Below are 288,358 nucleotides of genomic sequence, written 5' to 3' on the forward strand. Positions count from 1 at the left end.
TAGAAAACATATTAACACAACTGGTGCAGTAGAGTGTGTTACAGTAGTCCATTCAGGAAGTGACTAGGGCCTGAGTAACTATGAGCAGAGCCTCACAATCCAGGAATGGGCACAACTGGCACACAACATGAAGTGCAAAGGCCCTCCTGGTCACAACTGCCACCTGTGCCTTGAGCTGGAGTTTTGAATCCATAAGGACCCCCAAATTATGCACCAAGTCCTTTTGAGAGAGTGCCACCCCACCCAGTACCAAAGGTGGTAAAGTCCCAGATTTGGAAGGCCCTAAGACCCAAAGCCACTCAGTCTTGGGAGTTCTCCTGTACTCATTTGAAGACAGGTGACAGCTGTGATCAGGAGGGCCTTTTCATAGGTGTAACTTGTGCTCCAGTTGCACCCATTCCTAGAATGAGAATCCCTTCAGATTCTAAGGGATTCTTCAGGGCCTAATCACCTTGTGATTGGACTGTTGTAATGTGCTCTACATGGGGCTGCCTTGAAGACCACCCAGAAGCTATGGGTGGTCCAAAATGCATCCAATGGGTGCACCCCAATATGACATGTCACTAATGCTCTGGAAGATGTATTGCTGCCAGTTTGCTTCCAGATGCTTCCAGATGATTGTCACACTTTCTCCATTGTGGTGTCTGCCCTTCTGGAACAGCATTCTCCCTGAGATTCATATGTCTCCCACCCTACAAGGGTTTTATAAGTCTTTGAAAATGTGGCTTTGCTCCCAGGCCTGTAGTTAGGTTGCTTGTTAAGCCCCTGGTGGGTTTTTTTTATAATGTAATGTATGCTTTTGTCCAGGTTCCCATGTTAGTTTCAATTTGTTTTCCCTTCCTTTAACTATGTCAGCTGCCCAGAGTCATATGGGAGTTGGGCAGCCTTCTAAATCTAAATAAATAAACAAACAAACAATATGCTGATAGCCCATAATTTTGATTGGACAGAAGGAGGATGGGAGAAGCTGGAAGAAATGAAATCTTTGTGGAAAGGAAAATAATCTGAACCAATTTAAATTGAGCCTTTCCTATCTATTCTAAATGTGAAAAGGGTAAAAAAGAAAGGAAAGGGTAGAAAATAGTCCCACTATTGTATAAAAAAATATGTAACAGTTTATTATAAGAGAATATCCATCAATATGCTGTATCACACTAAAGATCTTATATTCCATCATCCTGCTTCTTAAAGAAGTCAGCTAAAAGTCACAAAGAACCTTACAAAGAGAGCAGGAATTTCTATATACTCACTTATAATCCATACTGTTGAGTTGAGAAAAAGGTGATGAATGAAACACTGTGCTTATTTAAAATCTGTTAGACAGGTAAATCCATGAAGATGGAAAACTTTATTTAAAATGTTGACCTGGGCAGAAGCACTTAGAGTATAAAATCATCTAGGGCAATTTGAGATTAGCTTTATAGGTTCCCCCAAAGTGGGGGGGGGGGGGGAATGGAAGCTGTGCAAATAATCAGTCACATCAAGCCAGGTAAATATATTTCTGCTTTCAGTGGACAAACCTATGTAATACTACTTGGAAAATGTGATATATAATGGGCCTTGTTGTACCTTGGATATCATAACAATTTTCTCATAATTTTACTGTTAGAATCACTTTTACTTACTATCAGAAACGTATTTAGAGAAAGAATGAACGAATGTCTCCCCAGTTACATCAAAAATCCTCTTGGTTTTGTGGATTTTCCTTCCCAGTACTTGTGAAACCTTGAAAGGGTCCACAGGAATTCACAAGAGATCACCATAACACCCAGATGAAGATCTCTCTCAGTTTTCAGAGGTCAAAGCAAAACACTTCATGATGTATCAACCATCCTATATCCAGAGTATCTCTGAGTGACAAAAATTATTCTGGGTAGGATACTGAAATTGCAAGGTGCTGCTTTGGGGTAACTTTGATATTTATTAATATTAATAATTATTAAATAATGCTTAATATTACTTGTTGAGGACAGATTGGTGAACTGATTAAGGACAATCAAGGGATCACTCAAAGGGAAATAGTTGTTAGGCCTGACTTTCCATAGGAAAGTGTGGGTCACATTATTGAGCTTCTTCACTATCAGAAGGTTTGTAGAAGATGGGTTCCTTGCACACTGATGGTGCAGAGGAAAGTTTGAAGAGTCAAAATTTGCTAATAATTGTTGCCATGCTATGAGAATGAAGGTGAGCAATATCTTCACAGTATCATGACTGGTGACGAAACATGGTCTCATCATTATGACTCAGAAATGAAACATTACTCCAAGGAATATTATCACAAAGCTTCATCTGGGGGGCGGGGGGAATCAAACCACAGGCTTCAGCAGGAAAACTCATGGTTGCCATTTTTTGAGATGCAGATGGTATTATTCCTCATGACTTTCCTTGAACCTGGCACCACTGTCACCTTAGAGTGCTACATTGCAGCACCTTTGAGCAATGATTAAGCAGAGTTGGGGAACAGAAAAATAAGAAATTTAGCTGAAATGTGACAAAGTTAGGCATCACATGTCATGAGCCACCCAAGAGGAACTGCAAAGTTGGATCTTACTGTTTTACCCCAACCAATATACAGTGCAGCGTTGGCACCATGTGAATTCCACCTTTTCCCAAAATTGAAGGATCATGGATATCTGTTTGTCCCAAATAAAGAGATAGAAAACACCAGTTGAAAAGGCAAAGTGCAGAGGTCTTTTGGGAAGACTTTAAGAAGCATGTCCATCATTGCAGAAGTAAGTAACAAGTGGTAGTGATTATGGGAAGAATAAATATAGGTAACAAAGGATCTCACTTCAAGATTTTCCTGTTCCATTTATTAAAATAGGCCTTTTAAAACTAAAGTTATGGAGATGGAGGCAACACTTTTCATTCACCCCTCATAGTTTGGAACTGGATTTGAGTTCAGTTCCAAAATATTTTCTGCCACATGGGTTGAGTCAGATGTTAATCAAGGTCTCTTATAACATCAGCAAGCTTTGTTTAATAGTTAGCAAGGTTTGACAGGACCTTACCAGGAACAGTTTGACTTGATTAAATGTGTTTCAAATTTAGTAATAACAATCAACTCTCCTATTTATCTGCTTCTAGCTGTATTTATTATGGTGTTTTCACTGAAGCCTTAGTGCTGGTAGTGTAAATGTTCAAACTGGTTGACCTGAAAAGAAAGCTTCAGCAGTGGTAGCTGTGTTCAATTTATTTATTTTATTCCATTTTGTTTTATTTATTTCATCTTTTAATCTCAATTTATTCTCTTCTAATGTCTTATATTAGGCTAGTCATTGACCAAAATAAAGTCCTTTGACTTGACTAATTTGAAACTAATTTCCTATTCAGAATTAAGGAATAATAATGTAGTGATAGGAAATTCTGAAAAAGTTCTCCTGATATCATGCATAGATGGTTTTGGACACACTCAGAGAAATCATCTCCTTCTCTCTCTTAATATGCCCAGAGAATACTATAAATACCATGACTGCAATGGGGCGTGACATTAATAGAAATGTTGGGAGAGCCAGCTGGACTGGAATAATAGTCTACATTGGCTGCTACATGGAAGACAGAGGTCCCTTCTGGCACTTTAGAAAAGTACGGGCAGCCATTAGTTTTGCTTGCAAAGTGAACAAAGCAGATGTGGTAGAGATAAAATTACAGTTGCATCGTGAACCTGCAACTGTTGAAACGGGAGGTATGCATGTGTGGTGAGTGTTCACATTATTCCTGATTTGGAGATCTAAGGTTTTTATAATGGTGATCTTCCAAGCTGAACAAAGCAGTCCCCAAATTAATCTCTTCCCCCCCGCCCCCACATCTCCAAGAAGGAAAGCAGAATACTGCCTGCTTGCCTAGAGGAAGGGTGTGCAGTTGGACAGATAGGTAGACCTGATAGATGACCCAGTTCTTTTTGAGATGCTAGTTCCCCAACCCCCAAACAACCAATGATTACCAATCTAATTTTAGATAGATGGATAATTTGCATCTCATTTTGAGTGTCCACATGAAAGTGTGCAGTTTTCAATTGACATATGCTGGATCTCAGTTTTAATTTTTAGCAGAACATACAGTATGTCTGCACTTCTCATATCAGTCCTATTCTCCTTTCAATTACTCAACTCATCCTGAGGATATGGGATTTTCTAGTTCTGTAGATACTGAATTAAAACCAATATTGAATTATTAATTAGTTATTTTATTATTATTTTAGTTATAAATTAAACTAAAGTAATTTATTCGCCTGAATTACTGTTTGCTAAAGATGTCTTTGGTTCCTTGCAAACTCACTAGAGGATTTTCAGTGAAGATATTACTAATAATGTCCTATTCTGTCCCTGACTCAGAATTAACTAATCCCATGCAATTAAAGTTTCTTTGGGATCCAATTTTAATATTTGTCTAAATGTCTTTCTCCTTATACAAAAAAAGAAAGAAAGAAAGAAAGAAAGAAAGAAAGAAAGAAAGAAAGAAAGAAAGAAAGAAAGAAAGAAAGAAAGATATTTCCTTTATATAGAGTTAGAGTGATTAGAGAAAAAGATAGGATTCCTGTTCCTCAATCACTGTACAAAGAAGTAAATAAGGCTGTATGAGAACTAACTTTCACACAAGGATTGCCAGAAACACTTAGGGTTTGTCTAAGAATATCAAGATTGCCAAAGAAAATGATAGACCATGTCTTCTGAACATCTCTAGAGGATGAGAACCTTTTTTAACCTCTAGAACCAGCAGCTTGAACAATAATAGCATCAAGATATCTAGAAAAAGCACATATAGAGATACTGGTTTACCTGCTCTAGCAGTAATAGCACCAAAATCTATTTAACAAACTGTAAAAATTCTGCCAGATGATTAAACCAGCCACTCTAGTAATCAAAGTTTGCATCTTCTCTGAGCCTACATTAGCAGGAGCAATTGGTGAATATTTTCCCCTCTGGCTGAGAATCTACTAAGTGCTGCACCTTAACTTACATCTTTAGGACAGAACCACTTGCTGGCACTGCTTCTAAGGCACAGCAAATAATAGCAATGCAGACGGAGCAAATTTAGGCTGCCATGCTTTGTGCTACTTTCACAAACTGAGCAAATTGTGTCAAACCTGCTGCTTGGATTCTTATAAATGGAGTGCATCACCCATGTGAATTTGTGTGCATTACACTCTGGATGTTTTTGCAATGCTCTGGAATTTTCTCTAGTATGCAGCTATCCTGGGGGAGACAAGCAGGTGTATATTGGCAGGGACATCAGTAGAGAAAGAGTTCCCTGAGATGAAAGGCACAAAAAAGCAGATTAATTCTGGAGACTGAAGGACAAATATGAAGGTGTTTCACCCCAGAAAGTGAGCTACACAAAGCAAGATCAGTATTGTTACTAGCTTAGATTAGATATGAACAATTACCAAATTACCTCTTAATTAGCTAAATTAGATCATGTTCTTTGAAAAGGGATGTGGTTCTAGTTGCCAGAAATCCATGCAGGTCCATGGAATAATTAAAGAATGCTGCATCTCAGCAAGCAAAAATCCAAGTACCTGAGTTGATACCATCTGGATACTTGGTTTTGGTACTTCTATAAGAGTATAGGACTCCTCTCGGTTCACCACAGGACATTCTGCTATCCAGCTTCTAAAAACAAACAAATGAACAATGCTCAGCAGTTCAACACTTGCTTATATGGATATTTAATGTTATTGGGCATGACTTTGGCAATTAGAAGTGGGGGTGGGGTTCAAACGTGCATTGATTCCACACTTAAAAAAAAATTCCTGCATTTTAAAGAAAGTCAGGGCCACCTTTTTGGACTAAATCTGTTATTTCTGGGAGTTCAAACTAGGGAAAAATGCTTCAGACTCTGCCTTCCCACCTTTCATAGAGTGCTAAGGGAATGGGAATCCAGAAGCAAATCTGATCTTGTGGAATAGTTCATCTCAAAATCACCTGCTCTCAAGAAGGCAATAAAGACAGTTCTTTTTCACTACACATTTTGGGTATAAATGACATTGTGGGGCTGCTGCTATTTGTTGATTTTGTGTTATTTGGATATCTGGTTTTATGATTTTAGAACAACCTAAGCTTATTTTAACAGATTTTTGGTTATTGTTATGATGTTTGTTTGTTTGTTAGTTTGTTTATTTATTTGATAGACTATTCAGAAGATTGATTTATCTATTGTGAACCACCCAGAGTCTTTAGATGGGGTAGCATACAAATCTTATAATAAAAGCAATCTATTTATCAATCAAATGCCTTTTCCTGACCTCCCTGGAATAATCTGACTTAAAAAATAAGAGGTAGATGTTGTATGTGTCGTGGCAGCAGTTCCAACATACAGTCTATGTGTTAAAAACCGAGGGCTTAGAGTGCAGGAGCTGCGTGTTCAGACTTCACATCTGCCACATTTTGTGCCTGTATTCATCCACACTAGAGTTTTTGGACAGAGTTAGAGAGATTCTTGTTAGCAAATGTCAAGACTAAATAATATGCAGCGTTAGCTCACTGAAATGCTGCTGCCATAAGTCGTTTTGCAGACCCATTCTGCCATGAGCTCTTGGCAATTGTTTCTGAGTCTGTTGTTGTCAAAGCTATGGCTAGACAACTGAGAAGGGGCATGTTAGATCGGCAGAGTAGAAGCAGGCATGCCGGCACATTTGTTCCATGAAGCAAAATATTCATGTTCCTTCTCTTATTTCCTTTTTACTGCTGGTATCATTTATGTCAGAACAAGGGAGGTATTTGTCACCGCTTGGCTTCTGTCAGAATTGTGCATCATTTTTGAGTTACAAGGAACATTTAAATTACAGAAAAGGATGAAGCCAATGGTGACTGAATCAAGAATGTCTTACAAAACAGCAGATACACAGCTGGGGAAAATATCTGCTGCTATTGGTGACAGCAGGTGGCTATTTCTCTTTTTCTTTCTGGGAAACTATATATGTATACACACACAAACAAACACACACACACACTTTCAAGTGGTCTCGTTAAGCATAAGACTGCCAGAGTAAAATTGTTTTAGAATGTGGTACTGAAATTTGCAAAGCTGGGCTATATACTGTACATTTGGCATCTTGAGAGATTAATTGTCCATAAATTTTAGTATTAATTGAACTAATCTAATTTTAGATTCACCAAATGGATTAAATTGTAATGGTCACAACAGTGCTGGAATATTACGATATATTTCTTGGTTCAAAATGCATTTAGAATAGGAGAAACTATGCTCAGACAAGTGTATTTTGATATAAATTTTACACTTCTAAAACATGTAAGTAAGAATATGTTTAACAGTATTTTCCAGTATGAAATTAAAGCCCTGGTTTTTAGGAGCAAACCTCTCTATCTTGATGGCAAATCTACTAAAGTCTCTTTTTCCCCTATTTGTGTAAGTGTTTTAATCTAAACTTCTTCCTGATTCTTTCTGGCATAATGAACACATAAGGTGTCAGGCTGGTGGTCTCCAACTCCCTCTCCTGGAAGCAATTGCCCAAAGGAAAAGTTCCTCTGCTTCACTTACTTGAACTTCCTCCAGCTTTGGGAGGATATTCTACGTTAATGTCTACGTTCGATCCGTAGACTTCTCCTACAGACCCCTCCTTGGGTTCTACCTCTTGGGAAGAGAAGAGGGCAATCTGACCCTGGACATAATCAAGAACAATGCTTTATTTGTGGATGTTGGTTCTGACTGAGATGAGGGATATGTATTAGGAATGTTCTGCTTGTTCACGAGACAACAACATTCACAGTCATTGTGAACTGGGCAACAAGCAGAGTCTGTGAACCATTTGCCCTCAAGAGGTGCAGCTTCATGTGACATAGTTCATTCTCCCTTCTGCCTAACAGTTAAAGCAAAGCCAGTGAGCACAGATGTGAGATGCTTCATAAGATTAGCTCTGAACAACAGCCACAGTTGAAGTACTGTGTGTGTTATAAAATAAGAAGGGGCTACTCTCTTATAGACCCTCCAAATGAAGTGAAAGGGGCAGCCGTGATGGATGAGGAGGGTCTTTACAGTCCTGTCCCTACAACAAATGTATAGGCTAGAGAGGTTGACTTTGCTGCATATGTTAAACAGCAGTCAGAAATTGCTAAGTGTTAGAACATACGCTTACAGTATTGGCATATTTGCAGGAAATATAATGCCTCCTTCATTTAATAGGAACCATTATTAGAATGCTTTGCTTCACTAAATAGGGGTCATTATTTTTTCCTTCCTTATCCAGAGTGCCTTCCACCTTACAAAATGCTTTTCATGAAGTGTATACTGCTCTATGTTACGGTTGTTGATTGCCTCCAAAACTCATTTTATTCTGAAGCCATTATCAAATGCAATTAATTCTCTTGAAGTCCTTCACCTTCCACAATCAATACCAAACTTCATGGCATTGTAATTAAATTAACCAATAGCTTCTCTGGAACTGGACCATATATCTCATTGGCCATGTAGGTTGATTGTTGCAAGAAGGAGCCCTTTCTTAAGAAAAAAGTCCCTTGGGTGAATAAAATCGTGCTCTTTATTTTACCTAGTTCTTTCCTTCAGAATAAATTATATTTGCACCATGAATGTAAATTTGTCCAATTAAGTTGTCAGCCAATTAAAGAATCTGTAGTTCCCTAATCTTCAGTTTAATCACAATTTTATTTTATTATTTTAAAAATCTCTGGGCCACCTACTTTCACTAGTGGCCGTAGGTCACTTACAATATCCGCATGCAATTTAAACTGAACAAGAAACCTCCAAAACAGAACTCTAAAAGGCCTTGGATGGATGGATGGATGGATGGATGGATGGATGGATGGATGGATGGACAGATAGCACTCCTAACATCATGAGAAAGGGAGAGGCCTCGTTCCAATTGTACATATAATCTATGCAACATCAAAATGAAAACCAGAACTAGCTATTATAATTAATATTACCTGTGTCAGGTAGTGTAAAAGATGACCCACTGAAGCTCTAAGAGTGTTGGCAGGTACAGGCAGTCCTACAAGAAATCTGACCAAACTATATAAAGCCTTACACACCATAGGAAGCATCTTAAATTGAACCAAGAAAGCAACTGCTAACCAGGGCAGCTGTTTCGACATAGCTATGATGTAATACCCCCTGGAAGAATTACTCCCTACTTATGTATTCTGGACCAGTTGTGGTTTCTGGACCATTTCCAAGGATACCCTACAAAGAATGCACATAAATAATTTAACCTTCTGATTACAATACATGCATCACTGATGCCAAGTATCTCTTCTCCAGGAACAACTACCACAGGTTTATCAGCTGAAGATGATAAAAACCACTCCTTGCCACTGGTGCAATACGTCTATCTAGCATTAATGTTAAGTACCATAGGACTTGTAAACCTTGTGGAGCTGTGAATCCTATTCTTAAGATGAAATGTGAATTATCCAGTTCAGGCATATGTCTCAACTCCCAGAATTAGCAACCACTATATTTTGTTCAGATTCAGTTTCTGTTCATTCTTACAGCCCAGAAACAAGTTGTGGCTTCCAAGTCATCCAATCCTGAACTTGAAGACAAAATAATGTACAGTTGCACATCATTACCATACAGTGGAAATTAGCTTTGAACTCACACATGGACCTTCAGAGCAAATTCATAAGATGTTAAATAACAAGGCAGATTAGGTGAAATTTTATGTGACCTTCCAGGACAATTTCCAAAGGTCTAAGTAGAATTTTTTATAAAGACAATTTCTTATATTGCCCAGAAAGATGGAAGTGAAACCATTACAAAACAGCATGTCCTATATCCAGCTCCTTCAAGTGCTTCAACATTAGTAATCAATGATATTAAAAACAACTTTTAGAGATCCAGGAGTCTCAACAATAGAGGAAGAACACACTTCCTCTATTGTTGATCCATTGTCATGCCATCAGGGAGACCAAGATTCTCTGAGCCAAAACTGTGTCTAAATCCAGACTGGAAAGAATCTGTATAATCAATTTCTTTTTAGAATCCTGGAGCTTCAGTACTATTACTTGTTGGAATGGCACTAAATATTTGATACAGGGCAATAATTGTTAAATCAGCTAGATCCAGAGGTAGGTGCTTAAGCAAGGGGCCCATCACCATTGTATCTCAAGTGGCACAAAATCTGCATGTCAAAGAGACGTGTTAATAATTTTAGCAAGACAGAGTCTTTGGAAGGCCTTGTAAGCCAAACCTGGAAGGGAGTCTAAGAGACAAAGAGTAAGATGAACAAAGATCTGCTTCTCAAGAAACAAGTGACAAAACTGTACCATACAGATGTCATTATATGTAGTGCTCAGTAGAGGTCATCAAACCCAGCATAAATGTGAGTGAGAGTGTTAAATAAGCTGTTCATAGCAGAGCTCAGACGGTGCTGACTAGAGTTATTAAGGCCATGTTACTAGCTGACAAGCCTAAAAAGCTCCATTGCTCAGTGAAATGGAGCATAGGCATACACAAGCATGAACAAGGATATTGTGAGTTTGCACCTGCCAAGCTTCCTCAAGCAGGGGTCCCTATCCCTTCACAATACCTCCTTTTGCATTCCAAACAATATCTGTTCAGTTGCTGCCATCATCCACTCTTTACTGAGAAAACTCCTATCTGCATCTTTACTCAGGAGGAGGAAAGTAGAAAGCCAATTCTGTTCTTATCCTTCTGATCCCTATTAGAATGATAGGATGTGTAAGAAGGTTAAAATGCAATCACATCAAAATTATCAAAACCACTAACTGGCAGAGAAATATTCACAATCCACCATGCAGCCATACTTGTCTTAATACTCAACAATTGCCTGGTGCTATTTCTGCAGGAGTCACTCCATATTCATTGCCAAAGGCCAGATACTGTTTGGCTTCCAAGGATGGAAGTGACCTTATCCCTGGGATATCCTGTTCTGTAATAAGACAAGCGAGTTCAGAAAAAGATACCAGTTATTTATGATGTAGATTAAAATTAAGGAGCTAATGGAAAATTGAATGTGAGAAAGGAAAAAGAAAAAAAAAATCAGTGTTTCTTTTAATTACCCTTCAGGGCTACTTAAAGACAACTATACCACATGCAACCAGTTTCATCTTTAGATGTGCCTTAGTCACACAAGCTGATTGTCCTCATCCTTCATGGATGGGGAAATGGCCTTTAAAAAAACAAAACAACCATCTCTAAGATGCAGATACCCAAAGAGTTCCACACTTTTCCTTTCCCAACAAATCCTACTTCTATCCTCACTCCCACAGCATTTTGGGAGGAAAGGGAGTTCAAATTCTTCCTTATGTACATTTGGTATGGCCCTGGTGAGAATCTTCTAGTCTTTACTGGCATGGAGCAAAATGATTTTTTCAGACAATATCTGCCCTAAATCTCTCAGAACCGCTGTTGATTAATATTGATACTTGTTAGCATTAATATCACTTTGCAGACATAATGAGGCTATTACTAATGAGGCTTAGCACTGCTAATTGCCTAAGTGTCTTAATCTCCCCACAATAGAGTCATGTGTCTATTTCTGGACAGAAATTGCATTGCTTTATGTATGAACCATCTACAGGAATAGAAAAGAGACAACCTAATGATGTGCAAACTGTTACTTTCATTTTGACTTAGTGCTGTCCATATGCTACCCTTTTGTATATATAGTATGTGTTTGACACAATCTATGTTTTGTTATCATCTGCAGTATCTGAAGCATAGTGAAATCTTTTCCATTTACAAGTCAGTCTGTGACCAAACCAGCAGTAATGACACAAACAAAAAATGTGGACAGGAAAGTCCAAGATTTCCAAAGGTACAGGAACAGCAGGAACAGCAATTTAAGAGGGAGAGGACCCAAACAATTCAGAGAAAAGTGTCCGTGCTTGGTGGACCAGTAATGCTGACAATCTGGAGTAATGCAGATAATATAATGGAAGAGATTCTGAACAGAAACACTCCATGAATCAACTTTTTTTTTTTTTTTTTTTGCCAATCCCACTTGAGGGTCATGAGTTCTTTTACATAACATGCCATTTCAATCATGTGCAGTGTTAGCATGCCAGCTCCTAATCTCCCCCACCCCCCGAACCTCCAAAGCTAGAAGGCAGGAATGCAGGAATTCTGGCTGCTGAGAACCATCTTTACAGTCTTTCCTCTAGAGCAGAAACAGAGCTGGTTGGAATCAAGTGGCATAGAAATGCTAATGATAAGCAGACAAACAAACAATTAATAAAAAAATAATAATCAGCTTGAAAAAGATCTATGAAAACCTTATGGTTTGTGGGGACCCAAGGGTACAATGGTAGTCTTGGATTGTATGGAGTGAGTGCAACTTTTATTTATTTCTTACAGGTGCTTCTATGCCATATCAATCAAGTAAATCTAAGTGGTTAACAACAGCTATACCCCTTTAAACAGGGTCTGGACAAGCTTTTTTGAATGTTAATGACAAGGACAATCAGTTCTGGGAGTAGCTGTTCCATTCTGTCCCAGGCTTGGCTGGAAAGTGAAATATAACCATGCAAATGTAACATGATCCAGATAAAGCACCCCAATTAACGAAACTCCTATGCCAGCTACAACACCCATAATAATTTCCAACAATTAAGTGAACTATTATAAAATTCTCATTTTCCTTCCTTGCCCTCCGCAACAAGATCTTCATCTAGGGCTTATGTGTATAATGAGCTCTCAGTAACAGCAGGAAAATGTTTCAGACAGATTTAAAATAAACTGTATGAGGATATTTAATAGCACAGTTGTAGCATTATGTCACTGTCAAAAGAGTTTTCACTCCATCACACCTTCAGATCTATATAATTAAAGAATTGTGCATCATTTGTAATGTTCTGAAAAGCAGTTGGCAGGAAAAGTGCAGATTCTTTCTTCGTTTAAAACCTGAATATCCCTCCCTTTACTGTGACCTGAAATCTTTGTCCTATATTATACTTTTATTTCAGCCTTAAGTCTATTAATTTTCAGTAATAACAATCCATTTTATCACTTCACCTGTTTAATATTTGCATTTCTAGTTCGATCTTTATTATTTATTTGTTGGCAAGATTAGGCTTCAGTGAAAGCAAGCGTATTCAGCTCATAATATACAAAAGATTCAGTTGAGACTCAGATAGCATGAGAAATATGGTGGTATAAAAATATGGTAAACTGAAACCAATATGGCTTTACTCTGACTAACTGAACCCAATGAATTAAACTAGATTTAAATACAATGTATTTAGCTAGAATCCAGACCAAAGTAAAAGTTACACAGACCAGTAACTCAATATATTAGAAGTATTTAAAATACCTGTGAAGCCTAAACTTCTGCATGTAAATTAAAATCCCACTATAGACAGACACCATCTATAATTAATTCAGGAATGGGTGTAAGCAAAATCCAGTTGATCTGGCAACACATAACTTCTTTCTAGTCCTCCTTTCTTTCAAACAGGGGAAACCTCCATCCATACCCATCTTATATGAGAGTTATTCTAAAACTCTAAACCAATTAGATCTCCTTTCCCAGGACTACATATCCTGACCATCTTTTTAAGGACAATTAGATATTCCTGTTCTGGAACAACTCCCTTCATCAGATTCCTCTTGAAGACTAGTTTGACTTCATCCAAAATGTGTTGCATTCTCTCTCTATATGTGTTTAGCTGCTATACAGCAGAAGTACTCAACCTGAGTTTCCATTTCTAATACAGTCTCCAATCCTTGGACATTTTCCATCAAATGTAGTTTTGTCCTGGCCCCACTCATTTGTTGAAATCGCATGTCACTCAAAGAATAAATATTTATCTTGGTCTCCCAAAAATGTGCAGCCTGCTATATGGGCTTCTGTTTCTCACATTGTATGAATTTATTCTCATATATTCACACTCAATTGCCAAAGCTGTTCACATGGAAAAGGAGTTAGCATGCTCAGATGTCACCAACCGGCATTAGTCTTTTTCTCTGTTATTCTCTAGGTACTGATATTTGATGGCGTAGGTAGATGCTAGCAGTCCCTGACTGCCCTCTTCTATAATAAACTATTTAGTTCCCATTTGAATTGATAACCTTCATTACATCTATCGGGAACCAACCCCATAACTTAATTATGCTTAGTGTAAAGTAGTCATTTGTTTGCTTTACAAGTCCTGAATCTCCTCACACTTAGCTTCAATAGTAGTGTGTATGTGCATGTCTGTGTAGGTACTGCATTTACCACTGCATGCTTAAAATCTGAGTCTGTCCTCAGGTCTGTGACCGGTAGTGTGTGTTGCTGAGGAAGCAAAATGATGCCTAGAAAAATATTTGAACTGGTTCTTTAATTGAAAGGATTTTTCCCTGTATTTTAAAAAATACGGAGTTTGTATATTATATTTTGCATTAACATTTGCTTTAGCAACATGATATATAAACTGATGTCTTGATAATTTCAGTGGATTTAATTTTCATGATCTTTGTGTTCCTGAATGCAAGCCAGACTTCACAACTATTGTGATCTATGAGCGGACACAATACAATTAGCACGTTAATGGATGGACCAAATCTTAAGAGTGGAACCACCTCTATGAATGCCACTTTTATATGATCTCATAGTGAGATAATGTGCTAAATGTCATGACAAAATAAATAGTTCAGTTTGTCTTGAAATATTCATGGTTTTTGCTTTGCAAAAGAAGTTCATTTTTTTTCCCTTGCCCCATTTCTTTTCCTGCTAATTGCAAAGTATGGGAGTCACCATCAAAGCAGCTTCCATGTTTATTGGAGTTCTAGGAGACCATTTAGGATCAGATTAGACACACTGGCTGTGTTTGAATAACATGGCTAACCTAATCTGATGATACTTAAGAGAAAACACTTGCCCCTGTGAACCATTCCAGAAAATCAGGAATACCCCCATTCAAACCTGGAGCAGTCAGCTATAGCAAATGCAACTAGGAGGACCTCAATTTCTTCTGCTTCAAAACAAAACACTGTATCTTAAAAAAAAAAAATCAGTAGAAGCCCAAAGAGGGTTGGAGCCGTTGCAAGGCAAGACTTTGGGTAGACTTGCTCCCACTCCTAGCTCACCCGCCATGGAGTGGTGGTGGTGGTGGTGAAATGATCAGAGACAGGAAGTTTCTAGAGAAACCCTGCTTTTGTGGGATAGCTCTGAGCATTTGTTTCTCTGCTAATAGTGGAAGGGAATGTTAGCTTTCTGTTGTCCCCCTCTTCAGTGTTTATATGAGAGATTAGTTTAACCATAAACCACCCAGGATTGTTTTGGATTAAAACTAACTTCTAACTTTGATGCTAACTTGTTTATAAGGTTCATGTAACATGTTGGCCCTCTTAATCTGGTGTCAGGCTCTGCCTGCTACCCAGTAAAAACACAGACGCTAGTGTAGGCTTAGGTTCTGGTTTTATTTGAGTAACAGTATGCGTGCCCTTTAAGAAAAGCTGAGAGTGAGTGGAGCGCACCGGAACGGGATTTAAATAGCCCGCGCCAGTCAGCGCTCCACCCCTTCTTACTTCGGGTGCGCCCCGAGCCCCGTTGGTTCCGTTGCCGGTAGGTGAGGGGTCGTGGAGCCCCTCCTGTGCTCCGGGCGTTTCCTTAATTGCTTCCCTGGCCGGTGATGGTTCATTGCCGGGCGATCAGGTTCGTAATCTCTTTGACAGCTCGGGCGCGCCTCGTGGTCTGGTCTTGTCAATTACCTTCTTTGCAACATTGTATCTCTCTCTTCTGCGCCTCCGGCTAGAGTCGATACTTTGTTGCCAGCACCTGTTGCTCTCTTTTGTTAGCTAGTTGCCTTTTCCCTTAATCTGCCCGGTACCCATTTCCCTGCATTGTCATGTGAGCCGTTGCAATGTCACAAGCATCGCAACGGTGTTCATGACATCTGGTTAAGTACATGGTGTGAACAAAAATTGAATATGTGTGTATTCCTAATGGCTAATTTTGTCCTGAGCTTTTGAAACCCAGCCAAGATTACTAAAGCTGTATGCACCTATCTCACTAATTTTTTCTTTCCCATGTATATTCCAGTATTGGTGCTAAGATAGTAAATCATGGTTCAGATTTAGAATATACATTTTCATTATGGAAAAGGAATACATTCTCCCTTTGCTCTCTTGACTGTTCTTTTTAAAATAAAATAACAAGACCTATATATTTTCATACATGTTCCCCATTATGACACTGTGTTCTTAATTATGGCACTTAGGCTGAGACATGCCCTTTTCACCTTTTTATGGAAAAATCACACACTCTAAATATGCATTTGCTTCCAGAAAATTGGAATACACCATTCAGTTTCACCTTCTCCCATATCTGATTTTGTTTTAAATTTATTTTAAACCTATTTAGGAGAAATGGATGAACTTTGGCTATAGCAGTTTTGAGAAGCTGTAAATAAATTAACAAAATTCTCACCTCTTTCCTATCATAAAAACAAATCAGCTGGTCTTCCAACATCCCCAACTGAAAAGCTTCTACCATCTTCTGCTGCCTCTTCAAGTGACTAAAGTTCAAGATGTGGGTGACATCACTGAAAAGGTCTTACGAATTTGTATATGCTGGCTTTTCCTCCAAATGTGAAAACATTCACAGCAAAGAGCCTTAAATCCGGCTCTGGCTCTGGCTCTGGCTCTAGTTCCGGCTCCAGTTCTGGTTCTAGTTCTGGCTCTTGCTCTTTGCTCTTGCTCTGGTTCTAGTTCTGGATCCAGTTCTAGTTCTAGCTCTGTTTCCAGTTCCAGTTCCAGTTCCAGTTCCAGCTCTGGTTCTAGTTCTGGCTCTGGCTCTGGCTCTGGTTTTGGTTTTGGTTTTGGTTTTGGTTTTGGTTTTGGTTTTGGTTCCAGTTCTGGTTCTGGTTCTATTTCTAGCTCTGGTTCCCATTCCAGTTCTGGTTTTGGTTCTAGCTCTGACTGGCTCAGGTTGAGGCTCCAGCTCTGGCTCCAGCTCCAGGTCCTGCTCTGGTTCTAGTTCTGGCTCTAGTTCCAGTTCTACCTCTGGCTCTTGCTCTAGTTCCGGTTCTAGTTCCGATAATAGTTCTAGCAGTAGTTCTAGTTCTGGCACTGGCACTGGCTCAGGCTCAGGCTCAGGCTCAGGCTCTGGCTGTGGTTCTAGTTCCGGTTCTAGTCCTAGTTCCATTTCTAGTTCTAGTTCCAGTTGCAGTTCTAGATCTGGTTCTAGCCCTAGCCCGAGCTCCAGCTCCAGCTCCAGCTCCAGCTCTGGTTCTAGGTCTGGTTCTTGCTCTAGCTCTAGCTGTAGCTGTAGCTCTAACTCCAGTTCCAGTTCCATTTCTAGCTCTGGTTATAGTTCTAGCTAGAAGTAAAAAGTACTGTTCAAATTTTCAAAATTACTGTTCAAAATTACTGTTCAAATGAAGTTAAATGTACTGTTTATGTTTCTGCCACTTTGATATATGGAAGTTAAAGTCGGGAGACCATAAAATTAAAAAAAAAGGGTTGTTTTACAAATGTGTGGTAAAACAAGATGGGAAAGGGTCAAGAATGAATTGGTGCCGAATAAATGTGGATCAAATACAAACACGAATGAGCAGTACCAAAAATATACACTCCAAGTATATTGGAGTGGTTTGGTCATACAGCGAGAATAAACGAGCATTGTATCTGGTATGAGTGTGAATCTTCATCTTTCGTGGTTCCTTTGCAAGATCTCCATATTTACCCAGGCAGGCAGGTATCGGCAATGTTTTTCCCCTGATTCCTACTAATATAATACAAAAACCTTGTTATAGAGGTGTATTCTCCTAATCAGGGAGTATTTCTAACCATGACAATGGCAGAATGATAAAATGTGCAACTTAAGATTGCACTATAAGCTCTGCCCTTTGGTATTTGTATTACAACATTACACACAACTAGGTGAGGGGCAGAGTTTGCATCACAAATTTATAGCACACATTTTGTTGCTTGCCCTCCATTGTTTTTGCCTATAGCCAGGGATCATATGTTATATTGGAATGAGGCCACACTGGTCCACAGCTAATTAGATAGTTACCTGTCAATGTTGTTGAAGGTAACTGAGAACAACTGCAATTCAGTGGATTTCACAAGTTGCTCTGCAAGGAGCTGAAAATGAGGAAATTTAATAAGCAACAAAGTCTCAGTTCACTTCTAACATTAGAGCCAGTCTGGTCAGGTTGTTAAGGCAACAGGCTAGAAACCAGGAGGCTGTGACTTCTAGTCCCGCCTTAGGTATGAAAGCTGCTGGGTGACCTTGGGCCAGTCACTCTCTCTCAGCCCAACTTACCTCACAGGGTGGTTGCTGTGGGGAAAATAGGAGGAGGAAGGAGTATTAGGTATGTTCGCTGCCTTCAGTTATTTATAAAAAATAATAAAGGCATGATAAAAATAAAAAAAAACATGGCAGGTTTGCCTTGAAATTTTACATGAGAGAAAAAATTGACAAGGAAAAGCTTTGTTTTGCAAACAAGAGACAAATAAAAGGCATTCTAATCAATCATTTGAACATAATGCAAGTAATTTAGTCTATGAAACTAAATCAGCTAGTTGATGAGAGTTGCACTGTATAAAATGAAGGAAACCAACTGTATTTTTAAAAAAGCCCATGATTTTCTCTCTTATAATAAAACTATCTCCCTCCAATTTACTTGACGCTTTTTTTAAGAGGCTAATGCAGGGGTAGGCAATTTAATGCCCCTCCCTCCCCCCAGTGTTATGAACTCTAGTTCTTAATATTTCTTGCCACTGTACATGCTGGCTATGAGTTGAAATCCAAAATAATTTGAAGGGAGTTGCTTATCCCTGATTTAGTGCTTGACAGAGTATCATGAGTGTGTTAATATATTGTTTTCTACTACAGATTACGGTTACTATGGTAACTAATCATTTTGGCCGGGTGAAGAGGTTGAATTTAATTGTCCCTTTTTCAGATGTTAATTTTTGCACCTGGGGGGAAAGAACTAGCCTGGACTTGTTTTAGTTTCAGCTTCCTTTCTGTATAGGCATGTAGAGAGTCAAGCTGCTCTCACTGAGAGCCTGTAAGAATGCAGAAGTGTTTAAATATGTTTTGCTTTCTGTAAATAAAATTATTTTTATAGAAATGCCTGGTGTGTGACTTTTCTGATCTCTCCTGGGCCAAAGGCTTTCCTAGCAATCTGCCAACAGGTTATGGGCCCAGTAAACAGCCCAGTAAGCCCAGTAAAACCCAGAGAGAATAGAGAGATCAGCTCCACACCTCATGCACGATTTAAAGGCAGATAGCAAAGACCTGTGAAGATTTTCTTTGGAGCCACCTGGAGATTTTCCAGCAACTGCCGGTCTACAGGACAAAGAAGCCAGCTGAGGTGACTTGCAAAAGAAGGAAGAAGCCATGGCTACCTCCCAGCCCTCAGCAATGCCTCTGGAGCACCTATCACAGACCAACTATTTGAATTGGGCCCTGAAGATGGAGATGTATCTTTGCAGAGAGAATCTTTGGCTGCCAATTGGTAACCAAAACCCCCAAAATCCCAGTGCTGAATGGCTTAGACAGGATGAGTGGGCTAGAGCCACCATTATCCTGGGAGTTGAGGACAATCAGCTAGTCCACATGCAAGGTATGCAGTCTGCAAAGCAACTTTGGGACGCTTTAAGAGACTTGTATGTAAAGGCAACAGCAGGGAGTACAGTTACCCTGACAAAAAAGCTGTACAAAGCCTACCTTGCAGAAGGAGATAGCCTTCCTGAGCACCTGCATCATATTCAGCAGCTGTGTGTTGAGTTGCAGGAGAGAGGAATGCAATTTACACCTCTCACAAAATCCTATATCCTCCTTCCCTCACTGAATGAAATGTGGGACACGCTGATTTGTACCCTGGAGGCTATGCCTGAAGCAGACCTCACCCCATTGTATGTTACACAGCGCTTACTCGCTGAATGGGAGAAGAGAGAGGAAAGATCCCCCACATCTCTTCTGGAAAGCTGCAGTACCAGAAAAGAAGGGAAAAGAAGGGAAAAGAAGCTGAGGCCACAGCACTAGTCAGCCAGCGATGTTTCACTTGTGGTTCAGCTGGACATTTGCAGAAAGACTGTGCCTTGAGACCCAAGAGTAGAAAGACAGAGAAGAAGAACACAAGGGCAACACAGAAGAAGGCTCTTCAGACAACCCAAATTGCACAGGTTGCTGAGAAGGGTAATTCTGATGTATGGGTGTTAGATTCTGGGGCCAATTGTCATTTATGTAATTGTAAAAGCTCTTTTGTGTCACTGTCTAAAACTGAAAGACAAAGTGTCTCTTTGGCTGATGGGTCTGTGACCAAAATTATGGGACAAGGTGACTTGTATTTATCCTGCTTGGGAGAAACTGTAAAAGGTGTGTTGTATGTGCCAACTTTACAATCAAACCTTTTATCTGTGGCACAATTGGCTGCAACAGGGTATGTCATAACATTTAAGAAAAATGGTTGTGAGATACATAAACATGAAAAATTGTGTTCTACTGGTATATTAAAAGACTCCTTGTACATTGTGCAAAATGCAAGGAAGCCAAGCTGCAGGTCTGAAGTTGGCAACACGCCATATCATGACCAATGTGTACACCTGATGCACAGGAGATTTGGTCATGCTAATTTCAAGTATATATCACAAATGCCACAGCTGTGTGCTGACCTAAAGATAAAACCCTGTGACAGATACTTAGATTGTGTAGTTTGCAAAACAATGCAAAACACTAAAAGCTCCTGTGAGTAAGCACAGTGACAGAGTTACAACTAGTCCTTTGGAAATTGTACACTCTGACATTATTGGTCCTTTTGCTCCAAGTCTTGGACAAGCAAGGTATGCAATGACCATCATTGATGATTTCTCAAGATACACATTTATCTACATCTTAAAACATAAAGATGAGGCATTTGAGAAATTTAAAGGTTTTGTGACATGGGCAAATGGAAAATTCCCTAGGCCTGTATCTGCACTCCAATGTGATAGGGGAGGAGAGTACCTTTCTCACAAATTTAAAAGCTTCCTAGTGGAAAAGGGGATAGAACAAATTATTTCTAACCCTTACACCCCTCAGCAAAATGGCGTTGCTGAAAGAAAGGGCACAACCTGGCAAAATGTGATGGAATGCATGCTTAAAGATTCACATTTATCTTTTAAGTATTGGGGAGAGGCAATATCTACTGCCTGTTATGTACAAAACAGATTGTATAACTCTGTGATTCAGGACACTCCATTCCATTTGTTTTATGGTGTGAAACCAAAGGTAAACCATCTTAGAGTGTTTGGTAGCACTGCTTGGGTTCATATTCCAAAACAACAGAGAAGGAAAGGAGGCCCTACAACAAAGAAAGCCATCTTTGTTGGCTATGAACAAAGCCAAAGGAGCTACAGGTTCATAATGGGAGAGAAATTGATAATTAGCAAAAGTGCTTCTTTTGCTGAACAAAACTGGGGGAGATTAAACTCTAGCTCTCCGGTTGATCTGACCACAAGAGAACAGCAAGGACTTGGTCATGGTGATCTTTTGCCTGATGAGGACATTAAACCCGAAAAGCAAACTGAAGATCTGTCTGATGAGCCAGATGCTTCTCAGGAAAGTGATAGGAGTCAAAATTTAAGCCCTGTATTACCTCGCAGATCTCAGAGAAGTAATAAAGGTGTTCCTCCATCACGTTTTCAGGCTGAAACAGTAAAGGCTTTTCACATATTCACAGAACCTGAGTCGTTAGAACAAGTGAATGCTTTACCACCTGAGATTGCACAAAATTGACATTCTGCCATGCAACCAGAGTTAGCATCCTTGAAAGAAAATAAAACATGGAAACTGGTAAATCTACCTCCCAATGAAGGCTGTCTAGGTTGTAGGTGGGTTTTCAAACTGAAAAGGGATGCTGATGGCAAAATCCAAAAATATAAAGCAAGGTTGGTTGCAAAAGGGTTCACTCGGAGAAAAAATTAGACTTTGACAAGACTTTTGCACCAGTTACTAAAGGTGAATCAATTAGATTACTGTTAAAAATTGCTGCACTCGAAGGAATGTCAGTTCACCACTATGACATTCAAACTGCATGTCTCTATGGTGATTTAGACGACAGATTATACATGCAGCAACCCCCTGGCTATGAAAAAGGGGAGAATCTAGTCTGTGAACTGCAGAAGTCAATCTACGGGTTAAAACAAGCTGCTAGATCCTGGAACCAAAAATTAGATGAAAAACTGCAGAATTTTGGTTTCGAAAAAGGAAAAGCAGATCCATGTGTATATATGAAGAAAGACAAACAAGGCTGTATGTATCTGCATTTATGTTGATGATTTGCTGCTGTTCACATCAACAGAAAAACAAAGGCTTGATTTTGAAGCCTGCGTGAAAAGCCATTACACGTTAAAAAGCCTTGGAAATATAACAAATAACCTAGGTTTGGAAAAAACACAGGGAGAAGGATGGTAGCTTTCTGTTAAACCAAAGGGGAGATAATGTTAAAATAATGTGAATGGAAAGACATACAGAGTTGTCAAAGAAAATCGGTTGGCATCTTATTCTGTAGTATAAAAAGGGGAGTGTTAATATATTGTCTTCTACTACAGATTAAGGTTACTATGGTAACTAATCATTTTGGCCGGGTGAAGAGGTTGAATTTAATTGTCTCCTTTTCGGATGTTAATTTTTGCACCTGGGGGGAAAGAACTTGCCTGGTGTCATGAGTGAGGATGGCGAGCAGGGGGCTCCCATCCAGGCTGTAAAGTGCATGCATAGTACTGAGGAATTAGGTGGCCATTCAAAGAGACACAGATCAGGCCCGCCTTAGTCTTTGGGGTTTATATGTCTGGATTTTTCCCACGCTTCTTCAGTTTGTTAGGATTCTCTGTTATGTAGCAGTAATAAAACACTAGAGACCTATTCCTTGTCTCATCGTGGTTCCTGGCTGTTAGGACACCTGGACTTGTTTTAGTTTCAGTTTCCTTTCTGTATAGGCATGTAGAGAGTCAAGCTGCTCTTACTGAGAGACTGTAAGAATGCAGAAGCTTTTAAATATGTTTTGCTTTCTGTAAATAAAATTATTTTTCTAGAAATGCCTGGTGTGTGACTTTTCTGATCTCTCCTGGGCCAAAGGCTTTCCTAGCAATCTGCCAACAGAGTGAACCTCCTCATTGTACCATGCACAATGAGATGTAATTTGTAAAAGAAAACATTTATTTAAATTATGCATTTTTAAAATGAGATTTCTTTCCTTCCAGGGAATTTGGCCGTTGGAAGGTAAACAACTTAGCTGTTGAGAGAAAGAATTTTCTTGGATCCCCATTGCCTCTTGCCCCTGAATTTTTCCGAAATGTAAGGCTACTAGGACGTAGGCCGACTCTTCAGCAGATCACCGAAAACCTTATCAAGAAGTATGGGACCCACTTCCTGCTGTCAGCTACCCTGGGAGGTAAGATCACCTTCATTAAACTAGTTAAGCATTCAGCTCGGGTACTGAAACTTTACTAGAACCATACAGATCATGCCCGTTATCTTCAGCCTCGTTATCCAGAGTTTTGCCAATCTGCAGTTAGTAAATATACACCAGGCCTCTTTATCTGCAGTAAAGTTTTTTGTATATCCATAGTTTCAGGTGTGTGCTTCTAACTGATTATCTTCTGGGATTCTGGATTATAACTTCCCAATTCCCATAGACTCAACCTCTCATTATGGGTGTAATCTGAATTCTAGGTTGAAAATCCCTGCAAATAAGGGGGGTGGGGGTGAATTCATTGTTTAAAAAAACAGACATCAAAACTCGGATAGGGGATTATAACCTCTTACGATTTTGTTGAAGTAATTTCCATAATTTCCATTTTAAATAAAAATATGATAAGGAGGAGGTTTCGGTTTGGGGCGGGGAGGAGTTGTTGGTAGGATTGGAAATTGCAAACCAGAGCAAATGCAAAAGATACATAAACTATGCTTACAAAACGTCAACTACATGCACAGTTACATGAGAGTAAATCTTGTCAAACTTATTAGTATTGACCTATAAATCCTATTTTTTTAACTCAGCAGAATTCTGACAATGAAAAGGAGGAGGTGGGGGAGGTGGGGGGGGGGAGAAGAAAGAGAAACCAGTGTTCCTTGGGATAGTCCTGTATTGTCATTGCATATCAGGTCATAGAGAGAGCATTTCTCTATCTTCTGGGAGCCAAATATAAACTTGTTTTCACACTGATTATTTTGATGTGTTCTAATCTGTTTTCTAACTTGGGTTGGGCATAAAATGATTGATGGATGCTTTGTCTAGAGGAGGGTGAAGCAATATCACCCTGCTAACTTCCCTGGAGGTATCTTTTTTTTTTTCTTTTTCATACCAGTTATGGTATCCGAGGTTAGCTTTTGAGATGCTGTGCTCCATTTCCCCCCCCATTTACATCATTTTTTTTTTCCATTTCAGAAAGTTGTGCTGGAAAGGTTACCATACCAGCAATGCTCTGATGAGCTGCGGAATCTATTTCTCTTCTTGATTTATATGACATTGCTGAATGGGGTCATTTGAGGATGTGATAAATGATGTTATCACTTTGCTTATGACACTCAGCATCACTATCCCTTCTTGTGAAGTTCACTGGAATCATGGAAATGTTGTACCAGCAGCTGAAATCATTACAGCTTGGATGTGAGCTATTAAAATGAACTCACTCTGGACAAAGCAGAGAGACTCTTAGGGAGTTAACATAGATTTGAAGCTTCCTCTGGACACAATTTATTTTTCAGTAAGGAACTGCATTTGCAGCTCAGGAACACAGGATACCATCTATTTTGGAGGGTGGGATATCTTCTATTTTTCAGTAATCAAGAGTTGATAGAGCTTTGAAAAAAGTTGCAGGAATTGTGCAGCAGGATTGGTGCTCAGAATTGTTCTTGTAGGCAGCTATCCCCCTCAGAGTGACAATGGAAACAAACAAACATGTTATCCTTTGGTGAGCAATTATATTAAAGATAATTACTGGGATTGTGTAGCCTTCTGCTGGGCCATCTTTGGCAAACAACCTTGAGTAGCAGTCATCTTTGATTCATTTTTTTGCAAGCAAAGGCTCAGCTTCATGTTGAGAAAGTGACAATCCCTCCTTCCTGTTTTGGAAGGGACACGCATTTCACTGTAGTATTGATTTTATAGAGGTTCTTTCTAGATATACTGTAGCTTCCTTTTGTCATTTAAGATAACAACATTTTAAGCTTCATCAAAACTTTTTTGAAGAAAAGTACCCAATGGCTCAAAAGTGAAAGCATGCCACCTATATTTATGTGCTTTAGAGTGTGTGTGCCCAGCATGCCATGATCGACAGTTCAACATTTATAAAATGCTGATAAAAATATGGTACATTTTTTCAGCTTCAGGCTAAGAATAAGTTGTGTCAGAAACTGCCCATTTTGAAGTGCTATATACAACTAGTCTCTGACCAAAATTTTCTGTCCAATGAAGTTTGTTGCTCTCAGAGTTTTATTAAACTGTTTGGCTCAAACTAGGCTATTGGAAGAGGAGGCATTTATTTCAGAATATATCAGGAACTCTCCTGCATGATTCAAAATCATGCTAAAGTCATTCTTTCTTTCCTCAAGAAATATGGTAATGCATGTCTGTGCATTTCTTGAGGAAACATTTTAATGCAAGAAACATGCTGATGCAATGTCTTGTCCTATTTTCTCCTGCTCCTGTTCTTGCCCTCCACTTGTCCTTGTTATCTGCCAAAGGCCTTGTTTGTTTATTTTCCTATCTTGGATTTTCCCACTGAAACAAAGTTATTCCAGAGCATTGTAGAGGGTATCACCATTTTACTGTTTTTGTGGACTACCTTGAAGAATGACTGAACATCTGAGTGGGCAAAGCCATGATGAAAACTGGAAGACTCTTTTTACCAAGTTACAAGTTACAAGATATATATATATATATATATTTAAAGAGGGGAGTTAATTTTATTTTTAATTAAAAATAGAGTCTAGATAAGAGGGGAAAGTACATCAAGGATATTATGCCCTAGCAATTACCCAAGAACTGCTTATAACGACCTTGGGCCTAAAATAAAAACACTTCCATGTTACAAAATGCAGTGTTTTAATAAATTGTTTTCTACCTACTCCTCAGGATATTTAAACTTCTGTTATGATCACATGAGGGTCCTCTCAGAAGGTCGACTTGTCATGTGAATATTGAAAGAAAAATTCAATATTCACCTAACTCAATTCTAGGGTTCCTTTACCCTGTCGTTGGTGTCTGATATGCCTTTAGTATTTGCAGACACTTACACTTAATAAATATTAATCAAGATGTGCATTTCTCAATGGTAGGTATGTTAAAGAGGAGAATTGGGAAGTTGGTATCTCGTAAATATCAAATGTGAAAGGGAAGATTGCATTCAATAGTACCTGACAATTGGAAGACTTATCAAAAAGGCATAAGAATACAAAATCCATATGTGGCTGTCAGGCAAAGAATCTGCACTTATGTAGACATTCATCTAAAACATATAAAAATAAAAACCATTTCATACACACACACACACACACACACACACACAATCTCTATACTGCCTCAGTCTTGCAGCTATGGACAGTGAGATATTGGAGTTCTTAGAAATGCATGTTTATATATGCAATACATTTATCCTATACAGGTGGTCCTCAGGTTATGCCCACTCATTCAGCAACTGTTCAAAGTCACAGTGGCACTGAATGAGGGGGACTTACGATTGGTCCTCAGAGTTCTGGCTGTCATGGTGTCCCTGCAGTCTCATGATTGTGATCTTGGTGCTTGGTGCTTGGCTTGGGATTACAATGTTACAGCGAGCCATGGTCATGTGATCATGATTTTCAAAGTTCCCTGCCAGCTTCCAACAAGCAAAATCAATGGGTAAGCTGGCAGGAGGTCGCAAGCTGCTCCCACCACTTTTTTGCCCACCCATGTTCTATAGCACCTGCCCATGGCACCCCTTCAGCGCCCGCACACCTGCCCACATTCCATAGCACCTGCCCACTGGTAGCTCTCACCCACAGCTCTCACCTACCAGCCTGCTTGTCTGGGACTCCTGTCTCTTCCCACTTAAAAACCCATGTGGTCCTGGGATTATGATGGCAACCGGACTGCGAGATTACCATCACTAAGTGATGCAGTCAAGTGATGCCATGCTTTACGACCACATCACTTAGCAATGGAAATTCTGGTCCCAATTGCCATCATAACCTGTGGACTATTTGTAATCCTTTGCCCATTTGCTTGATAGTAACTCCCATATAATTCAGTGGATCTTCTGAACTGAGCTTTAAAATGAAGTGATGACTTTGGTATCATTATGTATGTACTTGTATGTGTATATCTATACATGGGTTTGTGTATGTCTGTGTGTGTGCATGTATGTAAGGGAAGGGTGTGTGTGTGTATACACCCACACACGCATCCACGTGTGCATGCACTCACCATTGTGGCATGTAGTTGCCACAATGAAGAAATAGTTGTTTTTTATTTTTATTTTTTCATTTTAGCAAAATTAACCCCCAGATGACACAATTGAATGAAGTGAGGAATGAGAAGGTTTTAAAGTGACATGCTTCAGAAGTTACAGTAGCTGGTGTTTACCATCTAGAGATGAAATGATTTACAAATTATTCACAGAAAAATTTGATAGCAAAAATGTATTACTTTTATGCTTTTTTTTTTCCTTCAAGAGAATGGTGGGCAGCATACATACTGTTCTGTTCCCATATAATCCTCCATTCAGTTCATTACAAGATCCAGACTCCTTCAGGAATAGCAAGATTGTACCAGAAGTTAATCCTGGGATTTGGGCTTTTCTCTATATATTCTCAAATAAATGATATTTTGTGTGTGTGTGTGTGTGTGTGCGTGCGTGCATGTGTGCGCATCAAATATTCTTGAAATATTCCATTGGCATTTGGCCTCAAGGGGCAGCAATATTTGATATCCAATATGCAACTATATATAGCAGTTCACTGGAATTTACAATACTTGAAAATCAAAATTAAAATAGTAAAAGCATTCCCATAATTGGAATCCACATCAATAAGATTTGAGAGACATGAGTGGGAGTTAATTACAGTGAAGAGCTGTGTCTTTTGTATGAATCAGGTGTTGTCTCGCATCATTTCTCTGTGGGCTTATTATAGGTGAGACAATCCCGCCCCAAATGCAGACAGTGTATGCCTGGCGCTCTGCCTTTTTAAAGATTTGATTTAAAAGACAAAATAGTTTCCCCCCAGAAATGTTTCTCTTTCCTCCAAGAGGTTTCTCTTTCCTCCAACCTACATTTTCAATGCCTTGTCAGTAAGAAAGGAGAAAGCCACTGTTGCATTTTGTGTTCTTTAGTAGAGCTGCCAAACATTGGTATTCACAGGCGAGAAAGCCAGCTTGGCAAATAGATGTGCTCTAGTTAGATTTGCCTCTGCCACTTCTGTAGCCCTTGGACAACCAAGGGAATTCTCAAATGTTCCCAGGATCTCTGTATAAAGGAGCACTGAAGAAGGTTGCCCAGGGAAACAGAAAAGTTTTTGCTTTGTTTTGTTTTGTTTTTAAAGCTACTTTGAGAAAATACAGCTAGTGACATTAAAGGCCATTCTTTTCTCATTTGGATATGGTGGTTTCTCATGACTAATATTTTTGTTAAAAGTTGTTACAGTTGAAATGTAATATTTTTAAGTAAACAAGTCAACAAGCTTCGTACTGCAAGTAAAACAAAGAGGTATGCCTTTAAAATATAGATCATACTGGGCAAATATTACATCTGGCCTAGGAATATTTTAGTTCTCAGTAAAAAGGACATGTTGTATCTAGTATCTAGTATGCATATGTATGTGTATGTGTATATATATATGTTCAATCATGTCCAATTTTTGGAGGCTGCCTGGACAAGTCCTTGCATTTTTCTTGGCAAGGTTTTTCAGAAGTGGTTTGCCATTGCCTGCTTCCTGGGGCTGAGAGAAAGTGACTGGCCAAGGGCACCCAGCTGGCTTTGTGCCTAAGGCAGGACTAGAGCTCATGTTCTCCCAGTTTCTAGACTGATGCCTTAACCACTACGCCAAATTGGCTCTCATATGCTGTATGCTATATACTATTCTCTATCTATCTATCTATCTATCTATCTATCTATCTATCTATCTATCTATCTATCTATCTATCTAATTTATTGTATGTTACCATGTTCATAAGCATAAAATGCTACTGTTAGTCCTGTTAATAATTATGAGAAACAATTTATAAAATTTGGGAAGTAACCTTCTAAAATATCATGTCACTGTCACATATATTATGATTTTTTCTTCTATCTATATTATTAATTTTTGTTCTATCATATGTAAATTATTTTTAAATAAGAAAAATCTGAGTCTGTTTTCAAATATAGTGCAACATACACTTTTGACCCAGCTATTCTTAATAGCAACTTACCCTTTCCCTAATAAACACTGCTATTAAACTTCTCCAATAGATAGATAAGATAGATAGACAGACAGACAAAGATTTCACAAATGTATACTTTTTGTATGCAGCATTCCTAAATAATTGCTGCTCTGCATGAGATTTTGACTCAAAAAAGAATACCACCCATAAGTGCAACTGTGGATTAGACAGAGCCTGCCCTGGCAGATTATGCCAATTGGCTCTAAAATAAATCCACAACTTTTCTTCTGCTTTAACGTATAGTTTAGCCAATAAATTCTAATATCTACTAAAAGGTTCCTATCCAGACCTCTGTTATTTTATGAAAGATTAAAGGTGTCAGTTATACAAAATAATTGCAAATCATAGTTCATAGTATTTCCTGTCTAATAATGGACTTGATTATCTCAGTAAAATTCTCTCAGTTGAATTTTTGTAATGGAATAAAATAGCAACATGCAACTACAATACAGTTAATGTTGAAATGGAGGGAGAAATGTTTTTGTGTTTTTCAGAAGAGCATCCACTGGGAGGGAGTTAAAATCTGCAAGATTGCAATCCAGACCCTGGCTCTTCTGTACATGCATGCGATATTGATGCATGTACACAAGAGGCAAGGCTTGGATTACAGCACTGCATCCACCATCTTGAAGATTTTGACCCCCCCAGAACATACTGCTGGTAGGGTAGTTATGCTTTCATAATTATGGCCAATCTATTTTGCCAGCAGCTTCCCCAAGATAGACTATTACCTTCTTTCCAATTTATGTTCCTTGTATCACTAATAAGTTGACAAAATGGGAAGATGGGCTTTAAAAATATGTCTACATAAAGCAAAACAGAAAACAGAAAACAGCTCCAAATGTTTCATCATCATCTATTATTATGCATAAAATAAATATAAGCTCCCAAACCATATTTATGAATATTTAGCTAAAGCTGTTAGATTATCATTGTAATGCCTCCAATATGGGACTGTATAATTTGCATTTCTATTGAACTAATTCCTATAGCTGTTCCTAAAATCCTTGTGGATTTAATTCAGTATTGCAACCTGCCATTTCCTAACTCTTGTTCAGCTCTTTCTGAAGTGCTACAGCAAGATAATGTATTTATGTTAATTCTTTAAAATAAAATAAAAATGAATAGAGCAGTGTTCTTATTCTACAAGCATCTTTGAGAGGTGGAGGACAAAAAATCCACAGGATGAGTTTCAATCGAAAACATAAATATTAAAATGTGGTGTGTGTGTGTGTGTGTGTAATATTGCATGCAAATAAATGAATACGGGCAAAGGCTAGTTACTTGGGAAGAAGTTCCATGAGACTTACTTCTGGATAAATATGTATCCAGGACACATGATTGCAATTCCTATGCTGATCAAAGAAATCAGGGGGTGGGGGGGAGCATTACAAACCACAGTTCTAGTTTCTGTCTGCTCACATCATAATTATATGATATGACATCATGTCATTTTGTTATGCCTTTTCCTTCTCTCAAGGTAGGAATCAGGTAGTCATGCAGGCTCAGGTGTGGGGCCAACAGATAGTATAACATCAAAGCACATATTCTTACACATTGAAGACAGATGTGTCTGATAACTTCAACATCTGTCCAGAAATGTGAAAAAAAAAAATACTGTGTCAATGAAGAATTCACAATGTTTTAGCCCCACTAGGTAGACCAGACCATACAATCAATTTCATAGGAAGACTACACCTATGCTTTATTAGGATATGCTATAATAACAGAACTTGCATATTTCTGTCAAGGTCACCTCCCTTATTCTCTACACATTGCTAACATAAACTTTATACCTGTGAAGAAGCAATCCTAACTGAAGGGTAGCTTGCACAATTCAAAACTAATGAGAACATCAGAAAATATTCTCCACAGGTTGGTCTGCAATATGAGTGGCAGTCCTTCCAGTGATGAACTTCTGTCCTCAACAACATCACTCCTAGAATAGGATCATCCATCTGGACAGTCTGCTAATCCCATCAACCAATTATTGTATTACATGGGGATCTCTTTTCCCTGTGAGTGAGACTAATAATAATTATTATTATTACACACACACACACGTGCATGCGCTCACACACATACACTTCAGTTTTGCTTGAGGCGAGTGAAACAAAATGTTCTAGAATTGTTATAAATACTGCTTCTTATAAGATCAATCAAGCCTGATATAAGGCAAAGTAATTTTTTCAGCCCTTTTGCTATTCACTGTGATCCTGCCTTCCTTTCCTCTCCCAACTTGAATAGCTTTCTGAATCACAAATGTACATTTGCCATTGTAATTCAAACCTTAATTTGCAGGAATGATTCCACAATTTTACATTAGATTCTACATTAATTTCTGTATTGATTTTAATATAAATTTCTTATGGATTTATGATTCAATCTTTACTTTGTTTCTCTCATACACAGCATAGATGGGGAGTATAGAAATGAAACTATTAATATTTAAAGTTAGTTAGACTGAACCAATAGGTTATTCTGGCTTGTTATTGATCCTGTTAGGCTTTAGATAAGAGCAATTCCCAACATTATTTTTAGAATCTTATTAACTGAAGATATTAGGGACAGAATCTGTGACAAGTGGGAATGAATATGTCAACAGGTTCATTTCATATCTGCATCAGATTGTGGCACAAAGCAAAACAACTGCCACCAAGCAAATCATCCTAACGTATACGAATAAATGTTTTTAGTGCACATTTTTACCACATACTATATGCTCATTTTTGTAATGGATATTCTATAATAGAAAGCAATCGATGCATTACTTAATATACACATTTTGTGTATACCTTCTTTGAATACTTCCTTTTTGTATGCATTTTGATGAATAGTAGCATCAAAGTTGGGATGCGGTGGCGCTGCGGGTTAAACCGCTGAGCTGCCGATCGGAAGGTCGGCGGTTCGAAACCGCGTGACGGGGTGAGCTCCCGTTGCTTGTCCCAGCTCCTGCTCACCTAGCAGTTCGAAAACATGCAAATGTGAGTAGATCAATAGGTACTGCTTCGGCGGGAAGGTAACGGCGTTCCGTGTCGTCATGCTGGCCACATGACCCGGAAGTGTCCTATGGACAACGCCGGCTCTAAGGCTTAGAAACGGAGATGAGCACCGCCCCTTAGAGTCGGATTCGACTGGACTTTACGTCAAGGGAAACCTTTACCTTTACCTAGCATCAAAGTTAGTGAAATGTAGTGAACATTACAGAAAAGTGTGAATTTCAAAGGACAATTGCCTTTTGGCTTGTTCAGAATGCAAACCAATCTGTCCTCTTACCCCTACCTAGATATGTCTGGTTCCAGAGTTCCTACCCTCTAGCCATTTCCTTGCAAATGAGATGCATAGGATTAATGCTAGTTATGTCATAAAACAAAAACGAAATCATTCTCTAAACTTCTTTGACTCTTTTGTGATATTGCTTGCACAGGAGAAGAGTCTCTCACAATTTTTGTGGACAAGCGGAAGCTGAGTAAGAGATCAGAAACAAGTGATCCCAGCATCAACAGTACCACAGTGACTCTGGAAACACTACACCAACTGGCGGCCTCTTACTTTATTGACAGGGACAGCACCCTGAGAAGACTTCACCATATTCAGATTGCTTCCACTGCCATAAAGGTATGAAAACATTCTGTGACACTTCATTGCAAAACCTGCATTATTATTATTATTATTATTATTATTATTATATACACACACACACACACACATACAGTGTGTGTATGTGTGTGTGTGTGCGTGCATATATATGTATGTAGGTATGTATGTATGCCTTGTCCATGTTGTGGAGAATGACAGGGCTAAGTTCCTGTGGGACTTCCAGAACCAGACAGACAGGCAGGAGGCAGGTACTGGCCAATCAACCAGGCATTGTGGTAGTAGACAAGAACCAGAAGGCAGAGGTGGTGATAGATGTAGCAGTGCCAAGTAATAGCAACATCAGGAGGAAGGAGTATGAGAAGCTGGAGAAGTATCAGGCCCTGAAGGTGGAACTAGAAAGGATGTGGAAAGTGAAGGCCAAAGTGGTCCCAGTGGTGGTAGGGGCACTTGGGGCTGTGACCCCAGGCTGGGAGACTGGCTCCAACAGATCTCAGGAATAACATCAGAGCTCTCTGTCCAGAAGTGTGCAGTGCTGGGAACAGCTAAGATACTGCACAGAACCCTCAAACTCCCAGGCCTCTGGTAGAGGGCCTGAGGTTGAAGAAGACGCATATCACCCATATGGATGAGAAGGGAATTTTTTATGTATATATTTTCTAACACAACTCAATTACAAGTTAATAATTATTGTTCGCAGGTAAAGATTTTGTAACCAAGACCTAAAGAGACGGGTGCACATCAATATGCACATTGCATAATTATAGCTCTTCTTACTACAGCTCTTCAGTGTGATAAAAACTATTGGGCTGCATTGGGAGAACAAAGGTTTCAGATATTTTGAAACTTTTGTTTCACAGAAGTCCTTTGGATCTGGCATCCACTGTCATGGGCAAGGTCACTTCATGAACCCTAGACAGTGTCCTACATCCACAGAAGTGGTAAATGTACTGTATATCTGAGCCATATCACAATACTATATAGGCAAGGTCTTACACAAACAGGGCCGCAGTTAGGGTCTGTGTCACCTGGGGCAAACCTGGATTCCATGCACATTTTGGCACCCCCCCCCATTGCTCATTTTGCCGCCACCCCCCAACATGGTACCTGGGACACATGCCCTGGTTGCCCCCCCCCCCAGTTGCGGCCCTGTGCACAAATTACCCCCTTGCTACAGAACATTCCCTACATATAGGGCATGAACCCCTTTTCCTATGTGGAGATGTGAATTTGGAGGTGGTAGTGGTAGTGGTTCAGTCAATATATTATTTTACTAACTATCTGACTGAGAAGTTGATCTGAGGTAGATTCATTTTCAGTAAAAATCTCTATCTGTGGAACACAGTGGCTTCCTGTGCATCTCTTTTAGCTTTTCATTTATAGTTTATGGCCTACTCATATACTGTTTTCTATCATTAGTGCAAACTAAAAGAGGATTTTTAGAATGAAAAGAACATGAGTTAGTGAAATGGGAGTAAGGAGGGAATGCAGTGCTATCTGTTCCACAACAATGGTACGATTTTACACCTGCTTTTCATTTAACAGTCTCTTATTTGTTTAATGGGTGAAATAGTATTGCTTGTCCCCAACTTGTTGGAAATACATACAATTTCTGTGCATCTGTAAATCTGAAATCTGGTAGGTATGTTGTCTGTACCAAAATACATAAGAATTTAAAATCAGAAACTGATTGTTAAATTGATCAAGCACATTGATATGGGGTTGAGCTTAGGTGTCAGACTTATTGACATAAGATCTTTTGATGAAGCTTGCAAAATAAATTCAATGGTTGGTTTCACATGTCATGTTCAGAGGCAAAATATATTTTTCATACAGTCTAGGTGGGTTTCCCCCGCCTTATTTTCTGTTACTAGTAGACAAACAATCTGTTTCAAAGTTGAGTATGCATTTACAGATAATGGCTACTCTGAAATGGCTTGGCTATAATAGCAAATCTTGTTCTAAATGAAGCACTTCTTTGTTTTCTGTGTTTTATTTTTATCATTTACTCTTATTAATATTTAATAATTTACAGTCCATTTTTGCATTTAAGTTTTTGCAAGTGTCTAATTTATGTCATCCTTTGCTATCTAATGGTAAACTATCAAGAATTTGTCATACTCTGTTACTTCTTTCTTATGACCGCTTGCCATGTATAAACATATATATATAGACCTGTGAACACATGAGCCTAAGTCCCTTGTTTACTAAATAACTGAGAAATTCTTCCTTAAAAAAGACCTGAGTTGATAGAGATATTCTGTTGTTGAGATTCATTTATGGGTATGAGAGATTCATTAAAGCCCACTTGCAGTCAGGTGATGAAATGACAACTGTGAAACTAGAAACAATTTTTCATGTGTAGGTATTGGTAATTTAGAGCTATGGAATAGAATAGAAACTGTTTCTAACAGACTACATAACAAAGTGGAACAGCTTTAACACAATGTGATGCAGCCATGAAGACATTACAGCGATTGCCTGAATATCAAGGAACATTTGGCCAGATGACCAATCACAAATCCATCCTGATTCCAGCTACAGTTCACAGACTCAGAAGTAGCCAGATTGCACAGAGGATGACTCATATATTCAACACTTTTTTGTAATCTTTAGTGCCATTTCAAGATTCAATTCTTCTGCAGAGTGATGTTGCCAAAGCTCATCATTAAATGCATTTTATTGATTCATAATGTTTTGTTGACATTCAAAGCAAAACCAATTTCTTTCCAAATTTCTTCTTTTTTTTTTCAGAATAGTGTGTATAACTACACTATTTATGCTTCATATCCAATATATAATACAAAGCAATGTCCAATTGTCTTCACTGACAAACATTCTACAGTGCATTAAATCAATTTGCACCACAGTCTTTGTAGGTTTGGATCTAGACCTAGTTATCTACATTTAGTTTGTGCTAGAATTAACAGAATTATTATATTATAAAACTGCAGTCGTTTGCTTGAGAGCAAAATAGGTTTAAAAAGCCCACTCAGGTTCTGTCGTTTCCAACATGCTGCATCCCTCCTGTACCTCACCCCTATAACAAGAAAAGAAATAACAACATATGTTTATATGTTCCCATGCATGTCTATTTTTGTACTATTTTAAAAACTGTAGAAATTATAATTACAGTATTATAACAGCAACAGCAAATAAACAGATAATGCTAATAGCCACCATTTCTCCCAGAATCACCATGCAGTGTAAATGGCAATTCTTCTTTCAACCCATAAGGCATATCAGGTTGAGAGACAGCATCTGAATTAGCAAATTGAGTCAGATTTCTCTTTTCTACAGCCATAACCTCAGTTGCTGTTCATACTGATAGCAAGATGCTCAGTATTTCTATGAAATATGTCTGAATGTTATTTCTAACAATGTAAAACCCTATAATAATGCTTACTCCTGGAAACAAGGCTATACATTTATAGCCAACACAAAGATGCCAGATAGAAATGCAGTCGCCTCTGTATCTCCAAAGTATCATGAGATACTAGCTGTCTTGGTGCATTCCTAGTAGTGAACAGCCTTTCCACTACATAATTGTGTCATATGGAAAAAAGTAAAGAAATCTTAGACAACTGAATTTAGTCTATGTTTCAGGAAATTTTAGGATCCCACTGAGATTAAGGATAACTGATTGAGAAGCTCAGAAAAGCCAGCCAGGATACCTTTAAACAACAGCTTGTTGGTTGCTATTTATTTATCCCTGCAGTTCACAGATGCTCAGAAATTATCACTGTCTCCTACAGTGTACTCTTCAGTCTGCATGAGGTAATGGCAAGGATCATAAGCATGGCCCATGTGATATCCAAAATACTCTCCTCAGGAACTGTCATGAGTACTGATGGCGAGCAGGAGGGGGTCTCTATCCAGGGTGGGGGGGAAACGCATGCTTAGTACTGAGGAATTAAGCAGCCATTCAAAGAGACACAGATCAGACCCGCCTTAACTTTTGGGGTTTATCTGTCTGGGTTTTCCCATGCTTCTTCAGTTTGTTAGGATTCTGTCTTATGTAGCAGTAATAAACACTAGAGACCTACTCCTCGTCTCAGCATGATTCCTGTCTGTTAGGACAGGAACTGTGTAGGAATTACATGGTAGATGAACAAAGTCATCTCAGTAAATGACTAATTGTGGAAAGGTTTCCTTGAAGATAGAACGTTTGAGGACCTCTCACTCATATTTGATTTAAGAACACAGATTGCCCCTCATACCATCACTAGGAATTCTTATACTTGTTGTCAAGGTCAGACTCCTAGTCTGGAAGTACACTCCCTTCAGCCCTGAGAAATCATACTTAGAAGCATGGTGAGCTAGAAGTCCAGCACAATTACTGAAGCAGTATAACTATTTTGAAAGGAAGCAACAGCCATGAAAACTTGCACGCTCATGTGTCTAAATGCAATTGGATCACAATAATTCAGTTCTACTACCAGTAGCCTGTTGGTTAATCAGGTTAAAAAAAGAAAAACTAAGCTAAACAAGAATTTAGATAGCTACAAAATGTTTAAGTAAATACTGCACATTTCCCTCACATCACTATCCCTATAAATATATAAAATCCATAATAATTTTGAAAAAGAAATGTGAATGCCTTCTATAAAAAACAAGCACAGAGGAAAAAAGGAAAAAAAAATGGATTAAAAAAGAGAAAGAAATCACCAGTTACATCATAAATACAACTACTCAAATGCCTGCGGTACCACAAGAGTTCCCATAGCTATCATGCTTGCAAAAATGAAGTCTGGAATAATTTATCATTATTTTAATACCTCAGTTTTACTGAAAAAATTCAAGTACCTTCTTTTATTTTCTCTCTTGATTCAACCCATCCTACTGAGATCATGGAAGCGATGTGATACCAAATAAAACACAAAATTACCTTAATGTAACAGTGATGGGAAAAATTAACCCAAAGTCCATACTGAGGAAATACTATTACATGCAATTTTAATTTGCTGTGATCTTACTCCAAAGCAGGACAGAGTGATCAAGGATCCACAGAGACTGGATCTGCAATCCAGACATAAGTCCAAGCCCACATTTAATGTAACACAGTAGTATTAAAAGATAAATTATTCATAGTATTCTGTGTATTACTGATATGCTTGCACAATCATATGACCAACATGACCCATCTTTGTGCAGCTGTGTGTAGCTACTTCAGTGGCGTTCCTATTTGGAGAGCTCCACATCTTTACACTTCTGGCAGCCTCCTTTGAATTTTCACAGCTGGGAGAGGTCTTGTTATCTTGTTGGCAGTTGGGGAGTCTACTTTTCCTGTGCAACTTGTGAGGAACTTGTCTCTTGTTCTGGGAAAACTGTCTTTGTTATTGTTATCCGAGATAAACTCTTTTGTGACAAAATATCTTTTTGTTGTGACAGCATTGTCCTTGTTTACATTTTTTTAATGCATTCTCATAACATGCTGAGAAGCTTACTTGTGAACTTTCCTTGTAATCAGTCTCGGCAACCATCAGAGGCCATTTTCTTGTTGACAACCAATATTATAACCTTCAAGTTTTGTTGACTCTCTTTATCTGCCTGTGCTGATTATCTTGTCCAGTGACCCAGTCTTGCTCTTGTGATGTACATCTGCTGTTTTCTGTCATCTTACTTGCCTTGTTTTAGGCATTTAAAATCTATTCACACATTAAAATAGCTACATGCCAATCATCTTCTGCTATAAATAATGGATCAATAAAGTTCTTCATCATGCCTGCGTACAGCCATGTTTGGAACATTCTACAATTTAGAGAATTTTTTTTCACAAGAATCCCACATTTTCCCCACATAAATAGTTCTGGCTGCTTCAGAATCTCTTTAATTAGTTTTTTACCATCACATTGTTAGCTCATTCATCTCTGAGCTGATTGTCCTTCTTTCTTTCTTCCTCCTCCCCCTCCTCCCCTCCCCCTCCCCTCCCCTCCCCCTTCCCTTCCCATTCTTCTTCTTCTTCTTCTTCTTCTTCTTCTTCTTCTTCTTCTTCTTCTTCTTCTTCTTCTTCTTCTTCTTCTCCTTCTCCTTCTCCTTCTCCTTCTCCTTCTCCTTCTCCTCCTTCAATTTTCCTTAATTTTTAATTTTTTCTCTTGATCTTATTTGAAAGCTCCTTCAATATATTGTCAGAAGACCTTCCGTGCTATTACAGCATCCAGCTCTTGGTTGTATTGCCTTCATGGCCCCGTTTCACAAGTTCCAGCATAATGGGAGTAAAATGCCTTCCTCACGTGGGCATAAACTGTATCTTTTTTGCCCAATGATGATTATGCAGTGGGCATTTTAAACACTGACAGATGTTTACTGATCAGGTACATTGCAATTGTTCCTTGTAAGTATAAGGAAGAGTCCCACCCTTCACCATCACGCCTTCTTACCCAACCAGGAAAGCTGGGGATAAACTCAGCAATATCAGCTTTTAATGCTGCTCACCACTTCCACCTTCCTTCTTCCATTCCCCCAGCCAGAGATGTAGGGACAAAGCTAAATGTCCTCTTCTTTCTGTTAATGAAAGAAATCATAACGGTAGTTTAAACCCAGTGGCTGATAATCAATTTGCAGATTTAAACTTCTTGGCTGTGGGTTTTAAGAACCCTCCGGCTGGGGATTTTCCATCTTTAACTCTGCATGAGGTTGCACTTCCCCAGAGCTGGTGTGCAATTTGGTGGATCCTCCTGGACTCTCGGCTCCTACTTGTGACAGCCATAACCAGGCTTTTGCACAACTTGTGCACCAGTTGTGCTCATTCCTGGACCAGGAGGCTTTGCTCATAATGATTCATACCTTAATTACCTCCCTTTTGGATTACTCTGATGTGCTGTACATGGAGTTGCCCTTGGAAGCTGCCGCTGCATGCAGCATTCAGAATGCAGCAGCACAGAAAGTTTTTGGTGTTTCTCATTATGGCAATAGAACACTGCTGCTCTGCAAGCTGCACTGGCTCCTAGAAGTCTTCCATGAGCAATTCAAGGTGTTGCTTATCACTTTTAAAGCCCTACAAAGCATAGGGCCAGGCTTCTTGTGGGACTGCCTTCTCCCATTGTTTTGGTTTGTCCCACCAGATCTAGTACAGAGGGCATGCTCCACATCCCTTCTATTAAACAATGTGAACTTGTTGGACCCCAGGGTCAGGCCTTCTCAGTGGCAGCACCTACTCTTTGGAACAGCAGTCACCCAGAAATTCAATTGGCCCCAACCCTGTTAGCCTTTCACAAGGTATTGAAGACCTAGCTGTTTCCCCAGGCATTTGGGTCAAGTGGGTAGCTAGGCTCTACTGTTGTTCATGTGACTTTTCTGAGGGTAAGGTCATTGCTTATACTTGAGTGCTGGAGGTTATATGTTGTGGGTTTCTGTGTTTTAATCCTTATAAGGTCACTTGTATGAGATGGGCAGCTCATCATCATAAATAAAGCCTTTCACAATTCTAGTCAGTGCCCTATACTCCCTGGAACAGCCCAACTTGCTGCAAAGCACAGCTTTATATATATTGGCTTTCTTTTCAGATTCCACTGCCTTATTGTTCCTTGGACCATCCATATAATAGCATTTGTAAGTGTCCCTTTCTCATCCTCAGGACTCTTCTGTCCTCCAAAACATTCTTTTGAGGCAGATCTTGCATTTGAATTTAATCTTGGCATGGCCTGTTGCCCCAAAATCATTACCCTCAGTCCACTAAGCCACCATCTACTGAAGCCACTTGGCCTCAGATTTTGTGCACTGCCATTGACCCTTGATACCTATCCTTCTTTTCACCTAGTTCATCCTCATACTGGTCTCTCTGAATCTTATGATTATGCCTCTGATGTTTCCTTGGTCTAGTTGACTTCTTCAGTTTTGTCATTTCATGCTTTGTTTGGAGACCAGCTATTTTGAAAGGCCTCAGTTCCTACATTGAAACAAATATGTAGGGTGGCATGGCCTTCTTAGGCAATAGAGAACCTGACATACCAGTTAGACCAAGACACTTCTGCTTTTCAGTTTAACTCCAGTGTTTCCAGTCTTGCTGAAGAGAGCAAAAAACTTCAGGGCAAAACCAGCCTGAAGGCTGCTAAATGCTGACCATGTTGAGAATCTTTATGGAATAAAGGAAAATTGATGCTGTTTCTTATTCAAACATTTACTTTCTCATTCCAACATATAATACTGGAGGTGTCAACATCAACATCTCACTGTTAACAGCATTCTGTACTCATGGACAAGGACACTAGAAAATTAGACAGTCTAAGACATGTTACAGTCTCTGGGCTCTAACCCTCTATTGTGGCCTATCAAGTATCTATGGTGAAATAGGTTTGTTTGTTTCTGGTTTTTTTTTTTTTTTTTGGTGGGAGAAAATATCTCTGTTTGCCAGAAGACAAGAAGCAAATAGTTCTGGATTTTGAAACAGAAGCACCCCATTTTGCCAAGCAGGAATGAAGCACATCTCATTATGCAGCTGACTCAGACACAAAAATTATTGCCCTATATCACCATGACTAGCTCTGCTCCACTGAATTGACACTGGAGGCTAAGGCTAGAATTGAGGACTTCTGTTTTTGAGAATGGATTATTTAGCAATAAAATCCATTACATTCTGGACAGGGTTCAAAAGCTCTGTCTAGTAGTGCAAAATTGGGGACTGCAGCAACTCTACTTTGTACTTTGTACCCTTCTATTACTATCCATGATCACAATCATATCTAAACCAAAGTCTACCACCTTCAAATAGAAGAAGATATCTATCTATCTATCTATCTATCTATCTATCTATCTATCTATCTATCTATCTATCTATCTATTTATTAACTATCCTGCCTTTATTATTTTTATAAATAACTCAAGGTGGAAAACATACCTAGTACTCCTTCCTCCTCCTTTTTTCCCCACAACAGCAACCCTGTGAGGTGAGTTGGGCTGAGAGAGTGGGACTGGCCCAAGGTCACCCAGCCGGCTTTCATGCCTAAGGTGGGACTAGAACTCTCAGTCTCCTGGTTTCTAGCCCTTTGCCTTAACTACTAGACCATATCATTTTATTTCCAACTCTTGTCAATATGCTTAGCACAACAGAGCATGCATGCCAGTCTTAAGGCTCAAAATGGCTTCTCTGACCTAGATGTTCCATCATATTGATCATTTGGAGGATGCCTGGCTTGCTTCTAAGCTTGCAAACCTTTTGACTCTATCAATAGTTTCTTAGAGTTACCATATTGAATCAAAGTTCCCTTTCACAACTAAGGGATCTCTAGAGTTATGGCAGGAGATTTATTAGTTCTACATAAAGGGACAATTGTCATCCCTTTGAGATAGGCCAGGTCAGGAAACAGACTCCACCAGTATGACCAGACGAATACCTTATGGATATAGTAAGAGAACCTTGAACTTCTCTCTCAAGCTTTCTCTGTTTCACCAGCTTAATACATGTTTTCCAATTGTTATCTCCCCAAGATCATCTCTGTGACTTTCTATAACAATTGAGAATGATCTTCAGAGGGATTACATCTTCTTTTCTAAGTATTTTACCATTCTTTGGAAGGACAGTGACCTCTGAACTAGGTTAAACCATTTTGTCTGAATATTTTCTGAGGCACTCTTGCTTCAAAAGGAAATTCATTGCTTTCATCTTTCCCCTCTTACAGTAGAGAATGTGGATGATATCTATAGATCCTGAAATCAGGGTCCATGCTTTCACATATCCATAGTATCCTACCATTTCTTCTTCCTTCATTTCATAGAGAATGGATAGATTTATCAGATTCATGTTTTATTATTTGGTTTCTCCTTTGCCCCAAAACCTTTTTCAAAATGTATGGTACCTGTACTTGCTATCCTCTACCTCCTTATCTAAATGAATAGCTCCTTATTGCTTATTCCTGTGCTGTGCTATCTCACCATATAGCTCAAATTCTGCTTTTATGGTACCACAGTCCTCAGGTCATTTATGAGAAGACTTCCCTTCTTTCCTTTCAGGTTATCCAATACATAAGACAATGATACCATCAGAAGAGCCACTTCCCATGGTTGCTACATCTGCATACACTTCAGCTGCTGGTTCCCAAGATCTCTTCCCTAACCAGAACCTGGGCCATATGGCAGCTGCAACTTCAGTTGTTCACATCACATGTTTTGAATGTGATCCGTACAGGCATAGGACTTCCATTCCATTCCATGTGAGGACAAAGTGACTATATCCTTGCTACCCTGCTTAGCTATATCAGAATAGCCACCAACAAATGAAAACTGGGGCAATCCCACTGGGACAAAGTTCAGTCTGTTTGTATCACAAGACCACAGGCAATACCTTTTCCTTTGCAGCAAAGATAAAATAGACCCCCCCCCCCAGATTCTTGACAATGACTTTCTTTTTTTCTTGAAAGGAACCCATATTTTAAATGTTTCCACCCATTCCTCTTGCTGACTAGAGTCCTGGCAAAGATACACAGGGATTTGATCAACTGTTTCTCATCCCTTCTTCTATCCTCAGCAGCCTCTGCTCACCCTGCTGCCCTATCTCACCTGACAGGAATATTTCTGTCTTCTAAGCCAAGCTGTTCTCCATACATCAGAAAGAATTCTTCCTGAATCCCTCCACCTCCTGTTTGGAGAATTTGATCCCACCCGTATATACTGCCTTTGTTTCGGGTTCCAAAAAGCAAATAATTTTCAATTATGTACAGTCCTTCTGAATTCACAGTAATCCTGCACAGATATTCAGAAAAAAGACTCAGCTAAGTGACTGTGTCTTCCATCCATTAAGGATGACTCTGCAGCTTCTTTTCCACTCATAGATATTATGTTAGAAATTATGTTAGAAATATAGAAACTATGTTCTATAATGTTATAAAATATATAAAAATACATTTCTTAGTAGAAACAGTGATACATACTGGCAGCCTTCCATAGCAATTTTTCACATAAAAATTAAAAATACTAAAAAGAACAATTGAAATTGACATAATGTTTTTTTTTAATCCCACCAGGGATAGTAGTATCTAAAGATTAAGCTTTAGATTATTTATGATTAACAGGAATGGAATAAAAGCTTGCCTGAGTTGAATTTTAATGTAAACATACCCAGTACTAGTTCCTGAAACAATATATGACCTGAAGCACAATTATCTTTATATATTCATTCTTTTTTCTGAATTTTGCAATGAAGTTTTCAAGAAAATGGATGCAGACTAAAAGACATGCATTAGATAAAATTGCATGAAAATAAATGTGAATACTGGAGATAAGTGCACATAAAAATTATCTGTGGTAGAAAATAATATTCAAAAAGATAATATATTAGAGGACATTGCTTTGGAAAAAAAGTAGTATGTATCAGGAAAAGTGTTTACAGAATGCATGTATTAGGAGAAAAGTGTACAGGAATGCACTTTTAAAAACTTCATCCATTTAAATGTTTAATGCTTACATCAACTCACATATTAATGGTTTGCTGCCACAATTCAGTAATAAACCACAATTTATATTATAGACAATGCAGAATGTACATAAAGTAGCTGCCATTTAGGAGACAATTCTTGGGGCTGTAAAACGGTTCATGGGGTGCATGTAGTTTACCGTCCATGAGCTACCCATCCACAATATATACTTTGAGGACAAAATTGTGCACTGTGACAGCCCATATCATAAGTGCCAGAGGTTAAGACACACTGTTCCAGTGTTACTCTCTGAGAATAGGCCTAGTGTCACAGCATCTTCTGTCTCAATCTTGAAATGCCATTCCAGGAGGATAACAAAGTTGATGGTCCCAAAAGTGAGAGGCCAAGGAGAACCAAAATGGACACATATACTTTCTCCATCTGATAAAGATACTTTCTTTGCCTATCATAAACCAGGTCTGAACCCAGCTGAACTAAGTTTAGAGACTCAGGTGCCCTCTAAGAAAAACTACAATGTGACAATATATCTCTCAAGGCTTTTGCCCCAAAATGGATTATTGTAACTGGATAATAGTTTTCATAAACTTCAGGTTCCAGCATATAGTCTTTCACTTGTTTCTTTGAAAGTATCTGTAAGGTTGGACAAATGAGAAACTATTTAGGTTATCCGATGTGGGTGGCAGATTACAACATCCTTGTGAAATATGTTGGCTGAACCACTGCAGATTTGACAGGATTGCTATTCTTCTTCTTCTTCTTCTTCTTCTTCTTCTTCTTCTTCTTCTTCTTCTTTCTTCTTCTTCTTCTTCTTCTTCTTCTTCTTCTTCTTCTTCTTCCTCTTCCTCTTCCTCTTCCTCTTCCTCTTCCTCTTCCTCTTCTTCCTCCTCCTCCTCCTCCTCCTCCTCTTCCTCTTCCTCTTCTGCTGCTGCTGCTGCTGCTGCTGCTGCTGCTGCATGTTTTGAAGACATCACAAGAAACATTGCTGATTTTCTAAGGCAACAGGCTAGAAACCAGGAGGCTGTGAGTTCTAGTCCCACTGAAAGCACAAAACCAGATGGGTGACCTTGGGCCAGTCATTCTCTCTCAGCCCTAGGAAAAAGGCAGTGGCAAACCACTTCTGAAATCTTGCCAAGCAAACTGCAGGGACTAATCGAGGTAGTTGCCAGGAGTCAAGACTGACTTGAATACAGACACACACTTAATTTGTAACAATAAGGTATGACTCTACCATTGCAGATAACCAATAAACAAGAAAACATATAAAAACAGTTATAAAACTTGTGTATTTGATTATTTTGCCATCTCTAGACCTTATACTGTATGTTAGTTTTTGTTTTTTTTAATCATGTCTGATTCTTGGTGACTGCCCTGACAAATCCCTTCAGTTTTCTTGGCAAGGGTTTTCAGAAGTGGATTGCCATTGCCTCCTTCCTAGGGCTGAGAGAAAGTGACTGGCCCCAGGTCACCCAGCTGGCTTTGTGCCTAAGGTGGGACTAGAACTCCTGGTCTCCTGTTTTCTACCCTGATGCCTTAACCACTCCACCAAACTGGCTCTCTATGTTAGTCTATTTATGAGGAATTTGCTCAAGCTAAAATTCTATAATTGAAATATGAGATTTGAAGTTATATTGAACTTAATATAAGAAATAAATAAAGGATATTAATGCAAACCTCATAAGTTATATCCTCAGTCACCATGTAATTGGAAGCCCTGAAGCTCTGCAAAGTAAGCTAAATACATTACTTATAAGTAGGTGGCTTTGTGACTAAAAGAATTCCAAATTCTGTATTGATATACTGGTTAAAATTAATCCTGGATTTTGCAGTTGAGGAACATTATATGTTATTTAGCACAGGCAATGAGAGAAACATTGCAAAGGCTGCTGTGGGATTGCTGAGGAATGACTAAATTATTATTTTTAAACAGATTGTGAATTATTGATTCACATTTTCATAACTTCTACAAATTGTTTTATTATTCTTCCTATCCTCTCCTTCTTCTTGCTGAGAAGAATTTCCTTCTCTATTCTTCCTCACATCTCCCTTCAACAAAACTCAGTTATATTAATGACATGTAAACCATAAGAGAATGGAGTCATTATCTGGAAATATTCAAAAAAAATGACATTGTAGGTTTCAAACATTTATCACCAAAAATGAATGTGTTCTTGTCAGAAGAATACAATTTCCTGAATGGCTGATTTGTAGTATGGGCGTATTTTAGCCAAAGTCCATATCCTAAAGTGGAAAAGGATAACTTTGAATAGGTTTTCAGGAGTTTGACATGAAGTGGGTAGGAATCCTATTCATGTAGATATGAACCCATTTCATTCCAATGCTGAACCTTCATAAAACTCTGTGGCAGTGGGAGCATCTTCTGAGTGAAACAGTCAGAACCACCCAGCTTTCCAGTGGGTTTTTATTTTCATTTTATTTAGAAACAGACCGAAAGATGTTCAGCCAAATGTTAAGAGATGATTCAAGCACATTCATTTTTCCTGGCTAACTTTTTTGCATGCTTTAGTAAGTACAAAGCCTTTTTGCATTTTATCCATTTTTTTCCTCTAGGCTTGCATTTGTTCCCAAAGCACTTTAAGCAAACAAATCTTAACACCATATGACTGAAGCCTGATATATGTGTGTTTCTGACATATGTACATTCTTCTCCCCAGTTCCTAATTACTAGTCCTACTCTTATTTACCACTTTAGGTCTAAGGAAAGGTCTTACAAAATTAGTTGGCATTTTATTATCCACTCTCAGAATGAAGAGCTGCTTAGCAACTAGCTGGTGGCAGATAAACTTCTGATCTTTCTTCCATTTATTTTCAATCCAGCCCAAGGATTATCAGCATGCAGGCTGGGGGATTCTCGAAGTTGAAGTTCACACATCTTAAAGTTGCAAAGGTTGAGAAACAGTGATATAGATGAGTGCCCCTATTCCCCTTCAGCATTCTTCTTCCCCAGGTTTTGTCTTTGATGCTTTGGGAAGTCTTCTTCCAGAGTTACCAGGCATCCTAACTAGTGCAAAGTCCAGGTTAGATTTACCAACCAGCCATACTTTGGACAGAAACCACCTTCAATTACCAACAAAGCTATCTAACCCATTTTAGCCCTTAGTTGCTAATCAGAACCTCCATGATTCAGCTTCTTCCCAGAATCCTCTCTGATATTAATATGTCATTCTGGACATTTTTGAAGTTTTCTCCCTTTATTCAATTCTCTCTCTGCCCATTCTCCTCCTATGAGAATCTAGAGTAAGTCCCATTGCCATACCTTATCAGTAAAGCAAAGCACAAACTGTTTTGTTTGGGTGTCTCTATGGATATGTTTAGAGCCAGCAAAAGGCTATGATTGGAAACAGGCTCACCATGCTATGCTGTTTTCAGAGCTCTGCAATGCTACTAAATATGAGTTTTCTCATACAGTCAGTGAAAAAAATATGCTAGCAGATCTGACTTTTGTAAAAACAAACAACAGATGGAAACAAGCCAGACTGCTGAAAAGTGGGGGTCAAACAGTTCCCCAAATGTTTATTCAGAAAGGAAAAAGAAATGGAAGAGAGTTTGAACATTGTTTCTATATATAAGGCTTGTTCTTGAATCACATCAGTTGCTGACATTCTTCATAAGTAGCTGGAACTTTCTTTAATAAATATTATTTATCAGAAATTCTTGGATTTCTTTTGAGCTTGTTCCAGTCCAGCCTGTTAAGTCAACTTGATACTATTGGTGACTTTTCAATAGTTGTGCCATCTTGTTTTGGGGTTAATTATTTGGTGGGGAGAGAAGAGAAGAAGCATTACATTCAATCCAGAGTAATCATGTGATCATTCCAAACATAGTAACTTAAGTGATAGAAAGTTCTTGGTCTGTTCAGTGAGAACCTCCATTTTACCGTTATGTATAGTAAAGGTAAAGGTTTCCCTTGACATTAAGTCCAGTCGTGTCCGACTCTAGGGGGCGGTGCTCATCTCCGTTTCAAAGCCGAAGAGCTGGCGTTTGTCCGTAGACACTTCTGTGGTCATGTGGCCGGCATGACTAAACGGAACGCCATTACCTGCCCGCCGAAGCGGTATCTATTAATCTACTCACATTTGCATGTTTTCGAACTGCTAGGTTGGCAGGAGCTGGGACTAGCAATGGGAGCTCACCCTGTCATGCAGATTCGAACCGCCAACCTTCTGATCGGCAAACCCGGCAGCTCAGTGGTTTATCCCGCAGTGCCACCACGTCCCTCACCGTTATGTATACTTACACAGAAAAACTCCCCTCAGATCTTAAAGTTATGTATCTTGAAAATCCCTTCACTGGTTTCAACAAAATTTGAAACTTCATCCTTTTGTAACTGATTTAGCCTGCAAAGGAAAAAAAAAAGAAGTTACAACTATTTTGTTTCCTAAGTTAAACTTCTTCTTTTTTTTTTCTTCCGCAAATACTGCTCCAGATTAGTGCATTAAATCAGATTGGACTGCTTCAGAAGCAGCCTGGACTAGATTCTTGGGATCAGATTTCAAATAATATTGGGTAGTCTCTGCACATTTGTAGCAGAATGTAACTGAGAATCATTCCTTCTCCGAAGACTTGGTGGGCTTGCTATTGCATAATGCTTTTCATTATTCCCATTAAAATGCTGAACAACTTGTTTTGCTTTTCTAAATTCCCCTCTGAGTGATGATTGGCTTCCTATTTCTTGGCATTGCCATCTGTCAAAAGTAGACCGGCTTGCTCTTTTGCTCTGTGTTATGAGAAAAAAAAAAGTTGGGTATCTTTTCCCATCCCGAGCAATTGATTTTCAGCAGAATGAGCCCATTGATTTTAATAGATTTGGGTGTTCCCTATCCCATTATATAGAATTGTACAGTTCTTGTTACACAATCTGTAAAATGATGTATAAATCTTCCTTTTTTATGGGCAAAGTTAGCTGAACTATGAATGTGATTCAGCTGTCATTGATCTGTTCAGTAACATTTGTTCTCCTGAGTAGAATGCCTCTTGCAACCTAAATAACTAGGAACTTAAAGCACTTTATTTTAAAACCAAGGCATTAATGCTGAAGATTTTTGTTTATCCTTAAACAACTGGAGCTTTCTAAAAGTGTAATAATGCATGTAGAATATGAGATTTTATGTAACCTTTTTGAAACAATCTGATATCTGTTCCGAGAGAGAGAAAGAGAGAATTCAACTCTTTGATTTGTTCTTCCATTCTAAATAATGGCTGGTGATTGTACATTTGCTTCTATGTGATTTTTCCCCTAATTTTTACCTGATTCCCAATTGCCTTTTGCCTTTCTAATACAGTAACAACAGCAAAAACAAGGATGATGATGATGATAATACCAGACTATCAGAGTTTATCAACCCTGCTCAGAAACCAGCTTCATTATGGAACATTTTGCATTGGAGGCCAATTATTGGCTGAGCCCTTCCTTCCAAAACTGTTTATTGAGTAGTCTAATTATAGTGTCTACTCACCACAACTTCCTTTTTCTGTGTATTATGTGAAACAGAAGAACCCTATTTTTATACATCTCTTTATTTCTGCCCTCATTTTCCTTTCTTTTTCTTGATGCATCAAGGCCTATTTCATGCCTTCTGCAGAATTAAGCATGGAGGCACATTCCAGCCAAGTCTTATTCTATAACTAATACAAACATATGCACACTATTCATGCATCTTCCAAAACAGTGCATATAACAATATAACATGTCTATGCTCAACACAATCTAGTGAACCCAAGGTCTAGAGTGATAGATACTGCCCCTCTGAAGTTACTTTTTTTTCTGGTTCTGGAAAGTCCTCTGCAACAAAAAAATTACAAATCTCTTAATTTTACCTACAAAGCTAACAGTGTGTATCTGTTCATTTCAATGAAGTTCACGGAATTACTCACACCCAGTCTTGAGGCACAAAAGGCACCATTTCAGTTTTCTGAACTAGCTGAACTGTTTTTCCAATCTATTTTTCACAGAACACTTTCCACATTGACTCAGGAGATGAAGGGCTCCTTCGCATTCATTAGCAAATCACAGCTTTTCAGGGCATATTCTAAGGCATGCACCTGGGTTACACACAACCCTTACTTGTTACAAATTCCTCTATGTATAGTTCACTCATTATTTTCCTCTTTTAAACTTTCCATTGGGACACACATGCAGGTCACCTTCCTTGTGATCTATCTAACCCAACTGGGGCTAGCTAGGAGCAACAGAGGCTTAGTAGTGCAGACTTGGACATTAGAGAGGGGAGGAATTTATTAGTGGGTACATTCACACATTTTCAATGGAGATTCAGAATCTTACTCAACAGCGAAATGCTTGAGGAAAAACAATACACAGAGAGTCTTACAAAACTTACAAAAGCTTTATTAATTACAATTGCTTGAGTATTACATGCCCATGAACATGGGCATGCACATACTCACTTGCTCACTACCAGACTGATCAAGTAATGCACATATGTTGGGGAAGACAGCTGTGATCCATAGATTATCATTGTGTACACAAATTGGGGGTCTTCTGAGAGAGATCTGTACAGCTTTTCCTTTTATCCTTTACCAATAGAGTCTATCACACACTCCTTTTCACATCATCTTAGCCTTTCAATGACTATTATGTAACCCACTGCATAGCAGTTCTTATTTTTGGTAGCTGTTGTTTCAAACTTTGTCTGATTTGATGAATTGTTTCCCTGTGACCTGCTCCATGACATTCCTATTTCTGGTAGGTGATATCTAGACCTGATCTAGTGGCTTCCTTGTTTTTCGCTGTCCTCTACATGTCCACACGTCTCCTTGGGTTCAAATTCCATTCATCTATTCATCCCAATATTTTATTTCTTGTAACAGTTGTTACAAGGTGAAAGAAGAAAGTGCAAAATCTGGCTTGCAGCTAAACCTCAAAAAAACCAAGATTATGGCAACCAGCTTGATTGATAACTGGCAAATAGAGGGAGAAAACGTAGAAGCAGTGAAAGACTTTGTATTTCTAGGTGCGAAGATTACTGCAGATGCTGACTGCAGTCAGGAAATCAGAAGACGCTTAATCCTTGGGAGAAGAGCAATGACAAATCTCGATAAAATAGTTAAGAGCGGAGACATCACACTGACAACAAAGGTCCACATAGTTAAAGCAATGGTATTCCCAGTAGTAACATATGGCTGCGAGAGCTGGACCATAAGGAAGGCTGAGCAAAGGAAGATCGATGCTTTTGAACTGTGGTGTTGGAGGAAAATTCTGAGAGTGCCTTGGACTGCAAGAAGATCAAACCAGTCCATCCTCCAGGAAATAAAGCCAGACTGCTCACTGGAGGGAATGATGTTAAAGGCAAAACTGAAATACTTTGGCCACATAATGAGAAGACAGGACACCCTGGAGAAGATGCTGATGCTAGGGAGCATGGAAGACAAAAGGAAGAGGGGCCGACCAAGGGCAAGGTGGATGGATGATATTCTAGAGGTGATGGACTCGTCCCTGGGGGAGCTGGGGGTGTTGACGACCAACAGGAAGCTCTGGCGTGGGCTGGTCCATGAAGTCACGAAGAGCCTGAAGCGACGTAATGAATAAACGACAACAACAACAAACAGTTGTTAGTTTGCATTTTTTTCCACCCAGACTGAAAGCTTTCCATGACTATTCAGAATTGATAATTATAGTGATCTAAAAGTCATGACTCAGTATAAGCATTGCTTTCTTGTTTCAGACACACTTGGAAATAATTCTTGCCAACCCAGTACCAGGAAACGGTTGAGTAATTTTCCAGGCGGAATATAGTGGTTATATAGCTCATATCTCCTTTGAGATGAGCATAAAGTAGTATCTGAAGTTTATTTATATCCCTGTGTGTCTAGTGGAATTCAAAGCACCATTATCAACTCATATTACTCTTGTCATCTTCCCAAGGAAGGACAACTATTCCTTGAAATACAATTTGAAAAAATACTGTTTGATATCAACTTTATTTATTTGTGTATGGATGAATAATCCACCTGATTACTCCTATTCAATAAAACTTAGGTCTTTGTGCTATTAAAAACATTGCAGGACACACTAAATCATTTTTTTTGTCAAAGAATGTTAGAGATATGACCTTTCACATTCACTTACTAGTATAGTTATATTCACAGAATGTGATCTTTCATCTGATTGTGGTTATCTTTTTGCAGTGAGGTATCCAAATTCTTGCTTCTATACAAGGACAAATCACCTTCCCATAATAGAGAGGGTCTTTAGATAGCAAATTGCATTGCATGAATTTTAAGTCCTGACTCTATCTTCCCAATGGGACACGGTGGCGCGGCAGGTTAAACCACTGAGCTGCTGAGCTTGCCAATTGGAAGGTCGGTGGTTCGAATCCGCGTGATGGGGTGAGTTCCCGTTGCTAGTCCCAGCTGCCAACCTAGCAGTTCGAAAGCATGCAAATGTGAGTAGATTAATAGGTACCACTTCGGCGGGCAGGTAACGGCGTTCCGTTCAGTCATGCCAGCCACATGACCACAGAAGTGTCTACGGACAAACGCCAGCTCTTCGGCTTTGAAACGGAGATGAGCACTGCCCCCTAAAGTCGGACACGACTGGACTTAATGTCAAGAGAAACCTTTACCTTTACTACCATCTTCCCATGAATTCCTTTGAGTACTTTGTAATGATTCAGGTTTCAGGTACTTATCTATTAAGTGGTAAATAAATAATTGACATGTGTTATTTGTCAAATGGAGTGGAGCTGAACAATTATATTAACGGGATATATAAATTATATCCACTCATCCACATTCTGCAGATACTTGAAAGAGTTTGCTTTAGAGGGAAACTAAAAGCATGGAGACATAGCAGATAGCTAGATAGCTAGATAGCTAGATAGCTAGATAGCTAGCTATCCACACATGTATACACACATATTTATTTGCATATATACACACACATTCATTCATTCTGGGGAAATGGGAATAAAAAGATATGTATCTGTTTCATTTGTTATGAGCCACATATTTTTGAAGCAACCTGTTCTGCTCATAATTAAGAAGCAGAATTAAAATTAAGAAGTGATGTGCAACACATTTTTTGAGACGAGCAGGCCAAAAAGTGATCTAACCTTTATGGTAAGAGCCAGTTAGCTGTAGTGGTTAAGGCATCAGGTTAGAAACCAGGAGACCATGAGTTCTAGTCTCACCTTGGGCCAATCCATTTCTCTCAGCCCTAGGAAGGAGGCAATGGCAAGCCACTTCTGAAAAACCTTGTCAAGAAAACTGCAAGGACTTGTCCAGGCAGTCTGTATGAATTGCCCACAATTGAAAGGATTAAAAAAAAAAAAAACCTTTATGGTTGTATTCTGAGACAATGCCATATTTAGCTATCTGTGCATGGATGGATTGACTTCTGATTCTTGAAATATAAGCATATACAAAAGTTACATTTCAGAATATTCTGTAGTAGATTCAAAAAGGAGAGAATGATTCAGTTTATCTCCCACACTTGGTTGTATATGCACACAGTTCTTCAAATAGAAACAAAACTCTGCACAAGTATGTAGAATTTTTAATATTGGAAGTTCTTGTAATATAAGAACCACTTTTCATAAAAACAGATGGATCTGGGGAAAGATCCACATTCCTCAAAGATTAGCATATTGGCACTGAGAATATATTTACAGAGAACATCTTTCTTTTCTTATCCAAAGAAAGCAGTTACCAAAGAAAAATAGGACTTTGATAAGCAATGTGTAGCATAGAAAATGAATAGATCAGCACCTTGCATAGGAGAGTCTGGTGCTTTCAGTGTAGGAGAAATCACAAGAAAAATTAATACATGAAAGGTCACAGATAGAAGGACAAATGTAAGGGTAAAGGTTGAGTGGTTTCTGAAATGAAAGCCACCAGACAGTTCCCTCTTGGCTTAGCAGTTGAGAAGGAGCAAAAGAATAAGTTATTAAATTATTATCAGCTGTAATGTAGCAATTTAAGTGTGAGTTCACTTGAAGATGGTTAATCGGATAATGTACAAAGGATTGCAGTTCTGGAAAAATAGGCAGGGCAGTGTGAAATCACTGAAAGAGCAATGGGTACTAGTGCTGCCAGAAAAAAGGAAGGAATGGCAAGAGGGCCACACATTTGCTTTGGGTGTTCCTTTAAATGATATAGCAGCATAATTTGAACAGTGGAAACTTTCCTCAGGTTTTTACAGCCTGGTTTTGCATTTGTTGTTTAGTCATTTAGTCGCTTCCGACTCTTGGTGACTTTATGGACCAGCCCATGCCAGAGCTTCCTGTCAGTCGTCAGCACCCCCAGCTCCCCCAGGGACGAGTCCGTCACCTCTAGAATATCATCCATCCACCTTGCCCTTGGTCGGCCCCTCTTCCTTTTGCCTTCCACTCTCCCTAGCATCAGCATCTTCTCCAGGGTGTCCTGTCTTCTCATTATGTGGCCAAAGTATTTCAGTTTTGCCTTTAATATCATTCCCTCAAGTGAGCAGTCTGGCTTAATTTCCTGGAGTATGGACTGGTTTGATCTTCTTGCAGTCCAAGGCACTCTCAGAATTTTCCTCCAACACCACAGTTCAAAAGCATCGATCTTCCTTCTCTCAGCCTTCCTTATGGTCCAGCTCTCGCAGCCATATGTTACTACAGGGAACACCATTGCTTTAACTATGCGGATCTTTGTTGTCAGTGTGATGTCTCTGCTCTTAACTATTTTATCGAGATTCGTCATTGCTCTTCTCCCAAACATCTTCTGATTTCCTGACTGCAGTCAGCATCTGCAGTAATCTTCCCACCTAGAAATACAAAGTCTTTCACTGCTTCTACATTTTCTCCCTCTATTTGCCAGTTATCAATCAAGCTGGTTGCCATAATCTTGGTTTTTTTGAGGTTTAGCTGCAAACCAGCTTTTGCACTTTCTTCTTTCACCTTCATCATAAGGATCCTCAGTTCCTCTTCACTTTCAGCCACCAAAGTGGTATCATCTGCATATCTGAGATTGTTAATGTTTCTTCCAGCAATTTTAACTCCAACCTTGGACTCCTCAAGCCCAGCATGTCGCATGATGTGTTCTGCGTACAGGTTTTGCATTTAGTTAGATATAAATCATAGTGCATTCAAAAAGGCTTAACCCTGAGTAAAAGGGAATAGGATTAAAACCATAATGAGTCCAGTTTTGTTTTTGTTCTTGGTTTTTTTAACTCATGAAATAGGGAGAAAGCTGTATGTTGCATCTCTTTGGAATCTTTCTGATAAAACTGAGCTACTTTAAGTCACTGGCAATAATTTTGTTCTCAAGTAAGTATAGTGCAATTCTTTATGTAGCTATTCATTCATATGAGAGAAATATAATAGACACTGAAAGGAAATTTATAAGTATCATGGTCCAAAACTAATACCTTGGAAACTAATGGATGCAGGTCTGGAAAGAACATGAAGTCACTTCTTTCTCTTAACATATGGACTCCTCCAATCTGATTCTCACAGCACATTCTATAAATGCTAGAAAGGTTCCAATACTTTCTGATTGCCAGGTATAGACTTCAGATTCATCCAATAACTCAGACCTTGAAGTATGTTTCCCACCAAGAGGTTGATGGGCCTTCCACCCCTAGTATAGAATCTAAGAATCTAAGAAGATGCAAATACTCAAAGGACTGTGGCACAGTATAACATTCTCAAACAAGCTACTATAATGCTATAATTTGTTTGCACTTTGACTGCAAGAGTGCTCTCCATGGTTCTGAACATATAATCTTGAATATACTAGATTGATTTCTACCCTATGTCCTAAGTGGTCTATTCTGTGTGTATTTATTTCACTGTTCAGTGTTGTTTTCTCTTACTATCTGCCACTAACTGGATTTGTTGAAGTCCTTATGAAGCAGAAGAATGTAATTTGCCTTATACTACTATCATTTGTTAGAACAATTTCAGTGGTAAATAAGGGTGAGGACCATCCCAGTTGTCCAAATGAGGGGAAAATGAACAAACTTAGTCTAAATTCTTCCACAGTGGAATAGCTCTGGGTTTGCAGGCCTAATAATTAGAGAGGAATATCATATTACCTCTAAATGAGGGTGTACTCCCATGCTCATAGACTTTCAAATTGAAGCTCTGTAGACTCACAGCTTCTGCTTGAAGAATAGATGACAGCTGAGACTAGGAGGCTTTTTTTTTTTTTGTATATTTAGTGCACAGGTTGTGACCATTATTGGATTAGAGGCCCTGTCTCTGGTCACTTATGCCCTAGTCATTTTCCTAGTTGAATTACTCTAATGCATCTACATGAAACTACTCTTGAAGAATATCCTGGTACAGAATGCAGCAGCTCCTGCCTAGTGATAGGTATATCCTAATATACTCAAGTAACCTTTCTGCTTCAGGAGCTCCACTGGCTGTCAGTGAGCTTCCAGATGCAATTCAAGGTGCTGGTTGCCACCTTTAAGACCCTACTTGGTTCTAGTATTGGTTAAGTATATATGGACTCACCTGCCTTTAAGGCATAGCTTCTGTTACAAAAACCCAGCACTTCGGCATGGTTGAAAGTCAGGTACTTCCTGCACTTATTATCAGGGTCAGTTATCACTATGACTTGAAAACAGAGGCACTTTCCTCATTAATGCCAGATACTGAGAGCTTATATCTGGGAGTTGAAAACACAGCTCTCAGAGACAATCTCTGCTATGATAATATTTTGAAAACAAATCACCTGAGATTTATCAGAAGACTGAGTTTTACATCTTTTGTTAGTGGCTCTTAGGAGATATTATATGGGGAGTAAGATATTTAACAGGTATATTTCTGTCTGAAAAGAAAGTGAGAACTTTTCATTCAAGTGAGGCATTTCCATAAGTCTTGGGGTAGTGTGAGCCTGGAGCCCTGAAAAGTTCCTTGTGGATATGTGGGGATGTGTTGTGGTTGGGGGCGTGAGGAGTTTCTCTCTCTCTCTCTCTCTCTCTCTCTCTCTCTCTCTCTCTGTGTTACTGTATTTTATTGTTTTTTTTATAATTTGTGAGTTGCCCAGGATTATATTGTATAAGATGGGTGTGTGTGTCTGTATTTATCCTCCCACCTCCCTGTCTGAAAATATGAAATTCCACTGCTGTCTGGAATGTTGAGATTAAGTTATGCAGGTCAGTGGTCTGCTTTCTGCAGTTTCAGGACTAATCTAACTAAAAAAAAATCTTGAATTTCAGTGTTATAAGCAGATCTGAAGCAGCCTCTCTTAGAATATGGTTGGGGATTCTGCATTTCAGAGTTTCCAGGTGCAATTCAAAGTGTCGGTATTTCCCTTTAAAGTCCTACAGTACGTGGATTGGAACTTGGATCTCTCTGGGACCATTTGTTCTAAATAAAATTTACCTGCCCAAGATTTTCCTTTTGAGTGTACTTGCTAACAGACCCCCTTCCTCATGAAGTAAGATGATGAGAAACTTGGAGGTGACCTCAATGTGCAGGAGCTACATTCCTGTGCAATGCCTTCCCACCAAACAGAAGAACTGCACTCTCATTTTTAACATTCAGAAAGCCTTTTAAAACATGGCTGTTTCAATAAGTATTTGGAGATTGCACCGACAGTGTGGAGAGTTATCCGAATATAGGATGCATTTTCATTATTGTTATACAGCATGATGGTTTTACGTTAATTTATTACTTACTATATTCATTTTTTATATATTGCTTAACATTTTCCTCCATTACCCAAAACTGTTTTTCAGAAAGGTATAAATTATAGGTAAAACACTTCAGGTCATTTAATGGGTTTGTGTGTCTTTACCCAAAGAAAAATCACTTTTACCCAATTTTGGGTAATTTACCCAGGTTTAGGAAGCACTGAACTAGACTCACTCTATACCATTATGCACCTGGCCACCAGCAGCCACGCCTTCAAAATATCTTTATTTTTTATTGATTTTATTGTAATTTCTTTGTTTGTTGTGAGCCATCCAGAGATGTTGAGAGTTGGGCGGGAGACAAGTTTAATAAATAAATAAATAAAATAAAAATGGGCCTTGTTTGTATAATGCTTTTAGCTGGGTTAAAGAGGAGGTAAACAAACTCAGAGTGTGGACGGATTGGTGAAAATTTTAGCTCAAAATAGCCCCAGAGCTGTCTGAGAATAAACTACTTAATTTCCCCTGGTCAGCCATGTCATGCAAACAACCATGAAAGGATTCATGGAGAGTTAACATTTATGCTGCCTGATGACACAGAAACGAAGTCCTAGACTAGCCTGTGGAAATATGGCTGCTCTCCAGGAGCTCTTTCTCACTAACCTAATATTTCAGTCAAGGCCATATATACTAAGTGTGATGCATGGGAAGAAAGGGATGGAGGATATGTTCCTCCAATGTCATTCATAATAATGCTGATCCTATATAGGACACTGCAGAATTTTTACTATTGGTTTTAAAAAGAAAAAAAAAAACATGCAAGGAAATGACAACTTCTTTTTATGGTAGCAAAGGGGCCATCTAAGATGGTTGGTCCCCATTTGACCAAGGCACTTTGTTTACACATTACTAATACACAAGAATATGTGGTCATTCTGGGAGAGTGGCTTAATGCATTGTAGTGTGAACATGGCTGTGATGTTTGAGTTCCTCAAAGTACTGTGGATGCTGACTGGCCAGGAGCCCTCTCACTTGAAGAGTCTCTACATGTCTACATCAGTGTGTGCACATTATACCTGCCAAACATAGTTCTGTGCAGGAGCACACACTTCTTCCAGTCATCCATTTCTAAAAAACATTTGAAGCCTGTTCCCACTATGTGACCTTTTTTTTTTATTCAGTGACTATTCATTCCCACTGGAGCATATAAGGTGTGAAGTGATCAAATAAAGAGAAGTTGGGTCATCTGTGCTAGAAAAATAGACATGTTCTTACAAAGTCCCCTAACATTTCAGGAATTGGAACACAAGAGCACACTGGTAGATTCCTGGAATCTAGCTGGAAAATAGACAAGACACATCTTTACCTTCTCTACTCTACTCTCTCTGAAACATGGTTCAGAGCCATTTTTCTCCTTTCTGATTTAGTCATTCCTCCTCCTCCTCCTCCTCTTGAATGGAGTATCCAGATGAAGCATGAACATAAATATGCAAAAGCATAGTATTTAATTATTATGCTAATTATCATCCTTTCTTTATTTAGTTACCTCAGAAATTATAAGTTATAATGAGAATGAATGGAAAATGTAAATATGATCCCATAAATCCTCATTATAAAACAACAGTATGCATCCACAGTGCACTAAAAGCAAATGACTCTTCTATGAAAATCTGTCAGGGATATCTCTATGACCCTCCTTGCAGGATCAAACTAAAGTTTCAATTAATCCAACACAATCAACAGATAAATCCAAAAGTGACAATTGCCATCATTCCCAGAAATATTTGGCTAGCTACTCTGTTGAAAACTAAGTGATGTTTATATGAATATTTGGCTTTAACCAGCAAAGTAAATCCATTGGCTGGGTCAGGACTGTTGGAAGGGGTTTGTATCTTTTGTCAAAACAGAGAAATGTGACATTCAAACACCTTTTAAATTTCATTTGCATGACTGATAATTGCTTCTTTTCCATGACAGCTAAGTATCAAGGCATTGTTCACTGATACATTAAATATTGATTTATTGTAAGATATGCAAGAAGAACCATCAGATACTGGCTGAATTTCGACATAAGATTAAACAGATTTAGTCCTAAATTAATGAGATTCACCTCATGCCTTCTTGTCTCTCCTTCTCCACACTGTTTTCAACCAATTGTTAACTGTGTTAATCTTTTTTTTTTTTTTTTTTTTTAAGAAATGATTAGTTTTCAATTTGGCTCATTTCAGCTTGTGATGCCTTATCCTGGCTTGGGAAAATAATACATCAGCACTAAAACTAATCACAATTCCCATGTAGGACACTATTGACAAACTGCAGTTAGCTGCAAATAAAAGCAAATATTTTCAGTCTCCTTTGTAGCCAGCAATGAAGAGAAAGAAAAGTAGGCATGGGCACAAAACGTTAAAATATATTTCAGCACTGCCTTTTTGACCGGTTAGTTTTGGGAGTTTCTAGCCCATCCCCAGGATGGAGAAAGCTGATTGAGTATAATGTTCAACATTGGACATCAGTACACCAGAAACAGCATTTTTCTCATGTATGTAGAAGCAAAATACTTTTGCTTTAATGATTGAAAAGTAACTATTAACTAATAATTGTTAATAGTTTGTCAACAATAGAATTGTTGATTATTCTAATGCAGTGATTTTCAACTTTTTTTTCATAAAAAACTTAGGGGTGTCCCAGCAGCTGGCTTAAGTGTTTGTTCTGGTGACAAACTCTTCCAAACATACTAAGAATAATCAAATTGAAATGACTTTGTTCCCAAATGCCTTATTTCTCCTTAGTATGATCAGAGGAAGAATGGCACACTACTTTAGAGAACCCTTCAGTTTACATGAGGTGTTGATGATCCTCTTTAACCTTACTGCTACTTTGTTTGAAATATACATTAATGGAGTTAATCACCTGTAGCTATGCATACTTAATAAAGAAACTTGAAAATGCCACTATAGAATATTTGCCATACTTCTCTGAAAGTTGCAGATATCCTTATGTTTTTCAGCTTGCAATCTGATGCAGCTCCTTAAAGACAATTTCAAAATCAACTTTTTCTAGTGGACATTTTTTTTTTTCAATCTGTTCATCTAAAAATAGTTGGACTCTTTGCATTTAGAGACCTCCAAAACAATCAAAGGAAGAAGAAAGGTGGGGTGGAGAAAACTTATTTTCTTTGACATGCTGTGTGTAATTAAATTGTTCTGCTTTTTACAGGAGTATTTCATGTTGAGAAAAATCTCTGTCTGCTGTACAGGGGCACCACCTTAGATTAGGAACAAGTGTTAAAGATAAATTCAGAGCAGAACTTTTAAGTTCAAAACAAAATTAGACACACACAAACACACACACACACACACACACACACTGATACAATTTGGACAAAGTGATTTACAATGTGCAACCTGTTCAATCTAAAGTTTTAACTTTCCTGTACATTAAAAATTCTATGTACTTTGGGATTTTACCATCATACCTTGTATAATTTTAAAGTATTTTAAATCAAGTATACCAAACAATTGTATTTGGATGCCTGTAAGTGATGAGGATCAGGTAATACATCATTGTTCAAACTTTATAAACACATCTGAACCTTTATTACTATATACTACACATGATCTTAGCTAAAAGACATTCTATTATGAATATAATGCCGAATCATACCTAAAAGTGTGGAGGTCGGGGAAGGACAGATTTCTGCAAGTACAGTAGATTCAGTTTTCTGTATAAGATGGGAATTGTCTCTTTATAAAATATTTGTCATAAGGAAACTAGTATTTGGGGAAGAGTTGGTCAAATACAAAATTAGCAAATTCAAACTTCCCAGATCCATAGGAAACAGAAGGAATATTTATACATACTTGTTTTCTGATCAAAATATGTATAAGAATATAAACATTAAGAGAGAATATATACAAAAATGTGTGTATTAGTAGAAAGGGGCATAGAAAGGTATACAGATGTTCTTGCAAACAGATGAATTACTTAAAACTGGAAAATTAAATATGGATAGATACCAACATTGATAAATTCATTGATTCCTAGAAGAAGGATGATATTCAGAACAGAATTTCACAGTGATTGAATTCCAGGTTTTTCAGAACTCTCAGCAATTTCAATAATAAGATTTTTTTGTGTGTGTTGTTTACATAAAATTGAACTTCTTAGAATCCCATTGGACTCTATATGAACAGACTGGCACAAACATTTTCTGACCAAAATGATAAAATACCTGGAGCACGCCTACCATATCCAGCCTGGTAGGATGGGCAGATATCCTCAGGGAAAGGTAGTCCCATGGATAACCTGGCCCCATGATATGCAGAGCCTTAAAGGTGAAAATCAGCACTTTGAATTGCACCTGGAAGGAAACAGGAAGCCAGTGCAGCTCACACAGCAGTGGTGTAATACATGAAAATTGAGGGGTACCCAAAGCTGCACATGCTGCTTCATTCTTAACCAGTTGTAATTTCCAGATGGTCTTCAAGGGCAATCCTATGTAGAGCACATTTCAGTAATCTAACAGGGAAGTGACCAAGGTATGAATGACTGTGAGCAAAGCCTCCTGGTCCAGAATGCATGCAATTGGCTGATGACATGGATCTGTGCATTGTGCACCAGCTCAGTCTGGGAAAGTGCTACCCCACTGAGTGTCAAAAATGATACTTCTCCAGATCCAGGAGGTAAAAACCCAAACCCACTCCATCTTGCTGGGATTTAGTTAGAGACAGTTCCTTCCCATGCAGACCCTCACAGTCTCCATGCCCTGGGTCAGCACCTGAACAGCATTGCATGCTGATCCAGGGGTGGAGATGTGTAACTAAGTATCATCAGCATACTGATGATATCTTACCGCATGCTGCTGAATCACCTCACTCAATGGTTTAATGTAGATGATAGAGAAGCAGTGAGAGATCTGAGCCTTGAGGCACCTCCACACAAGAAGGACCTAGGGTTGAATGTCTCCCCCCGTCACACACACCAACACCAACTGGAACCAGCCACAGAGGGAGGAGGAGAATCACTGCAAAACAGTGTCCCCCACCCCCAACTCTGAAGCAGGTTCAGAAGGAGACATGGTCAATATATTAAAAGCTCCAAGAGACCCAGGAAAACCAGGACAGTTGCACCACCCCATACTGAGCCCTCCAGAAGTCATCCACAAGCATGACCAATGCTGTTTCAGTACTGTAACCAGGCCTGAAACCAGACTAAAAAGGGTCCAAATAATTTTGCTTCATCCAGGACCTGCTGAAGCTGAATGTCTAACACCCTGGAGACTGGATGAAAGTTCCTGTCAAGGGCCAAGGAGGGCCTCTTTCAAGGCTGGCAGCACCAATTTGCTTAGAGATCATTTCAATTTCATATTTTGTTTGTTTGTTTACTATTTGCTTCAAAATACGAATTTAATCTGTTTTTAAAGGCTAGTAAATATAAGGGGATCAAAGAGGCCATCTATTCACCCATATTGTATAGGGAAAAGCCTCTTTAATTATGCATGAATCTATTAATGTTGTGTTCTATAAAATTTCCACTGTTTTCAAGCACAGGTTTTCCTCATTCTGTTGTTGTATTCATTTTAAATAATCCACAGTTCTGTGCTTCTATATAATGCTTACAAGTTGCAAAGATAATTCTAGCTCTTTCAGAAGTTATAGTCTCTCTTTCTCACGGTACTTCTTTTTAGAAGCATTTATATGGGAAGTGTGGATAGTTCATATTCAATATCAACCAAAGAAGGTCACTCTCTTTCCTTTTCCTTGAAAAGAAAGAAAGAAGTTTGGGGCTAGTTTCAGGGATGATTGCTGGAAATGAAATGTTTGAAAATTTCAACACATGAATAGTTCTTTTAGTTCTTTTTAAATTATAATCTATCGCCACTATAAACTTTCACATTTTGGGAAAGCATCTTTTAAAAGTCTTAAACAGAGTTTAAAATCTATATTACAGAGAAGTAACTTAGAATCTGTAATATATCATTACGCAAACATCAATATTACATTACAACATGTAATAAATTTCAGCTATGCCAAATTTGAGATAAATTGATTGTTCCTAAATTGGCTTGTCTTCCATTGTATCCAGTTTAAAATAATGGGATTTGGGTCCTATCAAAGTGAATGCAGCAAATTATTCATGGTTAACCTTTATCTCACTGATTTCAGCACGAGCTGAAATAAGGTCTATAACATATGCTTAAACTCTTCTAGTAGGATTAATATCCTATAGCTTATTTATATATTTCTTAAATCATTTTTTTTTTAAAAATTGGGTTTTCAAAATATACAAAAAGGAAATCAATCTAGAACCATTTTTTTCAGAAAATAATTTTCTTAAAAAATTAAAATCAAACTGTATTATTTTTCAGCCTCTTCTGACATGTTAGAAAATTTGTTTAAGACATGTGTTTAAGAATAAGTATTGAGGAATCTCCAAAGTTCCTATCTATGAATGGGACAGAAAAGTAGACATGGAACTGTGCTTCCAGTTTTAATCCAGCTGAGTATTAAATTTAAAGGTTTGACCCACACTTCCTTCCATTCCTTTCTTTGAAGCTAAGTTATTATCTATAAACCAACAGTATAATTTCAAGCAGAATTTTGTCAGGGATTTTCTGATATCTTTTTCATCCGTACAAAACTGACTGAATAAATATCCACTTTTTCATCCTCATGAATATTCCATTACATACTAACCATCCCTTTTCCATATTAGTACTTTCATAAAAAATGAAGGGGGATGTTTCTTCTCCCAGGTTTATAAAAAACAACTTCCCAAGATTTTGCTGATTTCAGTTAATCTATATAAAATTGAGCACTACCATCTGACAAACATTACTCTGTTACTGATAAAATGCTGTACTAAAAAAGAAGAAGAAGAAGAAGTTTGCACAGGTAAAATATAATGTCATGTGTGTCAGTGACAATGAGCTCTATTTTTTCAGTGTCCAGGTGTTTTGTAAAGGAATCTTAGCCTGTTCTGTATAATACAGCAAATGGTTTTCCATTCCTTTACTCACTAGGTGACAGAAACCCGGACTGGTCCTCTTGGCTGCAGTAACTATGACAACCTAGATTCTGTCAGTTCTGTTTTGGTACAGAGTCCAGAAAATAAGATTCAGTTGCAAGGTACGTGGGAGGAATTTTGTTAATTTCTTACAGGAAGATGTTTATAGGACTATTGTATTAAACTTACAGTATTCCTGAAGAGAACATATCAAGAATCATTTCAAATATTCAATTTCCCTAAGGTTCAACTGATATATAGAAATCAGGATTCTGTTCAAAATATTGGGGGGGAAAAATCAAGTTCAAGAAATCTGTTGTGGCCATGTTATTTACATCATTTTAATATATAGTTTGGATACTATGTGCACCCCAGTTTAGATAGCAAATTATTCTAAGCTTTCAGGTTGTTGGATGGAGTTCCAACATGTTGAACTGGGCTATTCTTTTGTAATGTATGGCAGTACACTTAAAATGGTTAAAATTCCTTGAAAAGCAAGATGCTGCTCAATCTGAGTAAAAATCATCACAGAGAAAATATCACTGGCCATTGACTGGCTGGCATGCATATTTTCAAGGACAGTGCTAGTGTTGCTAATTCAGCAATAAGTAGTCATGCAAAGGAAATCACTGTTAGAGATTTCATCAAGCTTATACAGTATATAATTAGAAGAAAAAAAAATCCTCCAATACATTACAATAGAAATTGGGCTGGGGAATCATTGTTTGTCTCTTACTTTTAATACATTTTTGCTTGTCTGGTGCTTAGGGAACCAGTGATGATATTAAAAATCCTGAGACTTTGTGTTAATCTTATTAAAATTCTTTGAGTCTCCTTCAGGGGTTTTATAGATGTTTGGCAGTAGACTTGTCTCCAACTTCAAGACAAATACAGAAAATTGTTTCAAGGGAAATTAAAGGATTCCAATAAGAGTAGGGGAAAAAATATTCCTCAGATTGCCAGTGAATTCCACCTAAGATATAGTTTGAGAGGAGTAAATGGGGAGAAATAGAATTCTGAGAAAACCTAAGGTTATGGCACAATAGCATTAGCAACATATCTTAGAAAAGGGTCGATACATACAATGATATGCATCAACAGCATCTGCTATTCATGGCTAAGAAAATCCATCAAGGTAATCCATGGTCAGAACAGTTCCCCCCCCCCAACTTTATTTAATGTGCACAAAAGATGTAAAGACATCCACTTCCAGTCAGTTACAGCCATTTCAAGTCTGCTTGGTATCCTTCTGTAAAACATGAGATAATGTTATTCTTTCTCTAGAAAGCAGCAATATGCCTCTAATAGAGATGTCCTAGTAGCTGAACTCTTAGTAGGTGCGGAATATGGTTTACCTGAAAGTATTTTTTTTTCCAGCTCTTTGGATAGATAATGGAAATTATCTTTTGGTGGAATTGATGGATAAACACAGCATTTTCCCTCTTCTACTCGCATAATAGGACAGCCAATCTTGAACATGCCTGTTATTTTGGGGCATATAACATTTTGACAGATGATCCTGTCATTTTCTTTGGGGCTCATCTCTCCATTGTGTTTATTGAAATTATTTGCTGTTCAGAAGCTGTTCTCTCTATGCTCGAAATAATATTTGTCAGTAAAATGCCTAGGAAATTAGTTATTCCATCAATCACAGACCCATTTTGATACATGTCATTGTATTTCTAAAGTCCAAATGGTCACATATACAACAGCCATTTTAAATCCATATCATAGTCACCATTGCCTTGATGAATAAAAAGCTTCATGTATGCCAAAGTTTTCTTTTTATTTATCCCTAAAACACTTTTAAATAGACATATGCAGAGAGAGAGAGAGAGAGAAAGAGAGAGATAATACAAAACACAGGGAAAACTGTTTTCATTTTATTATATCATTTTGCAGGAGTGAAAAGAATTAGAATATGATCTTGTTTGGGGGCCAAAATACATTCTTGTATTAGCTCTCAAAAGACAACAAAACTATATTCAGATAACAAATAATGAATATTATGTTCAAAACCCATTAAGCATAACAAGATTTTTAAACATCTGTTTTTCAAATGAGCAAAGTGGTCTGGAATTTTGCTGTCCTGTGCAGCCATGTCTGCTATCTATTTGGATGGGTCAGTCCTTAACAAAGCATAGTATCCATGTCCAAATGGATTGATTCATTGACAACCCTCTCATTCAACACATAGCCATAGTCAGCAAAGCTTCCCATACCTGATTTCCACGTAATGCTTGCACACAGTATGCAGGGATGGAACATCCTTTATGATAAAACCAAAACTGGTGAATGACCTCTATAGTCAGAGAAGTCCTAAGTCCATTTTTGCCAGACTTTTCTTTTCCATTGAAATATGTAGAGAAGAAGAAAAATCTAGTACAATCCATGGGAATCTATACAACAATCTTTTTCATAAGATAACCCTGAATTTAGAATTATGCCATTGTGTAATATTATGCCCAGGGACATTCTGACCTTATGTTGAAAATGTCTGATGGAAGCTATGCTTCCTAATCACTATGAATTTATCTCTAAAGAAAGAGGGTGTTTCTCCCCATAGGAAAAAAGGGAGATATTAAGGTATTTCAGCTACTTAATATTAATGTACACTACAGGTAGGCAGGCCCTATATGGCTTCTTGGACCAGTTTTTATGGCCTCCATAATACTCCCCCATCCCCATTTGTGTGATCACCAAAAATCATCAGTAAAACATTAGAATTCACTCTGGGGGTGAAGTGAGAAGCACTGTAATTTAAAGGAGAGTGACCCCACCCCCAAAAGCCTACAAAAGGATTGACATTTTCACTTTCACTCTTTCTGGCGACACTGCCGTTGCAGGCCTTGGAAGTCCTCACCAGCTGCAAAATGGTGACACGTCTCTACGATATAACTTCTAAATTTCCTCACCCAATGCACAATTAATTTACCCTGTCTCAATTGTTTTTAAAACCACTGTTCCTGAAACCTTCAAACTCTGGACTAGGCATTCAAATCAGTCCTAAGTGAGAATAGAAGAATGAACAATTGATTACTTTGACTGAATCTTCTCTCAACCTGTGCAATCCATTACTATGGCAAGCTAGTATCCCAGAAAGTGTAAAGCCTTGCACTCTCTGATTTTTCTTGCTTTCTCATCCAGTTCTTCCCCCATTTGTGAAAGAGCATTCAATGATGTGATTCCCAGCTATATTTTGATACAGTACTATCCATGCATGAGGAAACATAACTAAACTTCTAAAGAATGTCAAAGGATGCAAAGGTCAAAGGACCCAGGCTGCAGTGGGGAGAAAATTAAGCCAGAAGGTAAAGAGTGAAATTGACTCTTTCCACACCTTGTCACTAGAAAGGAAGGCAGCTGACATAACTAAACTTGAATGTAACTGATGTAACTCATTTGAAAATAATCTAAATCTGCTATTTTAGATACCAGCAATGTTTCAGAAAAAAATGAGATAGCAAGGTTCAATTTCCTAGTGTAGATCACATACCTGGCAATTAGTTTGGCGCCTTTTCACAATGTTCCAAAATTTTTATTAACTGCATTGATCGATTTTGCTGCAAACATCAGAAACCGTTTTTCACAGCCAAAGCAATATCAAAAAACTATTTCCATTTCTGGCAGTCTTCATGAAGGAAAAGTTCTCTAGTGAATCTTTCATAAAATTGGATAAATAGAATATATAGATAAGTGTGTATGTATGTGTATATATATATATATATACACACACACACACACACACACACACACATATATATATATATATATATATATATGTGTGTGTGTGTGTGTGTGATATGTGTGTGTGTGTGTGTGTGTGTGTGTGTGAAACATGACTTCATAACAAAATTATTCAATCACTCTTTTCCTCACTTCAGTCTCTGGGTTTGGAATGTCCCCTTCACACAGGCTTCAAACTATTGCTGTGGGAACAGATTCCTTGGGTCTATGCCCATGCCACTGAGAAGTAGAATTCATACTTTGATATTTGATATTTGATTTTGATATTTATGAATTATTATCATTCTACAAACTCCCCAGCATCATGGTACTATTCTGAGGAAACATCTTCCAGGCTGTGGATGAGAAATGATTTTTGACCAACTTTATCAAAAGATAAATATGAAGTGACAAGATAAATATGAGTTAAAGAGCCTCATCCCTGAACAAATGGTTGTGCCAGCTAAAAAATAGTAGCTGCGTCAATAATACAAACATGGGTGGAGTTCACACTTCAAGCTACAGTGACTTGAAGCTGATCATTGTATCGTTGTCAGTAATCTGTAACATAAAGCTACTCAAGGAGATTTTGACTTAGTGTATAGGTTTAATTTGTTTAAAAAGATTCCCTTTGGAGTAGAGAATAAAAACATTCTGGTGTGGGATGGTTTTTCCCTCCTAGTAGAACCATTTTTTTTTTCAACAGGCTCACTAAAAACTAGTTGCTGGGTTGCCTTTGGCATGTGAAAAATCACCCTCTAGCAACCAGTAACAAAAGCTCTTCTTTTCCCCAGGAAACTATGTCACAAGTCATAAAAAGTGGTATATGTCCGCTATTTGTTTTTTTAAATCTGTGAGCTAATGTCTTCTATGGATATATTGATTATAGAAAGAATTATATCTAAGGGATTGGTTATGCTCTGAGGAAACTATCCCACTTACTAAAATCACTTATTTCTTCTTCTCTTTCTTCTTCGTCTTCCATTAAGGTCTTCAGCTTATCCTGCCCGAATATTTACAAGAGAAGTTTGTGCAGGCAGCTCTGAGCTACATTGCGTGCAATTCAGAGGGAGAATTTATCTGCAAGGACAACGATTGTTGGTGTCAGTGTGGTTCCAAATTTCCAGAATGCAACTGTCCATATATGGATATTCAAGCTATGGAAGAGAACCTGCTACGCATCAGTGAGACCTGGAATACTTACAATAGTGATTTTGAAGATTCAGGTGTGATATTTTAACATAATTAATCATCTTCATCATTGTCCTGTTATTTTATAATGACATTATCATTGCTCTGAGAGCAGAAGTAACATTTGCATTAGAATGGTAGATTCTGTGGATTACACTCATTAGTGGTTATGGATAAGGATGCAGCACATCTCAGCTGAATGTGTGTTATCTTATTTGGTTCCATTTTGAGGAGATCCCTGGCTGGCTATATCTGTCTTGATTTGATATTTGGGTTGTTATACAATTTTGTTGGGAGTTTCCATGGATTCTACCACAACATGGACAGCAGTGCTCCACAAAGTGCATTAGCACCCATCATTCTGTCATGAAAAAATTGTGATTGTAAGAGATGGAAATGTATCTATCTATTATCCTCTATCTATCTATCTATCTATCTATCTATCTATCTATCGGGAGAACAACAGTAAACTACCCAAGGCTCAGAGGAACAGTGCAAAAAGACTTTCAAGGACAGACTGAGGAGAGCATACAAGTCTGTAGGTGCCCCCCTCCAAAGCCTAGAGAGAATAAAAAGGCTCCATAAATTTCTATGGGAGCAGATTTAAAAGATTCAACAAAAGCACCTGAATGCAATGCAACACAAACCTGAACAAAGTTCCACAAGTGTCTCTTCTCAGAGCAACAATCATGGCAAAAAATCCCAATTGTTCATGAAAGTTAACTTATGTGAAAAAAGTCTGAATTGAGAGGACCTCTTGCTAGCTTGAAAGAAGCAATGCTGGTAAATTGAGGAATGGCCAGTGAAAGAAGCAGTGACAGTGCAGCAGAAATAAGGATAGTTAGTAGAGAAGATTGCAGCCATAATGAGGCAAAGAAAATTGAGGCTAGGTGAGACCCACAGGTCTCAACTTGAAATGAGGAGCCTCCTTTTCCTCAAATACAAATCTACCTCCACAAATAAGCAGTACAGATGGAAATGAAGTAACAAATACCATTGGATTTATTTTAAAAAGACTGCATTGAGGATATTTATGGAATAAAGAGTATAAGGAAAATCTGAGTTAAAAAATAGTGTGGGGGGGAAATCCTCATGCTTTTCAACTACACTGTAGGTTAGGAGAAGCTCTGTATAAAAGTTCTATGCATTAGGGAATGTGGAGAGAGAGAGAGATGATAGATATTCCTAGTGGATTTACAAAGTAATCTACTAAACAAGTAGATTACTGACTCATGTGTCCATAATTCCTGCATAATAGTGGTGGCTTTTGTATCATGTAGTCAGTTAGAAGTTTGCAGGTTATTCCAACCTACACCATTTGGCATGAATTGTCCTTTATCCCACACTTACTTCCTACTAGGATGCAACTGTTATATTGATGACCCTTTTACCTGTAAAAAGAAAAATGACTCCAGTTGCAAGAACTGAATCATATCAGAATGTAGTAATGATAGATGTAAAGGCCTTGCAGAATTATCATCTGAAGTTAGCAAAGATCCAGATGAGGATTTAACTGTCATCAGTTATCACTTATGACTGATCCATACCAATTATCTGCTGAAGGAGGTCTCTAACTGCTATTGCCATTTTGCCCTTTCCATACTCGTATCTTGAGGGGAGCAACCTTTAAATAACATGAATGCTTAACTCACTAGGCTATTGTGACCTTTATGGCTATGAGATATACTTTGAAGTCAAGCTTTCCACCACCTGTTTCACACTCTCATCAAGGATTCAAAAGGAAGTTGACAGAACAAGAGTGAGATTTTTCTAGATCAATTACACTGAGGAGATTTGTGTTTTGTGTTTTGTTGTTGGTATCAGGGTATTTAAACAAAATTATAAGAACAGTTCTCAAATATTTAGAAAAAAGATAAAGTGTTCCCCTGGTAGCATCACTTGCATAAATTAGAGGAACTTAAATCAGTCTTTATCATGCACACACCAACCAGATGTGTTGTGTCCATCATCCCCAGCCAATAAGTCAATGACCACCTTATCTGGAAATGATGGAAATCATGACTGAGCTTATCTGGATGGTTCCAAATTTGGTAAGTCTGATCTACATACCGTTTTTTGAGATACATATTCTGAAATAAAATTATCTGAATAGAATATTTTTTTTACTGTCTTTAACCAGCCTTTACAATAAAAGAAAATAGTTTAAGTAAACGATTCATTGTCAGGAAAAACAGAAACAATAAAACAGTAAAACAATATATCTAATTAAAAGTTTTGCATAATTGTATAGCTTGATAAAAATATTTGGCCACCTGGTGGGTGAGTGTAGAATCAGCATCCCTTAAAAAGAAAGAAACATAAAATCTATCAGTGTGACACACAAATTTAGAGAAGATTGGGGAGATCAGGGGATGTCTTTGGGCATCATAAAAAGGACACTGTATGAGGACATAGGCAAGAGTTTCTACCTCCCTGGATCCACAGGCGCAAAGTCTCTGTGAATAAGGAGTCCTGTGAAATCTTCCTGCCAGAAGAGTTGAAGGAAGGGCATCAAAGCAAGCTCTGGAAAGGCCCATCTATATTTGTTTAAGGAGAGACTGTATAGATAACCTATAGAAGAGGGTTTGTGGCTATCTATAATTCGATGATAGAATTTGGGAGCACTGGTAATATCATTTTGGCAATCAATGTCCCTAATTCTTTCTTTTATTATTGATTTGGCCTTCTCCAGAGTTAGTTGGCCTAAATATTCAGGAGAGAGGCCAAGACTGCAAAGTTCTTTTGTACAAGTACGGTGCCAATGAGATTGGTAGCTGTCTGACAACAGCAAAGGCATCAGGCCTGTAGGATTGACCATAATTTTGAGTCCTGAAGTTAGAATCCTGATCCAGGCCTGAGCCTTAATACTTGGCACATTCGCTCAGAATTGCATTGGGGGTGCATTTTGGGGTACCAAAGACAAGGAAATTTGATTGGATGGTTTCATAAGCCCTTAGGTTTGTGTATGGGCCAAGTTGTATCCCATGTAGTAGTTGGGCAACTGTTTTGGCCATAAACAGTTCAATTGCCCACTTTTGCTTTTGTCTTTTATTAGAGAAAATTAGGACTTTAGATTTGTCATAATTAATTACTAACTGCTCCTCCTTACAGAAGGATGCCAGGGTTCTTAATGTCTGTTTTATGCCTATAGAAGACATGGAGAGAAGAACTGCATGATCTGTATAGAAGGGAATTGGGAGATGTCTATCGGCCAATTTAGGTGCATGGATATCAACTCTCTGAAAAATTTTAATCAGGGAGTTGATATAAATGTTAAAAAGCAATGGTGCTAAAATGCATCCTTGTTTCACCCCCTTATCAGTCTCTATAAAATCAGAAAAGTCCCCTCCCTGGTTACATCTGACTCTAAGGCCTGTTTTGTCATATAGCTTATGAATTAGGAGCAGGAGTCTTGTCTATAGAGGATCTGCTCAGAATGTCCCGAAGTCTGACCCTTGAGATATTATCAAAAGCTGCCTTGAAATCAATAAAGGCTGCATATAGATTCAGACCAGAGTAGTTAGTATATTTGTCTGCCAGGTGTTGAAGCACCAAACAATGGTCTATAGTAGATCATCCCAGTTGGAACCCTGCTTGCTCAGGGTCAATTATTCCCTCATCTATTACCCAGGTTTGGATTTTGGTGAATACTGTAGGTACCTGGCATATAATTTGCTAATAATGTTCAATAACCTAATTGGCCTGTAGTTAGCTGGGTCATATCTATCCCCCTTTTTATATAAGGGAACAATTATGGCTCCCCCCCCAGTCTTCTGGAATTTTAGCTCTGTGGTTAATGTATGAAAAGAGCAAGGCCAATACAGGAGCCCACCAGTTTGAATTGGATTTAATTAGCTCAGGGAGGATATGATCACTCCCGGGGGCTTTGCCGTACTTTAGCTGGTTAATAAGATTTTTAACTTCCTTGCATGTGACTGGGGGCCACTGCAGTAGTGAGGATAAGGGTAAATCCATCACATAGGTGTTAGCATGTGGATCGCAGCAGAGGATTTGGAAATGATGTACCCAGGTGCTTGAGGGAATACTGCAGTGTACTTGTAGTGGCATTATGGGAACAATTAGTTATGCCAGAGTAGGGAAGGCTTTTTTGACTTTGTAGCTTCGATTAGCTGTGACCATTTTTTATTCTGGTGTTGGGTTTTTTTTCTTTATGAGCAGGGCCTTATATTGTCTTTTCTGCTCCTTTAAGATGTGGATGGAATCTGGTGAACTGGCCTGCAGTGAGGCAGCATTCCTATGCTAACTCCAATAGTGCTGCTTTAGAAGCAATACAAGATTTGTCAAACCAGCTCTTAGAATGCCATCCCATCCTGGTCGGGTTGGTATTCACCTTCACTACAAAAGGTTGGAGCTTAGCTATGAGTGTGCTGCTATCTTGTGGGGTGGTTGGGTCTGAGTGTGCCCCAAAGTTACAGAGGGATGAAAAGTAAGTTTTTCTTCCTCTGAGTGAAACCACTGGGCTATCCTATCTTCAAGGGAGTTATTCCATCTGACCCTGGAAGAGCCACCTCCTTTCCGGCATTTCGAATCAGCCTTAATTTGGTGGGTGGGTGGGTGGACTTCTCTGTAAGGAAAGTTTGTGCCATAGTTATGATTTGAGCAATAGCATGATTGGCCATCATATGGAAGGAGCAGTTTCCACAAATAACACACCCATATGAGTATTGCTGTGCCACAAATTCTTCCACACATATGCTCCCAGAGTACTTGGATTATATAGTTTTGTCTGAATTGGTGCTGATTAGTATTATACTTTAAAAGTGGTTTGAGAGGTTGGCAGATGAGTAAGCATAAATTACATGTTTGTGTATAAGACTAGAAAGATATGCCAAACCCTTGGTTATCTGAATTGTGCTCTACTGAAGAAAGATAGAATTCCTTCCTTCCTTCCTTCCTTCCTTCCTTCCTTCCTTCCTTCCTTCCTTCCTTCCATCCATCCATCCATCCATCCATCCATCCATCCATCCATCCATGACTGGTTTCCCTGATGTCACACATGGGCAAGGCAAAATCATAGATAAATATGTCAAAAGAAAAAAAAAAAGTGGAGGGGGCAACACTACCTAAATGGCAGAAAATAGAGCTAAGGCTTGTAATATTAGCTACAGCTAAAAATAAAGTTCAAATGCATTCAAGATGTGATGCATTTGGACTTAAAAAGGGAGTGGGAAGAAAACCCAGAAGTTTGTATGTTGGAAACACAAACCATTTCTCCAAATATTGATCACTCATACCCACTTGCATAGCAAAAATGAAAATCAACAACCAACCAACTCTGAAAAAGCCAAATAATAAATTTCAATCAGTGTGGTCTTCTTTCCCCCTTTCTCACCAGGAACTCATTTTCTAGTATAATTAAATCCCTGTCTTCCCTATTCCTTTGAAAAATGCAAATTATTCTTTCCCACTTCAGTGAACTGAAAGTGGAGCTCTTTTAGAATGTTTGCTCAGATCCATCTGCTTGCTTCTTTTTGTTATCTTATACATGCAGTCATATCTTGTAGACTTCGGATTTAGTAACTTCCCTTGCAAAATTAACAGCTGTTTGATCAAAAATCCACACTGATGCTGCTCACCCTAAATTAGCATGCCTCATTAGTGTCTCAAGGAATCTGGATTAATTAAAGTACTTAATTTTCTAGAAGGAAAATTTTAAAAAAAGAACAATAGAGTGTGGGGTGGGGGTAAGCCATTTCAAACAAATGCTACTTGATAAATAATGCTCTCGGGTATCTGAAAACTGACACATTTAATACCCTTTCTCAGTACATCTAGGTATCATACAATTTAATAGCCACCTCAGTTTTTTTTAGTGCCATACAGCAACACCTATGCAAGACAGAAATATCAGCAAATTTGAGGAAGCCATGAGCTTTTCAAAATATTAAAAAACCTGTCCTTGGAGATCCCTCTGCAAAATAAAATAAAATTAAAAAAACAACAACCACCTCTCCTTAGAATTAAGCATTGCGGTGGGACTGGAATGGAATGCTGAAGGCAATGTAAGTTAGCAAGAGGTAATAGCATTGAGTCATTGAAATTCTGAATGAGAAATTCCCATTTAACATAACTACAATACTCACATTTTAAATATACTTTTTTATTGTTAATTCTGGGGAGAAATTGCAGCAGCAGCTTTGAGATAAAATTAATTGTAGATTGCTATCATGGGCATCCTGTAGACAGTGGCCAAGGCTCAGAACTGGTCCTATCTATGTATATACTAGTAAAACTATCCTGTTTGTCTGTTTGTAACCTTCAGTTGGGTGAAACAGTACAACATAGGGCAACAATTTTTGGATCAATGTACCTCAAATGGGCTAACTTAAGGAATGTGTCCAAAATCTGGGACATATTATTCCTGTGGGATTGAAATTTGGAAAAGTTGTGGCTGCTTCAGCACTGGTATATTGCCACAATTAGCCATGGGCATATTTCCAATGCTCCCTGCCAGCTTTCCACAAGTCAATGTGGAAGCCAGCAGGAAGTGTGACGTCTTCTGAGGTGATGACAGCACCGTACAGCATTGTGGTTAAAATAAAATAAAACGAATAAAAAATATATATTGTCAGCCTAATTATGCTGTGTGGAAAGAGAGGGGGGATGTCATGGTCAAAAGGTGACACCAAACATTGAGAAGCAGCAAGGAGGAGGAGAGAGCAAGAATCAGATGAGGCCACAGCTGCAAAAACATCCAGGATCAAAAAGTCAGGACAAATAACAGAGAAGGAGAAACAGAAGAGGCATGCATGTCTCCAAAAATGACAGCAAGAGGCACAGAAGGAGAAGAGAGCAAGAGACAAAGGAGAAAGACAAAGAAGAAATAGCAAATGATATGAGCAAATGGAGGGTGAAAGGGTTGCACATCTCCAGAATGGCAATGGAAGCCACAGAATGAGGACACCAGAAGAGACAGAAGAAGAAAGGGAAGATCAGCTTGAGAATATGTGGCAAACGGTAATTACTGTGAGAATTCCTCAACACAAAAATATCCACCTTCGACAAGAACTCAACAAAGAAAGAACAAGGGAAAATACATGACTTACACAGCAAAATATTTCTGCTGATGTTGGTCCGAAGGCCGAAGTCTACCCTCACTGTCATGCAGCAACATTGATGCCTGGTAGTAGGACAGCACATTCAAGATTCAAGCTATCCCTCAGAGTGAATGAAAATGCTCTTTGTAACATCGATAAAAACTCCAATGCTGCGAATTTGCTTCACATGTGAGGCTTATTGTCTGGGCTGAGACCCCCATGATGAGGAGGAAGAGCTCCAGGGAAAAAGAAGTGAAAATGTTAGAGTATTCTTAAAGGATGGCAGATCAACCAGTAATGTTGTCATCAAAAATATCCTTTATTAAGCAAAAAGCATCTATATTTCTTTTGCTATTCATCTTTCTTCTATAATAAACAATATATTTTTTTTTTAATTTTCAAACCAAACCAGTAGCAATCTACCTATGGTCGTTCTGTACCCCACTTTGGGTAAGGAAATATCTGTAAAACAGTGATCCAATGGGTCACAAGTTGTCTGGCATACTACTAAAACTCTCAGTGTTTGTTTGTAACCTTCAGTTGGGCAAAATGGTGCATCACAGGGCAACAATTTTTGAATCAACATACCTCAAATGGGCTAACTTAAAGTATGTGTCCAAAATCTGGAACCCACTACTCCCATGGGATTGAAATTTGGCAAACTTTGGGCTGCTTCAGCACTGCCACACCTTCCAACTACACTTCCCAGAAACCTGTAGGTTGCATGGTGCAAGGGAAGATGGGAGGCATGTATCCCTGCCCTCTTTCCTGCCTCTCTCTGGCCCCTTTGCCCAATCGGATGGTGGCAAGACCTGATGGGCAAATGGCGATTGGCTGATGTTATGGAATGTGTCTCTGAAGGGGGAGGTGATGTGGTTGATTTTGGCAGTGCCTCTGGTTCTCACGAAGGAGGGAGCACATTCCAAGAAGAGGAAAGAGATAAGAGGAAACATAGTCTAGGTGGCAGTTGTGGGAAAACCAAGAGATTCAGAATAGCCCCGCCCTAGTGCTTTCCCACGTTATTTCCCCTTAGGTTAGGTAGAGTAGCTTTAGTCTGGCAAGATTCTGTCTGTATGGCATTAGCAAATAAAGAACTGAAGTTTGGCTGGACTGATTCTCAGTCGTCCATGGGCTGGGCCTGACAGTTGCTTTGGAACTGAGGCCAAAATCTGAAATCTCTTAATGGTGGTGGGTGGCAAGGGAAGGACAAAGGAATGACCCAGATGCCTGCTGGCAAGGTAGGGCTGGCAAGGGGTGCTGGTGGTCGATGGTTGAGCCCTCTTCTTCCCTGGAAGGGGCCCTTGGGGACACACCAGGATGGGGAGCAGGGGCGTAGTTTTCCTCATGGTACATGGCTCCCTTTGTTCCCCCTCCCCCCAGCAAAGTGGAAGGCAGTTTCACAGGTCAGCTGAGGAGGAAAAAGAGTGATTTCCAATACTCCTTGCTAGCTTCCCACAAGCAAAGTCAGAAGCCGCTCCTGCTCCCACTGCTTTTTTGCCTGCCCATGGTCATTCTGTTTCTCTGTTTAGGTAAGGACCTATCTCTGAAAGGATGACCCAGCAGGTCACAGGTAGTCTAGTACCTTCTTAAAACTGAATTGTTCTACTAAATAACACTCCCCAGTGAGAGATCATATGATCCATTGTCCTAATGTGGCAGCAGGAAATAATATGCCAATCCCTTACATTTATTTAATTGGGTCATAGTCTGTTCTAAGAAATACATTATCTGAACACCTTTAAATTGTAGCAGAAATTCTACAGCATCAGGAAAGTTCTTGCATTTTTGGAGGGTTCATCAGGCAGCTCTGGAAAAGTTATAGGGATGCTTCTATTTCAAGAAGATATGCAAATCAACCTAAACAGCAGCCTGATTTCAGGACAAAATTGACGTGATGACAAATTTTACAACTGTTAAAGCCATATCAAACCCAACAGCAAGGGGTGGGGCAAACAGTCATTTCTATGGGGAGAATTTCATATATTTTTGTCATTGCTAAATGGATGAAGATATTGGATGGATGAGTATTTCCATTTTTAACCACCTTTCTTTTGTGGCCCCATTTTTTTCCTTTAAAGTCATGTATATGCTGAAAGTATCTTTTCATTATTTTTGCTCAGAACTATGATAAAAATACATTCTTTGAACTGACATTGGCTTTCCATGTGCTCTCCAAGCCCTTCTTTTCACCTTATGCAATCTTTGATTACTATCTGATGGCTGCGTTTGTGCAAATTTGCAAATCAGTCAGATTCATGTAGGTATTGGGAACTTCTTCTAAAACTCAGCACCAAACATCAAAAATATTGTTTTAAATCCACTTAATTCCATAGGTAATTCTGTGAAACTGCATCAGTGTATCCAACTGGGGAATCTGCATTTTTATGGCTATATCCTTCCTCCCTCCGTTGCGTTCTTTATTTTTTCACTTCTTTGCAGAGATTGAATTATTAGCAGTCTCTTGCTGAAAATCACTTGATTAAGCTGATGGGATTTAGGTCAATAAAGAAAATTCAAAAGGAAGTTCTACTAGGAAAGACAATTTGCTACAACGTTTGACTGAATGTTATATCAAAGGATTTAGAGGCAGAAGACTTTTTGCATTCCTCTTACTTTTTATAGCCCATTTGGATTTTATCAGACTTCTTTTCATTAAAGCCTTCCTATTGCTCAGTGCACAAGGGTGATTTTGATATTTCCAGGCATTTTAGAATAAGGTTCCAAGACTGGCAGTTTAATAAAAATGGTTTTAAGGGAATCTTATAGGATGTTCAGAAGCCACATAGTCTCTTTCTCTCTCTCTCTCTTTTTTTGTTCTGCCATCTTTTTGCTAAACATAGGGCACCTGAGGGTTTTGGAGGAGTTCAGAAGCAGCTTCAGACATTGTCTGGTTTGGACAGATGAATCATCTTATTTTTGGTTCTGCAACAGTTTGTTTGAAACTGAGCAATCTGTCTTCTCTCTCTCTCTCTCTCTCCCCACCCCCACCCTTCATTTAAGGCAGCCATTACTTTCCTCTCTCTTAGAGCTTCAATGTCCTGTACATATTATACAGAAGTTGTTGCAGAGTGCTGGAAAGTGTCTGGCCCGAGAGATCAGAAAAAACACACCAGGCATTTATATAAAAATAAGTGTATTTAAAGAAAGCATAAAACATACACAGTTTCCATATCCAGAGCCCTGGATAGGCACAAAAGCTTCTTACATATTTACAAGCTCATGCACACACACACACACACACACACACGCTAAGAGAGACAGCAAAACAGAAACTGAAACTTCTGGTAGCAAGTCCAGGCAAGTTCCTCCAGGCTTTTCCTTATTTGGTCATCCTTTCCATACCCCAACCTAAGGACAATCAAGTCTGACCTTCTCACCCTGCCAAAGTGATTTGTTACCATGGTAACTTAATTCCTCTGCAGCCAAGTTTCCTGGCAGAAAACACCATATACTAACAGATGTATTATTTCCTCATCCCCTCTATTCTTGTTGGTGCTCAACTTGCAAACACATTCAGCTATTGAGGAAGCCATCTGATTGAAAATGCTGGCATGATATAATTGCACCATCACAGTTGTCAGGAGTCTTTTTAGAAGAAGGAATAATATCCTTGTAGCTTGCATCCCCTCATAATTACTGCTGAAAAAATCTTCCTTCCTTTCATCCTCCCTTCCTTCCCAAATGACCAGACAGAATACATACTGAAAACAGCATGGGGGGATGAAATGAGTAGCTCTTTATTTCAATTTTACTTGGAGTGAGAGTGGGAGGACTTGAGTTGCTCCAGGAACTACAGTAGATGAGAAGGCCATACACTGTTTGGGTGAGGTTTTTTTGCACTTTCCTAACAGCCAGCATTAATCATCTGGAGGGTGAGTACTGAAAGGGAATCCCCTGTATGTTTTCAGCATTTTGATCTCAGCAGAAGTGAGGAGAATCACACGCCAGCTTCCCCCTGCTTTGTGAGGGATTGGGGAGTGGAAATGGTATAGTGTGGAGAGTCCTATAATTACTTTTTGAACCTTCACAAGATTCACCCTGTCCCCTTATTATTGTTAGTTATCATAGCTATGAAAAAAAGTTGTGATGGAAGAAGAGGGCACCAGGAATATAAAACAATTTATATAGGTGTAGAAAATAATTCTGTGTTACAACACCATGGAGTTAGTCTTGGACTGATCTTCCTCAAGGAGCACCTTACAAATAACAATCTTCAACATTTTCATTTCTTTTCATCTAGCCAGTAACCAAAGAGGAGTTTGAGATATTCTGTTAATGATAGGGACTAGTCTCCTAGTTATATATTTAAAAATCAAATTTATAACTCATAATGGCCCTGGAAGGTATACAAATTAAAAACAAACCCAATGTAATAACACAGGTAAAAGAAGGAAATAACTCAGGAATCAACATACCTACTGTACCTAACACAGTAATACAATTAACTCAGAAGGTACATGCTCCCCAATTCTGGTTCCTGGGGGAAAAGCCAGGTATTCAAAACCTGTTTAAAGGACAGCAGAGAAAGGGCTATGCAAGTCTCTGGGGGGATACTCTTCAGGGGCAGATGGTGTAACAGAAAGCACACCTTCAGATGACACTGTTTTAGAAGATGGGACCTAGAGTATGCCCATTCTGTTGGATCTCAGAGGCAGCCAGAAATTATGTACAAGAGCCAGGCTCTATACCATGAAGAACTTTATAGGTTATAACCAGCATCTTGAATAGCACCTGGAAGCCCACTGGTAAGTTCTCATAGCAGAGGTGTACCCACTACTGTTTGAGTTGCTGCATTCTGAGCCAGATGACAACTTCCTAGTGGTCTTCAAGGACAGTCCCATATAGAATCCACTGTAGTAGTCCATATGTAAAGTGACTAAGGTATGACTATTTGTGAGAAGTGATTCCCAATCCACAACAGGAGGTAACTGGATTATCAGATGAATCTGGATAAAAGCCAGAGCTGCAATCTGCTCCTTGAGCACTAGCTTTGAGTTCAAGAAGATTCTAAGGTTGAATAACAGTTCTGTTTGGGAGAGAGCAACTTCATTCAGAATGAAAGATGGGAAATCGATGGTACTGAAAGAACCAGGAACACACATACACTTAGTCTTGTCAAGGTTGAGTTTAATGCAGTTCTTCCACATCCAGACCCCAACAGCCTTCAGGCACTGGGTTAAGACCTTTGCAGTATCACTTGTCAAACTGGGGTAAATATGTTCAATTGTTGTTGTTGTTTTAATTCAGACTTCATTAATTTTCAAAATATAGGTGAAAACTAAAAAGCATGAAACAAAAATCAACAAAGAAACAAGAATAAACTAAAAAGGTATGAAAATGCAAGAGAAACTAAACAGAGGATGACTTCCGACTTTCTACAGTGAAGATATACAGAAACCCAATATAAATCTCTTGTTCCAAGTTAAACCATAATAAACATCATTTCTATAAGTAGTTTCAATTTACAAGAAAACAAACTCATCCAAAACATTTTCCTCCCCCCCTTTTTTAAAAAGAAATCATACAGCAACCTCTTCCAACCTAGTTTCCCCCCCCAAGAAAAAACAAATGAGTAAATAATATCCCTCCTCACTTCAATTTTACTCCTTTCTTTCTACTATAATAATAAAAAAAAACCTATAGTAAAATACAGTAATATAAACTGTCTACATTTTAATCCTTACATACCAAAAAATAACTTTGTTAATATCCCTTTAGCAAATATTAGAATAATGTCCAGAAAAACTAGAAACATGAATCCAAATCCTTAAAAGACCATCCAAACAAAGATATTTAGCCATTATCCCATTTCAGAGTAAACCAGAGCATTTACATACAGTATCTCCACATTATACAGAGAGCTTTCCCCTTAAAAATCTCCATTTTTTTCTACAGCCCCCTTCAAAAAGTCCAGATTTTCTTGAAAGATCTTCCAACATTCAAAACCCAGTTCTCTTTCTTGATATTTCATCAACACAGTATATCCAAGTTCTCTTTTTAAATACAGGTCCCTCTCACCATCAAATGTCTTCAGTTCAATTCTCCACTGTCCTTTTAGCTCCAAGATCTGAACCTCAGTCTTCTTCCTTGAGGCAACATCTTTATAACTGTTATATTTTTTTTTCAATTTTATCACCCACCCACCCCACCCCACCCAATTGCTGGCACAATTCACAAATTCTGAGAGATGTTCAAAGATCTGAATAACTTCTTGGTAGAAATCCTTAAAAATCTGTTTGAATTTGTCCATGTCTCACCTCAGTAGACTATGGCACCCTCTAGTGACTTAACCAAACAGAGTCCAGGATATTGAAAAAAATCCTCCAACTCATTGTTTACAGATATATCTAATCAGTATCATGAAAGTGGAAACAGAGACAGTTTTCCAAGGGAAAGTAGTAACAGAAAGATACTCAACTCTGCAGATTCATCAAGTAAGGGAAATGGTCTATAATCCTCAAAATTCAGTTTAAAAAAGCAGTAGGAAAACAAATATTTAAACTCTCAACCTTTCACTTCATATATGAGGAAAAAATCAAGTTTCAATTTTTTAACAAGTTTTAAAATCCCAAAAATAATGCAGACCACCAAGAGACCCAGCATCTCTTTGCTGGAAAAAAGCCTCTCTTAGATTACACATAAACAAAATAATAATAATAATTTTGATGTTTTAGAAATGTGGTGTCAGTTTTAGAGTCCATTTCCGGCTTCAGCACAGCTTGGGAAAAGATGACAGCCCCATCTCCCAGCTGTTCACTCACCAGTCAAACCGTGAAACCCAGTTTTGCAATCTTCTGGCTATGAGCAGCATCCAGATAACATATGGGGTGATTCCTGGGGTTCTCCTTAATCTGAACACTTCTGGTCTCCAAGGAACCCCACCTGAACCCAATAAAAATACCGCATTGTCAGGTCAGTCTGTGGAGCTCGCAGAAAAAACCTGTTCAAACTGCCATGATCCCCACCGGAAGCCCCATAAATATGATCAATTGTTAATGGAATACCTCACACTGCAGCTTCATGCATATGAAAGCTGAAAGTGTCAAGCCCTGTGTTGCCCAGCAGGTCATGAACCTCAGTTTGACTTCTCTTCTGTCAACAATGAACTGGCCATGGAGAAAGGAAGAGAACCACTGCAATACTATGCCTCTCATTTCTAATCTCCATAGTCAATCCAGAACAATATCTTGATCAATGATATTGAAGGTTGCTGAGTAATCAAGGACAACTAACACAGTTGTACTATCTCCATTTTGGCTCCTCTAGAGGTCATCAACAAGCCTGTTCAGTGCCATTTCTGTACTATGTCATGGACTGAAAGCCAACTGGAAAGGGTCCAGATAATCCACTTCCTCCAGGGTCCTCTGAAGCTGTAGTCTGAACAGTTTCTCAATAACTTTCCTAAAATGGAAATGTTGGAAAGCTGCTCCAAAACAATTAGGTCCAGCAGTGACTTCTTGAGGAGGGGTGCACTAATACCTACTTCAAGGAAGGCAGAACTATTCCTTCATTCAAGGATGCATTCATGATCACATGGACCCAACTATACATAATCTCCCAGGAAGACTTAATTAACTAGAAGGGGCCTGGATCTAAAGGAAATAGGAAAGGAAAAGTAGCAAGGGTTAACAGTTCCAAGGATCCTGTCAATTTTTGTTACAGGGTCACACACCTCCCAAATAACGGGACAAGATGGTGCTTCAGTCAACTTGCATGGACTTGTCCATTGTGAGCAACTTTATCTGGCAAGTACCTAGAATATTCCTCACAGTGCCCCTGAAGATATTCCTGTGACATTCATGGGGCCAGTAGCAGTTATCTATGGGTATGATAAAATAAGCATATTTTGTCACTCTTATGACCACAATGTAATTCCTAATATGGGCTGTTAACGTGTGTTTGGTCAGATTCACTCTGTCTTTCTCCAGTGGTGCTGTAGTCATCTCTTCTGTCATTTAATCTCTCAGGGTTCCTTGGAAAACCTCTTAGATCAACAAACAGGGAAAGACTACATATGAGCAATCTGATCTAAAGCCTTCAACATCTGCCCAATAAAGACAGTGTTTAGGGCCTTGGTTTAACTGCCCACCAGATCCCCAGGAGAAAAAAGCACCCTTTGAAAGCCATCAGGGTCCATTAGTTACCAGGGGCACACCAATCTAATAGGCCCCAACTCCCTCAGGGAAGACAGCACCAGCAAGGGCCATGACAAAGGTAATGTTCCCCACCTTCAGATTACATCACAATTGCCCTGAGACAAACAGTAATGACAGTTAGAGCCTCAATAATCTGGGATAGGTCCAAAGTTGCCATGGTGGCCATGATCTCCTGAACTGCTCCAGAGCCAAGATTAAAATGAAATCTCCAAGAACATTCCACCACCAAATAAAATGAAATCCAGCAGCTCCAGCAAGGATGTTGGTGGACACTAGAGAGGCCAATACAGCAGCAACAAACTCAACTAATCCCTAGAACCCAAACTTTAGTCACAGAGTCTGACATCCAGTTATTTGTGGTACAGTGCCTTTGAAAGCTGGAGGGGCTTCCCCGATAATAACAGCTACACCTCCCCCACCCTGGCTTCACAGCTATTGTCTCACTCAATAGCACATGTCCAAGAAAGCAGCAACCCTTCTGGGCCCACCCAAATATCGGTAATGCATGCCAGATTAGAACAATTGTGCCTCATCCAGAATAAGATTGTGGATGAGAGCAGTTTTATTACTGACCCACCTGGCATTTGCTATCACCAGCTGGAGGCCAGGGCCACCAAGGATCCATAGAATTGGCACCAGGGCTGAGCACTAGGGGCTGGAGGGTGGAATTGATTTCAAGATTAACTCCTATTCAGTACTTTTTATGGTTTATTCACTATGTTCCATGACATTCTGAGCAGAACAGATCACTTGACTCAGTGAGGAGCAGCTTCTTACTCCTATGCATTGTATGCACTCTCTATGCCTAGAGAGGATTCAGTAGCTCTCAAGATACCTTTTAATCACTGAGACAAATGATTCATGCCATTTCTTTCTGGATTGAAGGAGGGAGGGAGGGAAGGAGAGACAGTCAGACTGACAGAAAGCTTTCATCTGAAACAAAATAAATACATCCTCTGAAATCATAATCTAATCATTGTTTTCCCTATTTTCTTATGGGGTTGTTAATTTGCCTCCCAGTAATTAATTCTTGTATGTGTTGACAAGAAGTGAAACAATTAAAAATATCATCAAACCATCACTTTTTGGATGACTATTCCAATCCCCCTGTCACCCCACAGAGGTGTTTCTATTTTACTGAAGTGAACAGGTGCAAAATATAATTCCTTCATCAAGCTAATATTTAAATATCTTCAATGTGAAGATAAAACCCATCCATGTTCTATAATCTAATCACCTCATTTTCAGGACTAAAAACATTAGATGCCACCTGCTAGCACTGCACCTGGCAAATCTGCTTATGGAAGTCACACAAATTGTGGTGTGTTATGCTTCAATATTGCAATGACACTCTAATAAAGTGAAGGAGATAAAAAATGGTTGGGTCTAATAGAGTCCTGCTCATATATATTCTATTCTATTGCATCTCTTTTGTTTTCATTATATTTTCATTATGAATTAAAATGTGCTGAGCAGCTGTCCTATGGAATCATTGATGGAAAAATGTAGGTGCTGGTGATTTCTGAATTACACTGGTACATAAAAAGTACAAAGGATTGTGAATTGGCAGGATAAGCTTATCACATTAGACAACCATAAGAGGAATGGCTATAATTGACACGCCTCTTCCCCCCAAAATCATAGTGTTGTTTTGCTTTTTCCTTAAATCATATCATGAAATTTGCAGGAAAAAAACAATAATGTGCTTCATGCTCAACCTACATATATGTTAAAGTGGGATGCCCTAGCTAAACTGGAACAGGAATGGGTGGAATTCTCCCCAGTTCTGGTCACAGTGAAAATCATCATCTTTCCACCCAGACCGATTAGCAGTTTTAGAGGAGATCTTTTGCTGATGCTATGTTTTGCTGCCCAGAGTCCCAGCAGCCATATAAACCAAACCAAACCAAACCAAACCAAACCAAACCAAACCAAACCAAACCAAACCAAACCAAACCAAACCAATAAATGTGTCTCTCTCTCTCACGCAACAGAATCATAGTCCAGCTTCTCCCTCTAGTGCTGCTTCTTCCTCTCCATAGTGGTTATTTAAGGTTGTGGTTGTGGTGTTTAAGCACACCCATTTAGCTTCATCTAACATAAAGTCACCTCTATTTATCTTCCCTTTGGTGTACAACCTGGTGAACTCAGGTCAACTTTTCATGGTATAGTGCAGCATCATCTATTGCATTCTGAAAATCAGTATTTTATAAACAGAGTTATTTATAATTCTCTGTCATAGCTGGCACATAGCCTTTTACTAATAATCAGATAATCAGGTACTAAAGTTAAATGGATTTAATTATACAATTAAAAATTAATGTGCAGTTTCATTTATACATATTCACATAAATACACACTTATATGCAAGCCCATCTCAGGCTGATGCCTTTTCATTGTTTTCAAAATCTCTCTCTCTCAGATGTCATTTGATGAATTCAATAATGCAATGACAAATCTCAATGGAAGGTAAAAACTAATATACAATCATTTTATTACATTGTGTTTTGCTTTTCTCAAAGACTTTTGGGAGTATGGAAATCTGCATTTCTTAAAGCTGTTTGTATTTCTAAACCTTTGTCACAATATGTAAAAAATATTAAGACTGAATTTAAACACATTTTGTCTGGTACGCTTTGTAACTTTGCTAACTTTCAATAGCTCTGGGTTTAGGAATTCAATTTCCCAGTAATGCTAGTCCTTGATTTCTGTACCCATTATTTCTCCAGTTGCAATTACAGACATTGTTAAAAAAGGGAGGAATAAATCCTGCTTTAGTCAGGGAAGAGCAGGCCTGCAAGCTTATGATATGAAAGCCAAAATACAGTCTACAAATCAAATCCTTGGGCCTGCCAGATATGGATCAGTCTCAATGCTTTTGCCATTACCAAAATCAGAATATTTCTAAAGATTTGACTTGGCTGCCTTACTTGGCTCGTGGGTTACATTTGGCTGAAGGGATAGCTAGTCGAAGCCTGGAAAATAGGAAATGCAGGAAGAGGATGTACAGTTCGAGCTTTTGGAAGGAAAATCTTTTAGACACTAAGAGAATGTTAGTTACCCCAAGGTCTTCCTGACCCTATATTCTGGTGAGATTTGTGCTGAAAAATGTATCTTGTGTGCATCTTTTATTGAGAAAAAATGGAAAGGCAGGAATTCTCTGTGGTGTTTCCCTGGACTTTGGCCAAAGCTGAGCCTGGATATTTTTTAATAGTAGTTCCATTTCCTCCCACCCCAATAGGCAGGGCAATATAAAATATATGGATATCTGAGACAAAAATCACAATGATGCAACTTATACCCTAAAGGAAGGAAGCAATGAATGAATTGATTGATTAATTGAATGAATGAATAGATACATACACACATAAAGTGGTGCTTAAAAATTTGTGAACCCCTAGAGGGGATCAACTTACTTTTCCAGTAAAAAGCATATAGTATGCTTGAAGCAGTTAGCATGTACAAAGCTAGTTCAGTTTACATTCAGAGAATATATGTTTTATTGGTCTGGGATAAATGATTTGATTTGATTTGATTTTGATACTATGTTACTTACTTGAAGATGCTGAAACCAGTCTGGTGAGCAAAGTCTTTGTGAAGAAAAAGTTTATATTCACTTCTTTCATATGAGAGGAGGTGAGAATATATCCACTGTCGTAAGACTTTTTAAAGCTAAATCTATTTCCCAAATGTTATAAGGCTCTCAGGTTTTCAGGTATGTGTATACAACCAACTACAGTCCAGATTCTTAAAAGTGCTATTCTATAGTCCACTGCATTTCAGATGCAGCACTTTGCTCAGATACTGGGCTGATTCTTTTGAATTTTAGGACCCTTCTATGCTGGTTCTTTTTCTGGCTTAAGCTTCCCTTTTCCAGTAATTTTCTGGCTACCATGATCCTTTCTGATAATAATTCCTTCTCCTGGAAAGTTAGGATTAGAGTCATTTCTGACAATATGGTTTCTCAAGGAATGACCTCCTAGCCCTTGGGGCTTCTGAAAATGAGAGCTGCAATTTGGCAGTGGGTATTCAACATAGTTCTTCTGGTAGAGCAAGGTATTAGGCCCTCAAAATCAGCAGCAAATGATTTATTCACACAACCAAATTATACATTCAACATCATGTGCCCATCACACTGCAGAGCTTTCTCTTTAGCCCAACTTAATGTCTTGCCATCTGCGCTGTTGGACGGAAGCTATAATAATATCCCTTTTGCAGAATGATTTTGTTACTGTGCTCTAGAGGAACCCGAGACTCTAGCCATGGGCTCCTTTGATGCCCTTTTTACAGTAACTTATACTGCATATTTCACCCATCAATAGATGTCCCGGTTGTCCTGAGGACACTCTTATTTGTTCCTTGCTGTCAGACCAGAATCCCCACACTATCAGCTGCCCTTGCCCTATGCAGAAATGACCCTCTTAATAATTTCTTTGATTTTATTAATGCATAATTTCATTCTGTTCTTTTGAGTCTCTTTCACTGCATCTAGGTTTTATTAATCCTGTTATATTTGATTTGTCACTGGCCAATACACAATTTTATTTCTGTGCATTTGCATTCACGTATAAATACAAATAACCAAATATACAAGATATACAAATATATATTCAGTTAATAGTTCAATATTTCATAGGTAGAATGTTCATATTCTACACTTAAAGTAGGTAAAGGTAAAGGTTTCCCTTGACATTAAGTCCAGTCGTGTCCGACTCCAGGGGGCGGTGTTCATCTCTGTTTCAAAGCCAAAGAGCCGGCGTTTGTCCGTAGACACTTCCATGGTCATGTGGCCGGCATGACTAAATGGAATGCTGTTACCTGCTCACCGAAGTGGTACCTATTAATCTACTCACATTGGCATGTTTTCAAACTGCTAGGTTGGCAGGAGCTGGGACTAGCAACAGGGAGCTCACCCCATCACGCAGATTCAAACCGACGACCTTCCGATCGGCAAGCTCAGCAGCTCAGCGGTTTAACCCGCAGCGCTACCACATTGCATTGTTAAAAATACTTAAAGTATTTTTACTAATTAATTTGTCACTGTTTCTATTGCCTGGACTCCATCCCTGTACTCTCTGCATTGTAGTAAATTGCTATACATACTCTTACTGATGTTTTAGAATCATTTGAGATTTTAGGCATTTTTCTGTTTTTTCCAGATAATGTTTATATTTTCTATTCCTATGCCATGACTGCTTCTGCTCTGTTTTTTTATTCTTTTATGAAGCCAACTGTTTAATTTGCTGATCAGTTACCATAATAATGATCATCTATCTAAATAAGAGTCTCAAAAGTTTCTATCTTCATCTTACTAATAATTAGATCTAAATAATCTTTTTTTATTATTATTATTAATTAATTAATTTATGCTTTCCTCTTCATAAAATAAACATTTAATAACAGAAGAAGAGGGGCAAAGTTGGAGCTTTTTTCCCCTTTATTTATGCCAGATATTCAGTGCAACACTTCTTATGGCATGACCTCTTATAACCTGTTTGTTTCTTTTGTCATAAGTCCAGAGATATTTATGTAAACTGCCTAGAAGTCCTGCTTCTTCTATAGAAATAGCTGTCATGCGCTGCCTACCGTTGAATAATGCTCAGACACTGGTTCGGTGGATCAGGCTCTGGTTTATTCACAGCGCAGGTACAGCGTCGGGAAAAAAGCTGAGAGTGACAGGAGCGCGCCGGTGCGGGGTTTAAATACCCCGCGCCGGTCAGCGCCCCCTCACTCGCGGTCACGTCACCCCCCTTTGTCCAATACGTTGCCCTGCCGGTGGGTGAGGGGTTGCGAGGCCCCGCTGGCGTTCCGGGATCGCCCATCATCGGGTTTTCTATTCATCCGGTGATTGCTGTCAGCTGGGCGATCTCCGTTGTATTAGCGCTGATGGCTTGGGTGTGCTCCGTGATCCGTTTAGCTATTGTTTCTTGGCCGTTAGTCGTTGTGAGTTGATGGCTACTTATCTTGAGCCCCTTCTCCTGTTTCCTTGCTATTGTCATGTGTGCCATTGCGCTGATGGCTTCAGCTCAACGGCACTCATGACATACTGCCCCCTGTCTGAATAGTGCTCCCCCCCGGTTTTCTGGTTTTTTCCTTTTTCTCGGTGGAGCTGTCAAACGGCATTTTTTTTTTTTTTGAAATTCCCGCCGGAGTAGTTGTCGCCCCTCCCTTTGCTCCTCCCTCTACCACGTGCCTTCCCAGGGTGTGTCCTTAGTGCGCATGCCCGGGTCACGCCCTGGCGTGCGCATGCTCCAGCCACACCCTGTTTGTTTGGCTCAGTTCGGCGAGGAGAGAGGCGTGGCTGGTCGGGTGCTTATCAGCTCCAGGTAGGGCCCTTCTTTTTTATTTAAAGTGCGTCGCCTTTGTTATTTGTGCTCCTGGGCATTGCCCCCAGGTTGCCCTGTTGACTTGCTTGCCGCTCCCCCGTGGCTGGGGGCGGGGGGAGGGTGCTGGTGAACGCTGTCACTGCCTCGTGGGCCCGGGGCGGGGGGAGTGAGTCCCGGGGGGGGGAGGTCCACCCAAGTCGCGGGCTTGGGGGGGCCCTTTCCCTTGGGGCACAGTAGGCGGGGGGGGCCCGCGGGGGGGGGGTTTGCAGGGGACAGCTTGCTAACCTTGGTTGTGGCTTGTCGGGGTATGCCCGGTGAAATGCCCGGGTCAGGTCAGGCGCGTTAACGTTGTGCGCCGCCACCCATTCCGGGTGGGGGAAGTGTTTCCACCTGACCAAATAGTGTAGAGTTCCTCGTTGCTTGTGGGAGTCAAGTATGTCCCTTATCTCAAAGTGATGTTGCCCGTCGATCATCACCGGTGAGGGCTGTGGCGTGCTTGGGTGCCATCGAGAGGTGGTTGCCGGTTTCAGGAGGCTGGTGTGGAACACCGGGTGGAGTCTCCGTAGGTTGTGTGGCAGGTCCAAGCGTATTGCTACCGGGTTCACTATTTGCATGACTCGGAACGGCCCGATGTACTTAGGCCCCAGTTTTTTCGAGGGTTGGGGTGACTTTAGGAATTTGGTGGATAGGTAGACCATATCCCCCACTTGGAACGTCGGTTGTTGGCGCCGGTGCTTGTCGGCCTGCTCTTTGTAGGCTGCCTGTGCATCCTTCAGCGCCGCCGTGATTATTGGCCATGATTCCGCGATCTTCCGTCCCCAGTCGCTAGCGTCCACCTGGGGTTCCGGGGGTTGAGGTAGCTCCGGTATGGGGACGAAGTCGCGCCCCGAGACTACCTCGAACGGAGTTTTCCCCGTGCTCATGTGGACGGCGTTGTTGTATGCGACTTCGGCGAACAGGAGCAGTTCCGCCCAGTCGTCTTGGTGATAGTTAGTATATGAGTGTATGAATTGCTCTAAGGTGGCATTGAGGACCTCTGTGGCTCCGTCCGTCTGGGGGTGCCAGGAAGTGGATAGGGCCTGTTGGGTCCCCGTCAGCTTTAGGAAGGCCCGCCAGAATTTGGAGGTGAACTGTGTGCCCCTGTCGGTCACCACACGTGCGGGACATCCGTGTAGCCTGTACACGTGGATGAGGAAGAGTTTGGCTAGTTGTTGTGCGGATGGGACCGACGTGCAGGGGATGAAGTGGGCCTGCTTTGAGAAGTAATCCTTCACCACCCAAATGGCCGTTTTCTTCTGGCTGGGTGGGAGGTCCACTATAAAATCCATAGAGATTTCCTCCCATGGGCGGGAGGGTTCTGCCACCCATTGTAATAGCCCCGCGGGTTTGCCTGGTGCCCGTTTGGCCCTAGCGCACGTTGGGCAGGACGCTACGTATGCTTTTACGTCTCGCCTGAGCGCGGGCCACCAGAATTGACGCCGTGTTAGGTGTAGGGTCTTGAGGAACCCAAATTGTCCCGCTTGTTTGGCGTCGTGTGACCTATGCAAGATCGCTTGGCGTTGCGAGTCCGGGACATAGATTCTGCCTTCCCCCCATGCCAGGTCCTGTGCCATCGTTACCTTGTCGGGGTTTGCCAGGAACCAGGGGTCGGTTTTGAGGGTGGCGGCGAGGTCCGTGCGCATTCCCCCTGGTAGTTGCGGTTGGCTTCGTCTGGTCGCAGGTTGTCCCGCCGTCGGCTGCGCCGTAGAGTCGAGCTGCCTCCGAGCGCCGCTTCAGGTGGTCACGGCCATCCCCAGTTGCGAGGCGGATAGGACCGTCCCAATGGTGTCTGGGGCGGGCTCTTCATCTTGGGGCAGTCGGGAGAGGGCGTCGGCCAGGAAGTTCTTTTTGCCCGGCATGAACTTCAGCTGGAAATTAAAGCGGCTGAAGAATTGGGCCCATCGGACCTGTTTTGGGCTAAGGCGTCTGGGCGTTCGTAGGGCCTCGAGGTTCCGGTGGTCGGTCCAGACCTCGAATGGTTGGGTGGCTCCCTCGAGTAGGTGTCGCCATGTTTCTAGTGCCGATTTTACCGCGAAGGCTTCTTTCTCCCAGACGTGCCATCGCCTTTCTGTCTCGGAGAACTTCCTTGATAGGTAGGCGCATGGTTTCAGGAGTCCCGTGGGGTCCTTTTGGAGTAGGATGGCCCCCAGGGAGAAGTCTGAGGCGTCGGCTTGGACCACGAACGGCCGTTCTGGGTCCGGGTGCGCGAGGATTGGCTCCGTGGTGAACAGCGCTTTCAGCTTGTTGAATGCGGTCTGGCACGCGGGAGTCCAATTCAACACTGTGCCCGGGTTCTTGGCGCGTCGGGTGTCCCCCACCCCTTTGGTTTTGAGGAGGTCCGTTAGGGGGAGGGCTATCTCTGCGAACCCCCGGGCGAATGACCTGTAAAAATTCGCGAAGCCGAGGAAGCTCTGGAGTTGGCGTCTGTTGCGGGGGCGCTCCCAGTTTAGCACCGCCTCGACTTTTGCGGGGTCCATTTCTATGCCGTCCCCGGAGATTCGGTACCCCAGGTAGTCTAGGCGCGCTTTGTGAAACTCGCACTTTGTAGGCTTGGCATAGAGCTGCGCCCTTCTGAGCTTGTCGAGGACTTGCCTAACTAGGTTCACATGTTCCTCGTGCGTTTTTGTGTAAATAAGGACGTCGTCGATGTAGACCAGGACCCCTTTGAACAGATGTTCATGCAGTACCTCATTGATGAGCTGCATGAACACCCCAGGGGCCCCCGCGAGTCCGAAGGGCAGCACTTTGTACTGGAAGGCGCCTAGGGGGCAGTTGAACGCAGTCTTCCATTCGTCCCCCTCCCTGATTCAGATGCGATAGTACGCCTCGCGAAGGTCCAATTTGGAAAAGACTTTGCCCGTGGACAGGTGAGCGAGCATGTCCTTCACCAGGGGTAAGGGGTATTTGTTGGACAGGGAAGCCGCGTTTAGGCCCCGGTAGTCGGTGCAGAGCCGTAGGGTGCCGTCTTTCTTCTCCCAGAATAAGACGGGGGCTCTGACCGGTGAGCATGCTGGCTCTATGAATCCCCTGTCTAGGTTTTTATCGATGAACTCCCGGAGGGTTGCCATCTCCTTCGGGGTCATCGAGTAGATCTTTGGTCTAGGTAAGGGGACGTCGGGCAGTAGGTCGATCCGGCAATCCGTCTTGCGGTGGGGGGGTAGTTGGTCAGCTTCCGCCTCTCCGAAGACCTCGGAGAAGTCGGTGTATTGTTCCGGTAGGTCTGCTATGGTAGCGGCGTTGTCCTGTGTAGTCGCCTCCACTCGTCCTACAGTGGGGTTGGTTCTGCCCGCTGGAACTGGTGCTCGATACTCGCCGTCGCCGAATGTGAAGGTGCGGGTCTCCCAGTTGATGCGCGGGTTGTTTGTCGCGAGCCATGGCATCCCCAGGACTGCAATGGGCCGTCCGATGTGAGTGACAACGAACGATGTGCGTTCGGTGTGAGTGCCCATTTGCAGGGTGACCGGCTCGGTTTGCAGCGTGGCTGGTTTCCCTCCCGCTGTAGAGCCGTCCAGCTGGTGGAATGCCAACGGCGTGGGGAGGGGGAAGCAGCGGAGGTCGAGTTTGGCGACTAGGTCGGGGTGGATGAGGTTTTTTGAGCACCCCGAGTCCACTAGTGCCGCGGCCGTGGTGGCTCCGTTGCCGGCAGAGAGTTTGATTGCCGCCATTATTACGGGGCTTTCGTCGTTCCGTCGAGGTGGTCCGCGCTGCTGTCCCACCGCTTGCCTCGCAACGCGTTTCAGGGCAGGCGGGGAGCTTTTCCCGCCGGCTGGTCGGGGTCTACGTTATCCTCTTCCCCCCAGTAGGCGTCCCAGCCTTCCTCTGGTGTCGCTGTGGCCACGGTCATTCGGTGGTGAGGGGGCGGCCCCAGGTTGGGTGGTTTGGGGCTAATTTTCGGGGTGGGTTTAGGCGCACTGGTTGGCGGTCGGTTGGCGAAGCAATCCACCGTCTTGTGCCCTAGTTTGCCACACTTCCCGCAGGGCTCCCGATTGAATTTCTTCTTTGGGTATATGGGGCCGGCCATCCCCACGTGTGGTGCGGGTACCTTTTTTGCAGGCGTAGTTTGTGTCTTCCGTGGTTGTCATGAGGAAGGTGCGGTGCGCGTGTTCGGCCTTCCCCGCGAGGTGGATCCACCCGTGTAGCGTTTCTGGGTCGTCGCGGTAGAGGGCCCATTGGAGAACGTCACGATTGAGCCCCCTTTTGAATATTTCCAGCAGGGTGGTCTCGGACCAGTCGCTGACCTTCCCCGCGAGGGCTTTGAACTCCAGGGCGTAGTCTGGGACAGTGCGTGTGCCCTGTTTAAGTCTTTGGAGTGCGCTTTTCGCCCTCACTTTGGCTAGGGGGTCTTCGAAGTAGGTTTTCATCTCATTGATGAAGGCAGGGAAGTTGGCGAGGGCGGGGGAGCTGGACTCGTACAGTTGGACGTACCAGTCCGCCACCCTGTCTTGTAGTTTGATCGCCACGGCGGCGATCTTGTCGGCTTCGGAGTCGTAGGAGTGTCCGTGCCTCCCCATGAACTCCCTGGCATTCGTTATGAAGAACGACAGTTTCGTGGGGTTCCCATCGAAGAAGATGGGGAAGTCCTTTGGGGCCCGGGCGTTTTGCGCGGCCCTTCCTCTCGCTTCCCGGCCTGTGGTGTCGTCCGCCTGGGCCGTCTGCTGACCTTCCGCTGGCCCGTGGGGGTTCGGTGCTTCGCTCGGGGTGTGGGCCTGTGCGGGGACGTCGTTGGGTGGCGCGGGGGGCATAAGCGACTGGAGCATGGTCCGGAGTTCCGTCAGTTGGGCCCGCATGGCCGCGTGTTCAGCTCGTGCCTCCTCGTCCACGGTCCGCGCCGCCGCTGGGGCCGGTTCCGTTGGTGTGTCGGCGGGGGTGGGTTGCCGGCGGGGTTCATCCTCCCTCTGCCGTTGGTCCGCTTGCTCCGCCGTCTGCTGGGTGTCTCCATCGTCCTCCTCCGTGCTGACCGCCGTTGGGCTGTCGCTCCACGTCTGTTGCTGGGGTGCGATGTGGGGCGCGGGGTCCTCCGCTGGTTTCGGAAGGTATGTTGCTCCCTCCCGCGGTCGGGTTGCCTCCGTCGCCATCTCCCCTTGGGGTTGGAGCTGCGGCTCGGGTCGGGTGGGGTGGGCGTCCATGGCTCCGGGAGTCCGCGGTGCCTCTGGCCTCGGTCGGTCCTCCTCTGTTTCTTGCCGTGCGGCTCGCCCTCCTTGCCCGTGTCGCTCCGGCTTCATCTTGCTGGTCTTCTCGCCGTCTATTCCTCCCGCGGCTCGTTGTCGTCCGGTGGGGCTCGGCGAGGCTGAGTTTATGACTCTCAGCTTTATGTCATGCGCTGCCTACCGTTGAATAATGCTCAGACACTGGTTCGGTGGATCAGGCTCTGGTTTATTCACAGCGCAGGTACAGCGTCGGGAAAAAAGCTGAGAGTGACAGGAGCGCGCCGGTGCGGGGTTTAAATACCCCGCGCCGGTCAGCGCCCCCTCACTCGCGGTCACGTCACCCCCCTTTGTCCAATACGTTGCCCTGCCGGTGGGTGAGGGGTTGCGAGGCCCCGCTGGCGTTCCGGGATCGCCCATCATCGGGTTTTCTATTCATCCGATGATTGCTGTCAGCTGGGCGATCTCCGTTGTATTAGCGCTGATGGCTTGGGTGTGCTCCGTGATCCGTTTAGCTATTGTTTGTTGGCCGTTAGTCGTTGTGAGTTGATGGCTACTTATCTTGAGCCCCTTCTCCTGTTTCCTTGCTATTGTCATGTGTGCCATTGCGCTGATGGCTTCAGCTCAACGGCACTCATGACAATAGCTGGCCCTCAAGGAGAGGTGATCCATTTGGTAATCCATGCTATGTAACTGGCATGGTAATGTAATTTAAAGTTTAGAGCCATCAAATATTACATTTAATCTTTTTTTAATGCCAATCACTTAATACTCTATTTTCTGTACATTTGGTAAAGAAAGTTAAGGCTTGGTAAAATGTTCATTTTGATGGCTTCAGTTTTTCCTAACCACCACAAGATTAATTTCTTATATTTGTTGTTATAGTTTTCTAGCTGTATAAATAATTATTTGTAACTAAATCCTTATTATTTTTTGTCAAGTAAATTCTTAAGAATTAACCTTTTTTGCAGAAGTATTGAATCCTGTTATTAGATGCAGGTATTGCTTTTCTTCATCTGCTAGATTCCATGTCAACTTTTTGGTTTTTCTTTATTGTTTCAATAACCCAAAACAAATTTATCTTGCTGTATATATTCCATTAACAATACTAAGGAGTCTTTTATCTGAGTTACTGTGAGTACAACATTGTAAGCTTATAATTTCAGTTTATGTTCTTGAATTACTAGTTTAACTCTTGAAATTTAATTTTCTTGATGTATTTTCATTGCTAATGGTCCCAATGCCACTAAAAATAAAGAAGGAGAAAGGAGACAGCCTTGTCTCATCCCCTTCAGTTTAGTGTACTGTTCTGATTGAGAACTGTTTACTAGTATTTCGGTTTTTTGTTCTTTATAAATGTATCCACGTGGGGAAAAAAATACTTTGTAAAATAATTGACCTGCAACTTACCTTTTTCAAAACTGAAAGTGTAAAAGTCCACTCTAAATTCTCAAAGACTTTTTCTGCAAAGTCACTTTATTGCTGTTTTCATTTATCTTATTGATTACATTCAATATGTGTCTAATGTTTTCTCTTATATATCTCTTCTCTTATATATGATCCTATCTGATCATGATGTAACATATTGATTTAAAAAAAAAGAATTATTCTTTCTGCAAGTATTGCCATGAGAAACTTATAATCTACATTCAGGAAATAAATGGGCTTATATGGCTCTGGGCAAGTTGGATTTTTTCCTTCTTTATAAATCAAATAGATAAAGGCTTCTTTCTACAACAAAGCGAATTCTTTGCATTCTGGAATCTCATTCAGTATTCAAAGTAAAGGTTTAACCAGAATGTCTTGGAACATCTTCTAGTGTATTGCAGAATTGCCATTTGACCCTGGAGCTTTTTTTTTTTATTTTAAGGTTTTTTTTTTTTTTTTTAATTGCCTCTTTAGTTTTGTCTTTGGTCATGGGTTGATTAAATACTTCCTTTTGTTGTCTGTAAATTTTGAAAGTAATATATTATTCAGATACAGTATTCTTCAATATTTTCCAGATCAAATGCCTATGTATTATATAATTTAGAAAAATAGTTAACAAATTGCTCTGTCATCTCATCCATTGTAAAAACATGCTTGGTTCCATCCCAAATAGAATAGCTCTGTTGTCCTATTCCTTACTTAGTTGGTGAGCCAACCATTTGTCTGACTTACTGCTTTTTTCAAAGTATTTGTTTAATAAAAATTCATTTCTTGCAAGTCTAACTTACTTCCAATAAATCTAGTTGATGCCATATTGCTTTAATCTTTAACCTTTTGTTTTAAATCCAAAATTGGATTAAATGTATACCTTTATTCTAACTGTTTCGGATCATTTAGCAATATATTCTTCTGTTTCTGCTTGGTTTTATATTTGTCAAAGAGAAAAACAAACTTCTAATAAATGCTTTGCTAACACCATACTGTAGATAAAGAGATATCAGAGATATCAGAATTGAATTGCAAGAAGGTCTTTAGGTCCTGATAACACTTCAATTTAGTATCCACATGTAATAGTAAAAATTCATTAAATCTTCACCTTTTCAGTTTAGAAGTTCTTCTATTATTATTATTATTTTCAATTATTGCATTGTAATCTGCATAAGTAGGAGCTGCCACTTCCATGTCTATAAGATTAGTTAATAATGAGTTGGGAATCCAGTAGATAGTGTCAGTAGTCCTTGTGAGAAGGATCTGGGTATCCTCAGATGAAACATGACCCAACAGTCTTCTCTGGTTACCGAAACAGCCAATGCAGTCTTGGGCTGTATCAACAGAAGTGAAATGTAAAGATCATGGGAAGTGATAGTTCTGCTCTGGCTGCAGTAGTCAGACCTGGAATACTGTATTCAGTTTCAGTTGCTACAATATAAGAAGGATGCTGAGGAACTAAAAAGAGTGCAGAGAAGAACCAATGGGTTAGAAGCTTTACAGATGGAAATCCAAACTCAAAATAAGAATTTTCTGACTGTAAGAGGTGTAAGCAGTGGCACAACCTCCTCCTGGAGTCGTGGGTGTTCCATCAGTAGAGCTTTTCAAGCAAAGATTGCATAGCCATTTGTCTGGGATGGTCTGAGGCTTCTAGAAGATGTCTAATGTAATGCCAAGAGTCAAGACTGATTCAAAGGCATCAAAAACAAAACAAAACAGAAAGACACTTATAAACCGAGTCAGGATTCCTCCTTGCAGAATAATATATAAGCATGTCCATTTGAAACAAACCTTCTGCAGACTTTTATCCTCGACATACAAAGATATATAGACCCCACTCTCCTTCCCACCTGTATCCATGTAGACAAATTGCATGGATATAGTTTAAGAGGGATTTCAGAAACTATTTAAGGTATGTGTGACTATGATGTGTGTATGGGCTTACATACTCAAAGTATACCTCTGGATACTGGCCAATGACTGTTTCTCAAATCAGTAACATCCAGGAAAAATGCTGAATCCGCACAAATCTTGTTGGTGGCAATAATGTTCTTTTTTTAGATATGCCCTTATAAATTAAGTTATACTTTTCCCTTCAGCCCTGCACTTAAAATACGTTGTTTATGTATTATTCTCCTCTAACAGCATGCTGGAAGTGATTGCAGAGAGAATGCAAGCCAGAATGGTATTACTGAAAAACAGTAGGGATACAAATGTGTATTTGCAGAAACCTAAGGACTTGAAGAGCTGCATAAGAAACATTTCCTTAAAAAACTTAATGGATCCTTGAAAATAAGGAAGGGGGAAATGTTTATGTAACTTGTGAAAGGTCATTAGTAGCTGGCTGGAGTCCTGAATGGGAACATAAGTGCAACACTTTATTGCACCTCATGTATAAAGTTTAACTTTTAATACAGTTTGATGCCCTGACAGTGTTGGGGAGAAAATGAAAATTATAATGGAATATTTTCCTTTTTTTTCTCTCTGTTAGTGTTTATTCATCAGATATTCATGCATAGTTTGTGTAAGCAGCAACTGGCTACAATAATAAGGCAGAAAAATGTCACCGGAGTATTCTGAATGTTGTCAGAACTGACAAACAAAGACCATTTAACTTGCTGCCTAGTCAGTCCTTTAAAATGCTGATTTTTGCTGGGGCAATATAAAGTATATTTTACAGAGAGCTGAATTTATTATCAATTGTTAAATGCAAGAGAGCCCTTTCCCATTTTACCTGCATTAAGTAAATTCTTCTAAATAGAAAATATCTACTTCCAAAACTTCTACTCCAAATGGACATTATATTTCTTAAATTATGGTTTATGTCTAGTGCAGATCACGTCTTTAATTTCTGCTACGTTATGTGCTGGAGTGATGTCCCAGATATTTTTCATGCTTTAGCAGCCTATCGTAGAAATGGTTGTTAGCAATTGCTTCCTCCTGCTCTGTTCTTGCAAAATTCAGCATTACACACAGTCTTTGCTCCCTAGAGTGGCTCATTCTGCCATCTCTGTTCCATATGGCCTTCTGCTGTTCAAATAATTTAAACAGGGTTTTTTCTAAAGAGGATTGTAGACTTAAGAGCTCAGAAAGAAGTATGGAGCAAACATCCTGCAGTGGCTCTGTTTGGGCATAACAAAAACCTCAGTTTTTTTTAGCATGAGACTATACTTTGCAAGCCTCAATCGCATGTGCTTTCCCTCGTATTCAGAGAAAGAGGAAATATAAAGCTTTTGTTCACAGTCTGTAACTAACCTCCACTTCATCTGTTGAAATACAGATGAGTATTTATAACTATGGCATTGAAAAAATCAGAAGCACTACTTCAAATTCTTCATGGAATTGTTAGACGGATTCATGAAAGCAGGAACTTCATGAAACCGTCTTTCATCTGAGGAAATATTTCCATCCCTGCTCTAACTGAGAAGTAAAAAAAAAAAAAAAAAAACTTCCTCTCTTCCTCAAAAGTTGTAACATTTTTCCAAGAGTACATGTGCATTTTCTTAATTAGAGTACAGTAAATTGAACAGTAAGAACCCATGTTACATGAGCCAACTGCCACTTCCACCACTGCCCACTTTTTTTCCTTAACTGCTGTGATGCATCAGGATTAAGCCCTGAACATTTTTACTCTGAAGAAAAGCTTCCTACTTTTGCTGGCTATGTGTTATCAAATATAAATATACATAGGATTACAAGTTTAATTAAAAATATCTTGAGGGATTCTTGCAATGATGTAATTTTCAGTATATCAGATGTGCAACAGTGAAAATTTGCCTCATGTACGTCTGGAAATTTCATGCCACATTAAAACTTAACACAGGCAAAATTAACAGTATTATATTTCTTATTGCCAGCCATGATACCGACAAATTAAAGGGATAAAAATGGGCATAAATGGGAGCTGGTTTGTTTTGCTGCACAAAGGATCCTAGAAGTATAACTTAAAGGAATATTGAATTTTGCCATTTTGCAGATGAATTCAAGTTCTTTATGAAAAGGCTGCCCATGAACTATTTCCTCAACACATCTGCCATTATGCACTTGTGGACAATGGATTCAAATTTCCAGCATCGCTATGAGCAACTGGAATCCAGCATGAAACAACTATTCCTTAAGGCACAGAAAATTGTTCATAAGCTCTTTAGCCTAAGTAAGAGGTGCCATAAACAGCCACTCATCAGCTTGCCAAGGCAAAGGTAAGAAAACAAGGGGGGGGGGAGGAATACAACCAACTACCTTAGTGGTGTACATTGTGGGGAGGTAGATAATATATAGATAGATGACAGATAGATAGACATTAGAATGACACTTTCAAAGCAACACTAATAATGGCATCATATAAAAAAGACAAATTCTTCTGAGATGTTTAAAAGAGTTAGGAATTACTATCCAAGGATATTGTTGTAACCCTGATCCTTTAGTGTTAGGGCAGGGGTTAGAAAGTATGGTAGAACATTTGATATTTATTCCTTTACATTATGTGTTAAAATGATCAATACCTACATTTGTGTGTGTTTGTGTGTGTGTGTATACAGTATACACACACACACATATACATATAGATATAGATATACATATACATACAGTATATGGGTGGTATGTGTGTTCCTCAACCTCACATCCTCTACTAGAGTTGAGGGTTCTGCGCAGTATCTTAGCTGTTCAGCTGTTCCTAGCACTGCACTCTTCTGGACAGAGAGCTCTGATGTTGTTCCTGGGATCTGTTGGAGCCACTCTCCCAGCCTGGGGGTCACAGCCCCGAGTGCCCCTACCACCACTGGGACCACTTTGGCCTTCACTTTCCACATCTTCTCTAGTTCCTCCTTCAGGCCCTGGTGTGTATATGTATGTATGCATGTATGTACACACACACAAACACACACACTTCAAAGGAAGTATATAAATAGGCAAAGAAAAAGAATGAAAGAATAAAATGCATGTGGATAAATAAGAGGTTTACAGATGTCATAAAGGTTATAATTTTCCAGTATATCATTAATTTATTGTGAATAACTGAATATATTATATGGTTTTAAAAGCCTGAAAATTGCTATTAAGCTCTAAACAAAGCATAAATATCGGGAACCATGGTCAGCACAGTATTTGCCACAGAATAAAATTATGAATTACAGTAAATTCTATCCACAGTACTAAATGTCTGCTGTAATATAGAAATCCTATAAAATTGAAACATAGATCTTCTTCGTGGAGAAAGCCAAATTTTAGATGTGGTATTAAGTTATAATCCAAAAATGGTTTCAAATTTGAATTACATTCTGTCTCAGTTTTACCAAGCCATTTTGAACAGGGCATTGTACTCCCACAACATGATTAGCCATTCCTTCTCAGTGGGGATTAGATACCCTTTCCAACAAACAGTATACTGTATCCCTAGAGCAGTTAACATGTACAAAGCTACTTTACCATACTTTGAGGGAATATAAGGTTTAGTAAATTTTAATAAAAAATATTACAGGTTGAAATGGGAACTGAACTTTTATTTCAGTCTGATATGAATCATTTTCCCAAAGTTTTGAATTTTACAACATTGCTCTTTACATTTCCAACAAGAGTTAAATAATGAATTATCTATTTTAGCAATCAGGGCTGGAGTAATATACCAACTACAAAACATCTTATACCACTGTTTTCTAAGTATAATATTCTGGATAAATTTAATATTCTTCTTCCATTGAAATTCCAATTGCTGCATATCTATTACTGCATCTAAATTCTGCATCCATTTGACTATATAATATTTCATTTGTTTGGTTTCTTGTCTATGCCAGTCACTTAACAACTTATTTTCAATTTGTAATGGAAACTTTTGGAAAAGGAAGTTAAGTCTTGATAAAATATTCATTTTTACAACTGTAATTCTTCCAAACTATGAAAAAAAAATATTAATCAATAATTACTTTTAACAAATCTTTATTTTTTGCCAGGTAGATTTCTAAGTTCTTGACTTTTTTTGTTATTAGTTAAACCCTGTTATGACATGCAGGTGTTGTTTTTCTTTCTCTGTTAAATTCCATGTCAACATTTGGGTTTTATCTTTATTGATTTGTTAACCTGAAACAAACCCATATGGTTTTATATATTTCATTAACAGTACTACCCAATTTTAGTTGGGTAACTGAGTACACGAACAGCATACATTTTTAATTTGCATTTTTGAGTTGCTAATTTAACACCTGAGATGTTATTTTCTTGACATATTTTCAGCATGAATAGCTCTAATGCCAATAGAAATAAGGGGAGATGAGCCAATCCTTGTCTTGCCCCCTTCAGTATGATCCATTGTTGTGATAAAGATCACTTTGGCTTTTTGTTCTCCATAAATACTCCGTATCTATGTGGAAAAAAAAAATGGGCCACAATTCACCTTTTTCAAAACTGTCGGCATAAAAGTCCATTCTAAACTCTCAGAGGCTTTTTCTGCATCAAGGGAGATCATAGTCACTTTTTTCTTGTTTTGATTTATCTTATTGGTAACGTTCAGTGTGTGTCTAATGTTGTCTCTCATATATCTCTTTGGAACAAACCTAGTCTGATCAGGATGTATTATTTCAGTTAAAAAGCCATTTATTCCCTTTGCGAGTATTGCTATGAGAAACATAATAATCTACATTTGTGATGATTGAAGGAAACAAGGCTGTATAATTTTTTGATTAGCCTTTGTACCCAAACCAAAAGGGGCCAGGCCATGAGGTGAAGCATGACCCATAGGACTGCTGTTTTAAGGCACCCTGTCTGTTTTTGGGAAACTTTCTCCTACTCAGTTTTTCTCAATAGATTTCATTGAGCAGATTAAGAGATCTGTTCCTGTCCCTATTCTTTGCCATGAAAAAACAAGGTAGGAAAAATATTCAGCAGATGGCTTCTGGAATTCTTTCCAACCCTTTACTGGCAGTTGCCACAGGATATGTCTGCATTTCTGTATTTCTTCTAAGTAATGGAGTAACAAGGTTGTGTGTCTGTGTGTTTCTACTGTACCCTAATGTTGGTGGTATGTGCACGTGTATGAGAGAGAGAAAGAGTGTGTGCAAAACAAGCAAAAGGACAAAAGGGGATTCCACAGTCACCCTGTTCCAAGTCCTGGGAGAACAACCAGATCCTCAGTAGTTTCCTAAATGACATAAGCATAGGAGCCACATAAATCTCTGAGCCCCACTATGTTCCATTCTTAGAAAGTTAAGCTGCTGACAGATGACTGGTGGACACACTGCAGGGCCCTTTTACATAATGGCCTTCCAACATGCTTTTGGATTGGAAAAAAATAAAAAAAGGTTAGGCAGGGGAGCATCTCTCTCTCACTGCTTTTCTAGCTCCAAAGCAAGAAGGGTCAGTGCAGAGTATGCAGGACACCAGTTTGTTTCCTTCCATCTGCCAGTCCCAAGTGACCTGATTAGTATCATGAACAAATGTGATATATGGACTGATTAGTTCCATGTGATCTGATTAGTTACATGAACCAATGATGACATACTGCATAGGCATCATTGCTAGGTCCCCTATATTTGCTACTGGATTGGCCACCAATCTTCTGAAGGCTGAGAGCAGCCGTAAGCCAGGTCCCTCCAATTCCAGTGTTTTCTCTTATTTAATTACGACAACTATAATTAAAGAAATTATATCCCCTCCTTTCATGAGGGGGGTGTCAAATGTCAAGCTATGTCAAACCTAAAGTCAGCATGTGACCTCATGCAATAGCCAATCAGCTTAAAGAAGGGAGGAGAATGTAAGCCTCCACTCAACACAATGGCCAGTATAAAGTATGTTCATACCTCTAGTGTTAAGGAGGAAGGGGAGGAGCAGCACTTGTGGAAAAAGAGGAGGAAAGTGTAGCACCAAGATCTCCTAAAACTTCTACCTGTCCTCCTCAACCTGCACAAACTAGCATGCACAATTTGCATGAACCAATAACTGGACTAATTGCCATTATGGCAGTGCAACACCCAAATTAATCTGCCCATGAGCAGGAAAGCTTGCACTTCTCACTTATGAGTGGAAGGGATATAATGTTGTGATTTCAAAAGGGGAATCAGGGCTTTTCAAAAGTGTCAAATGAGTTCAAATGAATGAACATTGAGATGACGATTTTTAAAACAAAAATAATTGCATACTTCTAGGGACATATTTCATATTAATTCAACATTTGTTCTGAATTTAAGAAAATGTGATTCTTTAGTGTCTAATCAGAAACAGCACTGCCTTCCTAAGACCAGACTGTTAGTGTCTCTCTGGATTCAAAATACAAGACAGTATTTGAGAAGAAGGTGAAATACACCTAAGGTTCCCCTTCATGTAATTTCAGGCTACAATATATTCCAGATGGATTTCTCTAATTACGCTGGATCCCCAAAGAGTAGAACAATGATAGCTTTTAAGTTCTGGTGGGTGACTTTAAATATGTGTTACGATGAAGTGAAAGGTCTGTTCCAGAAGTGTTTTATACATTGATAGAAGTCCATAAATCATTGCTATTACATTTCTCTTAAATTATCCTTAGTGCTGATTTCCCAGATTCAGTGAGTCATTTTCCAAGAAAGAAAGAGAAAGAAAAGAAAAAGCAGCCAACACTCTAGATTGCTCTCTTTACAGCCATTCTATCATTGTGATTCCATCCAGTGTCTGCTGAAGCTGATGACAGTAATAGTAAAAAGAATATTCACTGAAACTATGCCAAGCTAAAATATGATTCAGCACACCAACGGTGATTTAGTAGAGGGACTGAATGCTATCTTATGGGAACCATAAATTCAAATCAAAAGCATATTTTTTTCTTATGGAAAATAGCAAACACTTGAAATGCCTAATACAAATTTGAAACCTTTTTATGAGATTGTGTCATGCCTAACTTATCCCCTTGCCCTGGTTGCCAAGTCATTATCAGCTGGAAGCTATCATAAAAATTAAGTATCTATTTATTTCAAACGTGCTTGATTACATAGAACTGGGATGCACATTTCAAGCTTTTTCCAGCAATAACTTAAATCAGCCTTATATTAACTCAGACCAATCTCCACACCATCTGGCAATGGTTTTTCAAAATATTAGACAAGTATCTTCCCAAATGTGCTACCAGAGATCTTTGAGATGCCAGATCAAGGTTCATCTTAGGACTTCCTGCACACAAGCTATGTGCCTTACATTGAACACTGTCCCCTATCTAAATGATAAAACGTTTAAAATCTTTTTACCATTTCTTGCTCAAATGCCAATTAATATAGTGATCAAGTTTCATTAGTCACAAAATTCTTGTACCTATCTTGAAATTGTCATACCAAGCAGTTAGCCAACAGAAAAGACATATTTGAAAGAGTAAGAAAAACCACCATGTAGAAAAGTTATGGTTCCCATTTAGATACAGTCACACACAGTCTCAAACAGAAAAGTTTAATTCAGGCAGTCTCCTACAAGCCTTATTCAGCCATTCACCTAAATGTACAACTCCTGGGTAAAGTCAAGTGGTAGATTTAAGTTGTGAGTCTTGCCCATCTGTGTAAGTCTACAAATTATAGCTATGTTGAAATTCTCATGAATCTTGACTATTTATTCCTATGAGGATGCCAAGTGTTCTTTATGATAGGTTTTTCTAACTATGACAAGCCAGTTTTTGAAAATAAATTCCCAGTATTGTTGTTATTGTATTGTGTTGTTGCTTTGGAACCATGAGCAGCAAACAAATGCAAAATTGCTTGAAGTAGTAAAACTAAAGAATTTAACTAGTAAAACTAATGATCTAGTGAAGGATTTTCTATTCTCACATTTGTTGAGAAGTTTGACATATTGATGGTGTTGTAATCCTTAATTGGCCCAAAATATGAAAGTTATATGGAGATACAAATGAAAGCAGTAATCTCCATTTAGACATAAGTTAAAAAAAACATTTTTTACTCATGAGCAATCCTACTCATTCAGAAGAGCATATTATATAGGCTAAGTGACTACACTTGGAGATGATTTTTTTTTTTTCCCAGAATACAAATCTTACCTTACAAAAATAAACTTCAACCTTTTTCATGTTGGTTGCTTAATGTGCCAGCTAGGGGGGAAAACGTGTGTAAATCACAATTATCTCAAAGGGAAATATGCCTTCTTTCTTCTCTGTTTTGTTGCTATTGCTCTAGCTGCCATGTTTGCTAAAAGGAATGGGGAAAAGAACTGGAAATGGTTACTGGGTGGGGGTTTTTTGCTTGTTTTCTGCAGGGACATCACAAAAGCTGGCAAAACCATACTTTCCTAGTTGTCCAACTCAATATATTGGCCACATTAGAGAGTGTTTGTCCCAAAGTTTAAGCTACATATCATAATTGCATATGGGAGTGCAATGGACTGAATGGAGAGATCCTTGATAAATTACATACACACCTACCTGGTTACCCACATGAGACCAAGAATTTAAGAACAAGAACACAGTCCTTCATTTAACAGCTACTTTCTTTGGACCTTACTGGATGGATAAGGAACTCCATTTCAGAATGTTTCCAAATAAGTATACCCTTATTGTATACCTAAAGTAGAAGTGGGCAATCCATGTTTATGGCCCACAAGCTACCATTTGTGCCCCCTAGAGCCCTCTTCAGTTGCTATTTAAGAGCTGGAAATTGTTTGGGTATTAAAATGTTTTGAGGTGCATTCTTTGCTTTGGTGTCTATGGGTTTTTTTTGGGGGGGGGATGTCTGTGCCCCTCTTCTGATGTCTTTGCCTCTTAGTTCACTGCATATACAGTAATTTGCAGATGGTAGTGGAGTGGCAGGGGAAGGAACAAAACATGTTCCTCTGCCCCTAAGGTATTCACCCTATACTCCGGAATTGAACTTTTATTCTTACTATAATTAGCTCAGCCTTCTGTAATCAATTCTGTTCAAATACATTGGACTTATGTTGATATAATTGTCCCGCTATCATGAAGGAAGGAGACAATGGACCATCAAATACAACACATTTGGAGGCAGTAGTTTGATGAATATAGGCTCAGCTGAGAGCAAAATCTTTTGGGGACTCAAGGAAGCCTTAAACCAGAACAGGGACCTTCCTTTTGTGAATCCAATAAAATCCTCCACAAAACTCTAGTCTCAATGTGTCATTCCAAAGCTCATGTCCTGTAAATGGTGGTGGCACATCAGCTGTACCAAAGAGATAGAAGGAATATAAACTTGTATAAAATATACCTGGGAAGAAAGGGAGCTACAGTGATCCATATCACTGCCCTCAAATCATTGGTCTTTGTTCTTAGACAACTACTATATACTGTATATAGTAGAAGATGCCTATGACAGGCCTTGCTTGAATCAGCAGAGAGATTGCAATCCAGCACAGAAGAAATGTGGTTGGTTCTTACAAGGAGGGATTTCAGGAATAGGTTAAGGTGGACCCTAGGGAAAGGAATGTCATCCTTCATATTTGATCCTCACATCAGCCCTTTGAAAGCAAGAGAAAGAAAGTTTAGGGTTCTCATCCTTCTTGTGGCTCTTACCTAAAACTGCAATACCTAGAATGGTACCATGTCCTATATTACAGAAAAATATCTGAAGGGTTGTCGGAGAAAATGTCCTCTCTATCATGGGTTGACTGCTTTACAAATAAAGTTCCATTGAGTGGGAACTGAAAGTGATCTATTGACAAGAGACTGAGCAGACACATTTCATAATTCACTCAGTATTGCACACTATGGTAAACTATTTCTCTATTTAAATTTTTTTTTAAAATAATAATTAAATAATAATTTAATTTAAATATGTGAATTCTCCTTTGTCTTTCAAATGCTGCCCCCCCACCAACAATAGTGTGGACTGCAATGTCAGAAGGAAGTCTGTGATATGATGATGATGATGATGATGATGATGATGATAAGCAGATTTATTAGAGTAAAATAAATGTATTGCCATGGGTTGTACAAAGCTTGAAGGAAAAGAACAACACACTTTGAAGGAAGGAGAACAACCACCACAACAAAACCTAACCCTATAACATAAACCAGTTTATACCAGGAAGAATTGCTCAGAACTTAAGCAAGTAGCATTTTGTTTTACATTTTAGTTTCCTGTTTATTTATTTAATAAAAGCTATACATTTACATATCAGCATTATCTTAAAATCTGAACATCCCTTATCCTCATAATGGAATATCCTGGAATGTTTGTGAGAATGTATGTGCATATTTCAATAATAAGGGGAAGTCTAGATTTTTCTTGATATTTGCATCTTTGTAGAAGTTAGATATGAAGTAACAGAAACAGAACCAAGTCAAAACAAATTTCTGCTGAGATTTTTAAAAAGCTTAAGTTGGCTGAAAGGCTAGCCTTACATTTTAAGGGGATGTCTATGTTACAAAATACAATGTTTGTGAAAGCAATGTCCCAAGTGATGTAATCTGTCTACCTTGGGTAGCAAACTTCATTCTTAGAGATTGTTGTGAATATCTCATATTTCATAGGTTTTCAACAAAGAAAAGCAATTATGCAAATGAGTGGACCCTTTGAACGTAATGATTTTTACTGTCAGTGTCTGGACTGTCAGAGTATTCCCTGGCTGATTTGCATAATACAAAATAGATTTGCAATTTATCTCTGGAATATGCAACTGGTATATGGAAGTGCATGATTTTTTCCCCACCAAGTTCCTACATTAAGTTACTTTTTTCCCCAGTAACATAGATTGTCTGAAGTTGTAATAGTCTCCTTTTGTCTTCATAGCATAGGTAGAATTTTCATTATATTTGGAAATTCAGACTGTAATGGGATGAAAAATGATCATCACTAAATTGGCTGATTAGAAAGTTTTGCAGTCACACATTACATAATATTCAGTTTCAGTTTTCACTTCTCAAAGGATTTAGCAAAGATGTGGATTTGTTAATAGGCAACAGCAAGGAGACATTTAAGAACACTTACCGTGACATGGGGGTATATTCTTTCTTTTTTTAAAAAAAACTGTCACTTAACAGTGACCATCATTAAAATATGTCATTTTAGGCAAATTCTGTGAAGAGGAAATGGTGGCTATGACAGTAGTTACTGTTGTTCGTAAGTTTCATAAACTACAGTTTTACAGTTTTACAGCCACAAATTTTACTCATGTCCTTGGAATCCATGGAACTGGACTCTCTAATGTGAATGATTCAGCAAAATTGGAGGAAGATTTAGGTCACTGTAATTATTTCACATAATGACCAACAAATACCACGCTATAGAAAAGTGCAAAAGCCATTTTCCTTTAACAGACAGGGAAGAAACGATAGATATGTGGGCATGCAGAGGTGAATATTGCATTCAATTCATGAATATCCAGTATTTTGTTACTAATTGTGTTAAATAAGAACCATGTTTGCTAGACTCATTAAATGTAGCTACTAAATTATTAATAATTTGAGCAAAGGGATGTCTGTTTTCAAAAAGACACTATTTTCATATATCTGCAGATATATTTTATATATTCTTTCCACTTGGAAAGAACTGCAAATATTCCTTTTATAAAAAAATAAGTTTGTGAAGGCATTTTACTCTTCTCTATCACACTCTGTCTAAGAATAGATATTAACGGGAAGGCTTTTTATCTGTTTACCAATATAGTGGCATAATAAGTAAACTTCCATTTATTGAAAAGAAGGAATTTTAGGGATCTATAGTTTAGAGACTTAAAAAAAAAATCTAATAAAACCAGTGACAATTAGCAGCTATCATGTTTTTGAAACATTTTACTTAACTTCACTTTAACTTAGAATACTTCTGTAAAATAGAACAGTACATATGGGTGGTGGAGTGAGAAGAAAAGGGAAAAAAAGATGACTTGCTTAAGGCTACTGAATAAGAGAGTCAAACCAAAGATTTTCTTGGTTGTTTTTTTATTGAAGATGAGATAATTGTGCTATCCAGACAGATATGTATCTATATGCCTTGAGAAAATTATAAATTCTGTAGGAAGTCCAGAGGAAATCATACTGGAGGTTATATTACAGGATGAACCAAAAAGGTTCAATTTCAATGAATTATGATTTAAGGTTATAGCAGTCTTCCTGTCTTCCAACCTTTTTAAACCACTAAGACTGGCCCAAGCTCTTTTGACTATTTTGAAATCTATTCATATATGGACATGGTTACATGCTTGACAGTCTACAGAGCTTTCAGAGAACTGCCAGCCAATCAGAACTTACTGTTTAGGGCCAATACCTAAGCCCAGAGTCAATTAGTGCACCAGCCAATAACCTTGGAATCATGCTATGAAAATTCAGCTATAAATCAGTGAGGGTTGGTGTTGAGATTCCCTGCTGATTTTTAGTGGGGAACAAATAAAATGAACTATCCCTTTGCATATATTCAACATATCTAAATCTGCAAAAAGAAAAGAAAGCAGAAGTAGGAATTACCTGTTTTTTTTAAAAGAAAAATTGGTCCCACCCAACTTGCTTCTGGCTACCAGGAAAAGGAGAAAACTCTGTGTGTCTTCCAGTGTAGAAGGATTGCTTGCTTTTATCTTAGTGTTTCAAACATTTTTTTTAAGTTCAGTGCTGTCTGAAGACCACAATAGAAGTGAAAATAAATATATATTTTAAGTCAGCTGCAGTTTATTTTAAAAAGAAGAATGCATTAACAATAGATAAGAGTAAGGCTTAGATCATTACTAGGTCATTCCTCTCTAAGAAAGGTTGCAGTGCCCATGCTATCCCAAGCTAATAAAATGTATTCCCACCTCCTGATACCATTTGCACATCTAAGTGTCACAGAGGATTAAAAGGCAACCTCAACATCTACAATATCTGAATATGTAGCATTTTTGATAGTTCATCATGCTTAATAGACCTATTCTGCCAATATTCTAATGATTAGCAGAATGAATTTGATCCACTGCTGAATTCAGTGTACCATCAGTGGAAAATAATCTGCATAAGCCTCATCACTATGCAGTTGAAATTGCTTGCAATAAGGGACATCAATTGGTGCCAAGTCTAGGCAGCACAATTTGTGGATGAATGAAATAAAAGCCAATAAAATTTATTCTGAAAAGAAACAATGTAAACATTATAATGGAACACTGGAGCAAATTGTATTTTCCTCGGCACATTTGCAAAATGGCACCATCTTGGCAAACAACTGCAAATCCAATTATTCAAAACAAGTGAATAAAATTCCAAACAAGTGAATAAAAAAGGATAATGTTTGATAAATAAAGTTTGTAGACAAGCCATGTTCAATTCAGCAAATGCCAATATTTGGATTTATAAGAGCGCTCAAAGGAAAACTCTTTGGCGATTCATAGGGTCATTGCTCAAGGAAAAGCTTTTAAAAATATCCTAGATTTTAGGTGATAACAGATTGCTCATTTTTATCCTCCCTGGAGGAATCAAAAAGTATGAGAACAATTTGTTTTCCCCATATGACTTTCCCTTGAATGTTTATAGTTTGCAGCCTTACATAGTTGCATATGCAATATTTTAAGAGTAGCTGCTCTTAGCAAGTTCTTCAAAGTAAGAAGTAGACCCAGTATCATTGCATATACTTTCTGTCTGTCTGTCTGTCTGTGTATTCAGATATTGGCTTCTATGTGTTATGTGGGTCATTATTATTTAAAATTAAGCAAGTAAGGAAGTATGCTGATATAGTTGTTTATTCCTTAATATATTCATGCATCATATAAAAGAAAAAGAAAAATCAGAATCAGAATCAATTGTAAAGTATTACAGGGACTGAATGAAAGGTATATTTCTGATGTTATGGGTTATCTGGACCCTTTTCAGTCAGGATTCAGTCATGGTACTGAGACTGCATTGGTCGCACTTGTGGATTACCTTTGGCAGGCTCAGGATGGGGATGGTGTGTCCATCCTGGCTCTTCTGGATCTCTCAGTGGCTTTTGATATTGACCATGATATCTTGCTGGACTGGCTCTGGGATTTGGGAGTGGGAGGCAGTAGTTCTCCTTTCCCCATGGCTGGTACCATGCTAGTGGAGGAGGAGAGGTCCAGCCCTAGGCCCCTACTATGTAGGGTGCCTCAGGGCTAAGGTCACTCTCCCCTCCTATTTAACATCTATACGAAGCCGCTGGGAGAGGTCATCTGCTGGCATGGGGTTCAGTTGCATCAGTGTGCTGATGATACCCAATTATACTTCTCTATCCCATGTGGGGCAGGTGATGCTGTTCAGGTGATGGCTCAGTGCCTGGAAGCTATAATGGCCTGAATGGGGAGAAACCGGTTGTGACCAACCCTAGCAAGATGGAGTGGATGTAGGGTTTTGCCCCCCCCCCCAGGGTCAGGAGAGTTGACATCTTTGACTCTACACAGGGTAACACTTCCCTGCACAGGTGCACAATTTAGTGTTCCTCTTGGACTCACAGCTCCTACTGGAAGAGATGGCCAAAACCATCTTGTGTGCCATCTGCAAGGGATCCCTACCCTTTTAGCCTTCTGGAGGGCTGTGAAGACCTGGCTCTTCCCCCAAGAATTGGGCTAGGATGGGGGTTGAGCTGCAAGGATGATTGGTCTGGTGCTTGGGGGGAAGGGTACTTTTGTTTTTAACTATGCTTTTTATGGATCGTTGTGAGCTGCCTAGAGTCACCAGATGAGATAGGTGGCTGTATAAGTCCTGTAAATAAATAAAGTAAATAAATAGTAGCCAAAGTCCATAAGTCGACTTTACTCCATTCAAGGATACCCACTTAAAAAAAACACCCTGCAAAACTAGCTTTTTTCACAGCTCCCCACAAAAAGAAGGTGAGGGAATAAATTCACTACAGAATTATCAAATTACTAACAACATCTTCATCTGCCTCATCCTGAGATTGGATTGGATGGTAAGAGTTTGATGACTTGGAGAGTTGGATCCAAACTTTCTGTCATGGTATAGTAAACCATGACATAACTCTATCAGATGTACAAGGAGTTTCTAAATGTTTGCTATATAATGATTCTCAGTTATTTAGTTAGTAAATTGTCACAAATATAAGTATACCTAAAGAAGAATCACACATTAATTAAAACGGATGGGTTGATTATTGTTACCCCCCGTTGTTTTTGTTGTTTTTTTTTAATGTCTGCAGCTTGGGTCAAAGACAGACCATTTGTGCAACTGCACTTTGCAGTGTTCACTGCCACTATGTGCAAAATAATAAGCCACATAGTGATAATAAAACTTGGCTGCATGTTGTTGAGGATGTGTCACTGTCATATGTCACACACTATCTACAAACTGGCACGGTAATGAACAAAGACAGTTCAGATGTTCAGTACTTTGAATCATGCTCTATAATGTTGGCTTTGTTTGTTTTAAAATTGGTTTTCATTGCATAGTTGCATGTGGGAGTTAAGTGTGGATTTTCAGGTTTAAATGCAAACAAGCATCCCCAATTATAAATCAGAGAGTTGAATTTCACAGAGCAGGTGCACACCAGAAAGCCAGCTCCTACCCAAAGGAATGTTGATAAGATAAAAGAATTACAGAAAAGGTAAAGGTCAGTTCCACTGTGGTTGCTCTTTTAAAAATTAAAAGGACTTACCATGTAAAACAATCAAAAGTGAGAAGGAGGGGGAGGAAGAATAAGAATTTTCAAGGCTATATTTTTAATTAAGCTAAAAATCAGAGGCATTTAAGAGAGCTCACTTCCAGGGTGGGACGCGGTGGCGCTGCGGGTTAAACCGCTGAGCTGTCGATCGGAAGGTCGGCGGTTCGAAACCGCGCGGCGGGGTGAGCTCCCGTTGCTCGTCCCAGCTCCTGCTCACCTAGCAGTTCGAAAACATGCAAATGTGAGTAGATTAATAGGTACCGCTTCGGCGGGAAGGTAACGGCGTTCCGAGTCGTCATGCTGGCCACATGACCCGGAAGTGTCTATGACAACGCCGGCTCCAAGGCTTAGAAACGGAGATGAGCACCGCCCCCTAGAGTCGGATTCGACTGGACTTTACGTCAAGGGAAACCTTTACCTTTACCTTTACACTTCCAGGCCAGAGGCAACAGAAATAAAAGCAATGCACAAATAATTTCCTTGATCTAATCTGAACTTTCAGGATTTAAATATCTATATTTTTAGACAGATATATTGAACATCTGCTCTGATGCACAGCACTCATGTGAGCACATGCTTTTGTTTGTTAACTAGATATACTGGGACAAACTATTTTCACAGCACTGTGTTCAGCCAGAGAAGCAGCTGGCATGGCACTTTATCAATGCACTGCTAGGAGATCTGTAATTTTAAAGACCGAGAATGGAAGTTGTTGTTGATTATGCTTGTACAAATTTCAATCACGTTGATAAGAAATGCCACCAAAATAGGGCTGCCATATCTAGAAATGCAAATATCCAGCAATTCACTAGATGGTACCAAAATGATACTGAAGACCTCTTTTCAGCCATCCACTGATACTTCAGATTTTTGCAGTTCAGGTATAATAAGGTAAAGTTTTCAAATAAAGTTCAATTTCTGGTGATTTCAGAGTGACATCTATCCAGTGTTCTTGGCAACAATACCAAAGTAGTTTGCTGTTGTCTGTTTCTGCAATGTCTTTTTTTTCCCCCAATCTAGGCAACTGACATGGTATTATATGGAGGTCTTCCATTAAAGTATTAGCCTGGTTTGACCCTACTTAGTTTTTGAGCCCAGGCAAGACAGACAGTTACTGCTCCCTGCCGAAATCAGATATGGCCAATAATCCACAGAAAGACATGAATCTGTTTCCCCTTGTTCCATAAATAAACACATGCATAAATAATATCTTGCAGACACTTACATCACAGTATGTCTAACTTGGCAGGCCATTCACTACGTTAACAGATTAAAGCATTTTCATGTAAACTACAAAATGAATTCAATTATCTTTAAAAACAACAACTTTAAAACATTACACACAGACATAGCACTTATCTGTGTGCAAAATTGTGAAGCTTCATTTACTCATAATCCATTAGCGATTCTTCCAATTTCATTAAATGCTGTTACAAGATCAAGAAACTATAGCTATCCATTAGCTATCTCATAATAGTTAAGGGGAGACATGGAACTTCAGATTTCTGAAGCTGATTCTGAGCTGGAGCCGAGGCAAAGTTGATGGTCTGTGAAGCAGCTCAAGCTGAACCAGTAGTATCTTCCCAAAGAAGTATTCCAACCCCATCTTGTCTTCACTAGGGACAACTAGACACAGCAATATCCAATTGAAATTGGATTGGTTGGTATGAGTGGGACCCATCTCACCCCCATTTCAGTGGGGATATAGCCCTACCCTACACATATCTTGAAGTACATTCAATTGAATTCAATAGAATTTATTTTGAAAGCCCTGTCCATATGAATACTACCAATGTTCCTACCCCTAACCATAAGAACAAAACTGCACTACTGTGTGAAGCATTAAGCAAAGGTCCTCACTTTCCCTTCCTTGAGGAAGCAACTCTCTCAACTTTGCTGATGTGAAAGCACTAAATATAGCATCTGGCTATCACTCCTCACCTTCCTTGGGTTATCCTCCTTAGTTCTCACCTGTTTGCTGTTCACAGCAAGGAAAACAACAACACCAGTCGGCTGCTCTATGCAGGGGTGACAAAGCTGCTCCCCAAAGTGGCCAGAGACCAATGCAAGAATGCTTTTCAGCTGCTGTAGCACCATCATTCAGGAAGAAGCATAGAATGGCAGAAGGAAGGATGAGATGGGAGCTCCTACTGCTGGAAAACCTCCCTCCCCACAATTCCAGTGTACATAATTCAAAACTGCCTTCATGTTAGTTCTATTATTTTATTGACTGATTTCTATTTCTATTTCTATTGATCCAACTGATTGTAACAGGTTTACTGGACTTAGTCACTGTTTCAGGCAGTATAATTATAGGGACATGCTTTTTTTTCCCTCTTACCTTTTATGCTATATTTTCAAGCTTACTTTTCATTAATTCTCTCAATCAAAGTATCATCCAGCTGTCAGTACCCCAGCTCCTAATCCTATCAGCAAGCAAATAAAATGCAAGTGAATTGCATGTTCCCGGCTCTCTTATCATTTCAGCAGTTCAAAAATGTGTTAGGCTGCAGTCAGATGCTGAGGGAGATGGATGAATGTTTCTATCACTTGCAGGTCTACCATTCCACTTTGCCATTCTACTGGAAACATCTAATAAAATGAAGCAACCTTACAACATAGTTTGTATTAAGGTTTCCTCCAAGCATTCTGGTCCCAAAACTGAAGTACAGTATAGAAATGCTTATTATGTTGATGCCATATCAGTTATTTTAATTTTATACTAGTTAACATTATAGGGAGAAATGCAGGGAGATTTTGAAATATTTAGTTCTGCCTTTGTTGGACAGTCTTCAAATATCATGCTCAAGTAATTAAGTGGCAATGGGATTAGAGCCAAAACTAGGCCACTTTGGGCCAATACATTTCAGTGAAACCTATGTATATATAGAAGTATAAATAGTGAAAATAGTTCCAAAAAAAGAGGGAAAGAAAAATTCCAGTTGGGACTGAAAAGTATGGAAGAGGCTAAAACCAGTATGAAACTTGTGAGGGGAGGGACAACTGATTAGGCTTCCCTAAAATTTGCTGTTTATAATATACCAGAGGATAATATGCAGCTTGCTTAATTCTGGAAGAAGGTCACTTCTGTTATGATTGATAATGAAACATTTTGTTACAAACCCTACAAGCATTATTTTAAACAAAGATGGTCCTTTTTTAAATCCTGTCTGTCCTCAAGTTAAATAGGATTATTTAGTGTAAAGACTAGAAGTAAATGCTTCTGTATCTCAGCATAATGCAAGACAAATAACATAACCTTGATTAATGGTGAAAGTTATTTTGGCATCCAAGCCTTTCTTTCTGTTAAAAAAAAAATGACCAGAAAACTGATGATTTTCTAAATTTAAGATGAAAGAGTGCCATCTGTTTGAGCTTAGATTACTTTCATCAGCACATTGTCTTAAAAAAAAAAATCACACAGTTCTGACATCTACTAAAGCAATTGTTAAATTCCAGTGAATGATAGCATGAAATAACTGGTGGAGACACTAAGTCTACACACTTCTACCCAGTGAAAACAACTGAAATTACTTTGCAAAAGACATGTATGGGATTGTTTCCTAATATATTATAAAAAAAGGAAGAAGATTCTGAAGGTGTTCTTTTTAAAGAAATAAGGAGTGACTACAGATAAATGTATCATCTTTATATGAAAACACTAGTTTTATCAAAACTCATTTGTCTTTCCTGTTAAAACAGATGAATTAACCTATTTTGCTTTATATAACATTCATGTTTTTTCAAGGACCGTTCCTTGTACTCAGATTTTTTTAATAATTTATTAAACCAAAGAGATAAAATCAGATTTTGATTTAAATGCCATAGAGAAATTTGCAAACATTTTCATACATATCATACAGATACTTTTATTTTTGTATCTAGCTCTGTTAAGACACTCTTTTTTTTCTTTTGTGGCCTCTGATCCCTAATACGTGCATTTGCGTATTCCACTGGTATTTTCCCCAATATTAGTAAAGGTAAAGGTTTCCCTTGACGTAAAGTCCAGTCGTGTCCGACTCTAGGGGGCGGTGCTCATCTCCGTTTCTAAGCCTTAGAGCCGGCGTTGTCCGTAGACATTTTCTGGGTCATGTGGCCAGCATGACGACATGGAACGCCACCGTGTCCCTCCCCAATATTACATTTATGCAAATACACACACACAAACACACACTCATACAGTACACACACACACACACGCATATAATTAGTAAGTACTTTTATATGCATTATAAAATACATATTTTATATGCTAAAATATTGCAACCGAAAACTCTCCCTACAACCTAAGTCCGATCCCAGGGGAAGCTGGATTCTCGGGTAGCCGGCTGAGGTCGACTCAGCCTTCCATCCTTCTGAGGTTGGTAAAATGAGCACCCAGCTTGCTGGGGAAGGTGACGACTGGGGAAGTCAATGGCAAACCACCCCACTCTATAGTCTGCCAAGAAAACATCACGAAAGCAGCATCCCCCCAAAGGGTCAGACATGACTCGGTGCTTGCACAGGGGACCTTTCACCATCACAAGTACTTTTATATTCATTCTCTTAATGGAAAGCTACCCTGTAAAATGTGGGGAAAAACAAAAACTGAAGGATAGTAATATTATTGCAGGTCATCTATTAGAGAAATACTTGTATACATAGGAATGCAAATCCATAGGAATGCAAATGCATCCTTTCTTTTACACTGAGAATAGTAGTTGTCCAACATAAAGCCTTGCTGATAGATGATGGAACTTACCATTTGGAGGATGAGTAAATGTATGTTCACCAGATATTGTGAGTGACATGGCTTGGTCCTGTAATAGTAAAGGCACAACAGATGTAATGAAAAATGTTTAGGTCATTTCGGTCAGCCACAGGACTTGGTTTCGGTATCTATCACTGCAGCATAATCTGTTGTAGCTCGTTAGTAGCTGTTTTAGACATGATGGCTATTTGTAAGCTTTTGGACAGACTAGCCAATTTCTGTGTGAAAGATTAAATGGGCACACATCTGACATCTGAGATGTCAGTGTTGAAAAACCAGTGAGGGGAAATTTCAGTTCCCCTTGATAAAAAGAATTACAAAAATCAATTTCCTTATGAGACAGCCAAACTAGAATTTGTCAGGAGATTAAACAGTTTTTCACAGATTAGCAAACAAGATCTCTTATCACATTTTAAATGATAACCATCAGTGCAAGAATGCTTGTGTTATATTTAATGACTGTCACATCATCACTCAAACTTTTCCTCTCCTTTCACAGTTCCTCACTTCTCTTGACCCTACCACTACAACACCTTTGTGTGTATGTGTGTTTTCCTTTATTAAGACTATATTTCATGCATCTGAATAAAAGACGCATGAAGACTGACAAGACTGAGTGGCTATGGCTTTTAGGGCCACCTGAATTGCTGATTTTCCATTGTTAACAAATGGAGTAACACTCCCCCAGGCATATCTGGGGGTCCTCCTGTATTCACAGCTCCTGATTGAGGAGCAGGTAGCAGCTGTGATCAAGAGGGCCTTCGCATAAATACATCTTGTGCATGTTGGGCCCATTTCTACACTGGGAGGCATTCCTCGGGGCTATTATTAGTGTTTATTAAACTCGTATGCCTCCTGACTCCCAGTGACTCTGGATGGCTCACAACAATCAAACAAAGAAATTACATTAAAACCAATAAAAAGATAAAAGATAAAATCACACAGTCACTTTCTGATTGGACTACTGCAATGCCCTCTACATGGGGCTCCCCTCAAAAAGCATTTGGAAGCTTCAGCTTGTCCAGAATGCAGCAGCACATGCAACATTGGGTGCACCCATGTGATATCACTGTGAGTTGCACTGGCTCCCAGTAGGCTTCTGGGTGCAATTTAAGGTGCTGTTTGTGACATTTAAAGCCCTGCATGTCATGGGGCCAGGCTATCTGTGGGACTGCTTGTTCCTGATAGTTTCTGCCTGCCCCACCATATCTGGCAGAGTGGGCATGCTATGAGTTGCCTTGGTGAGGCAGTGTCACCTGGTGAGTCCTAGGAAGAGTGCTTTCTCTGCCATGGCACCTACCCTATGGAAGAGCCTCCCCTCAGATACTTGGAGAGCTCCATCCTTGGTGGCCTTTCAGAAGGCTGTGAAGACCTGGCTTTCCCCTGGGCATTGGGGCCAGTCTGTTAATTTCTGCAGCTCTGGTGTAGATCTCAAGCCTGAACTTGTGTGTAATTTTTATGATTGTTGATTTTTTTTTACATTTTGTTCACCACCTACAGTTTTGTTGGACTGATTGGTGGCCTTATAAATTTGATAAATAGATAAATAATGAAAGTGAACTGTAATCCACAAAAGTATACATAATACTAATTTGTTAGTCTTTAAGTAGCCACAAGCCTTGAAGTAACACTTCTAGAATTAGTATTCTGTTGCCCTTTGGGAGTCAAAAATAGAACAGTGAGAAGTAGCTCCTCAGCAGTATGAATAAGCTGACTACAGGTGGTCCTCACTTACTGACTGCAATTGGTACTGGCAACTCTGTCACTAAGTGATGTGGTCATAAAGTAAAAAAATCATATGACCGTGCCCAACTTACAATATCGGTTATGGCTGCTATCATTAAGCAAATCAGCATGGATCGTTAAGTGCAATGTCATGTGACCCCAACTTGCGACTTCCTGCCAGCTTCCTCATTGACTTTGCTTGTTGGAAGCCAGCTGTGAAGGTTGCAAATGGTGATCACATGACCACAGGACACTCAGACCATTGTAAATCCAGGCCAGTTGCCAAGTACCCAAATTGTGATCATGTGACCACGGGGATACTGCAACAGCTGCAACTTCAAGGACCATCACAAGTCTCCTTATTCAGTACTGTTGTAACTTTGAACAGTCATTGAACAAATGGTTGGTAAGTGAGACCTACTTGTAATTCTTCCTTGCCTCTCAGCCATAAGATGCACTCAGTTGAATTCCCAGCTATCGCTGGCCAGCAACCATCTAAGCAAGGAAAGGATGCAGTCAAACTGGAGAATATTTTAGTTTAGACTTCATGATTATACCTCAAGTTTCTTGTTTTTCCTGCTTTTTGAGCTTCTTGTTCTCTTATCTAGTTACATCTTCTAAGTTCTAATCCCCACCAATACCTTTTTAAAGCATGTGTGATCTATTTGTCCATTGTCTGGCAAACCTGCTTCAAATAGAGAAATGCATGTTTTAACCTTCAATAGATTTTCATTTCCTTAATTGAGTGGATGAAAGCTAAAGGAATGAACACTGGTTTAGCAAACCTCACCTGAAGTATAAAATTGCTCATGACTGAGCATCAAATGCAAGGCTTGAGTGATACCAACAAAGTCATATTTAGTTATGTTTTGAATGAAATTGAAAAATGCTGCTGTTGGTTCTATTGTCACATCTGGACTAGTGTCATATCTGGACTTTGTGCTAGGGCAAGACTGGGCAAGACTGCTAGGGCAAGACTGTGGCAGAGTGGCATACTATTATTCAGGATCCCAACCATGTATTTCCATTATCCCTATATAGTACTATATAGTATTCCACGTTGACATCTGCATGCTCAGCCTTCTCAAAGGACCACTCCACACTTTTGGCTGTTTTGAGCTGTTTAATATCATACTGTATTTATCCAATGGTAAACAACTCTGAACTTAAGACTACCTCTCCCCAAAAGGAAGAGTATTGAGAAATCAATAAGTGTACAGACACAAACAAATCCTGTGCAATGTCCAGCTTCCCCACACTGCCAACCTAAAGCTGCCAACTCCAGCTGAAATCTCTCAGTCCTAGATATATTTTCTCTCTTCAATAGGTGTGTGTCTGTGTCACACATGGGTGTGCATATATGCATGTGTGTGCATACATACTACTTCAGAAAGAAAGCACAACTAGGAAAATAAAATTAACATTTATTGGATTAGTGTCTGCTGATTAATTGCCTGGAAAGGTGGTATCCCACTTCTACACTTACTTGATTCTCATCTGCACATCCCAACCATTCTCTCTTTCCAACACAAACCACTCTCACATTGGGATACACACAAGCACACACATGAACATTTTCCTCCCTCCTCTTAGCAGAACCAGCCGACAATAAGAAGAAGGAAAGACCCTAACCCTAACCCTAACCCCTTGGTACTGCACTCAAGGGGAGCACAGGATCAAAGAGACCCCTGAGCACTCAAGGGGAGCACAGGATCAAAGAGACCCCCAACTAAATTTTATCTCCAAGGGGGAAAAATGGTTTAGTGCAAGTAAAGTCCCATCCATACAGATACCATCTTTTCCAACCAACAAACCCTCTGTCTTGTCTTGATTCAGCTTCAGCCTGTTATACCTGATTCACTCCACCTTTCTACCCCCCAGTTGTTTCTTTGTTTTCTATAGTGTCTTTTATTCTTATGTAAGAATAAGATGACTCACAGGTACTTATTTGGGAAAAAAATATCTTGGCTTCCTAATTTTTACATCCTGATCAAGGATCAGCAATTTTATTCTAGCTGAGGTTGTACTTAAGCTTTGAATAGCATACCAGAAACTGTATTCCAAAATGTAGGCAGGCTAGTGCAAAAACAAAGTTTACATTTAGTTTAGGTATAAATTAATTATAGTTAAATATAGTTGAAGCAATTGTCCTCATATATTTTATGATTGTGGGCATCCCTGGTCTAGATAGTGACCTTTAGGGTTTGTTAATAACAGCATTCAGCAAAGGAAAAGGGGACTTATGCCTGAAGTTTTAATCTGTAGCTTTTAACTTGTATAAATTAGCTGGAAATATTCAATAAAAGGCTGTATAAAATACTGTATATATTAAGTAAGCAAGAGCAAACATATTAAAATGTTTTTTTGTCGTGGTGGTGTGGTTGACACAATAAGGGATTGATTTGTTTGTTTTTATGGGCATAGTGAGGCTTTTTGGGGAAAATAAAACCTTACAAATGAGAAAAGAGAGTTTCATTTGGGTGGGGAGGAAAGAATCATTTATAGATCCTTTTTTTTCCCCTAAAAAAAAAATTAGTACATAATTGCTACTGTTACTCATAGCAGAATTAACTTCACACATAAAAACAGAGTCTTTCCCTGCAGAAGGGAAAGCTTTTTCTTTTGAATCTTTGGTGAATGGAGATTAGTGTCCTGGAGGGAAGGAGTAACGTATAATAAAGAATCTCTCTACAAGCGCACCTGTGAATCTTGGCAAGGGGGGAAAAATGATTTCATAGCCCTGAATAGCTTAGTTATCTGGGCATAGAGGCCTACAGTTATTTTAGATAAATGAAGCCATATTATTTGAAAAAAGCTGACAACACTGCACTTCACATAAATCTTCAGAGTTCTGTTAAGCACCTCAGGCAAGAGAAAAAAAAATCCTCACATGGAATGAGATTTTATTGCAATTTCTGACTAAAAATAACTGAATTGTCAAGAGAGAAACAGGGTGCGGCTTTGGGTTTGGGAACTGCCTGTGGATTTATTGATACCTCCTCTTCCCTTTGATTGATTCAAAATGCTTTTAAAATTCTCCTTAGTTTTATGGGATACAAGGTTATTTTGAAAAAAAAAAACAAAACAAAGCAAGCCCCCCTCCCCCAATGCTTTGTCTGTAATATGCTGGATACTGCTTTGGATCTTGGATCTTGGGTACAGTTTTTCTAGCCAAATACCATGCTGGAATCACACAGACTGACTTGGCTATTAGGAATGTTGGCATTTTAAGCATAGGAGATCAGTTAAGTATCTAGGCTTTTTCCTATTTGGAGATTGCAAGTGGGGTAATTTCAATAGACATTGATTAGGTAGAATTTGCTCTTTCCTCTGAATTCATATCTAGTTGAAGCATGCTGACTCAACTCACCTGGTCTGACAAAACCAGATTCACTAACCACATTCTTATCCACTGTGGGCCAAACTAAAGTATGTACATTTGCTCTGTAGAACCTGCCATGGCCAACTCTGTGACACTTTTTCAGGTGTCTATATCAATGCACTAATCATGGTTGCTTGCAAGAGAATCCTAATGCACAGGTAGCTGCACATAGACAGGGTCTTTGTGTGCTTGGGTCTCTCCCATAACCATGTGTCTTGGTGAATCAGGGTTTCTGTACAGAGCAAGCTAGGATCCCTCACATTCCATCAACAGATTTCAAATATGAAAGATGCAATGAAGGTTGGGGATGAATTCAAACTTGCTATTCCTTTGATAGGCAACTTTTTTTTCAACTTGATCAGACAAACAATTTTTTTTTTTTCCTATGTCTCTATATGACACCTTTTCCTCAATCATATTATTTGTGCAGCTTTGGGGTATTATTTTTATTGATTGATCTATTAAATTTATCTCCCCAAGGACCTTAAATAACACACCTGGAATTCCCTCCTCCATTATTTTCCCCCTGCAACAGCCTTAGAAGGAAAGGGAGAGTGGCTGGCCCAGAGTTGCTAGTGATCCTCCATGTCTGAGGGTGGACTTGAACCTGGGTGTCCCCAGGCGTAGTTCAACTCTTTATTCACTTTACAATACAATTGTATAATCTGCCATGACTATAAAGGGCTATGTCTATTCTAGGGGAGAAATAGGGTAGGGTTTTGGGGCGGGGGATTTCCTATACAGATACAACAATTTTCTTATTTATTGGATTTGAGCCCTGCCTTTCTATTCATTCAATAATCAAGGTGGCTTGTATGTAGAGGCAGTACTACATACCCTTTACTACATTTCTACATTAAAGAAAGATTGTGTGAGAAGATTATCAGTAACAATTTTCTATTTTTTTTTAAGAGAAAAGAAGGAAGGGAGGGGGGAAGGGGAAGGGGAAGGAAGAAAATATCCTGTGCAGATGTATTCTTATGAGTGAAACACCCATCTGGATTTCTGGTACAAAGTTGCCAAAATCAGTCAAAGGATCAACAAGGCTTCCTTTGACTGACAAGGTTCCCCAATTTCTTCTGGGCATGCATATATATGTTCAGAAGGCACTTTGGCAGGAGTGTCTTCTGGACATGAAAGATGAACCCAATTATTCCCTTCTGTGTAAGAGGTAGTAAAAGATATCATGCCTTTCTTTGCATCTGCTTTATTTAATTATTTGCTTTGTCTAGGGAATACTCAGAACAAATCACAGGCCAGAGTTAGATGACCCTGCATGATGGCACTGAATGAGTATTCATGGATCTTTCAGAGAGCAAAGTAATCAGACTAGCACTAGCCTGGCTTCTGTAAGAGAAGAGGATACAGTGTGTTTGGCTGAGTTTAAACGCCTTATGTATTTTATAGATTAGAAGTGGGGGACAGGTTTACTGTTAAAAAAAAATGAAACAGAAAGTTTTTTTAAAAAAAATCCCTCAAGCAATCTAAGTGGAAAGACTGCATACAAGGTAGTAGTCTGATAAAGAAGAATCATAAGGAAGGATAGATAGAAGCTTGGAAGAAAAGGCTAAAAAACAGAACTGAAGCAATTTCTTGACTGCAGACTTTTATTAAAATTGTATAATTGTAACTTCAGTGACTGCTGCTCTAAAATCTGGCATGTAGCACTTCTGGGATTAAATAACTTTCTTTAGCTCATCCAACCATGCAGGAAGAAATACCAGCTTCTTTAAAATATGTTGTATAATCAGTCCTAGTTTTATAACTTTAAAGTTCTGAAAATGTTATATTAGAGTTAGAATTTGTCTTTCCATTTTCTATCCAGTAGAGGAAGATTATATATCAGAAAATGCATGACGACTCATCAAAGGAAGAGAATATATGTTGCCATCAGCATTATTATCTACCAACAAAACTTCTCAGCTTGCCTGAAATCCCAACAACTGAACATAGTAATTGCTGGGCACGGGAGAGAAGAGATTACAGCTTGCAGGAAAATATCATAGGCAACAATTGACAGAAAAGAACCCAAATGAAATATTTTGCAGAACTTTAAACATTCATTTTATATAAATGCAAGACAACCATTCTACACCAAAGAGACTGTAAGCTGGAAATCAAAAACTGTTGGATAAACTGAATTTCTGATTGGCAACCTAATGGCCATGAGATTTGTCCCAGAATACATAACCTTTTCGCAGGGATCCATTGTTATTCAGTGAAATTTACTCTTCTAGCAGGAAACCCTCAGCAGTGCAGGAGGAATAGTAAAGCTCTGGGATTATACCTTTGGCTAGTGGTTCTTCAATAATCTACTGTAATTAACACCTCCTGTCCACATTATTGCCATCCCAAGCTTCTAAAATCAATGGGGATGTCTTTATCATACCTCCCAATGAATAATAACATTACCTAAAAAAATACTTTAAAATTTCTCAGTACATTGGAGATCCATCCATCCATCCATCCACCCATCCATCTCCAAGATTCACACATGAAAAAGGTATCATTACATGTTGATGTATTCTGGATGTTGTGCTTATTTCAGTGCTGCTTAGAAGTGTGACTCTACTGGCATGTTTGCTTTTAGCGAATGATTTTGCTGATTTTTTGGGGGGTGGGGGCATGTCTCAAACCAACCTTGTGGTCATTCCTTCTGAGATGCCCCCATCATTCTGTACTGGTGCCTTTTTTTTTTTTTTTTGGTACCTTCAAGTTGGTATTGACTCCTGGCAACTGCCTGGACAAGTCCCTGCTGTTTTCTTGGTGTGATTTCAGAAGTGGTTTGCCATTACCTCCTCCTCCTTAAAGTTGAGAGAGTGACTGGCCCAAAGTTACCCAGCTGTCTTTGTGCCTAAAGCGGTACTAGAACTCACTAGTACTAGATTCTAGCCTAGTATCTTAACCACTACACCAGCTGACTCTGGTGCATTTACTACAGCTTTTTTGCATATTGCTAATTGGGGCTGTGTTGCTTCCCCAGATCACCTCCCAGTAATCGTAGATAATGGCTAAGTTCATCCATAACTCTCAGAAATAATGTGATTTCTTTAGTTGTCGCATTATGTGCTATGTGAATCCAACCATTACAGTTTATAAGCCATGGTTTATGTGTAAAATCCATGGCTTATAACCCAGTAAACTTTGGTTTATTCAATAAACCATGGTTAAGCAATGGTAGGCAACAGGCCGAGAAGTAAAACTCCAGCTACCACCATGCATGCTCTTGCATTTGTCACTTTTATACTAGTTCTTTGTACTATCACCATTGCTGCTTCTTAGCTGTATTTATTTGAGTGGGCAAGTTGGTGCCAGAAAATGTGATAAGAAAGTAGCAGCAAGCAGTCCAAAAATTCCACAGCCTGTTATCTTTTCAGCTAAGGATCTCTTATCTAAGAGTTGCAGTAGAACGAATAATGCATCATCAACATATTTTTTTTCTTTAAAACAAATTTATTGAGGCTCACAGAAATGTTAGAGGTAATTTCACACCCCCAAACATATGAATATATGCCGCAGCAGACTCAAAAATGTTATCTCTATATTTTCACTTGTCAGAACAACATATTTTTAATGGGCTATTTATTTTCAAAGCAGCAAATGCTGATTTCTCAAATTCATTTCCATTTTATTAATGGTAGCTTTTAAGAAAATGCTATGAAAAGTAGACAAATTCTATTAAGGTTTTCAAGAGCTTCTTGTCATTTTCAGCTAAGGGGGCATTTAAAAAGTGCTGCTTTTTGAAGGATTACATCAATAAAATCAATAAAATGTACTAAGTAAGAACAAAGCTTATTAATACTGCTTAGGTGGACCAGTTCAGCTGTACTCCTGGCAATATAAGTTAACATAAAAAAAAAACACGTTAGTGTATAGAGATATCCTTCCTATAAAGTAACAGAATTTGGGATTCTTTTTTAAAGTAAAATAATACATAAGAATGATAACAAATGTCCATATCACTTTTGTTGTGTGTTGGAGATGAGAGAATTGGGTGTTCATTTTGTGGCATCATATGCATTCCTGGCTACTGTAAACTAGCACAAAATTTTCTCAGCTACTCATGGATCCACTTAGCCAATCCTCTTTTTGATACCTAGGATTAAAACATTATTATTAGCTGTCAGTCCAACTAACTATGATTTTAAGCAGAATCATTAGGAATAAGTCAGCCAGTCTCTCTCCTACCCCCACCTCCCCACATTTTTTCTGGATTTCTTTGGATTCTTACTGGTTCTAACTAATGGGCTTGCAAATCATCTCATACATTTCAAAAAACTTTTTAAAGATTTATGGGGGAAAAAATAAAGTTCATTAATGTTTTATTTGGAAGGTATACTCATCTTGTCTATCTGTCTATCTATCATCTACCATCCATCCATCATCCATCTATCCATCCATCCATCCATCCATCCATCTGATTACTGTAGTTTTACCTCTACAAGTAGGGCATATCAATAGTTTTTGTGTACCTAGTGGCTATCTGGACTTTTGCAGCCCAGATCTGGTAGACCTCTCTGTCAGTATACAAAATATATGCATATTTCAATTCCTTTTTCTCCCCATATATCAATTTGCAGTATGATGGAAAGTAGTTAAGAACACTGCAATGTGTCCTTCCTAATTATTTCATAAACCCAGAAATGAAATCCATGCAAAAGGATCCAAAGCTGTTTCTTACCGAAGTAGAAGGACAACCATGTTAGTATATGGTAGCAAAAATTCAGAAGGAGCCTGACAGTCTTCATTTCTGTCTACCCTATGACTCAGTGCATCTGTACAGACATAAACTTTTATTGATGTATAGGATAAAGAGAAGGAGAAGTGAGATCATGAAGTCATATTGGTAGAAAATAGTAACTGTTGAGAGGGAAAAAATGCACACAAGCTTCATGTCAGCTTCATGTCCACAAAGATCTGTACCAAATTTTGAAATAATTAGGGCCAACCTGAAAGCAAGATCCAGTAAACTAAAATCCCCAAACTCAGAGAAAGACTTGGACAGAACCATCTCAATACCCAACATAGAGATAAGGGCAGTGGAGTGGACTGGCTTCCATGTTCCCTAAAAAGTCTGTATGGCATTTGGCATCCACAACCCACCTATGGCATTCTGCACCTGCTATGCATCAATGTATGCCATTTTACAGAACACTTTCAGGAAATAACATTTGCATGGAAAACATCCAAATAGAGGAAATTGATAGTAAATGTCAAGTTTCCCAGAAAGAAAAATGATGAACTTTCAGAGAGGCTCACAAACTGTATGTGACTTTGTTTAATCAATAAACAACCAAAGAGGGCAAATCTGTTGTTAAGAAGATAAGAGAACACCACAAGACCTTCACCGACAGCTGTTCCTTATCTGACTGATATGGTACTTAGGTTTGATGATCTTAATTAAAAATAATGAAAACTACCTTTTTAAAGGTTAAAGTGTCTTTTTTCCCATTTTCTTATTTCATCTACTGAAATCTTGGGGAAGCATAAGACACAAGCACTCTGCCAGACTTCATCTAACCAGAAGAAGGTTAGCACAATATAATAACATGAAGGTCACAGGCTAATTAAGGCAGGTGTTTTGCCATGGCCTTGAATAGTCCAAGGTCTTTAGATATAAAGTATGAGCATTTTCCAATAAATACAAACAGAATTTGTTAATGTTTGGTTTCCCTGTAAGGATCATCCATTTAAAGTATTTGAAAGCTGCAATCCTCTATCCTCATATGATAATAAGCCCCATTAACTCATTGGGAATTACTTCTGAGTAAAAGTATTTACAGGATTATTTTACGGGGATTTTTTTATATGTCATTTGACATTAACTAGTCAAACAGGTATATTTCAATCAATTTATATATTATCAGAAATTTCAACCTTCTCCAAACTGGCTACCCTCCAGATGTATGGACTTCAAGCTAACAGGGTTCTGTAGAAGAGGTATACAAATCTGAAGGATGCCCAGATAGAAGGACACCTGTTACTGACTTATCTAACTGACTGAGCCAAATAAGCTGTAATTCACTGCCTGCACTAGGCTGTTTCAGAACAAAACAGATGTGGGTATATTGGGACTTAAATTAATCCCCAACATGAAGTAATCACCTCCATATTGTGTGAAATATTTATCTGAGGGTTACCTGTTGCTTCCAATGTCAGTAATTGAGGCAAAGTCCTAGAGAGGCCCTGTAAAAAATGGAGCTTTCTAGGCACTTTATCTTCATGGCTATTTTGACCAGAAGGTGATTATTCTTTTGATGAGAGAAAGTACCACAAGCTCACAATTCCTGCACTTATTTCATCAAAATTCAAACCCATTCAGTATTTCCAGGAGACAACACCCAGCATATTGTTAAAAGTGCTGAATAAGAAAAGGTAATGATGACTTCTCATAACATGATTGTTTTCTTAGGTGATCAAAGAGAAGGGCATCACTGTAAACTCATTATGGGATTACTTCAAATCATGTGCTGAATTCTAAATATAGGGCAGTTCTTGGCACAGAAATACTAATCTCCCTAGTTGAATAAAGGTCTAGTGAAAATTAGTTTTGATACAAATGGATTGCATATAACATATTATATTATATGTAAACTATAGAGTAAAAGTGCATCATCTTTTTCCTTCCTTGATTCTTCTTGAAACATTATTTCCCTTCCCCTAATTAACCAAACCTTTATATCATATATGCCTTGACACAAGCTAGAGTTAGCACAAAGAGCACTTCCCTCATAAATAAGAGATTGAAACCTCAGTTTTCCCTGGATATACAGATATGGTTATGAGTAATTCACAGTTAGCACTGATGCATATACAATCTGAAATCATGATTAGAATATTAAAGGAAGAAGTTGCTCAGGTAGAGGGTCATGGAAAGAACATAGAACCTTACAGGTAATTCACTATCTTGTAATACTTACTAAGAGAATGGCAGCTATAGGAGGACTAAAAGTAATATCAAGCCTGCATGTTCTGATGATATCAACATGTCACCAGAAAACACACTGTGGTTCTCCAGCTTTTCATAGGAATGAGCTGTAGTTCTCTGGCCATAAAAAGTTGTCTACCCTTAGTTTAACCCAGCCACTAGATATTCAGAAATTCCATTTTCAGAATTTGAACTGACCTAAGTAGGTAATTGTATATTATCTTTAATTCTGAATCAAAGAACTATGAATGCTCTATCTCTATATTAAACTGAAATGAGCACATCCCTTGTGTTATGCATGCTGATTCAAACGGTACTCAAATATACACCCAAAATGTATATTCCCTGTTTTGTTTTGTTTTGTTTCATCCCTTACTGTAATTAAGACATAAATGAGGTAGTCAGCTCATCTTAGACTCCAGCATGCCATCATTTCAAATCACAGCAACCCAACAGTTCAAGTTTCTTGCTTCATCCACTTTTATGGAATTCAGTCATTGTTGCTTCTCCAACATGGATCCAACATGGATCAAATGAATTGCAATCAATAATGAGCATATCCAATACAGGTCACTTAGCAGCCTCTGATGGAGTCCAAACCCATCCCACCAAGGCCAGCCCTTAGTAAGCTTGGCAACAGTCAAACCCATTTCCATTCATTACCTGTTTCTGTCTTTCATGCTATTTGCCTGAAATTGGTAGAATGGCATGGCTGGGGTTGAGCCTATCAAAGTCTGTTTATAAAGCTATATGTTAGGAATCAACACTAATAAGTCTCTCAAAAGCATAAGCAAAATATGTGGTGAAGCTTATACCACTTTAAACATAATACATTGAAAATATGGTTTCATAATATATTACTTAAAACAAAGTCTATCAGTGCAGTATTAAAAAGCAATATCTCCCTAGAAGGAAGTTTGACTCCTGATAATTATATGGACATATCCATGTTGGTTTCTTGGCAGTAATACAAAAGTTATTTGCCAATGTCATTTTCAAGGATTTTTTCCCCAACTTCTCAGTCTTCAACTTACAGCCCTAGGATTTCCTACAGCCTTCGATCCTAGCCTAACCAGGTCTTACCCTGCCTAGGTTTTTTGAGATCAGACAAGGTTCACTAAATGCTACTATTTGCTCCAATAATTCAGTGTGTTCAGACAAGATTGAACTAAAATCCAATGATATTGAATTGTTATCTTGCTTTCTTGTTTTCCCAGAGCCCATTAAATCAAAAGGACCCAAGCTTCATCCACAGATAAGCCCAGGAAACAATATGTAGAGATGTCTGTCTGGGCAGTAAAAATAGCATTTAAGCATTCTTAGCTTAAACGTTGCAGAGATTGAATGAACACATGCATTCCTGCACTTTATGCTCTTTATACCTGAGGTGGGCTTGATAGCATCACACTCAGAAATTAAAGCTTCAGTTCTAAACATGAGACTATAATGAAAATCTGTTTGAATTGATCACATTTGAATCAACATCACACTATTTGAAATAAAGTCCATTACCAGCCAATATAATTTTTTTTAAATATGTGATTAAGACTGGTGGCTATATTCTAATATTATTAGACAGCTGTAAGTGTGTGCGTGTGTATCCCTTCCACTTTGTTCTGATGCTTTGAAGTATAAATCACAATTGTGATTTGGTTACAATATAGCTCAACATCAAATTCTACAAGCTGAAGAGCTCTTTGTGAAATATAAGAACTTACTCCAGGGGCTCCATAAAAGCTAACATTTATGTACTTAAAGCATTTGTACCCATCCTTTAGCCAGAAAGACTCCAGAACAGCCTACAGATCAATAAAGATAGTCTCTGTCCTCTGGCTTGAAGTCTAAAAATGAACAGGATAAAACAAGAAAGTGAACGGGAGGGAAGGAAGGGAAAAGTAAAATCATAAAACACAGGCACATTTCTATACTGTACAGGCTGTACCTATCAACTATTTTTGTTGGGGCTTCAAGAAGTGTCCTGGTGATATGCCTGACTGTGAAATAACTCTAATACAGTCAGATGTTTTTGGTCTTAGAGGATGAATCATTATGATCTTCATATGAGATTCTTCCAGGATGATATATGCTTGAAATCATACAGTCTCATGAGTACAACGTATTATAATGACTGCATTATAGATTGTCACAGATCACTAGATTCCTTCCTCCACCTCTCTAATATTCCTTTAACTCAGGAGTCTGTGCAAAGATACGGTGTACCATGTTTTTCCATCATGAAAAAATAGTTTTTAAAAAAATCATCATCATCATCATCATCATCATCATCATCATCATCATCATCATCATGTATTACTAGGACTGAAATGCCACTCCTCAGTGGTTATTCTGCTGAGTTAACAGCCCAGCTGCCTCATAATCATAAAGCCTGTTGAATCTCAAACTTCTACAATGTTGTTGTTGCAAAGGAAATCATTCCTGCAAATTCTTGGATTTAGAGGCTAACATCTTGAAGCTCATGAGTTGGGACTAAGCTTTACTATTTCATTCCTGATTGTACAGTACAGAGTTTTTAGGCATTTGAGATTCTTTGGTGGAAAAGCCAGGGCTTTTCTCATTAAGAGGAAGGACTCAAGGAGAGAACTGGTACACATTTAGGATGTCAGAGTCTCTTTTTTTTTCATGGCATAAAAACCACCCCCCATTTGGTCTCTTGCATTTTTACATATGTTGAGCAACAAATTAGATTAAAAAAAAAATAATCACTATTAAATATAACTCAGCATAGCTACAGCCACAATATTCTTTTTGGCAATGCATGTACAGTATTCCCAACACTAGGGCATGTGTTCTAGAAAGCACACATATGGTGAAGATTGTGGCTTCTTGATTTTGTCTTTAAAAGACCTTTTCCACATAGATTTTGCCCCCACCCCCAGTCTAAAACCTTGAAAGCTCCCACTGGCATCTCAGTTTGCTCTTGAAAGTGAGAGAAATGAGATGGCAGTTACATAAAGGAATATCATCTTTAGTCAGTTCTGCGCATTCTAAAAATGCACAATATCCCAATAGTGCATCCCACTATATTTTATCCAGAAAATTGTGCCATTTTTCCCAGCAATTTTTAGTATCCCAGCGAAAAATAAATGTTCGGTTTGATAAGAATGGGGATGGGGGAGAAATGCCATTTTGATGTGCCTCTGCTTCTAAAACTGACGTTTTAATGAGCAACACTCATTAAACCCTGAGAGTTCAGTTCCTCGATCCAAGTTGAAAAATAGGTTATTGGTGGTGGCTCAGGAACCTTGGATCTCATTGAAAAAGACACGAATTTTGGAATCCTGTTAGTTAAATGCAGATTCATCTCTTAGAAGTCATTTATTATTGGAAAGAAATGGTGGTGTAGGGAATTTTCAGAAATCCAGGAGAGATCTTTTTTGACTAATATTTCTTTAGCTTAAGTTTCTGATAAAATGGGCAGAAGAAATGCTGTAAGCAACACTGATATCAGTGTTATCAACAGACCTGTGAACAAAGTTTTGTGACAAGAATAATGCATATAATATGTTACTTTGGGTACCATAATGAGGGGTATTTTGTTTTGTGTATATTATGTCTCAAAGCCTTCAACTACAGGTAAAGTCTTTTACCAGACAAGTTTGACTCCTGGTGAATTTGAGGGCACATCCATGATATTTTCTTGATAACAATATGGTGATGGTTTGCCATTACCTTCAGGTTTTTTTTTTTTTTTAACCTGTCAGTCTTCTCTAAAGTCCTGGCAGTCATCCATCAAAGTGCTAACTAGGTGTGACCCTTTTCAAAGCACCTCCTTGAAGCATTGAGACAGCTGCACCCTGTGGTAAGTTCTGTATCTACATCAAGGCCCTTCCTGATAGTTCCATGTACATATACATGAACAGAGAAGAGCAGCTGCCAGCAACATGGCTGAGTGCATATGCACATGCAGGGATCTCCTACAAAGGCTGTGAAAGCAACTGAGTCAGTGCTTCAAGGAGCTTCCCTTCAAGGAAATGTTATTCTCCTATTACAGAGGATTTGTGTGTATGTGTACTGTTGTGTGTTTATACACATTAGTGATAATGCTTTGTTTTAGGCCCTCCAGGAAATTGATGGTTAAAGTAAGATTACAAGCAAGAACTTTTTAGATTGCCCCTCATTCTCTTAATCATTACACTTTAGAAAGTGTTTTTAATTTAGTATGAATAAATCATGTCAGGCTTTTTTTTCAATATATCAAGGGAAGTTTTTGCCTTCAAAGTGATTAAAAATAGCTTAATTGTATTACTTTGATCTACCTCTCACTGTGTATTCATTAATTCCATGTTTACTTTACAGATCATCTCTCTATTGGCTAAATCGCATCCAGTCCTTCCTTTACTGCAATGAAAATGGCCTTCTGGGCAGCTTTTCTGAAGAGACTCATTCATGTACGTGCCCAAATGACCAGCTTGCTTGCCTTGGCTCCCTACCATGTAGTGTGGGAGATGGTTCTGCCTGCCTGATGTGTGCACCTGATAATCGTACCCGCTGTGGAACCTGTAATACTGGATACATGCTGAGCCAAGGGCTTTGCAAGCCTGAAGTGGCAGACTCCACCGAACACTACATTGGGTTTGAGACGGACCTCCAGGATTTGGAGATGAAGTACTTATTGCAGAAAACAGACCGCCGGATTGAGGTCCATGCAATCTTCATCAGCAATGACATGCGTCTCAATAGCTGGTTTGACCCTTCCTGGCGCAAGCGGATGCTTCTTACCCTAAAGAGCAACAAGTACAAATCTAGCCTGGTCCATATGATATTGGGTCTTTCTCTTCAAATTTGTCTAACTAAGAACAGCACCTTGGAGCCTGTCCTGGCTGTTTATGTCAACCCCTTTGGAGGCAGCCACTCTGAGAGTTGGTTTATGCCTGTCAATGAAAACAGTTTCCCAGACTGGGAGCGGACTAAACTGGACTTGCCACTTCAGTGTTATAACTGGACGCTGACTCTAGGCAACAAGTGGAAGACATTTTTTGAAACAGTCCACATCTACTTGAGGAGTCGTATTAAGTCAAATGGTCCCAATGGCAATGATAGCATCTACTATGAACCCCTGGAGTTTATTGATCCCTCCCGGAACCTGGGCTATATGAAAATCAACAGCATCCAAGTATTTGGCTACAGCATGCACTTTGACCCAGAAGCAATCCGAGATTTGATTTTGCAACTGGACTACCCCTACACTCAGGGATCCCAGGACAGTGCACTCTTACAGCTACTAGAGATACGGGACCGTGTAAATAAACTTTCTCCTCCTGGTCAACGTCGTCTAGATCTTTTCTCATGCCTACTGCGTCATAGACTCAAGCTTTCTACCAGTGAAGTGGTGAGGATTCAATCGGCTTTGCAGGCCTTCAATGCCAAATTGCCAAACACAGTGGATTATGACACAACCAAATTATGTAGTTAACCATAAGTGTGAAGCACAACAGAAAACAAACAAATCATGGAGGCGTTTTTACAGTGCTTTTGTGGAACAGTTTATGTTTGGAAGAGTAAATTTAAATTGTCTTTTCAATATCTGTCTTATATCAGTCAATAACATTGGATGGCAATTTACACCCATGAACTTGCTGACAAATGAATATATTATATCTGCAATTTTTTTTTGGCTTTGTTTTATGAATGAAAATAAATACTGACACCTGTCTAGAAGACATTCTACTTTTTACAATAAATTTCATTTGTAATTTTATATGTTCCGTGGCAATGCTTTTGTGCATTACATCCTCTAGAGGGAACATAAAAGGATACCAATAAAATTTTGTAGCTGAACAGTTATTAAAAAGAATGCTGTGGGATTCATTTTTTTCCCCTTTCCAGAAGTAAATAACATCCCTGATACTCTAATGTGTGACCAGAAAGTTGGGTAGAGGAGACAGGAATACTAATCAAAACAAAACTTAAAAGGAACTTAATGTAAGAATCTTCTGTAACTCTTGAGTCATAAATCTGAGTGGTCCTGTCAAAGCAAAATGGCATTTCTTATTGATGTCTTACTTGTACCTTAATCCTGCAGACCTGGAAGGACCTTGCTTTTTCAGAATGTTGTACTGTATCATATATACAGTATAGTTCAATTGGCCACATTTTCTGTTTTAGAAAAGATAGACCTCTGCTAACTATGTAGTGTGGTATATAAGAAGACAGAGAAGTGAAAATGTTTGCCGGCTTATTTCTTTACATACAACTAAAATCCACAAATGTCTTCATAATTAGATTTTTTTTTAAAAAGAGCCCCCCTCCCCTCCAAAAAAAGAATGTGAGAAAAGAAAGAAAGAAATGAATTTACATATTCTGCTTCCCCAATAAGAATATCAGTCATAGGGTTATTCAGTAATATTCCTCTGGAAAAAAATAAACAGCAGTGTCCCAGTGCAGAAAGGTTTAGATCCTCAAGCTTATTGAAGATTCTTTTCTTGAAGGTTGAATTGTTTCTTTAAGCAATGGCAGAAACCATATTTATGTAAGAGAACAGCCCTGCACTCATTATACCCAGGCAAAAGAGAAGACCCCTAAACAGGAATACAGGAAATGTGCCAAACCCCAGTGGTCTCAGACATGAACATCAAGCTTATGTGTAAGAGGCACTTGTATCACGAGCCATGCAAAAATGCCAAGCTGCACCCAAAGTGAACATGCTTCTTAATTTCTGCTGCTTTTACTTAAAGACAACTATGGGGATAAATGAGCTGACCATCTTCTACCCAGTCAGAATATTGTGCTTTTTTTTCACTTTAACCCCCCTCCAAACACTGAAGAACACTTTTGCCATAGTCTTAACCCTCATACCATGTTTCTGTTTGATCCCACCAATACATGTGGATCTCTAACTAGGAGAAGCCCCCTCCCCCTCCCCCTCCCCCTCCCCAAAAAGACTTTCATGCAATTTGGAATTGAACATTTCAGGTTCTAGATTAAAGCTCTACTTGAAAAAGCTACTCAGGCCAAGTCAGTATCAGCTGATATGGCTAATACAGCACTCACTGTTGGGTCAGAGCCCTCCTTTGTCTCCACTGCTCTTCTCTTTGGAATGACTGTACCTTATCTAGGATGGTTGCCATGTGTAATTGTGAGTATAAAGTCTTAAACTTCTTGAGCATATATAGTCTACTGTGCACATTCAAGGAGTTGCATGTAGAACTCCCTTTCAGGTCTCCCAGTGGAATGTAGGATGGTTAGTGGCTCAGCCAAAGGAAAGTAAACATTTAGGGGTGCACTTGTGTACCTTCAACTTCAACACTCTTCCTCAACACACTTATATTGGACTTTAGTTTTCTCCTTCCATTTGACATATCATTCTAATTCGAATGTTTTAGGTCCGAACTATAAATTATATTGGATGGATGGAGAAAAGAAAAAAGAAAAGAATAGACCTGACTTTTACTTCTTCCCTCCTTTGCTTTTTTCACCTCTAAAGTAGGTTCTTTGAATGATTGTTCATTTTTATTGTTGTTTAACTGCCATGTGTGAATTACTAATCTTTACGAGATACCCCTGAATGAAAACTGAAGGTTACCCAGTCTGTAAGGCAGTTACATTTTTATCTTGCCCCATACTTCATACGAAGTGATGACTTCAGCCAAAGACCTAAAGGACAATATCCAGCTAATGTTGAAGCACATCAGAACAGTTGTGCTCAATCATCTCTAGATTCAGTCATCTCTAGAATTGCCACAAAGGTGTTTTAACATGCAGCAATGGCTATAGTTTCATGTAGCTGCAAAAATACATCTTTTAAAATGCACTGTAACGGTTATTGCATATATACAAGCCTAACCTAAATGTTTATACTATCTATCACAGCAAGCTTAGCACAAGCTGATCTTGAAGAAGCTTGGCAATGTTGGACCTCGCTAATCTCATTGGTTTGGAGATTGTCAAAAGTCCCAGGGCTGTAGGTAAGACTGGGAGGTTGCAAAAGACATCCTGAAAGAAGGTAATGGAAAATGGTTTTTATATTGTGGCAAGAAAACAAAATAGACCTGTTCCTGCAGTTATTAGGCATGGAGCATGAATCAAGGGAGCCTTTGCTTTTTTATGTGACAAAGAGTGGCATATCACTAGGATCATCCAGATGATAGAAAGCATGTTTGTGCAACTTCAGCTGTCTCAAGAAACACACTAGGCTTTGTGTGACACATTGAAGATTACATACCAAGTTTGGCTGAGCCCAGGACCCAAAGGTGGCTGATGGAAGGTGTTTAAAGAGATGAAATGTGTACCTTAAGTCTCTGCAGATCTTAAGATTCCCATTTTGCCCCATAAAATCCACCAATCCTTAAAAATGAGGACAGAAACTAAAAGCATATATATTCCATGGGAGTGGTCAAAAAATCAAGTTGGTGGATATGATCAAAGCCCTATCTGTTAGGACATGACTATGACACACATTAAAAAGGAGCTGAGTTTCAATCCCATGGTTGTGCACACTGTCTTGACTCTTTTGACCCTTGCTGAGAATGCCTCTGGCTGGGGGCAACATTTGGCTCATAGATTGCACTTATTGAAGAAGATTCCACAATATTCTCTTCATTTACAGATGCAGGTTGTATATATCTATTTTTTAATCTTTTGGTTGTACAGCAATGGCTATTGTTTTATGTAGTTGTAACATACGTTTCACATATATTTCACATGATCACATGGAAAAGTAACCCTGGGAGCTCTCATGATCTTATGAGATCTTTTTCAGTTTCCCTCAAACATCCTCAGACTTTTACCTGAAGAGAAACATGCATATTTTTCTTGAAGAAGAATCATGCTGTGGCAGCTTAATGATGTGTAACAGCCTCCCACTAGTCCTTGAGAAATATCAACACTCTGTTTTTTTTTTCCAAATATTTCGCCTAAAGAGGAACTGACAAATTCACTTTCAATTTAAAGCAGAAATTAATTGAAAACAGTATACTAATTACTTGATTCCCCTTTGGTTTTGTTCTGTGAGGCAATGTTTTGAATGTTCTAAAAACCAACAATGCTAGTTGCATGGTGAGCTTTTTCACCTTTATTTTTAATTTTATTTTTTTAACCAACATGTACTTTTTGAAAATTAGATACTGGACTGGATGCCAGCTTGGACACACACACACACACACACACACACACACACACACACACATATATATATATTTGCAGGAAGTATGGCTACATTTTGTTAATTCATAATGTGGGCAATATGCTGAACAATAAACTAGTATAGATAGTGGTCATTCATAATACCTAGTTGTATTTATTCCTTTAAATTTTAAAATATTAATCTTCTACTTTTCCTTTCTGAAAATTCTTCAGGGAACTTTTACCCACATGTAATATTTTTCTTTCCCATTTACTTCAGAAAGCTTTAGCTCCATGAGAACTTGAGTTGCCGCCTCCTCCTCCTCCTCCTCCTCCTTCTGCTTCTTTAATGAAAATCAACATTCCTTGGGCAAAACTGTAGGACTTTGAAATTTTTTAATCTCTGATTTGAGATTTTTATTTTCACAAGGAAGGTTCCAAGATGCACTCTACATCTATATCCCCACCTTCAGCTGCTTCTTCTAAAACTGTCTCACTAAAGTTCAGCAAGTTAATTTCTTTGTGAGAGTGAAGCTTCTGAAGTGAGGTCACCTAACTCAACAAGGCCACTTTCACAGAATAATTAAAATGAATTGTTGTGCTATATAAATGGAGCTTTAATTATTTTCCATTTATTTAAAGCTTCTTTTGTACCATTTTCTTAACATGCTGCCCCTCAGCACTTCAGCAATCGATGAGTCCACAGTAAAAGCAGATACCTGATCTCCACTCAGCTGCCAGCTTGTCATCATGTTTGATGGAGATAATATATATTGAAGCCAGGCAACTAAAATTGAATTGATTTTAGGCATTCATAATTAACCACAAAGATGGGCAAAGGGTGAAATGTGATATGATATCACAATGCAAACCCTATCCCTTTGTACTTGTGTCCCACAGTGGATGCAAATACTGTGGGAGGTGGGGTTTGCATTGTGATGTCACAGTGCATGCTCCCCACTTTTAACTATCTAAATATAGAGCACATTTTTGTTTATGCCAGGATGAGTCACCTAAGTAATCAATGAGGGGTCACCTTTGAGTAGAATGAGGACACATATCATGCCCCAAATCAAATTTGGCTAGAGGATGACATCACTGAGGGCAAACAAAAACAAAGGAGACAAAAAAGAGAAGGTAATGGAAATCAATAGGTGAAGAATAGTTCAGTTGTCTTTAGGACTTCTTTGACAAAGTCAATTAACATATGCATTTTCACACTTGACAGCCACATCCAGTAGATGATGTCTACTGCTCTCTCTTTCTCACATACAAACACACATTTTTGCACCCAGACATCACCCTTACACAGTTTTGTCAATGCCTATCATACCCACGTCCACTGCATTTCAGACATTAATTTACTGTATATAACTTGTTTTTTCTACAAATGACACTGCAATGGCAGCCTCCAGCCATACTCTACAAGAGTATTTTTTCATGTTTTAAATCAATCTGCATACCCGTAATGTAAAGGGTTACTGAATGGATGGAGAAATAGTGGCAGGAAGGCTTGGGAGAACTCTGTCTCACCCCACATCCTATCAAATTCTTGTTCACTGTGAGAAGGAGATATAGAGGATGGAGAAATGGAAGGGAAGCTTTTGCTCCTACTCCCATTTGTTGTTGATAATTTATAGAAAGAGGACAGTGCTCCAGAAATTGTGATTCTCTGGAAGAAGATGCCAAATATAGGGAAGGTCCCCTGGTGTTGTGAGGGAATGTCCAAGTTTGCTTTTAAAGGGAGGGGGAGGAGGGAGGAGGGAGGAGGGGAGGAGGAGAGGGTTTCCCTCAACCACTTCCCATGCTCTCCTGTGAATTTCAGAATAAATTTGAACACCCATTCCTGTTCTTCTTTTAAAATTTTCCCCATCTTTTTGAATCACCTCATTTAAAAGGAATTGGACTGTCCAGTACTGAAGTTGTTTGGAATGGAAGCCATTTTTTTTTCTAGCTTAGATTTTAAATTGAGCTAAAGAAGAATGTGGATCGTTTCCAATATTCAAGTGGGTTTTACTAGCAGTAGAAGTTGGTTTCTGAGTTTCCATACACTAGGGAATTTATTGCTCAATGTACAGCCTGATTATAGAGAAAAGCACTGCATTTTGAAATGATGCAAAATATGTGAAGAGGTGGATAGCTTCTGCCTTTTAGGATCAACTATCAACTCACAAAAATCAGAATCATGCAAGCCATGGTATTCCTTGTGATACTCTGTGGAAATGAAGGTTGGAATTTCAAGAAGCAGAACAGGGAGAGTATTGATGCTTTTAAATTTTGGTGTTGGAGAAGATTCCTGAGAATACCACAGACAGCCAAGAAAACAAACAAATGGATCCCAGAGTACTCCCTCAGGGCACAAATGACCAAATCATTGTACTTCAGACACATTATGTGAAGACCAAGGTCTCTGGAGAAGGCTTTAATGCTGGGAAAGGTGGAAGGAAAGAGGAGAAGAGGTCAACCAGCAGCAAGGTGGATGGACTCAGTTACAGCAGCAATGGTGCACTGTTGGAAGACCTGAAGGGCCAAGTTAGGAACAGATGATTATGGATAAAATCTATCTATGTGGTTGATAAGAGTTGACGATGACTTAATGGCACACGATCAATCAATCAGTATGTTCAAAACTGCAAGGTGTCACTTGCTGCTACAGTAATAAAGTGGCGATTGTGTATGTGTAAACCTGCCCTAATCATAGCTACATGGAGTACAATGCATATAAAGACTAATCTTGCTTTGAAGTGCAAGGTTACTCTCCATATCTAAACATCATACTGGCTCTTATAGGAAGAAAAAGGAGACTTTATTCCTTGATTCTTTGGTTATATGATCCAGTGGGCAGAAGACAAATTAGTGACACATTTATTGAGCTTCCTGTGATGTCATCTTCTTTTATATTAACACGGTAGTGGTGTAAATAATTAACAAATCATTCTAAAAGGACCTCCAGCTTCCAGTGGTGCCAGCGTAATGAAAGCAGGGTTTTTTATTTTTCTAAATTACCCTAACAAGATTTTTCCAGGGTACACTTATCTTTTCAAGACACTGCAAATATTCAAATTAACCTCAGAGGAACATTAAAAGCTTAACAGGACCTCTGTTGCTTCCAGTGAGATGGGCTCTTTCCTTTTAAGTAGAGCAAACATCCTTTTTCCATACATTTTCCAAGTATTTCATTAAGTTTAAAAATGTTTCATTAAGTTTTATTAAACTCATTAAACTGAGAGGGTAAGACGTTCCACTCTACAGTCAGCAAGAGCCACTTCACTGAAAATGCATATTGCCCTTGCTAATTCACAGAATGTTGTGTGATTCTTTGGGGAGAGTTGCTTTCAGTGGCTTTGGTTAGTAGAGTCAAAGGAAGGAGAAAGAAGGTCTCAGTGTGGGGGGAAAAAATAGCCAGCTTCCCATACTGAATGCACCCATGAAAATATAAATGTTAATTGCAGTGAGCTGTAGCATTCTTTGCCCTGTGTAAGACTCACCCTTTTGAGGGAGATGGGCAAAAGATATCAATTTGAAGAATAAATAAATCAATGAAATATTAGACAATATATATGGAATTTGGTTAATTAATAAAGCACCGAAAGAGCTAAAACATGTTTACTTCTACATAGATAATATTCTACATAAATCATATTTCTACAACATAATTTTCACTGGAAGTATTCAGCTTTCATGAATTCCATAAACTTCCAACAATCTCAGCTGGAGATTAAAGGATTGGTCATCCAACATATCTGGAGGGGCACAGTGTCTGTCTGTCTGTCTGTCTGCCCAGCAGGCAGACCTGCCAACTTACCAACCTGGTACAGTATATTAAAAGTAAAAGCCAGAAACAGATGGATCTACTCTAGGCAGTAAATATAATGCTACTGCATTCACAGAGCAATGCTTCAGATCTTTACCTAGAAGTGAAAATCCAAGAACAAAATGAAAACATAAACATAAATCCGCTGGAGGTTAAAGAAATGCTGTGACAATTATTTCCACTTTAGAACAATAACAAAAATACCTAGTAATATTTGTATATAGAATATTAATGTGTGATGGTAAGTTTAGCCTAGAAACTTTCCTGTCTTCTGGTTCCATTTATCTACTAATTTAAAGAGGAATAATCTATCTTGTTAGCCCCCACCTTCAAAGCAAAATCATAAACCAGACACAGGTTTATCAACTTATTGAAAACCATTCTAGTATTAAGCCATCTCTCTTATATGCCCATTTTTTGTGTGTGTGCAGAAATTTCTCCAAGTATAAAGGAGCATATATGTAAGTACTTCAGCAAAGGATCGTTACCTTGTCGTGGTGCTGGAGCTTGAGCACCTCAATGATGCCATGAGCTAAACCGTGAAGGGCCACCCAAGACAGGAAGATCATGACAGAGAGGTCAGACTAAATGCGATTCCTGGGGAAGGTAATGGCAACCCACCTCAGTATTCTTGCCGTGAAAACTAAATGGATCAGTACAACCAGAGATATGTCGGTATACCATCGGAAGATGAGACCCCCAGGTCGGAAGATGGTCAAAATGCTACTGGGGAGGAACAGAGGATGAGCTCAACTAGCCCCAGACGTGATGACGCAGCTAGCTCAAAGCCGAAAGGACGGCTAGCGGCCGACGGTGCTGGTGGTGAACGGCGAATCCGATGTTCTAAGGATCAACACACCATTGGAACCTGGAATGTAAGATCTATGAGCCAGGGCAAATTGGATGTGGTTATTGGTGAGATGTCAAGATTAAAGATAGACATTCTGGGCGTCAGTGAACTGAAATGGACTGGAATGGGCCACTTCACATCAAATGACCACCAGATCTACTACTGTGGACAAGAGGACCACAGAAGAAATGGAGTAGCCTTCATAATTAATAGTAAAGTGGCTAAAGCAGTGCTTGGATACAACCCAAAAAACGACAGAATGATCTCAATTCGAATTCAGGGCAAGCCATCTAATATCACAGTGATCCAAATATACGCCCCAACCACAAATGCTGAAGAAGCTGAAGTAGAGCACTTCTATGAGGATCTGCAGCACCTACTGGACAACACGCCTAAAAGAGATGTTATTTTCATCACAGGAGACTGGAATGCTAAGGTGGGCAGTCAAATGACACCTCGAATTACAGGTAAGTATGGCCTGGGAGAACAAAACGAAGCAGGACACAGGCTGATAGAATTTTGCCAAGACAATTCACTCTGCATAACAAACACTCTCTTCCAACAACCTAAGAGACGGATTTATACATGGACTTCACCAGATGGACAACACCGAAATCAGATTGATTACATCCTTTGCAGCCAAAGGTGGCGGACATCTGTACAGTCGGTAAAAACAAGGCCTGGAGCTGACTGTAGTTCAGATCACGAACTTCTTCTTGCACAATTTAGGATCAGACTAAAGAGATTAGGGAAGACCCACAGATCAGCTAGATATGAGCTCACTAATATTCCTAAGGAATATGCAGTGGAGGTGAAGAATAGATTTAAGGGACTGGACTTAGTAGATAGGGTCCCGGAAGAACTCTGGACAGAAGTTGGCAGCATTGTTCAGGAGGCGGCAACCAAATACATCCCAAAGAAAGAGAAAACCAAGAAGGCAAAATGGCTGTCTGCTGAGACACTAGAAGTAGCCCAAGAAAGAAGGAAAGCAAAAGGCAACAGTGATAGGGGGCGATATGCCCAATTAAATGCAAAATTCCAGAGGTTAGCCAGAAGAGATAAGGAATTATATTTAAACAAGCAATGCATGGAAGTGGAAGAAGACAATAGAATAGGAAGGACAAGAGACCTCTTCCAGAAAATTAGAAACATTGGAGGTAAATTCCAGGCCAAAATGGGTATGATCAAAAACAAAGATGGGAAGGACCTAACAGAAGAAGAAGAGATCAAGAAAAGGTGGCAAGAATATACAGAAGACCTGTATAGGAAGGATAACAATATCGGGGATAGCTTTGACAGTGTGGTCGGTGAGCTAGAGCCAGACATCCTGAAGAGTGAGGTTGAGTGGGCCTTAAGAAGCATTGCTAATAACAAGGCAACAGGAGATGATGGCATTCCAGCTGAACTGTTCAAAATCTTGCAAGATGATGCTGTCAAGGTAATGCATGCTATATGCCAGCAAATTTGGAAAACACAAGAATGGCCATCAGACTGGAAAAAATCAACTTATATCCCCATACCAAAAAAGGGAAACACTAAAGAATGTTCAAACTATCGAACAGTGGCACTCATTTCACATGCCAGTAAGGTAATGCTCAAGATCCTGCAAGGTAGACTTCAGCAGTTCATGGAGCGAGAATTGCCAGATGTACAAGCTGGGTTTAGAAAAGGCAGAGGAACTAGAGACCAAATTGCCAATATCCGCTGGATAATGGAAAAAGCCAGGGAGTTTCAGAAAAACATCTATTTCTGTTTTATTGACTATTCTAAAGCCTTTGACTGTGTGGACCATAACAAATTGTGGCACGTTCTTAGTGGTATGGGGATACCAAGTCATCTTGTCTGCCTCCTGAAGAATCTGTATAACGACCAAGTAGCAACAGTAAGAACAGACCACGGAACAACAGACTGGTTTAAGATTGGGAAAGGAGTACGGCAGGGCTGTATACTCTCACCCTACCTATTCAACTTGTATGCAGAACACATCATGCGACAAGCTGGCCTTGAGGAATCCAAGGCTGGAGTTAAAATCTCTGGAAGAAACATGAACAATCTCAGATATGCAGATGATACCACTTTGATGGCTGAAAGCGAAGAGGAACTGAGGAGCCTTATGATGAAGGTGAAAGAAGAAAGTGCAAAAGCTGGCTTGCAGCTAAACCTCAAAAAAAACAAAAACAAGATTATGGCAACCAGCTTGATTGATAACTGGCAAATAGAGGGAGAAAATGTAGAAGCAGTGAAAGACTTTGTATTCCTAGGTGCAAAGATTACTGCAGATGCTGACTGCAGTCAGGAAATCAGAAGACGCTTAATCCTTGGAAGAAGAGCAATGACAAATCTCGATAAAATAGTTAAGAGCAGAGACATCACACTGACAACAAAGGCCCGCATAGTTAAAGCAATGGTGTTCCCTGTAGTAACATATGGCTGCGAGAGCTGGACCATAAGGAAGGCTGAGCGAAGGAAGATCGATGCTTTTGAACTGTGGTGTTGGAGGAAAATTCTGAGAGTGCCTTGGACTGCAAGAAGATCCAACCAGTCCATCCTCCAGGAAATAAAGCCAGACTGCTCACTTGAGGGAATGATATTAAAGGCAAAACTGAAATACTTTGGCCACATAATGAGAAGACAGGACACCCTGGAGAAGATGCTGATGCTAGGGAAAGTGGAAGGCAAAAGGAAGAGGGGCCGACCAAGGGCAAGATGGATGGATGATATTCTAGAGGTGACGGACTCGTCCCTGGGGGAGCTGGGGGTGTTGACGACCAACAGGAAGCTCTGGCGTGGGCTGGTCCATGAAGTCACGAAGAGTCGGAAGCGACTAAACGAATAAACAACAATATGTAAGTAACCACCTGCATACTGATTTGGCTTAGTCCAGAAAAAGATGCATGATGAATTTTGGCTTAATGTATAAGCAAAAGCTCTTAGTGAAACCTAATTCATTTTTTGCATTCCCTACATTCTATAAATTAGACAAACAAGCTGTATTGATCAGAATGTGCACTGGCTTTTAAAAGTAGCTCTTAATCCATCACTAACAGTATCCACAAATGGCATGTTCCAAATTAAACTGTTCTTAAATCCCATGTTAAAAACACCCTCAGGATCATTAGGTGGATGCACATGACAATATGATTGGCTTATGGGCTTGTAATTGGATTTTCCAGTTAAATCAGCAATTAAATTCCTAATATGTGAAGTAGGGGTAGGCTGAGTGTTCTGTATTGATTTTTCATTCAAGGTGTCATCAATATTTATGATTTATTCCATAAAGTACTGCCAAATATATTGCCCTTTCCCAAATAACACTATATTAGCCAATATGGGGGATATAAATCTCATTTTAAAATCCCTTTTCAGAAATTCCTATGAAAGTATTAGTCACACAGATTAACTCAGCCAGCCTATTGAGCCATAAGGCACTACAATACTTACTGATTTATTTTGCATATGCTTGTGATTCCCTCCCCCCCCCCCCTTGCATGATGGAATGTGGGAATGACCTTGGGAGACAGGAAGAAGAGTCACAGACTAGACAACAGTCAGACAAAAGGTAACTGAGCCCACAGAAGGAATGGGGGTGTGGCAAACACCTCAGAAGGGACCCTCCCTAGTTTCTTGGATTATAAAGGGGACAGGGGAGATGTACTTTTAGACTTGCAAGATTCTGTAACCTTACAATAAGTTGACTGACTGGTGACACAACCTTAAGAAACCAATGCTGATGCCATTTTCAAAAACCCATCCAATTGAGGTAAAATGTTTGATTTTTATTCTCAGAATTTGTATCTAGGGTTGAGTGCAAAATCTCTTAGCTAGTATATTTTGTTCTCAGGACAATCTGTCTTACAACAGCAGACACTTAAACAAAATATTGTATCACACTCAGATGACATTGCATCTTAGAACTGGTAGGTGAGGGAAAAATCTCCATTAAAATATCAACAATATATTTGTAGACAGTGAATAAAATGGAGATCACTACAGAAGCCTTGATTTATCTCATAAAATAATCAGACACACATTTTATAGATGTAGCTTAGCTTTTGACTTTAGCAGTTGAACTAACGGGTAACTGTTGGGTTTGCCATTGTACTCTGAAAGAAAGAAAAAAATGTGACAGAATTCAGTACACTAAAATCACAATATTTTGGTTTTTATATAATAATTTTAATAAAGATTACATATACAGATAAAACTAATACAAACTATAAAAACTAAAAAGGTAAAAAGAAAAAGTACAATGAAAAAAGAAAAAGTGCAAAGAAAAAAGAAAAAAGAAAAGAAAGAAGAAAAAGAAAAGAAAGAAGTAACTTCCCCCTTTGTTCCAGCAAGTATATATAACTTTAACAACTTATCACCATCTCTTAAAATACAACAAACAATCTATTCATCCCATATCTTACCTCATACTCTATAAACAAATCTTTAAAACCTTATTCTCCATCCTAATCAGCAAAAATCCATTAAGGGTTACTAGAAATAATAATATATCTAATACAAACTTAATCTAATAAACCCACTTGATTTCCTTCCTTTTACATTTATGTTCCATTTTCTATTTTTAAAACAAATCTTCCAAACTTCATCATTCAAATCCAATCTGTAAAAATCCAACAGAAGTAACCAGATATAACAACATAACTATTTTAACCTTAATCAGATAAAATTGAAATGTGACAAATAACTATTTCACATATAAATCTTATCTATAAGCAAAATCTTAAAACATCATCATCCAGTCTTGGTCAAAAAAAAAAAATCCATTAAAAATTGCCAGAGATAGCAGCCTATCTATTTTAACCTTGGTCAAAAAAACCAACTTTATATTCTTTTCCCTTACTCCCAACAATCTTGGCCTTTAGTTCCTTCAAGTAATATCCAAACACTAGATTTTTCTTTTTTTTTTTTTTTCATTTTCTCTTTGTCTTTTCTCATCAGGTCACTGGCAACATTAACAAGTCCCTTTTGTAAATCCAATATAGAAAGGTTATCCAAGTCATTCTTCTGGTCTATTATTTATATATCCTTTTTAGCTATTAAAACATCAACCAGTTTCATTTGTATATTTAATATTTCATCTTTTTCCATATCATTCTCATAGCCTGTCATTTTCAAGTCCACATCTGGATCAATTTCAGTCTTGTGCAGTAAAACATGTTCCTCTTCCATAGCATCATTTAGTCTATCAATAATAGCAGAAATCTTTAAAACTAACTTCTCAGTCCATTGTCCCAAAATATATCTCAATATATCCATTGTTTTACTTCCTTCTGGTATGCTCTAGTGTCCAACCTTCAAAGTCTTATCTTATTATTTTCCTTCCAAAAGCCAAAACATGAATAGCTTCCAACAAGAAGAATTCTATTTAATTTTTATTAAATCCATCTGGGCCATTAGTCCATTTATAGCTTTCTAAAATCAACATTCTAATCACCCTTTTGCTGTTAATTCCTTTTTCTAAAAATCTCTAAACATGTACTTAAAAACTTCTTTTGTAGTGGATTGAAGGAAACTCACCCATTAAAGTCCATAAAAACTTGCTGTTCCAGAGGTTCTCAATGTTAAACATCAATATTTTTTTTAATCCAAAGTGATTAAGAAATAATCAGACTTTGAGTCCTTAAAGGCTTCATTACAACTACAGTATGAGCATAGGTGTGATCCCTTGGCTCCCAGCCACTTAACTCACAAGCAGACTGCAAAAATGTTGGTTCCTGCCATCTACTCACAAGGAGCAGCTGTATGGAGTACACATGGGTTATCTTATGATCTCTCCTTTCTCTGGAGAGATTTTGCTGGTCAGTATCACACGTCTGGCCATGAATTTCAGCTATAATGTCATCCCCATTTCTTCATGGGCATCTTCAGTTTGCCATGTCCTTACCAGAAGTCACTAAAAGAACAATATTTTGGGATGAAATATTCATTTCCTATATATCCATATGGCAGGGGAAGAGAACCACATCTGATCATCTTATGTATCCCTGAGCAGTCCCAGTGCAGATTCAACCTTTGAAATGATTCTGAGTATGTCTGTAGAATCAGAAAGCTTCTATAACAATATGTTGTGTTGGTCTTTGACCATATATTTTAATAAACTAAACTAAACACTGTTGAGTTCTGACCTAAAATGATTGTCTTGCTCCAAGAGAGTTCTGGGACCATTTTCCTAAGCTATAAGAGTGAAAGCCTATCTTGAAGCAGGTTTTCAAATGATTTCAGTCTGTTTCTGATGTGAATTCAAGATGTTACATTATTGAATTGAAATAACTAAATGTTGGCTTCTCTATAAATGTCGGAATGCTTAATATAAACAGGGTCTGCTAGGCAGATAATGATATCTGGGCTTTACTTTTTTGGGAGGGAGGGTAAAGCTTCAATAAAAGAATATTGTCCCCCAGAGGCCAGGCTGGTCCCAACATTAGGTTCATTTTGGCATCAAGAGATCTGGCTATTAACCCACATTTTGGAGTTCTCGGTCTTACATAATTTGCTTTACCGATCTGTTAGTATTGCTCAAACTTCTGCCTTTGATTCTTGAAGTAACATACAGCCATAAAGGGCATCTTCAGAGGGACCTTGCCTATAGATTTTTATATCAGGGCAAATTCAAAGGAGACAGATCTTCCCTCAGATAGCCAGGCCCGAAACCCATTTTCATCTCTTTCCAAAGCTATGATATCTTTTTCCATGTGCTCTTTTTCTCTACTGAAATTATCTCTCATTCTTTCTGTTGTTCCACTTTGAATGCTCAGTAACTGAATCAGAACCTAAGGGTATGCTTGAAAGAATCCACATTCATTACTGCTCATCAGTATTAATCATTGTGACAGCTCCTCTTAATGGCAGTGTTTATTTTGCACTCCACCTTTTCAGCTCAGCTGTCAGTATGACCATTTTTATGGTTCCCCAGAGGGCAATCCTTTCTCCATGATTGGCTTTTGGGAGAGCAACTCTGATACCTGTCCCTTTCCTTGACAATCCTGAGCCAGATCTCTTGCCTTTTTGCATGTGAACAGCAGCAAACAACTGTGGTAATTTACATCTGCCATGAAATTTGCAGCTCTGTTGGTAACAAGATAGATTTTGGGTGTAAACACAAATGAGGTTGAAATCTCTGTAGCCGCAGAAAGCTTGTCATTCTTCCAAGACCCAAGTCTTTTTCATAAAGACTTCAGCATTCACTGATTACACTATCTGTGTCCTGAACAAGCTCCAGAGCTTTATCTTGAAAATTTGGCTTAGTTCATTTGGAAATAAAAATAAAAGGCTCATCAGCTGAATGGAGGAACAACACATTCTACAAATGAATTCATATAGGCTAAACTCCCTGCATTCTCCTGACCATCACCCCAGGAAGAAGGATAAGCCACAGGTGCTGTGCTGATAAGCAACAACATGCCATTTGCTCGTATTTTATATGCCCCACAGCAGAGACAGGCAACCTTTTAGAGCTAGTGTGCTGATTTTGGAATTTTGAGAGTATGGATTGAACAATCTCATGAATGTGCCAACATGACTGGTTTCCCTGGTTCCCCACCAGTTTACCTTTGTTTGTAAATTGCTTGACAAGTGGGCACTACCAGATTCATTTGCATTGACTACTGGGGATTTTAGCACATGCTCTAGCAATAAAGTGTGGGTGAATCTGTTTTCCTTCTAGGTATGATGCATGAGACAGACATCAAATGTCATTCTTTCTTTGCATATGGAGTGCTTGATATTGCATTCACGAAGGCATGTGGCTATTCCTGATGAGGTATTAAACAAAAGCAGATGTAAAAACATTTTTACACACGATCCTGCAATAAAATAAGAAGTACTCAATCCTTTCTTTATCATTAGGGTAGGAGTAGTCCCTGCCATCAAAAAATGTCTTGTTGTGTAACTTTGTTGTGGCTCTCTGAAGGATTCTGCACAGTGAGGAAGCTGCTCTCTACAAGATATCTCATTCATCTGTATTCTGTACAGTAGCCAAGAGAAGAAGTACTTGTCGTGTATAGCTCAGACTATTTGTATTGATTCCCACAATCACATTGAATGGACAGATTTTCCTTCTGTACATTCCATTTGACACTGCTTTTCTAAAATATATCTGACCTCTAAAATACTCCACAATCTCTTTCTCATTTGGCTGATGTATTTCTGAGAGGAACAACTTGTAAGGCAAGAGATACATGCAGAATCATGAGTGGTATCCTTTTAAATACATTCCATCTTAGCCCAAAATGATGCTGAAACACATGTTTGGGATATTTATCTGGCCAAATTGTTTGATAATTGTCGATGTTCACTTATGTCTAACATAATCATTCATTATCCCATGTTTAAAATATTGATCCCTCTTTGCTATGGAACTGATGTTGGAATATTCTATAACATTGTTCTCCATCTAAGAGCTCACTAGCTTTCTACATTTATTTTGGTTTCTGTAAGAATGCTCATCAGTTTCTTTTACTGCATAGTGTTGGCCTCAAGAGAGAGGACCATTGCAAATCCTTCTTCACTTGGCTGTGTGGTCACAAAATTGCTGCTTCCCTCTTCCCCACAAACCAATTCATAGTTGCAATAAATTGGAATGCTTAACTATACATATTGTCATGCACTGCCTACCGCCGAGTAACACACAGACACTGGTTCAGTTGAAGCAGGCTCTGGTTTATTCATAGCGTAGTTACAGTTGTAGAAAAAAGCTGAGAGTGACAGGAGCGCGCCGGTGCGGGGTTTAAATACCCCACGCCGGTCAGCGCCCCCTCACTCGAGGTTACGTCACCCCCCCTTTGTCCAACATGCTGTCTTGCCGGTAGGTGAGGGGTTGCGAGGCCCCGCTGGCGCTCCGGGATCGCCCATCATCGTTTTCCCTATTCATCCGGTGATTGCTGTCAGCTGGGCGATCTCCGTTGCGCTGGTGCTAACAGCTTGGGTGTGCCTCGCGATCCGCTTAGCCATTGTATCTTCTTCTTTCGTCTTTGTGAGTTGATGGCTGCTTATCTTGAGCCCCTTCCCCTGTTTCCTCGTTATTGTCATGTGTGCCATTGCGCTGATGTCTTCAGCTCAACGGCACTCATGACATACTGCCCCCTGTCCGAATAGTGCCCCCCCCCCGGCTTTCCGGTTTTTTACCAGGAGAGCTGTCAAAATGGTTTTTTTTTTTTTTTTGAATTTCCCGCCGGAGTGTTTTCGCCCCTCCCTTTGTTCCGCCCTCTACCACGTGTCCATCTAGGGTGTGTTCCCAGTGCGCATGCCCTTGTCACAACCTGGGCGTGCGCATGCTCTGGCCACACCCTGCTTATTTGGCTCAGTTCGGCGAGGAGAGAGGCGTGGCTGGTCGGGTGCTTATCAGCTCCAGGTAGGACCCTTATTTTTATTCTAAGTGCGTCACCTTTGTTATGTGTGCTCCTGGGCGTTGCCCCCAGGATGCACTGTTGACTTGATTGCCACTCCCCCGTGGGCCCGGGGCGGGGGGAGGGTGCTGGCGACCGCTTGTCACTGCCTCGTGGGCGTGGGGTGGGGAGTCCCGGGGGGGGAGGTCCACCCAAGTCGCGGGCTTGGGGGGGCCCTTTCCCTTGGGGCACGGTAGGCGGGGGGGCTGCGGGGGAGGGGGGATGCAGGTGCCGGTTTGCTTGTCTCGCCTTAGGCTTGTCGGGGTACGCCCGGTGAAAAGCCCGGGTCAGGTCAGGCGCGTTAACGTTGTGCGCCGCCACCCATTCTGGGTGGGGGAAGTGTTTCCACCTGACCAAATAGTATAAAGTTCCCCGTTGCCTGCGGGAGTCAAGTATGTCCCTTACTTCAAAGTGATGTTGGCCGTCGATCATCACTGGTGAGGGCAGTGGCGTGCTTGGGTGCCATCGAGAGGTAGTTGCCGGTTTCAGGAGGCTGGTGTGGAATACCGGGTGGAGTCTCCGTAGGTTGTGTGGCAGGTCCAAGCGTATTGCCACCAGGTTCACTATCTGTGTGACTCGGAACGGCCCAATGTACTTAGGCCCCAGTTTTTTCGAGGGTTGGGGCGACTTTAGGAATTTGGTGGATAGGTAGACCATATCCCCAGCCTGGAACGTCAGTTGTTGGCGCCGGTGCTTGTTGGTCTGCTCTTTGTAGGTCGCCTGTGCTTCCTTCAGCGCTGCCGTGATTATTGGCCACGATTCCGCAATCTTCCGTCCCCAGTCACTGGGGTCCCGGGGGTTGTGGTAGCTCCAGTATGGGGACGAAGTTGCGCCCCGAGACTACCTCGAACGGAGTTTTCCCCGTGCTCGTGTGAACGGCGTTGTTGTATGCGACTTCGGCGAATGGGAGCAGTTCGGCCCAGTCGTCTTGATGGTAGTTGGTGTATGAGCGTATGAATTGTTCTAGGGTGGCATTGAGGACCTCTGTGGCTCCGTCCGTCTGGGGGTGCCAGGCAGTGGATAGGGCCTGTTGGGTCCCCGTCAGCTTTAGGAAGGCCCGCCAGAATTTAGAAGTGAATTGTGTGCCCCTGTCGGTCACCACACGTGCGGGACGTCCATGTAACCTGTACACGTGGATGAGGAAGAGTTTGGCTAGTTGTTGTGCGGACGGGACCGATGTGCAGGGGATGAAGTGGGCCTGTTTCGAAAAATAGTCTTTCACCACCCAAATGGCCGTTTTCTTCTGGCTGGGTGGGAGGTCCACTATAAAATCCATGGAGATTTCCTCCCATGGGCGGGAGGTTTCTGCCACCTGTTGTAAAAGTCCCGGGGGCTTGCCTGGTGCCTGTTTGGCTCTGGCGCACGTTGGGCAGGACGCTACGTAGGCTTTCACGTCCCGTCTTAGCGCGGGCCACCAGAATTGACGCCTTGTTAGGTGCAGGGTCTTAAGGAACCCAAAGTGTCCCGCTTGCTTGGTGTCGTGGGATCTATGCAAGATCGCTTGGCGTTGCGAGTCCGGGACATAGATTCTGCCTTCCCCCCATGCCAGGTCCTGTGCCATCGTTACCTTGTCGGGGTTTGCCAGGAACCAGGGGTCGGTTTTGAGGGGGGTGGCGGCGAGGTCCGTGCGTATCCCCCCTGGTAGTTGCGGTTGGCGTCGTCTGGTCACTGGTTGTCCCGCCGTCGGTTGCGCCATAGAGTCGTGCTGCCTCCGAGTGCCGCTCCGGGTGGTCACAGCCATCCCCAGTTGGGAAGCGGATAGGACCGTCCCAATCGTGTCTGGGGCGGGCTCTTCATCTTGGGGCAGTCGGGAAAGGGCGTCAGCCAGGAAGTTCTTTTTACCTGGCATGAACTTCAGCTGGAAGTTGAAGCAGCTGAAGAATTGGGCCCATCGGACCTGTTTTGGGGTGAGGCGTCTGGGCGTTCGGAGGGCCTCGAGGTTCCAGTGGTCGGTCCAGACCTCGAATGGTTGGGCGGCTCCTTCGAGTAGGTGTCTCAATGTTTCCAGCGCCGATTTTACTGCGAAGGCTTCCTTCTCCCAGACGTGCCATCACCTTTCTGTCTCGGAGAATTTCCTCGACAGGTAGGCGCATGGTTTCAGGAGTCCTGTGGGGTCCTTTTGAAGTAGGATGGCCCCCAGGGAGAAGTCTGAGGCATCGGCTTGGACCACGAACGGCCGTTCTGGGTCCGGGTGCGCGAGGATTGGCTCTGTGGTGAACAGCGCTTTCAACTTATTGAATGCGGTCTGGCACGCGGGAGTCCAATTCAATACTGTGCCCGGGTTCTTGGCGCGTCGAGTGTCCCCCACCCCTTTGGTTTTGAGGAGGTCTGTTAGGGAGAGGGCTACCTCCGCGAACCCCCGGGCGAATGACCTGTAAAAATTTGTGAAGCCGAGGAAGCTCTGGAGTTGGCGTCTGTTGCAGGGGCGTTCCCAGTTCACCACCGCCTCGATTTTTGCGGGGTCCATTTCTATGCCGTCTCCGGAGATTCGGTACCCCAGGTAGTCTAGGCGCGCTTTATGGAATTCACACTTTGCGGGTTTGGCATAGAGCTGCGCCCTTCTGAGTTTATCGAGGACTTGTCTGACTAGGGTCACATGTTCCTCGTGCGTTTTGGTGTAGATAAGGACGTAGTCTATGTAGACGAGGACCCCTTTGAACAGGTGTTCATGCAGGACCTCATTGATGAGCTGCATAAACACCCCCGGGGCCCCCGCGAGTCCGAATGGCAGCACTTTGTACTGGAAGGCGCCTAGGGGGCAGTTGAACGCAGTTTTCCATTCGTCCCCCTCCCTGATTCGGATGCGGTAGTACGCCTCGCGAAGGTCCAGCTTGGAAAAGACCTTGCCCGTGGACAGGTGGGCAAGCATATCTTTTACCAGGGGTAAGGGGTATTTGTTGGACAGGGAAGCCGCGTTTAGGCCCCGGTAGTCGGTGCAGAGCCGTAGGGTGCCGTCTTTCTTCTCCCGGAATAAGACGGGGGCTCCGACCGGTGAGCATGCTGGCTCTATGAATCCCCTCTCTAGGTTTTTATCGATGAACTCCCGGAGGGTTGCCATCTCCTTCGGGGTCATCGAGTAGATCTTCGGTCTAGGTAAGGGGACGTCGGGCAGCAGGTCAATCCGACAGTCCGTCTTGTGGTGGGGGGTAGTTGATCAGCTTCCGCCTCTCCGAAGACCTCGGAGAAGTCAGCGTATTGTTCCGGTAGGTCTGCTGTGATAGCTGCGTTGTCCTGTGTAGCCGCCTCTGCTCGTCCCACAGTGGGGTTGGTTCTGCCCACCGGAACTGGCGCCCGGTACTCGCCGTCGCCGAATGTGAAGGTGCGGGTCTCCCACTCGATGCGCGGGTTGTTTGTCGCGAGCCATGGCATTCCCAAGACTGCAATGGGTCGTCCGATGTGGGTAACTACGAACGATGTGCGTTCGGTGTGAGTGTCCATTTGCAGGGTGACCGGCTCGGTCTGCATCGTGGCTGGTTTCCCTCCCGCTGTTGAGCCATCCAGCTGGTGGAATGCCAGCGGCATGGGGAGGGGGGAGCAGCGGAGGTCGAGTTTGGCGACTAAGTCGGGGTGGATGAGGTTTTTCGAGCACCCCGAGTCCACTAGTGCTGCGGCCGTGGTGACTCCGTTGCCGGCAGAGAGTTTGATTGCCGCCATTATAACGGAGCTTTCGCCGTTCCGTCGAGGTGGTCCGCGCTGCTGTCCCACCGCCTGCCTCGCAACGCGTTTCAGGGCAGGCCGGGAGCATTTCCCGCCGGCTGGTCTGGGTCTACTGCGTCCTCTCCCCCCCAGTAGGCATCCCAGCCTTCCTCTGGTGTCGCTGTGGCTCCGGTCATTCGGCGGTGAGGGGGCGGCGGCGGGTTAGGTGGTTTGAGGCTACTTTTCGGGGCGGGTTTAGGCACACTCCCCGGCGGTCGGTTGGCGAAGCAATCTGCCGTCTTGTGCCCCAGTTTTCCCCACCTCCCGCAGGGCCCGCGATTAAATTTCTTCCTTGGGTATGTGGGACCGGCCGTCCCCACGAGTGGCGCGGGTACCTTTTGGCAGGTGTTGGTCGTATCTTCCGTCGTTGCCATGAGGAAGGTGCGGTGCGCGTGTTCTGCTTTCCCCGCGAGGTGGATCCACCCATGTAGAGTCTCTGGGTCGTCGCGGTAGAGGGCCCATTGGAGTACGTCACGGTTGAGCCCCCTTTTGAACATTTCCAGCAGGGTGGTCTCAGACCAGTCGTTGATCTTCCCTGCGAGGGCTTTGAACTCGAGGGCGTAGTCCGGGACAGTGCATGCGCCCTGTTTGAGTCTTTGGAGTGCGCTTTTCGCCCTCACTTTGGCTAGTGGGTCCTCAAAGTATCTCTTCATCTCGTTGATGAAGGCGTGGAAGTTGGCGAGGGCGGGGGAGCTGGACTCGTACAATTGGACGTACCTGTCCTGATTACCAGGAAACACACTGAGGCGAGGACTTGGTCTCTAATATTTATTAGTAGTACTTAACAAGAATCCTAACAAACTGAGAAAGCGTGGGAAAACCCAGCCATATAAACCACAAAGGTTAAGGCGGTCCCGATCTGTGTCTCTTTGAATGGCTGAACAGTTCCTCAGTGCTACACATGCGCTTGACAGTCTGGGTGAGAGCCCCCTGCTCGCCATCCTTACTCATGACATCACCCTCCCTTCCAGATTGATATTCCATTTCAGCCCCCTCCCCTCCAGAGTCTTGATAAGATATGTTGTCTGCTTGTAAAGTCTCATGAGAACTTGGCAAAGAAGGCAATTCTTCAAAGGACAACTCCTCCACGGACGAAGCGGTGCTGCCCTCCCAATCCGATAACGCCTCCGAGCCAGGTGGCTGCTGCTGAAAAACATCTAGAGAGTTAGCAGGGTCAGCCCCCCTCCCCCCTGGGAAATGCAAGCCCGAGGTTGAGGGCTGTGGTTCCCCCACCTCCTCTGTAACTGGAGTCGAGGCTTCAGGCAGGGGCGGGGGGAAATACACACTCACGAACTCCTCAGCTTGGGCTTCTTCGGCCTGCTCAGGCGAAAGAGGAATCTCGGGTAAAATGCGAGGCTTGGGTTTGTGAGGGAAAAGCTGATGGAATCGATGAACCAGTGCTGGAGCATGTACATCTCTGGCATTCTCCCACGTGCGCTCCTCCTCAGGGTACCCTTTCCAGTGTATGAAATATTGGATGCCCCTTCCCCTCCTCCTAGAGTCCAGAATCTCTTCCACTTCGTACTCCTCCTCTCCCTCCACAATTACTGGAGGTGGGGGGGGTAGTTGCGATCGCAAGTTACTTGGGGGAGGGTCTTTGGCTAGCAAGGCTCTGTGAAACACTGGATGGATCTTCATGGATGGTGGGAGCTGTAAACGATAAGCTACTGGATTTATCTGCTGCACCACAGTGAAAGGGCCGACGAACTTAGAGTCCAATTTCTTGGAGGGTCTGGTAGAGATCAAGAACTTGGTAGAGAGCCACACTTTGTCTCCTACTGCGATCGCTGGCCCCTCCTGCCTGTGAGCGTCTGCCGCCCTTTTGTAAGCACTCTTTGCCCTGTTCAGCTGCTCCTTTAACAACTCCTGTGCGGCTTGTTGCTCTTTAAGAAAATCAGCTGCTGCTGGAACAGTTCCCTGCTGGGAGGAGGTGGGCAACACCTGAGGGTTAACCCCATAGAGCGCTTGGAACGGAGACATCTGGGTAGATGACTGCACAGAGTTGTTATAAGTGAATTCTGCCATGGGCAACAGGGCTGGCCAATTGTCTTGCCGATACGTGGTGTAACACCTGAGATACTGCTGTAACCACTGGTTAATTTTTTCGGCCTGCCCATTACTGGCAGGGTGATGCGCTGATGACAGGTGGATCTGGACCCCTAATGACTGGAAAAGGGCCCTCCAGAACCTGGAAGTGAACTGTGGGCCTCTGTCACTCACCAAGTGATTCACCATGCCTCTATACCTAAAAACGTGGTCTATGAACAACTGCGCGGTGGCTGGTGCCGATGGGAGGCCCTTGCAAGGAATAAAATGTGCCATCTTTGTGAAAAGGTCCACCACCACCAGTATGGAAGTCAGGCCCTGGACCGGGGGTAAATCAGTGATGAAATCCATGGAGATCGTATCCCAAGGCCTACTGGGGGTGGGTAGGGGCTGCAAGAGTCCTGTGGGCTTCCCTGGGAGAGGCTTGGCTCGTCTGCAGGTGTGACAAGAAGCAACGTAGCCCTTAATGTCTGCAACCATCTTAGGCCACCAGTAGTCTCTCAGAGCTCTATGGAGAGTTTTGAAAACACCTCCGTGGCCTGCTGTTTGGTGGTCATGACACAGTCTCAGTACTTCTTCCCTCAATGAAGGGGGAATGTACAATCGCCCACTATGCCAGAGGATTCCTGCCTCCACATTGAATGGGGAGGCAGTGTCTTGCGGGGCCCTCTGGAGGTCATCCATCCTGGCCCTGGCATACGGGTCCTGTTGCTGCTGAGCTCTGGCTCTTGCAAATAGGTCCTCTGCTTGGCTGCCTGCTGCTAAACTCTCCGTTTGGCTCCCCCTCATCGGCTGATCAAAGTTGTGAGGTTGTAATATAGCAGCCTGTACTTCCTGGTGAGTGGGGGGGTCTGCCTGAAAGGATCGAGACAGGGCGTCTGCCAAGCAGTTTTGCGCCCCGGGCACATAAGAAATGACAAAATTGAAACGGGAGAAAAACTGGCTCCATCTGATCTGGCGTGGGGTGAGGGATCTGGTGTTTTGTAGAAGCTGTAAATTCCTGTGATCGGTGCAAACTTTCACCGGAAAGGTTGCCCCTTCTAGCCAGTGCCTCCACTCTTGGAATGCTGCTTTAATTGCCAGCAACTCTCTGTTAAACACATCATAGTTTTTCTCTGCTGGTGAGAGTAGGCGTGAGAAAAAGGCACAAGGAAGCAATGTATTCTCTGCCCTGTTTGTATATTGCAATAACACTGCCCCAATGGCAACGTCTGAAGCATCTGAGTACATTATGAATGGCTTCGTGGGGTCAGGGTGCCTTAAGAGCGGTTGGGAAGCAAAAAGCTGCTTCAACTCCTGGAACGCTGCTTGCTCCCTCTCCCCCCATACGAATTTTGAGCCTTTCTTCAAGAGCTGTGTGAATGGTCTGGTCCGATGACTATAGGCCGGGGCAAAACGGCGATAGAAATTACAGAATCCTAGCCATTTTTGTATCTCTTTAACATTTCGGGGGGGTGGCCAAGAGAGAATTGCCTGGACCTTAGCAGGATCCATGGATATGCCTTCTGTGGATACTATATAGCCCAGGAAATGTACTTCAGTTAAATCAAAGGCACACTTCTCTAGCTTGGCGAACAGCCTGTTCTCTCTCAGTCTTTGCAAAACATTACGTACATGGGTTACGTGAGTTGTGGCATCCTCAGAGAAAATTAATATGTCATCTAGATAAACGACCATGTACTTGTCTAGTAAATCAGCAAAAACGTGGTTCATAAATCTGGAAAATATGGCTCCTGCATTAGACAAGCCAAAGGGCATAACAAGGTACTCAAATTTGCCAAACCTGGTGTCGAAGGCAGTCAGGTATTCGTGCCCCTCTTTCACCCAGATCAGATTGTACGCACTCCTGAGATCCAACCTGGTAAACATTCGTGCCTTCTGCAAGCGATCTAGCAGCTCCGAGATTAAGGGCAGAGGATAGGATTCTCTCTTTGTTTGTTTATTTAAGAAACTGAAGTCGTGGACCACTCTCATGGGTGTCTCCTGAGTTGCAGGTGCCAACGGGTCGGGCTTCTTTGGTACGAAGAAGGTAGGAGCAGACGCTGGGGACGTAGATGGTCGGATGAAGCCCTTCTGGAGATTGGAGTCCAAGTAATCCTTTAAGGTGGCTAACTCCTTGGGGGACATGGGATATTGTTTCCTTGCTGGGATCTTGGCTCCTGGTAACAACTCAATGGTGCAGTCACAGTCCCTATGGGGGGGTAGTGCTGTGGCCTCTTGCTCGCTGAAAACGTCTGCAAAATCTGCATACTTGGCTGGCAAGTGGACCCCCCCTGCTACTGTGACTGCGTTGGTTGCTGGAGAGTGTGGAGCGGCTTGACTCTTGTGGTGCTGGCATTCCTTAGCTGGGAAGGAGATTGCTCCTGTAGTCCAGTTCATCAACGGGTTGTGGATCCTCAGCCAAGGCGTGCCTAGGATTACCGGCACATTTAGCGCTGCAGTAACATAAAGCTGGATCCACTCAGTGTGGTCTCCCACTGTCAGCTGCACCGGTTCTGTGAGCCTTCTAATCGGCCCTGCCTTGAGGGGCTGGCCGTCAATGGTCTCTACTTCTATGGGGCATGGCAATTCCCTGGTCGGTATGTTGCAGTCTTGTACGGTCTGTGCATCAATAAAATTAGTTGAAGCTCCAGAATCCACGAGGGCCTCTAGCTTGACCTGGTGCTCTGGGTTGACTTGGACTTTTACGGGTAAGTAGTAAAAGTCTTGCCTGGAATCTTCGGAATGAGCCCTCCTTAATTGATTTACGGTCTCCCTGCTGAGCTCTTGGGAGGGAGACCAACGGAGTTTCCCTGATTGGAAACCGAGGTGGGGATGGGTCCTGTTTCAGCTGCTTGCCCTGGGGGTCTTACTTGGGTTGTTTGGCCTCTCGCTGGGCATGTTCTCACCATGTGCCCCTGGGCTCCGCAGTAGAAACACAGGGCTCTCTCTCTCCTTCTCTGCCTCTCAGTCTCGGAAATCAGTCTCCTGCTTGTCCCAATCTGCATTGGCTCCTCTCGTGCTGAGTGAGAGGCTGCTACAAGGGGAGTTGGGAATCCTGAAAACGCTCGGAGGGTCTTGCTTCTCCTCGGCTGCATCTGCCTAAGCTCCTCTAGCCTGGCATCTATGACCACCGATAGCTGATATAGGGCTTCTAATGTGGCTGGTGTTCCCTGGCGCACCAATTCATTCTTAATCTCCTCATCCAGCCCCTGTTTGAATTGGTCTTTTAATGCACTCTCATTCCAGTCCAGATCTCCTGCTAACAGCTTGAAATCAGCAATGTAGAGTCCCACCCTCTTGTTACCTTGCTTGAGCCTCCGAATCTCCCGGCTGGCCGTGGCCTCTCTGATGGGGTCATCAAAGTGTGCTCGGAAGCCTGCCAAAAAGTTCTGGTAGTCGTTGAGAATCGGATCGTTGTTCTCCACCATGGGAATAGCCCATTTGGCCGCTGGTCCCTTCAGCAGGCCTAGGATGAAGGTGACTCTGGTTCTGTCTGTGGGAAACTCTGCGGGTCTGCTGTCGAAGAACATAGTACACTGTGTGAGAAAGATTCTCAGCTGTCCTGCTTCTCCTCCAAATTTCTCTGGTAGACTGCCCTGTGATCTCAACATTACCGGTGGGGCTGCTGCTGCTGCTGCTGCTGGTGCCGGTTGTGGGTTAATTGGAGCTGGTTGTTGCAACTGCTGTAGCATGGCAGCTTGTAATGTGTTGATCTGGATATCTACTTGTTGCTGGTGTTGCTGTAGGGCTGCTGCTAATTGCTGGATGGCGAGCCGCATTTCTTGGTTTTCTGAAGACATTTCTAAACGTATCTGTTTAATTGCTTGTTCCTCCCTCTTTCGATGGGAGTATGAGTTTGTTAGGATTGATGTCCTGATTACCAGGAAACACACTGAGGCGAGGACTTGGTCTCTAATATTTATTAGTAGTACTTAACAAGAATCCTAACAAACTGAGAAAGCGTGGGAAAACCCAGCCATATAAACCCCAAAGGTTAAGGCGGTCCCGATCTGTGTCTCTTTGAATGGCTGAACAGTTCCTCAGTGCTACGCATGCGCTTGACAGTCTGGGTGAGAGCCCCCTGCTCGCCATCCTTACTCATGACAGTACCAGTCCGCCGCCCGGTCTTGTAGTTTGATCGCCACGGCTGCGATCTTGTCCGCTTCGGAGTCATAGGAGTGTCCGTGCCTCCCCATGAACTCCCTGGCGTTTGTAATGAAGAACGACAGTTTCGCGGGGTTCCCATCAAAGAAGATGGGGAAGTCCTTTGGGGCCCGGGCGTTTTGTGAGCCCCCTCCTCTCACTTCCCAGCCTGTGGCGTCGTCCACCTGGGCCGTTTGTTGACCATCATCTGGCCCGTGGGAGTTCGGCGCCTCGCTCGGGGTGTGGACCTGTGCGGGGACGTCGTTGGGCGGCGCGGGGGACATCAACGATTGAAGCATGGTCCGGAGTTCCTTCAGTTGGGTCTCCATGGCCGCGAGTCTAGCTTGTGCGTCCCCGTCCACGATCCGCGCCGCCGCTGGGGCCGGTTCCATCGGTGTGTCGGCGGGGGTGGGTCACCGGTGGGGTTCAGGCACTCCCGTCCGTTGGCCCGCTTCCTCCGCCGTCGGCTGGGTTGCTTCTTCGTCCTCCCCCGTGCTTACCGCCGTTGGGTTGCCGCTCCACGCCCGTGGCTGGGGTGCGATGTGGGGTGCGGGGTTCTCCGCTGGTCTCGGGAGGTATGTTGCTCCCTCCTGTGGCCGGGTTGCCTCCGTCGCCATCTCCCCTTGGGGTTGCAGCTGAGGCTCGGGTTGGGCCGGGTGGGTGTCCATGGCTCCGGGAGTCCGCGGTGCCTCTGGCCTCGATCGGTCCTCCTCTGCTTCTTGCCGTGCAGCTCGCCCCCCTTGTCCGCGTCGCGCCGGCCTCATCGTTCCTGGTCTTCTCGCCGTCTACTCCTCCCGTGGCTCGTTATCGTCCGGTGGGGCTCGGCGAGGCTGAGTTTGTGACTCTCAGCTTTATGTCATGCACTGCCTACCGCCGAGTAACACACAGACACTGGTTCAGTTGAAGCAGGCTCTGGTTTATTCATAGCGTAGTTACAGTTGTAGAAAAAAGCTGAGAGTGACAGGAGCGCACCGGTGCGGGGTTTAAATACCCCGTGCCGGTCAGCGCCCCCTCACTCAAGGTTACATCACCCCCCCTTTGTCCAACATGCTGTCTTGCCGGTAGGTGAGGGGTTGCGAGGCCCCGCTGGCGCTCCGGGATCGCCCATCATCGTTTTCCCTATTCATCCGGTGATTGCTGTCAGCTGGGTGATCTCCGTTGCGCTAGCGCTAACAGCTTGGGTGTGCCTCGCGATCCGCTTAGCCATTGTATCTTCTTCTTTCGTCTTTGTGAGTTGATGGCTGCTTATCTTGAGCCCCTTCCCCTGTTTCCTCGTTATTGTCATGTGTGCCATTGCGCTGATGTCTTCAGCTCAACGGCACTCATGACACATATGAAAAGGCAATTTCCATGGCATTATATTTCTTACCAATGTAATTGTGAATTTGAATTAGGTCAGTATAAAAACCTCCTAGTTTTTGGTAGGACATGACATATCACACATCTGATAACTTGACCCCATGGTGAGAGGTCTGAACAGTGAGAATAAAAAGCTCCTTCCATGTAATCTACTTTGTAAATGGTATAACTGGTGAAAACCAAACAGCAGCTTTATACTAGCACCAAGGTTTGTTAGGACAGTAGATTTAGTAGGACTATCAGATCTGGGCTGCAACAATTTAGATGACCAAAGGTGGCAGCAAAGATATATGGTAAACTCTTTGCCCCCATCTAATGGTTGTTCACATCTTTGCAGCCCAAATTTGGTAGCCCTAGATTTAACCCCTAGTTAATGTTTGTGTTGCTGGCTAGACCCATGACATCAGACATGTTGCATTGTCCATGACTGGGCAAAGCAATAGTCAGTCTTCCAGAGATGCTGGCTTTCACTTAACTCTCACACTGTATAATGCACAGAGCATGCGCAAAAGACAAAGGAGAAGGAGAATGTGTCCTGTTTATGAGCATTCAAACAGGAGGACCAGATAATATTTCTCCTATTTTACTCTCTGCAGTGTAGTTTGAACTTGTGCCAACACCCAAGATTTATCACTTGCTTGTAGATTTAATGGGCTGATTGATTTTATGTGGAATTCTGTATGGGTGATCATTGCGTTCCGTGGCTTTCCTGTTTCCCCTTTCTCAATAGATTATTTTTTGTATCTGGAGATTTGGCTTCATTGGTTTAATAAGGGAATTTTTCCTTAAAACCTTCCCCACATTCAAGATTGCTGGGTTACATAACAATCTCATATATTGTAGGTTGGGCACAAGATTTATTAAGTACAGTACTATATTTATAGGCTTTGGGAAGAAAGGTCCAAAGAATCTTTCTTTTTTATATTGTTAGAGCTGGGCTGAAGGGAGAGGTCCATTACTGAATAGCTAAGAACTACCCAGCCAGATGGACTAAGGTATGTCAAGAGGTTCTGCATAACTACTGTGGTGGCAGTAATTATGTTTTACTGGGGGACCTTTGATAAAAGGGTTTTGTATGGAGATTTTTTTTTTTACCTAATTTGTAATTGTAGATATCAAGGATAAACCCGATTACAGCGTTTCAAGTTTGCAAATCTCACTTCGGTGACTGTACCTTCATTCAGCATCCTAATTAGCAACAGTAGCTGGCAATCAATAGATACGAGAGGCAGCTTCCACCAGAATCTGCCCCTTAGAATAGAATAGAAGGGTGATTTTAAGTCAATGAAGGCATTTGGCAGCATTACTATATGTTGATGACAGAGCAATTCTTTTGGTTACACAAGTTGGCCTCACAGGAGAAGTCTGTGAGTAGGGTTCTGCAAAAAATGAAGGGCTTATTATCAATCACTGTAGGATGAAAATTATTGTTTTCTCTGTCACCACAAACACCAATAGCAAATTGGAAATAACATTGAACAAGTTCCAGCTTTTAAATACCTTAGTGTAATTTTTCAAGCCTCCAGAACGTAGTAGGAACAAATTAGAGCCATTTCTGTGAAAGCCAACAGTAGTGCCAAGGATTTTTTTTTTCCCCACTCCCAGAGAGGGCAGATGCATGCCGGCCACCATCACATTTTTTAAAGCTAAAACTACATTGCAAATGCTGTACATGCTTATGATGATTCAAAACCCTTACAAATTGTATGGCCATGCATTCTTCTGCATCCCATACCATGTTTCAAATCCTTTAGTCCACATGATTCCCCTGGAAGTGGACTACATACAGTCCACTTTCCCTTAAGCTGTCTGAGCAGAGAGATATAGATGTTGTAGTAAGTCATGTTCCCATATATGGGGTTTTAGATGACTTCTATTCCCCCTTGTGAATGGGGGGAAATTCTCCATTTTTACACAGTGTATATCCTGTGTGGGGTTTACAGTTAGAGTGACCACCAGGAGGCAACATGTTATTGGTCCATCTTTACTAGGAATCATGAGACACAGGTAGCCAGATATTATTCTATGGGGTTCAAACCCTCTACCAGGAATTGAACTCATGGACCTTCACAGTTTAGATGACTAAATACAGTGCATTAACTTCAGGAGCTATTGAATTTGGTGTTCAGCAGATGCAGGAAGGGGTATTTCTGAAGCACTATCAGAATGGTACATACAGTCCACCTTCCCTTAAGAGCAGAGAAGTTCAGATGTTATATTATATCATGCCTCCATGTACAAGGTTTTATATAACTTTCACATTTGCCAACTGTCTTACTGGCTTAAGCTTCTGTTCTCTAATTATCCTTGATGGCTTTTCATCAAAGTGGAAAGAACAAAAAATCTCAACTGACCTGTATTATTGTGGCCTTTCTACTGCTGTTTGCTGCCTCTTGATTTAGAGAGAGCTAAAGCTGAAATCCAGCAGTTGTTGACATCACATGACAAATTGATTTGGGTGCAATAGCCAACTTTCAGTGATGGGTTCCAAATTGGAAATATTTTATCCTTGCAAGCTAGTTATTCAACCTTGTTAGCCCAGCACACTGCTTCTTTGGCTTGTTTTAATGCCTTACTCTCAGCAATTCTGGAGGGCAGGTACATAGGATCCAATTCTCTGAGAAATGCAGCCTTGTGGTCAGAATGAACCTGAGACTGTATCACATGTATTCTTCCATTGCCCTTTCTACACCAATTTATGTACAAACATACTCTTACCACCTCCTAACAAAAGCCCAATCTCTAATGAGGAGAGGCAGCCCATTTCCTACTTGCAGATCAGAACTCTACTATCATCAATAGAGTTTTTAAGTTTCTATCTGCAGTGATTTCCATAAGGCAGCAAAAGAACTCCTAATCTTGAAGTGATGACATTATGCAGGTTTTTTTAAAAAGAATATTGAATTGTACTCCTATTTCGCTCTATTTCTATTTTATATTATGTTTTGTACTGTTCTGCTGTGTTATACAGTATTCAGTTCTCCCATTTCTCCAGTTTTTAAGTTGTATTTATTTATCTGTTTGTTTGTTTGTTTATTTAGGTTGTATATGACTGTTATATTGTTTTTGTTGTATTTGGCCATTGCTTCTGAGTTTTTATTTTTATTTTGCTGATAATTGATCATAATTAAATAAAATAAGTTTTAAACAAGGGCAAATAAAGTGTACAAATCCTAGGCATGATACTTGCCAGTTCTTATAAAATGGAACCAAGTAACTGTTCATCTAGTGTTTTGAATAACTGCTACACAAATACTTTGAATCATCTGTGCAATGTTTGTTTTCTTCTTTTCTTTTAAAGCATAATCAAGTTTGAGAAACCCCATAAACATGGTTCTTAATATATGAGATTAATATAACTTCAAAGCAAATGATTTGTAATAAAACTCAAGACTGGTTATATTTATGCATGAATTCTTATTGTCTAGAGTAGAACATTTTCTTTCCTCAGGTTTGTTTTATATTTTGAATATTTACTTACGCCTCTGGCAATATATTTTCTCCACAATATGGGATTTATTCTTTTGTTCTCCTGACTTTTTTATCCCTTAAATAGTTCTATTGTTGAGAAAAAATCTTCCTAAAGTACATGTTCCATAGAAGGTGTTTTTCTTTAACATGAGATGCTATAAATACATAAGTGTCCTACAGATTTATTTTCAATGATTTCAGTGGCCTGTTTTGTAAATCTTTTGAGTTTTTTTCCCCCAGACTATCTAGTCCAGTGTTTCTCAACCATGGCAATTTTAATATGTGTGGACTTTAACTCCCAGAATTACCCAGCCAGCAAGGATTAGAAGCTGAGAAAAAAATCTTGAAGGAATTGCTTGTCATAGAAATGTTAAGTGAAAGTATTTCTATGTATGATCAGTACAGCCTTAGGACAAGTGTCTGCACATGCAAGAAAGAAAGAAGAAACTTGATATGAAGCTTTGAAATGAAAACTTAAAATATAGCTTGCTGTAGGGTTTATGGAATTCAGTGTTCTTTACCCAGAAGCACACAACTATAATTTCAGACTAAAGGCAAAAGCCATCCTCTCTTGTTTATTCATAGCATAACCATTCTTGGACCAGGATGTACATTTGGATATTTTGAGAGCATTTTGTAGCACTCAGATAAAATGACTGCCAGGAGGGAGCATGCCCATTCATAAAATGGCAATAACAGTAGGTGTGGCTTTCAGCAGATGATAATCAGGTGAGCTTCCTTTGTACTACTTCCCCTGCCCCAGTGTAATGGTATGTGGGAATGACCTTGGCAGACAGAAGGAAGTGATGCTGCCTAGGAAATGATCAGATAAGAGAGGCCATAGCCCATACCTGCATAACGGGCAGAGAAAGAAACTCAGAAAGGAACCTCCCTAATTCTTCAGGCTGTAAAAGAGATGGTGGGAGATTTGTAATATCAGACTTGCAAAATTCCGCTAATGTAGCCTCACAATAAAGTAGAATTAGCTCATCTGGTCATGTTTCCTGTCTGATCTTCCTTGGGAAGGCTGAACCCAGATACGTATGATAGTAGAGGACATACTTAGAGCAAAGGACTGGGCTACAACTAATAAATAGCTATTTCTATTTTGTAACAGTGCTTTTGGAGAAATGCTAAAGATGTTTCTGAAGACTTGTGCTTTACTCTGCCCTGTCAGCTTCCTTTTGAACTTTATTTAAAGATAAAATTATATGTTAAAAAATCGAAGAACAATCCACTCATGAAAGCTATTGAAGCTCTAAAAACAGTGGCGCCTATTTTTTCAGGCTTATATGAAGGGCTGGAAAGAATGGGCAACTTTAATGAGTAGCACAGAAATGCTGTGCTTCAAAACACTTTCTGAACCATCTTTGAAGTAGGCATGGCCCTATTTAATAGTTATCCTTTGTTCTCAGGCAATCCTAGTGGGTGGGTATGGGAGATAAATTATGTGGAAGGTGTAGATGGAAACCTCTAGCTGCTCTGATCACCTGGAAATAGTATTCTGTAAGATTTTTTTAAAGCAATGTATCTGTTTTATGCTTAGGGTAGGGATATGCAGAACTTAGAAATGGCTGAAGACTTCCAGAGACTGTTCATTCAAGGAGGAATCAAGCATTTCTTGTTAAGAAATCTCAACAGACATACTTAATCTTGGTCTTTATAAACTTTGCCAGTAGAAATAGAGGGTTTTTTGGACAGACCTAAATTCCCAACAGAAGATCTTGTACTGATTGCAAAGAAATGAAAAATGTGCACAATTAACTGTTGATCCTGGGAAATGATGCATGGAACCCCAATTTGAGGGCCCCCAGATGTATTAGTTCTGTACCTTCCAGAATTCTCAGGTGAGGTTCATGTTTATTGGGAATTCTGGCAGTTGCAATCCCAGGACATCTGGAAGTCACAAATTTGGAGAAGGCAGCCTGTATGAAAAACATTTTGCTATGGTCAATGTAAATAAAAATAGAGTTTAGAAGATTGTGTTCATGTTCATTTTGGGGTTTATTTTTAATAGTTATTTATTGTTATAGGTCTCTACAATTTAAATAATATTACAGATAAAAGAAAAAAGTATATTGATAAAAATAATCTGTAAGTAATGTCCAATGGTGGGACATTCAGACAGTATCTTAAATGTCATAGATTGTTATAGTCATAATACCCCTATCCACAAGGATGTTATAAGTGCATAAGGCTGTCCATATTTTCACCTATGAAATGCTGGGTATGGCAACAGTAGGTGTTGTCGTCTTCTACTGCATAAATCATTCTTTAGTTTATTATCCATGACTTCAAGAAGAAAAGTATCTAAACTGTGAACATCAAAGATCCCATCTTTTTTATGTGATAAATTGATTTCATCTTCCCTGAGGAAAGTTTACAGATTGTAAATCTGATTTTCAAGTCTACTGAAGTTAGTAGTTTTAGTAGTAATACAAATGTTCCTGATTCCGCATCACTGCAAAATATATTTAGGTATTAAACAGTTTCTGCTCTTTGATGGCCTTCCTAGTGATAAGCCTATTCATAAAATGAGAATAACTTTCTAAATATTTCAAGTAAAAATCATCAACTCACAGTTGCTAATTGAGAGGAAAAGGTCTGTCCTTATACAATTACATTCTAATAAGGCAACTGGCAAACTAGCCAATCAGCAACAAGGGATCCCTTTGGATGAAGGTGTGAATGAACCAATTGGAATTGAAAGGAAAGATCTTAAGTAGAAGTCTGGGAAGTCAGACTAAGAATAAGCTGAAGAAATGGTTGGAACAATAAGATATCAAGAAGATATACAAGCCATAAATAATTAATTCTACTGAATTTCTCCAAATTTGGAGTTCAGGGCAGACTTTCAAAAAACAATGTATAAGATCCAACTTCCCTTCCTTAAAGTTCTGTGGATGAAAAGTCCAAAATAAAAGAGAGACTTTTCAGCTATTGAACTCTCCTTTTTCCCTTCCCTTCAGCCTGTTTCCATTTAAGGAAATGCAAAAAATAAATAGTGACTTTATCTCATACCACTGCCTTTCAAAGTGTACCCACAAAAATACAAGGCTTCAAGAAGGTCTGTTTTTAGTTCTGGTTGCCAAAGCTTTTTTTTTTTAGGGAAATCAGATTTTATTCAAAATGAATCAATTCAACTCAGGATGCAAATGTGGCTGAATCAATGCACATTTCTCTTTGAAGTATCAGCATGTTTGGGAATAGCCATCCTAGCAACAGCCTTCTTCTACTAGCTGATCAAAGAAAAAGTTCAGTCTTCTACCTAGGGGCTTGTTTTAAATCAAATCAAGTGCAAAGGTTAATACCATGTAAATAAATCTGACATCTGTATTTCATGTCAAGTTAATTACCAAAGTTTATTTGTCAAACTAACTTAATGTTTCTAAACTAAGATATGGTGTTATCATCATTATTGTTTAAAAAGATAATTTTATTGGGCAGATTGGCAAAATATATTGGTAGATGACAATACTATACAAGTTGGCTTAGATTTGTCTTGGGGCTAAATTTAGCATTCATACTTTGAAAGTATGTCAGATTGAATTATGGAAGACCACAGTTTAGTTAATTTTCTGCAGGATTCTTAAGCAGGTGGATAGTGGCATTCTCCACCCCACCCTGTGCTTTACTGCTAGGAAGAATCGATTAAATGATATCATGAATATCCCAATAAATATTTTTCCTAAGAATTATGCTGCTACCTTCAGAGAGCAGGATACAATGGATTGCTAGGGTGGATGGGGATGAGTAGAGGAGCAGCCACGATGGTTATCAGTGTTTTACTCATGCCTTGGCAAAGAACAGCCCTGCTGGATAAGACCAAAGGCCCATATGGTTTCTGTGGCACATAGTAGCTCTACTGATGCATTCAAGAAGCTGATAAACAAGGACAAGAGGGGTACAACCCTCTTCCTCTGTGGTTCCCTAGCAACTGGTACTCAAGGTCTGCCACCTGTAATTTCAGAAATACTAAATAGCCATTAAGCCTCATCCTCCCTGTTTGAAACTGTCTAAACCAGAGGATGCTGCTACATCTGAGGACAGCAAGTTCCACTATTTAATTATGTGCTGAAAAGCAGGAAGGTTGATGTTTTCTTGCTCTTATCATTACTGGGCCAAGTGATGACTCTTCTCCTCTGGTGCAACACCAGGGCCAATAGCCACAGGATCTGCTCAGTTTGCCTAATCATTCATTTTAAACAAAGATGTGTAGGTTTAATATTTTAAGCTGTGGGCAGAATGAAGAGCTGCAAAAAATGATTTTAACAATAGAATATCAGGTTGCCCTCTGATTCAGATTTTCCATAGAAAGACTACCAACTTGCTTGCAATAGTAACTGCTTGCTCTATCAGATTTAGACTTCTAAGCCTCATCTAATAACTCATACATCCTTTAGTTCTGTCCATCCCTGATTCTACAGCCAGATTTAGCAACAAACATTTCTGGGAGTTGTAATTTAGCTGCAGGGAGAGAAGTCTTCAACAAGAAGATGAGATAGCAAATACCAGAAATAAGCTGAACCAATCTGGGGTCAACCTTCTAGGCATCCTTCCCTATGGCTACTATCTTTCATTGAAAGATAGCCATTTGGAAGCCCCAAAGACAGTTGTTAGTCTCTTATTTTTTTCCAGAATGACTTATCCTGAAATGAGAGTGCAATAATGGGGTACACGCCTAAAATCTAGCCTGAATATGCTTCCTGTTGGAACTAGACATAATCTTTTCAGTGGAACAACCTCCTCAGATTAAGGGATTCTCCCTAGTTTATACAGACCAGTCATGTTCCTTCTATTGGTTCCTTCAAGTACCTGTTTCAGCTCGGTACTCATTGAGTAGTGGTATCCTGACAGATCATTATGTTGGTGGCATTGAAGTACAGAAAATTGTGACAGTGCTTCAGCCTACAGAACCCACCTTCCTTAGGCCTACAAGCTGCTAACCCAGGAGGTACAAAGAGTAAGCTGTGTACTTCCTGCTCTCTGGTTTGGCCCATTGAACAGTTTATACTGGGGGTGTACAATCCCAGGTCCATGGCCAGATACAAGCCCAAAAGCAATGAGGAATCTCTCTGTCTCTGTCTGTCATCTCTATTTATCATCTATCTATCTATCTATCTATCTATCTATCTATCTATCTATCTATCTATCTATCACAGCACTTAGCTGGATAGTTTAAAATCTATAATCTTTTCTCTGTTTTTTCTCTGATGAGCACAGTTTAACCTTTTTCCTCCACAAGTTGTCCTTATCTGGCAAAGATTTGATTATATTCTACAACAAAGGTACAATACTTCTTTCAGCTTAAGGACCACACCAGGCTTTGTGTGGGAGGTGAAGGGGCAGACATGAAAAGTGGGTTGGACCACAGGTCATTTGGGGAAGGGCTTTAGGAATCTTATGGGGTGAAATTGTTTTCCTAGCATTACTAATATCATGCTTCTTTGACTTATTTTCTGCTTGATTAATTTGGAGAGCATCCATATCTACTCTGTGGTCTAATTTTTACTTCACTTATTCTGGGGACTGTGTCTCTTTTTGAGCCTCCACTTGTATGCTGAAATGGTACAGCCCAGCACAGGTTTATCACATTAGTGAGAACTAGGCATTTGTTGGTCAAGGATGAGTAAGCTTGTTGATTGAATTCTCTTTGGGCACATTCTGAGCTTACGACTTAAAATGTTTTCTAGGCTTCCCACAGAGGCTCGTGTTAATGATCATTCCTTCTACATTGTTTTTCTATCTAGCATTCTCATTACTTTAATCCTCCTGTCTATGTTCCACAGATACAAAGCAATTGGTATTACCCTGATGTACTTTGTCAGTTGTCTTACCCATTGATTTTTAGGAAATTTGGTCATGACTTTGACTTCTACATAACATGGGTGATAATCTAATGCTACTACAATTATTGATAAGTTTTTGAATGACTTGAAGAAAAGAAATATTGTGAAAATGCTTGGTCACTATTGCTTTCCATGTTATATTACAAACTAAGTCAAGCCAGTGGCATTTAAATGATCTGATGTACCTTTAAGGTTTAAGACCCTTGGCAAGGGATCATTATAGAAAGGTACTGACTTTCAGAATCTTGAACACATTAAGGGGGAAATGTTCTTTTAATGCTCACAGACCTTAAAACACCCAGCAAAAGTGAGTCAGGGAAAATTACTCAGTGGACAACATTTGAAGAAAAGAAGCAGCCTTCATGAATGTGACCAACAACCCTCCTAATGTATATCCACATGAGAGGGAAAACAGAACAGCTAATTGGATGGGAGCCAATTGGAACAGCCCCCTAAAAAAGCCAGCCAAGGAAAGACATTTCAGCCAAAGAAGGAAGAGCATGTCCTCTAAAGATCATCCTGGGCTGATCATCCAAAGATGGAAATGCTACAAAGACATGTTTCTCAAAAAGTGACAGTCCAAAGATATGTTTCAACCCTGTTTTAAAAAATTGTAACAGGCTGAAGTAAATTTCTCTTTGATGTATTTTTTATTATTATTTCTATGATTTATTTATATATTGGGTTATTCTGAGAAGGACTGAAAGCATTTGATCTTGCCTGTTGGCAGGAATATGTATTAATAAATTATAGCCCACTTAACTGGAAATTGTATGTCTCCTATCCAGCTTCCAACAGAATTAGCCTCCTTGCTTCAACTACTCAAAAGTTGCATGCATGCACACAATAATTTAATCTTCTGAAATATATTACTAATAACTGACCAAGAAGAACTTAGCTAATTAGATGATGTATCCCTGTATGTGAGCATGTGTTAATTTTAATACATTTTACAGAATGTAAAACATTGGGCAGCTAATGAATCATGTCTTGTCAAATCACTAAAACTGCTATTTTCTTATATGTGTATGGGCTGCTATTCTATATATTTACCTGAGATTAAATAATCTCACTTAACCCTTCCTTCCAAATTTCAAGAACAGGGATCTACTACATGAGGGGAAAATTGTGAAGACAAGGAAAAGAATAGACACATATAACGAAGAAATAGGGGACAATAACATAGCTTAGAATTAATGATACAAAATATGCAATGAGTGAACTATGATTTTCTGATGATTTTTGACATACAGAACTATCCCAGGATATATAGAATTCATTAGATTTCCTCTCTCACCTCTCTATAGTGTTCAATTGTGGCTTCTTCAAAAGTTTGTGAAACCTCTGTTAGAAAGCCCTTAAATGGGCATGACAGGATTTCTCCACCAACTGCCTAGGTAGATTGAAGAGTCAACCAATGCTTGTAAAGGATCCACAAGTCTCCCATCTCAAACAGCGATCTGTTTGAGTAAGGAGCATTAAAACAAACAAACAAACAAACAAACAAAACTCTATATGTGTACAAAGCACCTGTTTTTGCAGACATGTGGGCCAAATGCACAAAATCCTACTTTTATATTCTAAACCAAAGAAGACTTATATGGAAAAAAGTGCTCAGTTCATAACCAAGTTGAGAACATGATGCTCTGGGGATATTAAACTAACCTGAAGTAGATTAGTTATAAATTTGGATGTGATGTTAGTGGTGTTAATCTACCACATTATCAACTTGATGATAGGGCTTTTAATTGAACATCTATATTCATGTAGAATTATTTCTTTAAATCATCATCATCCATTTTGACTCATTTAGAGAGGCAGTGTGTGACTCCTTTGAAAATATGGCAAATCAATTGATTAGTAATGGCTGTTTTAAGGATTTTGAGTGGCTATGTTTTGAATATAATTGACTTGAATCAACTGGTTGACAGCTTATACAAATGAAACATGTATTGCTAAAATAGCATTGCCTGGATGATTTAGCAGCATCATAGGCACCTCAAATACTCGGACATTTAAGAGATGCTATATTTGAAATAAAACCCACAATTCAATTATAATCAAACTATCTACATACACACATATGATCTCGGAATTAGGAATTGGAATATCCAATGTTGGAAAATCAATGGGCCAAGTTTTCAGAAATGTTAAATATACTTCTTAGGACTTAGGGATGGAATTGATGATTGGACTCTCCAAAGAATGGTGGAAAAAAGTTGATGGATAGCAGATGTTTTGTGTTGGTACTGTAAGAAATTAAGACTGTTTGGATCACATGTTCTGGTCTTGTTCTGGTGTAAGTCTCTTTTGATTTCAAGTCATTACATATGTTAATACAAACTTGGGGAAAAACATCATCATTGAAGATGGATATGTGATGCTAAATTATACCCCAAAAGAATGGAATTTAATGCTTTATGAAGAACTCTGGCTCTATCAAGCCTGCAGTTTATGCTACATAGGTGGAAATAAAAAAAAAACCTCTAGAAGTCAATGAACAGATTCAAGAGATGTGTTCTTTGTCTATTTCTGAAATGCCTTTATCTTGTAAAAATGAGAAGATTTTCCCTTGCTTAGCTCTCTGTTTCTTTAATGTGACTGACAAAAGCCTTAATAGTGCTTTTACTTGTGCCAGAAGAAAATTACTTTTCTGTGCTGGTTGTAGCATAGAATGGAAAGGATTTAATGATAGAACAAAATGTTAAAAAAAGATGGGAGGAAAAGACAGGAAACCTGTACAAGAAGACAAACTCAGATGAGATCATAATTAAGAGAAGATTTTCAGGATGAACAGAGGGCAACTGACAAATAGAAAAATGTCTAGGGGTGGATGGAATAACCATTATGTTCTTTGCAAAGGAATGTAGAGTTGACCTTAGGCATAGGGAAGAAATGAACAAGTCATTAAGAGGGCACTTGCAGAAAAGTTCACACAGTCCTGCAAAAGAGAGAAAGTATGAAAAGTAAACTCAAAATAATCCTGCCTTGATTTTGTTTGGTAGAAGATGGTAGAGAGAAACTTGGACAGGCTTTCAAGATTCTCTTATTCTACCTTACTACAATAAATAGCACTCTAGGAATCTCTGCTGTGCCTGTTTCTTGATCTGGCCTACCTTGAATGGTCAACATCAGTCTTGAAAGCCTCACTACTTTCTCATCAGGGAGGCACTGAACGTTGCTTATAGACCTTGAATATGCCTACAGATCCTCGAGGCACTCCACTGACTTCAGAACACCTTGTTGAAGCATTGTTTCAGCATCAAAAGCAGGTGGATATACAAATAATGAACCTGCACAGTGTTATGTTACAGCTAACAAAGCATTTGGGTCAAGGCTTACCTGGGCTGGGAGAGGCCCCACAAGTTGCTGCCCAACCATTATTACTCCATTCTCCTGGAAGTCCCCTCAAGAAGGGGTGGAGGATGGGGCTAAACATCAATTCCTGACTTTCACAATTCAGCATGGATTGCTTATGGCAGGTCAGCCAGTGGAATTTCTTACAGATCAGACCAAAGTTACCTTTGTTCTTAATCTGCAGAAATAAATGGCAGTCAAATGGGCCATAATCTTCATAGAGGGCAGTAATCCATTGCTGAATAATTACCAGAAATTCATGCAAAAATGTAGAGCTACTTTTGGCAATTTGCCAGGAGAGCAACAGCAAATAGGGAGATTCACAAGGTACAGCAAGGATGGCCAAGTTCATGAATGCACAGCTGATTTCCCTTTGTGTGCCAGAGATGTGTGTTTAAATTATCTTGCCCTGACTGACTAGTTTCAGGAAGGACTTTCTGAGGAACTGAGGGATGAATTACAGGTGGTCCTTGGTTAACCACCATTTGTTCAGCGACCACTCAAATATGCAACAATGCTGAAGGAGCAGTACTTATGATCAGTCCTCAAAGTTCCAGCCATTGCAGCATCCCCACAGTCATGTGATTGTGAACCAGGTGCTCGGCAACCAGCCCAGATTTCCAATTGTTGCAGATTGTGATCGGTGACCTTCTCTGCCAGCTTCCCACAAACAAAGTCAATGGGAATGCTGGCAGGAAGTCAGAAGTTGTGATCATGTGAGCTCCTCACTTAACGACCAGTGGTGATTTGCTTATTGATGGTAACCGGGGACTGCCAGAACTGCCATCTCTAAGCAGCACAGTCATGTGACATCACACTTTACAACTGCATAACTTAGTGATGGAAATTCCAGTTCCAATTACCATAGTTAAAGCAAGGACTACCTGTAGTAAGACAAGGCATGCCAGGGAATTGGGAATAGCTGTTTCAGTGTTGCATGTGAATTGATGAGTGATAGAAGGAGTTGAAGCATAGAGGAAATAATGGGGGAAAAGATTTTACAACCTTTTGTCACTTCTACCTCCCACTTTCTTGTAGCCTTCTCAGAATCCAGCACTGGAGAACCCATGCAAACAGTAGCAGTAAAGAGAACTTTGTCTGCAATGGAGAAAGAGAAAGGAACATTAGCTTATGCGTTTACTGTTGCTCCAATATGCTCTGACCTGCTAAAGTTAATTTCTCTGAATCAGCTGGAAAGTGCCACACCTGTCAAACTGCAGGTCACCTCATGAGGAAATGCCAAAACCACTACTGAGCCTTGTTTTGGGGAAACTTTGGAGGGTCTCCTCCCAAGAGGTCAGCAGGGGGGTCCTTAGACAATTCACAAGAGCTCAAATAGCCCACAATGGGCAAATGTATATTATTATCCCTGTTACACTTTGTACTCCCTCAGGTGCAGAAATGCAACCTTTTTCTCTTTTAAACTCTGGCACAACAGCCAATTTAAAATATGATAATTCATTAAACTTGTATGCTGCCTGACTCTCAATAACTCTGGGAGGCAATGATGATAATGAATGTAGATGAAACTACAATACATCAGTTTGAATTGCCCACATGGTTGTTAGTTAGCAGTTGCTTCAAGCTGGTCCTATTTTGCAACATACAGCTCCTCTGCAACTGAAAATAAATGATCATACAGAATTCTTGACACTCTATATCACAGCCTCCTTACGTGTCCCTACAGTTTTGGGTATAGATTTGCTGCAAACTCATAATCCAGGTAGGAAAAAGGGATGATGACTTTTTCATCTCAAAAAGGGTCAACAACACTTTTATTTTTATCCTGCCTTTATTATTTTTATAAATAATTCAAGGCAGAGAACTTACCCTATACTCCTTCCTCTTCCTATTTTCCCCACAACATCAACCCTGTGAGGTGAGTTGGGCTGAGAGAGAGTGACTGGCCCAAGGTCACCCAACCAGCTTTCATGCCTAAGGCAGGACTAGAACTCACAGCCTCCTGGTTTCTACCCCCCGTACCTTAACCACTAGACCAAACTGGCTCTTTTTGCAGGTGTCCCACACTTTTAATTCTCTCTCTTGCAATGCTTCTTGAATGTCTTTCCTTATTGAAAAGTATGCAGATTTTGCTGATGATCTTGGGGAAGGAAGGGAGCCTCCTCATTGCACATGTAATTACAAAATCAGCTTGAAGCCTGAAGCCCATCCCATGTAACATGGGATCCAAGCAGGAAATGTAAATAATTGTATGAATGAATTAAACACTTTCATTGTCTAGGTTTCCTTTGTTAGCATTACCAAAGCTTTCCAAATTACTGCCTTAATGAGTGTAAATATATTATTATGATTTTATTCATCTTCCAAAAATTGGGAGTTCTTTGCTATTTTGTAGCAGATAATCATTTTCAGGGGGCAGGGGAGATATCTCATTTAAAATAAGAAGATGCATATAGGATGCAAGCTCATCCAAACTTCCAATTACCTTGCTCCTAATGTTATGAACTAATTCTTCAGATTAAATTATAGGGAAAACCATGGCCAGATTTCACAACTAGATTAATCTATAATATTTTGCTGCAGTTCTCCCTATAGTTAATTAATTATACTAATTTTTAATTAAAGTATCATTTCCACTTATTTTTCAGTTGAAAGAGATGTCAACATCAAAAATTAATAACAATATAATCCCCTGCCCTCAAGCTGAAAGTCTAAAAGACACAGAAAATACACACATAAGAAGTTATTGTATATAATGTCCCTAGACACATTATTCAAAAGTTTCTGTATCTCGTCATGAATGACATCTATGGCATGAGTGAATGAGCAGATATGATCAACATGTACTGTTCTACAGCAATGGTTGTGTTCCATTTCATTGTAATTCTTGATAGGTCTCCTCCATGTCTGTATCCTTTCTAGTTATACCTCAACTGCAGACTCTGTATTCATTAAATTTGGGCCTTCTGACTCTTTCATAGAGTTGGTTATATCCTCCACTGGCATGGATTCTGGCATAAACTCTTCTGTACCACTTTCATTGCCCCAGAAAATACTTGGTCTTGCATTTTTGTTTTTATAACTCATTTTTTACATGCTGACTATGGAAAAAAAAAACAGAAGAAAAATAAAACTTCAACAAAATGACAATAGCACAATAGGACATTTACATACCTTGATTAAAAAAAAAAACAGCAGTTATTATTATTATCTAATCTTCTATGTGCAGCACAGGATGTAGAAGGCTGTGGATCCCCCCATAACCTATTGGTGTCATACTGCATTGGTGGGCATTAGTAAAACTGCAAAGATTTGATCATCTAGCCAATCTAAAGGGGGAAAAGGTGACAAAGCAGAGGTCAGAATTGTTGCAGAAATGCATGAAAGGATTTCAGATTCAGATTCTTCAGAAATATTTATCGTTGTGAAAACTGATTACCATCATAACCTTTAGGAACTGTGAGTCTGACGTTTCCTTTTGTTAAAGGAAAAATGAGAAAGTTCACAAATACTACTTTGCCTCTAACAAGTTTATTTTTCAGAAACTGTAATGGTTGCCCTAGCCCCCAAATACTCAGACTCACAAGAGGCTGCTAAATGAAATCTGATTTATTTAGAGTACTAAAGGCAGATACAGAGAAAGCTGAGAATGAGCAAAAGCGCGCCAAATACAAACTTAAACCCTTGGTGCAAACGTATCCCGCCTCCCTCGTAACAGCCCCGCCCGACACAGGTGCTAGCAATCGTCAGAGTTGCTAGCCTGGGAAAGTAACCTTGAGCGCAGTAGATAATACAAATACATTCCAAAGCAAAGCCAAAAGATAACCGTTCCCATCCTCCCGAGAAAGATGAAACACGCATCCAATTAATGACATGCGAAACGTTACGATGCATCAAAGACATTGAAACGGCGAACATGACATACCGCCCTCCTAAAAATACACTTAGGGACCCGGTTTTGTGGGATAAGCAGAGTGGAAGCGGGCTACCAAAACAGGGGAAGCTACATCTGGTGCAGCGACCCACTCAGGATGAGGGAAATGTTTCCAACGAACTAAGTATTGCAAAGAATTGCGAAGGCGTCTAGAGTCCAGAATTTCTTTAACTTCGAAGTGTTGCTGACCATCAATCATGATGGGGGTGGGAGGTGGAGGTTGACGATGCCATCGGTCAGAAGGAATAGTCGGTTTGAGTAAGCTGCAATGAAAAACAGGGTGTAAGCGTTTAAGGTTATGAGGCAAGTCAAGTTTAAAAGTCACAGGGTTAATCTGAGCGATAATGGGGAAAGGACCCACAAACTTAGGCGCAAGTTTCTTTGAAGGTTGGGATGACTTGATAAACTTTGTTGAAAGGTACACAGAGTCCCCCACTTGGAATGCCGGTTGGGGGGCCCGCTTCCGATCAGCATATAGTTTATAATCTGCTTGTGCATCTGCCAATGCCTTTTGAATCATTGGCCAGGAGTCAGCCAGTTGTGTTGTCCAATCATCTGGAGTGACTGCACCAGCCGGAGGTTGTGGTAGATCAGAGATAGGTACAAAGTCTTTACCCAGGGCTACCCGAAAGGGGGTTTGGCCAGTGCTTTGATGCACTGCATTGTTGTAAGCCACTTCAGCAAATGGTAGGAGGTCTACCCAATTGTCCTGCTGGTAATTCACAAAAGCTCGAAGGTACTGTTCTAGAGTCGAGTTAAGCGCCTCAGTGGCCCCGTCCGTCTGAGGATGCCAAGCCGTGGAGAGGGCTTGTTTCGTGCCCAACAGCTTGAGAAACGCCCGCCAAAATTGCGAGGTAAATTGTGTACCTCTGTCCGAAATCAAGCGGGAGGGACATCCGTGTAACCTGTACACGTGTACAAGGAATAGGCGAGCCAATTGACGGGCCGACGGAATGGACACGCAAGGGATGAAGTGCGCCTGTTTGGAGAAATAGTCTTTGACCACCCAAATGACCGTTTTGCGTTGGCTGGGCGGGAGCTCGACAATAAAGTCCATGGAGATTTCCTCCCAAGGGGAAGAAGGGGCTGCCACCGGTTGCAGCAGTCCTTGGGGCTTGCCCACCTTGCGCTTGGACATTGCACAAACAGTGCAGGAGGCAATGTAGTCTTTGACATCTTTACGTAGCGTGGGCCACCAGAATTGCCTCCGAACGAGGTGTAAGGTTTTTACAAACCCGAAGTGACCTGCAAGTTTGTCATCGTGTGAACGTAGTAACACATCTTTTCTGAGACTTTCAGGGACGTAGAGGCGGTCGGATTTCCAAGCAAAGCCTCTGTCAAAAGTAACATTGTCCTTATTTGCAAGCAACCAAGTATCCGTTTTTAGTTCTTTTAGAAACTTTTGTTGCAACTGGGAGGGAATGGACAAAGGACTTGGCTGAACAGCGCTTGTAGTGGGCGGCTGCTGCGCGCGCGTTTGGCTTCGCGTCACAGCCTGCATGCCCAATTGGGGCGCCGTCCATAGGGTGCTTACCACATCTGGCGCTGCCCCAGAGTCCTGAGGTTGCCTTGACAAGGCATCAGCCAAGAAGTTCTTTTTCCCTGGAATAAATTTAAACTGAAAATTGAATCGGTTGAAAAATTGAGCCCAACGAACTTGTTTGGGGCTCAGTTTCCGAGGGGTACTAAGAGCCTCCAAGTTTTTATGGTCAGTCCATACTTCAAAGGGATGATTTGCCCCTTCTAACAGATGCCTCCAAGCTTCTAATGCAGCTTTTACTGCAAATGCCTCCTTCTCCCAAACATGCCAACGCCTTTCAGTCTCAGAGAATTTGCGGGATAAGTAGGCACAGGGCTTGAGGCATCCTGCCTCATCCTTCTGCATCAACAATGCCCCAATAGAATAATCGGAAGCATCTGCCTGTACAACAAACGGCTTGGAGGGATCAGGATGCTGTAAAATTGGCTCTTTGACAAAAGCGGCTTTCAGGCGCTCAAACGCCGTTTGACAAGCAGGCGTCCACCTCAACAGCGCTCCGGGATTCTTGACTCTCCTAGTATCTCCCACCCCTTTGGTTCGCAGCAGCTCAGTTAGGGGCAAGGCAATCTCAGCGAATCCCCTTATGAACAATCTGTAATAGTTGCTGAACCCCAAGAAACTTTGAAGTTGCCTGCGGGTGCGGGGACTCTCCCAGTCCATGATAGCCTGCACCTTGGCAGGATCCATTTCTATGCCTTTATCAGAAATTCTATACCCCAAGTAGTCAATTTGGGTCTGATGAAAGGCACATTTCGACAGCTTAGCATACAATTCAGCCGACCTGAGTTTACACAATACCTGCTTTACCAGAGCTACATGCTCTTTCATGGTTTCAGTATAAATCAATACATCATCCAAATACACAAGTACACCTTTGAACAGATGTTCATGCAAAACCTCATTGATTAATTGCATAAATACCCCAGGGGCCCCAGCCAACCCAAACGGCAACACCTTATACTGGAAAGCTCCCAACGGGCAATTGAAGGCGGTTTTCCACTCATCCCCCTCCTTGATCCGTACACGATAGTAGGCTTCTCTTAAATCCAGCTTAGAGAAGATCTTGCCCTTGGCCAGATGTGACAACATGTCCTTTATCAATGGCAAGGGATATTTGTTGGAAATTGAGACGGCATTTAATCCGCGGAAATCCGTACAAAGTCTCAATGTCCCGTCCTTTTTTGGGCGAAAAAGAACCGGCGCCCCCACGGGTGAATTTGCCGGCTCAATAAATCCGCGCGCCAGATTTTTGTCCACAAATTCCCTCAACAGAGTTAGTTCCTTCTGAGTCATGGAATAAATTTTTGGTTTAGGCAATTGGGTGTTGGGCAACAGTTCTATGGCACAGTCCGTCTTTCGATGGGGGGGCAACTGATCGGCTTCCTTTTCACCGAATACATCAGCAAACATCCAGTACTCGGCCGGCAAGCCTTCCAGAGGAGAGGCCGGGTAAGGCGGAGTCGCAGCTGCCGCAACCCCCACCATCTCCTCTGGGGCACCCTTCCCCTCGGCCGCTTGATAAAACCCATCCCTAAACGTGATAGTTCGGTAGACCCAGTTTATGTGGGGGTTTTGCTGCACCAACCAGGGTACCCCCAACACCACCAATGGCCCCCCAACCGGAGCCACCACAAAAGACAGCCCTTCCTGGTGACTGCCCAGTTGCAAGGCTACACGCCCTGTAAAATGGGTGACCGGTTGGCCCCCTGCCACGGACCCATCCAGCTGAGTAAAAGCGATGGGTCGCTGTAAAGGGAACGTGGGGAGCTCCAAAGCCGCCACCACGTCGGGGTGCATAAGACAGCGGGAACACCCCGAATCAATCATGGCCCATACTTCCACAGTCTTGGATTGGGAGCCCAATTTCAATTTCACCATGAGTATGCGGTAAGTGCCACTCACCGATGGAGGCTCGCGCCCATCCTCTACCACCTGCCCAGCGGCGCCCTTTAGAGCAGGTGGCTGGCGTTTCCCGCCGGCTGCGGGATTTCGGTCTCCCCCTCAATTTCGAAGAACATTACATCGTCTCCCTCGGTTTCAGCCACCGCAGCTTTTTGCTTCCTCGGCAATGCAGGGGACTTTGCTGGCGGTTTTCCGGGCCGTTCCTCCACCTTTGCCTTCGGGCATGCTGCCACTCTATGCCCCTCCTTACCACATCTCAGGCACAAGCCTTTTGCGTACCGCTTCTCCCGCTCCTCGTCCCAGGGTCGTTGTCCCGGTTTCCCCCCGGTGGTCGATGGGCGGCTGGGCTTCACCTCCCGCCCCGACTTGGCGGTCCTCCGCTGGGCAAAGATCTCCTGTGCATGTTCAGCCCTCCCCGCCAGCAGGATCCACTCATACAGCGTGTATGGGTCGTCCCTCCCCAGGGACCAGCGCAGCACCTCTGTATTCAAGCCATCCTTGAAGAGCTCGATAATGGTGGCTTGGGACCAGTCATCCACCTTCCCAGCTAGCGCTTTAAACTCCAAAGCATAATCGGCCACTGATCTGAACCCCTGCTTGAGTTCCTTCAGGGCTCGCTTTGCTCTCTCCTTTGCTAAGGGGTCCTCGAAGTGTTGCTTCAACGCCCAGAGGAACTCCTCGAGACTTTCCAGTTCGGGCGCCTCCGACTGGCACATCTGGACATACCAGTCTGCCGCCCTCCCCTTCAGTTTGGTGGCAATGGTGATGATCCTTGCCTTTTCCGATTGGAAAAACGCCCCCCATTCTTCCATATAGGCTTTCGCGTTCGTCAGGAAGAACGAGAGTTTGGTCGGGTCCCCATCAAACTTGACAGGGAAGTCTCGCATGCCTCCTCCCGCCGCGCTGCGCCCCACCACCGGTGCTGCCGCGGCTTGTGTTCCCCTGGCTGGGGGCGGCACGGGGCCCCGGGGCGATCGCCCTGGCGATGCTGCGATTTCCATCCGGACCGACTGGTCCCCTTCGCGCCTCCGCACCACCCGTCGCCGTTCCGGGGACAGCCCCTGGGAAGAGGGGGTTGAATGCCTTTGGCTTGATTCTTCCCGGACCTCTCGCAACGAGGTCACATCCAAGCTCAGCTGTTTCAATATAGCCTCCAACGAATCCATTTTGGACTCCAACACTCGGATCCGATCCGGAGTGGGTGAGCCCTCCGTTGGCTGCACCTGCACCACGTTGGGGGACAATGGGTATCTCTGCCTCCAGGAGGGACCCCCCGCTGCCGTGGCATCTCCTTGGGTCGTATCCCAGGTGAGCAGCTCACCCGGAGAATTTACGGTGGTCTCTGGGCCCGTTTTCAGCCCCCCGGCTTCACTCTCCGACTCGGAGCTCGCCTCCTCTCGGATGGCTGACAGCTCCCCAGCTTGGGACGGTCGGCCGGACTGCCTCACGGTCGAGTCCGGTTCCCCTTCCTCCATCATCATGATGTCGGGTTCAGTCATCGCGGGCTCTCTCCCTCACAGGGTTAGACGCTTGTCTTTCCTGGACAGGGGCCAGCGGAGTTAGGAACTTAGATTCTCAGCTTTATGTAATGGTTGCCCTAGCCCCCAAATACTCAGTCTCACAAGAGGCTGCTAAATGAAATCTGATTTATTTAGAGTACTAAAGGCAGATACAGAGAAAGCTGAGAATGAGCAAAAGCGCGCCAAATACAAACTTAAACCCTTGGTGCAAACGTATCCCGCCTCCCTCGTAACAGCCCCGCCCGACACAGGTGCTAGCAATCGTCAGAGTTGCTAGCCTGGGAAAGTAACCTTGAGCGCAGTAGATAATACAAATACATTCCAAAGCAAAGCCAAAAGATAACCGTTCCCATCCTCCCGAGAAAGATGAAACACGCATCCAATTAATGACATGCGAAACGTTACGATGCATCAAAGACATTGAAACGGCGAACATGACAGAAACATAGTCAATAAAATATCCCATATTGACATCACAATTTAATACCTAAATCATACCAAAATTCTTAACACCTTTGTAAAACCAATCAGAGCCAGGAAGACTTGGCTCGATTTGGATAGTACCTTATTTTTATGTAATTAAAATTGTATGTGTCTATTTTACAGTCTGACACAGTTAAACAGGGTTAGAAAATGAAATAAAACAGATTTTTATTATAAAATTCAGTGGGTGTGTATTAATATTTTCTTGTAGTTGACAGAGAAAATAGTTTGACAGATGAGCTTTTTCAGACTAACAGGCAAATTGCCCCAAATGTTTGGCATTACTGAAAATGGATTAGTGTCCTCCTTAATGCAGCATGTGAAGGTGGCTAGTTTGACAAAAGTACCCTGCATTAAATATAATTCATCCAGCTTGGTGGAAACATTTATGATATCCAAAGAACTTCAGGTCTGGAAAGACTGCAGCAAAAGATTTTAAAGAGCTCTGTTTTTGCAGCCATCAACTTCTTTTTGCCTTTAATATCTTGAGACTTCAGCCATTTCTAAAAATATCACATGATAGAGTAAAATTAGAGTGGTGACTTTAAAACTAATCTGAAGTACTATTTTTCTTACTCTTTGGACATGCTTTTTGCTGTGTTGCAAAACCTACAGTAACAAGGGAGTATAATACCATCCTGTGCATTCCCCTCAAAGAGCCTGCATGCTTCAGAAAGGTGGAATCTCTTTCTTCTATCAGCCCTTCACTTTGGAGGCTCATGGCTCAATTTGGTATCAAAAAACTCAGCCTCTGTACTGCTTGAAAAAAGGACCCTGCTTTCCCCTGATGTGCCAGGATTTACAACTAAAATGCTTCAGAATAACTATGATTTATGGGTTTATCAGAACTGTACCCAATCAGGAATGAGGAAGAAGGTGAGACAGGCAAATAAGTGATGGGAGATAAGGAGAGACAAAGTTTAGGCACAGCTTCTTAATAAAAACTTCTCTGTTTTTATCCACCCAAGTTTGTGTGTGTGTGTTTGTGTGTGTACTATATATATATAGTGGATTAAATTATGTAAAACTGGGGAAATCAATTTATTTAAATGTTTTGGGAGAAAAGTTGACTTAATACCACATTTGCACCAGAATGGAGAAGATAAATAATTAATGAAAATATTTTAAAGGTATATGACTGTATTTTATTAATTTAATTAGCTATATGTATTTAATTTAGCTTAGTTTATATCCTGTTCAGACTATGAGACAGCCAGGCAGAATTATAAAAGGAAGATTTGTATTAACAACCAACTATTTACAACAGAAAAGAGTCCTTATTAATAGGCAATATAATTCAATCAATTCCATCCAGGCAATGGAGGAACACAAGGCAAGGTTGCCAGATCAAGAGTAGCAGGAGATTGTGGCAACACAGCAGGACAGAACTCAGCTAATTGTCTCAATGTGTCCTAACAAGCAGGAACCACGTCGAGACGAGGAATAGGTCTCTAGTGTTTTATTACTGCAACATTAGACAGAAAATCCTAACAAACTGAAGAAGCGTGAGAAAACCCATACAGATAAACCCCAAAAGTCAAGGTGGGTCTGTTCTGTGTCTCTTTGAATGACAGCTCAAATTCTTGCTGCTATGCATGCATTTTCCCCCTTGGATAGGGCCCCCCTCCTGCTCACCATCAGTGCTCATGACACAATGAATCAGCAAGACTGGGGGTGGCTAGAGTGCATGGCAAGGAGGTAGCTTGAGGTTTGATTGCAGGATGCGGCATGGAGGCAAGACTAGGCTTGACCACAGAGGCTAGGCAAGGCTCTGCTGGAACGACAAGACAAGGCTTGGATCTGGAGACAAGGCTGAAATTGGCTGGATTGGCAAGACAAGGCTTGGAGCTGGAAGCAAGGCTGGGCGTGGCTGGATCAGCAAGATGAGACTTGGAACTGGAGGCAAGACTGTGCTTGGCTGGAATGACGAAATGAGGCTTGGAACTAGAGGCAGGACTGGGCTTGGCTGGAATGGCAAGACAAGGCTCGGTACTGGAAACAAGGCTAGGCTTGACTGGAGTGGCAAGATGAGACATGGAACTGGATGCAAAGCTAGACTCGGTTGGATCCAGGTGTGAAGGAGGTAGGTCCACATCAGTAGAGGGAGCTGGCACTGATTCTGTGTTGGCTACAGGCAAAGCTCTGTTTCCTGGTGAGGATTCTCCTGTAGAAGCTGTAAGCACAGTAGAACGGTTGTCTCTGGCAGTTTGATCCTGGCACTGGTGCCTTTTTATGTGATCCTTTTCATGCCGTTTATCCTCTGTAGCCAATCGGGCTGCCTTTTGCTTTGCGTGCTTCCCTGCTCTCCTCTCTCGTGCACTAATTGGAGGATTCAAACCTCCCTGTGGATTCTGCCCAATCAGCATCTCTGAATTCTCCTGCTGTGCTGAGTCACTCCTGGTTTTCATTTCCCTAGCTCTTTCCAGATAAGTTTCATTTTCCCCTTCTGGCTCAAAATAACTTTTGTTTTCAGAGTCCAGGTTAGACTCAAACCTGTGGTTTAAACTGTGGTTTAATGCAATGTATGTTTGGGGGGTTAGGGTTAGAGTTAGGGGGAGTTGGCCTGGCCTCATCTCATTTTGTGAACATTTTATCCCCCATGGTAGCCAGTTTCTCAGAATTCTACATTTGCATATAAGTTTCAAAAAAGCCTGCCCTTATGCCATGCAGAAACAGCAACTCAGTCGTTTCATTAGCAATCACTCAGCATGTTAAAAAAGTAAATATATTTATTTTTCCCCACACACTTCTCTAGTCTTCATTTCATTTCTCTCAGTTAGTATGTGTTGTGTGTATATATAGTAAACTCCTTGTGTGTGCATGCATATGTATAATGAATATATATATGTATATGTACTGTACATGTTTATGTGTATATGTGTGTGTGTGTGTGTGTGTATGCATGCATATGCATATGTGTATATGTATAGGTGTGTATATAAGATCTCTCATATTCAGGATGTCAGGTCTTAAAACACTGGGCATGACTTAACTTTAAAAAGCTGATCACATTTATTTAGAGTGAAGTTCTAAGAAACCAGCCACATGAGGATAATCTACTGAATGGCCGTACCATATGTTCACATTTCATAACATTGCCAAGGTTGGGGGTGGGGAGGGTTGCCCTTTTGCTTGCCTTGGTAATAGAGATGCTAGATGGAAGAAGTTGCAGTGTGTTGTACCATATCTATCACTTTTTGTTCTTTTTAATTTGTCAGAAAAAGGGCCTGAATTTGGGGTTCCAATTTTATCTTTTTTTTTCCTAAATGGGAACTAACTTTTTTTAAGGAATAGTCATCCTGAAGTATAGATTGTGTTCTCCTATGCATGTAGAATGTTTAAACTTTAAATCCATATACAAACTATTACTAATTATTGTTTAACTGTTTGCCATTATGCTTACATAATATGCTAAGAAAATATAACTGGTATTAGGTAAAGGTAAAGGTTTCCCTTGATGTAAAGTCCAGTCGTGTCCGACTCTAGGGGGCGGTGCTCATCTCCGTTTCTAAGCCTTGGAGCCGGTGTTGTCATAGACACTTCCGGGTCATGTGGCCAGCATGACAACTCGGAACGCCGTTACCTTCCCGCCGAAGCGGTACCTATTGATCTACTCACATTTGCATGTTTTCGAACTGCTAGGTGAGCAGGAGCTGGGACGAGCAACAGGAGCTCACCCCACCATGCGGTTTCGAACCGCCGACCTTCCGATCGACAGCTCAGCGGTTTAACCCGCAGCGCCACCATGTCCCTTATAACTGGTATTAGAACCTGCTTATATCATTATCTGGAGGAACCAACTCAAATGATTTTTTTGAGGATTTATGGGTGACTGCTCAAATTCAATTTCATTTAGTTTCTCACTTTCATAATTTCAAAAATGTTCATAAGGTCTATGTGTGTTTGTGCACAGGTATTTCTCTTAAAGTTCACATTTATGCCTGTTTCCTAATATAAGTGTTGTCCAAATAATATTCCTAAAGTAGGATTTTTCTGTATAGACTTTTATTCAATTTTCTTTGACTTGCAAACTGCAGCACAACATTTGGAAAAGTATTCAGATTCAGAATATACATTTATGCCAAAAGTTTCAGAGCCACTACTAGTAAACTCCCATGGATGTTCATCATATTTATCATATATTTTTACTGGGGAAAAAAAAAGTGAAGAACAAAAGCCAACTTATGAAGTGATGTAGGGATGTGGTAGAATGAAGGATGGTTTGAAAGAACAGAAAGGTATGGAGAAGTATAGTGCATGGAGTCAGGGTAACCTAGATTTGGTTAGATTTTCTTTTATTCCCTTTTATCTCCTTCTTTTAATTTCTTTTGCTCACCAAAGCTGCTTTCTTTCAAAGGGAATCATGTGATGGATATGTATGTATCTAGGTAGTAAGGAAAAAAAAAAGTAATAAAATATCTTTCAGGAATTCTCCTCATTTCTAAATATAACCACATTTTTGTGAAAAGCTCTTGGATTTGAAGATAAAGTTCTGTAGACTCCAGAAAAAGCCTAAGATGTTTCTCCTTGAAATGGAACTCATAAGCTGATTGATACATTTTCCTCTGATATTGGCATTAAAAAGTCTAGTTCAAAAATAATCTAGCTAGTCCTAGACCACATAATTTGAATTATATCTATTATACTATATTCCGTATATCCTGTGCTTTTTTTTTCTGATTTTAAACATGATTCTTTATCCTGAAGGTTGAAGACAGATATCTTAAAAACATTATTAAAAATGCAGCCGACAAGTGTTTTCTCAAATCTCACTGTTTTGTGATATCCAATTAAGCATATATAATTTAACACAGTACAATTATTCCTATTCACATATGCTTTAAACAAATTAGATTCTAATTACTAGCAATTGTGACATCTTCCATAGACACAATAAAGGCCTACTCATTTAACAGAAATGTTTCAATTTTTGTCTTTAAACTGGGTAGGTGAAGTGTTTCGTAGTTATTATAGTTTCAGCTCAGTGACTAGAGAACTTCAGAAAGGAATTGGATGTAAGTGAACATAGAAGAGTGCTAAATTGGTGCTGTATTAGAATTAGGGAAGTAAAGCACAACCAGGCTTTTAAGAGTCTATTATTATAGCCTATCTCAATAAAGTATAATTCTAGACTTCCTGTAGACTTCCTTTAGATTTTCTCATCTGGTCTACCTGATGGGGCTGACAGCAACCCAACACAGGTTTACTCCAAAGGGTGTCCTGCTGGGTTCAATTAATCTTATTCCCAAGTCAGTGGGCATAGGACATGTGCATCACTGAACTCTTTTTTTTTTTATACCAACTTTGCAGTATGCTGGGGAAAAAAATCCAGTTTTAACTATTACCCAGTCATTTATGAACTGATAGCAAATTTCTTATAGAATAGCTTATAGAAGAACAGAACAGTAGAGTTATAAGTAGCATAACCAACAGAACTAATGGAGATGATCTGTAAATGTCCAACAGTCCAAAAATCCATTTCAAAGGATTTCCAAATCAAGTCTCCTTCAGGTTATCTGAAATTCAGGCAGATCTAGCCAAATTATGCCTTACCGGGTCCTCAATCCTGAGGAGCTTCAGTTCCTAATCCTTCTCCCCACAGAAGCAGTTATATTGCGAAAGGGTTCTTCTTCTTTGGTTACCTGTGAATATTTGGCAACTGCTGAAAGAGGCTGAAGAACAGGGATTGGCAACTTTTTTACCCTATACATCAGGATTTCAGCATCTAGCATGGTGGCTATTTGCTGAAGTTGATATATATGCCTCTAAGCTCTCAGTATAGGAATTGGGAAATAAGGAGGGAATGTGCAGTTTTGTGACTGATAGTTTTAGCCTCTTCTCATGATGAATGATTTTTCCAGGTCCCTCAGCACTTTGTAGGGGGGATGTTGAACTAATGTATTATAGAACTTAGATTTCAGTGGATTTTGTTAGTTTTTCTCATAAGGAACAGGGATAATGGATCTGACATGGGATGGCATACCATTGAGAGTATTGTAAAATACTGGATGTTTATTTTCTTCTGATGATAGTGCCTCCACTTCTGTCATCCATCCCTTTTTTTGGCTTGGCAACAAGTGAAGCAAACAAATCATCAAGGAGGAAACCACACCCCAACCAGGATTGGAAGGGCAAGCTACTGTACATAAACCACCAACAAACTCCATTCTCCCATCTACTAAATATGTTATCTAGCCTGTTAATGAAACATCTGCAGGAAAACAACCAAACTCAGTAAACAACAGGAACCCAACAATTCAATCCTGAGCTACTGTATATCTATTCTCTACTGTTAAATTATATCTATTAAATTATATCTGTACTATTAAATTATATATATTCTCTACTACTAAAACAAACAAGCCAGTTTGGTTTGGTGGTTAAAGTGCTGGGATAGAAAACCAGGAGACAGAGAGTTCTAGTCCTGCCTGAGGCATGAAAGCCGGCTGGGTGACCTTGGGCCAGTCCCTCTCTCTCAGCCCAACTCATCTCACAGGGTTGTTGTTGTGGGGAAAAGAGGAGGAAGAAGGTGTATTAGGTATGTTCGCCGCCTTGAGTTATTTAAAAAAATAATAAAGGTGGGATATAAATAAATATTTAAGCAAAGGATCGTTACCTCGTTGTGGTGCTGGAGCTTGAGCACCTCAGTGATGCCATGAGCTAAACCGTGAAGGGCCACCCAAGACGGGAAGGTCACGACAGAGAGGTCAGACTAAATGCAATCCCTGGGGAAGGTAATGGCAACCCACCACAGTATTCTTGCCGTGAAAACTCAATGGATAAGTACAACCAGAGATATGTTGGTATACCATCGGAAGATGAGACCCCCAGGTCGGAAGATGGTCAAAATGCTACTGGGAAGGAACAGAGGATGAGTTCAACTAGCCCCAGACGTGATGACGCAGCTAGCTCAAAGCCGAAAGGACGGCTAGCGGCTGACGGTGCTGGTGGTGAACGGCGAATCTAAGGATCAACACACCATTGGAACCTGGAATGTAAGATCTATGAGCCAGGGCAAATTGGATGTGGTTATTGGTGAGATGTCAAGATTAAAGATAGACATTTTGGGCATCAGTGAACTGAAATGGACTGGAATGGGCCACTTCACATCAAATGACCACCAGATCTACTACTGTGGACAAGAGGACCACAGAAGAAATGGAGTAGCCTTCATAATTAATAGTAAAGTGGCTAAAGCAGTGCTTGGATACAATACGAAAAATGACAGAATGATCTCAATTCGAATTCAGGTCAAGCCATCTAACATCACAGTGATCCAAGTATATGCCCTAACCACAGATGCTGAAGAAGCTGAAGTAGAGCAGTTCTATGAAGATCTGCAGGACCTACTGGACAATATGCCTAAAAGAGACATTATTTTCATCACAGGAGACTGGAATGCCAAGGTGGGCAGTCAAATGACACCTGGAATTACAGGTAAGCAAGGCCTGGGAGAACAAAACGAAGCAGGACATAGGCTGATAGAATTTTGCCAAGACAACTCACTCTGCATAACAAACACTCTCTTCCAACAACCTAAGAGACGGCTTTATACATGGACTTTCCCAGATGGACAACACCGAAATCAAATTGACTACATCCTTTGCAGCCAAAGGTGGTGGACATCTATACAGTCGGTAAAAACAAGACCTGGAGCTGACTGTAGTTCAGATCACGAACTTCTTCTTGCACAATTTAAGATCAGACTAAAGAGATTAGGGAAAACCCACAGATCAGCTAGATATGAGCTCACTAATATTCCTAAGGAATATGCAGTGGAGGTGAAGAATAGATTTATGGGACTGGACTTAGTAGATAGGGTCCTGGAAGAACTCTGGACAGAAGTTTGCAACATTGTTCAGGAGGTGGCAACAAAATACATCCCAAAGAAAGAGAAAACCAAGAAGGCAAAACGGCTGTCTGCTGAGACACTAGAAGTAGCCCAAGAAAGAAGGAAAGCAAAAGGAGAGAGTGATAAGGGGAGATATGCCCAATTAAATGCAAAATTCCAGAGGTTAGCCAGAAGAGATAAGGAATTATTTTTAAACAAGTAATGCAAAGAAGTGGAAGAAGACAATAGAATAGGAAGGACAAGAGACCTCTTCCAGAAAATTAGAACCATCGGAGGTAAATTCCAGGCAAAAATGGCTATGATCAAAAACAAAGATGGCAAGGACCTAACAGAAGAAGAAGAGATCAAGAAGAGGTGGCAAGAATATACAGACGACCTGTATAGGAAGGATAACAATATTGGGGATAGCTTTGACAGTGTGGTCAGTGAGCTAGAGCCAGACATCCTGAAGAGTGAGGTTGAGTGGGCCTTAAGAAGCATTGCTAATAACAAGGCAGCAAGAGATGACAGCATCCCAGCTGAACTGTTCAAAATCTTGCAAGATGATGCTGTCAAGGTAATGCATGCTATATGCCAGCAAATTTGGAAAACACAAGAATGGCCATCAGATTGGAAAAAGATCAACTTATATCCCTCTACCAAAAAAGGGAAACACTAAAGAATGTTCAAACTATTGAACAGTGGCACTCATTTCACATGCCAGTAAGGTAATGCTCAAGATCCTGCAAGGTAGACTTCAGCAATTCATGCAGCGAGAATTGCCAGATGTACAAGCTGGGTTTAGAAAAGGCAGAGGAACTAGGGACCAAATTGCCAATCTCCGCTGGATAATGGAAAAAGCCAGGGAGTTTCAGAAAAATATCTATTTCTGTTTTATTGACTATTCTAAAGCCTTTGACTTTGTGGACCATAACAAATTGTGGCAAGTTCTTAGTGGTATGGGGATACCAAGTCATCTTGTCTGCCTCCTGAAGAATCTGTATAACGACCAAGTAGCAACAGTAAGAACAGACCATGGAACAACGGACTGGTTTAAGATTGGGAAAGGAGTACGGCAGGGCTGTATACTCTCACCCTACCTATTCAACTTGTATGCAGAACACATCATGCGACATTCTGGGCTTGAGGAATCCAAGGCTGGAGTTAAAATCGCTGGAAGAAACATTAACTATCTCAGATATGCAGATGATATCACTTTGATGGCTGAAAGCGAAGAGGAACTGAGGAGTCTTATGATGAAGGTGAAAGAAGAAAGTGCAAAAGCTGGCTTGCAGCTAAACCTCAAAAAAACCAAGATTATGGCAACCAGCTTAATTGATAACTGGCAAATAGAGGGAGAAAATGTAGAAGCAGTGAAAGACTTTGTATTTCTAGGTGCGAAGATTACTGTGGATGCTGACTGCAGTCAGGAAATCAGAAGACGCTTAATCCTGGGGAGAAGAGCAATGACAAATCTCAATAAAATAGTTAAGAGCAGAGACATTACACTGACAACAAAGGCCCGCATAGTTAAAGCAATGGTGTTCCCTGTAGTAACATATGGCTGCGAGAGCTGGACCATAAGGAAGGCTGAGAGAAGGAAGATTGATGCTTTTGAACTGTGGTGTTGGAGGAAAATTCTGAGAGTGCCTTGGACTGCAAGAAGATCAAACCAGTCCATCCTCCAGGAAATAAAGCCAGACTGCTCACTTGAGGGAATGATATTAAAGGCAAAACTGAAATACTTTGGCCACATAATGAGAAGACAGGACACCCTGGAGAAGATCCTGATGCTGGGGAGAGTGGAGGGCAAAAGGAAGAGGGGCCGACCAAGGGCAAGATGGATGGATGATATTCTAGAGGTGACGGACCCGTCCCTGGGGGAGCTGGGGATGTTGACGACCAACAGGAAGCTCTGGCGTGGGCTGGTCCATGAAGTCACAAAGAGTCGGAAGCGACTAAACGAATAAACAACATAAATAAAAACATAAAAACATACTGTGACTTGTTTTTGGTGATATTGTTTAGGGCCTGTACTTGCCATTTTCAAATTACCAAATACACACACATATTGGAGGGATGAAGAGAAAATTAATCACATCAGTGCTGGTGAAATAGAATCTTTTCAATTTACAGTGAGTGTCTATGTGTGTGTGTGTATGGAAAGTCTGTAAGTTTTTGAGTGGAGGAGACAGAATCAGTTGCCATTGGAAACATGCTTACTACTTTTATGTATTTATACATATATGCCTAGTTTTATAGAGGAATTCTTTCGCGCAAAGGATTTTTTTTAAAAAAACCTCAACATAAGATGATAAGATAAGATAGGATAGGATAGGATAGGATAAGATACTTATTTACCTTAGAGTTTGATTGCCAAGGCCTATGAAAATGACAGATATTACTAACTGGGAAATTCCAAGCATAGGATATTTTATAATGGAAACTAATTAGTCCAAGCTAGTTCACTTACAACAATCTTGCTGTAGCAGATTACATCTATGATATCTCGGTCTGAGGAAGATGTAAATTCTTCCAAATAGGGCAGGCAATTGTCATGAAAGCAAAAGAACAAGAAGTGTTGTTCTAGCCTTTGTCCAAGGTAGCTAAAAAATCTGTTCTGGTCATTTTTAATAAGGGTTATTTCTTAGGAATCCTTAGTTTGTTTTCTAGTAAACTGAGTCTGTTACAATTGACCAGGCCTACCATAGCAACATTTTGTGGGAATATAGATTTGCTTTGAAAATTCTCTAAGTGCTTGCCCCTGATACCCATGGATGCATTTGGCTCATTTCCTCTTACAGGGATCCTACAGAAATCAAAAACTAAGTTCTCCTAATACAAGTCCAATGTTCTAACTATTAAACTACACTGCCTCTGCAGATGGCTGACAGTAGATAGATGAATCTACCAAGGTTACCTACCAACATGATTTGTTTAGTTTTTATTAAAACCGAGATACTCACTGCTGTAAGTAATGCTATAAATAGTAAACCTATGACACTTTGCACAAAGAACCCATGTCTAAATGGCAAGCTACTGTATGACTTAGGAATCCACACACTCTAAAGATGAGGCTGTACCAAATACTCATCTAATGAATCAGTGAAGTTATAGAAACTTCAGACTGGGAGTACATAGAAATTAATCCTATTTAAAGTTTGCTGTGAGGCTTTGTTATAAAGACAAACCATTGTCTGGCTTTGAAGATCACAAGGGAACAAATTTACCATTATGATTATTAATAGACCAGTTCCTTAGGCTCATCTCCTAATTAAATTGTTTGGAGTGGGGACTTGATGTGGTAAGTTAGAGTCTTGGAATCCAGTAGGGCAGTTTAAAGAAAAGCAATACTAGCCAATTTCTCTGCCAGCTCTGTCTGAGAAGGGGGAAAGTGTCAAACACACACACACACACACATGTTCTTAAAGGTTTCACAAGCCTTACCTAAAAAAAACCCTGGACTTCTTTACTAATTTGCATGCCAAGGAACCTGCTTGCTGAATTGGGATGTTCATTTTGAAATATTTGCTCAGTGCTGAATTTTGGTGCTGTGGCTGATCGTAATTTTAGTTGGGGTGGGGAGGGAGGAAGCATACATAAATTCTTTGGGGCTTCCTTAAACCCCATCTGCAATCTTTTCGAGCTCTGTCAGCATCCAGGATGATACAATTCTCTCTCTCTCTCTCTTTTAATGTGACTTTTTATTTCAATGGTCTGTGCAGTTTGTGACCATGGCAGGAGTGTCAGTCCTTTACAGCAGTTGGTGTTCATCAGGAGAATGAATGAATAATCACTCTCAGTGTAAGAGTTTATTTTCAAGTACTCTGCTCTCATGATGGACATTTTGCTGTAGCTTTAACTAATTGCAGGCAGACTGCTCAGTTCAGGCAATTATTTCTCTCTGCCTCATTATGATACTAATCAAGCTTTTGTTGTTGTGGAACATTTTCACATTAGAATGAAGGCACCGGGCTTTCATTCTTCGGTTATCATTGACTGTCATGTGCAAAAATGGACCGAAGCAATATCAGGACTCTTCATCAATAGGCCATGAATTGACAGGCTTAAAATAGAGGTTTAGCTATTTGGTTGGTGTATTAACTGTATTAGCAAAATGCTTCTCGCTACAGCAAGTATGGAGGAAGGACTTGTACTTTTCAGCAGACCCTGGGAATCTACAACCCATCTATGAATGCCCAGGGCATTCTCTTTTCCTGCATCCTCCTTTCAGTTGAGTCTACATCTCGCCATAGTAAGTCCAGGGGAGCAATCCGTTCCTTTCCTAATGGTGCTCCTCAAGTAGAATTCTTTATCCTTTTCTGGTATGGTATCCATTGATTTCTATGAAAGCAGGTAGGAAAAAAAATGTTCTCCTGTAAATACTATTAGGATGGAGGATAAATCCAGCTATTATATAGAAAACATTATGATTTGTATTCAGCATTCTATTTTATTATTTTCAATTAAAAAAAAAAATTGGGGAGGGAGCACTGATTGATTGCCAAGATTTGGAAAAATTATTAATGGGTCAGAAAGAATTTAAAATTAAACCAATTCAATCATGTGAGAATGTAAGGATGCTTCAAGTAAAGTGACCCTTGAACTGAGCTTGCTCCTGGTAATTTCACAAATATATCTACATAGTTTCTGTCATGAGTACGGATGGTGAGCAGGAGGAGGCCCCTATCCAGGGGGGAAAATGCATGTGTAGTTTAGAGATTTTGAGCTGTCATTCAAATAAACCCAGAACAGACCCACCTTGAGTTTTGGGGTTTATCTGTCTGGGTTTTCCCATGCTTCTTCAGTTTGGTAGGGTTTTCTGTCTACAATAGCAGTTAAATAAAACACTAGAGACTTTCTCCTTGTCTCAGCATGGTCTTTGCTTAGCCAGGACAGTTTCCTTGGCAACAGCATAGGAGTGACTTGGCATTGCCTTCTTCCAGATTTATTTAGTTAAGGTTTTCCTATCTAGCCCATAACAGTAAGATGGTTTCCATCTAAGCAGATCCAACTCCACTTAGCTATTCAAACTCAGCCAAGGTTGGCTTAGCAGTTTTCTAACTCTCTGTAGTTTGTTTGTAAACTAGAACTATGGAAGTGTGTGAGTGTGTGTATGCAAAGATCCTTTCTGCAAACAATCATGATGTAAGCATGGAGGCCATCTCTTCATTTATATCATTAGGACAACTAGGGGATGAGTGAGGCTATTTAGGGCTCCTTGCATGTTGAATTTAAGACATCATATAATGCCTGAATAGAGCATTTGAAATGGGTAATATTCAACCATCTTCTGGGAGATGAAATATGTTTTTTTTTTTTTGTCTGCTTAGCCTCTTATCTCAAACAGCTGTATGGTAGGAAGATACCACATGGGGATCTGCATCATGAGAATTGCTCTAGCTTTGAATGTCGTATATTTTGACTGGCAAGAGTATTATTTTGTTTAGTTTTTGCAGATTTGCCCAACTGCTCTATTGTCCATTTTTAATCACATTAGATGAATGTGGCAGAAAGAACAACTGACAAATTCATCCATCCTTTCCCTTCTCCCTGGTGGCTGAGATGAAGAAAACACATTTTGACCTGTCAAAAGTCTTGATCTTTGGAATCGATTGGCCTCTCCTATTCAATTAGGATCAACAAAAATAGTCTATGCCTAACTGAGCAATCTTGTTCATTCCTTGGTCACATGATTGGACTACAAGAAAGATATAATCCAGCAATTTACATAGATAAGATGAACATGAACTTGCATACAGATGGACAGAAGACTTTACAACTGTTTATCCAGCTTCAGCAATATCTCCACAGAAGTTCTAGCACACAGGCAGCCATCTTCAATATTAAGCTCCATAAAGAAGATATTTGTTACTCAATTTTTTAAAGCACAGAATTGTTCTAGTTTAGACAACTGTTAATATAGTTTTGTGTGTGCATCAGGACACCTTTCAGTAGGTCCTAGAAGAGAAGATCTGAAGTAGATTGTATAGCACCCTATAAAAGGGCATAAAGTTCTTAAGCAACTAGTTTGTAAAAGAAGAAATCAATATTTCTATATAATGGAAAATATCTTTGTTGTAAATGAACACATGGCACAAGATATTATGACTTTCTTGGAATGCTTCCAATGCACAATTTCAACAATGCAGTGTAACATTGCTAAAAAGAATATTAATTGCACAATGTAATAGCAAAGATAGATGTAGCATAGATAATTAGATCAAACAGCTCATTCGTAGACAGAGGCATAAGTTTCTAATCTCCCACTCCTCATTTTCTTCTCAATTTTTCTATTTTTCCAAGAACAGGCAAACAACTGGCATTATAGGCATTAACTAGCTACCATATAGAATATTCTATATCTGATACCATCAGTTTTAACTTGCAGTGGTTTCCCAGCAAATGCCTTTCCCAGCCCTGATAATTATATCACTGGTTGCATGCCCTAGAAATGCAAAGAGCAGATACTGGAATCAGGAGGTAGGGATCCAGAAGTTTTATAACCTTCCTTCCAATTCTTATGCTGCATCTGTTTGTTTGTTTTTACCTTTAAAAAGCCATTTGGGTCACTGCTAATTGCAAGAATGGTATTGCGTAGAAAAATAATCTGGTCTGAGATGAAGAGCTAAATGATTATGATCCACACCTGGCCCAGCACCTAATTTTATTTTCACATTCACACATGACAGCTAATTTATGATGATGGTGGAATTTAAGTATTGAGCCTGAAATTCCAGGTTCTGACTGCTCAGATAAATTGCTGCTGTGAAGATGTCGGACACAAATATGTGTTGATTGCTACTCTCTCCAGTTTTTTTTTTCCTTTCCTAATCTCATCAGTATTTAGAAGCTGAAATCCTTTCACTGGCTGTTACTGCACAACTGATTTAGATGGCTGCACTTCCAGTAGAAGCATCTGCAGGGGAGGAGTCAAACATCAATAGGGCAGCCATGACTATGTGATTGGAGCTTTGTTGGCATTTGTTTTTTGCTTGGACCAAACCACTAGGTTACCATGGTAATTGAGTACTTCCTTAAGTATTGGCAGGGTGAAGAGGTTGAACTTAATTGTCCTCAGTTTGGGTGTTAAAAAGCTGCATTGCCTGGGGGAGGAACCTACCCAGATTTGTTTTAATTTTGCTTTTGTAGCCCAGTTCCTCCCCATCCTCTCTGAGCACGTGAATGCACAGCTTGAAAATGTTTTTTCTGCTTTCTGTAAATACATTTATTTTTATAGAAATGCCTGGTGTGTATGATTTTTCTGATCTCTCAGGCCAAACACTTTCCAGCACACTCTGACAAGCTCCACCATTTTTTTAATCCATCACCGCATGTAAAAAAGGGGTGGGGTTCTGATGTCATCAAGCCACTGTCTTGACTTTTTTGACCCACCCTTCTCCACAGATGCCTCTGACTTGCAAGGAATTGGGAACCTATAACTTCATGGTGCTCTCCCACTCCTCCCTGGAGAGACAATTGGAAATAGCTCATCACAGGCAACACCACTGTGTATGGAGTAGTTAGAGAAACCAAATGGAGAAAGGTTATTTTAAGATGTAGCATATACTGGATGACAGAGGAACCCAGTGGAGGGACCAATTATTATAAAAGTCAGTATTAGTCCATTAGGGGCAACATTTAAAGCTGACTGCTCACTGTAGCAATCATTGCCAGTCCTGTTTCTGTGGCAGAAGAGAGAGAGAATCACCCAAAATGGTTGACTACTAATGACATACTTGACCTTCCCTGCCATGCAGCTGGCTGGGGAATTCTGGGAGTTGAAGTTCTCACATCATAAAGTTGCCAAGGTTGAGAAACCCTGTCCTAAAGGATAAGGCAAGTCTGCTAACTGTTAAACATACCAGTCTGCATTAACTCATACTGGTCTGGTTGTTACTACAGAGGTGATTCTGAATTTTCTGAAGTAGAAATCAATGCCTTAACAATTACATAGAGTTTTTTTTTTAATATTTAAGGAATGCCTTATGCATTATCCCTGTAATAAATAAGTCAGGTCAGTATTGACTATATAATGCATTATATCGCTAGAACTAAAAGAGACACAATCTCCTAACAACTTTTACATTGCAAATCTATATATATCTGTGTTGAAGAAAATTTCATTGTGTTCAATGGGTCTTAATCTCAGATCACTCTGTATAGAATTATAGCCTTAGTGAATTCCTGGCTGTAGCAACATTTTAATCAGGATCCACATTCTTCAGACTTTTGGCTTCAGACTTTATATGTCCTAACAGCCAGGAACCATGCTGAGACAAGGAACAGGTTTCTAGTGTTTTATTACTGCTACATAACAGAAATCCTAACAAACTGAAGAAGCGTGGGAAAAACCCAGACATATAAACCCCAAAGGTTAAGGCGGGCCCGATCTGTGTCTCTTGGAATGGCTACCTAATTCCTCAGTGCTACGCATGCACTTGACAGCCTGGATGGGAGCCCCCTGCTCGCCATCCTTACTCATGACATCATGTAGATGTAAGCCCCGCTGAAGTCACTGAGTTTCACTGGGATAAACCTATAGAGGACTGCAGTAGGCCAACAGTTTAGTGAACCTATGCTATTGCATTGGAAAACATTATTGGACCTAAAGACATAATAAGAGTTGCTTTTCTTTCCAAGTACATAACATGCTGCCTCACAGCATTTTCCCCTTTCAGCTAAGAGGCTAATGAAATAAGATTAAAGTTGCAGATGTGATCTATTGCTTTCATTTATAATAGAGTAAAAAAAAAATAACTTGCTGCAAGGATATTTTTATAATAGAACAGATAATCAGGAGTGCTATGATGAAAATGAGGTTCTAAGGGAGGGAGAGGCATTTTTTGCTTCTTCATTGCTGCATCCTGACCTTTATGTGTAATGCAATGGAAGACAGACAGAAAAATAATACAATTTTTTGTCCCACTGCCTAGATAATGGGGGGGGGAGGGGTCTGAATGGGAAGGAACAGACTCAGGCTTAACCTAGCAAGACTGAGTGGCTGCAGTTACTTGAACCAACTGATCCTGAGGGTATTCTTGTTTAGTCCTGAATAGGGTTGCACTTCCCTATTAGAGACTAGTGTACAATGTGAGGGTTTTCCTGGATTTCCAGTTCCTGCTGAAGGAGGTAGCAGCTGAATCCAGGAACACAGCTTCATAGATTCATCATAGATTCACAAGTTTTCATAGATTCATCTTACATACCAGTTTTGCCTGTTCCTGGACTGGGAAGCACTTCCTACAGTCACTCATACTTTGGTCACCTTGCGTGTGACTTTTGCAGTATGCCCTATGTAGGGCTGTCCTTGAAGACCATTTGGAAGCTGCAGCCAGCCCAGCATGTGGTAGGCAGTGATGGGTGTGCCTTGGTATCTTCTTGTAACATCTCTGCATTGTGAGCTACACTGGTTGCCACTTGGCTTCCATGGGCAATCCAAGGTGCTGTTTATCATCTATAAAGCTTCATGGCATAGCACCTGGCCATCTGATGGACCATTTGCCTCCTATAGTTTCTTCCTGACTTGTACAATTGGACAGAGTTGGCATACTTCAAGTCCCAGTGATTAAGTTATGTCAACTGATGGGATGCAAGAAATGGACTTTTTTGTTGTAGCACTTACCTTCTGGAGTAGCATATACCTGAGATTCTTACAGCCTCTGTCCTAATCCATTTAAACAGGCTAAAAACCTGGTTCTTCCCCAGGCCTTAGGCTGGGGTGTGTGATAGGCCTCTTATGGGAAGGTTTTGTCTTTAGGTTGTGTGTGTATGTTGTATGGCTTTGTGATGGAATATGAGGGTGACCTTGGAAGATAGAGGAAGAGATGCCACCTAGGGAATGATTAGATAAAAGAGAAAAGAGCCCCCAACAAAGTAACGGCCAGAGAAAGAAACTTAGGAAGGATTTTTCTTCTGAACAGTTCCTGCCCTTACAACTCAGGCAGTAAATAGGGAGGGTGGGGGAATTGTACTTTCAAACTTGCTAGATTCTGTTAATGTAGCCTTATAATATAGAATTAGCTCATCTTGTAGTGTTTTCTGTCTGGTTTAACTGGGTGGCCTGCAGGCTTTCTCTGAAAGTTTACTGTTTTTCCTATCTGTTATATTGTTTCAAACCGTTTTTAATATTGTATACTGCCCAGAGTTGTAATAGAGTTATAGGGCCTTAGAAATTTGATGAATAAATAATGAATGCATGTGAAAGTTGGGTCATTAAGGTCTGCATCTAAGGAACGACAGTGTGGAAAGATCATTTAAAAGCTTGCAACATCACCTTGAGAAAATAACTGGCTACAAAAGGGTGTGTGTTAATAATTTACCTGTACTAGACACAGGAGCATCTTATCCAACAGATTGGCCTCCTAGGGTTTATGAGTTTATAAAACCCTAATGGTTTTGTCTATAATCCCAGCTATACATGGACACTGAAATAGTCTCACAATTAAGGTCTTCATTCCAGCCATTAAATAATGCTGAATTTGATTAATTGTGTTTGCATCTTCTCCACATCAGCAAGTTTCTTATGGAAATGTGAAAGATAATCCATCCTCTTGAGAAGGCTGAAGCTGAAAATTTTCTCTGCCTCCATTCTCTATTTCATGACTTGTTGAAATTTTCCTAATGATTTTTTACACTTAGGATTTCCAAATAAAACTTTCCCTCAATTATATTCATGTCTGCATTATAGGGAACAGAAGCTGCATCTATTATTCTAAGGTACATTACCACTATCCATGGAGTTTATGTTATATTCATTTGCTATAGTCTAATAGCCAGTGATAAATCTGAGTTCTATATTAGTTTACTAAATCCTTTTAAAAGCCATTTAGAGCATTAGTTGCTACCTTTGTCCTATCTGGAATTCAGCTTATTTTAGGATTTTTTTTTTAAAGAATCTGACATCGGTAGAGTAAGTGTTTTTGTGTGAGCATGAAGGAGAAAATGTGAGGAAGAAATGATGTATTTTCCAACATTAAACAGTTACTTTCAGGATTACTATGGACTGACTTGGGAGGTTGAAATGCTCTGATATTTACTTTTTTCTTATTTTAAGTTGTGATGTCAAACTTGTGTTCATGAATTCTGCCAACTGGAAACCAGACCCTGAAACAAAGACAGATGTCTACTTTCTCCCACATCTATACCAACAGCACGGTCACAGGCCCCAACAAGTACACACCAAGATCAGAGGTGCCTTTCCACATTCTTCCTCCAATGTGATACATACCATCATCTGCTGACAGTACCCCTCTGGATTCTCCATAAGAGAAATGGGTCAAACTTTGTGTAAAAGCATTGTGCAAAACTTTGTGCATAAGAATGTGCATCTGATGAGGTGAGCTGCAGCTCATGAAAGGTTATGCATTTTAATAAAATGGGCTAGTCAGAAAAGGTGCTACCAGACCCCTGTTTTTTTTGACACCAAAACACAGCTCCCCTCCTACCATGGCTAGGATTGAATCACTGGGTGTTCTGTGCTGCCAGTTATACACACATAGCCAGCTTCTGATGATGAACTCAGGATATTTATTGCAGTCATAAATCTTTCTCCAAAGTAACACAAAGCACACTGCAAACAAAGCTCTCTGCATACAAAGGAGGCAGAAGACTGTACTTTAGCAAATGAGTCTTGTAGAAGAAATATCAACTTCAGGAAGATCCATTTCTGGGTAATCTCATACTAGAACTCAGACACAATCACAGGTTAGAAATTCTAACTTTGCCACAATGAACCTGTCTCACAAAGTCTTTTCTTTTATATTGTCTCAGCTGTCAGCTTGACTGGCTGAGCAACACTTCTGTTGCTCATCTGGTTTCACTTCAGAGGGTATAAATCTTTTGCCTTTCTACTTCTGTTCTTAAGTCACAGGGCGTAGCTATATGTGGGACCTTGTCTAACTCAGGGTTTGGATTGGCTGACTCAGCCTACACCTGTCTCTCCTCCAGTACATCCTCTTCAGCCAAGTCCAGTAGCACAGGTTAAGGCTGAGACTGGTCAAACTCAGGTTAAGGCTGAGACTGGTCAAACTCTTCAACTTCTGAACCTGAAGATCCAGACTGATCCCTAGCACTGGGTGACCTGGGGCCATATCATTTCAATATTAAGCTTTAACTTAAAAATCTATTCTCAGTTCTATGAAATTCATATAGAAGCAGTACTGACTATCCTGTTCAAATGTGAATGGCTTCAAGTGTCCTTAGGTGGGCAGTGTTTCAACAGTTATGGACCTTTAAAGATGTGGCTTAATCTGAGCCTGAATTTTCCATCCAATCCTCTCCTCACCCCATGGCTGTAATCTTTCTGCCTGTAGTGGGTTTGCGAGACCAGGCTGTAACAGGTAACAGGATCCCAGCTATGCAACACTATTCTATACATATTTATTTGGGCAAGTATTCTGCTGGTTAATCCCACATCACTCTGCCTCAGCTTTTAGCCCTAACATGTATTACACATACAGCATTGCCACGAGATTTTATTGTATTTTAATATCAATTGTTGGTAAGTTGTTTTTTTTATGTCTTGCACCTTGCAACACAATGCCAAGATGGAATGAATGCTTTCTCTCTCTCCATTTCTCTCAATGTTAAATGGTGTGTGTGTGTGTGGGGGGGGGAGTTGGCAGCACAGATATTTTATTCAGAATTTTCTTTTCTTGACAGTTTCTAATCAGTCTAAACTTGTATGAAGTCATCTAAGTCCTCCCTGTGTTTAATCTTTATTGTGTGCACAGCTTTAGACCCTGTTATTTTTATACTATCAGCAGGTCTAATTTTTCACATACTCACTTTTTGTACAGAATGCGCTTCAAGAACACTTTCCTGGTATAAGGTAACTTCATCCTCATTTATGGAGAAGCTGTGCAAAAAAATAAGAAATAAAACTAAAAGTGGTCTCCTGGTGTTCCAGCAGAGTGTATAGCCTTTTGCAAGGCTTTCAGCTTTTGATGTACTATTCTTTAAGCTGAAGTGTTGTTAAAATTAGTTTCTGTGGTAAGGAAACTTGGACAGAAAATTTGATTCCTTTTTATATGTGAAGTACTATGCCAGCTGGATTTTGTATAATACACTTGTACATTTTTATACTCTAAAACTCGGAAGAAATCTTTGAACATTCATAATAAATCTTTATTTTATTAATTTAAATGATTCATGCCATGCAGTACCCTACCATTCAATGCATTCACCAAAAGATAAATATGAAAGAGCTGATAACACAAACTAAAAATTAAACGATATATGGATGAGGATTTTGAGCCATCAGGAGTTTTAGAATATTTTGATTGCAGATTTGCTGTATGCTGTATATAGGAGAATAGATCTACACTTTTAAGAAGTGTGAATGTGGTTTACATTTTAATAATAATAATAATAATAATTGCCATAAGAAATTCAGTGAAATACAGGGGAAAAAAACACATATGGTAAAATCACCCATCTTTGTATTATTCGTTAAAGTCTCAGGATAATGACATTATTTCATTTGATATCTAAAAAATAAAGGGATAGATATCATTTGAAAATTTCTGAGGAGGAGTATGTTTTACTACTGAGTTTTCACCCTCTTACCCAGCAATCAGCTGTTTAATCACTGTTGGGCATCTAGAACAGGTTTCAGATATTGATCATAATGAACAGATGTTCCTTCAGATTCTTGGCCTTATGATTTAGATCAATAAAAGTATACCTAGTTGGTCCCTGAAGACAGATTGCAAATCAATGGAACATTTTTACAGAAATAAAGTGCCCTCAATAAAACAGGTTCTACGATGAACCAGCTCATATTTCCCAGTTAGGTTCAAGCACTGTTGAAAATTTTATTCAATCTTAGTCATTTATTCTCTGGCCAGACCACCTAGTTAAGCAGTTTTTTGACTGTTAAGTGTCTTATGTATAAAAGCTTTTTTTAAATCATGTCTTTAAATCTTTATATGTGTATCATGCTGATAAATACCTGATTGGTTACTGAGGGAACAGTCTACTGAATTAACTAGGCCTTTGGTCTCATTTATCAAATCTGCTTGTGCTCTTTCTGTGCATGTATGCCTCTCTGTGTCTCTACCAGTGGTACAATGCAGTGGGTGCTGGGCAACAGAAACTAACACATTTTTCATGCACATTACAAGGAAACCCAACTGGAGGGCGGGGATATGAGTTTCTCCTGAACATTCACCAAGAAGAACCATTCCAACTGAATTGAATTAATTGATCACTGCCCTCCACTGTTTCACTGCTGCAGTTTGTTCTCTATGTTTGATATTAAAAAAAATAAGTGAAATAATTAAATTATTTGGCAAGAGTTTATAAAATGTGGTTTTGTTTTGGTTTTCAAATAAATTAATGGGACTTTAGCCCTGGTTTAAAGTAAGTGAATTGTACTTTAGTGCAATGAAATTTAAGTACAATATATTTTTACTATATCAAAATCTGGTTAGATGATGCATACATTTTGTCAGCTAGAAATCACAACAGTTATTTTAATTTTGTCACAAGATGTGACTAACTAACCTCTGGGGTCCCTTAGACTCTAAGCCTCAGAAAAAATCCAGAATTTTCCTATGAGTGGGACAAGTCGTAGTGTGCACTGAATAATAAAGTTATTATTATTAATGATTTAATTATTATTAAAGAAAACTGACTATGGACTTTAGATTTTCTACTCAGGTTCCAAAAAGAGGCAACTATTTTTTGTTATGTGAGTTTGTAGGTCACAAGTGGTGTTGAAAGCAATACTGTATGTTTCTTACTAGTTGTGTTGACCTTTGGCTGAAGTAGAGGAATTTAACTCTCTAATATTACTGCTGATTTTATATAAATATGAATTTTGAATATAGTCCAAAGTAATTATCCTTTGTCCTTTATATCTTTAGGTTTTGAAAATATTGTTTTAAATGCAAGAACGAATGAAAATGGATGAAATGGAGTTAGACCAATGTTCTGCTTTTATGTATCACAGTAAATTAAGAAATTGAAATGAAGGAAGTTGATACCAAACTAATAATAATTTCTCCATGGTTTTCTTGACATGTGAATGTTTTTCACCCATTCCAGCTTAATAAGTTATGAACTGACATTTTGAAGGAGAGAATTGATGGGGAGTGTCAGTTAGCAATGAATGATTTCTCCAGCAAAACTGTTAAAGAAAAGGTGATATCCTTGAATGGCATCATCCATGTGTAAATAAAAGATGTATGTGAAAAATGTCAGCTCATTTTCAACTTTTTAGAAGTTTTTTTTTAAATAAAAAACCAGTAACAAGAACAACAACAAGGTGTGCTTTCTAGAGCAGATCCAGTGTCATGATTTAGGATGTCTTCTCTTTTAAACTGTCATAGACAAGACATTGGGAAAAAAAAATCTATAAAAATATGGATGAATTTCTGCATTTCAATGGTAAGGTTTATGACTGTTTGTAAAGTCTGACAAAGGAAATACTTGCAGATGTCACAGAATTTCAGTAGGCACACATTTGAGATGAATTTAAAGCTTTATGCCCAGAGAACATCTATATAGGAATAATTAGGAAAGGGAACATGGCTAGGAATGTGTGGTATATAGTACTGGAGCCTGTCATTCATCAAGCTCAACGTAACCTCTTAGATAAGTATTGTGCCATGCTAAGTTTTTAATAGAGTCCATTTTGTTTGTATCCATATCTGATCAATGCCCAGGTATCCAGGGTTATATGTTATGGGTTTTGCTGTGTTTTAATCATTGTCAGCTGCCCGGAGTCACTTTTGTGAGATGGGCAGCTATATAAATCATTTTAATAAGTAAATAAATAAGAAAGGTAAAGACTATTTGTGGGAGATGCAGTATCTATACATTTAGAGAGCACTAGGTTGCAGAAGGCTAGCATAAGCATATAAAATTATCTCTATCTCTATCTATCTATCTATCTATCTATCTATCTATCTATCTATCTATCTATCATCATTGTCATTTATCAAAACCACAGAAGAGTATTGCTTTACTTTTCCAGCTCATAAATAACCCAGCCCTTATGTAACATATGTTAAACACCTTTTTGACCTCACATCTCATTTAAAGCAAAATCCATGGGAAATTAGGTGAGTGTCCCATTTAATCTGTTTCCCCTTCCTCTAAAATAGCAGTTTAAACAAGCAATTACTTATGCTTTTTGTAGGGGACATCAGTTTACATAGGGATGGGGGAGTCAAAATCCGCAAGAATGCAGACAGGTCACTGTGATGCAAGTCCCACCCCTTTTGAACATGTGTGTGATATTGACACATGTTCACTGGGAACAGGGCTTTCATCATGACAGTCCATTTGCCAATTTTGATAGCACCATGACCACTCCCAACACTGCTGGTTTGGAATGAGCTGAAATTTAGGCCCTAAAATTCTTCCAGTAAGGCCCTATTTGTCTAAATCATATCAAGAGACAAATCTGCTTGAAGAAAATCAGGCTAAAAACAGCACTCTAATGATCCAGTCATTTCTACAAGAATAATCTGCTTATTCTTTTATGAATTTTCTCTTTCTACAAAGAATTGCTATTTAAAATGCACTGGGAGTATATGTGTTGCTTATAATCATGATTTTAGTTAATTGTTGTTTGCTGGATTCTCCAAAAAAAAAGATACTTTGAACATGAAGATAGGACTTGACAAAATTTATTAAGACTAAAATGTTTAATTTTGGTTAATCGACAACCATATCACTTTAATATGCTAATAGTCCCCCACTCCATAAGTTTTGAAAATAATGAGCCACTTAAGCATGCATATGAATATGTGAAAGGCCACCAGGTGTTGGGTGAAGAATAATTTTAGTTGACTAACATTTGTGATTATCATAAAATGTTATCAATGTCATGATATTAGGTCCATAGTGAAGTATAAAACTCAGGTAATGAACTGTATAGTTGGATATATCCTGGTACTGTACATCAGAGAACAGGCCTCTAGATTCTGTTTTTTTTTTTTTTCTTACTCTGCAGGAAAAAAGAAGCCTAGGAAAACTTTCCATGTTAATTTATCTCTAGCAAACGGATCCATTAACTCCTTCTAAATGTTTTTTAAATGTAGGAATCTTCTAAAAGAGTTTTGAATTTCAAGAAACATATTCAAATATATCAATGATTACACACAAATCATTGGAAAGCTTACACTGCCAGTTAGTTAGTACAGCAATCTTTCCTAGAAACTTACTATCTAGCTGTGGACCCCATGATGTTTAGCTGTTTGAAAAAAGGAACAGCAGTGCTATCTATTCCTCAACTGAAGACATTTCTTTCCTTAGAGAAATAGATTGAACCAAGCATACTGTACATGTTCTAGAACTGTGGTGGTATTAATGAAAAGACTGTTTTTTAAACAAATGGGAAAAGCATAAAAAGGTGAATTTAAATTAATCATACTAATAGGGTTGGAATTAGGCTAACATTGCAACCTGTGCATGATCATCTAGAAACTAAGCCACCAAGTCTGATGGTCTTACTCACAGATATGTTTGTATAGAATGTAGTGCCAGTTAGATGAACTTAGTTCTCATTGAATCAATGGATTTAAATCATGACTAATTTGTTCTAGTGGTTTACTGGAACATTAATCGTATTTCATTTGAATGTAATGTTAATGGCAATATTTTCATTCTTTTTTACTTTGCATATTGCTTAAATTAGATTTAAGCCACCTACCCATTTTAGTTGATTTGAAGAATATTGCCCATGAGCTAATTACCCTGAATAACAGACCTATGTTTAATAAATAGATTATCAATGAGACAAACCAAATAAATTGAATATGGTCTTGCCCCACCACTTTGTTATTGTATTAATGATTAATGATTATGTCAATGATATATGCCATTAATAGAAATAGAGTATATATTTTTTTAGAAGTAACAAAACCTAAACTTTTAAATAAACATTTAGAGTGTTTCTGTGCAATTTATGCAATGCTCAGAAAGTTTTAATTGTTAGTAAAGGTAAAGGTAAAGGTTTCCCTTGACGTAAAGTCCAGTCGAGTCCGACTCTAGGGGGCGGTGCTCATCTCCGTTTCAAAGCCTTGGAGCCGGCGTTGTCCATAGGACACTTCCGGGTCATGTGGCCAGCATGACTCACGGAACGCCGTTACCTTCCCGCCGAAGCGGTACCAATTAATCTACTCACATTTGCATGTTTTCGAACTGCTTGGTGTGCATCTTTCCCGCTGTCTTTTAATAATATACTTCGTTATGTTGTGGAGATTATATTTTTATTCCATTACTTGTTTTAATTAAACAAATGTTTAAGGTTTGCAGGATGACCCATACATTACATATAAGCACACTTTATACATGAATGCCAAATATGTAAAATGTAAATTTTAATGAATAGTTTAAAAATATCACAATCACTAATATGTTTACACAGACTGTGTCTTTAAAATATAAATGATTTTTTTTTTTTGCCATAAAGAATTAAAATCAGTGACAAAAGGGACATGGAAAACAAGTATGTGGGTGGGTGGGTGTGGGTGGGTGTGAGTATACACTGCATATAGTCAGCTGTTGAAAAATGGATATGGGATGAATTCAAAAAGACATATGAGTGATATACCTGATTTCCAGGGACCCCCTTATTCCAGGACTAGTGAAGAAAAATAGTAAGACATGGAATAAATAGATCTATATGGGTATCTGTATCTATACATTTATAGCTATAGGTTTAGCTAGCTTAATCTTTATCACAGGTAGTCCTTGCTTAACATCCATCTATTCAGCAACTGTTTGAAGTTATGACACTGCTGAAAAAATGGACTTGTCACCATCCATTTACAACTATCACAGCAGCCCCACAGTCATGTGATAAAAATTTAAGCCAGCCTGCATTTACAATCACCTCCCCCCACCTCTCTCTCTCTCTCTCTCTCTCTCTTTCTCTCTCTCTCTCTCTCTCAATAAATAAATAAATAAACAAACAAACAAATAAAGTTTATTTGGTCAATGACCAGTAAAAATTATAAAAAACACAACACCAAAGTAAAATCAAATAGATGAAGTAAAATACTAGCGTAACAAAAATAAAATAAAATAACACATAAAAACATGACATACGCTGCTATAATGGTGCATTAATTACCTGTGCAAGTATAAATCTAAAATATTACAGACCATGAAGTAAAATATATGTCATCTAAAAACAAGATAGCTAGTACGTGTTAAATCTAAAGTGATAAATAAAACAGAGGTTATTATGTCTGTAACCAGTTATGCCTTACTTTCACTGCGGCAACACAGAATTTGGTTACTGCACAGGTGATAAAGGGTTTTGAATCTTCTAGAAGATGGTTCACATAGAAATTATCTGTCTTCCTGGAAATTTACATATTAGGGGCAGAATATAAGTAGACCTAATATCCCTGTAGAGTTTACAATGTAGTAACACATGCAAAATGGTTTAACTCTCCTTGTCGCCGCATGGGCAGGTACGCTTGGTTAACAGGGTTTTGAAGTATCTGTCTTGCAGCAGTACGGATGGTAAGATGCTATGACTGGCTTTGAAAAATGCTATTTTCAGTGTGGGGAATGTTAGATTTTGTAGATATCTTGCTGGTTCCCAAGTGTCCTTATTTATCCCATTTCTGTCATGTTGGGGCAGTGTAATAACTTCAGTCTGAAATTCCATATCCCTTATTCGTTGAGTGAGCAGTTGTTTGGCTTGGTCAAAGAAATTAGGAATGGTACAGAAAGCCCATTGTAATGCCAATGTCCACTCTATGGCCTGTTTCCAGGGAGAAGGAAAATTGTATATTAAAACTAAAGCAGTCAGTCTGAAAAAAAATCCTTCAGCCAGTAGTTTATCATCATCCTTCAAGCCCTTACCTAGATTGCAGGCATTCCTGTCTCAAGCCTTAATTGTGTGTTTGCTGTTCCATTGGGTGTAGTGAAGACTGATCTCAAAAATTTTATTCGCATTGTTTCCAGTGCATCCTTCTTTGCATAAATTCCTACATGTGCCCCAAAAAGGATTTGGGCCAGTAGTTTGGCCTCAAAAAGTGTTAATGCTGCAGGGATTGATAATTCTCCACTTGTATAAAAGAAGCACTTAAAAGAAGCACTTAATAGCACTCGTGAGGGCATGGTGGCTCAGTGGTTAAGATTCCAGGCTTGTCAACTGGAAGGTTGCAAGTTCAGTGGTTTGAGACCTGAGCACCGCATGATGGAGTGAGCTCCCACACTCACCCCAGCTCTTGCCAACCTAGCAATTTGAAAGCATGCAAATGTGAATAGATTTGGTGAGAAGGTAACAGTGTTCCATGACTGTTAGGCTGGCCACATGACCGCAGAAGTGTCTTCAGACAACGCTGGCTTTTTGGCCATGAAACAGAGATGAGACCCACCCCCCTTGTGTCGGACACGACTAAGTGGGAACCTTTAACTTTTTACCTTTTTACTAGGGATGCTAGTAGGGTGCCTACAAGTTGGGATTCTTTTTCATTCTTTCAGGCAAAACACAAATAATACCTGGAGCCTTGTCCACCTTCAGGGATTCAATCAATCTAGTTAACTCTTGCACAGAGACAGGGGGGCAATTTGGATCTTGGTCCAGGTTTATCTCACTCTCATTTATCTTACTAGCAGGGTCCATGTACAACCATCATCATATTTGCCTACCTCCCCTCCGCTGGGCTCACCATCCTGGCCATGCATGGGGAGATATCATGGCTCTGGGGCACCTTGCCACACTACAGCTCTGGGGCTGCTTGAATCCTCATGCACCCCCCAAGCCCTGCTGTGCCTCACTGGCCACCTGCACACTCTCATGAACCCTCCCCCAGCCCAGATGCACTTGTGCCATGCTCACCAGCCACACAGGCACCCTTCTGCGCCCTTCCCCATCCAGCAGCAGCCACTTGCCTGTCTGCTGGCCTGCTTGCAAGCAGCCTGGGACTTATAACTTCCTGTCAGTTTCCCCACTGACTTTGATTGTTGGAAGCCAGGAAGAGGTTGCAAGGAGGTCCTAGCTTAACAACCCACAATCCTCATTTAATGATGGCAACGGGGACTGCAGGGATTGTTGTTGCTAAGCAATGTGGTCACATGATGTCACACTTTACAGCTGTGGTGCTTAGCAATGGAAATTCCGGTCCCAATTACCATCATTAACTGAGGACTACCTGTATAACCTTAGAGCCAAAAAACACAATATACATCAAATATGTATTTGTGCATATACACATACACACGTGCACTTAAAATCTATAGTTATAAATAAAAGTAAGCATCAACATGTCTGTTACTATTCAGCAAAAACAGTCTTAAGTCCTTCTTCCAAGCAGTGTCCTGACTAAGCAAGAACCACGCTGAGACGAGGAAGAAGTCTCTAGTGTTTTATTACTGCTATTGTAGATGGAAAATCCTACCAAACTGAAGAAGCATGGGAAAACCCAGACAGATAAACCTCAAAAGTCAAGGCGGGTCTGTTCTGGGTTTCTTTGAATGGCTGCTCAAATTCTCTAAGCTATGCATGCATTTTCCCCCCTGGATAGGGGCCCCCTCCTGCTCACCATCAGTGCTCATGACAAGCAGTGTTCTAAAACTAAAAAACCCTGAAGGGAGCAATTAAAATGTTTAGTCATTATTCTGTGCCATAGTAGATATTCTAATTTCTATTCCCCTTTTCCTTTGTAATTAATGTAGTACAAATACCTAGGATTTGCCTCATATAAAAAAAAAAAAAAAACAGTGTCTAAAAGCTTGCCACACAATTATCTCTATTTATTTGTACTCACTTCTTCAGTTTAAGAATAATGCCTTTGGAATGACTCTCATCCACTTTTGTAATGTTAATGGAAATTCCGTTAAGTGAATTAACTTTATTAAATAGGCTCAAAGTCAAAGCAAAGTATCTCAGTTAAATAAGTCACTTACAACATTAAATTAGTGTGAGAAGTTTCAAACTCATGCAGCTAAGAAAAATAAATGTCTCCAAGGTATACCCCTAAATATGGGGATGTGGAGAAAGATATATCATTGCACAGACATTGTTTGGATGATGTTAGAACAATTAAATATTCCATTCATGCATATCAGGAAATTTGTCTTCCATCAGACTGCTGGATTTGGAAAAGGTAGGAGGCAATATCTTGGAATTCCCTGAACCAAGAATTGTGCTCAGTTATTTAGGACTAGGCCATGTGTGTAAGATAGATAGATAAATATCCCCACTCTTCTGGCCTTCCAAAAAGGGAGTGAAGACCTGGCTCTGCCATCTTCCCTGGGGCAGGAGGAAGGGAATCAATCATGGGGGTGGTTAGCACCTTGACGAGGCCCTGGGGAATTATATGTATTTAAATTAAGATATTTGGATTTGCTATCTTGGATTTTATATTTTATATTTCTATTTCTATCAAGAATTTTACTTTTATTGTATTTTAATCTGTAGTTATTTTATTTTTATTGTGAACCACCCAGAGTTGCTCTTAGTGAGATGGGCAATGACAAAATATGAAAAAATAAATACATAAATAAAGATTGATTGACAAACAGACATTTAACATAGTCAGAAATACAGCTAGAGAGGGGGAAAAGCAAACTATGATTCATGGTATTAAAAATATGCAGTATTGAAACTATTCAATTCCAGTGGCTTATACTTGTCTTCCCTTTCCTTCCTTGTTCCCAGGGCCCTTCACATCACTGGTTCACATTACCAATCCACCTGGATATATCAGAAGTCATGCAGTGTTATTCAGGAACAATCGTGATTTTATCATGTCATACAACAGAAGGGTAATATCTTCAAAACTATGATGTGGACTGGGCCTCCCCAACAGTTTGGCAAATGTAGTATGTTAATTATTACTTTTAAAGCCATTAACAGTTTATTGCCAAGATACTTAATCTCCTGTAATAGAAAACTGTTATCAGCAGAGGGGTCGTTATTGTACTTATCAAAAAAAGAAGATGACTTTGGCTTTAAGTCAGTCCCCAGAAGGAAAGGTAGACCAACAGATACATACACACAAAGGCAGATGAAAATGATATGCAATGGTCAGTTTCTCCCACTCAGCATGGCTGGCTGGGGAATTCTGAGAGTTGAAGTCCACCTATCTTTAAGCTGCCAAGGTTGAGAAAGACTGATTTAGGCTGACCAACTCTAACTAAAACTGTTCTTGGGAATTTCCCCTGTGTCCTCCCAAATGTCTGAGTGTGGTATGCCTAAATATATATATGTATGTATTTGTATGGATGTAAATATCTGCCCCAAACCACAGTCCAATAAAATAGCAGGGCCAAGTAAAAACAAAGAAATCCTTTATTAACACTAATTGCACTAATAAGGTACTACATTTATAAAATTCATTGATTCCCCTATCAGCCTATCCTAATCAATCTGTCTCTCTTATATGAATGAATTAATAAGTAAGCATTACGGTTAATTCTTCATCAATTTAAAAATTAAGGATAAATTGAGGCATTATATTTCCTATCATGCCCTTATAAAACTAGTTCTCTTGGAAGTATAGCATGCAACTAAATGCATGCATGTTTACATAGAAATGAGATTATAAAACATTAATTTTAAGGGAAAGAAGTAAGCTTAAGGCAACTCAAATCGAATTATCCATTCAGTCGTATCCAACCCTTGGCAATTCCATAAGCCAGCTCTCTCCATGAGAGAGGCAACTACTATAAAACAAATGCTTTCAGATCTATGATTTCACCTTATTTTTAAACTCCTTTACAAATATTGATTCCAATTCTCTGAAATTAATACTAGTATATTTATTTTCCTTGTCTCCCATCACTAAATGAGAACACCTGTTATTGTTATATGGATGAAGAATGAGAAATATGAGCACTGTACCCTCTTTCTAGTCCTGACTGTTTTGAACAGTCTGAAAGCCAATTTATATATTCACATGCACCAGTTTGTGCGCAGCTTGTACATTTCATCAGAGGAAAGTATGTGAGCACCAGAAAGAAGAATTGAGAAAAGGAAGAGCACATTGTTGATCATATCCTTATTTCTCAAATAAACCCCAAAAGATTAAAGCTGGCGATCAGAATAAAATATTACTATTTGGGAGCCTACGGGAAAATCTCTCCTCCAGAAGTCTCATTTTAAAGAAAAGTATCAGGATGTTTTGCGATAAAAAGAGTAAGCCCTGCACATTTATTGCAGAGAAAAAGGTTCCACCAGAAAGTCACTGAAAAGGAAATACTATATTTTCCAGGTAACATTTGTTACATAAGATGAAATGGTAGTATATGTATTGTTTGTCATCTCTGTATTTATTATCCTGTCTCAGGACCCACTGAAACTGGAACCCCTGGGGAAATAAGATGACTTAGAATTGCCAAAGATGGCTTCCACTGATGAAGCAGAATGGATTTTATATATATAAATATAAATACACGCCCAGAAATCTGGGATCTTGTTTAAAGCAATCTGTTCCAAATGATAATTACAAATTAATCATTGTGTCAAACATCAAAATGTAAAATTACATTGCCCTGTTATAGTGATTTACTGTACAGAAGATACTCAAGTCCCAAAGACATATTTAAATGACAAAATATTGGGATATTTCATTGCTGCAGCAAAATGTGTAATGAGAACAGAAAGGAGTGCAATATATTTTGGTTACAGTGACAAACTTTGTTCAATAGCAAAAATAAGAGGTGACACTAACAACTGATTTTCATTACACTACTCAAAATGCAGCTCTCTGGGCATTCAGGTTTCATAGACTGGGTTTGCTGTTCCTCCACATAAATTGTTAATTTATCTTTATCGAATATGACCACTTGAGAACCTAAATCACACAGATATAATACATATGATGCATTATTTGGAAGACAGATTTATTGCTTGCATTGTATAATCAAAAGAAAGTTCACAGGCTATGGGTATTACAACTCTAACTGGTAATATGACTTCACTGCCAGTAATATTACAAATAGCAAGCCTGGGAAAATTTGTATCTGGGGCCACTGGGTCTAGTCAATCATTTTACTTTAAGTTTTGGCTTAACTACAAATAGTTGGGCAAATAGAACTTGCTTACACATTGGAAACATGTTTCAGCTTGCTTGCCCATCTTTCTTCGTTATGAATTAGGGAGTGCTGATTTGCGGAAGGCTTATGCAGAGTCAATATCAGTGTATTTCACCCCAGTTTTAAAATGTTGGCTATGTCCTCGCAAGCTTTAAGCTTTTTGTAAGGGCCATTTCCTTCCTTGCAAAGCTGCCACAGTTTTAGAAATTGGAGAAGCTTTCTTACAATGACTCAGACTCTTGAACTACCTAATTCAGAATTATCTATGCTAACTAGTAAGTTATGATGAGTTATCATCTTGTTGCAATGTGTTTTGATTGTAATTGTTTCCCAGCAGAAGTCCTTTGGAAATATGGCAGTATAAAAATATAGCAAATAAATATATATATATATCTTGAATTGGGAGTCTTCCCCAGCACTTGGAGATGCTGCGGAATTAATCTGGCACTTTCAGTATTCCAAGCAGGTCTTCCACAAGGGAGCAATAGCTCTGTTCCCACAAGTTTAAGACCAGTTTCAAAGGCTTTATTCTCTTTTCCAGCATGCTGAGTTCAGAATGTTTGACAACTACTGACAACTGTATTGTTTGTACATTGTGTCTGAAGGTCTCCAGTTTTCATACTTAGCTACATTTTCCTTGAATGAGGAGAGTGCTTATGAAACCCTCTGAAGCACCTTATAGTAACAGAAACAAAGCAAAGGATGACAAGCCAGTGAAGTAACACCCTTCAAAATGCAAAGTGTATACAGGTTGCTTCAGAGTTTTGTAAGGACATGTAGAAACAGAAGGAAATAAGGTATTAATAAATTAAGTGGGCATTTTAGTATCCTTCTCACAGCTTAAAAATGTTTATACTTTTCTCTTCCCTAACAGGCTATATATGAATGTCAATTCTTTTTCTTTTTTCTTTTAAGTAGTATTGTCATTGAATTTCATTCTCTAAAGACTATTGATCATGTAATTAAGCAGAAAATGCTTCTAACATAAAGCTCAAGAATGAATTTCAGGACTTTTTAAATTCACTTTGTCCCTGGTTCTGTGCCAGCTGGTGATATAACTACACAAGCCCATTACTATTTTTCATTTGAAAATGAGATTATTTCAATAATAGGCTTTCAACAGGAATCCCTGTTAACCATGAATTAAAGTGGCAGCTCAGCTGACATTTGCACAAAACACAACTATGTTTAGTTATGCTGAATGTGAAGAGCAGTAAATTCCCACCAATCCCCAGAGGAGATTGATTGAAATTTAAAAAGACTTAAAATAGATCCATTCTTTGGTGATTGATATCTTAATTAATAGCATTAAAAATGTTATTAATTCCAGAAGCTCACCTTTACCTCTGGAGATCTCAGTCTTTTTTTATTGCCACCCATTATATCTTTAAATATAAAACCAAAGGAAACAAATCAGAATTCAATTATGTGGCTTTCAGCTGCTGTGTTTTTAAACCCTTCTTCTCCATTGCAAGATAACTGTAGGATCTCAGTAAAAGAAAGAACTTTTTATTGCATCAAAATTTAAGCACACAACTTTGAAACATCAACTTGAAAATGTTCATATACTGTTATGATTCTCTATTCTCTCTTGCACTTATTATTATTATTATTATTATTATTATTATTATTATTATTATTATTATTACAATCTACTGTCTCTAAATGTGGCCAGCTGGGGAAAATACCACTAGGGACATGACAAGTCACAAAAGTCAATGTGATGAATTGATCCTAACCTGGTCCCCAGGATTTTCTCCATCATTCACCTTTTTTCTGTGCTCCCCCTTCCCCACTTTACAGGTAGCTGTGCATATTTCCTAACAAAATTCTATGTTGGAGCCAGACAGAATTTTTATTTTCTAAAATACTAAATGGCCTATGCATCACCCAGGGGAAAGATGAAGCTGGAACTGGTATTTTCCAAAGGGCCTTCTCTGAAGCAGCTCCCACCCTTTGGAACATTCTTCCCCCAGAAATGAGGTTAGCCCCCTCCCTTCTGGACTTGAGGAAACAATTGAAGACCTGGTTTTGTTGCCGTGCTTGGGGTGGGGAGAGGAAGAGCCATTCTAGGGGCTGGTTGGTTCCCTAGTCTTATCGCCTTATGGGCTGAATTAGTTATGCTGTTACTTGGATTTGACTGTATTTTATATATTTATTGATTACTGGCATTATTTATGATTTTATTGAATTTTAAATTGTTTTTATTGTGAACCGCCCAGGGTCCCCCATGTGGGGGGAGATGCAGTGATAAAAATATGATAGATAAATAAATAAATACATATTTTTTTTCTTTCCAGGCATCATGGAAGGTGTGTAGAGGTGGGCTATAATTTTGATTATATAGTCCTTGGACTGTTGCAAAGATGATCATATATTCCTGAAAGGACATTTATGCACTTTATCTAAAAGTGGCTTAATTACATTTGTTAAACATTTGAATTAAGTGGCTTAAATTTGCTTTACTGGAGAGGCAAGATTGGAAAAATATGTCTCTATGTAATGTAAGTTTGAATTTACTGTTTAAAATTTGATTAGTAATTATTTGTATCAATATAAAATTAAGATTTTGAAATGGTGGGATATAAAGAAATTTTGAAATTTGGTTTATTTTATTTTGGGAATTTTCCATTTCTCTCAATTAAACTTTTTTTTTTCTCTGTGTGTGTGTGTGTGTGTCTTTTAAAGCATATTAAAACTACATTTCTATTGTGTTCTTTTGTATCTGTTTTGTTTTTAATTTAGTGTTATTTGGGTTTTTCCTTTTATGCATGCAATTTATCCCTTAATTGTTTTATAGTTTATTTGTAGACTTGTTACTAATAAGTTTCAATCTTATTTTTTTTAAAAAAGGAAAGTTGGTTATAATGTTTTTAAAATTCTTTTTCTCTCCTTTAAAAAGATATCACAGTGGGGCCATATGCTTAGGAGAAGAGCTTGAATAGAATACATAACGGAATCTACCTAAACTTCAGTTGTAGTGATAAAGAAGGTTCTCTCAACTTGATCAGTGACTGTATGAACAGGAAGATTCCTTCGTTTCTGTATTTGGAGTTTCTCAGATCAATATTATCTGGGCTATTTGTCAAGAATTATAAAAAAATAATCTTGTAAGCAAATCTTCACAACTTGAGCCTTGAGAAAACCAATTAAAGCAGAGTCAAATTAAAAATGTTGACCTGTAGATAATTTTATACTGTATATATGCTCTTTGTTTATAGTATTTTTGTACCACTCCTCATTGCAAAAGATCTTCAAAATGATTTGAATTATAGGAAGTCAAGACTTTAGATTGTTTTGGTCTCAACTTAAAAATGGTATTTGGCAGGACATTACATTGAATATAATGGATATTGTCTACTTTCTGAGTAGATACAACAAACAGATTGCATCCTGTTATTATGAATTACTAACAGCATCTTGTTAGTATGAATTATTCAAGAGAGTCTTTATTTTGGTATCATGTCTATAGGTGTTCATACTTGTATGAGAGTAATGATGGATCAATGCATATGAATATATGAATCTATACAATTGAATTAGAAATTGATTTATTGGGAGGTATCAATGGTGACATAATATTTACATTCTTGACTAAAGTTATTTTGGGGATGGTTAATCTAAAAAGCTATTATCTCTATATTTCTGCAAAGCGTTTCTATTTTTTAACTGATCTAATATCTCCATATACCAGCTGCAAATTTCAATTTAGTTTAATAGTGGACTGAAACAAATAAAGCATTAGGTTATTATAGCCAATGTTGGGAAATGCAACTGCTGATATGATGAAGGATAGGATTTTGGTTTACCCTTAGAACAAATGAAAATTCAATTCCTGGGCAATATGTTCCAAAAAAAGAGAATAAACAAAACGGAAGAGTATTAACATTGGAAAGAAATTTATACTTTGGAAAAGCCATGCTAAATCCTGATATTAAGGAAGATGTTTTGTATAGCTTGTAAGAAAAGTGAAGATTTCAGTAAGTCTCCTATAATGTGTTAAGAATTACAGATTCCCACTAATGTGTGTTGCTGCTGTATTTTTATGTAATACAGTTCAATACTTTGGTATCAATACTGTGGTGTCTGACACAATGTTATAGGATTTTAACATGTTCCCCTCCAAGATTGGAAGGAAACCTCCAGAGGGGAATCTGATTTTGGATTTCTCTTTTGCCTCCCTTTCAGCCTCCAAATTTGACTTTCCAAGATTGGGAATTTCCCACTTCAGAAAGCCCCAAACTCCAAGAAAGCACTTTCAATGGTCATAGGCACTTAAATAACTGAGCTCCCTGACACTGGGACCCCCTAATTCTCTTCTGTGTTCCCAAACAGCTCAAAAACTGGTCTAAATTTAGTCCCCCCCCAATGGTTGTTAAAGCATGTTGAACAAAGCAGAGGAATATGCTGGCCATGTATATTTTAAGCAGAACAACAAATAATATAAAACCCATGCAGCATAGCTGCAAATATGCAATGTGGATTTGATAGTAGCCAGTTTGTTGTTTCCTATTCATTGTGTAAATTCACATATAAGAAATTCTTGTAAGAATGAGGAAGTAGAAACACATTACCTGTTTTTTTTAAAAATATATAGCTTTATGTTATATATCAGGACTGCAGGTTTAATCCATTTATTTCATAGATTAATTAACTTTACTTGGCAGTTTAAAGTTTGTCCCTAATTAATCATTATGGTTAAATTGATCCATGGTTACCTATCAGTTACTCATAATTTCTCCTACTGTTTTATGTAAGATTTGAGAAGATGGGAGAGAAATCAACCTTCAGTTCATTTGTTCAGCCATATTGTGTCCAAAGTAAGCAGGTTTAAGATGAACTGGAGACTCTAGGCACAGCTGAGGACTTGAGAGATGATGAGACTGGACTGGAGACTGTGGACATGGCTGGAAACTCAAAGCAAGGCTGGTAGTGCACTTGGAACACACACAAGGAGGACACAGAGGTCCCAAGCTGGACGTGAGACTAGGGTGGCAAGGAGAAGATCCTCGGTGGCAGTGGATGCAGGATCCAAGTCCTCTCCGATAGGAAATACTGGCGCTGATTCCTCTTCAGTTACGGATGCTGTTCCGACACGGGTAAGGACTCTTCTGCTGGAACTGACTTTTTCTAACGTTCAGGTTCCCAAATCTCTTTAGCAATGAGTAATATATTTTCTTATTATATTGTAAATTATCATATACATAATAGAAACTAGGCTTTTTCTCTGGCACAATTAAAACAAACTCTTACAATTAAATATGTGATTAGTTGGATAAATGACTTATAGATAATGCTCTGTGAGACAGTGAATATGTGCTGATGTTTTGCTAGCAGCATGAAGCCAGACCTTTCTCAGCCAACAATTGTACAACTCAGAAAAGTACTTTTGTTGTAGAAAAAAATGAAGTGACTATGACATAATTCCAGACTGCTGAATATTAGATGCAAGCTGTATTTATAGTTAAGTTCATTTTTTTAAAAAAATATATATTTTTCCCACCAAAGTGATGCAACAGTCTAAATTCTCTTCCGTTTCTTTGTTCAATTCTGGAAATGGGAGATCTGGTTTCTACCTATCTCTTGTTTTGGTAATGAATAGGTCTGGCATCAGCCTGTTGACTGTGTAATAACTAGTTGTCATGCATGGTTAACAAAGCATCAGAACATATTCATTGCCCCACACAGTCAATGGAAATCATTTTACCACTAAGTATCAGCCATGAAAGCCTATATTATCTGATGTTATCACTTCTTTGGAAACTGATAAGGGGGGAAAAAAAATCAAGCAATTGACAGTTGCAAAATTATCTACCTTTTGTACACATGCATTTTCTCCAAACTGACTGCCTCATTCAATGAGATCCCACAGCAGGCCATCTAATGTGAACTGTCCTGTAAGAATTATTTCTTACGTTTAATTGAGAGAAATGGAAAATTCCCAAAATAAAATAAACCAAATTTCAAAATTTCTTTACTATCCTACCATTTCAAAATCTTAATTTTATATTGATACAAATAATTACTAATCAAATTTTAAACAGTAAATTCAAACTTACATTACATAGAGACATATTTTCCAATCTTGCCTCTCCAGTAAAGCAAGGGAAAGGGGAAAAGGAAAAGAGCTGGATGAAGATATCAGCTGTTTCTTTCTCTCCTGGTTAGACTGTTCCCTTCAACAATACATGGTCATCTCACACCCCTTATCCTATGGAAGGAAGGGTTATTAGAGATCAGCTCCTGCTGATTAGGAGCTGTTTGCTTTTGTGTTTGTTTCATTTTAACAATACCGTTTTATTTTATGTTCATAAATGGCACACTCCACATTTGGATCCAAAGTTCTTTTTGCAATAGACACTGCACAGCTTTTGCCTCATAGTACTTTGGGGTGTCTCTGAGACAAGGATTTCTTAAACTTCAGAGAGCTAGCTCTTAGAATAAGCTCTAAGAGGGCTGAAATGTTCCAGGAAAGCATTAACATTATCTCAATGCTTTTTATGATTGTTATTATTTAAAGGTACAACTTTGTATAAGTAGCTTTTTTCTTAAATTGCCCAGATTCCTCTCATGTAAGTATGCATTGTATGTATGTAAGAGATATTTAATCAAAATGTTTTCCTCTTGAGGATCAGGATTTTATTGCTCAAATGGGTATGCACTGTGTATGTATGTGTGAATGTGTGTGTATATCCAAACAAGGAATGTTTCTGATTTGACTGAAAGCCCTCTGAGTGTTGACTAGCCCATTCATACTTAAATTGTCCCAGTGGGCATTTCTGAAAAACATTTACTTGTGAATATTAATCTGAGCCACAGGAAAATGCAGCTGTTACCTTAAAGCAATATTTAAATTGGACCTAACCTCGTGTCCTTTTAGGATTGTGGGTTCAGTGCCTGCTTCCAGTTTGATAGATATAGATATTAGAAATAACTACTAAAATTGGCAGATTAATCTGAGATCCAAACAAACAAACAAAAAGCCCAAGTAAGCCTGTATTGGGAAAGGATGACACATGGGGGGTGGGGGCAAGAAAATCCATTTTTGGTTTTCAACATTTGTCAAGAATGTTGATCTAATCTAACAATGAATGTCCCAAACCCTTGAGAATTCACTTTAGGCAAATGTAATTCATCTTACTAAATTACTTTGTCTTTCCTAGATATTTTTTTTTCAGACGGTTGATTCCCAAAGTTTTCCAGTTTTGCACTGAGTTTTACTTAAGATAAAATAATTGAAAGTCTGCTTAGTTTCATGTATTTAGAGGATATAGATGCTTTGGTCACTTAAATTTAAAACCTCTTTCATGTTTTGAGTGCCATTTTTATTACTATGGGATTTTCTCTCAAGTGAGAGATTCCCAAGGGTTTCATTTTTGAAATGCATTTCACTGAGATTTCTTCTTTCAGTGTCAAAAATCAAATAAGGTTATGGAAGGTGCTGTTTCAGCAAGACCAAGAGCATTTTGATATATGCCTTATAACATCAAGGTTGGAATACTATAATTTCTGTCTTTCATTCCCTTTCAGATGTTTGTTTTCTAAGTGTTAGCCAGTATCAAATTTACCACATGGACTGCTTACGAAAACTCAGCTATATCAGCAGATTACCAAACATATTACCTCCGCCCCTTGTCAAATTGGATCTTATATTTGCCCTTGCTCAGGTGTTCACCCAGTTTAATATCTTGGTACCAATTAAACTATGAATTACTATAGACTTTACTCTCCCATATTTCAAAATAACTGACTATAATGCTATGGATAAACCTTTTGCAGATGAAAGGTTTGTTGGATGAAATAAGGGCATTTCCCCAGTTTAAGCACATTTGAAAATGTGTATTTTATTTTTGATGAAGCTTTTGCCCTCCTGAACACTGGAGCTATGTTTCCAGAACAGGCATACCATTACAAAAATGAATATATTTGATCCAGATTTTTGCAAGCTCTACAAAATCTCTGTGTTGGAGATGCAATTAATTGACCTGATTGTAGATCATTTCTACTGAAAAGCATAATCTGTAAGAAGAGTATAATAGAGATTTAATAGTTTCTTGATTCCTCCCCCCCCAAAAAATATCCCACCTTACCATCATATGCAAGCACTGGTATTGTCTGAAAGCCTTAACTGCAAGAGTAAAGAGGTGGGTACCATCTAGCCTTTATAGGTGCAGCAAATAGTCCTTGAAGGTAACTACCCATTCTCAGAACACCACATCAGAGTCCTTCTCACCTTTTTTCTTATTCAGTCCTGGCACCTAGAGATGCTCTCTTCTTTTGATACTCATTGAAGCAGCCACTCCAATCACTCAAACTATAATGCAAGCTTTCTGTTCTCCATCAACCTTATCACTGGTCCAGAATGCAGCCATGCAAGAAATTATGTGTGTGCCTTGATTCATCCATGTCACATTTCTACTTTGTGAGCTACACTGTCTGCCAGGTGAACTTTCAGGTGCAATTCATGGTGCTAGTTATCACTTATAAAGCCCTTCAGGGCATCTGAGGGGGTTTCTTGCAGGACAGCTTGTCTTTAATTTTATTCTGCTCATCTCAGAGTTTTCACAGGGTGGTCCCTTCCAGCAAGCAGTGTCATCTAATGGGACCCAGGAGGTGGGCCTTCTCTTTCATAGCACCTGCTGTAAGGATTAGAATATTCTCCAATATTTGGATGGCCCTGACCTTGCTGGCCTTTTGTAAGACATTAAAGGCCTGGCTCTTCCTCCATACTTTGGGCCTGGGCAAATCTGTTGATTGGTTGGGTTTTGCTCCATGTGTGCAGTGTTCTTTTAATTTGTTTTTAATATTTATTTTGATTATGTTATTGATTGCAGCTACCCAGATTTGCATGTTGATTGGGTGGCCTTATAAATCTATATAATAATTAAATTACTCTTATAATTCTGGAGTAGAAAATGAAAAACATAAAATTGTCTAGGCAATTGAACTTAAAGCTGGTCACTCTGTTCCCCTGGCCATACAGTAAAAGTAGTAGCTTGACACAGAACCCAAAACATACAGAAATCTACTTTCTAAAAGTATGCTTCTTCTGCGCTCTTAACATGCTCCTATTTTGTGTTCCTGTTTGCTTGACTATAAGCTGGTTTAAGAAAATCCTGCCCAGGCTGAGATGCTTGAGCAACATTTTATTAGATTTTCAGTCCATAGAGCATGCTACCATCTCTTTCCATTGGAGAATTCACCTGCTGTTGTGCCCTCCTAGAAAAGCAGTGGCCAATCACTTTCCTTCCTGTGGGTTGATCTTACTAGACCTATATACGTACATACCCACACAAAGGTAAAGCATCAAAATGCACATATAGGAAGTTACAATAAAAATCATAACTTTAAAATACATTTTTGGGTTTGTTTTTTCTGATTTTCCTGACTAATACCTACCACAGATGATGAAACAGTGCACTGGTACATGCATTCAGCTGTGTGTGTATGTCTCAGATGACAAGCAAAGGGCTCAGAATAATAATACAGTAACAATAGCAGTAGCAACAACAATAGTGGTAATAATATCCTCTTGGATGTCAAATTGTCAAATCTCATGCTGCTGTCAAGGAAGCAAGAATGACACAGATTTCAGGAAGGTATTTCTGAAATCTAATGATAGCTAGTGTAAATAGAGAATCTTGAAAACTGTAAAGTTCCTATCTCAGTTATAGTGAGTTAATGAAGGTGGAATCTCTTTGAAATCCTCTTTTTCCCACATCTCCCACATCTGAGTTGCCTCTTCTGAGAATACCTTGAAATGCCTTATCCCTGCTTTCCCACAATTTCTCATGCAAACCAGGTATATTCTATATGTAAGGAAAGCTTTATAACCCTTATGTTTGTTAAGGAAGACCAGCTGTAATAGAATCTGTCATGGTTGTTATAGAGGAAAAGAATGGAAAATGCTATGAGGGGATTTCCCTGCCTCTGTCAAGTAGCCAAACAAAATCAGGGCTTAGCCTAGAAAAAAAGGAAAGTGCAGCAGCCAAACTTTGAGCGTGTTCAAAGCAGCCTTTGAACCCACAGAAACACATTTGTCTGACAGTGGGACAGGGAAACACCTCCAGATGTTGCATTTGCAGTGGGCAGGGGGTTGAATACAGGCCAACATTATCCATTCCTGCCCTCCAAAGATGTTGGTTGGCTTATATTAGCAGTGGGGCAACATAGTATTATGGATACATGCAAAGTCTTTAGTTGTTCTCTGGTTGAAGTATATGAAGCTGTTGACACAGTTCTTCCTCTTCCTCTTTCCTGATTAGGCAAGGCCCTTTGTCTCCTCCCTGCATGTTTGCTTGTACATTCCAGTTGAAGCCACAGAATCAGAAGGAGAGGAAAAAGGAGCTAAACTTTGCTCCTGCTCCTGCCATTTTTCTTCCTTTTGGAAGGGCCCAGGCAGCGAGAGGAAAGTGGATCAGCAGTAGATTTTGGAGTTCACCAGGGTTAGACCGCAAACTCTGCCAGGATGTGAGTTTCAGCATGGTCTCTGAGGTGCTGAACCTGCATTAGAAACCATAATTTCTTGGCAGTATACTCACCAGCACCATATAGCATTGTCTGGCCTCATCTAGCCATTCCTGAGGCGATTAAAGTCTATCTTCATGGCTGTTGCTTTGGCATAGTGATGGCTGAATGACTCTAAAATAAGTAATGGATCACTAGTGGAGTTCCTTTCTTAATTGCCAAGTCTAAGTAGGGTCACTACAGGTTTGTTTTCACATCTAAACAGGAGGCTGGATCTTTCCCCCTAGATCAAGGCAGCAGAACAATTTTCAAGCCTGTGGCTGCAGTCCAGCCTTTGAGTGGTATGCTGGGGGCTGCAGTGCAGAAAGTGGGCAAAGCCAGGACAAAGAAGCAGGTGATATTATGATTTCATATGTAGCACAACCAGAGAGACAATGTAGATTGGCTGAATGGTAAGGAGGCCAAGCCCTAGACTTCACTGGCTGTCAGGTTGTCAGTGGAATCATGCCATGTTATAAGCAATATTATTCCAAGAGAATTTTTAGCGAGTATGGTATCTCCTCTCCCATGTAAGTATTGGATAATTTACATTTATTAATAGAGTTTGGATGTAGCTCAAGATAGATTGGATTCTGCTGTATTAATATTAAAATGCATAGCGAATAAGTTGTTTCCTATATGATAGATTACAAGAGCAAATAGAACATTGTGTTCAAAATGTTAGGTAGGAATGGAGAGATAAAGCAAGTAAAATGTGGAAAGAGATGATCCATGTGCATCCCTCTCAAACTGCAGTTGAAAAACAATGACCAACCCAGATAGGAATATACTATTTTGGGGATAATAGGATGCAATATTACATTGGTTTGTTGGGCAAGGGACAGAAATAAGATGGGAAGAAAAGTGTTTGCTGTGTAGAAATCTTCCTAGGTGCATTTTTCTCCTGTATTTGGTCCAGAGGACAGTGTCAAGCTCAGCAAAGACCGAAGGCTATAGAAATGCTTTGTGAATTTTTTTTTTAAAAGTTACAGTATAAAATTGCTGTTCTTTTCTTCAGAGATCCATATATTTCAGGAAAGAGCTATATAAAATTGACATTACAAGGACAAATAAAACTTGTTTATCTTGATCTTTATTCCAGATTATTTTTCAGCTTTGCACTTTTTTTTCCTTGCACTTTTATAAACTTCTCCAAGGTTGTACAAGTGGAAATCTGAGTTGCATCCAACATCAGATGTAAGTGATCGTCTCAAACAGATGTGGTACTTTGTCTTTTCTGGCATTTACTATTTTTGATTTGTAGAAAAAATGGAAAATCAGATTACTAACACAGATTTATCTGTACCTCACTTTTGCGATTTAACTAAAAAAGAAACCAACCAACCAACCTAGAGCTTGCAGTTCTATTGAGCGAGAATATTACTTCCAAGGTTAACATCTATAGTATTCATTCTTTTATTTGCTCTTTGCCCATATTCTTTTAATCTACTTTCAGTTCTTGAGAGAGAAACACTTTCTTTTCTCATGTGAATTTGCATTTCCATTTATCACTTCCATTTATACTTCTGGTTCATTTTTTTGTTTGTATTTTTTACATTGCTGTTAATGATAAGCTTTAAAAATATATTGCTTTTTTAAATTTAGGCTTATATTTTTCAACAGAGAAACACACTCTGGTACTTTCAATCCAGCCATTAGGCCAGTGTTTCTCAACCCTGGCAGGTTGAAGATATATGGACTTCAGCTCCCAGAATTTTGGGAGTTGCAGTCCACACATCTTCAACCTGCCAAGGTTGAGAAACACTGCATTAGGCATTTCCATAGTAATGCATTTTTTCCCCTGTTCCTCACTTTTCTTTAATCATGTGGTTCTGTGTGAAGAGGAGAAGCAGAATTATTTCAAATTAGGAATTGAAACAAGAAATACCCAAGGCAATTTCACACACTGTTTCCTTATTGTGCTATTAAACAAAAAACAAAAAACAGCCACCGGAAAGGGAGACACACAGTTTTCAGTTAGATGTATTATTCTTTTTCAAATTATTGGATCAGTACACGTCGGTAAAGTAACTGAAGATACAGTTGATGCAGTGTTTTTCTTCATGTCTTTTACTGAGCCTGTCTTGCAAGAAGGTAAATAATATATAATTAATATAAGAGAAAGCTGCAGCATGTGTTGTTGCCTTATTATTTATATATATAATGGATGAGGACCCACTGAAGAATTTATGACAGTTGTACCTTCCAAAATTAACACAACTAGATATGTAATTGAATAGTATCAATCTGAAAACAGATGAGTATCAATTTAAAATTGTGGAAGCTGAAGAATTGTGGCACTGGTTAAGTGATAAATTTAGAACTTCAGGAAGTTATTAGGGCTGTCACCAGAGGTGCATAAATGGGTTCAAGAGGGACTGAACTGAAATAGGCAGTGCCAAAAAGTATTCCAGTTGTTCCTTTTATTTTAATTTAAAGGATAGCAAGAAGCAGTTTCAAGTTTTCAGCTTCCTGCTGTGTAAGTGATTTATACCTTCCTAATCACTTGACATTCCACAGCAGTTTCCCCTCTTCCCAGCCCAAAGTTATTTTAGGAATATGTATCTTAGCAAATTATGGTATTAACTTAGCACATGTGTGTCTCTAGCATTTATGCATCACTCTGTGTTGCTAAGTACTAGACATACTCCAATCTAGAGTTAAGAAAAGAATCTAGAGAACTTACTGGCAATTTCTTATCTTTCTCAATCAGGTAAACTAGCAGTTGGCTTTCATCCAGCTAATGACACTCTGATAGTAAATCTCTGATTTTCTTACTTCTCTCTATCTTCTAACACATCCCCACCATACCATCTGTGCTGGTCAGTAATTTGTCCCATGATGCTTCCCTCTTTGGTGAGTGTTTGCTGGGGCATACCCTTGAATACTTTGTAGATTTGGGGCTATTCATGAATTAATGAGCCTTCAGCTGTACAAACACTGTCCAATCCATTTTAGGATCACTAGCCACCCATTCTCTGGAATAAAATCAACAATCCATCTTTAATAGCCACTAGAGTTGTCTAAGTCCATGTTGTCATTTTAGCTGCCAACCATCACCTCCATTTCCCAAAAAACTCCTAGATGTCTCCCCTCTCCAACTCCATATCTGTCACCCATCCTTCACCTATGAGTACAACTGTATTTTACTCTTTTGTATGTCTTTTATCTTTCATGGTTTATATTTAAAAATGTTTAATTTAAAGAAGACTATAAATGACACACATTATTTTAACTTGTTTACCTATGTTACAAAACAACAGTGAGGGACTTTAGGTCTCCAGATATATCTAACTAGAATTCTCAGCAGACCCGTCATGAAGGATGCTGAGAGAAATAGTTCAGCAATATTTACAGGACACTAGATTGTTTGACTAGGGCACTGTTTCCGAAACTGTGGTTCATAAACCGCTGTTAGTCCACATATGTCTGTGAAGTGTCCTCTGCAGCCTCCCAAAATTCATCAAACAGACTATGCTTGCCTGTGACGAACCTGACTCCATTACTGCACAGCTAGATTGCATGTCTCTCACGTAGCCTCAGAATGCTGTATATTCCCTTATAAGGGCATGACTTGTATTTCCCTATTCTCTTTGTACTCACTCCCCCGCCCTGATAGAACTGCTGAATAAAAGGAGGTGGGGGCGTGGCACCAGGAGGCAGTACCAGCAACCTCCTGAGATGTGGCGTCTCTCACCACAAAAGAATCCTGTACCTACCGTTGTTTTTTCGACCTCACCCTCGCGAGGGAATCGTTGGCTCATTCCCCCCCAGGGAATCCCATAGACCGAAGGGCGAAGGACTGGTCGCGCGACGCGACAACTGGGGGCTCGTCCGGGATCCCTTCGGTCTCACGGTGTGATCTCTGTCTAGAGGTGCACTGCCTTCACTCTCGTTACTACGCACCTGGAAAAGGCTCTGCAATCGTAAGTAATGGGCTCCCCACTCTCCAAAGTTTCGTCAGTTCATAGGGACGAACTTTATGATTTAGTGAAGAAGGCTAACTCTTGTCAAAAGGCTAACGGTACGACCATCTTTCCCATTTCAAAAAATTCGGTGACTCAACTCCTACTGTACATGGAGAGACACTGCCCTGTCTATCCTTCAGAGGGGTCGCTCAAAGCATCCACTTGGGAAAGGATAGGAAAATATTTTCATGATACCCCACGAGCACCCGTGCCTATTCTGACTGCCTGGAAGGCTGTTATGGCGGCCATCAACACTCTTTACCCTCCCCCGTCTTCCCCGGAAACTTGCCCTTCTCCTCCCGGCCCAAAAACCCCACCCCCTCTTGCCGCCCATCTCGATGCTGCCTCACCACCACCCCCTCCATACCCAGCCGTTCCTCCTCCCCCTTCAGCTCCAACCCCCGACTCCCCTCAACACCACCCCCTAGGAGGCGCCATCACTGAACTCCTCTCCTCCCCCCTCTCATTGGAAATGGAGAGTCCCTCTGCCTTTCCCATGACCATCGGCCTAGGGGCAGCGGGAGGAAATTTGTATAACAATATTGAACTTAAGGTTTTGAAACAAATCAAAGATGCTGTAACCACCTACGGCTTGCACTCTCCTTTTACTAGGGGAGTTTTAGACTCTTTAGTTACTGCTAACACTGTTATGTTATTGTATGATTGGAAAATGCTTTTTTCTATGCTTATGACCCCGGCGCAATACGTTGTGTGGCAATCTGAATACGACAAAGGGGTGGAAGTAGAAATTAGAAGAGGTCTTCCCGCAGGGGTGACCGCAAATCAATTATTAGGAAAGGGACAATTCGCAACCTTAGTCCAGCAACAGAACTCCCCCCGTCGTTGTTTTGCTATTATTCACATGTGCGCCATGAATGCTCTCAAAAGAGTGGATGATTCCGACTCTCAATCCACCCAAACGTTTTTGAAAATAATGCAAGAACCAAATGAACCATATGCTTCCTTCATAAGTCGCCTTCAGATTGCTTTAGACCGACAAATTGATAATGCCACGGCTAAACAAGAGCTGCTAATGAAACTTGCTTTCTCTAACGCTAATCATGACTGCCAGACCATTCTGCAACCCGCAGTCAATCAACCGGGTGTAAAGCTTGCAGACTTCCTGCAACTCTGCAGAATCGTTGGTACCACCTCTCATAAAGTGAGCGCTCTCGCTGCCGCCATTACCACCTCGCTACCTTCTACTAACCCCTCCCCTCAGCTCCATTCCCCGGAAGCCCTCGCAATCACTCGTCATGGAAATTGCTTCAATTGTGGGAAGCCGGGCCACTTTAAGAATCAATGCCGTGCACCCGGGGGAGGTGGGGCGCCCCCTTCCACTCAAAGGGGGCCGCCCCCCCCCTCCAAACCTAAAACTCCTTGTCCCAGGTGCCGCAAAGGCTATCATTGGGCCTCGCAATGTCGCAACAACTCCTCCCCTCACCAGCCTTCGGAAAACTAGATCGGGGGTTGTCAGCTAACCCCGCCCCAAAGGCTGAATTACCCATCACCAGCTTCCCTGTGGAGTTGGCAGAGGATCTTTTGTATGACGATCCGGGGGCTGTCCTTTCCCTTCCTCTTGTTGTCACGCTGCATAAACCCCTCCCTCCTTTTACCCCTGCTTTGCTTATTCCCAACTCCTCGCTCACGCTTGAGGGAATGGTTGCTGCTCCCTATTTGTATGACTCGTCAGATTTGACACAAATTGCTTTGGCAGGAGTGGGAGATAGGTGCTTTTCCTTAGATAAAGGAACAATTGTCGCCACGCTCATACTTCTCCCTTCTCCTGATATGCCATCATTGTTTGCCTTGCAGCAACCAGTCCAAACCTCTAAACCCACCCTCCTTGTCACACTAAATGGTCGCTCTTTCGAAGGCTTGATTGACACCGGCGCCGACGTCTCTGTCATTCATTCCGCTGAATGGCCCTCCTCCTGGCCTATCGCCGAAGCCTCCTCGGTGCAAGGAGTAGGCGGAGCACAGGCCGCTAAGGTCAGCTCTCATTGGCTTTCTGCTGTGACTGCTCATTCTCATATTACAGCTTATCTAAAGCCTTATATCTTGCCTTTGCACTGTAACCTATGGGGCCGTGACTTGCTTTCACAGTTCCACGCTTTTATTCAACTTCCCTAATGGCTTTACAGGACCCTTTAGGGTCTCTCTCTCTCTCTCTCAAAACCTCTGTGCCGGTATGGGTTGATCAATGGCCACTCACCAAAGAGAAACTGGACGCCTTACATATCTTGGTCCAACAGCAGTTAATTGAAGGCCATATCGAAACCTCCACCAGCCCATACAATACTCCGGTATTTGTCATCAAAAAGAAGTCTGGCAAATGGCGCCTCCTACAGGATCTTAGGGCTATCAACACCATCCTTCAGCCCATGGGACCTTTGCAGTGTGGACTTCCCAACCCCAACTTGATTCCGGAAGGACACGACCTTATTGTAATAGACCTCAAGGATTGTTTCTTTTCCATACCTTTGGCACAAAAGGACAGAATTATTTTCGCATTTACGGTACCGGAACTTAACAATTCAAAGCCTACTGCTCGGTACCAGTGGAAGGTCCTCCCACAAGGCATGTTGAACTCACCCACAATGTGCCAATTTTTTGTCGATAAAGCATTGCAACCCTATAGATCCCAATTTCCGCATTTTCTTGTGTATCATTATATGGATGACATTTTAGTCGCTGCTGAGGGCCCGAAAGGGACAGTTCAAAAAACTTTTCCTATTCTTTTAGCCACCCTAGCAACGGCAGGGTTGCACGTTGCACCAGAAAAGGTCCAGTCTCGTTATCCAATGCAATATCTAGGCCACAAAGTTTTAGCCTCCACGGCTGCCCCACTTCTACCTATGCTCACGCTTCCCCAGCCGACCACCTTGGTCCAATTACAACAATGTCTGGGGGTCATTAACTGGGCCCGCGCATACCTCGCTTTAACTACACCCATGTTATCACCTTTATTCCAAGCGTTAGTGGGTTTGACAAATCCAGCTGACAAGGTGTACCTTACAGAACAACAATTGCATGCCCTACAACAGGTCAATGCCGTCCTTACGACCCAATGGGTGGACCGTGCGCTCACTGACAAACCACCCTCTCTTGCCATTCTTTCAACACATCAATTATTAACTGCCATCATTGTCCAAACGTCTGATAACAAACATCTACATATTTTAGAATGGCTACACTTGCCACACACACCTAAGACATCCATCATCACCAGAGCAGCACAAATGGCCTCTCTTGTTGAGAAAGGCCGGAAGAGGATTAGAGCCCTAATGGGACTGGATGTTTCCACCCTGTACATTCCCCTTAAGGTTACTCAATGGGAACCCCTCCTACAAAACTCCACTGCACTGCAGGATGCCTTGGAGGACTGGTGTGGCCAGGTGTCATGCCATCTTCCCCCTGATCCTCGATTGCAACTGTTGCGAACAGTACCCTTCACACTAACCTCGCCGTTCGTTCAGCAGCCACTCAAGGAAGCCCTCACTGTTTTTACAGACGGCTCCAAAACCATAGGGGCTTGTACATGGCAAAATAATTGCAAATGGCATAAACGCCTAACAGGCCCACAAGCATCTGCCCAACAGGCTGAGTTAGCCGCTTTTTTGTTAGCCTTGTCCCTTTTCCCAGAACAGCCTTTGAATGTTATATTAGATAGTATGTATGTCACTCAAATGGCTGTGGCCATGTTTGATGCATATATTTCCCCTGTTACCCCCCCCTCTCTCATGACGCTTTTTTTGCAGCTTCAAACTCTCCTGAAGGACAGAACATCCCCTTTGTTTGTAGCGCATATTAGAAGCCACCAACAGCTACCCGGTTTCCTGTCCGAAGGCAACCACATGGCAGATGAGGCTTGCAAAATTATGGCCTCTTCCCCTCTTCCTCCGCAGCTTTTAGCAGGGGACAGCCATGCTTATTTCCACCAAAATAAAAAAGCATTGGTGCGCCAATTTGGCATTACATATCAAGAAGCTACCGCCATTCTTCAACAATGTCCAACCTGCAGTTTGCAGGCAAAGTGCATCCCTGAGGGAGTTAATCCCAGGGGTATCCAAGCTTGTGACACATGGCAGATGGATGTCACTCATTATCCCTCTTTTGCACCTTGGAAGTATATCCATGTATCTGTGGATACTTATTCGGGATTCATCCTGGCAACTTTGCAAAGAGGAGAAGCCACGAAAAACGTAATCAATCATTGTATTCGCACTTTCGTCACATCGGGATGTCCCAAAACTTTGAAAACTGACAATGGCCCTGCTTACGTCAGCACTCCCTTTGCTGAGTTTTGCCGTAAGTGGTCCATTACCCACAGATTCGGTATACCATTCAACAGCCAAGGTCAGGCTATTGTGGAAAGGGCTAACCAGACCCTAAAGAATGCCCTTGATCGGCAAACGGGGAAAAAGGCCTTAGGCCCCCCAAGCCTCCCGATGTTACAAAATATCCTTAATCTCACCCTGTTTACCTTAAATTTCCTTAATCTTACCGGTACCCCCCCTGCTACGGCTGCATCTCGACACTTTTCTAAGCCAGTAGTTCCCTCTTCCCGTCCCCTTGTTTATTTTAGGCAACTGCCCAGCCCTGAGTGGAAAGGCCCTGCGCAACTCGTCACCTGGGGAAAAGGCTACGCTGCTGTGCAACTTCCTGATCGAGTGCTCTGGGTTCCTGCTCGCTGTGTCCGGCCGTATCATGGGCAGCCTCCTGACAAGCACCTCCTTGACCCTCCTTCTCTGTTATCTCTCTTCCATCTTTGCTCCCCTCACAACGAACCCTAAAACAACCTCTCTCATTCGAACCCATCGTTTACGCTACCCTGCCACCATCGGCCGCAGCTCAGCATCCAACGCCATGGAATGTCTTCAACGCTCTCCCATCAAAAGAAAAGGCACTTTCTGGCGCTGGTTTCGCAACAACACTCTTCTCCAAGATGGCGATTCCTACTCCATCACTTATCACTTTCGCCAAACTACCCTTGCTATCACCAACGTACAGTTGACCGATCTAGGACAATATCACTGTGAAATAACAAAATTAATTAAGGGGTTCGCCACCTCATCTCGCCTTATGCTCACCTTGTTTCAACTCTCCCTTCCTGAGCCCGCCCGTTGGCAGGGACGACGCCTGCTGGCATCTGACGCCCAGGGATCGCATCGCCCTTACAGTATCACCTGGACAATCTGCGATGCCTTGGGTCAGATCCTGAATACCTCCTTTTGTTATAGCCCAATTGTATCTTGTTTCCCTAACCTGTATTTTGACTTTTCAGAAATGCTTTTAGGAGTGACAGCCTACAGGAGGCTGGACGGCACCCCGCCCAGCCACTCCATCGTTAAAAGGTATCCCCTGTATGTGTGCCCAGGACATGACACCCGCCCTGACCACGTGCACGACTGCGGAGGCTTAGCAGATTACTTTTGCAAGTCTTGGTCCTGCGTTTCCACCGGCCACATCTACTGGACCCCTCCGTATAAGACTGATTACATCACTCTCACTCGGTTGAGAGAGGACATTGAGTGCACCGCGACCAATCAGGGTTGGAATAAATGTAATCCGGTTATTGTACAATTCACTGCTGCAGGAAAAGCTCAGGGGAATGCCTGGGACTCAGGTGTAAAATGGGGAGGTCGTATATATGCCGGATGGCCCGGGTTTCATTATGGCAACATATTCTACATTCAACGACAGGTCACTCTCCCTCAGTCCCCACCTGTTGGGCCCAATGCCGACGACATTCACTCCACCTTTCTTAAACCCCTCACCAAACAAAAAAACCCCCTTGTCTCTCTTCTTAACTCCTCCTTTTCCCTTGTTCACACCGCTTCTAACACATCTCGATGTTGGCTTTGTTTGTCTTCCTCTCCACCATTCTATGAAGCAGTCGGTTCTCCTGACCCTATCCGAAACTCTACCTCAGCCTCCTCCTGCCGCTGGCAAAACACCACGTTGACTATCACCTCTATAATAGGGCAGGGCTGCTGCCTTGGCCGTGTTCCTGCTAACTATACTCAATATTGCCTTAATTCTTCTCATGATCACTGTGCCCTCTATCTTCCACATAATCGCTTGAACATCAACGGTTACACCGGCCATGGTGGCTACGGTGTACTCTACACTACCTCTGGTAATATCTCTGCCCGCTTGACAGGGCAATACTTTATCCCTGGGAACAACTCTGTTTGGGCATGTTCTTCTGGCCTCACCGCATGTGTATATGGTGATACTTTGTTACGAACTAACGCCTTTTGTATTCAGGTGCTCCTACTCCCCAAAATCTCTATCTATTCCCCTGACGAACTTATCTCCATTTTAGAACCCCCTCATTACCCCCTCAAGGCTAAGCGCGAAGTAGTGACTGCTGTAACTTTATCAGTCCTACTGGGCTTAGGTGCGGCCGGAGCCGCCACCGGTGTGTCAGCCCTTGTTGTCAATGATCAGAACCTGCGTCACCTTAGTGCTATCATTGACACTGACCTTCGCGCCATCGAACAATCTATTGTGGCGCTACAAGATTCCCTTACCTCTCTATCCGAAGTGGTTTTGCAAAATCGTAGGGGTCTCGACCTTCTGTTCCTCAAACAAGGGGGACTGTGTGTTGCTCTAAAGGAAGACTGCTGTTTTTATGCCGACAACTCAGGAGTAGTATTGGACTCTATGAAAGAGCTCAATTCCCGTTTAAAAACAAGGGAATTGGAGCGCCAACAATCCATGTCATGGTATCAAAATATGTTTAGCATTTCTCCATGGCTAACCACACTGTTGTCCACTCTGTTGGGGCCCCTCCTGTTATTGATTCTCGCATGCACCATAGGCCCCTGTGTGCTGGGCCGCGTTCTCCGCTTCTTAAAGCAGAGACTTCATACATTGGACTCAGAGGTATCCGAGACAAAGCTTGCTGTTCAACACCTGGTCACTGCTGTAGGTATGGAGAAAACACCACTCTTGGGATGGTCCTCTGATAGTGAATCGGAAATGGACAAGGACCCCCAGTCACACTACCCCCCGAGAGAGGACGCTGGGATGGGTCTCCTTGGACTGAAGAGTCCCTGGCTCCCCGACTCAGACCCTCTGGGGGGAGGACAAAATTAAATAAAAAAGGTGGAAATGTGACGAACCTGACTCCATTACTGCACAGCTAGATTGCATGTCTCTCACGTAGCCTCAGAATGCTGTATATTCCCTTATAAGGGCATGACTTGTATTTCCCTATTCTCTTTGTACTCACTCCCCCGCCCTGATAGAACTGCTGAATAAAAGGAGGTGGGGGCGTGGCACCAGGAGGCAGTACCAGCAACCTCCTGAGATGTGGCGTCTCTCACCACAAAAGAATCCTGTACCTACCGTTGTTTTTTCGACCTCACCCTCGCGAGGGAATCGTTGGCTCATTCCCCCCCAGGGAATCCCATAGACCGAAGGGCGAAGGACTGGTCGCGCGACGCGACAACTGGGGGCTCGTCCGGGATCCCTTCGGTCTCACGGTGTGATCTCTGTCTAGAGGTGCACTGCCTTCACTCTCGTTACTACGCACCTGGAAAAGGCTCTGCAATCGTAAGTAATGGGCTCCCCACTCTCCAAAGTTTCGTCAGTTCATAGGGACGAACTTTATGATTTAGTGAAGAAGGCTAACTCTTGTCAAAAGGCTAACGGTACGACCATCTTTCCCATTTCAAAAAATTCGGTGACTCAACTCCTACTGTACATGGAGAGACACTGCCCTGTCTATCCTTCAGAGGGGTCGCTCAAAGCATCCACTTGGGAAAGGATAGGAAAATATTTTCATGATACCCCACGAGCACCCGTGCCTATTCTGACTGCCTGGAAGGCTGTTATGGCGGCCATCAACACTCTTTACCCTCCCCCGTCTTCCCCGGAAACTTGCCCTTCTCCTCCCGGCCCAAAAACCCCACCCCCTCTTGCCGCCCATCTCGATGCTGCCTCACCACCACCCCCTCCATACCCAGCCGTTCCTCCTCCCCCTTCAGCTCCAACCCCCGACTCCCCTCAACACCACCCCCTAGGAGGCGCCATCACTGAACTCCTCTCCTCCCCCCTCTCATTGGAAATGGAGAGTCCCTCTGCCTTTCCCATGACCATCGGCCTAGGGGCAGCGGGAGGAAATTTGTATAACAATATTGAACTTAAGGTTTTGAAACAAATCAAAGATGCTGTAACCACCTACGGCTTGCACTCTCCTTTTACTAGGGGAGTTTTAGACTCTTTAGTTACTGCTAACACTGTTATGTTATTGTATGATTGGAAAATGCTTTTTTCTATGCTTATGACCCCGGCGCAATACGTTGTGTGGCAATCTGAATACGACAAAGGGGTGGAAGTAGAAATTAGAAGAGGTCTTCCCGCAGGGGTGACCGCAAATCAATTATTAGGAAAGGGACAATTCGCAACCTTAGTCCAGCAACAGAACTCCCCCCGTCGTTGTTTTGCTATTATTCACATGTGCGCCATGAATGCTCTCAAAAGAGTGGATGATTCCGACTCTCAATCCACCCAAACGTTTTTGAAAATAATGCAAGAACCAAATGAACCATATGCTTCCTTCATAAGTCGCCTTCAGATTGCTTTAGACCGACAAATTGATAATGCCACGGCTAAACAAGAGCTGCTAATGAAACTTGCTTTCTCTAACGCTAATCATGACTGCCAGACCATTCTGCAACCCGCAGTCAATCAACCGGGTGTAAAGCTTGCAGACTTCCTGCAACTCTGCAGAATCGTTGGTACCACCTCTCATAAAGTGAGCGCTCTCGCTGCCGCCATTACCACCTCGCTACCTTCTACTAACCCCTCCCCTCAGCTCCATTCCCCGGAAGCCCTCGCAATCACTCGTCATGGAAATTGCTTCAATTGTGGGAAGCCGGGCCACTTTAAGAATCAATGCCGTGCACCCGGGGGAGGTGGGGCGCCCCCTTCCACTCAAAGGGGGCCGCCCCCCCCCTCCAAACCTAAAACTCCTTGTCCCAGGTGCCGCAAAGGCTATCATTGGGCCTCGCAATGTCGCAACAACTCCTCCCCTCACCAGCCTTCGGAAAACTAGATCGGGGGTTGTCAGCTAACCCCGCCCCAAAGGCTGAATTACCCATCACCAGCTTCCCTGTGGAGTTGGCAGAGGATCTTTTGTATGACGATCCGGGGGCTGTCCTTTCCCTTCCTCTTGTTGTCACGCTGCATAAACCCCTCCCTCCTTTTACCCCTGCTTTGCTTATTCCCAACTCCTCGCTCACGCTTGAGGGAATGGTTGCTGCTCCCTATTTGTATGACTCGTCAGATTTGACACAAATTGCTTTGGCAGGAGTGGGAGATAGGTGCTTTTCCTTAGATAAAGGAACAATTGTCGCCACGCTCATACTTCTCCCTTCTCCTGATATGCCATCATTGTTTGCCTTGCAGCAACCAGTCCAAACCTCTAAACCCACCCTCCTTGTCACACTAAATGGTCGCTCTTTCGAAGGCTTGATTGACACCGGCGCCGACGTCTCTGTCATTCGTTCCGCTGAATGGCCCTCCTCCTGGCCTATCGCCGAAGCCTCCTCGGTGCAAGGAGTAGGCGGAGCACAGGCCGCTAAGGTCAGCTCTCATTGGCTTTCTGCTGTGACTGCTCATTCTCATATTACAGCTTATCTAAAGCCTTATATCTTGCCTTTGCACTGTAACCTATGGGGCCGTGACTTGCTTTCACAGTTCCACGCTTTTATTCAACTTCCCTAATGGCTTTACAGGACCCTTTAGGGTCTCTCTCTCTCTCTCTCAAAACCTCTGTGCCGGTATGGGTTGATCAATGGCCACTCACCAAAGAGAAACTGGACGCCTTACATATCTTGGTCCAACAGCAGTTAATTGAAGGCCATATCGAAACCTCCACCAGCCCATACAATACTCCGGTATTTGTCATCAAAAAGAAGTCTGGCAAATGGCGCCTCCTACAGGATCTTAGGGCTATCAACACCATCCTTCAGCCCATGGGACCTTTGCAGTGTGGACTTCCCAACCCCAACTTGATTCCGGAAGGACACGACCTTATTGTAATAGACCTCAAGGATTGTTTCTTTTCCATACCTTTGGCACAAAAGGACAGAATTATTTTCGCATTTACGGTACCGGAACTTAACAATTCAAAGCCTACTGCTCGGTACCAGTGGAAGGTCCTCCCACAAGGCATGTTGAACTCACCCACAATGTGCCAATTTTTTGTCGATAAAGCATTGCAACCCTATAGATCCCAATTTCCGCATTTTCTTGTGTATCATTATATGGATGACATTTTAGTCGCTGCTGAGGGCCCGAAAGGGACAGTTCAAAAAACTTTTCCTATTCTTTTAGCCACCCTAGCAACGGCAGGGTTGCACGTTGCACCAGAAAAGGTCCAGTCTCGTTATCCAATGCAATATCTAGGCCACAAAGTTTTAGCCTCCACGGCTGCCCCACTTCTACCTATGCTCACGCTTCCCCAGCCGACCACCTTGGTCCAATTACAACAATGTCTGGGGGTCATTAACTGGGCCCGCGCATACCTCGCTTTAACTACACCCATGTTATCACCTTTATTCCAAGCGTTAGTGGGTTTGACAAATCCAGCTGACAAGGTGTACCTTACAGAACAACAATTGCATGCCCTACAACAGGTCAATGCCGTCCTTACGACCCAATGGGTGGACCGTGCGCTCACTGACAAACCACCCTCTCTTGCCATTCTTTCAACACATCAATTATTAACTGCCATCATTGTCCAAACGTCTGATAACAAACATCTACATATTTTAGAATGGCTACACTTGCCACACACACCTAAGACATCCATCATCACCAGAGCAGCACAAATGGCCTCTCTTGTTGAGAAAGGCCGGAAGAGGATTAGAGCCCTAATGGGACTGGATGTTTCCACCCTGTACATTCCCCTTAAGGTTACTCAATGGGAACCCCTCCTACAAAACTCCACTGCACTGCAGGATGCCTTGGAGGACTGGTGTGGCCAGGTGTCATGCCATCTTCCCCCTGATCCTCGATTGCAACTGTTGCGAACAGTACCCTTCACACTAACCTCGCCGTTCGTTCAGCAGCCACTCAAGGAAGCCCTCACTGTTTTTACAGACGGCTCCAAAACCATAGGGGCTTGTACATGGCAAAATAATTGCAAATGGCATAAACGCCTAACAGGCCCACAAGCATCTGCCCAACAGGCTGAGTTAGCCGCTTTTTTGTTAGCCTTGTCCCTTTTCCCAGAACAGCCTTTGAATGTTATATTAGATAGTATGTATGTCACTCAAATGGCTGTGGCCATGTTTGATGCATATATTTCCCCTGTTACCCCCCCCTCTCTCATGACGCTTTTTTTGCAGCTTCAAACTCTCCTGAAGGACAGAACATCCCCTTTGTTTGTAGCGCATATTAGAAGCCACCAACAGCTACCCGGTTTCCTGTCCGAAGGCAACCACATGGCAGATGAGGCTTGCAAAATTATGGCCTCTTCCCCTCTTCCTCCGCAGCTTTTAGCAGGGGACAGCCATGCTTATTTCCACCAAAATAAAAAAGCATTGGTGCGCCAATTTGGCATTACATATCAAGAAGCTACCGCCATTCTTCAACAATGTCCAACCTGCAGTTTGCAGGCAAAGTGCATCCCTGAGGGAGTTAATCCCAGGGGTATCCAAGCTTGTGACACATGGCAGATGGATGTCACTCATTATCCCTCTTTTGCACCTTGGAAGTATATCCATGTATCTGTGGATACTTATTCGGGATTCATCCTGGCAACTTTGCAAAGAGGAGAAGCCACGAAAAACGTAATCAATCATTGTATTCGCACTTTCGTCACATCGGGATGTCCCAAAACTTTGAAAACTGACAATGGCCCTGCTTACGTCAGCACTCCCTTTGCTGAGTTTTGCCGTAAGTGGTCCATTACCCACAGATTCGGTATACCATTCAACAGCCAAGGTCAGGCTATTGTGGAAAGGGCTAACCAGACCCTAAAGAATGCCCTTGATCGGCAAACGGGGAAAAAGGCCTTAGGCCCCCCAAGCCTCCCGATGTTACAAAATATCCTTAATCTCACCCTGTTTACCTTAAATTTCCTTAATCTTACCGGTACCCCCCCTGCTACGGCTGCATCTCGACACTTTTCTAAGCCAGTAGTTCCCTCTTCCCGTCCCCTTGTTTATTTTAGGCAACTGCCCAGCCCTGAGTGGAAAGGCCCTGCGCAACTCGTCACCTGGGGAAAAGGCTACGCTGCTGTGCAACTTCCTGATCGAGTGCTCTGGGTTCCTGCTCGCTGTGTCCGGCCGTATCATGGGCAGCCTCCTGACAAGCACCTCCTTGACCCTCCTTCTCTGTTATCTCTCTTCCATCTTTGCTCCCCTCACAACGAACCCTAAAACAACCTCTCTCATTCGAACCCATCGTTTACGCTACCCTGCCACCATCGGCCGCAGCTCAGCATCCAACGCCATGGAATGTCTTCAACGCTCTCCCATCAAAAGAAAAGGCACTTTCTGGCGCTGGTTTCGCAACAACACTCTTCTCCAAGATGGCGATTCCTACTCCATCACTTATCACTTTCGCCAAACTACCCTTGCTATCACCAACGTACAGTTGACCGATCTAGGACAATATCACTGTGAAATAACAAAATTAATTAAGGGGTTCGCCACCTCATCTCGCCTTATGCTCACCTTGTTTCAACTCTCCCTTCCTGAGCCCGCCCGTTGGCAGGGACGACGCCTGCTGGCATCTGACGCCCAGGGATCGCATCGCCCTTACAGTATCACCTGGACAATCTGCGATGCCTTGGGTCAGATCCTGAATACCTCCTTTTGTTATAGCCCAATTGTATCTTGTTTCCCTAACCTGTATTTTGACTTTTCAGAAATGCTTTTAGGAGTGACAGCCTACAGGAGGCTGGACGGCACCCCGCCCAGCCACTCCATCGTTAAAAGGTATCCCCTGTATGTGTGCCCAGGACATGACACCCGCCCTGACCACGTGCACGACTGCGGAGGCTTAGCAGATTACTTTTGCAAGTCTTGGTCCTGCGTTTCCACCGGCCACATCTACTGGACCCCTCCGTATAAGACTGATTACATCACTCTCACTCGGTTGAGAGAGGACATTGAGTGCACCGCGACCAATCAGGGTTGGAATAAATGTAATCCGGTTATTGTACAATTCACTGCTGCAGGAAAAGCTCAGGGGAATGCCTGGGACTCAGGTGTAAAATGGGGAGGTCGTATATATGCCGGATGGCCCGGGTTTCATTATGGCAACATATTCTACATTCAACGACAGGTCACTCTCCCTCAGTCCCCACCTGTTGGGCCCAATGCCGACGACATTCACTCCACCTTTCTTAAACCCCTCACCAAACAAAAAAACCCCCTTGTCTCTCTTCTTAACTCCTCCTTTTCCCTTGTTCACACCGCTTCTAACACATCTCGATGTTGGCTTTGTTTGTCTTCCTCTCCACCATTCTATGAAGCAGTCGGTTCTCCTGACCCTATCCGAAACTCTACCTCAGCCTCCTCCTGCCGCTGGCAAAACACCACGTTGACTATCACCTCTATAATAGGGCAGGGCTGCTGCCTTGGCCGTGTTCCTGCTAACTATACTCAATATTGCCTTAATTCTTCTCATGATCACTGTGCCCTCTATCTTCCACATAATCGCTTGAACATCAACGGTTACACCGGCCATGGTGGCTACGGTGTACTCTACACTACCTCTGGTAATATCTCTGCCCGCTTGACAGGGCAATACTTTATCCCTGGGAACAACTCTGTTTGGGCATGTTCTTCTGGCCTCACCGCATGTGTATATGGTGATACTTTGTTACGAACTAACGCCTTTTGTATTCAGGTGCTCCTACTCCCCAAAATCTCTATCTATTCCCCTGACGAACTTATCTCCATTTTAGAACCCCCTCATTACCCCCTCAAGGCTAAGCGCGAAGTAGTGACTGCTGTAACTTTATCAGTCCTACTGGGCTTAGGTGCGGCCGGAGCCGCCACCGGTGTGTCAGCCCTTGTTGTCAATGATCAGAACCTGCGTCACCTTAGTGCTATCATTGACACTGACCTTCGCGCCATCGAACAATCTATTGTGGCGCTACAAGATTCCCTTACCTCTCTATCCGAAGTGGTTTTGCAAAATCGTAGGGGTCTCGACCTTCTGTTCCTCAAACAAGGGGGACTGTGTGTTGCTCTAAAGGAAGACTGCTGTTTTTATGCCGACAACTCAGGAGTAGTATTGGACTCTATGAAAGAGCTCAATTCCCGTTTAAAAACAAGGGAATTGGAGCGCCAACAATCCATGTCATGGTATCAAAATATGTTTAGCATTTCTCCATGGCTAACCACACTGTTGTCCACTCTGTTGGGGCCCCTCCTGTTATTGATTCTCGCATGCACCATAGGCCCCTGTGTGCTGGGCCGCGTTCTCCGCTTCTTAAAGCAGAGACTTCATACATTGGACTCAGAGGTATCCGAGACAAAGCTTGCTGTTCAACACCTGGTCACTGCTGTAGGTATGGAGAAAACACCACTCTTGGGATGGTCCTCTGATAGTGAATCGGAAATGGACAAGGACCCCCAGTCACACTACCCCCCGAGAGAGGACGCTGGGATGGGTCTCCTTGGACTGAAGAGTCCCTGGCTCCCCGACTCAGACCCTCTGGGGGGAGGACAAAATTAAATAAAAAAGGTGGAAATGTGACGAACCTGACTCCATTACTGCACAGCTAGATTGCATGTCTCTCACGTAGCCTCAGAATGCTGTATATTCCCTTATAAGGGCATGACTTGTATTTCCCTATTCTCTTTGTACTCACTCCCCCGCCCTGATAGAACTGCTGAATAAAAGGAGGTGGGGGCGTGGCACCAGGAGGCAGTACCAGCAACCTCCTGAGATGTGGCGTCTCTCACCACAAAAGAATCCTGTACCTACCGTTGTTTTTTCGACCTCACCCTTGCGAGGGAATCGTTGGCTCATTCCCCCCCAGGGAATCCCATAGACCGAAGGGCGAAGGACTGGTCGCGCGACGCGACACTTGCCATCTCATTCTGCAGGCAGCTAATAGACCCTACCAGTCATGTGATGACCAATTGCTTCCCACCTCCCTGCATCCATTTCCAATCAGCTGTTAAAACACAGGCTGCTTGCACCTCAACCCCCAGTCAGATGGTTTTTGAAAATGGATCAGTGGCTGAAAACTGGTTCATTAATGTAAATTCCCATGTTTTTTAAATATGGACATGTAGGGAAGGAGTGTTCATTTAGATGGTCCCTGGTTGTAGAAATAGTTCTTTAGGAAATCATTTACAAGGTTCACTTTCACAATAAAACGTTACAGGACATAGTCCTTTAGCATCCATGCCTGGAACAGAAAGACTTCTAGTTCCCATCCAATCCTAATTATTGTGAAATGGTCCTGGTCTTGCAGTCATGAAACCGCTGGGGTCGGAGAGTGTTAATTTCATCAAGGTTGTAGGCATGAGCTACAGGGTTGGCATCAGGAGGGACTCTGGTCTCCACAAATTCTGTGTAGTGGTTTGGCTCTTCGAGAAATGGTTCAGCAAGCTGTTCATGTTTTTCTTCCTCTAATGAGGAATTACAGGACATGAACCTAGTAACACTTATTACTCCTCTCTTCATAGAACTTCCTGTCTACAGTGTTCCAAAGAATACCTTTCTCTTCTTTTTCCATGGCAACTGCTGTACCAGTATGTAACTATAGTTATAGGTGTCTGTCTGCAGGCTTTCAAAGGATGCCTTTTTCCTTTTTCTCCATGCCAACTGCTATATCAGCATGCAGCTATGGTTAAAGTTATTGGGGAAGCACCTGATTGCAAAAATGCTGCATGCTATCATTTCTCCCTTACAGTTTACAAGAGGTTTTTAAATGGAGCAGAGCAATGGAATTTTTACAGGTGATATTTTTCCTTCATAGCAATCACTACCCCCTCACTTTTTTCAAGTGACCATGTAGGTGCACATGCACACCATAGGTACTCAAAACAAGGTTGAGGACTGCTAATTAATTAATTAATTGATTAATTAATTGCCCTTTTACTTGGATTGGGAACAAGTTGCTTTTGTTTCTGCAGGATCTGCGATAAATTGGGATAGGGCTGGGACACTGATCAGAAACAAAAACAAAAACATTTCTACTGGTCAGTTAGAAGTGAGTACTGATTGGCTTCTGATGTTTCCTGCATATTCTCAGCATTTTGAGGATGATGGAAATGAAGTTATTCAGGTCTGCTTTAAAGTGCTTGGCAAGCAATGAAGGAATGGAAATGGTATAGTTTGGAAGTGTCTTGACATTGTGGATCACACAGGTGTGGAACCATTTTCAACTGGTTTGGATGTGCCCTCAGAATGAAGTAGATAGAGCACTTGGCCAGGACTGAGGAAAACAATAAATGTTGTTAAAATACATTACAGGTAGAACAATAGTAATTCCAGTTTGTGTACAGTAGCAGAGTGAGATGTAATACTCAAAGTAGTGAGCAGCTTCATCAAGAGCTTAGGATCTTATGTTTGCTATGGGCAAACTCTAGTTGTCAATTTGTTCAGATACTATTAGAAAAGGTGGAGGTCCATTGTTAGGTGGATGGTCAGCGTATATAATAGAATGGAAGATTCAGAAGTTTGGGATGGATACTTCATTGGTCCTCACTGAGTCAAAACTATAGGCCAATGCATTGGTAAATATCAGAGTAGTTGTTGGCCATTGGTTATGACTGAGACAACATATATCAAGAACTAATCTGATGAGCAGTATCTAAAAAGCAAGCGCAGATCACAGAAGTACTCCTTAGGAGTGGAAGACTGTAAAGCTCAGGGGTAGCTTCAGGCCAGAAAGACATCTTCTTGGCTAGGTCCTGATCTAGTGAATATCCAATTAGAGACAGAACTCCAAGTTTGTCTCGTGTGTCATTCTAGGATAACTAATCATGATAGAAGAGTTCAGGAAAGGCACACAAACCATAGGTTTTATTTAGAGAAGCAAATTTAGCTATAGAACTTAGTTTCCTCTCAAATCTGTTTAATGCAAAACAAATAACTTACTTCTATAATATTAATTAGGGCTGGAAATACGTTTTATCAGTGGAGCAGTTCTATGATGACCACTGCATGCAAATACATTCCCTCTACAGCTAGATGTACAATCCTTCCTGGTTGGACATGTTACATGACAGACGGACTGTGTCTATAAACAAGAACACTTGGTTAGGTAGAAGTAAATGGCATAATCTGTTACTACCCTCTTATTCCCAGGCAAGGCACAAATAGAGACGGCTTTATACATGGACTTCACCAGATGGACAACACCGAAATCAGATTGATTACATCCTTTGCAGCCAAAGGTGGCGGACATCTGTACAGTCGGTAAAAACAAGGCCTGGAGCTGACTGTAGTTCAGATCACGAACTTCTTCTTGCACGATTTAGGATCAGACTAAAGAGATTAGGGAAGACCCACAGATCAGCTAGATATGAGCTCACTAATATTCCTAAGGAATATGCAGTGAAGGTGAAGAATAGATTTAAGGGACTGGACTTAGTAGATAGGGTCCCGGAAGAACTCTGGACAGAAGTTGGCAGCATTGTTCAGGAGGTGGCAACAAAATACATCCCAAAGAAAGAGAAAACCAAGAAGGCAAAATGGCTGTCTGCTGAGACACTAGAAGTAGCCCAAGAAAGAAGGAAAGCAAAAGGCAACAGTGATAGGGGGAGATATGCCCAATTAAATGCAAAATTCCAGAGGTTAGCCAGAAGAGATAAGGAATTATTTTTAAACAAGCAATGCGTGGAAGTGGAAGAAGACAATAGAATAGGAAGGACAAGAGACCTCTTCCAGAAAATTAGAAACATTGGAGGTAAATTCCAGGCAAAAATGGGTATGATCAAAAACAAAGATGGCAAGGACCTAACAGAAGAAGAAGAGATCAAGAAAAGGTGGCAAGAATATACAGAAGACCTGTATAGGAAGGATAACAATATCGGGGATAGCTTTAACGGTGTGGTCGGTGAGCTAGAGCCAGACATCCTGAAGAGTGAGGTTGAGTGGGCTTTAAGAAGCATTGCTAATAACAAGGCAACAGGAGACGACGGCATCCCAGCTGAACTGTTCAAAATCTTGCAAGATGATGCTGTCAAGGTAATGCATGCTATATGCCAGCAAATTTGGAAAACACAAGAATGGCCATCAGACTGGAAAAAATCAACTTATATCCCCATACCAAAAAAGGGGAACACTAAAGAATGTTCAAACTATCGAACAGTGGCACTCATTTCACATGCCAGTAAGGTAATGCTCAAGATCCTGCAAGGTAGACTTCAGCAGTTCATGGAGCGAGAATTGCCAGATGTACAAGCTGGGTTTAGAAAAGGCAGAGGAACTAGAGACCAAATTGCCAATATCCGCTGGATAATGGAAAAAGCCAGGGAGTTTCAGAAAAACATCTATTTCTGTTTTATTGACTATTCAAAAGCCTTTGACTGTGTGGACCATAACAAATTGTGGCAAGTTCTTAGTGGTATGGGGATACCAAGTCATCTTGTATGCCTCCTGAAGAATCTGTATAACGACCAAGTAGCAACAGTAAGAACAGACCACGGAACAACAGACTGGTTTAAGATTGGGAAAGGAGTACGGCAGGGCTGTATACTCTCACCCTACCTATTCAACTTGTATGCAGAACACATCATGCGACAAGCTGGCCTTGAGGAATCCAAGGCTGGAGTTAAAATCTCTGGAAGAAACATTAACAATCTCAGATATGCAGATGATACCACTTTGATGGCTGAAAGTGAAGAGGAACTGAGGAGCCTTATGATGAAGGTGAAAGAAGAAAGTGCAAAAGCTGGTTTGCAGCTAAACCTCAAAAAAACCAAGATTATGGCAACCAGCTTGATTGATAACTGGCAAATAGAGGGAGAAAATGTAGAAGCAGTGAAAGACTTTGTATTCCTAGGTGCAAAGATTACTGCAGATGCTGACTGCAGTCAGGAAATCAGAAGACGCTTAATCCTTGGAAGAAGAGCAATGACAAATCTCGATAAAATAGTTAAGAGCAGAGACATCACACTGACAACAAAGGCCCGCATAGTTAAAGCAATGGTGTTCCCTGTAGTAACATATGGCTGCGAGAGCTGGACCATAAGGAAGGCTGAGCGAAGGAAGATCGATGCTTTTGAACTGTGGTGTTGGAGGAAAATTCTGAGAGTGCCTTGGACTGCAAGAAGATCCAACCAGTCCATCCTCCAGGAAATAAAGCCAGACTGCTCACTTGAGGGAATGATATTAAAGGCAAAACTGAAATACTTTGGCCACATCATGAGAAGACAGGACACCCTGGAGAAGATGCTGATGCTAGGGAGAGTGGAAGGCAAAAGGAAGAGGGGCCGACCAAGGGCAAGATGGATGGATGATATTCTAGAGGTGACGGACTCGTACCTGGGGGAGCTGGGGGTGTTGACGACCGACAGGAAGCTCTGGCGTGGGCTGGTCCATGAAGTCACGAAGAGTTGGAAGCGACTAAACGAATAAACAACAACACCCTCTTATTCCCAGGCAAGGCACAAATAGTTTGGCCTAGTGGTTAAGGCTCCAGGCTAGAAACCAGGAGACTGAGAGTTCTAGTCCTGGCTTAGTCATGAAAGCTGGCTGGGTGACCTTGGGCCAGTCATTGTCTCTCAGCCCAACTCACCTCACAGGGTTGTTGTTGTTGGGAAAATAGGAGGAAGGAGTATTAGGTATGTTTGCCGCTTTGAGTTATTTATAAAAATAATAAAAGTGTGATAAAAAATCTTATATATATATATGTATGTATGTATGTATGTATGTATGTATGTATACACACACACACACACACACACACACATACACACACACACATACACACACACACACAAACACACACACAAGTACATATACATATACATAGGGTAGCCCCAGCCAACCCCATCAGAGAGAGATAGACTGCTGTAGCTAAATAAGATATACTGAGAGTAGTATATCTAAGGAACTACTGGCAATGATGCAGTCCAAAGGACCTTTGAGGAGAACCATTTCAGTTGATACATACATATTCCTATGCTTCATCATTAAGTTCAGTATAATTATATATAGGTTAATTTTTTTCAGAATAAACTATGAAAGCCTGATTGTGGAGGTATTGGTGAATTCCCATACTGAATTATAAATAGCTTTTCAACCAAGGAAGGGATCAACAAACTTTGGCCTGTGGGCAAATGCAGGCCACTGGCTGTTTTTGTGTGGCCCATGATCTAAGAATGAATGGTTCAATGGCAGATTGCCAGTCCAAGCCTCAATCAAGCTCTGAGGGCAAGGGCAAGTGGGTGGGGGTGGGCCCTGACAATTCTGAAGATTTTTTTTTACTGTTATTTTTAAAACTAAAATAGCTTAAGAACTAATCAGAAATTTCCTAGTAAGTCCCAAATTTTACTTCCATTGAGATTTCACAATGGATTCCTTAAATGTCAAATAAATCTATCAATAAATCCTACCAGAGACACACCTTGATTGCATAGAGTCATAGTACTGGAAGATAAAATATTAAAATACTTCCAACTGTTGTCAAATGTTAAATGTTAACTGCAGTTATATTTTCAATTACAACACAGTTACAAGTCAAAAATAAGCCATGTTATGGGGCTTTATTCTATATTTGCGCCCTGTCTGGAAACCACAGAGTTTATATCAGGTGGTAACATCACAGAAATGGATAGAGTCAAACTTGTCCCTGATGGGCTACAAATGTGCATTAGTTGAGAGCCACAATCAGATTTGTTACTCTTGCCCAGAAACTTCCTTCTGAGCCACTCTGTACATTTACTTCACCCAGCCAGATACTTCAGCCACATAACTACCTATTTGGCTAGATTCAGTGCCCTTCCAACAGCAGTCACTGAGGGGAGATACCGGAACATCCCTTTTGAGTGAAGATTGTGCCCATGTGGTAGAGGAGCAATTGAAATGCTGGAAGATGTTATATTGTACTGCTCCCTCTATGCTGATGCTCACCAGGAATTACTATTCCCACTCATCAACAAGCCCCCTGTCTCACTGATTCCTTCTATCTCAAATTGTTACTATAAGATCCATCTGATTCTACTTCAATGATTGCAGCCAAATTCTGTTCTGTAGTTTGTACAATATGCCATAACCTCTCTTCAAACACCTCTGTTTGGATATTCCAAACATATTTTCTGTTTGGAAACATTTCAGATGCCGCTGTCCATTTAGTCACTACTTTATAATCATGTATTATGTTCTAATTGTCAATTGATTCTTACTTCTGTTTTAATTTCATTAATAGTTGCCAGAGTCATTTTAACAATATAGTCATCATAATTGGACTCTAACTTTGAGTTTTGAAACCATAATAACTTCTTATGTATCATTCTTCCTTATACACTGCATCACTGCATTTTCTCTGAATATAATATTAAGATTACAGTTTTTCCCATGGATTTTAGCATTATAATGGTTCTATACTTTAGATCAGTAATTTTACCACTCTGTTATTCTAAATAATCATTTAATTGCCTCATTCAAATTGCATAATGCCTTACTATATTATTTTTATGCCCCAAATTCTTAAATCTACAATTTTAGTTGTATTGCTATATGATTTTATAGCTTGTTTTATTCTAGTCAATTTCTGTGCTGTATAGGCTGCATTAATATTCAGTGAGTCAAATGCAACTCTTTCTTTGAAAGATCTATTTTGCTGGTCAATAACTGAAAGGAAATGACTGACTGTCCCCCCACCTTTTTTTTTTTTTTTTTTGCATTTTGAGGAGTTCAAAGGGAGAATTTAAGGAATTTAAGTAATACATTTTGCCCCTGAACTTTACCAAATGTGTCTAGTTTGGAAGATTCAAAAGTATTGCATAACCTTAAGCTTACTGAGGTACTGTTTTGTCCTTTAACCTCCAAATCACCCAGTGTCAAAAAAAAAAAAAAAAAAGGTAAGGAACATCAAAGGGTGGAGTTCAAACTGGAGAGGGAATGGCTCCCCTTCCTATAACTAAAAATGTCAAGACCTCTGTATTCTTTGAGAATATCCAACTACAACCATACACAGCTATCCTGCATGTTGTGTTCTTTGATTCAGAAGATAATTTGGGCATTTACAATCCTTTTGTTTCTCCATGAAGCCTTCAGCAGATGCTCTGATTTTTGCTTTGGGGCACCACAACTGGGCCTGTACCCCTGAATGTAGTGTGTGCTTTGGAAGTCATATGTCAGAATTCACATTGCCCACAGCTGTCTCCTGATGCCTCTGGCTTTTTGTGCTGCTAATTTTTTTACCTTTTTTTTCCTACCTGGTGAAAAGTCTGCTGATTCTTCTTATGGGATTTGGTCCTTCTGCTGAAGATTTTCTCTTTCTCTGTTCCTATTTGTGTTTGTGCAAACCAGGAGAAAAAAAGATAAATCTTTCCTTACTCTCTGCCACCTGCTTGACCTGATAGTTGACTTGCTGTCCCTGACTCCTCTCTTCTTGGCTTGCCTAACAATTGCAGACTCCAGTTTCATTCAACTTCTCTATTTCTCCCTCTTCTCCCCATAGAGCCTGACTTAATTCAACTATGATTTGTTTCTTATCTTTTTAATCAAACAAAACATTGTGATCTCAGCTCTGCTGGAAGTCCTGCAAGGATACTTGGACATCCAGATCAAAAATCCCAGTGTTACTCATGTTTTGTTCTTAGTAAATGTACTTACCAGGAAAGCTCTACCAGGCCGTTAGCAGCCGATCTTCTAGCAGTAATAGAATCTCAGTGGCAGAGGGAAGATCCCCCCAGCATCCATTCTAAATTCTCTTCTAAATTCATCTAAATTAATATTTTTTTAAATATACACTCTCTCTGTATATCTACCTTGTACAAGTAAAGTAGCTTTACATGGTTTAGAGATATAGAAAGCTGCTTCAAATTGCCTGGACAAGTTGGTTGATATTAAACAATTTGACTCACTGAGATGATGAAACAACAAGATTTGCTTCAGTTGCTGTCTTTTATTCCTTGCTCTTGTCCACTATTTGTCTTTTCTTTTTTTTTTGCCTTCGAGTCAATGTTGACTCATGGTAACTGCCTGGACAATCCTTGCAGTCTTCTTGGGAAGATTTTGGAAGTGGTTTGCCATTGCCTCCTTCCTAAGGCTAAGGTAGAGTGACTAGCCCAACGTTACCTAGTTGGCTTTGTGCCTAAGGGGGGATTAGAACTCATGGTCTCCCAGTTTCTAGCCTGGTGCCTTAACCACTACACCAAAGTGGCTCTATCTATTATTATATTGTTTTATTCCTTTTAATATTGTTTACTTGTGAAACATGGAGTTATTGGGAGTTGGGTGGTATACTACTGTTGTTGTTTATTCATTCAGTTGCTTTCGACTCTTCATGACTTCATGGACCAGCCCATGCCAGAGCTTCCTGTCGGTCATCAACACCCCCAGCTTCCCCAGGGAAGAGTCCGTCACCTCTAGAATATCATCTATCCATCTTGCCCTTGGTCGGCCCCTCTTCCTTTTGCCTTCCACTTTCCCTAGCATCAGCATCTTCTCCAGGGTGTCTTGTCTTCTCATTACGTGGCCAAAATATTTCAGTTTTGCCTTTAATATCATTCCCTCAAGTGAGCAGTCTACCTTTACTTCCTGGAGTTTGGACTGCTTTGATCTGCTTGCAGTCCAAGGCACTAAGAGAACTTTCCTCCAACACCACAGTTCCAAAGCATCTATCTTCCTTTGCTCAGCCTTCCTTATGGTCCAGCTCTTGCAGCCATATGTTACTACTCGGAATACCATTGCTTTAACTATCTGGACCTTTGTTGTCAGTGTGATGTCTCTGCTCTTAACTATTTTATCGAAATTTTTCATTGCTCTTCTCCCAAGGATTAAGCGTCTTCTGATTTCCTGACTGCAGTCAGCATCTGCAGTAATCTTCACACCTAGAAATACAAAGTCTTTCACTGCTTCTACATTTTCTCCCTCTATTTGCCAGTTATCAATCAAGCTGGTTGCCATAATCTTGTTGTTGTTTTTTTTGAGGTTTAGCTGCAAGCCAGCTTTTGCACTTTCTTCTTTCACCTTCATCATAAGGCTCCTCAGTTCCTCTCCCCTTTCAGCCATCAAAGTGGTATCATCTGCATATCTGAGATTATTAATGTTTCTTCCAGCAATTTTAATTCCAGCCTTGGATTCCTCAAGCCCAGCATGTCACATGATGTGTTCTGCATACAAGTTGAATAGGTAGGGTGAGAGTATACAGCCCTGCCGTACTCCTTTCCCAATCTTAAACCAGTCCGTTGTTCCATGGTCTGTTCTTACTGTTGCTACTTGGTCGTTATACAGATTCTTCAGGAGGCAGACAAGATGACTTGGTATCCCCATACCACTAAGAACTTGCCACAATTTGTTATGGTCCACACAGTCAAAGGCTTTAGAAAAGTCAATAAAACAGAAATATATGTTTTTTCTGAAACTCCCTGGCTATTTCCATTATCCAGCGGATATTGGCAATTTGGTCCCTAGTTCCTCTGCCTTTTCTAAACCCAGCTTGTACATCTGGCAATTCTCGCTCCATGAATTGCTGAAGTCTACCTTGCAGGATCTTGAGCATTACCTTACTGGCATGTGAAATGAGTGCCACTGTTCGATAGTTTGAACATTCTTTAGTGTTTCCCTTTTTTGGTATGGGGATATAAGTTGATCTTTTTCCAATCTGATGGCCATTCTTGTGTTTTCCAAATTTGCTGGCATATAGCATGCATTACCTTGACAGCATCATCTTGCAAGATTTTGAACAGTTCAGCTGGGATGCTGTCATCTCTTGCTGCCTTGTTATTAGCAATGCTTCTTAAGGCCCATTCAACCTCACTCTTCAGGATGTCTGGCTCTAGCTCACAGACCACACCATCAAAGCTATCCCCGATATTTTTATCCTTCCTATACAGGTCTTCTGTATATTCTTGCCACCTTTTCTTGATCTCTTCTTCTGTTAGGTCCTTGCCATCTTTGTTTTTGATCATACCCACTTTTGCCTGGAATTTACCTCCAATGTTTCTAATTTTCTGGAAGAAGTCTCTTGTCCTTCCTATTCTATTGTCTTCTTCCACTTCCACGCATTGCTTGTTTAAAAATAATTCCTTATCTCTTCTGGCTAACCTCTGGAATTTTGCATTTAATTGGGCATATCTCCCCCTATCAGGGTTGCCTTTTGCTTTTCTACTTTCTTGGGCTACTTCTAGTGTCTCAGCAGACAGCCATTTTGCCTTCTTGGTTTTCTCTTTCTTTGGGATGCATTTTGTTGCCGCCTCCTGAACAATGTTGTGAACTTCTGTCCATAGTTCTTCTGGGACCCTATCTACTAAGTCCAGTCCCTTAAATATATTCTTCACCTCCACTGAGTATTCCTTAGGAATATTAGTGAGTTCATATCTAGCTGATCTGTGGGTCTTCCCTAATCTCTTGAGTCTGATACTAAATTGTGCAATAAGAAGTTTGTGATCTGAACTACAGCCTTCTCCAGGTCTTGTTTTGACTGAGTGTCTAGATGTCCGCCACCTTTAGCTCCAATGATGTAGTCAATCTGATTTCGGTGTTGTCCATCTGGTGAAGTCCATGTATAAAGCCATCTCTTAGGTTGTTGGAAGAGAGTGTTTGTTATGCAGAGTGAGTTGTCTTGGCAAAATTCTATCAGCCTATGTCCTGCTTCGTTTTGTTCTCCCAGGCCATGCTTACCTGTAATTCCAAGTGTCATTTGACTGCCTACCTTAGCATTCCAGTCTCCTGTGATGAAAATAACATCTCTTTTAGGTGTGTTGTCCAGTAGGTGCTGCAGATCCTCATAGAACTGCTCTACTTCAGCTTCTTCAGCATCTGTGGTTGGGGCATGTATTTGGATCACTGTGATGTTAGATGGCTTGCCCTGAATTCAAATTGGGATCATTCTATCATTTTTTGGATTGTATCCAATCACTGCTTTAGACACTTTACTATTAATTATGAAGGCTACTCCATTTCTTTTGTGGTCCTCTTGTCCACAGTAGTAGATCTGGTGGTCATTTGATGTGAAGTGGCCCACTCCAGTCCATTTCAGTTCACTGATGCCCAAAATGTCTATCTGTAATCTTGACATCTCACCAATAACCACATCCAATTTGCCCTGGCTCATAGATCTTACATTCCAGGTTCCAATGGTGTGTTGATCCTTACAACATCGGATTCGCCGTTCACCACCAGCACCGTCGGCTGCTAACCTTCCTTTCGGCTTTGAGCTAGCTGCGTCATCATGTCTGGGGCTAGTTGAACTCATCCTGTTCCTCCCCAGTAGCATTTTGACCATCTTCCGACCTGGGGGTCTCATCTTCCGGTGGTATACCGACATATCTCTGGTTGTACTGATCCATTTAGTTTTCATGGCAAGAATACTGGGGTGGGTTGCCATTACCTTCCCCAGGGATCGCATTTAGTCTGACCTCTCTGTCAAGACCTTCCCGTCTTGGGTGGCCCTTCACGGTTTTGCTCATGGCATCATTGAGGTGCTCAAGCTCCAGCACCACGACAAGGTAACGATCCTTTGCTGAAGGGTATACTACTACTACTACTACTACTACTACTATTACTACTAATAATAACTTCATTTACAGCACATTTTTAAAGCCTCTCCCTGTACTTGGAAGCTTTGCCCAGTCAGGATTATTGTAGGTGGCTTTTGAAGTGTAATAAATCAATATGGTTGTTTTGCTTTGTTTTTAGATGTAAGGGCACCAAAATGGTGTGCAAAGCATGTTCAGGAATGCAAAGTATCTTTTTGAAGTTTCTCACAGATCTTGCATGGTCTTTGTGACATGGAAGAACATTTGCAAAGGAGAAAGAGAAGAATCCCAATATGCAGTCATTTCAATACTTGTTTATACTTTCTACAAGATATTCCTTTGTAGGAGAGCTTTAAGATCATGCAAGTAATTTATTTCACTTCTCCAGAAGTTGGTATTTCAGGGATTTAGGTAAGTAGATGAAATGGATTAGCTAGTCTGGTGGAACTGACAGCCATATTTGGCTCCCTGCATCACCATTATTGCTGGCAAGCTTCTTTCTGCTGTTAATCTACATTTTGCAGAATCCTCTGTGATTTGTTCCCAGCAGGTGTGCTAGAAAAAGAAAAAGAAAAAAAAGCATCACAGCTATGACAAAACCCACATTTGACAGAAAAAGAGCAGTTTTATTTCTTTGTTGAAGAGACCAAGTGTAGAGTTCTTTTATGATGGCTTTAAGAAGATAGAAGATTGTCCATTGTTGGCAGAAGTGTATAGTGAATGGTGGTGATTATATGGAGAAGTTAATACAGGTAACGAAAGAGTTGATTTCTAGGATTATTTTCCTGTTTCATATACAGTATTTATTAAAATGTCCCTGTTTAAACTAAAGGTATGGTGGTAGAAGTTTTTTTTTTTTTTTTTTTTTCATTAAACCCTCATGTAACATGTAGATAGAAGTAGAGAGTAGCCATGTTACTTCCAAGTGTTTCATTAATTACTGCTTGGTAGAGTTTATCATATTGACCTTATGATAGCAGCTAGGAACGTATTTCTTTAAACATCATCTTTCTTCCTTAGTAGATAATAAAATAGGATTAGTTCACTAACTGATACACTTGGCAAAGGTGCACATTGAAGGAAGGAATATGACTTCATGACCTTTTTTTAATTTGATTTTCCAATATTTTCACAGATAATTGCCTCTGCACAGGCCTTTTCAGGAAAGGGACTTCTGTTCTTTCTGCTAGGGTTTTCTCTCCCTCCCTCCCTCCCTCCACTGGTCCTATAAAGAAAAGTGTGTAGAAACATCTAAAATACTAATGTGATGTTGGAAATTAATTTCTAAACTGATCCATTTTACTGCCAAAATAATAATAATAATAATAATTGCAAATACTGAAGCATCACCTTTATGCATGGGGCCAAGGGCAAATACTTCCATTTATAAGCTCCATGGAGACCCTTATAAGAATTTTGTGGTTTTTTGCTTAAGATTTTGTTTTATTGTATTCATCTTCATGATTATTTTATAAAAAGACCTGGCTGTAGACTGAGGTTTAATCCTGCAATTCTATTAATACTTCTCCTGATATTTTAATACATAGCCATTAGAAATGGAAAATAGATACAAGCTTATATCTTAAATTTATGGAAAGTTATAACTGGTTATTTGAAAGGGCAGCATACCATTGTATCCTAACTTTGTACTGCTTCTTCTTACATTAGCAATAAAATATGAATACATTTTTTTAAAATGTATTCTCATACATTAAATGAGATCAGAATTCCTATATTTCAAACCTGTTTTCTTGTTGGTTATATTTATTTCAATTTCATTTTTTTTTTCATAATATTCATTCCTATCTTGATCATTTTAGATTTCTACAATGTCATCATGCTTAGGGGGATTAAAAACAAGTATGTAACTCGATTAAGAAAACCAGTTTGGTGTAGTGGTTAAAGCATCAGGCTAGAAACTGGGAGGTCATCAGTTCTAGTCCTGCCTTAGGCACAAAGCCAGCTGGGTGACCTTGGGCCAATCACTCCCTCAGCTGTAGGAAGCAGGCAGTGGAAAACCACTTCTGAAATCTCACCAAGAAAACTGCAGGGACTTGTCTGGGCAGTTGCCAGGAGTCAGCACTGCCTTCAAGGCACTGCCCCACCCACGCCCCACCCACGCCCCACCCACGCCCCACCCACATAAACCTCTGTTGAAGCTAGTATAGGTCTTACACTACTTTTACTCTTCTCAACAGAGCAGAAAATCATTGGTCTTTGGTAATCACTTAGGCTCTTAGAGCAGTAAAAAAGGACTCTGGAAATACAAGTTTCCCACCCCTGCTTTAAAACAAATGATGTAAAGAATAATGCAATAATTTGCTTGAAAAGCCCTTTTGTGTGCTTGGCAATTTCTATATAAAAGCTTGCAAATTCACTTTGTCCCATCTCTAAGAGACAGCCTGAACCCTCACAGGGTATATATCTAGCTAATCTTCTTGTCAGCTTCTAAGCTGTAGACAAATGGGTTAGGGAAATAAAGATACTTGTTTTACCCTGTAATTAGTGGCATTTGTATCCCAGTCCAATATCTGGGAAATATCACTTCCCAGCCACTCTCTCTCTCTATAGTTTTATCCAAGCACTGAGTATTTTGTCCCACCTACTGTATATAAATGAAAGCAAGACTGAATAACATTTAGCATATTACTGCAAGTTCTTTCAGCACATAGTGTAGTAAAATTACTACCAAATTTGTTTTTAGAGTTAACAGAGAAGTAAAATTTACTACATTAAAAAAAGAGAAAGAAATAAAAATATCAACCCTCCAGGAGTTGCATTAAAAAAGAAACTGCTCGCACTAAACAATACTAATCTCCAGTTACTTAAATACTACGAGAGCACAGAAATCAGATGCATTGATAAAACAACAGCTTTAAATATCTCTGAATATGGCTATTATATCATGGCCCCTCTGGAAGTCAGACATTTCATGCAGATCTGTAAAAATGAATAGTATTCTAATTCTTTAAATGCCTTGTTTTCCTTCTGCTCTTTGGGGCTTTTTAGTAGTTTTAATGCACGGTGTCCCTTGCAATGCGGGGAGAGGGAATTACTTGGAGCAGGGCATTTTAAGGAGTTACTTCTCTCAATTTCCTGTGCACCCTTGTATGTTTGTATTCATATGTGCAGGAATTTATGTTCATCCATGAACATCCACAGACTACAGTTTGAGATCTGAGTTACAGAAAAAAATATGTATTTCCTTGGTTGGTTGGCTTTCACATAGGCAACATTGTTTTCATTCAACTTCCATATCTTTAGGTTAAGACATCTTAATCTGGTTAAGCTGGTTTTGGAGTGTGGATCTTAATTAAGAGCTTAATTTGTGGGAAAAAGAAAGTGTGCCTTAAATGCTCATTCTGTCCTAACAACCAGGAAACACACTGAGACAAGGAACTGGTCTCTAATATTTATTGCTAGTACTTAACAGGAATCCTAACAAACTGAAGAAGCGTGGGGAAAACCCAGACATATAACCCACAAGGGTTAAGGCGGTCCTGATCTGTGTCTCTTTGAATGGCTGAACAATTCATCAGTGCTACGCATGCGCTTGACAGTCTGGATGGGAGCCCCCTGCTCGCCATCCTTACTCATGACACATTCCTTATAGAAGGCTTGGATCTTTAGTGAAAATGCTCCAGTTAAGGGAGTCAGTATCTGCCATAGCACCTGGTGGTCAAAATAAGTGGCCAAAAGTGGCAATTCCCTCCACATATTAGTCCAGTTTGAATGGAAAGGCCCAAGTGAGTTTTCAGTCTGCAGAAGGTAATAGAAAGTATTTGCTGACTTTAGTAGAAGGAGCATACTTCATTTTTTATTGGGCAGTGTTCTCTAAATCCTGGTTAGCACTTGGTTTCAAATCTGTTCTATCATGCCAACAACATTGTTACAGAGAGTCATTTGTATTTTGCCTAAAAAATTTCAATAGATATTTTTGAGGAAAAATTGATAAAAAAGGAAGTGAATAGCTAGCCAAATGCTTCTAGCAGCTGGATGGTAAGCACTAATGACATTAATTAACTCATGTATGCATATTTGAAAATAGTCTTTCAAGGTTTGCCTGGGATCCACCCGACCCATATTGCAATATCTCCCCTTTCTCTATTTTCCTACATCTTTTTCAAGGCAACTGGCTGAATCCTTGCAGTAGACTTAACAGTTGTTACTTAGCAACAGCTCTGCATTTTTTTTTTCCTTTGAATTTTTCAGATAACCTAGAAGCAGCTAAAAAGTTCAGGAACAGCTGTAGTATGATTGTGAGAATCTTTCTTCTCCTTGCCCAGCTAGGGGGCAGCACCCAGCTGATCATGGTTGTTCTCAAAAAGTTAAGCATGGTTAAGCTTTTGATGGAAAACTGTGGAGAAAAGTATGGAAGAACATGGTTAGTTCAAGGACTCCATAAAGCTTTCCACCAACTGAGTGTGACTTACATTTAAATGAATAGCACCTGGAATTTATTTTAGGAGTATCTTGTTTTTATTTATTTTGGCACCTGTAGCTTGTTTAAACATATCTTCTAGCACTTATTAGAAATGTAGATTTGTTAATCACATGCCTAATTATAAGATAGATAGATAGATAGATAGATAGATAGATAGATAGATAGATAGATTTTAAAAAAGTCATAAATGTGAACTTTTCCATGGATAAGGATTATGGTGTGTGCTTTCAATGCTTGTCTGTTGCTGTAAGGTTTCCAATGGACTGAAGGAATGGAATTATGCTTTGTCTGCTCTCAAAGCTGTTAGCAAGGCTACATAAGTGTGGTTTATAGTCTTGTATGAATGCTGTGAACTTAAATCTTGTACCAAGAAATACTAGGATTTGTAGGCTAAAGTAAGAAGTAAATAATCATAATCCCAAAAGAAGACAACAGTAACCTATTTTTTTGCATTTTGCTGAAAAAACTTTATGGATACATTCATGAAATTCCCAGGACTCCAACTTTCCAGAAACTAGCCTTTCTAGAAATGTATGAAACCCCAGTGAGAAACTGTGCTTGTCTTATAGAAAATAGTGTAGTTTCTTATGAGTCCATCTTCACCCATCTTTCTTTGGGAGCAGAAAGAAGGCCCATCCATCCAGCTGTACAAAACATTTTTTTGTTATTGTAACTAGAGATGGAGAACTTGAAATATAGGATCAGAATTGAAATCTCGAGTAGCACAAATAAAGACAATTCCAAATTATCCTTGTTGAAATTGCTCCCTTTGAAATGACATAGGTTTATTCTAGTATGCTTCTGATGCGTTAAGGATTCTACGTTATTCTATATTTCTGAATTTTGTACTGAAATGCTATATTGTACTCATGGCATTTGTGACAACTCTCAATTATTGTCTACCATCTCTAAAGATCCAATCTGTGTTTGTGTGTTAATTTAAAAACTGCAAAAACTTTGAATTAACTGTATTCATCTATATTACTGCATGTACAGTATTTTATAGATAAGCCGTGTTTTTGCACACTGTTTATAAACCACATAAAATAAAATATTAAATTGGCTTTTGAGAGAGGCAGGGGCAGATATTATCAACACAATGCTGTAGGATGAAAATCAGGGTGAGCAACTTTCATGGCTGAAGGATTCTATTTCTATTTTGGCCACCACTTCTAATTTTGGCCACCAAAGGTGCACCAGAGTGGTGGTTATAGCTACCTCACCAGAAGAGGAGGCCTGGAAATGTTAGCTACTGCAAATATTATTATTATTATTATTATTATTATTATTATTATTATTATTATATATACACAACAATGTGAAATCACAACTGCCAGTTCTTTAGCTGCTGTTGGTCTTCATTCACATCGAGTTCTTTCCAAGAACCTAGGATGTCGTAACGTATCAGCGTAGTATATGTGTGGATCCAAGCAGTGTGGCCTTTTGTAATTGATGGATGGACATTTTGTCAATGTGCAGATTTTCTAAATGCCTTCCAAAGTTTTTTGATATGGGACCCGGTATGCCAATAAGTACTTATAATTACCTATTATTATTATTATTATTATTATTATTATTAAAAATAGGTATGTTAATTATACTGGAGGCATAGACCATAACTTTGAGATGAGGAAAGCAAAAAAATCAATCTGCCAGAACTTGGTAGCTTGTTACCAAATTTCAGTAGCACATTTTTAGGGTCTCTAGAGAAGAAAGAAAAGGGAAGGAGGTCCAATCTTGAGATTAGTGACATGAGGATTGCATCATCCACATACTTAAACTCTGAACTCATTTTAGTAATTATTCTAATTCAGAACAATTCTGTCTTATTTTTAGCCATCAGCTCTGAATAACAGAATAACGTAATATAAGTGGGGATTAATTGTGTAAGTTCTTTGGACTTAAACTATCCTGGAAGCAAATTATTGGATTTGGGGTGGGAATGAAGGAAACCAATTTTATTATGGATTGGGAAAACAACTAAGATCACCCTAATGATTAACCCATGGTTTATCAGGTGATCTGTGTGATGTCTTTTATTTACTGAAATGGTTTTAACTCTTTTATAAAGAACATATTTTGGTATTTATTTTATTTTATTTTATTTTTTTCTTTTTGGGCCACCTGTATATACTTCAGATATTTTCTTTCTTCTTTCATTCAGAGATGTCTGTGAACAATGTGAAGATTTATGTCTTCATTTAAATGGGGAGCAAGGATGATGATGATGATGATGATGATGATGATGATGATGATGATGATGTCACCATCACCTTAGGGCATTATGGGAAACCAAGCAAGGTCTTTTTATGTCCATTGCTTCTTGCTGATTCTCTCTTCTCATTATTAAATAGAGGGGCAGATTCACTAGCAGGATGCTCCAGAAAAAAAAAAAAAAATGTGGAAGATCCCTTTATGAAGCAATGAAATATTTATTTGTTTGACATTGTGAATATTATGGTGATACCAAAAATTACTTAAGATTAGGAATACAAGGAAGGGTATCATAATATACATTTGAACAAATAAACAAACAAACAACAGCAATGAAATTGAAAAGGAAAGCAGTTGACAAGAGCTATAGCTCCCAATGGATTCATTTTTACAAGGGACTTCTCTCATTTAGTACTGGAGTGTTCCAGCAAAGGAAAGTGCACACACACAAAGGCACACTTCAGTCACTGGGAGGTAATATGAGGCAGGCAATTAGAGGATTATTCACTACCTTTCTGCAATCTAACTTTATCAGAGTCATTCAGGGATCAGAACAATCCTGGACCAGTAATAGAAACAACTCTCAGTTTAATCCCCCCCTTGCAATCCAAGTTTTTCGGCTTTGGGTTGAATGGTTGTGTTTTTGGAAAAAGTCTGGTATTTGTTGCTGATCTTAGCAGTATATACCCAATACCAACAAAGCATAAGTGTAGTCAGCAGTAGCAGCTAGTCCCCTAGTGAAAGAGTTCTTTAAAATAACTTAGCACTGCTATAGAAAGATGGGTTGAGTATGTATATAACATGGTGTAAAGATTCTTTATACTCTCCATGGCTCCATCCATTATCGTTAAGAACTGCACCACTGGATTATTGCTTGAAATAGCAGGCCTACTGCCTACTGTTTCTCAAGCTTTGAAGAATAGAGAACAAACAAAGAGACAAGAAAAAATGCTGGATTTGTTCAGTTGGCACAAATACACACACACATTTTTCTGGCTTGCATGCTTTCTTATTTTATTTTGCACATAGAACTTCATCATTTCCCTCAGTAACAAACTGTCCGCATGAAAATCAAGTCACGCTTCCTTAGCTTACTCAGACTTCTTCTCTGGTCACTATTTTTTTTTTCCTTCAGAGTTTTGCAATGAAGTGAAAAACATTCTACAGGTAGTCCTCACTTAATCACCATTAAGCGATTAATGAAGAGTACTTATGCCTGGTCCTCAAAGTTATGGCCATTACTGTGCCCCCACAGTCAATGTGATCAAAATTTGGGCACTTGGCAGCCTGCCCACATTTATGACCACAGTGTATCCATCATTTCCCCCTACCTGCCTATCTCCCTCCCATCTCTGCCCTATTGGCTGCGCTGCACTCTGCTGCCCTATGTTCCACTGCCCCTGTTGCTCCCAGATGACCTTTGCCATCTTCTTCCTCCTGCTACTGTCAATGTGCATCCAGACTAGCTCTTCATGAGGCAGCTGCTGGCCATGCAAAGCCATGACTGGGGAAGTGGAGTGCAGGGTGGTGGGGGTGCAGAGAAGAGTGCAGGGCAGCCAGAAGGGCAGAGATGGGGGGAAAATAGGCAAGTGGGGGGAGATGAAGCAGCGGTGAGTGTGGTGGGGCAGGAGAAGCATGAGGTCTTGGCCTAATGCCCGCAACCAGGACTACCAAAACTGCTGTTGCTAAGTAGTACAGTCACATGATATTTTGCCTAATGACTGCATTGCTTAGTGATGGAAATTCCAGTCCCAATTAGGGTCAGCAAGCAAGCATTACCTGTAATGCTTTAGATGGACAACTGCTGTATTACCTTTAAAGGACCTCCCTGTATATGAAATAGGTGCCTTTTAGTTAAGTAGGTCCCACTCTTTTTGATTTTAAATTTTATTAAAGAGTATCTTAACAAGTTTCACAGAAGGAAATAGAAAAAAAAATGCAAATTAAAAAAAAACTGGAAGTAAATGTATGAAAAACTACAAAGACAAAACAAAAACAGTAAAAAAGGAAATGATGAAGATCGGAACAGTGTAAGCTATGGTATTTTTGGTGATGCTCTATGGAAGTGAAAGTTGAAGCTTTAAGAAGCCAGATAAGGAGTACTGACACTATTGAACTTGTGGGTTTGAGAAGACTTCTGAAAATATCATGAACAGCCAAGAAAACAAACAAATGGACCATCAAACAAATCAACCTAGTGTTCTCACCCATGGTGCAAATAACCAGGCTTATATTATCCTAGTCTGGACACATTGTGCCAAGACCTAACTCTCTGGAGAGGCTGTAATGATTGGAAAGGCAGAAGGAAGGAGAAGAGGATGACCAGTAGCAGGATGGGTGGACTCCTTCAGGTCTTCCAACAGTATACTCATTGTCACCAGTTATGGTGACAATGAGTATACTGTTGGAAGACCTGAAGGACCAGGTTAGGGACAGATCATCATGCAGAAAATCTATGCGGCTGCTAAGATTTGACTCCAACTTGATGTCAATTAATCAAACAATATATGTTATATATTAATCAAATGTCAAACAGATTTCTAAATCTACCGGAGTGGAAAATAATTTTAAAAATGATTCTCTAACAGTACAGAATATCATACAATACAATTTTGTGCAATACCTTTGGGTGCAATTTCTTTCCTTTTGCCACAACAATTATTGCAAGATATACTGTAGTTTGGGGGCCTCAAATAACTACTTCCTTACTGTCTTTATGTTCCACAGTGTAGTAAGGTCTTTGTGTATCTCTACTCACTGTCCTTATAACAATCCTCCCAGAGCTAGTGCCTTCCATTGGTGTTAGAGGACAGCTCCAGCATTTTCCCACCATTGTCAGTGCTGGCTATGAATAATGCGAGCAAAAGCAATGCAATAGTGAGGAGTGGGTCTGTAGGCGCCACCATTTCAAGTTGCCTCAGGATGTTACCCCAAATTTCTGTGCTACTTTTTTCATTTTAAATCTGCCCTGTGTTTGTATGAGTTTCATACACATAACCAGACCTTGAAATGCTATTTTGTACTTGAATTATTGCTTCACCTCCAAACAGTGGAGACCATGGGGCAAACACACACACACACACTCACTCACAAAACCACAATAAAAAAGCAGTAGAATCTGTGGGCCATTTAGCCAGTCTAATCCCACCAACAATAAATAAATGAAATCTATTGTAAGCTCAGACTGCCTGAAAGACTATAATTCTGCATATACTCATTTTTCATACTTAATGATATATTCATGCTAGAAAAGTATATGTTCATGGTATTAAGGTGTGATATGCACTGTCAGAAGCCAGAAGTCTTGACTGAAAGAACTATAGACCTCAAGATTATTAAAATAAAAACATAGCAAAAGTTACAGATCTGAATATAGTTAACTACAGAAGTGGAATTAGGATACTCATAGGTAGCATTTGTAAGGGGCCAACAATTCTTAAGTTAACTTTCTGTAAAAGTCTGAGAGTAGAGTGAAATCAATGACTGATGGAATAGGGCACAAGAAGTTTAGGAGAGATTATTGATTATGTGCCAACAAATCAGTATCAACTCTTAGTGCCCACACAGATAGGCTTTCTACAGGATGATCTGGCCCATCAGGTCTTCCACAGGTGCATCCATTGCTGCTGTAATCAAGCCCATCCACCTTGCTACTGGTCAACCTCTTCTTCTGTTTTCTTCTACCTTTCCCAGCATTATAGACTAAGATGGAAGAAGAGGGGATATATGAGGACTCAGGGGCACAAGGAGTCACTTACTCTCTGATTACACTGGGGAAAATGGCTAAGTCTCATCAGTGAAACTGGGAGGAAGAAAACATTTTTAGAAGTTAAGAGCTGAGATGCAAAAGGATTTCTTCTTACCTAATCTCATTGTTTCATATATATATATATATATATATATATATATATATATATATAAAATCTTTGGACTATCTGACATTTACTGGGTCAAATACATTTCATGCATGCGAATGAATTTACTCAAGTCTTTTTGGTGTGCTGTGAAAAAAAAAAAAGCTATCAGAGTTCAGATGGATTCCCTTGAGGGCATTACTAATCTGAGGTTCTGCATTAATTCCCTTATTAGTTTCCTCTCATATTCACCTCTCCAGCCATTCTTGGTTTCCAATTCTCAAATCCCTCCCTTACAGTTTCATTAAGTAAAATTTGCTTCAAACAGTCTACATCTATACATCTACATCTCCAGTGTTCTGTTTGTCTATATTTTGGATAGCGTAATTTATCAGTTTATATTCCTTTTTACACAACTTCTCTAAATCACTAGAAGCATAATCATCTCAGAGGAAAACAAAGGACCATTAAAAATGAAACCATTCATGCAAATTACATAAAAATTGCATTTATATCTTGCCATTTCAACACTCTTGTGAGGTAGATTACTCTGAGAGGTATTGACCTTAAGTCACCCAGTGATCTTTAGAGTGAAGCAGCGATATCCATAGAAATGTCTGTGCTCTACCATGCTGCCTTTTATGTGTGGAATAGAATGTATTTTCCAAAAAAAAATATGATGATTTTAACTAACAGGAGTTTGATTTGCAAGCCACACTTAAAAAAAATAAATAAAAAGTTTGGGCCTCCAAACAGCATAAGGGGCGTCTCTAGTAGAAAACTGATGTCAGCATAAGGGGCATCACTAGAGGCAAAAATTAACATGTTTGTTTGTTTTTTGGGTGGCTGGAGGTGTGTGTGTCTGTGTCTCTGTGTGTGCATGTGTACATGTCTTGAAGCCCATCACTATTGTCCACCATTGTTTTAATTGCTTCAGAAAGTTCCATGCTTTTATCCAGTAGAAAAAGGCCTGGCTGGACATGGATGTTTCAATTATTTGAATCAACAGTTAGATTTGATTTATCAAATGGATCTAACATTTCAATTTTTGAAGTGAATCAACCTGATTCATCCATTTAAATTTGAATTAATGATTCATTTAATATTAGTTTAATTTGAATTAACAATTTAAATAAAACTGCTTCTGAAGTTTGAATAATTTAATAATGTGGATCTGATTTTTCAGACTGAATCAGCTCCATGAACCAGAGTAAACCTGATTTGCACTGGGTTAATTGGAAAACATCTGCTTAGCTTGAAAATTTTCCAGTGTTCTCATCATTCACAACATCTTTGTGATCATTCATAAAATCTTTTAGAATTTTTTAGGTACCTGGAAAAAAAAACAAAAAACCTCCTAGTTACAATAAGGGGAATCGAAGATAAATTCTTGTAACACTTTGATCTCTACATTATTTTACATGATTCAAACCTCCATGTTGCTTGTTTGTATTCCAAAGCAGGAATTCGTCACAGCGTTGTCAAACACATAATTTCTTTAAAGGATAATGAATACTATTACATTCTCCATTTCCTTGTAGATACCTCTGCAATCAAACAGAGTTTTTGTTCAGATCAAGGGACAGTACGGTGCCTGTGCCATTTGTAGGAATTTCAGAGAAAATTGCAGGAGTTTTGACAAAATGAGTTAGTATAAGATTAGAGGAAATGTTTAGATTTGTCTGTTAGTGAGTGCATGTACTATTCATGCATGTCTAGCTAGGAACAACAGCATCACTTTTCCAATATTCCACACATTTCTCAGAAATTTTACAAATGTTCTCACAGACAATTCACAATTTTAACAATCCAGAAGGAAGTTTAACATTTGTGGGACCACCAGATAGCCTGAATTCAGGAAGTTGTAGTTCCAGCAATTCTAGATGACAGCGGAGTGGTGAAGTCTGCACTTTAGGATCTAAACAGCTCCTATACTGCAAACAACTTATTCCAGTGCAGTGTACTTTTCTTTGCAACCTCCTCCTCCTCCTCCTCCTCCTCCTCCTCCATGTGTCCAGAGGCCTGGGAATTCCTGATGGTCTTCTATCTGATTGCTAATCATGCCCAAACCTGCTTAGTTGGTTAGCCACAATAATCTCCTATGCCTTCAGATTTCCCAGACTGAAATTTTGCCTGGAAGTATATAATGTCTTGTTTAATAACGTAGTTCTAAACTATTATCTGTACAACAGTAACTGTAATTACTGATAGTAATCTAAAGTCTGATAGTATTGTGGTACTCTGTGATCATGTACATACTCCCAGTTGGAATTTACACAGCCAGCTCTTAGAGCATTGAAGTTAGAAAATTGCTGAGAAGCATTTTCATGAGGGAGCCATCTGGATTCCTCATAACCATCATTTAACAATTATGTATTTTCATACCAAAACATCCCAACAGATACATTCTTTTTTTCCCCCCCACTCTTATTTGGGACTAAGTCCCCAGTGAATTCAACAGGATTTATTAGAGGCATTCAAATGAGAGGAGATTGTTCTTTGATCAGACTTCTGATGATAATCAAATTAATCAAAATATGCCTACCACCTTAAATCACTTGAGATTTTACTCTTACAATCATTCTTCCTGCTTTTCTGCTGACTGAGAGCATACAGGCATAAAAAGAATACTGATGGGAATATTCTTGGAAACAGGGGTTTTCAATAGGAGAAAATGAATGTCAAACTCCAGTAGTAGTTTGACCTTTCAGTGGAGAGTACCTTCACCTCTTGTACATAAACTTAGAAACAAAAGATTATAGTGATAGCATATGTGTAATTGCAAGCAGGGCCGCAACTAGGGTCTGTGTCACCTGGGGCAAACATGGATTCCGCACCCATTTTGGCACCCCCAGTGCTCATTTTGGCACCCCACCAGCGTGGCGCCTGGGCACATGCCCCAGTTCCCCCCCCCCCCAGTTGCGGCCCTGATTGCAGTCTATATTGATGTTTTCCAGGACTGGGTGCTGGCAGAGGCAGATACCACCCCATTGAAAAAATTGGGTTAATTTTAATTACATCTTTCTTGCTTCTATGAATCATTTTCACAAAAGCTGTCAGTATTGAAATTTTCCTCAGAGTCTCACACTAGTGAATTCTGATGGCAATTCTCATTAAAATATGTACTGATCTCTAGATTTCTAAGTATTGAGGAGAGAAACAATATGGGTTACAAATAAATGATAATTACTAACCTTTATTTTGATATGATTTTATAAAATCCAGCTGAGATCCAAAAGATGAAAATGAAATGTGCTCTCTGGACACAGTCTGTTTCCTGATATATATTTTGCAAGATCACTGTAATTTAAATAATCCTTTAAACCTTTGTATCTAAATCTAAAAAATCTAAATAATCTAAATCTAAATCTCTGTGTATTAAAATTAACCAGACCCCAATCCCCCTTTTGAAGGTTGGGGGGCAAAGCAGGCAGTTGCCTCAGACCTCACACATAGAGGAGAAATCTATCCAAACTATGATTCAGCATTTGAAATGATTGGCTAAATCAACAGTTTACATAAAGACAATACAACAAATCAGTTAAAGTGTGATTTTAAGAATTATTGCAGTGCTCTGGATTGCCCTACACACTGACTTCACTTTAAATAAAAACATTGGAGAAAAAATATTGACATAGGATGTGATGAAAAGAAAATCAGGGTATGTCTCAAATGTATATTCTACCCTCAGGTCTCAATTAAAAGGGCCTGTTTTAGATATATATATTTAACTTAAAAATTTATTTTGCTTTGTGCACACCTTGAAATAGAGCCCTATTCTGTTCATATCTACCCTGTGCCTCCTATATGGATTTAATTATGGCAGATTTGAGTGACATTAACAAATCTGTCTTTTAGACAGCTTTGGAAACAAATTAGCAGAGTGAATATTTTAGTCACCCTAGCCAAGCGTCAACCCTCTGATAAACTATAAATTATTAATTTATGTGGAAAAAGATGGTCACAGGAATGAGAGAGAGAGGAAAAATTACTCTGGTTTCTGTTCAGTGAAAGTGTGTTGAATTTGTGGCAGAACAAAACGGGATTGATTTTTCTAATTCATGTTTTACACACAGGATTTATAAACTATGAGACAATTTACAATAATGTGATAAAATAGAATTAGAAGATTATATTTATTTATTTATTTTTATAAGAATTTTACTAAGTATTAAGCAAAGATAAAAACTACAGTAAAACAAAAAAAAAACTACAAAGAACAAAAATCAAAAAGTGTAGAAACACAAGAGAAAAATTTCAAAAATACAAAAAAAGCTGACTTCTGACTTTTAACAGCAAGGATATACAGCAATATTCCATAATCAATCCCTTACTCTATATTAGACCAAAATCACATTATTTCTATAAATCATTCCATTGGCACATTATAAAAATCATTAAATACAGTTGCTCCCTCCCCTTATATTAAAAGATATATATACCTCCTAATCAACTTCCCCCCAAAGATAACATTTATTTAATTATTTCCTTCCTACTACTATTCTATATATTCCTGTCTACTATAATAAAGATCAAACTAAAAAACATATAAATTGTCTGCCATTGTACTTGATGATACAACAATTTAATAATCTTAATCGTATTAAACCCAAACCCAAGCATTTTTTTAATTATACCTTAATAATTTTAGTCCAAATTGTTAAAGATAAATGAAATTAGCCAAACCCTAAAAGCAATCCATAAGTACTCTTAAACCCTTACCCCACTTCAAAATAAACCAGAGCATTTACATTTCCCCACAATGCACACAGAGCTTTTTGCTTAAAAAAATTGAACAGCCCAACTGCCCCCCTCAAAAACTTCAACTTCTCTTCAGGAGACCTCCCATACATAATAACCCCTTCTTTTCCATGGTGTTCCATCAGAAGATCAATTTCACTTGTGGCTTGCAACTCGATCTCTCCCTTTAATTTCTTCAACTCGTCTATCTGATCTTCATCCAGCATTTCAACAGAAGTCCCAATCTCACTGTTAGAAGAAAAGTTTTTGTTGCTGTTAAATTCCTCAGTTTCCTCCACAACATCCCCAACCAGATGACACATTTTAGACCTCATATTTTCCACAATGTCCTGAATGACTTGCATAAAAAATTGACAGGAATCAGAAATAATCTGTTTAAAATCTTGGTGAAAGTCAGTGAAAGTCTGCTTACACTCCTCCATGTCTCAAGCAGTAGAGTATGGTGCCCCTTAAGAACTTAACCAGTGAAAGTCAAAGATACAAAATAATTCTGGAATGTGTTTACACAAGTGAAAGTGAATGAATGAATGAATGAAATAATGTGAATGAAAAATGTATGAATGAATAACTATTGATTAGTCAATTGACCATATCAAAAAGTTGGGCATCAGCCACTATAAGATATAAAATGTAAAATATAATACCATAAAACAGATAAAATACAGTAAGACAAGATAAAGTATACTATGGTAAGACAAAATATGATAAAATGCAGTAGGGTAAAATAGAGATTAAAATGTAAGATAAAAATGCAGGATATAATAAAATGAATTCATTCATTCATACACAAGTGAAAGAGAGAGAACAGACAGTTCCCCAGGGAAAGTAGAAGCAGAAAACTGGAAGTTCAAACAGTCAATTCAACATGTAGGAAAATGCTAATACAAATTTAGTACAAAAATAATAACAAGGAAACAAGTATTTACTCTTAATCCTTAATATTTGGATGGAAAACAAAGTCCAAAACTTAAAAAGCATTATTTTAAAAATTGATCCCCAAAATAACGATAAGCATCAAAAGAACCCACTTTTCCTTGCTGTATAAAGCCTCTCTTGGGGTATGAGTATAATGCAAAATATAAATTGGGTGATTTAGAAATGGGGTGGCCAGTCTTAGTGTCCCTTTAAGGCTACAGCACGGCTTGGAAATGGTGATGTCCTAGCCTCTTGGCTGCTCTTACCAGTTGAACGCAAATGCTGTTTGCAATATTCTGGCTGCAAGCAGTTGTTCAGAGGACAGCTAGAGTGATTCCACGTGTTTTCCTTATCTGGAAAAGCACTCCTTGGATTCAGGAAAAACTTACCTGAGCCCAAAAAAACTGTTGCATTGTCAGTACTGCCCGCTGAGCCCACGGGCACAGCTGTTCAGTCTGCCATGTCCCCACCAGAAGTGAATTGGAAGATTTTATAACAGGATTATAATTCGTAATTGCAACGGGTTGCTCATTGAAATGTGCAAAATATGTTTCTGCCTAAAAGGTACCCAAGATGTAGTACAAATCAAACAAAATCATAGGATAGAGAACAGGATCCTATAGAACAAAAAGGAACACCCCAAAAACTATTAAAAATTGTATATGCTACTGAAACATCAAGTGTAAATTGAAGGAGAGTTTATTCTGTCCACTAGAAAGTGACTTGCACAGCCTGCCTTTGGTCATTGACTCCAAAGTTCTGATGTCACCACTGAGAATGACTTCGCCTAACCCCACATTTTCAACCTTCACAAAAGGAAAAACTGGGAAAATAGAGCCTCTGCAGATGATTGCACAGAGTGGGAGTAAGGATACAAATATGCTTGAATAATATGCACTACAGATGGTTGGGTGGGTGGAGATAAAGATGAAAGCCATGGGTTAGGAGGGCCTGTATTGCACAAAGAACACTTAAAGGCAAACCAAGGGCTACAAACAAGCTGTGTATCAGTAGGCTTCATTTATGCAATCAATGCCCACTCCTTGGAAACAGGGGAAAATGACTAAGTTCTGCTGGTTGCTAACACCACTTTATGTCCTGAGGTAAATTCATTATACCAGAAAGTTTTGCAATGCCACAAGAGAGCAGAGATGGGAAAATAAACTTACCTTTGTAAAAGAAAGTTCTTCTTCTTTCAACCATGCAGGAAGCTTTGCCACCACATAATCTGACAACTGAACTCCAGCCAGAAGGCCACCAATGTTTCTCCTATACAAAAGCCAAATAAAAAGGACAGTGATATAACACCATGACAATGGCCATGCCATTGTTAAGTGGGATAGAATGGATGCTGTTACTGACTGGTGGAAGAATTCTCCTTGGGTCGTTATACATACAAATTTCCATTTCCTTCTCTGTGAAGTTTGGAAGAAGCTGAAGTTGGAATCAATCATTTTAGGATTCATCCTGTAGGCTGATATAACTTGGCTACATTGAATAACAAGTCATGTAAGGTCAATAGGTATCCCTAGATCAAAACAATTGTCTTTGCATTGTTGATATTGATAATGCTGTTGACAAGTGTGATTTAACATTTACAAAACACTTGCAAGCTCTTAAGTATTTGCAAACGTTTTAAAAATAAGATGCATTTTGTCTGCAGTCTCACAGTATAATAGAAATGATACTAAAGAAAAGAAATGAGTAAGCAAGCATTGAAATAGCAACCTCTTCTTTGGCCAATAGCTGGGGTCAAGCTGATCTTCTTTATCATGAAGTTCTTCCTGAAAATCATGGGCTGTAGCTTCCCATTGTCCTGTGATCTTCTGGCCTTTGGCAGAAAGCAAAATGGGCTTTTCATCTTCTCTGCACTTCTGTGGTCCACAGAGCCCTGGAGAGGAAGCATCTCACCCAACCCACCATACAAAGTTGTGGATAAAAAAAAATAGAGGAGGGACCACTATATATGTCACCTGGAGGGAAAAAGAAAAGGATATAACTTTAATAAAGACATGTATAAAATTAGTTTGTAACATGTGATCAACAGTTCTTTAACTCAGTAGTTCTCAAGCTGTGTGTTCGGCTTTCCTGTTCTTTACTTACATTTCTCTTTTTTCTTTCTTTCTCGGGCTGCATTCACACATAGTTTGCACATAATGCTAACTCAGAATGATTGAATTCATACAGTGCACTAAGCCATCATCAAACAAAGTGACCTCATGGTTTAAGATGGAGTGTGACTCAAGCCTTTGTATGTATTAGATATCTGGGTGGAATGGGGGAACAGCATGTGGAAAATATTTTCTTCCTAGTAGCAGAAAACATGTTTCTTTCTAGCAACAGCTTCTATAGTAAACACAGATTGTTGGGTGGCAGAAAACATAGTGAATATGTTGCAACTTCAGGCACAGAATCCAGATGCATCTCTTGTTCTCCTGTGTGGCTTTCATGTTTTAAGAGGTTTAAACAAAAGATCTTAGATATTCTGCTCTGTGGAATAGGAGAAGATTCTGATACTTCCTTGAAAATGAGATGGTTGCTAGAGTGGGAGTCAAAAGGCAGAGACAGCTCAGTGATAACCCAAGATTAAAAAAAAAAAAAAAAGAGACATGATTCCTTAGACTCACATCGTGGGCACATAAAATGCCCATATGCCAGGGAAATTAGTCAACTGAAATCAAAATACACAAGACAATCCTGCTAGAAGAAACCAAAATAACCATAGGATCTTGGGTCATATTTTTGACAACAGAATGTCAATTATGTTCTGGAAACCCAGAAACAGGGCCCTGAAGGTAGTGCCCTTCCCACCTGTGCATTATGAAGAGTACTGCCTCTAAGAATACTATGACAGCTGCCTTGTTCAGCTGTCACAGATAACAGTTCTTATATTTTTGTCTATGGGATGCTGATTATTATTGCTATTATTTTGGAAAGTTTATCACAGTGTGTTGGAAATAAGTACTGAGGCAGCAAGGCAGTGTGTTGTTTAAAAGCAAGTACAGCAGGTTGCTTGGCAACCAGTAAATAGCTTGATTCAGTGTGGAAAGGGGTCTGGAGAAATGAAGTAGAGAGGTTGATGTACTTTCAAATGGGCAAATGAGGATGTGGTTCTTGACAGTTTTAACTATAAGAAGGCAAGAAAAACACAGTAAAGTGCTACAACCATAACACTTGTCCTTATTATAGCATATTCGGATTGTCGTTCCCTGTCAGTGGATGGACAAAGGCCAATTGTCCATTGACCTCTGTGCACACAAGGATGTGAGGGAGAATTTCTGTTTGAAACAGAACTTTAATCTGCTTTATGTGATTCCCAGCACTTATGAACACAATCACATAGATAGCTTTGCAGACAAAAGCCTCTTTCTTCACGTTGTTCCACATGGCAAAGAAGAAAAATGACATACTTAAGCTGTGATGGCTAGCTGAGAAGTATAGAATATACTTGCTTGCCAATATCTATGTTGTATTCCCCCAGGTTACATTCTAATGAGATTTAAAAAGGGAGGCAACTTAGAAAACCATTCTGGAGCTAAGAGGGTTTTTGACTAATGTGTTACAATGGACATGTCTAGGAGATGGAAGATGAGTGTGCCAGCAAGTAGCTAACTTTGGCAGAATTAAACTCAGAAAGGCCAAGCACAAATGGAATTTAGTGTGACAAGGGAAATTAACAGCAACAGGGTTAACTTTTAGGCTGTCCAATTAGAAACATTCCAGCACACAAAACATTCCTTTCAGTTTTGATGTTACAAAATAGAGAGCATTGGTTTCTCCTTTAGACACCTAAGGCTAATCATTTAAGCAGCATTTTAGCTCAAGCAAATGATGATGATGATGATGATGATGATGATGATGATGATGATGATGATGATGATGATGATAAAAAAACAGATCTCCCTTCCAAACCCTTCTTACAACTTTGGCTGCAAAAGAGCTTGGTATGCTGTATAAAAGGAATAAGTAACTTTATAGTTCTAATTGTTTTGCCTTCAGCAATTAACTATTTCCTTGTCAGCAGGGTAATGCTTCTAAAGTCATTGTATTTGTGTTTAAATGCTCATCTTTGTTTAATTCCTCCCTTAGAGTTAATCAAAAGCATTAATTACACATACCTGACAATCTCCCATGGCTAGCAACACATTGACCTTCTTCTTGGGTTATAGTCTTCAGATCTCCCTCTTCTTCTCTGATTAAGTAGGCATCATCCCTTGAAGTCCATCCCTTTTTCCATTGTTAGTGATTTTTCATTGCCATCAAATTATTCGGTAGTTTTTGGCCCATCCTGGAACCTGCAGATTTTCACCAGTCAAAGCTGACTAAATCCATTTTGATTTGCTAGTCATCTTATTTTCTTCTCTAAAACTCAAATTCTAACTCTCACTTCCTACTAGCCCATCTGCCCCTTTTCACATCACTTATTGTCTCTCATTTTGAGAAACTGTCTGTGCATGAACATTGTATCTATTTCACTCCCAGTTATTTTTCAGGCCTCAGTTTATCATGTGATAGAACAGCAGACAGTACAGCAGACTGTCAGAGAGAAGAAAGGATTGTGAAGGGTTACATATTTTAAAATGGGATTTTCTCCCTTGAAATTAGTTTCATTTAAAAGAACTGGATCCACATGCCTCTCCAGTATAAAATAAATTTATCTACCAGTGGTGGAAAGTGTAGTTCTGTCTGTGTGTTTTTCCTGCCTGTTTTTATTTAATTTAATGAAAATGCTTTCAAAGAGGAAAAGTATTTTAGAAAAAATTCTCATGGATGGAGTCCGCTGCTATTGCTGTTACAACAAGGCCAATGGATGCACACAATGCTGTTTTTTCCAATGTTTTGCATCCTTTTTAGTTTTTGTTATTTCAATTAAAGGCAGATTTTGACTGAATGTTAAAAAAAAAAAAAAAAAACCTCACAATAACAGTAGTTCAACAGTGGAATCAGCTATGCTGAGAAGTAATGGCCTCTTCTTCAATGGGTATGTTCAAGCTAAACAGAGACTTCCATGTGCCTGGGATGGTTTCATTTGGTTCCCCTGAGCAGTGAGATGGACTCTGCATGAATGGTCCCTTCTACTTCTGTAATTCTATATCCAGCTGGAACACAAAGGGGCTTTTCCCATTGGGCTTTTTCATTAGTGATGCTACCGTTATCATTTTTTTTTGTAAAATTGTTGGAGAATTTCTCCCTTGCCTAGAGTAATTGCTAGTAATTATCCATCCAATTCCATAAAGCTGGTGGAAAAGTTCAAAATACAGTTTGTACATACATTTCTGCCTGAGGGACTGCCTTTTTCCCATTGTTTCTGCCCTCCTGGTACATTTGGGCAGAGTGGGTACACTCCAGGTCTCTTCTATTAAAAGTTGTCATCTTGCAGGACTGAGGAACTGTACCTTCTCTGTTGCATCCCCTACCCTCTGGAACAGTATTCCCCCAGGGATACGGATGGCACCCTCTCTCCTGCAGTTCGGAAGAAGCTGTTAAAACCTGGCTTTGATCCCAGGCCTGTGGATGATTTGGGGGGGGGGATTTGCACCGTGTTTTAATGGCCATTTTTAGTCCAGGCTGCTTTGTTTTTGTCTATGTTTTAAATTGTTTTAATTTAGTATATTTTGTAAGCCTCCCAGAGTCCACTGGAGTGAACAGCTAGGCAGAGTACAGAAAAGGAGTAAGGAATAATACCCTGAATAAATTAATAGCATGAGGTGAGAAAAAGAAGCATAGCTAAATGTTTGCAAAAAACCAATAACTGTAGATCTCCATGTATGTATGTATGTATGTATGTATGTATTTATTTGTCCAATTTGTCCCTGCCCATCTCCTCCCATCGGGTGGAAACTTTATACACTTGTAAACCATCCTTGCTTCCATCATGCCTGCACACTGCTTCATAAATTGCCTTTTCTTGTTTAAATTTCTTACTTCTGTCTTTCTGAATATCCACAACTCCATCCAAGCACAACTTTCTCTGTCTGCCCCTTCTTTTTTGAGACTTCCCATATTTAAAGCTATATAGATCCTCCCCCAAATCGTGTAAAATAGCCTATTTTAGCTACCTGCAATTTAAATAAAAAACATTCTAATATTCTAAATAATAATATTCTCCCACAAAAACAAAACAAAAATCTTTCACCACTTTCACGCACATACCAATCTATTTTCATACATATGTCTCACCATATCAAGGCCAACATCTTCTGCTTTCACTGTCACTAGCAACAAAAATTGAACTATTTTGAGCAGTTTTGTTGAAAGGAATGAAGAGCCATGAAGCCTGTCATTTCTGTCCTTACTGGCCAGGGGTTAAAATGGCTTCATTTCTTCTACAAAGTACTTTGAGGAGGGACACTGTTATCTGCCCTCTTGCTCTTTCTTTCCTCCTCCTTTTCTTCCTCCTCCTTTTTGCTGTCTCCTGATGACATGTCAGCCAATAGAGAGAGCATTCTGGTAGTACTTCAATCATTCTCAGTTGCAAGCTGCTCACAGAAATAAACTATGATGCCTCATCAGGCTTCTAAGACAGCCTATTAAACTTAGTGCCAGCTATCTATTTTATGTGGCAGCCACCCACTCTCTGTTTATACTTAACTTCAACTTCCTAGCCAACCAAAATTTTGAACCAATTAGCTACTGATCTGGGTCCACACAACCAGTGAGGCTACCCAATTAGAAGCTTGTCTCTTGCCACTCAGTGCCCTCACTGGTTGTACATGGTATGTGATTGGTTCAGCTCATTGTGATGCATGTGAAAGAAAGGAAGGGCTTTAATCACATAGTTGTGGCTGTCACCTTTTTTTTTTTTTTTTTTTAACTTCATGTGGGCGCTCCTGAAAGGGGAGAATGTCCAAGAAGTTCTAGAGACAGTCTTTCATCTGGGTCTACTCAGACTTCAGAATGTGGTGGGAATAAGATAATAGGATACTGGATAGTAGAAGGGAATATATGGACAAATACCCTCAAAACATAAATCTAGAAGCTGGGAACTCTCTTGACACTCTTTTAGCTTTTGATTGGGGGAGTTGCTACCACACCAGAATTCCCACATAGAGTAAAAAGGTGTCTTGGCACCTTTAGGACACCAAACTTAGGGTGACAACTTTATGTTAACAGAAAAAGAAAAACACAGTCCTGGCTGATTTTGTCCTTTAATGTTATATTGTTAACAAGTTATTTAGACAAAACAAAATCCCTAGTGAGGATTTTCTTTCTTCCTTTAGTTCTATTTCATTCTGATTTTGGATACACATCTACTATTTCTATTGCTGTTTTCTGCACCTTCCTGCAGTTCCCACTGAAAACCCTTGATTTTTTTTTAATTATTATTATTCTGACATCTTAAGCCTCATCCCTGACTGTTAAGAGCTTTAAGAAAAGAAACACTCAGAAAGTCCAAGAGCACAAGACTTCTGACCTGTCTCCATTTTAAAACATTTTCAAAGTACAAGGCAAAGAAAAAAATGAATATTGTGTGTGTTGTTACATGGCAACTGATGCTCAGATTTGTTAGGGCCTCAGGTATTTTGGACACATAATATAAATGCAAAAGTTACTGGAGAAGACCCTGATGCCACAAAGGGCAATTAAAAGAGGACAAGAGAAGACAAGGCTTTGGGTCTCCCCACCTTATATAATGGGCAAAGTTTCCTTTTTCCAATGTTGTGCCAATTTTCTCTCTGTAGCTCTCAATCCGTATCTTAGTAAACTGTGATCCTTTCATTTATCTTTTCTGGAATTATTCCTAATTAAAATATTTGTGGTTTCAGTTCAAATTTCCTGCTTAACTTTTTCTGAGTATTTTGCTGTATTTCCTTCCAATACTTTTGAGGGTTTTTTTTTTTTTTTTGGTATGACCAGTGAACGTGGTTAAATGTTCTTTATTTGTCATAGCATTTCCAGTATTTGTTGTTATTTGGTTTGTCTATCTTGGTAATCACTGATGGAGTTATATACATCTGTAAAATATTTTGTACTAATTTCCCCTCAAATTATAGCTTGGAGTAAATTTTACTGATTTCTTTTCCATAGCTTTTCCCATTGTTTTACTGCAAGTACTTCTTTGCATGGACTTTCCTATATAATTTTTTATATATATAAAATATAAATCCTAATAGATGATCTTAGCTTTGTGTGTTTCAAATTGTGTTAGCTTTCTCAAGGTCACTCCTTCTTTCTTGAGATTACTTTTTATTCTTCCAGAAATGTGTAAATACATCAAGTATGGTAATTCTTACCCTTATTATGCAGTTCTTACTTTGTCTTTAGTTCATTTTCTGAGTCTGGATTACCATATTGGTATATGTAATTAAATCTTTCTTTCTGTAGTTGTCATTGAAGTAAAAGGCATTTGAAGGTGATACTAATTGTGAGATAGCCAGATTTCTCTTTGTTTTTGGAAGATTCCATATTTTTAATAAGCTTTGTTTTACAATTTGTCCCTTCAAATTCTTTTATTTTGTTTGTTTCTTTATATGATAAATACCTACAAAGTCCATTGGTTAAGCTAGCTCCCTTTGTAATTGAAATGCTGGCTAAGCCAGCTCCTTCTGTAACTGATATTCTGTAATTGATCTGGGGATTTTATCCATTCTGTTATCCATAATAGACAGCTTAGAATACACTATTACTACTCTGCTTGCTCAATAATATAAAGTTAGGAATCATAAGTTCACTTCTTTCTTTGGAGTCTTGCAAAAATTTGAATCTTACTGTTTTTCCCCCCCACTCCATTTAAATCTATTGATTGTTCTTTGCCAATATTCCAAGTTTTAGTCGGAGACTGGAATTGGTACCATAGGAATAAGTTTATCTTGGGTAATATATTCATTAATTTTGTACTGCTTATAACTTTATGAGAAAGGTTTACAGATCAGAAGTAGAACATATTTTTGTGCCTACAAATAATGGAATATTGCATAAAACAGATTCCAAAATATATTTGCAGATCCTCCTCAAATGAAGCATTGAGAATAGGATTATAATATTGGGGACATATTGTGCTAAGACATAGTTTAGTATGTTTATGAATTACATTAGATTTATATCCCACCTTTCCTCCAGAAGCTCAGGTATGTAGAACTCTCTAATATTCCCCCAAAAGTCCTATGATGTAGAGTGGTCTGATGAGAGCTAGTCTGGTGTAGTGGTCAAGGTACCAGCACTAGAAACCAGGAGACTGTGAGTTCTAGTCCTGCCCTAGGCACAAAGCCAGCTGCATAACACCTTGGGCCAGTCACTCTCTCTCAGCCCTAAAAAGAAGGCAATGGCAAACCATTTCTGAAATCTTGCCAAGAAAACTGTAGGGACTTATCTAAGCAGTTGTGAGTAGTCAGTACTGACTTGAAGGGACAAAAAAAGAGAGAAGAAGAGGTGTGGTCTGAGGGAGAGTGACTGGTCTAAGCCATTGAGTTTCTCTGGCCAAGGGTAGAGTTGGACCTGGCTCTCTCACACTCCTCCTAATCCATCTTAACCACTACAACACACTGACTATAATGTAAGAGTTTGGGGAGGAGGTTTAACATTGATGTTTGATCCTAGCCACAATGATTGCATGTCTTAGCATTATGTGTGAACCAGACTGTTGTTCAGACCATGGTTA

The 288,358-nt window shown here is 40.1% G+C and overlaps 1 protein-coding gene across 1 annotated transcript; it reads left to right on the forward strand.

Annotated features, from left to right (window-relative positions):
• The first annotated feature begins 17,430 nt into the window (after nt 1–17,430).
• BRINP3 (BMP/retinoic acid inducible neural specific 3) lies at nt 17,431–137,989 on the forward strand. The gene is made up of 7 exons (XM_063299883.1): nt 17,431–17,546; nt 23,122–23,312; nt 32,749–32,939; nt 64,894–64,999; nt 69,593–69,829; nt 101,910–102,132; nt 136,540–137,989. Exons 1-7 carry the CDS (start codon nt 17,431–17,433, stop codon nt 137,654–137,656), a joined length of 2,181 nt encoding a protein of 726 aa, XP_063155953.1. The 3' UTR covers nt 137,657–137,989.
• Nucleotides 137,990–288,358: the final 150,369 nt, after the last annotated feature.

Source organism: Candoia aspera, chromosome 3 (assembly GCF_035149785.1).
Source record: "Candoia aspera isolate rCanAsp1 chromosome 3, rCanAsp1.hap2, whole genome shotgun sequence".
Lineage (NCBI taxonomy): Eukaryota > Metazoa > Chordata > Lepidosauria > Squamata > Boidae > Candoia > Candoia aspera.

What these genes read in the sequence shown, in the direction of transcription:
- BRINP3 (XM_063299883.1), top strand. Translation starts at nt 17,431, where the DNA reads ATGAATTGGTGCCGAATAAATGTGGATCAAATACAAACACGAATGAGC. An exon ending in GCTGTCAGCTACCCTGGGAG is followed by an intron (nt 23,313 to 32,748) that starts GTAAGATCACCT and finishes TTGCTTGCACAG; the next exon opens with GAGAAGAGTCTCTCACAATT. An exon ending in TAGTGATTTTGAAGATTCAG is followed by an intron (nt 69,830 to 101,909) that starts GTGTGATATTTT and finishes GCCATTTTGCAG; the next exon opens with ATGAATTCAAGTTCTTTATG.